Source organism: Phyllobates terribilis, unplaced genomic scaffold, assembly GCF_046119375.1.
Source record: "Phyllobates terribilis strain yellow unplaced genomic scaffold, ASM4611937v1 Scaffold_5__5_contigs__length_657084704, whole genome shotgun sequence".
NCBI lineage: Eukaryota > Metazoa > Chordata > Amphibia > Anura > Dendrobatidae > Phyllobates > Phyllobates terribilis.
The window spans coordinates 499,205,226-499,449,018 of NW_027362765.1; the positions used below are offsets into that span (position 1 = coordinate 499,205,226).

Sequence of the window (243,793 nt, forward strand, 5' to 3'; positions counted from 1 at the left end):
CCAGTTGTTTCTGCTGGTCCTAGAGATCCTTGCAGACACGGACCTGGTGTCCGGTATATGGTCTTGGGGTGAGCTGGCTAAGCTCCTCTGCCCCCTATGTAGCTCGCTTACTCCACTTGCCTTCGGACGCGCTCGGGACCCTCACTAGGCTTCACACTGGCAGTAGGCCTTGCTACTCTTCACCGCTCTTATGGTGTCGGCACGCCTTGGGCTCACTAACCTGAGCTCCCTGAGTCTGGGCTGGGCTAACAAACTCTCTGGCTGCAGCAGACTGTAGGCTGCATACTCCAGGCTGTAGATTCCAGACTAACTAACTGCCTAGCTCCACCTTCCCTTTTTATATAATGCGATTTACTTGTCTGTAATCTACACACATTCTCATGCTTCCGTCCTTTTTCCTGACTAGAACTAGGGGAGCTGCCCAGGGACTACAACTATCCCTTACTACCCCTGCCTTCTTCATGTCGTGCAACATCTCTTTCGCCTTCTGGTAGTGTGCTGGTGGTATGGGCCTGTAACGTTCTTTGATGGGTGGATGGTCACCTGTGGGGATATGGTGTTGAACCCCCTTAATCCTCCCAATGTCAAGTGGGTGCTTACTGAATACCTGCACGTATTCCTGAACCACCCGGTGTACACCCTGCTTTTGATGGGCAGGAGTAGTGTCTGTCCCAACATGGAGCTGTTGACACCAATCCTCCACCTGGGTTGCCGGGTTATTATCCTCTACTTCGTCTGGTGAGGTTAAGGACTCCGCCGTGTGTATGGAGTTGTTATTTACTGTGTACAGTTTGGCAACAGTGGCGTAGCGTGGTAATCTAACATCGTCCTCCCCATAGTTTAGGAGGCGGAGGGGCACCCTCCCATTGCGTACATCCTCTACCCCGCAGTCAAGAGTGTAGGCCTAGGTTCCGAGCTAAGGGGCTCTACTACCGCCTGGTAGCTCTGTCCTTTGAGACCTATTGCTGCTCTACACCAAATCAGCATTTCACTCATCGGGGGAATCACAATGGGTACCGGGTCTGTCACCCGTACATTACCAATTTCACCGCCTGTTAGCTTTACCTGTTGCTGGTACATAAGGGCTTGGATCTCTTTCTGCAGCGCCCTTCTCTGCCCTGGTCTGGCAGTGTCAGCTATCTGTTGGAGCAAGAACAACACCTCTCCCAAACAGTTACTAACAATATTTGTGCCAAGTACCATATACAAGTCAGTATCATCAGGATTAGTCTCTACTACAATTAGTCCCTGGTCCTTCAGTTCCACTCTTCCCACCTTTACTGCCACATCCTTAACCCCGACTAGGTTAAGGGGGAGGCTGTTTGAGGCATACATGGAAAGATTTGGAACTGGTGGGTGAAGTTCGTCTATGGACCAGAACCTTTTGTAGAGGACAACAGGCACGATGGTTACCTGAGATCCTGTGTCCAGCAGAGCAGGTGTCGCGAGGCCGTCCAGCACGATGGACAGAAGAGGTCTTCCTCCCACGAACCTGCGGTACCAGTTTGATGGGCCTGAGAGGTCTACTCTTGGGTGTTGGCCCTCGGCCCCAGGGTTTGCTCGTTTAAAGGACAGCTCCGGACGGTGTGACCTGTCTTGTGGCAGCAGTGCCAGACAGGGTCTTTCGGCGGGCAGCGTTGGTCGCTGGTCCTCCCAGGGGGTGGCATTGTCCTCCTCTTCCTTCTCATCCAGGGGACATCCTCAGGGCTGTCGGCTAGCAGGATCCTTCCTTCCTCCACGGGCCTCGTCCGCAGCTGCAGGGCACTCAGTGCAGTGGTCAGGGTTTTTCTCAACTGACGAACTTCAGAGCGCAGGCTGTCTAGCTCACTAGGGGACGTTGCTGGAACCTTGGCTTCAGCAGCCACCGGGGAAAAGGTGGACGCTGCAGGCACTGGGGTGGCCCCACCCTGGTAACATTGGATAGCAGTTGTTTCCTGGGGCTGCAGTCCTTTTATAGCCATGTCCTTAAGGGTGTCAAAGTTGGTATCTGGGTGATCCAGGGACCACAAACGCACAGTCCTGCTCTCCTCTTGGGACCTCAGTCCCCGGATAAACTGTTCCTTCAGCATTTTATTTTCATTATTGATGCTGGTTGGACTAACCTGTTTCAGAGCTCGCAGGGCCCCTTGTAAACGCCAGGCATAGTCCCGAACACTGTCCTCCGGTTGCTGAGAGCAGTTGTAGAACCTCATCCGGAGGTCTGTCTCAGTACGATTCTCAAAGACAGTCTGTAACTTTTTAAAGATTGGGGACACTGACTCCTGGTCTGCGGCCGACCAGGTTTCTACTTCTCGCTCCGCAGCACCAGTCAATTGTTCCAATACAACAGCGGCTCTTTGCTTGCCTGTCATAGAGTACATGTCCAGTATACCGCATGATTTCCTTTTGAATCCAGCCAGGGTATCTGGTTTGCCGCTGTACTGGGGGAGCCACTTTGCTCCAGGGATGTACGGTAGGGCCATGGGTATGACAGGGGATACGAGCCCTGCTGGTGGAGCGGCTGCTTCGGCCTGCTCGGCGCCGAGCGCGGGTTGAGCATCAGGGCGGTTAATTGGTACTCCAGCGTTGTGCTGTTCTTCGGACATTCTGGCGCCCCCTAGCGAATCGTGGCCTACCTTCTCTTCTTTTCTTCCAGTAAGCCGCAGCTCCGCAGGTGACGGTCTTCCTTCAGGACCTTGCGGCGCTTGCGTACTACGTCAGAGCGTTCACCGGCGCTCCTTCCAGGACCTGGCGCTTCCTGGTTTGACGTTGAGGCGTGGGGCGTGTCCGGGGCTTTGCGCGCTTCAGCAGGTACGCCTCTCAGTTTCCCGCGGTTACGCCCTTCTTCCCGCTCGGTGGCACAACAATGGCGGCAATCTACGCCACAATTAAATACACAGTTCAGAATAAAGGCGCACAGTACCCAGTGGCAACGGGCACAGCACTCCGTCGTTGCAGCAGGCACGGAATCCTGTTCGTGACGCCAGGAAGAGATGACGTGCCCAAGGGATGGGGACTCGGTGCCCGGGCCTTGCTGTTTGGTTTTGGGGGATGTTGCGGAGGTCGGCTCCCGGGCCCGTACCCTGGGGTCACTCTTAAAAGCAAAGGAATGATGGGGGAAGGTGTATGGGATAGGGAAAGTTCGTGACGCCACCCGTGGTGTCTGGTGAGGATCACCAGCGCTGCTACAGTCCTCTGAGGCCAGTGGTCAGGCAGCTTAGTTAGTGATGCTCCCCACAGGTGGAGTGGGGCATCAGGGCAGCGTAGGAGAAGGGATGCAGGACAGAGGAGACCCAGCCGGGTCAGGAGAAGAATTGGCACACTCACAACAGTTCACTTCAGTACCTTTACTGGTGGTGTTTCAGGCACGATCCAGGGCACTGTAGGGTGAAGGGTGCATTTCAGGACTCTCACCAGTGAGCGGGTGTGGGGCCTCCTGTTTTTTGCCTTTTCCTGATAAGTTTATGACCTGCCTGGAGCTAGGCCTAACTTCGTCTCTGTCTTGCACCTGCTGACCTGGTGGTAGGGCCTTCTGTTGGAGATCACACTCCCTGGTTTCTTGGGCCTAGTGATTCCTGACCCTGGGATAATGGTCACCTTTTGGTGTTCCTGGTACGTGTAGTTCGCCAGGGGTTCCGGTTGTTTCTGCTAGTCCTAGAGATCCTTGCAGACACGGACCCGGGGTGTCCGGTATATGGTCTTGGGGTGAGCTGGCTAAGCTCCTCTGCCCCCTATGTAGCTCACTTACTCCACTTGCCTTCAGCTGCGCTCGGGGCCCTCACTAGGCTTCACACTGGCAGTAGGCCTTGCTACTCTTCACCGCTCTTATGGTGTCGGCACGCCTTGGGCTCACTAACCTGAGCTCCCTGAGTCTGGGCTGGACTAACAAACTCTCTGGCTCCAGCAGACTGTAGGCTGCATACTCCAGGCTGTAGATTCCAGACTAACTAACTGCCAAGCTCCACCTTCCCTTTTTATATCCCTATCCGGGCTCCCTCTGGTGGTCTGAGGTGGAAGGTGGAGGTCTGTGAATTCTATGAGGGCCTCTTGTGGAGGAATCCGTCCATGCACCCCTCTAGGATCTGTGGCACCAATGCGCAGTTTTAGTTTTAGATCAGTAGCAGAACGGAGGGCATGGAAGGGGCGATAGATAGAAATGAGGGATGAGATATAGGGCAGTGCAGAACTGGGTGAGAGAGATGAGTTTGTATTGTATTCTGTGGTGAATGGGTAACCAGTAGTGTTGAGCGAGCATGCTCGACACTGCTCGGTACTCGCCCAAGCATCTCACTACTCGGGATGTTCGGCGAGCACCGAGCATTTTCAGGTTACTCGGGCGGGAGCTCGGGTCTCCGCCCTGAATGTTTGGCGCTCTTTACAGAGCCAATGAACATGCAGGGATTGCCAGCCAGTCACTGTAATGCCGCAGCCATGTTGTTTGTGGGCATTACAGTGATTGGCTGGCCGCACAGCATCACCTCGAGTATTTAAAACCGGGCACCGCCATCTTGGACACAGTCGCTCCGGATCAGACAGTGTAGGGAGAGTGCTGCTGAGCTAGGGAGAGATTTATACTGCGAAATACTTAGTGTAGGGTCTTTAAAGCCTGCCAAATCAAACAAACAGTCCTTCTGAGGACTAATATCCATCCCAGATATCAGGCAGGCATGCTGTATAGGAAACGCAGTGGTTATACCAACAAACACTGCATTACAGTCCTGTGTACTGTAATGCTGCTCAAATTGCTAAACTTAGCCCCAGGTCTCAGGGGCCAGGAAAAATCCTTTTTTTTCATCTAAATCCTCTTTTTTTTTTTTTTCTTCAGTCAGACTGTACAAATACCCGTCTTATTAACCTTTTGGTATCCCCCCCACCAAAAAAAAAAAATTGAGTGTGTCTGTGAGTGTTCAGACACAAATATATCTGTTTAAAAGAGTCTGCTTTCGGCCAGATAGCTAGAACTGTGGTTTTGCAGTTCCACGGTTCAAATCTCTGTATTATCCACTTTTTGCCTTTTTTCCTTAAAAAAAAGCAGTTTGAGTGTCTCGCTGACTGTTCAGACACAAATATATCTATTTAAAAAAGTCTGGTATACGCCAGGAAATTAGAACTGTGGTTTTCCTCTTCCACGGTTCAAATCTGGGTGTTATCCACCTTTTTGCCTTTTTTTCCATAAAAAAAACAGTTAGAGTGTCTCGCTGACTGTTCAGACACAAATATATCTATTTTAAAAGATTCTGGTGTAGGCCAGAGAACTAGAACTGTGGTTTTCCTCTTCCACGGTTCAAATCTGGGTGTAATCCACTTTTTTGCCTTTTTTCCATAAAAAAAACAGTTTGAGTGTCTCGCTGACTGTTCAGACACAAATATATCTATTTAAAAAAGTCTGGTATACGCCAGGAAATTAGAACTGTGGTTTTCCTCTTCCACGGTTCAAATCTGGGTGTTATCCACCTTTTTGCCTTTTTTTCCATAAAAAAAACAGTTAGAGTGTCTCGCTGACTGTTCAGACACAAATATATCTGTTTAAAAGATTCTGGTGTAGGCCAGAGGAATAGAACTGTGGTTTTCCTCTTCCACGGTTCAAATCTGGGTGTGATCCACCTTTTTGCCTTTTTTACATAAAAAAAAACAGTTTGAGTGTCTCGCTGACTGTTCAGACACAAATATATCTGTTTAAAATATTCTGGTGTAGGCCAGAGAACTAGAACTGTGGTTTTCCTTTTCCACGGTTCTAATCTCCTTTTTATTACCCTTTTGCCATTGATAGTGCGAGTGTAAGCTATTTGACTTCATTTACAATGGGCAAGGCGCGTGGCAAGGGACGTGGAACTGGACGTTTTGGTAATGGTACGTGCAGAGGACGGGGCCGTGGCCAAGGTGAAAATGTCCCACAACCAACAGCCACATCTTCTCGCTCCCAGTTCTTGACCGAATTACTATGGAAGCACACAAAAACACTATTGCGAACTGATCAGTGTGAACAGGTTATTAATTGGATAGCAGATAATACTTCTAGTTACCTGGGCACTACCACCTCCGGTCTGTCTTCCACACGGTCAAGTCTTAGTAGCCATGAGTCTCGAACGAATACTCCTCCTCACCCTGATGCTCCTTCCTCCCACCATGCCGAGTGTCGTCAGACAGCAACTGATCCCACAGTTGGACACTCTGAAGAGCTGTTCACTGGTCCATTTCCATATTTGGGCCCCTCGCCTGCTCCGCTTGAAGTGGTGGAAGAGGAGATCCCATGTAGCAATGGGCAAATATTTGAACAGCCACGGCCACAGGAAGGCGACACTGGCAATTTGTCACAAGAGGTGGACGATGATGAGACACAATTGTAACGAAGTGAGGAGGAGGATCGTGGTGCGGAAGTGGAAGAGGAGGAGGTGGTGGATGATCTAGTAACTGACCCAACGTGGCAGGAGGACGTGCAGAGCGAGGCCAGCAGCACACAGGGGGAGGGAGGCAGAGTACCCCAACAGGAAGGAAGAAGCAGTGTGGTGGCCGCAGACAGAAGGCGATCAACCGTTCCCCGTAACACCAACACAAGGGACGTTGCCAGTACAACCAGTAGGTCTTCCAGAGTCTGGAATTTTTTTAAAGACTCTGCTGATAACCCCAAAAAGGCCATTTGTACCACCTGCCAGGCCAGCATCAGCAGGGGTGACAAAACTACCAGCCTGACCACCACCAGCATGATCAGGCACATGTCAGCAAAGCACCCGACTTTGTGGGGCGAACCCCAGGGTTCAAGACCAGTGTCAGCGGGTGTCAACACTGCTTCTTCCGCTGTTGCGCGTGCAAGGCAATCCCCTGTCCATACTGCATGCAAAGATGCCCCCTCCTCTCAGTCTTCACTTGTTATGGCAGTTTCTCAAGAAACAGCATCAACATCCACGTCCACGTCCCACCGCAGCGTTCAATTGTCCATATCCCAGACCTTTGAATGAAAGCACAAATTCGCAGGCAACGCCCCACAGGCCACGGTCCTAAATTCGCATATTTCATGACTGCTTGCGTTGGAAATGCTGCCTTTTAGGCTGGTGGAGACGGAATCCTTCCGCAACCTTATGGCGGTGGGCGTCCCTCGGTACTTGGTCCCCAGCCAACACTATTTTGCCCGGTGTGCCATCCCCACACTACACAAGCACGTGTCCCAAAACATCTGCCGTCCCCTCAACAATGCAGTTACTGGGAGAGTCCACCTGACAACGGACACGTGGACAAGTGCTTGTGGCCAGGGACGGTACATCTCCCTGACGGCACACTGGGTAAACATAGTGGAAGCTGGGACCGAGTCGGACCTTGGGACGGAACACATCCTCCTCCTACCGAGGATTGCGGGCCCTATGTCAGTCAGAGTTCCCCCCACAGTGTACAGCTCCTGCGCATCATCCTCCTCCTCATGTTCAGCCTCCATCTCAGATATCACCACATCAGTTACAAGCTGGAAGCACTGCAGTACTGCCTCAGCCAAGCGGCAACAGGCTGTGCTGAAACTCATAAGCTTAGGTGATAAACCTCACACTGCTTGTGAGTTGTGGACAGCTGTGAAAGAGCAGGCAGATCTGTGGCTGAGACCGCTGAACCTACATCCAGGCATGGTCGTGTGTGACAATGGCCGTAACCTGGTGGCGGCTCTGAGGCGAGGCGAGATCACACATGTACCATGCCTGGCTCATGTGCTTAACCTCGTGGTTCAGCAGTTTCTTAAATCGTACCCCGAGTTGCCAGATCTGCTCGTCAAAGTACGCCGCCTGTCAGCTCATTTTCGGAAGTCGGCTACAGCTTCCGCCGCCCTTGCTGTGTTGCAGCAGCGTTTGCAGCTTCCGGCACACCGACTAGTGTGTGATGTCCCCACACGTTGGAACTCTACCCTCCACATGTTGCAAAGGATTTGTGAGCAGAAGAGAGCTGTTGTAGAGTACCAGCTGCAACAAGGCCGTCGATATTCAGGTCAGACTCCACACATAAGACCTCAGGAGTGGACCTGGATGTCTGACATATGTACCATCCTGACAAACTTTAAGGAGTCCACTAAGATGGTGAGTGGTGATGACGCCATCATTAGCGTCAGCATCCCACTTGTCTGTCTTTTGCAACGCTCTCTGCAGAGAATTAAAGAGGAGGCATTACAGCCAGAGTATGATGAGATACACAGCCCAGCCTTATCTCATCCCAATGTGCATTGGGGGACAATTAGGGAGAGGAGGAGGAGGAGGAGGAAGAACAGGAGCTGGTATCATGCGCTGCAGACGGTAGTACCTGTACAACTGTCATACCGTCGGTTCAGCGTGGGTGGCCTGAGGACAGGGGGGAGGAGGAGGAGAAGGAGGGGAGCAAGGTCAGTCGTCATCTTGGTGAGGACACGGAAGTATTGCCCGTTACCAGTCTGGCACGCATGGCTGACTTTATGTTACGCTGCCTTAACCGTGACCCTCGCATTGTCAAAATGTTGGGTGACAGTCATTACTGGTTGGTGACACTTTTAGACCCCCACTACAAGGAGAACTTTCACTCTCTTATTCCTGAGGTGGAGAGGTCTACAAAAATGGGGCAGTACCAGAAGGCCCTTGCTGCAGAACTGTTAAAAAAATTCCCATCTGAACACGCTAGCGGCAGAGGTCACAGTTCGTTGCCCAACCAAGGCATACAGGCAAGAGAGACGCAACTCCAATCCAGCAGAGGCAGGGGAACACTGTCAACATTCTGGGACAGTTTTCTGAGACCCGCCCAGCTTACAGGCCCTGAGGCGCGGGGTACTCTCACAAGGAGTGGAAAGTTCCAAAAGATGGTGAGGGAGTACCTTGCCGACCGTACCAGCGTCCTCCGTGATTCCTCTGTGCCTTTTAATTATTGGGTATCCAAGCTGGACACTTGGAATGAACTCGCTCTGTACGCCTTGGAGGTCCTGGCCTTCCCTGCCGATAGCGTGTTATCGGAGCGTGTTTTTAGTGCCGCTGAGGGAATTATGACTGATAAGCACACTCGCCTGTCAACTGACAATGCTGACAAGCTGACCCTTATCAAAATGAACAAGGGCTGGATTGGGCCAGACTTCTCATCACCACTAAATGACAGCAGAGTAACATAAAGTCAAATCCACTGTGTTATTTCGGGAGGTGTATTCCCATGCACCGCTTCACACCCACACATGGGTATACGCTTCCTCATTTTGGCTGTTTTTTGCTCTTCTCCTTATCCTCAGCCTCCACCGCCACTATACCACTAGTGTGACCGTGGTCCGTGTTGCCAGCATTGCAAGTTCCTCCATCCTAATTTTTGGCAGCTTTTGCTTGGAAGGCATAGTCAAAGACTATGGGAGACCCACTCCCCAATAATGGGAATAATGTTTTTAATATGCTGTACTGCATGGCTCTTGTAAGGGGCATTGCAAGTTCCTCTGTCCTAATTTTTGGCAGCTTTTGCTTGGAAGGCATAGGAAAAGACTATGGGAGACCCACTCCCCAATAATGGGAATAATGTTTTTAATATGCTGTACTGCATGGCTCTTGTAAGGGGCATTGCAAGTTCCTCTGTCCTAATTTTTGGCAGCTTTTGCTTGGAAGGCAAAGGTAAAGACTATGGGAGACCCACCCCGGGAGACCCACCCCCCCAATAATGGGAATAATGTTTTTAATATGCTGTACTGCATGGCTCTTGTAAGGGGCATTAAAATCGTCTTGTTAAGCTACTGTGACCTCCACGTCTCTTCCAAGGGTCATTGATATTGTCTTTTTATTCCACTGGGACCTCCATGTCTCTTCCAAGGGGCATTGATATTGTCTTTTTATTCCACTGCGACCTCCACCACTCTTCCAAGGGGCATTAAAACCGTCTTGTTAAGCTACTGTGACCTCCACGTCTCTTCCACGGGGCATTGATATTGTCTTTTTATTCCACTGTAACCTCCACCACTCTTCCAAGGGGCATTGATGTTGTCTTTTTATTCCACTGCGACCTCCACCACTCTTCCAAGGGGCATTAAAACCGTCTTGTTAAGCTACTGTGACCTCCACGTCTCTTCTACAGGGCATTGATATTGTCTTTTTATTCCACTGTAACCTCCACCACTCTTCCAAGGGGCATTAAAACCATATTGTTAAGCTACTGTGACCTCCACGTCTCTTCCAAGGGGCATTAAAACCGTCTTGTTAAACCACTCTGAACTCCACAGCTCTTCCAAAGAGAACACTAAGGGAGACCCACTCCCCAATAATGGGTAGAAGGTTTTTAGTATGCTTTAATCCACGTCTGTTTCAAGGGGCATTGCAGTTCCTCATAATTTTTGGAAAGCCTTCCATTCACTGCTTAGGCCAACAGTGTACAGGAGACCCAGTTGCTATAAATGGAAAAAACGATTTAGTTAAGGCCCTCTGACCTCCATGTCACTTCCAAGGGGCATTGGAGTGCCTCGAAATTTTTGGTAGGCATTGCACTCACTGTATGCCCTATAACTGTGTAGCTGAACGGCTCCTTTGGTACAGAAACATATCCTACAAAACATGTGTGGTTGACTGGCCTGATATTGATGTGAATGGTCCCTGTTCCTCCTGCTCTTTCTCCTTTGCCCCCACCTCATCCATCATTCATCACCTGAAGCTTTGTTTTAATGGGAGTCATAGAACTGGGATAGTAGCAGGAAAACATCCAGCAATCCTCGGAGGAGGTAGGATATGCGCCAAAACGCTGACCACCTCAGGCCTAGCCGCTACTACATACATGCGCTTGCATTCCAAGGAACAGAAAGCTAAGGAGATAGATGGCCTCATGATCATGAATAATTTACTCGTTGTGTAGGAGGATGACCACTGCTGCTGTCTACCTTCTGAACTTTGTGTTGAAGCCTGATTGACCCAGGACCCTCAATCCTCTATGTCTGGAGGACGTGTTGCACCCCAGTTTCCAACTGTGTCCCGGCTTCCACAATATTAACCCAGTGTGAAGGCGTCAGTGAGATGGACCATCCCTGGCCACATTCACTTGTCCACGTGTTTGTTGTTAGGCTGTCCTTCCAACTAAATGCACTGGGGAGGGCACAGGTAATGTTTTGGTAAGCGCGCTTGTGTATAAGGCTCACCGGGACAAATAGGGGCGGCTGGGGACCGTTTATGGACACCCGGCCGCCCCCAGGTGGCTTGGGACCATGTGTGGGCACCCGGCCGCCTGGGGGCGGCTGGGGACTGAGTATGGACACCCGGCCGCCTCCTGGCGGCTGGGGACCAAGCATGGACACCCGGCCGCCGGGCGGCTGGGGACTGAGTATGGATACCAGGCCGCAGACGCAGCCATGACGTGGTGGCCAGATTCCGCCTCCACATACCTAAAAGGCCCAATTTCAAGTGCAAGCAAGCAAGCAGTATGGTATTGCAGCCTGGGGGTTGGTGGGTGGAATTGCAAGGAATGGGGGAGGTACAATTGAACACCGCCCTGGGACAAGGACTTGAAAGGGGATAGTTGCAAGTCTGCAACGACAGGTGCAGGGCGGGAGGCATCTTCGCATGTGTCATGAACAGGGGGTTGGCGTGCACACACTACAGTGGAATAGGCTGTCCTTCCCACTAAATGCACTCGGGAGGGCACAGGTAATGTTTTGGTATGCGCGCTTGTGGATAAGGAGCACCGGGATAAATAGGGGCGGCTGGGGACCGAGTATGGACACCCGGCCGCTGGGGACTGAGTATGTATACCAGGCCGCCGATGCAGCTCCACAAGCCTAAAAGGCCTCATTTCAAGTGCAAGCAAGCTAGCAGTATGGTATTGCAGCCTGGGGGTGGGTGGGTGGCAGGCTGAACACTTACGCTTGCATTCCAAGAAAACAAAGCAGATGGTAACTTCTATCATCATCATCATGCTCCTCACCTTGGCACTCTCAACTCCCCTGATGGAGAAGCCAGGGCCCACCGGAGGAGTCTGGTTGTCTGGTGGGCTCGTCCAATGCTGCCCTAAAGCAGGCCAGGCTGAGAAAAGTGTGGGGAAGGTTACCGGGACAAATAGTGGCGGCTGGGGACTGAGTATGGAGACCTCGCTGCCGAAGCAGCCATGAGGTAGTGGCCAGCTTCAGCCTCCTCCAAACTAAAAGGCCCCATTTCAAGTGCATGCTAGCAGTATGGTATTGCAGCCTGCGGGTGGGTGGGTGGTTGGCTGCATATTTGCGCTTGCATTGCAAGGAATGGGGGAGGTATAATTGAACACTGCCCTGGGACAAGGACTTTCACGGGGATAGTTGCAAGTCTGCATCTTCTGATGCGGCAAGGATCACTTCTGATGGGCACACTTTTAGGCAGTGACCTGGGTGTCAGAGATGCTTACAGGGGTCTTCCCCATGCTTTTCCCATGTCTTTTCAGCACTGCATGCATGTGTCACACAGCACATGGCCAGATAAGGTTGTAAAATGTTAAAATGACATTTCCCGGGGAATGCATTTGTCACGGTTGAAAGCAATACAAAAGTGCAAAAACGCATAAAAAATGCTACTTGTGAACATAGCCCAAGGTGTGGAGGAGTATTTTTGTTTTTGTTTTTTTATTTTACCTTATACACAAGTCTTTACCCTGGAAAGGATGTTCCTTAACATATTTCACAGGAAAACAGTTTCAGTTTCGTTTTTGAACGTTTTATTGTGAGCCCATAAAAGTGGCTTAATACCTCTGACCAGGGCCGGCGTCAGCACCCGGCGCACCCGTGCAAGTGCCGGGGCCCTGAGCAGGCGGAGGGGCCCACTCGCCATTGGGCACCCTCCGCGCTATGGGACCCATGAGCGGAGAAGAGCGGTGTCAGCGCCCACCACCCCCCCGCTTGCTCAGGGCCCCGGCAGCCGGCACAATACTTACCTCTCCCCGTGCCTAAGCAGCGTCTTCCGTGTCCTCTGACTGTGACGTCTCAGGTCAGAGGGCGCGGTGATGTCTTTACACTGCGCGCGCTCTCTCCTGAGCTGTCACAGCGCAGAGCGGGAAGACGTGGGTGACGCTGGAGTCCGGAGCAGCAGCAAGTGAGAAGTGAGGTGAGTATTTGATTTTTTTTTTTTTTCATGTATGGGGGCATGTGGCATTATATGGTTGGGGGGTGACATCCTGCATGGGGCATTATAAGGGAGGGGGGGTGTTTGACATCCTGCATGGGGCATTATAAGGGAGGGGGGCGTGTGACATCCTGCATGGGGCATTATAAGGGAGGGGGGGAGTGTGACATCCTGCATGGGGCATTATAAGGGAGGGGGGGTGTGTGACATCCTGCATGGGGCATTATAAGGGAGGGGGGGTGACATCCTGCATGGGTCATTATAAGGGAGGGGGGGTGACATCCTGCATGGGGCATTATAAGGGAGGGGGGGTGACATCCTGCAAGGGCCATTAAAAGGGGGGAACATCCTGCATGGAGCGTTATATGGGGGCCAGTATTCTGTATGGAGCGTTATATGGGGGCCAGTATTCTGTATGGAGCGTAATATGGGGGTCAGTATTCTGGATGGAGTGTTATTTGGGGGCCAGTATTCTGTATGGAGCATTTTATGGAGGCCAGTATCCTGTATGGAGCATTTTATGGGGGCCAGTATTCTGTATGGAGTGTTATATGGGGACCAGTATCCTGTATGGAGCGTTATATGGGGACCAGTATCCTGTATGGAGCTTTATATGGGGACCAGTATCCTGTATGGAGCATTTTATGGGGGCCAGTATTCTGTATGGAGCTTTATATGGGGACCAGTATCCTGTATGGAGCGTTATATGGGGACCAGTATCCTGTATGGAGCTTTATATGGGGACCAGTATCCTGTATGGAGCATTTTATGGGGGCCAGTATTCTGTATGGAGCGTTATATGGGGGCCAGTATCCTGTATGGAGCGTTATATGGGGACCAGTATCCTGTATGGAGCTTTATATGGGGACCAGTATCCTGTATGGAGCATTTTATGGGGACCAGTATTCTGTATGGAGCTTTATATGGGGACCAGTATCCTGTCTGGAGCGTTATATGGGTGTCAGTATCCTGCATGGGGCATTATATGGAGGTCAGTATCTTGTATGGAGCATTATATGGGGTCCATTATACTGTATGGAGGACTATACTGTCCGGTCTGCACTGTTCGTTGTGAGGATTCGCCGGTTTCTGAGCTATTATAGAATTTACAATAGATATCGCTCATGTAATGTAGTAAGTGAAATCTTTGGCCTTGTACTATATATCTATATTTCTCTGCAGTATCTGTGCATCATGAATCGTGGTATGTGTTAAAGTGGCCCACTGAGACTCTTTCGCCCAGGGCCCACAAAAACCTGGAGCCGGCCCTGCCTCTGACAACGTTGTTGACAGCAGTGACCTGGGGGTCATAAATGCTTCCTGGGGCGATCCCCATGCTGCCCCCATGTCATTTGAGCACTGTCACTATCGTTTTGGGCACTTTTTAGGCTTTCTACAGACTGCCGGGGGTGCTGCCGCAAAAATGCTCGGGTCTCCCATAGACTAACATTGGGCTCGTTGCTCTGGTCGAGCACCCGAGTATCACAGTGAGCTCGGCCCGAGCTTCGAGCATCCGAGCATTTTAGTGCTCGCTCAACACTAGTAACCAGTGCAATGACTGGCACAGAGCAGAGGCGTCGGTGAAGCGGCCTGATAGAAATACGACCTTGGCTGCTGTATTCAGAATGGATTAGAGAAGAGAGAATTTGTTTAGAGGGAGACCGATCAGAAGAGAATTGCAGTAGTCCAGACGAGAGTGAATGAGAGCGACAGTGAGAGTTTTTGCAGTATCAAAGGTGAGAAAAGGTCGGATTCCGGAGATGTTTTTAAGGTGCAGGTGGCATGAGCGAGTGAGTGATTGAACATGGGGAAAAAAGGAAAGTTGTGTGTCAAATATGACTCCAAGACAGCGTGCTTGCTGCTTGGGAGTTATGGTGGCGCCACCCAAGGAAATTGAAAAGTCAGGTATAGGTTAGTAGAGGAAGGAAAAATAAGGAGTTCAGTTTTGGAGAGATTCAGTTTCAGGTAGAGGGAGGACATGATGTTAGAGACAGCAGACAGACAATCACTAGTATTTTGTATTAGAGTGGGGGTGATGTCAGGTGAAGAGGTGTATAGTTGGGTGTCATCAGCATAGAGATGATACTGGAAACCAGTAACTTCTTATTGGATTGTGTACAATCATTTAAAAAAGGTCTAATATTTTCGTATCTGCGTGTATAAAAGTAATGAAATCCTGTAATAATAATAATTTTTATTTATACAGCGCCAACATATTCCGCAGCACTTTACAATTAAGTAGGGACATATACAGACAAACAATACAATGTATCACATTTCAACAGTTACAGGAGGGTTGAGGGCCCTGCTCGCAAGCTTACAATCTATATGGACAAGGGGGTATTAAAATGTTCTTTCCCATTTCAGCTTGCCTTTTCAATAAACATTTTTACACTATTGGATTGTGTTATGTGAGTGTTTCTTACTACAAAAAGACATTGTTTAACTTTAATGCAGTTTGATAAAAGTAGGCTTAAAGGGTTGGTCCAGTACCTAAAATGTATTTTCTAAATATCTATGTTTACAACCTAACCACTTTTGTAATTAACTTTATTATAAAATACTCTACGCTTCTCTCTAGCTAATCCCTAAATGTGTTATTTTACTTTACTTCCTGTGACGTTTTGTTTGAGAGGAGTCTCAAATGTGACGTCACAGGAGGCTGGCGCTGCACTCACTCCCTGCTGTGTCCATTGCCCCTCATGGAACAGCACGTTATCAGGAGGTAGTGCTGCAGCCACTTACAACAGTTTCTTGCACTGCCTCTTAAAGATGCCCTGGTTCCAAGGTCATGGTGATAGAATCTGTGGGAGATGTGAGTGCAGCACCAGCACTCTGCTTTTATCTGCGCTGCCACTGCTTCTGTGAAAGTGATGTCATCAGGGGGCAGAGATAGAAGCAGTGAGTGACACCAGAACTGCCCCACAGCTTCTAAGACTTTCCTCAAACGAGTCCTCATCAGGGTGGTGGCGTTGGTATCACTCATTGCTTCTATTACTGCCCCCTGAGACAGAAGAAGAGTGTCGGTGCTTTACTCATTTCTCCCACAAATTCTATAACCATAGATTCAGGACTTCTTCAAAGGGCGGCGATGCAAGAAACTACAGTAAGTAACTGCAGCGCTGAAATCTGTTCCAGGAGAGGCAATAGACGCTGTGAGGAAGTGAGTGCAGACCCAGTCTCCTGTGACGTCCTGTGACGTCCTGTTTGAGACTCATCCTCTTATGTACTATGATATTTTATATGTAAACCACTTACCTGATGTATCATTTCCATCTCTTATTCTTTGGTACGTTTTTTAGATGCGATCGGCCACCTTTTTATGCATTCATATTCTCTTTTAACTATACTGTGATTAATAATACTTTTTGATATTTTACACTTTCTAAGCAGTCGTTTTTGTAGGTTTTGTGTACCAGTTTGAGCATGTTAAATTGGCCACATCATGGAGTAGTGGTTGCAGAGCTGAGCAAAACATAGCTTTTATTTTTAAATGTATTCTCTCCATTGCAGATATATTAACTTGTAAAGTTTAGGTTATAGTTTATATTATAGTTCACCTGAGATTTGTCCCTGGGGGTGTGTATTTATTTTCCTGCATGTGGTTGACCAATCATAAGCAGGCAGCAACACACAGGGGAAAAAAGAACTCGCCCGCCTCTCCTCACAAATCTCTGAAGCTACTGTGCAGAGATACTGCAGCACTGATTTATGTATCATTACAAGCACTTCCAGGTCTCATCTCAGTACAGTCAGTGTGAGGGGATTGTGAGAGCTAACAACACTGTGGAATGAGATCTAGGAGTGCGTGTGATGATACACAACTCTGCAGCTACTGTGTATAGATAAAGCTGAGCTATGTATCATTACAAACAGTTCTAGATCTTGTCTCATTTCAGTCAGTGTGGGGGAGGGTGAGAGCTGACAGCACTGTGAGATAAGATGTGGAAGTATTTGTAATGATACATAACTTTTCATATACTGTTGATTTATTTTACAGATTTCCCTGTAAATTCTTGCTTATAATTCATAAGAAATTATCTAAAGCAATTCCAACTTGTATAATCTTATTAATAAAGGGGTTCTTCAGGAATAAAATGTCTGTTTTCTTCCAAACAAAGACCACACCTGTCCACAAGTTGTATATGCAGTAGCATCTCAGTCCTGTTTGGGTCACAGGGCGGCCAGCTACATAATGTATCAACACAGGGCCAGCTCCAGATTTTCGTGGGCCTCGGGCTAAAGAGTCTCAGTGGGTCCCTTTAACACATACATTCATGATGCACAGATATGGCAAAGAAATCTAGGTATACAACACAGGGCCCAACCTGCCCCCTGATCTTTCACATATGCAGACATGCACACACACAGTACGCAGACATGCACACACACAGTAAGCAGACATGCACACACACAGTATGCAGTCATGCACACACACACAGTATGCAGCCATGCACACACACAGTATGCAGACATGCACACACACAGTACACAGACATGCACACAGTATGCAGACATGCACACAGTACGCAGACATGTACACACACAGTATGCAGACATGCACACACACAGTGCGCAGACATGCACACCACACATACAGTACGCAGACATGCACACAGTACGCAGACATGCACACACACAGTATGCAGACATGCACACACAGTACGCAGACATGCACACCACACACACAGTGCGCAGATATGCACACACACAGTATGCAAACATGCACACACACAGTACTCAGACATGCACACCACACACACAGTACCCAGACATGCACACACACAGTATGCAGACATGCACACACACAGTATGCAGACATGCACACACACAGTACTCAGACATGCACACCACACAAACAGTACGCAGACATGCACACACACAGTATGCAGGCATGCACACACACAGTATGCAGACAAGCACACAGACAGTACGCAGAAATGCACACACACAGTACGCAGACATGCACACAGTACGCAGACATGCACACAGTATGCAGTCACCTACCATATCTCCACCCCAGGGTGTAGTCTGGGCTATAAATAGCCAGCCGTTTGACTCGGGGTTGTTCAGTGTGTGGACGCTAGCTCCTGAGAGAGAGGAGCTTGTGTTTTGTGCTAACCTGGACCGTGTGCTATTGTTAACCCTGAGTGTCTGGACCCCGGCCACTATACGGACTGTGCTGCATCTTTTATTTTTCGTTGCCGTTATGCCGAATGGGCTGTGTTTACTTTATGAACTCTAGGTTGGCTTATGACTAGTGTTGAGCATTCCGATACTGAAATATCGGGTATCGGCCGATATTCGCGGTATCGGAATTCCGATACTTAATTACGATACTTTTACAATATCGAATACCGGAATCGGAAGTTCCCATAATGCCTGCGCTCTGTAGTGTCTCTGAAGGATGACAAGCTGGATGGCAGCGCTCAGCTGCGATCCAGCCTGTCATCAGAATGCCATCCCAGTGTGAGAGAATTCTCCTGATTGTGTAAAAGCCGGCGGGCGGTAAAAAGCCGCCGGCTTTTAAACAATCACACAGCCCCATACTGCTTCCCCGCAGCCTCCCACCCCGATCCTCCGCTCCCCCCATCCTGATCGTAAGTTAGGACCGGGTGGGGAGCGCAGCACCAAGGAGCGGGGAGCGAAGGACCCGGGCGGGGAAGCCGGCAGTGAAAAGACTTCACCGCCAGCTTTCCCGTTCTGTGCTGCGCTTTCCCGCCGGTTATTTCAAATGAACAGCTGAGGTATCAGGTGATGCCGATCAGCTGTTCATTTGAAGTAGCCGCGGTGCCCTCAGAGGGTTCATGTGAGTTCATGCTTGACTGCATGAACTCACATGAACTTTCCCACGGCCGCACAGGTCAGCCTCACCTCCCAGACCATCAGACCCGTCATGATTAGTGTGTGCGCGGTGTCTGTGCGATGTCTGCGAGTGTGTGCGGGGTGTCTGTGAGATGTCTGCGGGTGTGTGCGGTGTCTGTGCGATGTCTGCGGGTGTGTGCGGGTGTGCGCGGTGTCTGTGCAATGTCTGCGGGTGTGTGCGTGCAGGCAGACATAGGCCGATGTGACACTACTACTCCCATCGGCCTATGTCTGTCCCCCGTCCACTCGTGCCAGCAGGATCAGCTCGATGGGAGCAGTAGTTCCCATCAGCCTGATCCTGCTATTTAAACTGCCCCATATGTTATTTTTGCCCCTATACATCTTTTATTCTTTTAGGCCCCCATAAATATTTGTTTTTGGTCCCGAATAAATTTTAAATACATGTCATTGGTGGCCAGTGCTTACCTAAAATAAATTAGTTTATACATTACCTGTCCCCGCCGATCGCCACCTAAAATAAAGTAAAAAATAAAAAACTACACCTATACTCACCGAGACACCTAATTCCCCGAAGCCATCGATCTCCTGTAATAAAATATAAAATAATAAACCACAACCTTATCCTTACCCCTCCGTAGTAGTCCACGAGTGTCCCACGATGATCTCCAGTTTAGAGCAGCCACATAAAATGTGACCGCTCTGAACCGCTGCCGCCGCTAGAATGACGGGGCCGTAAAGTAGCCCCGTCAGTGCATAAGCGGGTTCGCCTTAGTTCAGGCAGCGCTGCTCCGGTTAGCTCCTTTACGGCCCAGCTGTACCGTGAGAAATTCCCACGGTACAGCAGTGCCATAAAGGAGGTCTCCGGAGCTGCGCTGACTGAATGCACTCCGGTGACCTCAGTCAGGGGCTCACGCTGCTGGGAGCGGACGTGTTCCCGGCAGCGTGAGCTTACAGCAGCAATGACAGCTGTCACATCTCCAGATGTGACAGCTGTGCATGGGAGATCAGCGCAGGAACGTGGACAGGTAACTATTTTTTTTTAGTAAACTAAGAATTAAATAAAATGGTGTGTTTTATTTCAAATAAATTATTTTTTTCTGGGTGTAGTGTGTTTTTTCTTTTTAACACTTTGTAGGTTAGTAATGGGGGTGTCTTATAGACGCCCATCATTACTAACTTGGGCTTCATGGCAGCTGGCGCTGACATGAACCCCACCACTATTACCCCCTGCCACCGCACCAGGGCAGCGTGGAAGAGCGAGGCTAAGTGCCAGAATTGGCGCATCCTATGGATGCGCCATTTCTGGGGCGGCTGACGGCTGGTGTTTCTAGCCTGGGAGGGGGCCAATATTCATGGCTCCCTTCCTGGGCTATTAATATCAGCTCCCAGCTGTCTGCCTAGCCTTTGCTAGCTATTAAAATAGGGGGGACCCCACGTCATTTTTTTTGGGGGGGTCTCCCATTTTAATAGCTAGTAAAGGCTAGGTATTCAGCTGGGGGCTGATATTAGTAGTCTGGGAAGCTCCATGGGTATTACCCCCTTCCCAAGCTTCAAACATCTGCCCCAGCCGTCTGCTTAACCTCCGCTAGAGACTAAAATTATGGGGGATCCCACGCCAATTTTTTTTTAATAAATCCTTTATTTTAACACTAAATGACACTTGAGGGGTTAATAAAGATGCAGTCCCTAAATTATTATTTTTTTAATAAATTTTTCCCAAAAATTTTGACGTGGGCTTTGCCATATTTTTGTATGCCAGTCAGGTACAGCATCCAGGAACGGGCTGCCCCCAACTCCCAGCTGCCTATTTGTACCTGGCCGGACACAACAATATAGGGAAGCCCTTTTTTTTTATTATTATTTCATGAATTTCATGAAATAAGTAAAAAAAAAAAAATACGTGGGTCTTCGCCCTATTTTTGTGTCCAGCCAGGTACAACCAGGCAGCTGGGGGCTGGAATCCACAGCGCAGGGTGGCACAAGCTTTCTGGGCCCCCCCCCTGCAGCTTTCTGCTGCGATCCAGCCTGTCATCTCGATGTAGCAGAGCTGAAGCTGTCCTGGGAACCATGGAAAGGTAAGGATGAGGTTGCTTTATTATTTTACTTTTATTGCAGGAGATCGTTGGCTTCAGCTGGAATGGGCGTGACTGTAAGTATGGTTTAATTTAGAACAATAAAGAATTGTGTCTTTATTTCAATTAAAGGACTTTATTCTGGGTGTTTGTGGTTTTTTTAACTTTGACTATGGGGTTAGTAATGGGGGTGTCTTATAGACCCCTCTCCATTACTAACCTGGGCTTGATGTCAGCTGGCATTATAAGCTGACATCAACCCCAGCCCTATGACCCCACTGCCACCGCTACAGGGCAGTGGGAAGAGCGAGGCTAAGTGCCAGAATTGGCGCATCCTATGGATGCGCCATTTCTGGGGCGGCTGATGGCTGGTGTTTCTAGCCTGGGAGGGGGCCAATATTCATGGCACCCTTCCTGGGCTATTAATATCAGCCCCCATCTGTCTGCCTAGCCTGTGCTAGCTATTAAATTAGGGGGGACCCCACGTCATTTTTTGGGGGGATGTCCCCCATTTTAATAGCTAGTAAAGGCTAGGTATTCAGCTGGGGGCTGATATTAGTAGCCTGGGGAGCTCCGTGGGTATTACCCCCTTCCCAGGCTTCAAACATCTGCCCCAGCCGTCTGCTTAACCTCCGCTAGAGACTAAAATTACGGGGAACCCCACGCCAATTTTTTTTTTAATAAATCCTTTATTTTAACACTAAATGACAAGTACAGTAACCAACACTGTCACTGTACTTCTTATATATGTGACTGACATGTTTCTATCTATCTAATCTATGTGTGATGCTCTATTATTTCTGTTGTAAATTGTCGGGTACAGATGCTGAATTGCCGGCCGGCTTTTTTAAAGAGACGGTGCATGAAAACACTAATATTTTTTTTAATAAATCCTTTACACTAAATGACAAGTACAGTAAGCAACACTGTCACTGTACTTCATATATATGTGACTGACATGTTTCTATCTATCTAATCTATGTGTGATTCTCTATTCTTTCTAATCTAAATTGTCGGGTACCGCTGCTGAATTGCCGGCCGGCTTTTGTAAAGAGACGGTGCATGAAAACACTGTTATTTTTTTTAATAAATCTTTTACACTAAATGACAAGTACAGTAAGCAACACTGTCACTGTACTTCATATATATGTGACTGACATGTTTCTATCTATCTAATCTATGTGTGAAGCTCTATTCTTTCTGTTCTAAATTGTCGGGTACCGGTGTATGCCGATGATGAATTGCCGGCTTTTCATGTTTCACTGTGAGCACTGTTCCCATCGATTTGGGCAACCACCTCCTTCAATACATTCTACATTATTCTTAGTTGTTTTCCTTCATGTAGAATTAACCTACAAGGAAAGAAAGGGTTTATTTTCATTCCGATATTTGTGTCCCATTGACTTGCATTGGTTTCCGGTATCGGAATCGGCGATATCCGATACTTTTTGGGTATCGGCCCGATCCAATCCGATCCGATGTTTCCTGATATCGGAAGGTATCGCTCAACACTACAAGTTATGACATTTTTAAAAAACCAATACGAATCTACAAGAGACAGTGTTCCTTGTCTACCCCCGTGTACAGCCGAGCAAGCCGCTCTACCACAATGGGTAATCTGAGTAAAAAAAATCAGTGAAGTGGGAGCACGAAAGAGCAATTTTACACAGGGTACTATTCAGACTAAGGCGCTGCTTCAAGGCAAAGGAAACACTTCTATATTCTTTAAATATTGTCATGATAGGCTCATAAAATTGCCAATTTGTTATTTGCACATTTATGATGAAAATCTCACATTCACCAATCATTAGGTGCAATTATAATCTCATACAACCTTTATGTATATATTTAATAGTGTGTTGAATTCTATTCTTCCAGTAGATGGCGCTAAAGTACTACGCTATAATATCTGTACTACAATAATGATATTAATTAATGTAGTCTGTGAATGATGGTGCACATCTACTGATATTTTGGGTACATTTCAAATACGGTATGATAGATAGATAGATAGATAGATAGATAGATAGATAGATAGATAGATAGATAGATATGTATATTTTGGGGCTCACATGTTGCCTCTAGCATCACCAAAACACTGTTGGTTAATTACTAAATAGTTACAGCAATAGTTAACCTTTTATTGCCGTCTTTGCAAGTATTAGTTTAAAAAATATCGTTTGACTCTGTAGTCAGTATGAAGGTCTGTGTAGTTATATATTTGTTGCTCTGTATTTACAATTTTGATTTCTTTTCCCCAGATGGCAGCATATAAAAATCACATTGTTGCTTACAGTTTACACTGTGCATAAATTGTAAAGCTGCCATGTTGCCTGGGGTTTACAGTGTGCAATTAAGTTAAGTGAAGCTTTACATTTTAGACCTTCATTGTCGTTATCAACAATTCTTTAATAAATATATACGGTAAAACATTTGAACTTTATTGCAATAGAATTTACTTAATGAAACCAAGTGACTGATGGTTACAGCAATAATGTTTTATCCTAAATTCAAGGATAAAGGGGTTGTTAAATAGAACCTGTCAGCACAATTTAGCACTGTAAAGTAAAGGCATGGCCACAATGGCGCAGTTATACAGATTAAAGCCACGGCCCCACTATCAGTATTCGGTCAGTATTTTTTCTCTGGAGTGGGAGCCAAAACCACAAGTGGGTGATAAATGCAGAATTGGTGACTTGTTTCTATTATACCTTTTCCCTGATTGTTCCTCACCTGGTTTTGGCTCCCACTCCTGAGAAAAAATACTGACAGAATACTGACCAAACACTGACCAAATACTGATAGTGGTGCCGTGGCCTAAATACATAGCTTTAGTGAAGAAATTTGCATTGTGGGTGTTCTTTAATCTACATTTGAAGTTTTCAGGTAATTAGCTTAGGTCATCGCCCCACTATCAGTATTCGGTCAGTTTTTGGTCAGTATTCGGTCAGTATTTTTTCTCAGGAGCGGGAGCCAAAACCGGGTGAGGAACAATCAGAGAAAAGGTATAATAGAAACAAGTCACCAATTCTGCATTTATCACCCACTCCTGGTTTTGTCTCCCACTCCTGAGAAAAAATACTGACCGAATACTGATAGTGGGGCCGTGGCCTTAATCTGTATAACTGCGCCATTATGGCCATGCCTTTACTTTACAGTGCTAAATTGTGCTGACAGGTTCTATTTAACAACCCCTTTATCCTTGAATTTAGGATGAAACATTATTGCTGTAACCATCAGTCACTTGGTTTCATTAAGTAAATTCTATTGCAATAAAGTTCAAATGTTTTACCGTATATATTTATTAAAGAATTGTTGATAACGACAATGAAGGTCTAAAATGTAAAGCTTCACTTAACTTAATTGCACACTGTAAACCCCAGGCAACATGGCAGCTTTACAATTTATGCACAGTGTAAACTGTAAGCAACAATGTGATTTTTATATGCTGCCATCTGGGGAAAAGAAATCAAAATTGTAAATACAGAGCAACAAATATATAACTACACAGACCTTCATACTGACTACAGAGTCCAAAAAAAATTTTAAACTAATACTTGCAAAGACGGCAATAAAGGGTTAACTATTGCTGTAACTATTTAGTAATTAACCTACAGTGTTATGGTGATGATAGAGGCAACATGTGAGCCCCAAAATATACATATCTATCTATCTATCTATTTATAGGGTTGTGTTAGGGTTAGGATTGTGTTAGTGTTAGGATTGTGTTAGGGTTGTGTTAGGGTTAGGATTATGGTTAGAGTTGTGATAGGGTTAGGTTTGTGTTAGGGTTAGAGTTGTGTTAGGGTTGGGTTAGGGTTGTGTTAGGGCTAGGGTTGTGTTTGGGTTAGGGTTGGTTTAGGGTTACAGTTAGGATTAGGGTTGGGGTTAGGTTTGTGTTAGGGTTAGGATTGTGTTAGGGGTGGGGTTAGGTTAGGGTTAGGGTTGTGTTGGGGTTGGGATTTTTTCAAAAGTAAAGAAAAAAAATGATTATGATATGGTGACTAGTGTTGAGCGCAAGAGCTCGCTACTTGAGTTTGCATTGGGGGCTCGGGTATGCACCGAGTATTGTGGGAGCTCGAGTGAGATGCTCGAGTCTCCGCCCCACATGTTTTGCGGCTGCTATACAGCAAAAAAAACACGTGGGGATTGCCTGCCATACAAAGGCAATCCCTGTATGTTTTTTTTGTCTCTCTAACAGCTAATGACAAAATATTCAATATAACAACCTAATGTTATCAAATTCTGTGTCGTACCTCTGTGTTCAAAATGCTCACTATACCCCTTGATAAAATCCTTGAGTGGTGTAGTTTCCAAAATGGGGTCACTCGTGGGGGGTTTCCACTGTTAAAGCACATCAGGGGCTCTTCAAAAGCGACATGGTGTCCACTCTAGATTCCATCCATTTTTGCGTTCAAATGCGTTCAAGTCAAATGGCGCTCCTTCCCTTCTGAGCCCTGCCATGCGCCAAAACAGTGGTTTTCCCCCCACATATGGGGATCGTCATGCTCAGGAAAAATTGCACAACAAAATGCAAAAATAAAAAAATTGGGGTCTGAAGTAAAATTTGTGTGAGAAAAGTTGAATGTTCATTTTTTCCTTCCACATTGCTTCAGTTCCTGTGAAGCATATGAAGAGTTAATAAACTACTTGAATGTGGTTTTGGGCACCTTGAGGGGTGAAGTTTTTAGAAAGGTGTCACTTTTGGGGATTTTCTGTCATTTATACCCCTCAAAGTCATTTCAAATGTGATGTGGTCCCTTAAAAAAATGGTTTTGTAAATTTTGTTGGAAAAATTACAAATTGCTGGTCAACTTTTAACCCTTATAACTTCCTAACAAAAAAAATGTTGTTGCAAAAATTGTGCTAATGTAAAGTAGACATGTGGGAAATGTTATTTATTAACTATTTTGTGTGACATCTCTCTTTGATTTGAGGGCATAAAAATTCAAAGTTTGAAAATTGCAAAATTTTCAACATTTTCACAAAATTTAATTTTTTTTCACAAATAAACACAAGTGATATCGAAGAAATTTTACCACTATAATGAAGTACAATATGTCACGAAAAAACACTCTCAGAATAAGTGGAATCCGTTGAAGCATTCCAGAGTTATTACCTCATAAAGTGACACTGGTCAGAATTGTAAAATTTGGCTTGGTCATTAAGGACAAAATTGCCTCCGTCACTAAGGGGTTAAGCAACTTTCTAAATGGTTTTCATTAAAATGAATTTCATTAAAAAAACACTCTTCCATTTTGGCACTGCAAAGTGTCTGCAAGTCTTTTACCTAGATTTGCAAAAATAGATACAAATTGTTCGAGCTCCTGAAAGTTTTCTCTGCTTCTCCCTCTTTTCTCTCAGTGTTAGAGATAGCAGAAGGTATGGGGAGGGTGATGTATACAGATCTACAGTGCACTGGTGGGGGAGAGTATCTAAAGTTTTATAGAGAGCAGGGAAAACGAGTTCTAGTCAGGGAGAAAAGCACATGGAGAGGAAATAAGTGCAGTGCTGGAGATGTAATAATGCTTGAAAACAAGTAAAGACAGCAACACCATAGATACACGCAGAACTAACACCCAGCATGTATTACAGGGAGTGACACTCCAGTAAGAGAAAAATCTGAAATTTATTCACTAAAGGCAACCACTAACATATGTAAAAATAATCATAACTTCCATGTCCGTGGCATTTAAAAGGTTATTCTCAACTTCTGCTCTATTCCGACGGGGCATTTTAGAGCCCCTGTTCTTGGGATCAGTGGAGGGCTTAAATGGGTTTTTCACTACTAGGACAACCCCTTCTTATCTAAATGTTTGGCCCCGATAAAGTAAAAAAACCTATTATCACCTCCCGTGCCGGCGGCGTTCCAGCGGTGTTGGCACTCGCGATTCCGGGACTTTTGTGCAGTTGTGACACGTGGCGCTGGCGCCCAATCAGCCCTGGCATCACTGTCCCCATCTTTGTATGAATTGAACATGAAGAGAAAGTCAGAGATCAGCTGCAGCCCGGACTTCCTCTTCATGTTCAAAACGTCTGAAGGCGGGAACAGTGATGTCAGCGCTGATTGGGCGCCAGCGCCACGTGTCACAACAACCGCACGAGAGCCCCGGGACTGCGAGTGCCAACACTGCGGGAGCGGCACCGGCACAGGAGGCGAGTATAGGCTTTTTTATTTTATCGGGGATAAACATTTAGATCAAGAAGGGGTTGTCCTAGTAGTGGAAAACCTCTTTAATGGTCCTGGTCCCCCCTCAATCCTGAGAACAGGGCTCTGAAATTCCTATTTGGAATTTAGTGAAATATAAATGTTGGGGATAACCCTTTAATGCCTATGGGCAAATCGCAGTATACCCCTTGATCTCTTAAAACCTGTATGTAGAGTTCAGTATTTACTAGCTTATTGAATTCTGTTCTTCCAGTAGAAGAAAATGAAATGCTGTTCTAACTATATACAGTATGTGCTATAATGATTGAAGTGGAATATTCTGTCATCTTTATGAATGAAGCGCACTACTGATTTTTTATTTGTTATTTGCACATTTATATATGAATAACATAATCAGCCATGGACAAGAGATGTGCTCTTAAGACTAACATTTAAGCTGAATATACAGTATTAGTTAATACAGTCGGCATTCAGGTATGAATGAAAAGATATATATCTGGATACTAACCAGTAAGCATGTACAATATGTCACTGCTGCATCAAAGTCAACACAAACTGGTGGGGACCGCCCGAGTCTTGCCGCTGGAGCAATGGGAGATTTAACATTGTAATATTTTTTTTTCCATTTTTCACAGTTCTTGCTGTAATAGTATTTTTTTAAACTGCTAAACAACTAATTTAAAGGGGATGCCAGGTCACATACATACTCAATATTGATTACCCATCCATAGGATATATCGTTGCACAGGTACACTTATTGTTATACCGTCAGGGTTATTGGAGGGTATAGAGGTGCATGGTGGATTCTGGCACATTACTTTATTGTTTTTTTTATCTGCCCTCATTTCTGTGTATAACCCTTTATCAATAGGCCCTACATCTATCTTGTACACATTCTAGCAGCCATATTTTCAGCTATATGCTAACTTTTGATTATAGCTTTCACTTTGGAAATTTATGGGCCCTTTATTATGGTTATTATTATTTTTTAATGTTTTATTCACCTGGTGTCAGTGTAAACTGCAACTGTGTTTGGTTCTTTTTGTTCAAATACCTTACATAGGATACCCCAAGGTTTGGATCGCTGTAGATGGGGGGGATCACAGTACTCAGATTTTTGTAGTACCCCATCTATGATTATACATTCTCCACTTAAGATGTTGTATCTTTTCTGGCCATTTCAGCATCCCCTATACAGCATTCTGCTTTTTTTATTGTACTTTTTAATACTATGTGTCAATAAAAGTTTTGATTTTATACTATGGATCTCTTCATCACTCAACCTATGGTACATTGTCTGGGTTTGTGTTTTGTCTCATGTTATTTTTCATGTACCATAAAACTCGAACCCAAAACATAATGGTTGACCTGGCCACAGAGGGAAAGGGTCACCTAATTAATGAAAAAAGGCAAACATTTTGGGCTCACAATAGAACTCATATATAGTCCATAGCAAATAACCATACAGTCCTGCTCATTGTTATTGGCACCCATGAAGTTTAAGTACATAATGTGGAATATCTCCTTAAAAAAATGAATCAAGTGAATCAGTTTTTTTGTATAGGGCACTCGTATTAAATACAAAAGAGCAAATGATAAGCCATAATATAAAACAAAAAGCATCGGGAGGGAAAATTAGAAAAACGTAAAGCTTGCTGTGTAACTGGTATTGGCACCCTTTACATTAATTTAGTATGGACACACATTTTGATTCGCCTGTGGTAAATCACAAAAGAGATTCACCTGTGATTAATTGTCGGTGCCCATGTGACATGATTTAGCCAATGAATGATGACTTCAGTGTTTGAAAAAGCCACATGGTAGGCCCTGTTCCTTTGTCAGAATGGTGAAGTCAAAGGAGCTGTCCGAGGAAATCAGAACTGCTATTATTAACAAACACAAGACTTCCAAAGGGTATAAGGCCATCTCCAAAGACATTGGTATCCCAGTTTCAACAGTGCGCAATGTTATTAAGTAGTTTGCCAAGAATGGAACCATTAAGAACCTCCCTGGACATGTGGGAAAGAGGAAAATTGACAAGAGATGTCTTTGAAAGTTCGTGCGAATGGTGAAAAACACACCACGTCAAACATCCAAAGACCTGAAGGCCAATCTGGAACAGTCTTGGGTCATGGTTTCAACAAGTACCATAAACTGCACACTAAACCAAGTAAAGCTTTATGGGTGATGGCCAAGGAAGAAACCATTGCTGAAGAAAAGACATATAAAGGAATGACTGATCTTTGCCAACGAGTACATTGACAAGCCACAATCCTTCTGGGAAAATGTTCTGTGGACAGATGAAACAAAAATAGAGCTTTTTGGCAATGCAAAGCAACAGTTTGTTTGCAAACGGCGCAATGAAGCTTACAAGGAAAAGAACACCTCACCAACAGTTAATTATGGTGGAGGATTCATGATGCTGTGGGGTTGCTATTTTGCTGTGGCTTACAATTTTCCTCTGTAAGCCATAATCATCAACATTAACAGAAATAAACACTTGAAATAGATCACTCTGTTTGTAATGACTCTATATAATATATGAGTTTCACTTTTTGTATTGAAGAAATTAAATAAATTAATTTGTTGATGATATTCTAATTTTGTGAGAAGCACCTGTATATACCAAGATAGGGAAGATATATACCAGGATGGGCAACATATATACCAGGATGGGGAACATATATACCAGGATGGGGAATATATATACCAGGGCGGGTAACATATATTCCAGGATGAGCAACATATATTCGAGGATGGGCAACATATATTCCAGGATGGGAAACATATATACCAGAATGGGCAACATATATACCAGGATGGGGAACGTATATACCAAGATGAAGAACATATATACCATGATGGGCCCAGGATGATGTACATATATACCAGAATAGGCACAGAAGGGAGAACATATAGTCATGGCCGAAAGTGTTGGCACCCATGAAATTGCTACAGAAAATGAAGTATTTCTTTCAAAAAATTATTGCAATTACACGTTTTGTTATACACGTATTTATATCCTTTGTGTGTATTGGAACAACACAAAAAAAACTGAGAAAAAAAGGCAAATTGGACATAATTTCACACAAAATTCCAAAGATTAGTTGGAGTTGGGCCGGACAAAGTTGTTGGCACCTTTCCACAATTATGGATAAACAATTTTGTTTCAACCATGTGATGCTCGTTCAAACTCACCTGTGGCAAGTAACAGGTGTGGGCAATATGAAAATCACACCTGAAATCATATAAAAAGGGGAGAAGTTGACTCAATCTCAAACTTTTTGATGATATTCTAATTTAGTGAGATGTACCTGTAGATGGCTACAAGAAACGTTTGGAGGCGGTCAGCAATGCCAAAGGGTGTGCAACCAACTATTAATTAGGGGTGCCTTTATTGCCGCACATGCTGTTTATTCTGTTTCTTTTTTGAAATTGCAACATGGAAGTTGAAAAACAATGTTTTATTGTTTTATTACTTTGGACCACTAATTAAAAAATTCTGAGGATATAACTTTGATACATTTCCACTTATTTCTGAAGATATTGTACAGTCTATGAAAAAAATGAAGGGGTGCCAATAATGGTGAGCAGCACTGTTTATGCAACCTTTGCAGATACACAAAGGCCTATGGACATGATATGGTAAAATTGTTCTTTAGCTTAAAGGGAACCTGCCAGCTGTCTCATGCCAGAACCGTGGTGACTGGTTCCCTTTAAGGGCAATTATGTGTATGCTCTTTTTTACAGGAAGCACAAAGATTCCAGATTGACATCTTGTCTGCTGCTTATAACTCATTTATTGACATGGGGATGACAAAACCAAACGTGTTTATATGTCTCATCCCCTGCACATTTGTGGGTGGCAGCTGCTGATGGGTGACTCAGAGCCACCATAAGAAAGCCCTAAGTCGTTGTAATCATGGAGAAGATGTAGAAACATAACCGGGTGATCCAAAATAGATGTGAATGGAAAATCTGCAACCAGTGGTGAAACAAAAAGTTCTGGAGGCACATGGAAAATACAGTGATAGGACTGTAATGTGCATGTGTAACAAATGATTATACTTTTTAATATATTTTAGCTGTGAAGACAGTTGCTAAAATATATTTTATAGGAGCACTGTGCTGCATTTATTACAGGGCAGTGACTATATATTATGGGGGCACTGTGCTGCATTTATTACAGGGCAGCGACTATATATTATGGTGGCACTGTGCTGCATTTATTACAGGGCAGTGACTATATATTATGGGGGCACTGTGCTGTCTTTATTACAGGGCAGTGACTATATATTATGGGGGCACTGTGCTGTCTTTATTAAGTGGCACAGAATATATATTATGGGGGCACTGTGCTGTCTTTATTACGGGGCAGTGACTATATATTATGGGGGCACTGTGCTGTATTTATTACGGGGCAGTGACTATATATTATGGGGGCACTGTGCTGTCTTTATTACGGGGCAGTGACTATATATTATGGGGGTTCTGTGTTGTCTTTATTACAAGGCAGTGACTATATATTATGGGGGCACTGTGCTGCATTTATTATGGGGCAGTGACTATATATTATGGGGGTACTTTGCTGTCTTTATTAGTGATGAGCGAACATGCTCGCCACTGCTCGGTACTTGCCCGAGCATCACTGTGCTCAACGCGCTCGGCGAGTATTTCCAGGTTGCTTGGGCGGGAACTCAGGTCCCCTCCCTGCATGTTTGGCGCTCTTTAGAGAACCAATGAACATGCAGGGATTGCCTGCCACGCACTGTAATGCCGAAGCCATGTAGGTTGTGGCATTACAGTGATTGGCTGGCTGCACAGCGTCATCAGGTCTATATAAGACCTGGCGCCGGTATGCTCGTCACAATCTACCCCGGAATCAGGCAGAGAAGGGAGAGGTGCTGCTGCGTCAGGGAGAGATTTGCTTCTTTATAGTTAGTATAGGTATTCTACAACATATATACAGTATATATCCTTCTGAACTAACAGTCCTTCTGAGGACTAATCCAGCTGCATATATTCAGTGGTGATAGCAGGAGTTAGGCAGGCAGGCAGCATATGTGGCAAACTGCAGTGCATATAGCGCAAGAGGGTTCATTGAACGTCCTGTTAGTATAGGTACTCCACAACATATATATACAGTATATCCATCTGAACTAGCAGTCCTTCTGAGGACTAATCCAGCTGCATATAATCAGTGCTAGGCAGGCAGGCAGTGTATGTGGCAAACTGCAGTGTATGAAACAGCACAAAAGGGTCCATTCCTCCCAACATGCCGAGTGCCCGGAGACAACTGATTCCACACTTGGACACTCAGAAGAGCTGTTCACTAGTGATGAGCGAGCATACTCGCAAGTACTCGGTACTCGCCCGAGCATCTCAGTACTCGAGAAGCTTGGAGTTCGCCGAGTACTTGCGAGATGCTCGGGCGGATGCTCGGGTCCCCTCCCTGCATGTTTAGCGGTCTTTAGAGCGGCAATCAACATGCAGGGATTGCCTGCCACTCACTGTAATGCCGCAGCCATGTTGGTTGTGGCATTACAGTGATTGGCTGGCCGCACAGCATCATCAGGTCTATATCAGACCTGGCGCTGCTGTGCTCGTCAGTCTACTCCGCAATCAGACAGTGTAGGGAGAGATGCTGCTGCGTCAGGGAGAGATTTGGTTGTGTATTAGGTAGTGTAGGGAGAAAACAAGTACATTACACATATCTATCTCAACAAACAGTCCTTCTGAGGACTAATCCATCTGCAGAGATATCAGGAAAGCAGGGTGTATAGGCAGGCAGTGTATATAGCAGACTGCACTGCATATAGCACAAGAGGCTCCATTCAGTTCTGCCTTCTGCTGCTGTTAGACATTTCTAAACAAAGGCCCAGGTCTCAGGGGCCAGGAATAATTTTGTTTAGATCTTAATCCTCATTATTTGCTTAAAAAGCAATTCAGAGAACACCGTTTTTCTGCGCCATTTGCTTGTTGGCACTGCAGAATAAAACCAGGTCCTTTCCATTTTACAGCGCTAAAATTCCAGCTATTTAAAACTGTGGTTTGTCCGTCACACGGATCACATATAATTGCGCTAAAAATACTGCCATTTTTGGCCTCCATTCAAATTTTTTTTCAGTGTGTCAGCAAAGTTTTTGACACCGGTTTGCTGTTCAAAATAGTTACATACAGGCCAGGTGTTTAAAACTGTGGTTTGTCCGTCACACGGATCACATATACATTTTCTGAAAATTCTGCCATTTCTGGCCTCCATTCTGATTTTTTTTCAGTGTGTCAGCAAAGTTTTTGACACTAGTTTGATGTTCAAAATAGTTACCTACAGGCCAGGTATTTAAAACTGTGCTTTCTCCGTCACACGGATTACATATAACTTCGCTCCAAATTCAGCCATTTGTAGTGAGCGTGGAAGATATTGTCCTCCATTTAAAATGGGCAAGGTGCGTGGCAAGGGACGGGGAACTGAACGTGATGGTGCATGCAGAGGCCGAGGGCAAGCTGAAATTGTGCCACAACAAACACCCACATCTTCTCGCCCGACCTTCCTGTCCCAATTCGTAGGGGACCGCAGCACATCACTGTTGGACCCAGAGCAGTGTCAAAAGGTTGTTGGTAGGATAGCAGATAATGCTTCCAGTCACTTTGCCACCACCACCCTGTCTTCCACACGGTCAAGTCTCAGTAGCTGTGAGACTGGACTGCATATTCCTCACCCTGAACCTCCTTTCTCCCACCATGCCGAGTGCCCGGAGACTGATCCCACACTTGGACATTCTGAAGAGCTGTTCACTTTTCCATTTATAGATTCGGACCTCTCGCCCGGTCCACTTGAAGCGGGGCAAGAGGAGATCGTATGTAGTGATGCCCAAATATTTGAGCAGCCACGGTCACACGAAGGCGACGGTGGGAAAGTGTCACAAGGGGTGGACGATGATGAGACACAATTGCCAGAAAGTCAGGAGGAAGACGAGGTGGTGGATGATATAGTAACTGACACAAACCTGGCAGGAGTACATGCAGAGCAAAGAGAGCAGCACACAGGGGGGAGGGAGGAAGAGCACCCCAACAGGCAGGAAGAAGCAGTGTGGTGGCCGCAGACAGAAGGCAGGCAACCATTCCCAGTAACACCAACACAAAGTAGTTGCCAGTACAACTGTTAGGTCTTCCCAAGTCTGGTTGTTTTTTAAAGACTCTGCCGATAACCCCAAAAAGGCCAATTGCACCACCTGCCAGGCCAGCATCAGCAGAGGTGGCAAAACTAGCAGACTGACCACCACCAGCATGATCAGGCACATGGCAGCAAAGCACCCGACTTTGTGGGCCGAACCCCAGGGTCCAGGAACAGTGTCTGCAGGTGGCACCATTGCTTCTTTCGCTGTTGTGCATGCAAGCCAATCCCCTGTTCATGGTGCATTCGAAGATGCCTCCTGCCCTGCACCTGTCGTTGCACACTCTCAAGTAGCAGCATCAGGAAGCACGTCCACATCCTTGTGCCAGCGCAGCGTTCAGTTGTCCATACCCCAGTCCTTGGAACGCAAGCACAAATACGCAGCCAACGCCCCACAGACCACACTACTAAATTCTTGTTATGCTCGCACCTGGACTGACTGGCGTGAGCGTGATTAGTGATCCCACTGTACCATGAATCGAGGAGTGCCTGGAGGGGCGTAACTAAGTATCAACCCGATCCGACCAAGGTCGCACGGCGGATCAGTCGACTCCGTGAACCAAGGAGGAACCGAGAAGAGGGACCAGGTGCTACTCCAGGTCAGACCCCGGTCACAGCTGTTGACCCACACCGGGGAATGCAGGAACAGGCAGGTTAGGCTGGCATACAGACAGGTGGGTATTGGCAGGCACGGCTGGTATGCAGACAGGTGGGTACTGGTAAGCACGGCTGGTATGCAGACAGGGAGGTACTAGCAGGTTGGAGCGCAGGCTGGATAGGGTCCAGTACAGACTGGGAGACAGGAACAGAGCCGCAGAAGCGGTAGACAAGCAGAGTAAAGCGAAACCGCAGGAGCGGAGGACAAGGCAGAGCAGAGCGGAACCACCGGAGCGGTGGACAAGGCAGAGCAGAGCGAAACCGCAGGTGCAGTGAGCAAGCAGAGCGGAGTGAAACCGCAGTTGCGGTGGACAAGGCAGAGCAGAGCAAAACCGCCAGAGCGGTGGACAAGGCAGAGCAGAGAGGAACCACCGGAGCGTTGGTCAAGGCAGAGCAGAGCGAAACCGCAGGTGCGGTAAGCAAGTAGAGCAGAGCGAAACCGCAAGTGCGGTGGACAAAGCGGAGCAGAGCGAAACCGCCGGAGCGGTGGACAAGGCAGAGCAGAGCGAATCCGCAGGTGCAGTAAGCAAGCAGAGCAGAGCGAAACCGCAGGTGTGGTGGACAGGGCAGAGCAGAGCGAAACCGCCGGAGCGGTGGACAAGGCAGAGCAGAGCGAAACCACAGGTGCGGTGAGCAAGCAGAGCGGAGTGAAACCGCAGTTGCCGTGGACAAGGCAGAGCAGAGCAAAACCGCCAGAGCGGTGGACAAGGCAGAGCAGAGAGGAACCGCCGGAGCGTTGGTCAAGGCAGAGCAGAGCAAAACCGCAGGTGAGGTAAGCAAGGAGAGCAGAGCGAAACCGCAAGTGCGGTGGACAAGGCGGAGCAGAGCGAAACCGCCGAAGCGGTGGACAAGGCAGAGCAGAGCGAAACCGCAGGTGCAGTAAGCAAGCAGAGCAGAGCGAAACCGCAGGTGTGGTGGACAGGGCAGAGCAGAGCGAAACCGCCGGAGCGGTGGACAAGGCAGAGCAGAGCGAAACCACAGGTGCGGTGAGCAAGCAGAGCGGAGCGAAACCGCCGGAGCGGTGGACAAGGCAGAGCAGAGAGGAACCGCCGGAGCGGGGGTCAAGGCAGAGCAGAGCGAAACCGCAGGTGAGGTAAGCAAGTAGAGCAGAGCGAAACCGCAAGTGCGGTGGACAAGGCGGAGCAGAGCGAAACCACCAGAGCGGTGGACAAGGCAGAGCAGAGCGAAACCACAGGTGCAGCGAGCAAGCAGAGCGGAGCGAAACCGCATGTGTGGTGGACAAGGCGGAGCAGAGCGAAACCACCAGAGCGGTGGACAAGGCAGAGCAGAGCGAAACCACAGGTGCAGCGAGCAAGCAGAGCGGAGCGAAACCGCATGTGCGGTGGACAAGGCGGAGCAGAGCAAAACCGCATGTGCGGTGGACAAGGCGGAGCAGAGCGAAATCGCCGGAGCGGTGGACAAGGCAGAGCAGAGAGGAACCGCCGGAGCGGTGGTCAAGGCAGAGCAGAGCGAAACCGCAGGTGCAGTGCACAAGGCGGAGCAGAGCGAAACCGCCAGAGCGGTGGACAAGGCAGAGCAGAGCGAAACCGCAGGTGCGGTAAGCAAGCAGAGCAGAGCGAAATCGCAGGTGTGGTGGACAGGGCAGAGCAGAGCGAAACCGCCGGAGCGGTGGACAAGGCAGAGCAGAGCGAAACCGCAGGTGCGGTGAGCAAGCAGAGCGGAGTGAAACCATAGGTGCGGTGGACAAGGCAGATCAGAGCGAAACCGCAGGTGCGGTGAGCAAGCAGAGCGGAGCGAAACCATAGGTGCAGTGGACAAGGCAGAGCAGAGCGAAACCGCCGGAGCGGTGGACAAGGCAGAGCAGAGAGGAACCGCCGGAGCGGTGGTTAAGGCAGAGCAGAGAGAAACCACAGGTGCGGTAAGCAAGTAGAGCAGAGTGAAATCGCAGGTGCGGTAAGCAAGCAGAGCAGAACAGGGCTGCAGGTGCAGGCAGAGAGGACAGGGCTCTGTTCACATGGAACAGACTGGGAAATACAGGAAGATGGCTAGAACACAGGAGGTAGATACGGAGGAAGGGAAAAGGGACAAGCAGAACCAAATACACACAAGGTACTTACAATGAAGTTGCGAGTGGACACAAAACTCACAAACAGAAGTACAGAGACAACGAGTTGGAGTTAGGTGCAGGTTCAGACACTGCAGGAAAAGGGAAGGTACAGACATAGAGACAAACAGGTAACAGGCTAGGAGACAGTTCAGACAGGAACTGACACTGCAACGAGATACAGGAACGAGCCTGGGTATACAGCCCCCAGAGGCAGAAACAGACTAGAAGTCACAGGTAACAGGCCTGGGTATACAGCCCCCAGGGTGTCGGAAACAGACTAGAAGTCAGAGATAACAGGCCTGGGTATGCAGCCCCCAGGGTGGCAGAAGCATACTAGAAGTCAGAGATAACAGGCCTGGGTATGCAGCCCCCAGGGTGGCAGAAACAGACAAGATACAGGACAAGACCTGGCAACTCAGATGCAAGGAGCACACTGATAGAAAGTGTAGCTCAGGCACCTTCTTCTGGGTGGAGGGGGTTTAAATATCCAGTGACTCACATCAATAGGCTGGAGACGCAATAGGAGTGCGCCCACAGCAGCTATAAGAATCAGGAAGTAACCGGGCCGCCGCCCTAAGCAGTCAGACAAGAGACATGCACACAGCATGAACTGGAGCAAGGTTTGCAGGCTGGACTGCTGGGTAAGATTGTGGTCTTGCATGGTGGGAGGTGGTGCACTATGCAAGCACGCCGCCAGGGATGTTACAGTACCCCCCATTTACGCCCCCTCTTCTTCAAGCCTGCAAGAGTCTTCTGCAGAGAATTTGGAGGCCAATCCTTCTCTTCAAGATGATTACCTCTTCTGTCCACTAGAGAAAAAGAAACTGGTCTCATCATCTTGGTGACTAGGATGCTTCCTCCTATCAAGCCATCCTCAGCAACAGATGAAGTGGGTGAAGTACCAGGAACAGCACACAGGAAAGTGTCTCTCCATTTGTTATCAGGTAGCACCCTGGTGGATTCAGGAGACAACTGGAGGTCCTCTGCCTGGTTGGAGGGGTGCAGAGACTCGGTGGTAACCACCGCCTTGACGTACACTTTGCCAAGCTTACTGGATGAAGTGGGCGGCGTACCATGTACCGGGTGTAGGAAAGTCTCTCTCCGTTTATCAGGTAGCACCCCGGAGGATTCAGGAGACAACTGGAGGTCCTCCGCCTGGTTGGAGGGGTGCAGAGACTCGGGGGTAATCACTGCTTCGAAGTACACTTTGCCAAGCTTACTGGATGAAGTGGGCGAAGTACCAGATACAGTGTATAGGAATGTCTCTCTCCATTTGTTATCAGGTAGCACCCCGGAGGATTCAGGAGACAACTGGAGGTCCTCCGCCTGGTTGGGAGGGTGAAGAGACTCAGGGGTAAACACTGCCTTGATGGACGTAAGGCCAGATTTATTAGAGACGGAGGGTCCTTCCTTAGGGACCATCTTCAATCTGGTTTCAGAGATGACATGTCTGTGAGGCGGGACGGTACCTGAAGCCAGATCATTGGTACAATCGTCGAGACTGTGTGGGGACATCGCCTCCGCTTCTCTTCCTTCGGAGACTTCAGCGCACAGCGAGTCAGCGACTAGCAGATCTGGTGAAGAAGAAGAAGAAACTGCTGACTGTCCTGAAGATATGGGGACTGGACACCCCTTGTACCTTAGCAGTCCCCCAGGATACACCATGCAGGATCTCCAGACCTGAGCGGGCACTAGATCTCTCGGCTCTGGACGGCCTGTGGGTAAACCAGTCAGCACCTGGAATGTGAACTTCTTCATGTGTAATGCTCCAATCTGGAGCTTAATTTGTACAGACATATTTTGACTGTTTCTGAGTAGGGCTCGTCCTTCCGCTGACAATGCCCAAACCGGCTTCTGGAGTTTTCGGACGGGAATCAAACACTGACTCTTCAAGGCTTTAAGCCCGAAACTTCCGGTTAATCTGAGGCCTTCACTTGCCACGGAGACAGTCATGGTCATCTGTGGAGAGGAAACACTAACGCCAAAGGCAGCCTCTCCTACAGGCCTAATGTCTTGGGATTCTCCAACCTTCGCTGGACAAAGACCATCAGGGGGTCCCAAACAACCACAATTCGATTTTGTGACTAAGTTCCGGCCTCTGCTTTGCCTGACAAACATGGTCAACCTTCATGGATTCAGTGCGGATAGTTGCGTCTACAGGCTGGGGAACAGGAGGTCTTTGGGAGGACAGAACCTGGCGTGATGGTTTACCTCTACGCCTTGCACGTCTGGACTGCCTCTTGAGGTTGGGAAAAGAAGTATTCTGTGGAGCATAGTCATCCTGTGAGGATTCTGGGTGGGGAACAGTCTCTTCGGGCTGGAGAATTGGTAGGCTACCCACACACATTACCCATCGGGGCTGCTCCGGGATATTGGGAAGGGAAGCTTTAGCAGAGGCTTCAGGATTAGGGTCATCGAAGACCATTAGAAAGGCCACCAGGAAGGCCTGCAGGTCAAAGACGATGGGATCCCATGCTTCCCATAGGGGGGTGATCCATTTCAAGGCATCACCCGCTAGGTAGGACATCATGAATGCCACTTTAACCCGATCAGTAGGAAAATAGTGAGCATAGAACTTGAAATGGAGCATACATTGCTCCACAAATGCACGGCTTTGTTTTGGATCCCCATAGTACCGTGGTGGATCCGCAGGAACGAGTGCTGATAGATCCATTTGGGCTGGTGCGTAAATCGCCGAGACCTCAGCTTGCGAAAAAAAAATTTCTTGGTGCACATATTTGCCAGACAAGGATTCAAAATGACTCTGAGAGCGAAGAGCCGTGGGGCTCAACGGGAATCATGGCCTGAGCAAACTGTTATGCTCGCACCTGGACTGACTGGCATGATTAGTGATCCCACTGTACCATGAACCGAGGAGTGCCTGGAGGGGCGTAACTAAGTATCAACCCGATCCGACCAAGGTCGCACGACGGCTCAGTCGACTCCGTGAACCAAGGAGGAACCGAGAAGAGGGACCAGGTGCTTCTCCAGGTCAGACCCCGGTCACAGCTGTTGACCCACACCGGGGAATGCAGGAACAGGCAGGTTAGGCTGGCATACAGACAGGTGGGTATTGGCAGGCACGGCTGGTATGCAGACAGGTGGGTACTGGTAAGCACGGCTGGTATGCAGACAGGGAGGTACTAGCAAGTTGGAGCGCAGGCTGGATAGGGTCCAGTACAGACTGGGAGACAGGAACAGAGCCGCAGATGCGGTAGACAAGCAGAGTAAAGCGAAACCGCAGGAGCGGAGGACAAGGCAGAGCAGACCGGAACCGCCGGAGCGGTAGACAAGGCAGAGCAGAGCGAAACCGCAGGTGCGGTGAGCAAGCAGAGCGGAGCGAAACCGCAGGTGCGGTGGACAAGGCAGAGCAGAGCGAAACCGCCGGAGTGGTGGACAATGCAGAGCAGAGAGGAACCGCCGGAGTGGTGGTCAAGGCAGAGCAGAGCGAAACCGCAGGTGCGGTAAGCAAGTAGAGCAGACCGAAACCGCAGGTGCGGTGGAGAAGGCGGAGCAGAGCGAAACCGCCGGAGCGGTGGACAAGGCAGAGCAGAGCGAAACCGCAGGTGCGGTAAGCAAGCAGAGCAGAGCAAAATAGCAGGTGTGGTGGACAGGGCAGAGAAGAGCAGAGCGAAACCGCGGGAGCGGTGGACAAGGCAGAGCAGAGCAAAACCGCAGGTGCGGTGAGCAAGCAGAGCGGAGCAAAACAGTAGGTGCGGTGGACAAGGCAGAGCAGAGCGAAACCGCCGGAGCGGTGCGGTGGACAAGGCAGATCAGAGCGAAACCGCAGGTGCGGTAAGTAAGTAGAGCAGAGCGAAACCGCAGGTGCAGTGGACAAGGCGTAGCAGAGCGAAACCGCAGGTGCGGTCAGCAAGCAGAGCAGAACAGGGCTGCAGGTGCAGGCAGAGAGGACAGGGCTCTGTTCACATGGAGCAGACTGGGAAATACAGGAAGATGGCTAGAACACAGGAGGTAGATAAGGAGGAAGGGAAAAGGGACAAGCAGAACTAGATACACACAAGGTACTTACAATGAAGTAGCGAGTGGACACAAAACTCACAAACAGAAGTACAGAGACAACGAGTTGGAGTTAGGTGCAGGTTCTGACACTGCAGGAAAAGGGAAGGTACGGACATAGAGAAAAACAGGTAACAGGCTAGGAGACAGTTCAGACAGGAACTGACACTGCAACGAGATACAGGAACGAGCCTGGGTATACAGCCCCCAGAGGCGGAAACAGACTAGAAGTCACAGGTAACAGGCCTGGGTATACAGCCCCCAGGGTGTCGGAAACAGACTAGAAGTCAGAGATAACAGGCCTGGGTATGCAGCCCCCAGGGTGGCAGAAACAGACAAGATACAGGACAAGACCTGGCAACTCAGATGCAAGGAGCACACTGATAGAAAGTGTTGCTCAGGCACCTCCTTCTGGGTGGAGGGGGTTTAAATATCCAGTGACTCACAGCAATAGGCTGGAGATGCATTAGGAGTGCGCCAACAGCAGCTATAAGAATCAGGAAGTAACCGGGCCGCCGCCCTAAGCAGTCAGACAAGAGACATGCACACAGCATGAACTGGAGCAAGGTTTGCAGGCTGGACTGCTGGGTAAGATTGCGATCTTGCATGGTAGGAGGTGGTGCACTATACAAGCACGCCGCCAGGGATGTTACAATTCCCACATTTCACGACTGCTTGAGCTCGACATGTTGCCTTTTAGGCTCGTGGAGACAGAAGCATTCCGCAACCTGATGGCGGTACTCAGTCCCCAGCCACCACTATTTCTCCCCATGTGCAACCCCGTATTACACAAGTACATGTCCCAAAACATTGCCGTGCCCTCAATAATGCACTTACCGGGAAAGTCCACCTAACCACAGACACGTGGACAAGTGCTTGTAGGCAGGGATGGTACATCTCGCTGACGGCACAGTGGGCTAACATTGTGAAAGCCGGGACCCAGTCGGACCTTGGGACGAAACACGTCCTCCCGACGCCAAGGATTTCGGGCCCTAGGTCAATCAGGGTTACCCCCACAGTGTACAGCTCCTGCACCTCATCCTCCTCCTCCTCTTCAGCCTCCATCTCCGAAATGACCACATTAGTCACAAGCAGGAAGCACTGCAGCACTGCCTCGGCCAAGCGGCAACAGGCTGTGCTGAAGCTGATATGCTTAGGTGACAAACCACACAATGCTGAAGAATTGTGGTCAGCTCTGAAAGAGCAGGCAGATCTGTGGCTCACACCATTGAACCTACAGCCAGGCATGGTCATGTGTGACAATGGTCGGAACCTGGTGGTGGCTCTGAGGCGAGCTCACACACGTACCATGCCTGGCCCATGTGCTTAACCTTGTGGTTCAGCGGTTTCTCAAATCCTACCCGGAACTACCGGATCTGCTTGTTAAAGTACGCCGCCTGTGTGCCCATTTTAGAAAGTCAGCTACAGCTTCCGCCGCCCTTGCCGTGTTTCAGCAGCATTTGCAGCTTCCGTCTCACAGACTGCTGTGTGATGTCCCCACGCATTGGAACTCTACACTGCAGATGTTGGGAAAAATTTGTAAGCAGAAGAGGGCAGTTGTTGAGTACCAGCATCAACAAGGCCGTCGGTATTCAGTTCAGACTCCACACATAAGACCTCAGGAGTGGACATGGATGTCAGACATATGTACCATCCTCTGTGAGGACTCCACCAAGATGGTGAGCGGCGATGACGCCATAATTAGCGTCACCATCCCGCTTCTCTGTCTTCTGAAACGCTCTCTGCTCACAATTAAAGAGGATGCATTGCAGGCAGAGCACCATGAGTAGGAGATGGAGCAAGGACTCTTATTCCCTTGCAGGACAGGCCTAATAAAAGGGGCAATACGAGAAGGCCCTTGTTGCGGAATTATTTAAAAAATTCCCATCTGAAAGCGCTGGCGGCAGAGGTCACAGTTCGTTGGACAAGCAAGGAGTACAGGCGAGAGAGACACAAATGCAATCCAGCAGAGGCAGAGGAACACTGTCAAAGTTCTGGGACAGTTTTCTCAGACCCTCCCATCGCACAAGCCCTGATGCGTGGGTTACTCTCCCAAGGAGGGAAAAGTTGCGGAAGATGCTGAGGGAGTACCTTGCCCACGGTACCAACGTCCTCCGTGATTCCTCTGTGTCTTATAATTATTGGGTATCCAAGTTGGACACGTGGCTTGAACTGGCTCTCTACGCCTTGGAGGTCCTGGCCTGCCCTGCTGCTAACGTTTTGTCAGAGCGGGTTTTTAGTGGCGCCGGTGGAATTATAACTGAAAATGCTGACAGGCTGACTCTTATAAAAATGAACAAGGGCTGGATTGGGCCAGACTTCTCAATACCACCGAATGATAGCAGCGTAACATAAACTCAAATACAGTGTCTTTTTTGGGAGGTCTAACTCTATTCCCATGCACCTCTGTCTTCACACCTAGACATTGGTATACACTTCCTGATTTTGTCTATTTGCTCTTGTCCTCCTCCGCATCCTCATCCTCCACCACCATATGTACCATATCAACATATCTACGTCTCTTGCAAGGGACATTGGAGTTCCTCCAAATTTTTGGCAGCAGTTGCTTCACTGCATAGGCAAACAGTATGGGAGACCCACTTCCTAATAATGGGAACATTGTTTTCAGGAGGCCCTCCGACCCCTACGTCTTTTGCAAGGTGCATTGGAGTTCCTCCAAATTTTTGGCAGCCGTTGCTTCACTGCATAGGCAAACAGTATGGGTGACCCACTTCCTAATAGTGGGAACATTGTTTTCAGGAGGCCCTCCGATCCACTACGTCTCTTGCAAGGGGCATTGGCGTTCCTCCAAAATTTTGGCAGCCGTTGCTTCACTGCATAGGCAAACAGTATGGATGACCCACTTCCTAATAATGGGAACATTGTTTTCAGGAGGCCCTCTTACCTCTACGTCTCTTTCAAGGGGCTCTAACAATAGCAAGGGCCAACTGCTGGCCCTTTAAGAATAGTAAGGCAGTAAAAATAGTGTTTGTGACTTTCACAATCCCTCCTTCATAAATGAAACAGGATGTGTCTGATGATGTGTCACACACCACATTGCCAGATAAGGTTGAAAAATGTTAAAATGACATTTCCCGGTTGAAAGCAATGCAAAAGTGCAAAAACGCATCAAAAACGCTACGTGTAAACATAGCCCAAGGAGTGGAGGAACATTTTTGTTTTTGGTTATTTATTTTGCCTTATATACAAGTCATTACCCTGGAAAGGATGTTCCTTAACATATTTCCCAGGAAAATCCATTTTGGTTTTGGTTTTTTTATGTTTTATTGTGAGTCCCTAAAAGTGGCGTAATAACTCTGACAACATTGTTGACAGCAGTGACCTGGGAGTCAGAAATGCTTCCAGGGGTCTTCCCCATGCTGTTCCCATTGATTTGGGCAATTTTTAAGCCCTCTGCAGATAGCTGGGGGCAGGGCCGGCGTCAGCACCCGGGCAAGTGCCGGGGCCCTGGGCAGGCAGGGGAGGGGGCCCACTCGCGTTGGGCACCCCGCCACACTATGGGACCCGTGAGCGGAGGAGAGTGGTGTCAGCTCCCTCCCCCCTCGCTTGCTCAAGGCCCCGGCAGCCGGCGCAATACTTACCTCTCCCCGTGCCTCCGCAGCAGGTCCTGTCTCATCCGCGGATGCTGCACAGTGACGTCTCAGGTCAGAGGGCGCGGTGACGTATTTATACCACGCTCTCTCCTGAGGCGTCACAGCGCAGAGCGGGAAGACGCCGGCGCGCGTGAGGAGTCCGGAGCAGCGGCAGCAGGTGAGAAGTGAGGTATTTGATTTTTTTTTTATTGTATGGAGGCATGGGGCATTATAAGGGAGGGGTGTGTGTGTGACATCCTGCATGGGGCAGTATATGGTGAGGTGGGGGTGTGTGACATCCTGCATGGGGCATAATAAACGAGGGGGGGGGTGACATCCTGCATGGGGCATTATATGGTGGGGTGGGGGGGTGACATCCTGCATGGGGCATTATAAGGGAGGGAGAGTGTGACATCCTGCATGGGCATTATAAGGGAGGGGGGGTGTGACATCCTGCATGGGGCATTATAAGGGAGGGGGGTGTGTGACATCCTGCATGGGGCATTATATGGTGGGGTGGGGGGGTGACATCCTGCATGGGGAATTATAAGGGAGGGGGAGTGTGACATCCTGCATGGGGCATTATAAGGGAGGTGTGGGTGTGACATCCTGCATGGTGCATTATAAGGGAGGGGGGGGTGACATCCTGCATGGGGCATTATAAGGAAGGGGTGTGTGACATCCTGTATGGGGCATTATTAGGGGGGGACATCCTGCATGGGGCATTACAAGGGGGGGTGACATCCTGCATGGGGCATTATAAGGGGGATGACATCCTGCATGGGGCATTATATGGGGGGGAACAGCCTGCATGGGGCATTATGTGGGGGGAACAGCCTGTGTGGGGCATTATGTGGGGGGGAACAGCCTGCATGGAGCATTATGTGGAGGCACAGCCTGCATGGATCGTTATATGGGGGCCAGTATTCTGTATGGATCGTTATATGGGGGCCAGTATTCTGTATGGATCGTTATATGGGGGCCAGTATCCTATATGGAGCGTTATATTGGGGCCAGTATCCTGTATGGAGCGTTTTGCCGGTTTCTGAGCTATTGTAGAATTTACAATAGATATCACTCATGTAATGTAAGAAGTGAAATCTTTGGCATTGTACTATATATATATTTCTCTGCGGTATCTGTGCATCATGAATCGTGGTATGTCTTAAAGGGGCCCACTGAGACTCTTTTACCCAGGGCCCACAAAAACCTGGAGCCGGCCATGGCTCGGGGGGCCGCCAGAAAAATGCTTGAGTTTCCCATAGACTTACATTGAGCTCGTTACTCGGTCCGAGCACTCGAGTATTCCAATTTGCTCGACTCGAACGAGTACCCGAGCATTTTAGTGCTCGCTCATCACTAGTCTTTATTACAAGGCAGTGACTATATATTATGGGGGCACTGTGCTGTTTTTATTTCAGGGCACCGACTATATATTATGGGGGCACTGTGCTGTTTTTATTTCAGGGCAGTGACTATATACACGGCTCAGAATAATAAAGGGAACACTCAAATAACACATCCTAGATCTGAATGAATGAAATATTCTCATTGAATACATTGTTCTGTACAAAGTTGAATGTGCTGACAACAAAATCACATAAAAATCATCAATGGAAATCTAATTTATTAACCAATGGAGGCCTGGATTTGGAGTCACCCCTGTTATAGCAGAAGATGGAGTCCCTCAAATTTAAAGGCCCCATCTATGCTATATAAGTCTGACAGTTATTTTAGGTGAAAACAACAGCTATGAATGTTCCTTCTTGTATCAATAGCGTGTCCTTGGGAGAAGATAAAGTGATTCTCCCTTGCCAGATGTTTCTTCTTGTAGCAATAATGTGTTCTTGCAGAAAGATGAAATGACCTTGCTAACTAGATAAGTCTAATTAAATATTTTAAAGCATACAGAAACTAGCTTTTTTCGCTTGTTCAGCTAAACTGTATAATCGAACCATATATGGCAAATCCGTTTCCTGCCTTTAGGGTGTATATTAGCCCTGTGTTTTGTAATAAAGTTTTTAGAGTATGTTTAGACACAAACATCCTGTCCTGTGTCTTCATTTTCTCCGAGCTCGTAATCCAAAGGATAGAAGACCCAAAATTCTGTGACGACAGCTGGCGCCTCGAACAGGGACCTTGAGTTAATCTACCCAAGGGTGGGACGAGTGAAGCTCTCTGTTGGTGATATATACAGCGCTGAGGTAAGAATAACTGTTATATTCTACCTAATTATATCACTGCATAGAAGAGACTCCCTCACCCCTGAGCGGTCGGCTCCCCAGGTAATTCAACAGATTGTTGTCTGGCTCAGGTCCCTTTGAACCAGTAGAATCCCTCAGATAAATTGACAGTCCTGCCTTCTATCCTTTGGAGAATTTAAGAATGAAAGTATGGATCCAATGATTGTGTTGTGGATGTGTCCCGGGATTTATGTTTTTGGTCTGTTTTTCTGGTTGGCGTATAAGTCCTAGAGAGGCTAGTAGTGGAATGGTTCAGAAACCTTTGTGGCCCATTGTCTAAGTGACTGAGGAGTCTCTTCTAGGTGAGGAGAACCGAAAAAAATGGGGAACCAAAATGCCAAGGAAGGCATTATAGCCAAAGACTTAGTGGTACGCAGAGAAGGGAAACAGGCACTGATTGGAATTGACAAAATATTGTGTAAAGCGGGAATGAATGAGAATGGAGAGATGAATGGAGAGAAATGGAAATCCTTCTTTCAAAACCAGGGGAGGAGTCCTGAGGAGATAATTTGCATATTCCCACTGCATTTTGGGGTAAGTGAAGAGTCTCCGCGAGCTCAAAGAACACTGGATTTTGGCTGTTGGAGCTGAAAAGAGGACATCGGTAAACTTTTTTTTAAGCTTTTTTCACTGTTTTCAGAACATTAACAATAAGAACATGGAAGAGTCCAGGAGCCATTTGGTGAGCTGCATATCCTGCTACATGTTCACAGACTTGCCAGTGGAAAAGCCAAACTTCACATGCCAGAAATGCAAGCTTGTGTCCCTGTTGGAGGAAAAGTTGCGAAATCTAGAAGAGAGGTTAACTACCTTGAAAATCATTAAGGAAGGTGAAGAGTTCTTAGACAGAGCAGAATTATCTCTTCATGATTCAGAAAGAGAAGAAATTCGAACTGCACCTGAGGAAACAGAGGAATGGAAGCATGTGACCCACAGAAGCAGGAGGATCGAGAGGCAGTCAGCACCCATACTGCTCAGGAACCAGTACCAGGCTCTCACGCAGGAGAACCATGAAGAAATACAGCAAAATAAGACTTTGCCAGCAATGAATAACCTTGTAAGCCCTCAGAATCCTCCTGGATGGAGAAAGAAGAATGTTGTGAAGAAAAAACGGAGAGTGGTGGTCATGGGGGATTCCCTGTTAAGAGGAACAGAGGCCGCTATCTGCAGACCAGACATAACCTCAAGAGAAATGTGCTGTCTTCCAGGAGCAAAAATTAAAGATGTGTCTGACAGGATATCAAGACTCTTCAGACCTACAGATCACTACCCATTCCTGCTAATACATGTGGGGACAAATGACACCGCAAGAAAGGACCTGGAAACCATCTGCAGTGACTTTGAAGACTTAGGCAAGAAAGTGAAAGAATTGGGAGCGCAGGTGGTCTTCTCATCCATCCTCCCAGTGGATGGCCATGGAACAATGAGGTGGAATAAGATTCTACAGGTGAACAACTGGCTACGTCGATGGTGCCGTCAACAAGGATTTGGATTTCTGGATCACGGAATGAATTACCTATACGATGGACTACTTGCTAGAGATGGGGTGCACCTTACGAAGACTGGAAAACATGTATTTGGAAGTCGCCTTGCTACACTCATCAGAAGAGCTTTAAACTAGAACAATGTGGGAAGGGAAGCAAAAGGCCAGAAAAAGCCATACAGCTGACAAATACTATTGAGATCTCTGCTACTGGAAGTGGAAAGGAAGAACAAAGACAAAACAATTTAAATAATAAAAATATGGGAGGAAGAGAAACCAATCACAAACTAAAATGTTTTTATACAAATGCACAAAGCATGGGCAACAAACAAGGAGAATTGGAACTACTAATGCAGGAAAAGGAATATGATGTCATTGGAATCACTGAAACTTGGTGGGACGATACACATGATTGGAATAAAAGGCTAAAAGGATACAACTTATTTGCAAGAAACAGACTTGATAAACGAGGAGGAGGTGTTGCATTGTATGTTAGAAAAGCGTATATCTGCACAGAGATTGAAGCTTCAGAGACTGGGAGTTCTGTGGAAACTGTTTGGGTAAGAATACAAGGAGAGAACAACGGAAAGGACACCATTGTAGGCATTTACTACAGGCCACCTGGGCAAGCTGAAGATATGGATGAACTCTTTATGTATCAAATGACCAAGTTCTCCAAAAAATATGACGTAGTGGTCATGGGAGATTTCAACTATCCAGACATTTGTTGGGAATCTCTCTCAAGTAAAACTAACAGGTCAAGCAAATTCTTATCCTCTCTTGCTGACAACTTTATCTTCCAAAAGGTAGGGGAGAAAACAAGGGGATCTGCTACTTTGGATCTAATCCTTATAAACAGGGAGGAAATGGTTGAGGAGGTAAAGGTGGCTGGGACCCTAGGAGGCAGCGATCATGCTATTATAGAATTTTGGATAACTAGAGGAGGAAGACATGTGAAGACTCAAACTTCAAGGTTAGATTTTAGAAAGGCAGATTTTAAGAGACTCAGAAAGAGAATAGGAGGGATCCAATGGCTGGATGTCCTTAAGGACAAAAATGTCCAGGAAGGATGGGAAATTTTTAAAAATGAGATTCTCAAAGCACAATCGTTAACAATCCCGAAAAGTAGGAAGAATGGGAAGCATTTAAGGAAACCAGGATGGATGAACACAGAACTTAAGCACATGCTAAAAAGAAAGAAAGAAATGTTTATTAAATGGAAAGAGGGAGGCATATCTAAAGAAGATTATAATGCAGTCTGCAGATCCTGCAGGGCACGTATCAGGTTAGCTAAAGCTGACAATGAATTAAGGCTTGCAAGAGATGTCAAAAGCAATAAAAAAGGATTTTGGGGGTATGTCAAAAGTAAAAGAAAAGTCAAAGATGCTATAGGATTTTTACAGGATGAAAATGGAGAAATGGTAAGAGAGGATGTTGAGAAGGCCGAACTTTTTAATTCCTATTTTGCATCTGTTTTCTCTCAGAAACAAAATGTAACATCAACTGATCTTCACTGTCCTTTTAAAGGAATAGAGGAATCCAAGTTATCTGTAAACAGAAAGATTGTGAGGGAATATTTAGCTAACATAAATGAGTTCAAGTCTCCAGGTCCAGATGAATTACACCCCAGAGTACTGAAGGAGATCGTAGAAGAAATTTTAGAACCACTCTCCATAATCTTTGAAAATTCTTGGAGAACAGGAGAAGTCCCAGAAGACTGGAGAAGAGCAAATGTTGTTCCTATCTTCAAAAAGGGGAAGAAGGTGGACCCAGGGAACTATAGGCCGGTGAGTCTGACTTCTATACCAGGAAAGATCTTTGAACAAATTATTAAACAACATGTATGTAAGTACATGGATAAGAATGAAGTGATTAACCAGAGTCAGCATGGGTTTGTAACTAACAAGTCATGTCAGACTAACTTAATTTCCTTCTATGACAGAATCACTGACTGGGTGGATCAGGGAAATGCTGTAGATATAGTATATCTTGACTTCAGCAAAGCATTTGACAAAGTATCTCACACCATCCTTATTGAAAAAATGACCAAGTATGCAATGGACCAGGCAACTGTTAGGTGTATTCATAACTGGCTTAGTGATCGGACTCAAAGGGTGGTTGTAAATGGCTTCACATCCAGCTGGATGAATGTCTCAAGTGGGGTACCACAGGGCTCCGTCCTGGGACCTGTATTGTTCAACATCTTTATCAATGATTTAGATGAAGGAATTGAGGGTAAACTGATTAAATTTGCTGATGACACAAAGCTAGGAGGGATAGCTAATACTAGAGAAGAGAGAGAGAGGATTCAAAAAGACCTAAATAAACTGGAGCAGTGGGCAGCAACCAACAGAATGGTTTTTAACAGGGAAAAATGCAAAGTACTACATCTGGGCAATAAAAATGAAAAAAGCATATACAGAATGGGAGGAATAGAGCTAAGCAACAGTACATGTGAAAAAGACTTAGGTATACTAATAGATCATAGACTGAACATGAGTCAACAGTGTGATGCAGCAGCAAAAAAGGCAAATACAATTCTGGGATGTATTAACAGAAGCATACAGTCTAGATCACGTGAAGTCATTATCGGTCTTTACTCCTCTTTGGTCAGACCTCATCTGGAATACTGTGTACAGTTTTGGGCACCACATTTTAAAAAAGACATCGACAAACTGGAGCAAGTTCAGAGAAGAGCGACCAGAATGGTGACTGGTCTGCAAACCATGTCCTATGAGGAACGGTTGCAGGATTTGGGAATGTTTAGCTTGCAAAAAAGAAGACTGAGAGGAGACTTAATAGCTGTCTACAAATATGTCAAGGGCTGTCACATTGTAGAAGGATCATCTTTATTCTCATTTGCACAAGGAAAGACTAGAAGCAATGGGATGAAACTAAATGGGAGGAGACACAGATTAGATATTAGAAAAAACTTTTTGACAGTTAGGGTGATTAATGAGTGGAACAGGCTGCCACGAGAGGTGGTGAGTTCCCCTTCAATGGACGTCTTCAAACAGAGGCTGGACAGACATCTGTCTGAGATGATCTAGTGAATCCTGCTTTGAGCAGGGGGTTGGACCAGATGACCCAGGAGGTCCCTTCCAACTCTACCATTCTATGATTCTATGATTCCTATCATGGATGGCTGAAAGATAAGGGTCTGTTAGGGACAGTAGATGTATGGATGAATGCATGCGCTTATTTTGAAGGAAAGATTGAAGAATTAGAAGACGGACGTTACAGACTGACAAAAACTGGAATGACAGATTTTCCTCCCTGTCCGCTCCCGACGTCACCTCCACCCCAGTACCAGAATTCCCAGGAACCTAAATGTTGGGTTTGCCCCAGATGTGGACAGCAGAATCCCTTGACAGTAGACATCTGTGTGGCATGTGGAGGACCGAGACCCCACCCAGCTAGACAATTCCCAATGAGGACGGTAGTTGTGCCAGGAGCACCGGGTGCAGCAGCAGCAGGGGGGGATGCAGTGGTTCCAGGTCAGGAAGCTCGTACAATGTTAATGTATAGACCATGGAGTCCTTCAGAGCAGTTGGCACTGATCTCCCAGCTGCCAGACCCATCCCAGTCCCCTATGGGTTTTGCTAGAATGATCACCACCACCATACAGGATACGTACCATGCCACTAGAATAGATCTGCAGGGGGTAATTAAAGGGAAATTGGCAGATGAAGCCCGCTATGATAGGTTGATAGATGAGACAAAAAAACAGTATGCCAATAGGACCGGACTCGTAGATGCAGAATCTAATGATGCAGCAGCTGGAGTCCTATTCGCAGCAGCGTTGGTAAAAGCATGTCAAGACAGGCAAGCAGAAAAGCAAGTTACACTAGAAGATAGAGTGCAGGGAAAGGAGGAAGATCCTAAGGATTATTTCTATGCACTAAAGAAAACCTGGTCAGAAATGGGGTTCAACCCCGGGAATAAGACTAGTGAGAGGGTATTAGCAAGTGCTTTCATGAATGGACTAAAGAAAGAGATTGCAGAGAAGGTAAAAGCAAGTAGACCGGACTGGAAATCAGTGAAGGCAGAAGATTTAGCTAGAATAGCTCAGGGGGCACAACATGACATAGCGCAGGCAAAAAGAGCTGCCAGAATACATATAGTAGAGACGACCCCCAGAAACAACAGAGGCAGAGGACGGACTGAAGGAGGAGGACAGAAACTGTGTTACGGATGTAAAAAGCCAGGACATTTTAGAAAGAACTGTAGGACCAACCAGTATCCAAATGCTCAGAGTACGGGTCCTCCAGCCGACCAAACAACGCCCCCATAGGATGAGGGTAGCTTGCACATGAACCCCCTCATCTCCTTACCCCCAACTCCCAGTTGTATAGCGCAGGTGAACCTACCAGGGGGACATGAAATCGATTTCCAAGTAGATACGGGGGCCGACAATTCAGTAATTACGCAAGGTGATTGGCCATATACTGACACTGATTTTTCACATCATGTCATTGCCTCCCCCTTCAATTCCCCGTCTGTCCTGCTTCCTGTCACTAAAAGAATTCCCCTGCAAATTCAAGGAGCTACTGTACATAGCCAGCTCATGGTATCGCCCCGAGGCCAATGTAACCTTTTGGGAAATGATGTGTTGTCCCAATTACAAGCACAGACACAACTTTAGGCCTCTTTCACACGTATCATATCTGTGTCCGTGTGTACCTGTGTGGCATACATGTGGCAACCGTGTGTCATCAGGTGTAACACGTACTGGAGCCTGGTAATCAGAGGTACAATTAGCACTGTTCCCAAGTGCCGGGTGATGAAGGCATCTGTTATCATTGTCCCCTGTTTGCACTGTGATCAGCACCAGCAGGGGACAGTGTTGACAGCTGTACTGTGTCTCCACTGTGTCCAGCAAGTGTAAAAATAAGAATACAATAAAAAACATTATACCAACCTTTACACCTAATTCACTAAAGCCATTGTCCCCTGTAAAAAAATAAAATAAAATACAACTATAATACTCACCTGTCCGATATACTGTCCCACGCTGTAATCCATCTGACTGACAATACTGCATCAGCGTCTACGGTGGCTTGAAGCGACTGCAAACGCTGAGGAGAAGAGAATGACTTGCTGCAGCGAGCGTGCCCCTGACCTGCTCTGAGCTGGATTAGTGTTTTTTTTATAATTGAAGTCTATGGAAAAACAGATCCATTAATTAGCCATCCATTTTCTTCCAACTGTAAAGGATCAAGTAAGCAAAAACCTGATCCTTTACAAACGAAGGAAATAACATGGTCCAACAGAGTTTAATGGATCTATACAAATCTGTGAAGATCACACATCTGAGTGGGAGATCAGTGGGAACCAGGGAATTTCTGAATTTGAGGGTAAGGCTATGTGCCCACGTTGCGGAAAATTTCCGCTTCATTTCTGCATGTCCTTTCCCAGAAAAACGCTTGCGGAATTTGGCAAGCGTTTTTCGCGCGTTTTTGAAGCGTTTGGGACATGCTGAATTGCCTTGCGTTTTTTATTGCATTGACATGGCAATTCCGCATGCGTAAACGCAAAATTAATGGACATGCTGCGGATTTTTGAGCGCATCAAAAACGCTGCAGAAAAATCCGCAGCATGGGCATTGAAATTGCGGATTCTCATTGGGGACCATGGGGGACGGATTACCAAGCGTTTCACAAGCGTTTACGCTGCGGAAATTCCGCAGCGTATACGCTTGAAAAACGCTACGTGGGCACATACCCTAAGAATGGGACATTAGTCAGTGGGACTGTGTGCTGTCCAGTAACAGATCAGGCAGTACACCAACATTCTCACGGATGTGTGAGCAGCATCAGTTAGGTTTGTTAAAAAAGGGAAGATGAAAGCAGTGACGCAACTTGTAGCTTGAGAGCCCCAATGCAAAGTCTCCAGCAAGAGCCATAACTAGCACGGGTCTGTAATAGCACTGGTCTTCACATATGGTCCAAAAAGACAGTTTGGGCTTCTTTGAATCCAGGGCCTGGGTGACCGCCGTACCTACTGTCTGTCAATGCTTTCACGAACATCAGCACTCCCCCATTGCACTGTCAGGCTTGGGATCTTTTAGCGGGCGACTGTTGTATAATCTGTACTAGTGTTATTATTAAAAATGGCTTGAGGGAAGTGGCTCAGCCTCCGTCACTGGTAACTGGCGGTACTGACTGGTCGGATTACTGAAGGGAAAGCTCAGGCAATGCAGAGCTGTCAATCACCGGCAATGGAGGAGGGGACAGACCACAGAGATTCTTGGCCAAACCAAGGGAGCACCCAGCACCCTAATTAGCATATTTATTAAAGCTTTGGCTTTTACAGAATTGAGAAGGGAGGAAGCGATTAGATCACTAATGCCACATTCACATGGTCTATGCATGGCCCGAGATACAAGGACTGTCCGTGGGTCTCCTGCTCCAGATTTATTAGTTAGACGGAAATAAGCAAGTTTGCAAATTACCTGCTTTTCCTATCTGCTGTCATTCTCCTGCAATGAAAGCTTTTATCTTACATGGAGTACAGCTTGTTTCCAAGGAGCTCGGCCACTAGGTACACTGGAAAAATGATGTGAAGTGTGGCCACTTTTTGAAATAAAATACACAAGACATGTCCTTGTTTTATTTTAAAGCTGTTAGGTATGTAGCCAATAGCAACCAATAAGATTTCAGCTTTTAGTCTGTCATTGCAGGTTTGTAAATGAAAGGCGGGACGTGATTGGTTATTAATACAATGTAACCAAGTCCTGACAGTTATGTTGGGGAAAGTTGACGTTTAGTGAAAGATTTATTTCTTTACATGCAGCGACACAAGACGGAGTGACCACAGAGCAGGACCGCCAGTCTCCCAGCGACACAAGACAGAGTGACCACAGAGCAGGACCGCCAGTCTCACAGCGACACAAGACGACGTGACCACAGAGCAGAACCGCCAGTCTCACAGCGACACAAGATGGAGTGACCACAGAGCAGGTCCGCCAGTCTCACAGCGACACAAGATGGAGTGACCACAGAGCAGGCCCGCCAGTCTCACAGCGACACAAGACGGAGTGACCACAGAGCAGGACCGCCAGTCTCACAGCGACACAAGACAGAGTGACCACAGAGCAGGACCGCCAGTCTCACAGCCACACAAGAAGGAGTGACCACAGAGCAGGACCGCCAGTCTCACAGCGACACAAGACAGAGTGACCACAGAGCAGGACCGCCAGTCTCCCAGCCACACAAGACGGAGTGACCACAGTGCAGGACCGCCAGTCTCCCAGCGACACAAGACGGAGTGACCACAGAGCAGGACCGCCAGTCTCCCAGCGACACAAGACGGAGTGACCACAGAGCAGGACCGCCAGTCTCCCAGCGACACAAGACGGAGTGACCACAGAGCAGGACCGCCAGTCTCCCAGCGACACAAGACGGAGTGACCACAGAGTAGGACCGCCAGTCTCCCAGCGACACAAGACGGAGTGACCACAGAGCAGGACCGCCAGTCTCCCAGCGACACAAGACGGAGTGACCACAGAGCAGGACCGCCAGTCTCCCAGCCACACAAGACGGAGTGACCACAGAGCAGGACCGCCAGTCTCACACCGACACAAGACAGAGTGACCACAGAGCAGGACCGCCAGTCTCACAGCAAGACAAGACGGAGTGACCACAGAGCAGGACCGCCAGTCTCACAGCGACACAAGACGGAGTGACCACAGAGCAGGACCGCCAGTCTCCCAGCCACACAAGACGGAGTGACCACAGAGCAGGACCGACAGTCTCACACCGACACAAGACAGAGTGACCACAGAGCAGGACCGCCAGTCTCACAGCAAGACAAGGAGTGACCACAGAGCAGGACCGCCAGTCTCCCAGCGACACAAGACGGAGTGACCACAGAGCAGGACCGCCAGTCTCACGGCGACACAAGACGGAATGACCACAGAGCAGGACCGCCAGTCTCACGGCGACACAAGACGGAATGACCACAGAGCAGGACCGCCAGTCTCCCAGCGACACAAGACAGAGTGACCACAGAGCAGGACCGCCAGTCTCACTGCGACACAAAACAGAGTGACCACAGAGCAGGACCGCCAGTCTCACAGCCACACAAGACGGAGTGACCACAGAGCAGGACCGACAGTCTCCCAGACACACAAGACGGAGTGACCACAGAGCAGGACCGCCAGTCTCCCAGCGACACAAGACGGAGTGACCACAGAGCAGGACCGCCAGTCTCCCAGCGACACAAGACGGAGTGACCACAGAGCAGGACCGCCAGTCTCCCAGCGACACAAGATGGAGTGACCACAGAGCAGGACCGCCAGTCTCACAGCCACACAAGACGGAGTGACCACAGAGCAGGACCGACAGTCTCCCAGACACACAAGACGGAGTGACCACAGAGCAGGACCGCCAGTCTAACAGCGACACAAGACGGAGTGACCACAGAGCAGGACCGCCAGTCTCCCAGCGACACAAGACGGAGTGACCACAGAGCAGGACCGCCAGTCTCCCAGCCACACAAGACGGAGTGACCACAGAGCAGGACCGCCAGTCTCACGGCAACACAAGACGGAATGACCACAGAGCAGGACCGCCAGTCTCCCAGCGACACAAAACAGAGTGACCACAGAGCAGGACCGCCAGTCTAACAGCGACACAAGACGGAGTGACCACAGAGCAGGACCGCCAGTCTCCCAGCGACACAAGACGGAGTGACCACAGAGCAGGACCGCCAGTCTAACAGCGACACAAGACGGAGTGACCACAGAGCAGGACCGCCAGTCTCACAGCCACACAAGACGGAGTGACCACAGAGCAGGACCGACAGTCTCCCAGACACACAAGACGGAGTGACCACAGAGCAGGACCGCCAGTCTCCCAGCGACACAAGACGGAGTGACCACAGAGCAGGACCGCCAGTCTCCCAGCGACACAAGACGGAGTGACCACAGAGCAGGACCGCCAGTCTCCCAGCGACACAAGATGGAGTGACCACAGAGCAGGACCGCCAGTCTCACAGCCACACAAGACGGAGTGACCACAGAGCAGGACCGCCAGTCTAACAGCGACACAAGACGGAGTGACCACAGAGCAGGACCGCCAGTCTCCCAGCGACACAAGACGGAGTGACCACAGAGCAGGACCGCCAGTCTAACAGCGACACAAGACGGAGTGACCACAGAGCAGGACCGCCAGTCTCCCAGCGACACAAGACGGAGTGACCACAGAGCAGGACCGCCAGTCTCCCAGCGACACAAGACGGAGTGACCACAGAGCAGGACCGCCAGTCTCACAGCGACACAAAACAGAGTGACCACAGAGCAGGACCGCCAGTCTAACAGCGACACAAGACGGAGTGACCACAGAGCAGGACCGCCAGTCTCCCAGCGACACAAGACGGAGTGACCACAGAGCAGGACCGCCAGTCTCACAGCGACACAAAACAGAGTGACCACAGAGCAGGACCGCCAGTCTCACTGCGACAAACTACAACTCCCACAGTGCACCGGGGCCGGGGAATCCAAGGACTTCCGTGTTTACGCGTCACGTGACGACATTGCGCAGCAGGGACGTTCCTCTCAGACCCCAGGGCTGCTGGGGATGTACTTGTGAAGCAGCCGGTGGCCGCCCACCACCACGGAGCTCTACACCGGGACGAGGCAGCGGCGGCCCCTGCAGCGCTCCCGGGGGCCGGCCCGTCACAAGCATTTCCTGTAGGCCGTGGCTGAAGGTGGCGGGGCGAGCGGCAAATGGTTGGGCCGGAGGATGCCGGCGGTCGCTGCGGGGAGAACGTGACCGAGGAGGGGGAAGAAGCGGAGGAGGAGGAGGAGACCGGGCCGTACATCAGCGCTCCGGGCATGAGGCTGACCAACGGGGACCTGGGCTACCTGCCCGGCGGGGCCAAGCTGCCGAACGGCGGGGTGAGCGGGGGCTGCGCCTGTCACCGGCAGTGCTGCTCCGCCCCGGCCCCCAGCACCCCGCCGCTCAGCCCGTCCAGCTCAGACTCGTCCCCGCTCAGCGCTCACACGGTGGCCGGTTACTTCGTCTCCGCCGAGGCTGATCGGTTCCGTTTCCTGGACGTGACTCTGAGCTCCCGGAATACGTACGAGGTCAGCCGGAGACAGAGCGCCCCCGACCACCTAGCGGACGGCCTGAGCCTCGCCGAGGGGGGCGGCCCGGGTCCCGAGGAGCAGGATGGAGACCGGCCCTGGAGGATGGGCATCACCGACTTCTTCACCAGGTGAGGCGCTGCCCTCCCGTCACCATGGTAACGGCGGGGACGGCTGCTGGCTGTGACGTCATGGGGGACCAGGAGGGCTTGTCACCTGGCAGCAGGACTGTGGGAAAGCTGGGTGTCAACCTTCGCTGTGCCCCCTGACTGGTTGTCACCCCAGTATGTGAGGACTGTAGGAAAGCTGAGTGACAACCTCCGCTGTGCCCCCTGACTGGTTGTCACCCCAGTATGTGAGGCCTGTAGGAAAACTGACAACCACCGCTGTGCCCCCTGACTGGTTGTCACCCCAGTATGTGAGGACTGTAGGAAAGCTGAGTGACAACCTCCGCTGTGCCCCCTGACTTGTTGTCACCCCAGTATGTGAGGATTGTTGGAAAGCTGAGTGACAACCTCCGCTGTGAGGACTGTAGGAAAGCTGAGTGACAACCTCCGCTGTGAGGACTGTAGGAAAGCTAAGTGACACCCTCCGCTGTGCCCCGACTGGTTGTCACCCCAGTATGTGAGCACGTAGGAAAGCTGAGTGACAACCTCTGCTGTGCCCCTGACTGATTGTCACCCCAGTATGTGAGGACTGTAGGAGAGCTGAGTGACAACTTCCGCTGTGCCCCCGACTGATTGTCACCCCAGTATGTGAGGACTGTAGGAGAACTGAGTGACAACTTCCGCTGTGCCCCCGACTGGTCGTCACCCCAGTATGTGAGGACTGTGGGAAAGCTGAGTGACAACCTCCACTGTGCCCCCTGACTGGTCGTCACCCCAGTATGTGAGGACTGTGGGAAAGCTGAGTGACAACCTCCACTGTGCCCCCTGACTGGTCGTCACCCCAGTATGTGAGCAGGTAGGAAAGCTGGGTGACCACCTCCACTGTGCCCCCTGACTGGTTGTCACCCCAGTATGTGAGGACTGTAGGAAAGCTGGGTTACAACCTCTACTGTTCTCTGGCTGACTGGTTGTCACCCCAGTATGTGAGTGGTCTGGGAAAGCTGGGTGACAGCCTCTGCTGTGCCCTCTGGTTGTCCCCCAGTATTTGAGGACTGTAGGAAAGCTGGGTGATGATCTCCGTTGTGTCACCTTCTTGTAGTCACCTCAGCATCTGAGGAGTGTGGGAAAGCTGGGTGACTCCAGTGTGGACTGCAGACATTAATCAGTCTGAGCCCCAGCAATCACATGGATTGGGGTCCTGATTACCATGTTGGGCAGTGAATGGACTGGCCTGGTTGCACTTGATAGCTTCCTCTCTATTCACAGTCTTTGGGTCTTCCGACTGTATCCAGGTAGTGGTGACCACCACACGCCAGCCACATAGAGAGAGGGATTGTGACCGGCAGTGATCAGATATTTATTACCTACATGGATTGGTGATATACCCCTTTAAAGGGAATCTGTCAGTAGGTTTTTACTATCTAATCTGAGAGCAGCATAGTGTAGGATCAGAGACCCTGATTCCAGCTACGTGTCACTTGCTGGGCTCTGTGTTATTTTAGTACAATAAGTGTTTTTATCAGCAGAAGATTATTATTACAGGACTAGTTGCCTCATGCCTTGTAGTCCTCCATATCAATGAGCTCTGTGTAACCTGCCCCCACCACTGATTAGCAGCTTTCTGTCAATGCAGAGTATATACAGGAAGCTGCCAATCAGTGGTGTGGGGGTTATACAGATGTCCACATTCAGAGCTCTGCTAGATGTGCAGCAGAAAAGCTGTGATTCTGCTGCAGCCTGAAAACTAAGTGATACATCGCTGGAATCGGGGTCTCTGCCCCTACATCATGTTAATCACAGATGAGGTAGCAAAACCTCGGTGACAATTCCCTTTTAAAGGAAATCCGTTAGTACAGAATGACTGATCAAACCAAGTACAGGTGCTCAGTGCTCCCTTGTCGTGGCCAAACATTTAAGTGCACCTTCCCACCTATTTATTTTCCATCTATCTCTGCCCTTCTCTGGTTTGATAACGCCAGAGCTGTCATTCAAAGAAGAAGGGTGAGGTGGGGGAGAAGTAGATGGAAAACAAGAAGGTGGGAAGGTGTGTATAAATGACTGGCCCCGCCATGGTGCAGTGAGCTCCTCTACTTAGTTTGTTCTGTCATCCTGTGCTGACAGGGGCCCTTTAAGTGGTTTTCCAGGGGAAACCTCCTTCCACTTTTAGTCCTTAGCTGTCAGTTGTTTTTTCAGAGGCTATACTGGCACTGTGCACACACAACACCTCTGCAGGTGACTGACGGTACCAGGTCACACTGCGCCCTGTGTCCTTCTGACCTGCTCCCCCATGTACAATGTTCTTATGTCCTTTTTTACGTGGGCTTCCTGCATGGATATTTACGTTGTGTTACTGAGGCCCATCATATTCACTCTAGGGTGTATATACAGTATGTGTGTGTGTGTATATATATATATATATATATATATATATATATATACAGTACAGACCAAAAGTTTGGACACACCTTCCCATTTAAAGATTTTTCTGTATTTTCATGACTTTGAAAATTGTACATTCACACTGAAGGCATCAAAACTATGAATTAACACACGTGGAATTATATACTTAACAAAAAAGTGTGAAACAACTGAAAATATGTCTTATATTCTAGGTTCTTCAAAGTAGCCACCTTTTGCTTTGATGACTGCGTTGCACACTCTTGGCATTCTCTTGATGAGCTTCAAGAGGTAGTCACCGGAAGTGGTTTTCCAACAATCTTGAAGGAGTTCCCAGAGATGTTTAGCACTTGTTGGCCCTTTTGCCTTCACTCTGCGGTCCAGCTCACCCCAAACCATCTCGATTGGGTTCAGGTCTGGTGACTGTGGAGGCCAGGTCATCTGGCGTAGCACCCCATCACTCTCCTTCTTGGTCAAATAGCCCTTACACAGCCTGGAGGTGTGTTTGGGGTCATTGTCCTGTTGAAAAATAAATGATGGTCCAACTAAACGCAAACCGCATGGAATAGCATGCCGCTGCAAGATGCTGTGGTAGCCATGCTGGTTCAGTATGCCTTCAATTTTGAATAAATCCCCAACAGTGTCACCAGCAAAGGACCCCCACACTATCACACCTCCTCCTCCATGCTTCACGGTGGGAACCAGGCATGTAGAGTCCATACGTTCACCTTTTCTGGATCGCACAAAGACACGGTGGTTGGAACCAAAGATCTCAAATTTGGACTCATCAGACCAAAGCACAGATTTCCACTGGTCTAATGTCCATTCCTTGTGTTCTTTAGCCCAAACAAGTCTCTTCTGCTTGTTGCCTGTCCTTAGCAGTGGTTTCCTAGCAGCTATTTTACCATGAAGGCCTGCTGCACAGTCTCCTCTTAACAGTTGTTGTAGAGATGTGTCTGCTGCTAGAACTCTGTGTGGCATTGACCTGGTCTCTAATCTGAGCTGCTGTTAACCTGCGATTTCTGAGGCTGGTGACTTGGATAAACTTATCCTCAGAAGCAGAGGTGACTCTTGGTCTTCCTTTCCTGGGGCGGTCCTCATATGAGCCAGTTTCTTTGTAGCGCTTGATGGTTTTTGCAACTGCACTTGGGGACACTTTCAAAGTTTTCCCAATTTTTCGGACTGACTGACCTTCATTTCTTAAAGCAATGATGGCCACTCGTTTTTCTTTACTTAGCTGCTTTTTTCTTGCCATAATGCAAATTCTAACAGTCTATTCAGTAGGACTATCAGCTGTGTATCCACCAGACTTCTGCACAACACAGCTGATGGTCCCAACCCCATTTATAAGGCAAGAAATCCCACTTATTAAACCTGACAGGGCACACCTGTGAAGTGTAAACCATTACCAGTGACTACCTCTTGAAGCTCATCAAGAGAATGCCAAGAGTGTGCAAAGCAGTCATCAAAGCAAAAGGTGGCTACTTTGAAGAACCTAGAATATAAGACATATTTTCAGTTGTTTCACACTTTTTTGTTAACTATATAATTCCACATGTGGTAATTCATAGTTTTGATGCCTTCAGTGTGAATGTACAATTTTCATAGTCATGAAAATACAGAAAAATCTTTAAATGAGAAGGTGTGTCCAAACTTTTGGTCTGTACTATATATATATATATATATATATATATATATATATATATATATATATATATATATATATATATATATATATATATATATAATATACATACACTGCTCAAAAAATAAAGGGAACACTCAAATAACACATCCTAGATTTGAATGAATGAAATATTCTCATTGAATACTTTGTTCTGTACAAAGTTGAATGTGCTGACAACAAAATCACACAAAAATCATCAATGGAAATCAAATTTCTTAACCAATGGAGGCCTGGATTTGGAGTCACCCCCAAAATTAAAGTGGAAAAACACACTACAGGCTGATCCAACTTTAATGTAATGTCCTTAAAACAAGTCAAAATGAGGCTCAGTATTGTGTGTGGCCTCCACGTGCCTGTATGACCTCCCTACAACGCTTGGGCATGCTCCTGATGAGGTTGCGGATGGTCTCCTGTGTGATCTCCCAGACCTGGACTAAAGCATCCGCCAACTCCTGGACAGTCTGTGGTGCAACGTGACGTTGGTGGATGGAGCGAGACATGATGTCCCAGATGTGCTCAATCGGATTCAGGTCTGGGGAACGGGCGAGCCAGTCCATAGCTTCAATGCCTTCATCTTGCAGGAACTGCTGACACACTCCAGCCACATGAGGTCTGGCATTGTCCTGCATTAGGAGGAACCCAGGGCCAACCGCACCAGCATATGGTCTCACAAGGGGTCTGAGGATCTCATCTCGGTACCTAATGGCAGTCAGCCTACCTCTGCCGAGCACATGGAGGGCTGTGCGACTTTGCCAATCCTGGTCTTCTGTGGCAAAAGCCAAGCGTCCTGCACGGTGTTGGGCTGTGAGCACAACCCCCATCTGTGGACGTTGGGCCCTCATACCACCCTCATAGAGTCGGTCTCTAACCATTTATGCAGACACATGCACATTTGTGACGTGCTGGAGGTCATTTTGCAGGGCTCTGGCAGTGCTCCTCCTGTTCCTCCTTGCACAAAGGCGGAGGTAGCGGTCCTGCTGCTGGGTTGTTGCCCTCCTACGCCCCCTCCACGTCTCCTGGTGTACTGGCCTGTCTCCTGGTAGCGCCTCCAGCCTCTGGACACTACGCTGACAGACACAGCAAACCTTCTTGCCACAGCTCGCATTGATGTGCCATCCAGGATGAGCTGCACTACCTGAGCAACTTCTGTGGGTTGTAGAGTCCGTCTCATGCTACCACGAGTGTGAAAGCACAACCAACATTCAAAAGTGACCAAAACATCAGCCAGTAAGCATTGGTACTGAGATGTGGTCTGTGGCCCCCACCTGCAGAACCACTCCTTTATTGAGGGTGTCTTGATAATTGCCAATAATTTCCATCTATTGTCTATTCCATTTTCACAACAGCATGTGAAATTGATTGTCAATCAGTGTTGCTTCCTAAGTGGACAGTTTGATTTCACAGAAGTTTGATTCACTTGGAGTTATATTCTGTTGTTTAAGTGTTACCTTTATTTTTTTGAGCAGTGTATATACATAGATATACATTACAGACCAAAAGTTTGGACACACCTTCTCATTTAAAGATTTTTCTGTATTTTCATGACTATGAAAATTGTACATTAACACATGTGGAATTATATACTTAACAAAAAAGTGTGAAACAACTGAAAATATGTCTTATATTCTAGGTTCTTCAAAGTAGCCACCTTTTGCTTTGATGACTGCTTTGCACACTCTTGGCATTCTCTTGATGAGCTTCAAGAGGTAGTTACCGGAAATGGTTTTCACTTCACAGGTGTGCCCTGTCAGGTTTAATAAGTGGGATTTCTTGCCTTATAAATGAGGTTGGGACCATCAGTTGTGTTGTGCAGAAGTCTGGTGGATACACAGCTGATAGTCCCACTGAATAGACTGTTAGCTGCTTTTTTCTTGCCATAATACAAATTCTAAGTAAAGAAAAATGAGTGGCCATCATTGCTTTAAGAAATGAAATTCAGTCAGTCTTAAAAATTGGGCAAACTTTGAAAGTGTCCCCAAGTGCAGTTGCAAAAACCATCAAGCGCTACAAAGAAACTGGCTCACATGAGGACTGCCCCAGGAAAGGAAGACCAAGAGTCACCTCTGCCTCTGAGGAGAAGTTTATCCGAGTCACCAGCCTCAGAAATCGCAGGTTAACAGCAGCTCAGATTAGAGACCAGGTCAATGCCACACAGAGTTCTAGCAGCAGACACATCTCTACAACAACTGTTAAGAGGAGACTTTGTGCAGCAGGCCTTCATGGTAAAATAGCTGCTAGGAAACCACTGCTTAGGACAGGCGACAAGCAGAAGAGACTTGTTTGGGCTAAAGAACGCAAGAAATGGACATTAGACTAGTGGAAATCTATGCTTTGGTCTGATGAGTCCAAATTTGAGATCTTTGGTTCCAACCACCGTGTCTTTGTGCGATCCAGAAAAGGTGAACGGATGGACTCTACATGCCTGGTTCCCACCGTGAAGCATGGAGGAGGAGGTGTGATGGTGTGGGGGTGCTTTGCTTGTGACACTGTTGGGGATTTTTTCAAAATTGAAGGCATACTGAACCAGCATGGCTACCACAGCGTCTTGCAGCGGCATGCTATTCCATCCGGTTTGCGTTTAGTTGGACCATCATTTATTTTTCAACAGGACAATGACCCCAAACACACATCCACGGTGTGTAAGGGCTATTTGACCAAGAAGGAGAGTGATGGGGTGCTACGCCAGATGACCTGGCCTCCACAGTCACCAGACCTGAACCCAATCGAGATGGTTTGGGGTGAGCTGGACCGCAGAGTGAAGGCAAAAGGGCCAACAAGTGCTAAGCATCTCTGGGAACTCCTTCAAGATTGTTGGAAGACCATTTCCGGTGACTACCTCTTGAAGCTCATCAAGAGAATGCCAAGAGTGTGCAAAGCAGTCATCAAAGCAAAAGGTGGCTACTTTGAAGAACCTAGAATATAAGACATATTTTCAGTTGTTTCACACTTTTTTGTTAAGTATATAATTCCACGTGTGTTAATTCATAGTTTTGATGCCTTCAGTGTGAATGTACAATTTTCATAGTCATGAAAATACAGAAAAATCTTTAAATGTGAAGGTGTGTCCAAACTTTTGGTCTGTACTAATATATATATATATATATATATATATATATATATATAATATATTACACACACACATACATACACACTTTGGTTATACGGTGGATTTAAAAAGTCTGCACACCCCAGCTGAAATACTAGGTTTTGTCATGTTAAAAAAATCATGCCAAGAAGAATCATAAAGAAACTGAAGAAGAAACGAGTGTGCTGGCATAAAAATAACTTTATTTATAAATCATTAAAATATCATATAGATAAATACATAGTATAAAGTGCAGACATGCGGATCAACAAAACCCCATTTAGTCTCCAGCCCAAAAATGTGAAGACATATACCAATCACATAGGGCTACAAATGAACGTCCCTAGATCCTCCTGACATCAAACCAAACAATAGGAGAGGAATGGAACATAAGGATACATAGGAATAGTAAGGGGTAAGGTGTTTAAATAGTTGTGACATAGATAAAATTGGGATAATAACAACACAGTCTCATACTCTATATTAGCTTCCAACATACATAGCATGCATAGAACAGTAATCGCTTACCCCAAGAAATAATGTCACAGGTGGTGCAGGGACCACAAGAGGGTAGGTGCCTATAGTACAAGGAGGCCTCGACGCGCGTTTCGCGTGAGCTTTTTCAAGAGGCGTCATGTCTGATTTTTTTTCCACCTTTAATGAAACCCATAATCTGTAAAAGTCCATTGAAATAATTTTGAGCGTTAAAATAATGTGGTTGCATAAGTGTGAACACCCACTTATAATTGGGGATGTGTTTGTGTTGAGAATTAGCCAATTACATGTAAACCTATGTTAAATAGTAGTCTGTGCATAGCTGCCATCATTTACAGTGATTTTATTAAACCCGTATAAAGTTTAGCTGTGCTAGTAGGATTTTCCTGACATTTTCTTAGTTGCATTTTACAACATATTATGGTCCATAAACAGTTTACAACACAGCAAAGGCATCTCAATGTTGAAAGTTATCAATTAGGAGAAAGGTACAATTTTTTTTACAAAGAATTAGATATATCATGGAACACTGTAAAGACGTCATCAAGAAGTGGCTTTAATTTGGCACAAGTGACATTATCTAGAACTGGACCTCTCACAATAATTAATGAAAAGACATAAAGAAAATTAATCCATGAGCCTGAAAAGAGGCCTACAGCAACATTAAAGGAGCTGCATGAATTTATGGCAAGGACTGGTTGTGTACTGCGTGTGACAACAATCTCCTGTATTCTTTATACAACGGCATGTAAAAGTTTGGGCACCCCTGTTCAAAATTACTGTTATTGTGAATAGTTAAGCAAGTCGAAGATGAAATGATCTCTAAAAGGGCTAACGTTAAAACGATTATATATTTCCTTTTGTATTTTAGGCAAACAAAATATTGTAATTTTTTTTGCATTTTTAAAATTACAAAAAGGAAAATTGGCTGATGCAAGCGTTTGGGCACCCTGCATGGTTAGTACCTAGTAGCGACCCCTTTTGCAAGTATCCACAGCTTGTAAATGGTTTTTGTAGCCAGCCAAGAGTCTCTCAATTCATGTTTGAGGGATTTTCATCCAATCTTCCTTGGAAAATTCTTCTAGTTCTGTGAGATTCCTGGGTCGTCTTGCATGCACTGCTATTTTGAGGTCTAGCCACAGGTTCTCAGTGATGTTAAGATCAGGGGACTGTGAGGGCCATTGTAAAACCTTCAGTGTGCGCCTTTTGAGGTAATCTATTGTGGATTTTGATGTTATCCATTTGTAGAAGCCATCCTCTTTTCAACTTCAGCTTTTTTTTTACCGATGGTGTTATGTTTGCATAAAGAATTTGCTAAAAATTCATTGAATCCATTCTTCCCGCTACCCGTGAAATCTTCCCCGTGCCATTGGCTGCAACATAACCCCAAAGCATGATTGATCCACCCTCATGCTTAATGGGTGGCGAGATGTTCTTTTCCTGAAATTTTGTGCCCTTTTTTCTCCCCACATACTTTTTGATCGTTGTGGCCAAAGAATTCGATTTTAACCTCATTGGTCCACAGGACTTACTCCCGAAATGCTTCAGCCTTGTTTAGATGTTCTTTTGCATACCTCTGACACTGAATGCTATGGTGAGGACACAGAAGAGGTTTTCTTCTGGTAACTCTTCCGTGAAGGCCATATTTGTGCAGGTGTCTCTGAACAGTAGAACAATATACCACAACTCCAGAGTCTAAATCTTTCTAAAGGTCTTTTGCAGTCAAGCGGGGTTTCTGATTTCCCTCTCTAGCAATCCTATTAGCTGCTCTCACTGAAATTTTGCTTGGTCTTCCCGACCGTATCTTGACCTCCACTGTTCCTTGTAACTGCCGTTTCTTAATTACATTTTGAACTGAGGAAAGGGCAACTTGAAAATGCTCTTCTATCTTCTTATAGCATTCTCCTGCTTTGTGGACCTCCACCATTTTCATTTTTAGAGTGCTAGGCAGCTGCTTAGAAGAACCCATGGCTGCTGTTTTTGGCACAAGGTCAGAGGAGGCTGGGTTTTTTTTAAAGCTGGGAAAATTGCATCACCTGGCCTTTCCTAATGATGATAGTGAACAAGCCGTAACCCTAACAGGCTAATTAAGGTCTGAAACATTGGTCAAAGTTATCTGAGCAATAAATATCCAAGGGTGCCCAAACTTTTACATCAGCCTATTTTCCTTTTTGTAATTTTGAAAATATAAAAGATGAAAAAATATATATATATATATTTTGCCTAAAATACAAAGGAAATGTGTCATCTTTAAGTTTAGGCCCCTTAGAGATCATTTCATCTTCAACTTGCTTAACTGTTTACAATAACAGTAATTTTTACCAGGGATGCCCAAACTTTTACATGCCACTATATGTTTGACCTGTGAGTTAGGGTGGCAATACAGAAGCCTTTACTTTAGGCCACGGCCCCACTATCAGTATTCGGTCAGTATTTTTTCTCTGGAGTGGGAGCCAAAACCAGGAGTGGGTGATAAATGCAGAATTGGTGACTTGTTTCTATTCTACCTTTTCTCTGATTGTTTCTCACCTGGTTTTGGCTCCCACTCCTGAGAAAAAATACTGACCGAATACTGAGCAAATACTGATAGTGGGGCCGTGGCCTTCGAAAAACATCCAAGCCTGGAATGTTTCGCTAAAATCTACATCATGTCTGCCAACAGCATGTGGGAAAACTTGTTATGGTCTGATGAGACCAAGACCAAACTTTTTGCCCATAATTCCAAAAGGTTTATATTTGGTGCAAAGTCAAGGTGGGATGGAATTATGACCAGTTCCAAATATCAGTCAATTTAGCTTCAAAGCCTTCAGGCCTCTGCTTAAAAGCTTAAGACGAAGAGAAATTTAACTTTTCAGCAAGCAAATCACTCTAAGCATATCTCCAAGTCAATTAAAGAACAGATTCACCAGAAGAAGATCAAGACCTTGCAATGGCCCAGCCAAAGCTGAATCCCATTTGAAAATCTGGGTGGCCTGAAGAGGGCGCTGTGCTCAGGAGATGACAGATTTGAAGCTCTACTGTAAGGAAGCGTGGGCAAACAATGCAATTCTAGATGTGCCATGCTGATAGACCCCCTACCCAAAAAGACCAAATGCTCTCCTAAATTCAAAGAGGACCTCAGTATTAGGTTAAGGGTGTGCCTATTTATGCAACCACATTATTTAAGTTCTTTATTTTTCTTTATCCACCCAAAAAGATTTGTTTTTTTACTAGATTTGTTCATAACGTGGGTGACATTAAAGGTGGAGAAAGTTCTGAAATGATTCTTCTTGGTATGATTTTTTTTTTTTACATAACAAAAATCTGCCATTTTAGCAGGGATGTGAAGACTTTTTATTATATTCAGTGTAAATTTTCCATGCAGTAACTTCTGTGGCTTGGAACCAACTGTTGACCCCCACAAGCAGAGCCCCACTCCTCTGTGTCACCCAGGGACAAATGTCACTAACTAATGGCTGTGATATGCGCTGTGGTGTGCTCCAGACACAGATTTTTGCTGATCTGCTCCTATATAATTATTAGGGATGAGCGAGCGTGCTCGTGTTTGGATAGAGGAGCCGGCATGCTCGGGTAGCTGTGGCTGCATGTATCGTGGCTGATACAATGCCGCTAAACATACGGAGAATGCCCGATACATGCGATGACATTGAGTGTCATCTTACGGGTATTGTCTAACAGATGGCCCTAGCAAAGACATTCCTGATGAGTACCCTGGTATCATTGTATTGTATGTGCTCTTTGTCTAAGTGTAGTTAGGATATCAGTGCTAAGTAGATAAAGTAAAGGTTACGTTTTATTCTCCCCACGCTTTGATTTGGTGGGCTTTTTTTTTTTTTACAAATAATAATGCAGAATACTGACTAAAATCCGGACATGTGATGTGATCTACAGATGATTATTGCCCCTTACAATTCAGATCCATGTAATAATATGCACTTAGAGAGCGTTATGGCTGACTCTGTATTTTGATTATTTTATATTTTAAGGAAAGGGTGGTGGAGGTCCAAAACATTATGATGGTACCATGGTGAAATATTATCATGCTTAATACAGTGTCTGTTGTATCCCCGTGCCTTTTTTTTACTCCTAATTATTGCTTACATGGTGGGACCCTTCAGGTAGGGTCCTACTTTGTGGCTGCTCTGTGCAGCCATAGCCCATATATAGGAGGCGGGTGAGTGAGCCGAAGACCTTCGTATTCCCCCAAATTCAAGTGCTCATTTGCCCCATCTCCTGGTGGTGGAGGGTTTGCACTGTAAGAAGTAATAAGATGTGCATGATGCTTGCTGGGTGGGGTATAGACCAACGGCTGGACCCCCTCCCGATGTCCAGGTGTGAGTGGGGTATGCAGGAGATGGAAGTACTTCTGGCAGACAGAGTTGCTGTTCGTACCCTTTGCTCAGCTTCACCACAGGCCTCATGCCTAAGGCAGGAACGTACAGAAAGCTGTATGGTGGCACACTGCGGGCCCTGTGATTCCTGTCTGATTTCTGTTGCGGCACAAGGCATAGTGATATTGGTTGTAGATTATAATTTCTTAGATTATTAGCTGCACAGAATGCCCAGAATATAATACCACCATGATACCAGTGTACACTGATGGTACAGTATAGCTCTGAACAATGTAGGGGACTTCATGTGAATTCTAGTACGTTGATCATGACAGATGAAGCCTGGCATCTCAGACCTTTTTGTTGCAGGCGCAGAGGTTTTCTGCCACTAGAAATGTGTAATATGTTGTGCTGGTTCTGATCACAGCCTGGAAAACCCCTGGAGGGAAAGCAGAAGTGAAGACAGCACCAGCTGTGACTAGTAGTGCAGAACCCCTCATAGCACTTCTTAACTATTTCACAACCAAGTTAGTATTTTGTTTTTTTGGATATCAGTCATTGGGTGGGGGTAATATTCTTCAGAACAGATGCTGACTTCAGACATCAGAAAGGTGATGGCCGTGCGGTCTTAATGCCACTGGCTATTCCGTGTTTCTGTGGAGTCTTTGAGACCAGCTGCTTCAAGACACCTTTGGCGACCTGTATAATGGGAGAAATAATAGGATCAGACCATTTGAAATCCAGCCTTTCTGATCCCCGTTAATCCATCCGGAGAAACCTCTGGTCAGTCAGTCCTTCGCCTACTAGTGTTTTCCTTTGTTTTCTGGAACTTTGCAGCTGTAGAACTTTTTTTCCTTTTTAGATTTAAACAAAATAACAAAACACTAGTTCATACTAGAGCTCTACGCTATTTGTCCACCCCTGTGTATTGTCTAATACTTCAATTCTCTATTTAGGACAGTATTTCCCAAGTGTTTCATGATTAAGTTTCTCCTGGAGAAAAAAATATTACCTTTTGGGATTCCCCTCTGAATATTTGTTTGCAAAAGCCAAAAACAAGTAATAATACATAATCTCTTTAAATCACTGAAAACTATTTGCACCAAAATGTAACTGTAAAATGGAAGTAAGAATCTTAACTTCTTACAGACTCCTGTAAATTTGCAGAATGATTCATCTTTTGTGCAAAAAGCAAAGAAGTCCATCACTGGATCACTGGGCTGTTACCTTTCATTGCCATGTGGCTGATTTAAAAAAGCGTTTTATTCTTTGCTGCAGCATTAGGCCTATTTCACATGTGCTTATTTTATACGGTTTAAGAGCTGCAGACGGCCTTTAAAGGGGACCTGTCTGCAACTGTGCCCAAACCATGGGCAGCATAGATCAGCCATTGACTGTCGTATCCAAGATAGGTATGTTTGTCTCTGAAACTCTGCAGCATTTCAGAGAAAGACATACCTTTTATTACTGCTGGGGACCCAGTCTCGCTATTGACTAGTTATGAGTGGGTCGCCGGCGGCTTTGCCCCACCCACTTGTCCGTCATTGTCAGTCGGCGTGGAGAAGCCGCTTGGCACTCGCCTGTACGACTAGTCAGTGGCCTGTCTGGGTCCCCAGCAGCTATCAAAAGTATGTAGCTGGTGCGTTTTAGAGACAAACATACTTGGCTGGGATACAACTGCCAGTGGCTGATACATGCTGCCCGTGGTTTGGGCAGCATGTGTCAGCTGACAGATTCCCTTTAGGCTATGTGCCCACGATCAGGAAATAGCGTATATTCACTGCGTCCAAAACGCTGAGTTCTAATCACGCAGTTAAATCCGCATGTGTTCAGTGAACAGTGTGGATTTACCGCATCCGATACATTCTATTGTGGACGTTTCGGATACGGAGGCTGGCGTCTCCGCAACAGTATTTGACATGCTGCAGCTCGTAAACCCACACCACAGGTGAATTTATGCAGGGTCAAATAGAAGCACAGTGGGCATGGGATTTCTATAAATCCCATCCACTCTGCTTGTAATGTAGAACGCTGCTATTTAATTCATTGTTCTGTCCACTGGATTTACATTTCCCTCCTTCCTAACTGGTGATTGACAGCATTGGCCTGGGTGGTATGATCACTGTCTGCACAGAGCTCAAGCCAGCCACGCTGTCAGCCACCAGCGAGGGAGGCAGGAAGTGCAAATCCCCTGGGTGGAGCGATGCACAATGTCTTTTGGCCACTGAGTGAACCCATCCCCCTAATTAGTATGTTTGATCAAACCTCAGTTCCTGCAGAACGGAGGCAGTGATTAGGACACGAAGGTGTAATTTCTACAGTATTATATTCCCTATAGGCTATGTGCCCACGATGCAGAAATGAAGCAGAAAATTTCTGCAGCATTTCTGCATCTCCCTGGCAGAAAAAACGCATGCAGATTGTGCATGCGTTTTTCCTGCAGAATACATGCGGATCCACATGCGGATTCACATGTGTTTCCGCATGCAGATTGACAAGCGCTTTCCAGGCGATAGCATCACTTGGAAAGTGCTTGACAACTAGGTCACACTGTATAAATCCATGCAAACAGCATGGATTTATACAGTGTGAACCGTAAAAATTAAAAAAAATAAAGCTATACTTACCTCCGAGGCCCCGGTGTGTGCTGCAGCGCTGCATGGGTGCTGGGCTGCGTGCCCACGTAGCGTTTTTCAAGCGTTTATGCTGTGGAATTTCCGCAGCGGAAACGCTTGTAAAACGCTAGGTAATCTGCACCCCATGGTCCCCAAGGGGATTCCGCATGTTCTATGCACATGCTGCGAATTTTTCCGCAGCGTTTATGCTGCGTACAAAAATCCGCAGCATGTCATTTAATTTTGCGGAAGCGCAGCGGAACTCCCGCCATTGACTTGCATTGAAACGCATAGAAACCGCGACTGTACATTTGTACAAGCGGCTTCTATGCGTCTCTATGTGCGGATGGTACCCAGTTCTGGAGGAGAGGAGACTCATCCAGACCTGGGTACCATTGTACCTGTAAAAAAAGAATAAAATAACAAATAGTTTATACTCACCTTTCCGAAGGCTTTTCTCTGAATGCCGGCATCGCTTGAGGACCTGCGGTGACGTCACAGTCATGTGACCGCAGGCCCTTCACCGCTCTGTCTCGCGATATGCCGGCAGCCGGGAACCAGACAGGAACGAGCGCTGCAGCCACGCCGGGCCTCGGGGGTGAGTATAGCTTTATTTGTTTTAATTTTTACGGTTCACACTGTATAAATCCATGCCGTATGCCAAACACTGCCTCCTGAACACTAGTATACCGTGCATTAGAGGCTGACATGGTGACCCTATTCCTCCTTAATAAATACATTGCCTCATTCTGTTCTCTGATGCGTAAACAAGCCCATGTTGCCCCTATAAAGAATAATCACCTCCCGGTATTCTCATGCTGTCCCCCAGGTGCCATGATGATGTGATTGTGGTGCTGGTACCACTGAGAAGATGCTGAGCGGCTTTGCAGGAAGCAGGACTAGGAGCCCTCCACCTGTAGCCCTCCACCCTGTAGCCCTCCACTAGTTATGCTACTAAGGATATGGAAACACTAGGAATCCAGAAGTGAGGACTGGGATTGACACAATCTTCTAGTCTGGAACATCACAGGACCTCTGCTATAAATCACTGATCTAGGAAGATGACAGCATTCGGTGTACTAGTGTTTATACCATTATATAATACTTATTTGCATTAACCATATTCCTCCCTGCCTGTTACCTACATACTAATGATGTTAGAGTGAAAGGTGAACTTGGAGATGATAGACTGGTAATCTGTACCTGCCAGTCTATCAAAGTGAAGCCCCTCTGTTATCTGTGTATTTCTCTGGCATCCAGTATAATCCACTATGAAGGCATTGCCCACGGTTCTGGTTGTTCTTTTGTTCAGTCAGGTAGAATAAGTAATTGTATAATCCCCTAGGTTTCCAGATGTATTTGTGCTGTGTTTGACAAGCACTCTTTATCAGTGTGTTACATTCAGGCCTTGTGTTTTTAATGTTGTGCCAGGAAAGGATATTCATTGCCCTTTGTTTTTTTTCTTTTTCTCCTGCCAACCAAGTCAGTGGGTGTGAAAAGTCCTGATGCCAGTGGTGCTAATCAGCTCTTATGGCTTTATCTCTTCTCTTGAGTGGAGTGCTTAGCTTCTCTGGTGATGGCCAGATGTCCTCTGATCACAGGATGAAGCCAGGAGACTGGTGAGGAACACCTGCTGAGTATGAAGGTGTGGGGCTGGACAAGCAGGTCACTATTCATCATTTTATTTTTTTAATTTTTCCCAATAATTACGATTTGTTAAGTAGCAGAGTAGCAGTCAACCCCTTTTAAAAGAATTGTCAAATTACAACATATTAATGACCTATCCACGTGATAGATAATCATTTTTGGTTGTCTGTCACCCAATACCCCCACTGATATTTGCTCTGGCGGCCGACAAATTTAAACAGTGCTGCAAAATGAAGATCCATTCAATGTCCAGCAGATCAGCTCCTACACATTCCATGTAGCTGCACTCTGCAGGTCTGGTCAGCGTTTACATCTGGCCACCGCTGGGGCTTGTGGCAGCTGATTGGTGCTGAGTGTCGCACTCCCACATGGTGATTTATTATGTGATGCGCCATCAGCATGTTGTGACCGGACGACCCCTTTAACTCTCCTATAAGAAGAACTCACTGACAAATTCTCAGTTAACTCATTCTAGAACCAGCCACCTCTAACATTTTTAATGAGACCCAATTAAATTTTTTTAGCTCAAAATAGACATTTAAGTAAAAATAAATTCAACGGACTGTGTCTATTTTGCAGGTGAAAAAAATGTCTGCTTTAATGTCTTTAGGCCCATAGTAGAATGAGATGCATTGCTATCTGCTTTGTACGTGCTGATTTGTTACCTTCTTGCACTAGTTTTGTGTGTTTTTTATGTATAATGTCACAGACTGTTACGTTGCTTTGTAATTGGCAGACATTGGAAAACAGGTCGTCCTCTGGAAAATAGCACTGAGGCTTACCAGACCCGAGAAAGCTGTGTCCTGTTTCCATCATTTCTCTGTGCAGATGGAAATTTCCAGTTCAGACTTCTCAGACAATTTGTGAAACTTTATTACATAGATCCTGATGAAAACAGAACTTTCTATGAATTTCTTATTCTGTCATAGACGAGTAAGAGAAGTACTTCCTACAGTGCAATACTTGGACAGCTGTGGATTTTGTTCTCACCTTGTGCATCTGTCTTTGTGTCAATTTAAAACCCTTTTCTGGCCTGGTTAGGTCCTTCCTCAGGTCCGTTTTACATATCTGACATTCACAGTTTTGGTATAGACTGTGATATCTGGTTTCCTCACCCAGACTCAACATCCTCTAAGTGTATATGAGACTGAGGAGTTTGGTTCTAGAGACTTGTGACCAGTCTTACAATCACAATCTGTTTCGTGGAAGTCAGATGTGTGAATCCGTACTTTGCAACTGTAGGGCAAAACCTGCTGAGTCCATATTGCTCTCCGCTCAAATCCACAGCGGATTATTCACTGTTTGCATTTTGCCTTACCCAAGTGGTTTTCTCACTGTAGGATGTCCTGTACCATCAGCTCCTCAACAGTGGGGGTCCTGGCTGCAGGAAGTCAGAGTAAGGGGATGCAGGATTGCCTAAGCGCAGCTGTTCTTTTTCTGTATTTTCCTGCCCTATGAAACTCCCAGTCAACAACTAAAGTTCCCTGCATCGGAGGCGGCAGAAGAAACGTCCCTTCATTTTTGCTTTTTCAGGGGGCCTGTTTAAAGTTACTTGCATCTTCCATCTGGGACTAACTTAGCAAAGCTATAAAAAACAACCTTGTAGTAAACAATTAGAGCGTTTTTCATTTTTGAAAGGAAACCTGTCAGCTGATATGTGCTGCCCCTGGTTATCACGGTTATAGAAGGTCAATGATTGGAATGATTTTGGTATAAAATAATAATTGCTTTTTATCTGTATCTTCGTTTGTTTCTTGGAATGCCATATTGTTGGGGTGTGTCATTCTGTGTAATTCGATCTATTGTTCCTAGCAGGAAAGGGTCCCAGTCATTGATACCCCTCTCCTCATTCAGAGATTCTTCTGATAAGAAACGCTGGGTACCAGGCAGCAGATGCCTTCCTCACACACTAGTTTTTTACCTGAAGGTTATGTGCCCACATTCAGGATTTGAAGCAGAAATTTCCTGAGTGTTTTTGCCTCTCCCTGGCAGAAAAAAACGCATGCGTTTTTACTTGCGTTTTTTGATGCGTTTTTGTACATCGATGAATGCTTTTTGGAGCTAAATAAAGTTGGTGGGGCATTGCTTAAGCCCTTGGATTACCATAAGAACTGGGGTGAGTATATTGGTTCATTTAAATGATTAAAGAATTGGTCTGTTGTATTTGTCTGTGTGTTTCTTTACTTTAATTAAAGTTTATGTAAATGTTACATTTAGTAAATGTTACAGCATAGTGGATGGGATCTCTAGAAATTCCATGTCCACTATGCGTGCATCAGAGGCTGCGAATCACCCGTTGACACCGACATGCGACGCATCTTTCAGGACCACAGCATATCAAATTCTCTTGCAGAGTCGCTAGTCTCCACCACAGAAATTTGACCACCAGAATGTATTGAATGCTGTAAATCTGCATGGTTCAGTGAACACATGTGGATTTACCTACGTTCAATAGAATGCAACGTTTTTGACGCAGCAAAAATTTGTGTCTAAAGCGCTGCTACATCTGAATTATGGGCAGAGCCTAAAATTAAAAAAAATGGTGTGGGCTCCCACGTCATTTTTATAACCAGCAGAGGGAAAGCTGAGGGCTGATATTAGTAGCCGGGGAAGGGGCCATTAGCCAAAATGTTCCCTGGCTATTAATATCAACCCACAGCTGTTTGTTTAGCTTTTACTGGCTAGATTACAGGGGGACCCCAGAAAATTTGATGTTAGGTACCCCTATAAAATCTAACCAGCAAAGGCTAAACTAGACAGCTGCCGGCTGATATTAATAGCCATGGAAGGGGCCATGAATACTAGAAATCACTGATGTCACAGCTGTAGAGTACAGCAATGTATACTGACAGGGGTGTAAAATCACCCCAGTATACAGGCTGCAGGAGGTCACTGGGGTTCATCAGATGATGAGCCCCGGTGAGTTTCCCACTGTGGAAACATTCTTGCAAATGTTCCCACGGTGAGCAATCAGCTGATCGGTCATGAGACCGATCAGCTAATTACCAGCGTCAGCAACCAGCTGATGGTCGCGTGACCATCAGGTGATCGCTGACGTCACCGATCAGCTGATGGTCGCTGATGTACTACTGCGGGCTGGGAAGAGCAGACTGCTGCTCCTCCCATTCACGCTGCTCTCGCTGTTATCAGCCAGAGCATTGGTCGGATGAGAGGCATGGCAGCCTCCTCTCCCGACCCGGGTACCACACAGCGCGATTCCGGTGCGATTTTGCGCCTATTGATTTTCATTGAAACGCAGCAAATCCACATGTATAGATAATATACATGCGGGTTTGCTGCGATTCAATGCAAGTCGATGGGCGCAAATTTGTGGCGGAATCGTGCTAGAAATGATCCTGCTGCGGCAATGGTAATCCGGAGCAGAAATTACCGCATCATGTGCACAGCACATGCGGATTACCATTGCTATACATGGCAGACCTATTACCAAGCAGTTTTAATGCGTTTCTTCATCGTGTACAGTCAGTCTAAGTATTTGTTGCAGAAAGGTCTGCATCTCTTGGCAGGAAAAACGTAGCGTAAAATACTCATGTTTCTGCCCCCTTTTTGATACTGTGTTATAAGGCCACGTTGCGGAACTGAAGCATATTTTTTAGTCTTCTCCCTGGCGGGAAAATCGCATGCGGATTTTACATGCCGTTTTCCCGCCAGGTGGAAGTGTTTGTGAGGCGTCTTTGCAGCATCTTTGCATGCATTTCCGCATGCGGGTTATCAAGCACTTCTCCAAGTGATTTAAGCATCACTTGGAAAAGTGCTTGACAACTTGTTCACACTATAAAAATCCATGCAACCGGCATGGATTTATATAGTGTGACCAAGTAATAGTTAAAAAAAAAGAATCAGAATGGTAAAAAATAAAAAAATAAAGTTTATACTCACCTTTCGATGCATTCTCTGCCCAGTCCGGAGTCTTGAGCTGCTCACGCTGTTGTGTGCAGGACCTGCGGTGACGTCATTGAGTCATGTGATGGGTCACATGACTCAATGACGTGGCAGGTCCTTCACACAACAGCGCGACGGAGGGAAAACATCAGAAGATAAGTATAAACTTTATTTTATTCTCTTTTTTACAGGTTCTTTGGTACCCAGGTCTGGAGGAGAGTCTCCTCTCCTCCAGACTTGGGTACCATCCGCACATTGATTCCGCATGCAGAAACGCAAAATTAATGAACATGCTGCGGATTTTTGACCGCAGCATATACGCTGCCGAAAAATCCGCAGCATGGGCATTGACATTGCGGAATGCCATTGGGGACCATGGGGTGCGGATATACATGCGTTTTACAAGCGTTTACGCTGCGGAAATTCCACAGCATATACGCTTGTAATACGCAACGTGGGCATACAGCCTAAGAGATCAACTCCCTCCTAAGGGACTTGACATGGACAATCATATTTCCACATCATTATTAACACACAGCCCATAAAGCAATAGCGGAATTACATTTCATCCCATTTGGACTTCTTTTCACTGTTTTCTGTACATTATATGGCAGAATGAATGTGGTCATTCAAAACTACAACTTTTCTTGCAAAAAAAACCAAAAACCCAAACGTCTATTTAAGTTATGGCTCTTGGAAAAAGGTAAGAAAAATGGAAGTGCAGAACGAAAAATTTCCTGGACCTTCAAGGGTTCATTTAAAGCTAAGACTGGCTCTCCAGTGTGGGCGGCTGCAAATCTTCATTTATTCCTTTAAATAGAATAATAAGTTCAGGCGCCTAGATGTCTCCGGAGTCAGCTGCATTGTGAGAAGAATGGCAGGTTTGGCCATAAACACAAGGACAATATTGTGAGGAGATTTGTCTGATCCTTCGCTTCCTTTTCGGCTGAGATAGTCTGTCTCTACTGCTGTGGTCATAGTTGCATTGTGTATGTGACGTTACTTTACATTCGTTCTTATTATATTGGGTGTATTGTTGGAAGTGCATCGCCTGGTTATGAGGGGTGATAAACTAAAGGAAAAAGGAAAGTGCAAATATACAATGTGGGGTCCCACAATATTAAAACCAAAGAAGAAAAAAAACCCTAAGAATGTAAGATTACTGTTTAAAACTATGTCAATATACAAAACATTCTTTTATTATTATTATTATTTATATATAAAACAGATACTAGACATTAGGAGTGCATACAGGGATTATCAGTTCTATCGCTAACAGACCCTTATCGGCCCTACAGAACTTTTAGCCTACCTAACCGCTGAGGTTGGCACGCTAAATAGTCGACATGGCACTCCCACTCAACATCAGCAATCCCTAAGCAAGGCCTAATGTCACCTGTGCTAGACAATAAATACATTGCTCAAAAAGATAGAGGGAACACTTAACAAAATGTAAGTCCAAGTCCATCACATTTCTGTGAAATCAGCCTGTCCAGTTATGAAGCAACACTGATTGTGAATCAATTTCTTCTGCTGTTGTGCAAATAGAATAGACAACAGGTAGAAATGATAGATAATTAGCAAGACACCTTTTATAAAGGAGTGGTTCTGCAGGTAGTGACCACAGACCATTTTTCTGTTCTCATCCTTTTTGGCTGCTGTTTTGGTCACTTTTGCATTTTTTTCATTGCTCTCACCCCTAGAGGTACAGTAGCATGAGAAGGTGTCCACATCCCACAGCAGTTGCTCAGGTAGTGCAGCTCATCCAGGATGGCTCATCAATGCGAGCTGTGGCAAGAAGGGTAGCTGTGTCTGTCAGCACAGTGTCCAGAGCATGGAGCAGATACTGTACCAGGAGACAGGTCAGTACACCAGGAGACGTGGAGCGGGCCGTAGGAGGGCAACAATCCAGCAGCTGGACCGCTACCTCCTCCTTTGTGCAAGGAGGAACAGGAGGAGCACTGCCAGAGCCCTGCAAAATGACCTCCAGTAGGCCACTAACATCCATGTGTCTGCTCAAACTGTCAGAAATGGACTCCATGAGGGTGGTATGAGGGCCCGACGTCCACAAGTGGGTGTTGGGCTCACAGTGCAACACCATGCAGGGGGATTGGCATTTGCCATAGAACACCAAGATTGGCAGATTCTACATTGGCGTCCTGTGCTCTTCACGGATAAGAGCAGGTTCACACTGAGCACATGACAGATTCTGGAGACGACGCCGTGGAGAATGTTCTGCTGCCTGCAACGTTCTGCTGCATGACCGGTTTGGCAGTGGGTCAATACTGGTGTGGGGAGGCATTTCTTTGGGAGGGCCGCACAGCCCTCCATGTGCTAGCTAGAGGTACCCTGACAGCCATTGGGTACCAGGATGAGATCCTCAGACCCATTGTGAGACCAAATCCAGGTCTGGGAGGAGATCCTTCAGGAGAACATCGGCTGCCTCATCAGGAGCATGCCCAGGCGTTGTAGGGAGGTCATACAGGCACCTAGATGCCACACACAATACTGAGCATCATTTCCTTGTCTTAAAGGGAATCTGTCACCCCCTGGGCGATATCAGACCTCTACTATGGCCATACCGGTGATAGAAAAGTAAATCTATACTTACCTGTATGGCCCATAGCAGAGGTCTGATTGCAGAGAAATCTGGTTCTATAAAGTCTGTTCTCCAGAGGCTTGGCGTCCGGGAGACGCCAAGCAAACCCCTCCTATCTGCTTACTATTCCCCTAAATCACCTCCTCTGTGCTAAATTACCATATCCCCCCCCCCCCCCCCCCTGCACGTCACAGGGTCCTGTGACAGGCCTTGTGACGTGCCCTGCTTTGCTACCCCTCCCACGCATGCGCGAAGCGCCGCTTTGTTTCCCACCGGCCCCGTTTGGCTGCGTACTGCAAGCGGGAGTGGAAGTCTCAGTGACTCACCGTCACTTGCGCAATGCAAGGCTGCGGAGCGGTACGCACCCAAATGGGGCCGGAGGGAAACAAAGCGCTCTCCATGGGAGCGGCTCTTTGTTCATGCGCGGCAGGGTAGGCAAAGCAGGGCACGTCACAGGGCCTGTCACAGGACCCTGTGACGTGCGGGGGAGGGGTGGAATATGGTAATTTAGCACAGAGGCAGCGATTTAGGGGGATAGTAAGCAGATAAGAGGGGTTTGCTTGGCGTCCCCTGGACGCCAAGCTTCTGGAAGACGGACTTTATAAAACCAGATTTCTCTGCAATCAGACCTCTGTTATGGACCATACAGGTAAGTATAGATTTACTTTTCTATACCCTGTATGGCCTTAGTAGAGGTCTGATATCGCCCAGGGGGGTGACAGATTCCCTTTAAATCATTTCCACTGAAGTTGGATCAGCCTGTAATTTTGATTTTACACTATGATTTTGAGTAGCATTCCAAATCAAGGCTTCCATGGGATATTCATTTTGGTTTACATTGATCATTTTTATGTTTTATTGTTCTCAATGCATTCCACTATTTAATGAATAAAGATTTGTAACTGGAATATTTCATTCAGTGATATCAAGGATGTGGTATTTTGGTGCTCCCTTTATTTTTTTATTGCTGTGTATATACAAGGTATAAATATATACCACCCTAATGTGGTCTCAAATGAAAGTATTGTTGGACGCACAAAAATGTGTAATGTTGTACGATAACCCGAGCCTTTTAAATGTATATCACATATATAATAGAGCCAAGGTACATGAGAGCACTCTAAGATGCACAATAACTAGAAATAGCCTACCATATGTACAGAAAACCCCCAGAATGTCACTTATCTCAAGAAGGAGTCTTCAAAACTAGATGCCTAATCCCTTTGTCCCGACGCTTTTTCTCCCCATCATTCAAGGGGTTCATCAGGGGACGCTTGGTAGAGAAAGACCTTAATGGGTCAGAGGGTCACTAATACAGCGTTTCATACCCCCATAGTGACATGGAATAATGCCCATCTCGGTTATGCAGTCTAAAAGATCTGTAGGTTGATAAACTAGAATTTTGGTTGGTTGGTCGGCTAATTGGTGTCGTGTTTGCAATTGGACAAGCACTTTTGTGAACAATCTTTCACAGATAATCCTCCTGTGTAAAGTGACTTTAAAGAAGTCTTAAAATGAAAATCATACTTTGCTTTTTGAATATTGGTTCAACAGAAAAAAAAAAATAAATGCCCTGGATAAAAATGATGGTACCTTAACTTTAATATTTTGTTGCACAACCTTTGAGGGAATCACTGCAAACTAACGATTTCTGTATCTCTCAATGAGTCCTCTGCACAGGCACAGTATTTTGGGCGCTGATCATAAGCAAACTGCTCCAGCGGTCTCAGGTGTGAAGACGTCTTCTCCAGACTGCAGGTTTCAGCTTCCTCTACAGACGTTCAATAGGATTTAGATCAGGACTCATAGAAGCCACTTCAGAAGAGTCCAATGCTTTTCTCTTAGCTGAAAACATCCAAAAATGGCTGTGTTTTGGGTCATTATCCTGTTGGAGGACCCATAACCTGTGACTTGGACCGATCTTTTCTGATACTGGGCAGCACATTTCTCTCTAAAATCCCTTGATAGTCTTGAGACTTCATTGTACCCTGCATAGATTCAAGACACCCTGTACCAGATGCAGCAGAGCAGCCCCAGAACATAACTGTGCCTCCAGCATGTCTCACATCTGTGAACCTAGAGCTCATGTGATTTGCCAAAAAGTTCCAGTTTTGTCTCATCTGTCTCTACTTAGAGTAATTGTTTTAATGCATAGTACACATGGAAATAAGCGACTTTGTTAATTATATTATCAGAGAAATTTGCTCCTTTGTCTTCCTGGACTGATCTTTCACTCTTAATTTCTCGGATAAACTCTGTATTCAAAGGATCCAAAGGATGAAAGAGTCTACAATATACACAATGCAGGATGAATATGCCTGGCTACCCCCGTAACGTCAGTGTGTAACAATAATTTTTGTGCGTTGATTGGGGGTGAACGTAATCAGCACTGCAGACCCGGCAATCTTATCTTAACCTCCTCCCTTTAGCCGTCCTTTACCTCTCAACTGGTTCTCCTTACAGAATTGCTCCCATTTTCTCTTATACTCCTAGATTTTGGTTCAGTCTCAATGATTTCCAGGACTTATTCTTTTAATTAAAAATGCATTTTGCTCATGTTTGTATAAATGTGCGATGAAATCTTTGGTATATTTTGGATGTCTTATCCTCTTGAGTGGTCTCTCTCATTATAAGTCAATTATGCAGGACATCTCCATTTTCTTATTTGAACAGATGGCTATATTGGCAGGACATCTTGAGCGATGTCAGAGAGTGATGTCGAAAATGAGTCATGGTGAATGTAGAATGAATAACCGAAGCACCACTATATTTATGCTGGAGATGCTGTATTGTGGAGGCTTAATTTTAATGTTTAATTCGTGGTGCTTAGGTTGCACTCCCACATCTGTGATGCACGGCCTGAGCACCGGACTCGCTACCCAAACTCTACAGCCTCCTGCTGTTCTGGTCAGGAGCCCAGCGGCCAGTCCGTGCATCCATCCTTCTACACTCGGACCGCGACACACAGATATGCGAGTCCGGCCTTCATTTTCTGAATGGTTTATATAACCCAAAGCTATTAAAACAGACTTTTCCTTCAGAATGGGGGTGTTATTTTAAAACACTCCCTTTACTTAAAGTTAGCCCAACTAAAAGAATACAGTGCACTTACCCTCTGCAGCCTATCACTTGACTCAAAAGTGATGGCAAGATAGCTGGCATGAGACTTCTGAGCCCAGTGATTGGCTGCCACAATCACATATGCTGTAGTCGTGCTGTCACCACTGCAGCCTGTCAGCAAAGACTAGGGGCAGAGGTGAAGAGGCGGCATTTGGACCTTAGATGAGTAAGTTAATTTTGTTATTTTTACATTGGTCACAAAAAATAATTATAAACCCCTTAAGCCAAAACTGGCCAAGACTAAGTTTTGTTAATGTTTTGGACCCGTTCCTGCTTTTTGGCTTTTAGAGGTTTTCTCATGCTGCTCTATAAAGACATATGGACATATTAGAGGGGTGATAGTCTTAGTAGTTACCTCGGGGGGGCCTTAATGGAAAGCTACTCTGTGCTCGTCTATCCATCTCTCCTTGTATTACAAGATCGGCCATACTGCGGCTGTGAATCTGCCTGGCTGGCCCTGACTTTCCAATGCAAAATTAGCTAATTGATGGAAGTACTGGAAACCAGACCTGGCGGACCCATGACCTTCTTGAAAGGGTTTGTCTCTAATAACAAAATCTCCTTGCAAATTACTGTCTAGGAAAACCTGAGAGTGAATATTGGCTGATCAACATTTAGGAATCGTAGCTGATCAATGGGTTTGGAAGAGATTCATGATGCAATTGTTCCAAGGCCGGCCATGTACTAGAAATTGCAGATATTTCTCAGATTTATTCCATGCTGATCTGTGAAGGAGACGAAGTTAACCACTTAATGACTGCCAACGTATTTTTTTTCTTATGAGGGTCATTAAGGGACCTTATTCTATAGTTCATCAAAAGGCTGAACTATATAATAAGTCCTGACCCACCATTGCTCTCAGCCTTCGATCGCGACAGTTTAAAGGGAACATGGGATCAGATTCTTGCTGTCTGAACCACGGGCAGCATGAATCAGAGCCTGGTTGTGGGATTGCAGCCGGGTATATTTTACTCTGAAACGCTGAGGTGTCTCAGAGTATTTAAAGCCTCAACTGAACGTGAGCTCCAGAAGCTTCCTGCCACCTGTATTAGTTATCATTGGTCCTCTCACTTCCCTGGGTGTAGTCTTCCTGGTAGCTACAGCGATGGTTTCCTCCCTCTTCCTTTTCTCTCTACAAATACTTATTGAATATATACCTACTGATTGTTGGAGGCTGACCAAGTATTTTTAATATGACTGAGCAAAGGTTTCATCTTAAAGCCATAGACTACTAGCCAAACTACATTTCTCCTGACTCCCCCATACACATACCTTCTTGGCTGAGTGTGCATGTGTTCTCAGTGAGGAGAGGGCAGTCAGTCTATGCCAGGCCGCTCTCGAGGTGGGTAATGTGCTCTCAGCAGTTTTTCCCCTGACCACAAAAGGATCAGGCATATTGAAATCCAACATACCCGATGCTTCTTTTCCCAGTCATCTGCCATTGATTAGATTATTGTCCAGTGCTACTGAATTTAGCAGATCCAGTTACCATTAATGTATGACTGCTCTTAGGCATAATTCACAATACGGTTGAGTCTGGTCAGTTCTCTCCTTGGCTGAGCTGGAAACAAATGAAAAGTTGTCCAGTTTTGTGCACTTGTTTGGACATCCACCATTTCAGTGTCTTCACGAGACGTCCGACACAAACAAAGAAACTCTCAGATTAGTTTTGTTATCTGTTTCATTTTGGTGCTTTTTTTTTTTACTACACTGTGGAGAAAAATGGCTAGTGGACCATACAGATGTGAACGAGCTTTTCTTTTCTGAAGTGAATGGATGATCTGACAAGAAAAAGGTCAAATAATAACAAAAAAGGGTGGGTCAGGTCTGGGGTTGTCTCCAGCTGCATAGTTTCTGCAGGGCTGGATGGGACGCTGGTGTTTTGACACATGGTTTCACTCAGATTTCATGGAGGAAAAAGAGAAGAGGAAATAGCTGTGGTAGATCACAAGGATTTGAGAAGAAATCACATACCGCTCTCCAGCAAGGAGGAAAAGTGAAAACATCATTTGGATAACCTATTTTCCTTGGAAGAACTGCAGCTTTAATAAGTGCAAGCCAGAAGTTGTTAATGAAGGACTTGTTATCTTCAGTATCTGATGAGGCATCACTTACATGTTACTTTAGTAATTATGGCGGCTAGATCTCACCAGAGATGGGGGGGGGGGGGGGGTACATTTCACAGCATTTCAGGCAACATCATGGAACGGGTCCTCTTTCAACTTATTTGCAGTAGGCAGAAGAAATACTCCTAAAAACTGGGCTTTCAGGAAATGACCTGAAGGACTGCGCCCCTTGATAAATTTCAGCTACAGAGATTTATAGATGCTGAAAGATGACCCAAGGCTGTATTTTTACAGCGATTTTTGGACAGAATTTTTTTTTTTTTTCAGGTGACACACATTCCAAAAAAGTGTAAAAACCAGGGTGCTGAACACTGCAACAAATCATTGCTTTTTACTGTAGAAAATGTATTTAGATTGTAACATGTTTTTATGTAATTAATAGGCACACGCAAATTGTTAAAATCATGACCAAAACTGTGGAAACCTTCCACCATATCTGCCTTACAAATGCACTTGAGAAACTTGTCAGTGTCCCTTGTTTTGCAACATGAAATAGCACAGCCGAGACATTCGTGAAAGAAACTTTTGCCATGTTGTTTTGGGTTTTTTTGTTGTTGTTTTTTAAATCCAAGGGAACCTATGGCTGACGAATGGCACTGTATGCCTTTACAGTAGCCTTTGTCAGAGGTATATATTGGGGAATTCTTCCATCCGATGGACACAGCAAATTGCACGTTGAAAAGATCCCTAGAGGAAGGACAAGTTGGCCTATTTTCAGACGGCCATATTTCTATGGTTCTTGTGCTCGTGATTTGATTTTGCACATGAAAAATTGCAACATGCAGTAATTTCGTCCATTTTTCAGACCAGATATTGCATATTTAAATGGCAGGCGGATGAGCAACTTAAAGCAGCATGTTTACCCTGCAGCTTAACCCCGAATAAAAACTCTTACTGTAAATTTTAACAGGCGCAATTTTTTTTTTCTCTTAGCCAGACATCAAGCAAACCCAAAAACTTGAGTCAATTTTCCAGACTCTTCAGCTGCTTTGAGGGCTGTGGAGACAGAGGAGTTGGAGCTAGTTTTGGGTGGAGTTGGAATTTGTAGGAATGCACCAACTTAAAATAATATACATGTTTATTTTTGCTTTAAGGAGTTGTCCACTGCTTTCACATTGCTTCCTTATCTATAGGATAGGGCATCAGTGTATGATCGGCTGGGGTCCTGCTCGCGGCACCCCCGCCAATCAACTGTTATCGGCGCCGCCGGTCGGAAGTTCTTGCCTTCGGTGCTTTTCCGTCAAGTTGTAGTGGCCAGCGCTTGTTACTGCACATCCGCCTCCTTAAAGGAGATATCCAGCACTTTTTTTTTTACTTTTTTTTTTTTCTTATTGGGCTAAGAACTTACCATCAGGTAGTTGCTAGCTACCTGCCTGTTCTGCCCAGCATAGATCTGCTCCAGCTCAGAGTGATCACGGACCACTCCTGAGAGCGATTCTTCTGCTTCTGGTGACATCAGTTCAACAGAGCAGCTCCTTCTCTTCCTCTCTGCTCTGTTGGTCGGGCGTCTCTGCTGATCTCATACTGATTGATAGTCATCTACCCACTGCCTGACTGCAGGGAGTAGGCTGTCAATCAGAAGAGCTGTTCTGTTCACATCAGGTCAAAGGAAGCAGGAGAATCACCGCCTGAACACATCATCACAGGGCAGAACGGGCAGGTAGATGGCAACTACCTGCCGGTAAGTTCTTAGCCCAATAGGCCAAAAACTTCAAAGTCCTGATGACCCCTTTAGCTCTGTTAATAGAATAGAAAATATTTTGAAGTCAATATGCAGTCCCTATGTAATACTGTTACCATTTTACTGTAATAAGCTTGTTCTTACTAATTGTTGGCTCTTTATGAAGGAGTCGGAGTGTAGAAAAATAGGCATTATAAGCATGGCTTACTGACCCCACAGCCCTGCTTCTATCAGCTGAGATTCCTACTATTTTTTGGAAAAGCAGCTACTAATACTTTCTAGTATAGCAGAGGATAACCAATATTTAGTTGTGATTTTCATTATTATGATATTTTTTTCCCCTCTGTACAATATTGTATTATGTGACTTTGCACGTTACATGTTATTTAGATAAGAAGTATCCGGCTAATTGTTACTAATTATTATCAAACCCTTTGTGCTCAGAGGCCATGTCAGAATCCATTCATTGATGACTTGTGTAGCTTGATGGCTAAAACAGGTCTTTAAAATACATGTCTTTCCTTTTCTTCCAGGAACTTCTTTTCTAAAAGATCAAAGGACCTCAAATCCGCAGCATCGAGTGCTCCCGGCTGGAAGCTGTTTGGTAAAGTTCCTCCTAGAGAGAGCGCTCAGAAAGACTGTAAAATCATTCAGCAGGTGAGCGGCCTCCCCGTATAGACCCCATCCCAGTCCATGAACTGTTTATATACAAACCTTACATGGGAAGTCTTCGCTGTGCGATTGTGCACTGGACGTACAATTGTGTTTAGTTAACAGTCTCTGTCTAAGCTTTGTGCACAATTTACAGACGTAAGCATCACTTATTTGCACTGCAAGCTCCCAAAACCTGTTTTCTGTATTAATGTATTTTTCCTACTGCTTTATGAATTTAGTTATTAGGGTAAGATCAGACTTACTGGATTTTCAAGTGGAAATTGTGAACAGTAGAAAAATGGCAATATATTAAAATCCACAGCACCAACTTTATCTGAATGAGGCATTTAAACAGCCCTCCAGTCTCATTACTCTTGTTGTGTGTTCGGCAGTTAACGATCAATGATCTTTATTATTTTACTCATTTTTATAGCCCCATTACTTACATGCCACATTACAGACATTGTGAGCCCCAATGGGGACAGTGATGATGATCTACTGTACATTCCCTATCAGTATGTCTTTAGAGTGTTTGAGGAAACCAATGAAAACACGGCGAGAACGAACAAACTCCTTGCAGATGTTATCCTTAAGCTCTTCCTGTTCAGCTCTTGTTCTTCTTCCAGGCTCTGCTGTTGACGGGGCGTGATTGCCCAAGTCATGGTGATTGACAGCCGGCTTCACAGTGGCCTGTCAATCAGCAGGACATCAGCAGTCACGCCCCGTCAGCACAGCGGAAAATAAGCATCTGCTGTGTTATATGATGTTATCGGAAGCCACAGAATGGCCGTGAGAACCCATCCGTGATTGCTCAGAGGATTGGCGGGGATTGGTATCAGACACTACAGTCAGGTATTAGCAACTACCTGCCTGTAAGTTGTGATGCCCATGAAAAGAAAAAAATAGACCCTGATAACCCCTTTAATGGGAACCTAGCAACCTAGTGCTAACCACTGAGCCACCATGCTGCCCATCTTGCAGTATGTACTTTATCATCATTCTGCCCGACTTTTAAAAAAAAATGTCCTACTGGTGAGCTTGTGATAGTATTCTGCTGGTATAAAGCAGTCAGTAAGCGGTGACTGAGCTTCCGGGAAAGGGACCAGTAATAATATGGAGTGTCTGACTACCTCCCTCTGTAGAAGAAAAACGGAGAAAAAAGCGCGCTATATGAAGAACCTGATAGGTAGATGTGACGGAAACAGCCAAAAGGCCACTCACCTATTGGAGTTGTGCACCCCTGCACAACTCCGGTGTTAGTGTGAGGATGGAAAGAGCAGGCACGTCTCACCGCAGGGTACAGGTGGCTTGGCATACCACGTGCCGTGCGCTGCAGACCGCCGCTCGTGCTCACCGCTTCCAGGTTCCAAGTTGCAGACCACGTGACCGCCCACAGATCACATGACTCAGGATCAGATGTGCATCACCACAGGTCCTGAAAGTTAGGAGAGTGCAGCCCCTAACCGCAGGTCCTGAGTTGAGCAACGAAAGGGGGATTTTATGGTAAGGGGATTTAAGAATGATTGACTAGAAGCTGCTCCTGCCGCTAACCCCCAAAGGGGGACTGAAAGTGGTCCAAGTTAAATAAAATAAAAAAGCGGTCTATAGGGCGCTAAAAGAATGAACACTAGAGGTAAAAGATTTAGGGCTAAAAAATAAAATACATTTAATGAGCCCTTTTCACAACGCGTTTCGATAATTAACTATCTTCCTCAGGTGGTACAAGGGTATGAGCACAAACATAAAATATATATAGACAAGGATTCACAGTGATTGGTTGATACTAATTAGTTAACCTGGGTCCAAACAAAGGAAACCCTTCATGTGCTGGTGCAAAGTGTCCACATTGGTTTCACATAAGCCACCTTCACATGAATACAAAGTATCAAAAACACATTGGATAAGATATAGAATATGGCAATACAAGTTGGTAAACAGTTATTCAAAAATACATCTGTAGTGCCTACATCAATTTCATAGAAGTCACCTACACATAAATACAAAGAATCGAAACATATTAAGTGAGATATAGAGTAGTAATAAATATTAAAAAAGTTATTCAAAACTGTAACATAAAAAAAAAAAAATTTACCCCCAAGGGTTAATAGACAAAATTAAGTATATATTTTCAAAGAATATACATCACCAATGCAAAGCACACAAAAACATCACTGAACTATGATGCATTGCAAATTAGCGATGGAAGAAAAAAGAAAAACATTTAAAACATAGCAATTATAATTCCATTAGAAAGGAGAAGGAAATGACCTTAAGAACTGGTTACATTTTCAAGGGCCAAATTCAGACCCTCAGGGGCCAACGTGCCCAACTTGAAGATCCAAAAACTTTCTTTATTAATCAAACTCACTAGTCGGTCGGGGACAGTATCAGGTATGTGGTCTATAATAGTTAGCCTCATATCTCCTGGATCTTTTTGATGAACAATGCTAAAATGTTTGGATACGCTGTGTAATTGATAGCCTATCCGAATGTTATGTCTGTTTATTTAGACGTGCGTGCATAGTTTGTATCGTTCGACCCACGTACTGGAGGTTGCAAGTACACTCAAGCAAATAGATCACATGTGTCGATTGACAATTCACATTGTGTTTGATAGAGAATTTTTTTTCCTGTGGTATCTGATGAAAAATTCTTTTGATTACCACTTTGAATGACTCTACGACATAAACATTTAGCCATATTACAGGAAGACGCCCCGAACAGACACCCCCTTGTGAGGGTTGTGTTCTAGATTTCAAGGATGTGTTACTTGGTGCTATTAAGTTTCGCAAATTTCTGTTCTTCCTATAGATAATGCTCGACATGTTGGGTATAAAGGGTCCTAAAATAGGGTCACCCTTCAAGATAAACTAGAATTTATTCAAAATATTATGGATGGTAACCCTAGATTGACTAAATGTGGTGACCATGCTCCATCTAGTCAAGTCTGAGGCTAATTTATTTCTACTCTTATTTTTATCAGTGAATGACTCAATCCTATCAAGACACATACCCTGTGTAAGGGTTTTAGTTCTGGAGAAAGCATCCATCAATAACTTTTTGGGGTAGCCTTTCTGTAGAAATCGTTTTTTCAATATTTTAGATTCCACTAAAAATTCAGAATCTCTGGTGCAGTTTTTTCGGACCCTCTAATATTGCCCATAAGGGACATTGGTGATCCATTTACTCAAATGTCCATGCACATCTACATGTATCGGTTCAGTCTCTATAGATTGGTGACCAGGGAAGGGCTTTGTGGGGGTGGAATTATAGTTTTTCCTCTCTTTTCTTCTAATAAAAAATGTTGTTGTATAGTTAGTTTTTAAAAAAAATCATTGAGATCAAGATATAAAGAAAACACATTAGTAGGAGAATTAGGGCAGAAGGACAAACCTCGTTCAAGTAATCGGATCTTATCATCGGTTAAAATATGGTCAGACAAATTAAAAATTCCTAAATTCCCATTCGTGCTATTGTATTCTAATCTGCCTTTGTCCTTTTTTCGGATATATCCAGTAGAGGTACCGGGTTTGCGGAGGGTTCGTCCTCTCCCTCTACAATCCCGTTTTCTCTTTTTCTCTTTGGGTGACGTCCGGGCGCAACCCGAAAAAAACTGTGTGATTTTTGAATCCCTCATATTTGGGATTCTGAATGTAGGTAGCATTTTTCTCATTCAGAGAAGCCGAAAAATGGGCTCTAGTTGATGATTCTTGTACAGATGGGGTTAAGTCAATTGTCGAAGATACATTTCGTAAAACAAGTAAGGGAACTACAGGATGAGTGATGTTGGTGGTATTAGATTCCTTAATCCCATCCACAACAGGTGATTCAAACGAAGTGAGAAAGTGTATAGTTGTGCACTGTCAACAAGGATAAATTCTTGAGGTCAACATGGACCTCCATTTGTGTAGATATGGCTGTGGGTGGGGAGTTGATTTCAAGGTCTGATGAAAACTGGACTGGATCTTTATCTATAGAATGGACTATTGGGGCTATATCCAAAGATGTGGGATTTTAGTCCAAAAAGGACTGCATCGTCTGAACAGTGTCTAAATTTTCTGTATCAATTGAAACCCTCTTATTATTTTCTGACCTATTTTTATCTGCCATAGATTTCATGACTCCCATTTTTGTAGAAACAGTTGGTAAAGTTTTCTTGTGCTGTTCATAAAAACTCTTTTGTTTAATAGATTTAAGAAATTTTAAAGACAAACTTCTCTTTTTGTCAGGGGAATCGGGTGTGGTAAACGGAGGATTTGGAATTAAAATAGGATCAGATTTCGATCCCTCAGTGAAATTAGCTGGTTCCTGTCGGGATGGAATAGAGGAACCAGCAATTGCATCTATTGCACATATGTCCTTCCTATCCCGTAGTAATTTTGCTGCTTTTTTCCTTATAATCTCCTCTTCAAATTTAATTAGTCTGATTTTGAGATTTGCATCCTTCTCATTAAACTCTACAAAGGGAACAAATGAATCAAGCTTCCTTCTGAGAGATTTAAGTTCCTCTAGGGCCTGTTGCGCTAGAAGAGTTCTCTTGGTGATGAGAAGATTCATCATACCAAAGAAACCAATGTGGACACTTTGCACCAGCACATGAAGGGTTTCCTTTGTTTGGACCCAGGTTAACTAATTAGTATCAACCAATCACTGTGAATCCTTGTCTATATATATTTTATGTTTGTGCTCATACCCTTGTACCACCTGAGGAAGATAGTTAATTATCGAAACGCGTTGTGGAAAGGGCTCATTAAATGTATTTTATTTTTTAGCCCTAAATCTTTTACCTCTAGTGTTCATTCTTTTAGCGCCCTATAGACCACTTTTTTATTTTATTTAACTTGGACTACCTCCCTCTGTAAGCACCGTACTCGCAGGTCACAGTCCTGATGGAGCGGAGTTAGAGGAGGCTAGCCGCAATGCAGTAGTGAAATAAATGACAGTCATGTATTGACTTGGATATATTATTTTTGTTTTTTAAAACCCGAGTGTACAATTGCTTACAGGGGACTGCCTGAGCTGAACTGAAACCTCTACAGAATCGTGAATGTGTGCAATGTCCCCAGCTGATCAACGGTCACATAACCGCATGAAAGCAATTTGTATACTTGTGGGCACATGCCAACTATACGTAAGAATTGAGCGAAACTGAGACCATCCACTGACGGGGGAACTATGACAGTGTGTGCTTTACTCATGGGCACAATTCTGTAGTCTGCAAACTTTTAATTTCAGCCCTGACAATCCCGTTCTTTCTTTTTATTACCCTTTTCCAAGAGCAAAAAGGTTTTATTATTTTTCCATTGACACAGCCATGTGAGGATTTTTTTTTTTGCAGAACGAGTTGTAGTTTTGAATGATGCAATTAATTTTGCTATATAACATACATTTATAAAAAAGGCAGCCATACTTGCCAATACCTAGTCGCAATACTAATGTACAACGGGATGTAGCAGCCCTCAGGTGGAGAGAGAGCTGGTGCAAAATACTGATGAAATAACCACTCTCACACCTACCGTATTTTTTGGACTATAAGATGCACCGGACCATAAGACGCACCTAGGTTTTAAGAGAAGAAAAAAAAAAAATTTACTCAAAAGATGTGTTCATGATGCACTTTTAAGGGGAAGGGGGTCTTCTGCTGACACTGGTATAGGGGTAATGTCCCCCAATTCTGACAATATCCCCCATCCTGGTATATATGCCCCCCCCTTCCTTTTATACGTGGTCCCCATCCTGGTATGCTTGGCATCCCTCCATCCTGGTATGCCTGGCATCCGTTCATCCTGGTATGCATGGAACTCCTCCATCCTGGTATGCATGGCACCCATCATCCCTATCCTGGTGTGCATGGTACCCCTAATCCCTATCCTGGTATGCATGGCACCCCTCATCCCTGTCCTGGTGTGCATGGCACCCCTCATCCCTGTCCTGGTATGCATGGCACCCCTCATCCCTGTCCTGGTATGCATGGCACCCCTCATCCCTGTCCTGGTATGCATGGCACCCCTCATCCCTGTCCTGGTATGCATGGCACCCCTCATCCCAGTCCCGGTATGCATGGCACCCCTCATCCCTGTCCCGGTATGCATGGCACCCCTCATCCCTGTCCCGGTATGCATGGCACCCCTCATCCCTGTCCCGGTATGCATGGCACCCCTCATCCCTGTCCCGGTATGCATGGCACCCCTCATCCCTGTCCCGGTATGCATGGCACCCCTCATCCCTGTCCCGGTATGCATGGCACCCCTCATCCCTGTCCCGGTATGCATGGCACCCCTCATCCCTGTCCCGGTATGCATGGCACCCCTCATCCCTGTCCCGGTATGCATGGCACCCCTCATCCCTGTCCCGGTATGCATGGCACCCCTCATCCCTGTCCCGGTATGCATGGCACCCCTCATCCCTGTCCCGGTATGCATGGCACCCCTCATCCCTGTCCCGGTATGCATGGCACCCCTCATCCCAGTCCCGGTATGCATGGCACCCCTCATCCCTGTCCCGGTATGCATGGCACCCCTCATCCCTGTCCCGGTATGCATGGCACCCCTCATCCCTGTCCCGGTATGCATGGCACCCCTCATCCCTGTCCCGGTATGCATGGCACCCCTCATCCCTGTCCCGGTATGCATGGCACCCCTCATCCCTGTCCCGGTATGCATGGCACCCCTCATCCCTGTCCCGGTATGCATGGCACCCCTCATCCCTGTCCCGGTATGCATGGCACCCCTCATCCCTGTCCCGGTATGCATGGCACCCCTCATCCCTGTCCCGGTATGCATGGCACCCCTCATCCCTGTCCCGGTATGCATGGCACCCCTCATCCCTGTCCCGGTATGCATGGCACCCCTCATCCCTGTCCCGGTATGCATGGCACCCCTCATCCCTGTCCCGGTATGCATGGCACCCCTCATCCCTGTCCCGGTATGCATGGCACCCCTCATCCCTGTCCCGGAATGCATGGCACCCCTCATCCCTGTCCCGGTATGCATGGCACCCCTCATCCCTGTCCCGGTATGCATGGCACCCCTCATCCCTGTCCCGGTATGCATGGCACCCCTCATCCCTGTCCCGGTATGCATGGCACCCCTCATCCCTGTCCCGGTATGCGTGGCACCCCTCATCCCTGTCCCGGTATGCGTGGCACCCCTCATCCCTGTCCCGGTATGCGTGGCACCCCTCATCCCTGTCCCGGTATGCGTGGCACCCCTCATCCCTGTCCCGGTATGCGTGGCACCCCTCATCCCTGTCCCGGTATGCGTGGCACCCCTCATCCCTGTCCCGGTATGTGTGGCCCCCTCATCCTTTTCCTAGTATGCATGGTCCCCGTAATCCCCATCATGCTGCACATATAAAAAATAAATATATAAACACTCTTACTCACCTTTCTTCTCTCCTCCAGCGCTGACGCCTGTCTGCCCGCACTGATCTCCCCATGTGAGCCGTGCATGGCATCACTGCCATGCGCGGCTCACAAGGAGAGATCAGCTGACGGAAGTCACTGCTCCCCGCGCCGGGACTGTGTGCGCGGGGAGCGGTGACTTCATGCTCCTTCATAGCCGGCACACAGCTTAGCCGCGCTGCGGCTCCTGCTGCTGCCGGGTTATCTCGTGTGCCCGCTTATTAAAGGGCATGAATATTCACCCCCTCCCCACGCCCATGGGCGTGGAGAGAGGTTAAATATTCATGCCCTTTAACAGAGCGCACAGGCGATTCCGGCAGCAGCTGCGGCTACACTGTGTGCTGCTATTAAGGAGCATGAATATTCAGTGCTCCCCATGGGCGTGGGGAGCAGTGAATATTCATTTTCTTTAGCAGCGGGGACAGTGTAGGCTGCAGTAGGCGGCTGCTGCCTCCTGTGCCCCGCTCTTCCACCGCTACCGCTCCCCACAGCACAGTATATATACTCACCCCTCCCCAACATTCGGACTATAAGATGCACCCCCCATTTTCCTCCAAAATTTTGGAGGAAAAAAATGCGTCTTATAGTCTGAAAAATATGGTACTATTCATGGAGGGGATTAGAAATGCACAGGATAAGGCTTGTATAGGGCGCCAGTCACACAGATACATGTAGTGCAACATGCCAACTTGCAGCCTATTAGTGATGCCAAAGCTATTACAGAATTTCCCCAAAAATAAGCCCTAGCATGATTTTACAGGATTTTTGGAGGATGCTTGACATATAGGCCCTACTCCAAAAATAAACCTTAGTTAGTCAGGGCTGGCGTTAGGAGAGGGGAGCAACTGGGCAATTTATCAGGGCCCCTACTCTTTGGGGCTCCCTAAGCATTTCTATTCCAAGGCTGCTTAAGGACCTTTGGTGACATCATAGTCATGTGACCATAATGTCAGCAAAGGTTCTTGAACTGTGGGAGCCTAGAGTAACTGAAGAGTAGATAGACTGGTATGTAGGGGGGGAGACTGGACAATTTCTCTAGGTTCCCACTCTGAGGCCCTCAGCGTTTCTATTCCAAGGTTCAGACTACTTAAGGACCTTTGGAGAAATCACTGTCCTATGACCCTGATGTCACCAAAGGTCTTTTAACAGAGGAAGTCTAGAGGAGCTGAGACAGGCTGGTATGTATGTGCAGTGTGTGTGTGTGTGTGTATATACTTGTGTATGTGCAATGTGTGTGATATGACATGATTATTATATATGGATAAATGAAGACATTCCCTGAAAATAAGCCCTAACCCATCTTTTTGAGCAAAAAATGATATAAGACCTTGTCTTATTTTCTGTAAAAGATGCTAGATGAGGCGGTCTGCCGAGCACTATATATGTGCACCCTACAAGAACAGACACATGGTTTCCACCAACACTACAAAAGCCTGGCTGCATCCTGCAAGGATGGAAATTTATGTAAGGTATTAGTTAATATTTTGACTAAAATATGTAAGCCTGCACCTACGTCAGGGGTCCTCATTGTCTTTCCAGCGAAAAGACAATATAACGTATTGGAAAACCAGATTTAACGCTGGCAGTAAAATGTTTTACCTCACAGAAAGAATCCGCCTCGATCCCATGCTGTCCTGTCTGTATACTTGCTTTTGCTTCATTCTCTGCCCAGGAGCTGTGGTTCCTGCACAGTCAGACAGCCATTACACAGTATACGATTATCTCCACACATTATATTTTTACACATCCAATTGTGGAACTTATTAATCCAATGTATGTTGATTAAAATGTACTTTAATATGACAACCCCTTTTGAACTTGGAGGGACCCTTTACTGCCGTGCAGCAATCATAAATGCCCAAAGGCAAAACCCTCTTGGGGAGGGGAGAATAAGTGAACATGTTTGTTGGTAATGCCTCAGTGTTGTTGGACACGTGCACTTATTGGCACTTGCAGTAATCTTTGTTTATGGCTACTTGTAGCATCTGCACAGTGGAAACCTACCTTACTTAAAGGGGTTGTCTGTACTTGGCCAGTGCCAGTCTCTTGAATGAAATTGGAAAACCCTATACTTACCTCCCACACCAGTGCCGTTCCAGCAGTGTTGGCGCCAGGTCTCTTGGTGCTCACGTGACAATATGAAATCTGCAGCCAATTGGGGGGTGTGATCGTCCACTGATGAAATAATAAAGGCAACAGCCGGCGACATAGTGTCATGTGAGTGCCAGGAGACCCGATGCCTAATATTGCTGAAAAGGCGCCAGTGCAGGAGGTGAGTATAAGCCTCTCTTATTTAACATGGAGAACTCAGGCATTTAGGATGGGGTTGTCCAAGTAGAACTCTTGTGTATATTATTTAGCCAAAATTAAAATGTACCAAATATCCACATGTGCAAATACCGTATATAAAGCCTTTTACTCCAAATTCCGTTATTTCTCCTTTGATCTCATCAGTGGCCGTTCATTCAAAGCCACAAATTGTTTGTCTATCCTGATATCTTGTGGAACAGCCTGGCCTCACATGGGTTCTCCTCCCTCTTATCTCGGACCCTCAGTATTGACACCCTCACTTTTTTCATGCCCCTACATCTTTATATTTAATGCGGAAAGACTACCAGGAAATGTAGTTTCTGATCACTTGAGTCTTTCCTAATGTGATCGGTTTCATTATACCCTTATACCATCCACAGCAGTATACGAAAAGGAGTGTAGGTGTGAGTTGTGCAGAGGTAGTGGCTGCACCCAGGCACTGATGCGGAAATCCCAGCTCCCCTCTGCCCATTACCGTTCACCAGTTTTATATGTGATGCATGGTGGTTCAGCAGACAGATTCTAGGGCAAAATAACTACTAAATAATGTCATGTTATAATGACAGATCTGTCACAAGCAGTTTTTCAAGTTGTAGAGCAATAACCTGAATCTCCCCAGTTGTTCTTTCATAACCATAGTCACCAGCATTCATAACCATAGTCACCAGCATTCATAACCATAGTCACCAGCATTCATAACCATAGTCACCAGCATTGGCTGCAATTTCATGAAACCTCATTGTGCGCTAAGGGGATAATATATCATCTAGACATATTCAGAGATAAAGCTAAAATACAACACCAATAGCACAGTAATAATGGCGATCATTTATTGAAAGCAATGTAATATATAGAAATTTTTGATTTTTCCATGTATAATGTAGCCAGCAAGGGTGAGTCTATTTTAGCTTTTAATAATTATTTGCTAAAATAAAGTGGCTGACATTACAAATTATTGCCTAAATGGGCACAAAGCTGCCAGTCAGCGAGCAACACTGACCATAGCACTGGATAGGGGAAAGCTGTGGACCCCGTATAGCCAGGTTGACAATCGCACCAAGGACGGCTGTAGATGCCGCAGTTGTGTCCTGTAATTCATGCGTCACATCTCCCAACAAGGATTCCAGAGTTTGGATTTTATGACTTCACTTCTGAATCCACCTGGGGAACGTGGCACAGGGGCCTCATTGCTGCTTATGCTCCATCCCAGTTGGCACAGAGCAGACTGCCAGTGGTCACGTTGGCAGTGGAGCAGCAGCTTTCAGCCCTCTGTAAGTAGGTCAGATACATTGTGTGACTGCTTTGCCGCAGATCAGCACATATAGAGATGGAGGTAATAGGAAGATGTGGAAGAATGTTCTTCAGATTGGCAGGCCAGCCATGCTTGTTACTGATGACATGAAACATGATGATGTTGGCATTTTGAGTGCAGGTAGTAGGAGCTGATGGTACAGAAATAAATGAACTCCAGTAGATAGTCTTGTGTCAAGATACAGGAGGATTAGATGGTATGACGGTATTATGCTGTTTCTCCGCTTAGTGGTAAGTTGTGCTCCATGCTGGACCCACAAACGGGAAACTCGTGAAAATCCTCTGTTCTCTAGCAGGAATTGTCTCGTTCACGCCATCACTGCGCGGTGCTGGGATCTGCTGTCTCATGGTGACATACGGGTTCCTTCCTATAATAACTGGAGATGGCGCTTTTCCTGTCCTTATGTCTTTCCAGTTTATATTTGAAAAGAAGGGGTGCGTTCTGATTTTTCCATTAACCCCTAGCCGGACATAATGGTCTTTGCAGAGTAGTTTAGACATAATGTCCATAGCATCGTGGTCAGTGAGGTTTTCATATGATGGTTCTTCGTACAAGACATTATTCACAATCTCTTCAGTGGTGTCTCCTGGAAATGGTGAGTCTTGGAAAATCATGTCGTACAATATGACTCCAAAGGCGAACCAGTCCACACCTTCACCATAAGCGTCTCCCATGATCATTTCTGGGGCGCCATACCCAGGTGTTCCACTGAAATCTCTGCCATTAAATCTCTTATCAAACTCGTATAGAGATAGTCCAAAATCTGTAATCTTTATGTGGCCATCACCAGTCAGCAGGATGTTATCCGGTTTTAAGTCCCGGTGAATGATGTCATTGCTGTGCAGGAATTGTAGGCCACAAACGATTTCTGCTCCTATAAATCTTACAGGTTCCTTCAGGGGAATGGTACTATATATATATAGTGAAGCAGATCCCCTCCACTGGCCAGCCCGGTGACAAAATACGCATGGTTTTCCGTATGAAACGCGGCATGGCAATGGGTTAGGAATCTGCTGTTGTGGCTAAGCTTCAGGACATGGTGTTCTACAAGGCATTCAGGGAAGGAGATTAGGCTTTCTTTCTTAATGATTTTAAGGGCCACACTTTCTTTCCTTATTTTATCAGTGGCCAGCATAACCTTCCCATAACTCCCTTGTCCAAGTATGCCATGGTAGATGAACTTATCCCTGGTGAGAGGGACAGTGGTCTTTATTTTTTTGCTACTGGGGCCACTACATTCACCTGAGATGTCATCTTGACTGGTGGCTGGATCTTCCTGATGTTTCCTTTTTCTCCCAGTTCTCTTCTCTTCTGCTGCACTTTCATTACCTTTCAGGTTAATGATCCTGGTTGGACCCAAAGTACTCAGTTTTTTTAGATTATCAGCTCGATTTGTGATGTATCCCACAAGCTTTTCACATCTGTTTTGTACAGTGTCTAGGAAGGAAATATTCTGGGTTCCCTCATTGACAGGTAATACCTGACCAACCTGCCCAGATTTCTTGGAATCCATCTTCCTTATCTTTGCTGGAGGTTCCTGGTTATTTCCAGTGTCTTCTCCATCTGGTGTTTCTTTCCTTTTTCTCTTTCTATTCCCTGTAAAGTCCATGTTGCATCAGGCAACAACAGGGCAATTATCCAAAAACGTATGTAAAATTATCAGAAAATGCAATCCACACGTATATTGTAGTCAAAGCCAACTACAACTAAAGCTCAATGGCTGCAGTCAGTTGTTTATGGAACTTTGTGGAATGTGATGTCACTGTGCCGGTGATGTCACACTCACTGTGATGTCAGCAGATGCATGTGAGTGTTCCATCTCTGCTGAACGTGAAAGTCTCAGAAGGGGCGGGGCTTAGTCACCATTGACTATAATGGAGTCTGTTGAGTGGGTAGTATTTAGTGACCTGAAGCTGGAAATCAGTGGGATAAATGACATCAGGATTCAGGAATAAGTTACAGTAGTTTTATATTTGTTTTAATTTATTTTATACAAAAAAAGAGCATGGACCGCACCTCCAAAAAAATCATACATTGATCTAATGCCTCTCAGCAAAAATATACATAACTGAACATGAGGTTCTTAGTTTAACATTCTGATCAGACTGTATGAAGCCCACTGCCACGTCACGGCAAACCTCGTAGTGGGTCCTAACATTTCCTGCCTAAAAGGCGCGGCGCCATGTGCCAACCACCGCTACAGTGAGAATGCACCAGCAGGGCGGGCGGCCTGGTGCCTCACAGCATCCATGCTTCAAGACCGAGTCCCCATGACTCCAGGCCGCGGCGCCCCTCAAGCACAAAACCACAGCAACAATGGCTGACACATTGCACCAACACTACATGAAAGGAGCATTGTGACTCACCTTCCTCAAGCTCTCAAGTGAGAGCAAAATAGGCTAGACCCTCTTTGCAGACTCCTGCTAATTAAAATTACCTGTGCCAAATGGGATGAGTGCTGGTCCAAGAAAGGGAAAAGAATAAGCTGGTTCATTGACATGGCAGTGGGCTTCACACAGTCTGATCAGAATGTTAAGCTAAGAACCTCATGTTCAGTAATATGTATTTTTGCTGAGAGGCATTAGATCAAATGTATGGTTTTTGGAGGTGCGGTCCATGCTCTTTTTTTTTTTTTTTTTGTATTATTTATTTTATGTTACATTATTTTGTGTAGGGCTGTGATGATATACATTTTTCAGTTCTTTTGTGTAAAATTTAAAGGAAAGTGTGTTAACCACTTCCTGACTGCCCACTGCACATAAACGTCCGCGCTTGCTGGGCTCTGTACATCGCAGATGTTTATGAACGGTCGGCGGTCTTGTAGCGCACAGGGCCCCCAGGGTCCTGCACCCTGCGATTCCTGTGCAGAGCGATAGCTCTAACAGGTGACATCCTCGAGACCGGATTGGATCAGGTTCCAATAAAGTTAACCCTTTGCTATCTTCTACAACCCCTGGCAAAAATTATGGAATCACCGGGCTCGGAGGATGTTCATTCAGTTGTTTAATGTTGTTGAAAAAAAGCAGATCACAGACATGGCACAAAACTAAAGTCATTTCAAATGGCAACTTTACGGCTTTAAGAAACACTAAAAGAAATCAAGATTAAAATTGTGGTGCTCAGTAAGGGTAATTTTTTTCAGACCAAGCAGAGGGAAAAAATAATGGAATCACTCAATTCTGAGGAAAAAAATATGGAATCACCCTGTAAGTTTTGGAAATTAAAATTAACACCTGCATCAAATTAGATCTTGTTAGTCTGCATCTAAAAAGGAGTGATCACACCTTGGAGAGCTGTTGCACTCAGTGGACTGACATGAATCATGGCTCCAACACGAGAGATGTCAATTGAAAGGAAAGGATTATCATACTCTTAAAAGAAGGTAAAAATCATCATGCAATGTTGCAAAAGATGTTGGTTGTTCACAGTCAGCTGTGTCTAAAATCTGGACCAAATACAAACATGGGAAGGTTGTTAAAGGCAAACATACTGGTAGACCAAGGAAGACATCAATGCGTCAAGACCGGAAACTTAAAGCAATATGTCTCCAAAACAGGAAATGCACAACAAAACAAATGAGGAACGAATGGGAGGAAACTGGAGTCAATGTCTGTGACTGAACTGTAAGAAACCGCCTAAAGGAAATGGGATTTACATACAGAAAAGCTAAACATAAGCCATCATTAACACCTAAACAGAAAAAAGCAAGGTTACAATGGGCTAAGGAAAAGCAATCGTGGACTGTGGATGACTGGATAAAAGTCATATTCAGTGATGAATCGCGAATCTGCATTGGGCAAGGTGATGATGCTGGAACTTTTGTTTGGTGCCGTTCTAATGAGATTTATAAAGATGACTGCATGAAGAGAACATGCAAATTTCCACAGTCATTGATGATATGGGGCTGCATGTCAGGTAAAGGCACTGGAGAGATAGCTGTCATTACATCTTCAATAAATGCCCAAGTTTGCATTGATACTTTGGACAGTTTTCTTATCCCATCAATTGAAAGGATGTTTGGGGATGATGTCATCATTTTTCAAGATGATAATGCATCCTGCCATAGAGCAAAAACGGTGAAAACATTCCTTGAAAAGAAGACACATAAGGTCAATGTCATGGCCTGAAAATAGTCCGGATCTCAATCCAATTGAAAATCTTTGGAAGTTGAAGAAAATGGTCCATGACAGGGCTCCAACCTGCAAAGCTGATCTGGCAACAGCAATCAGAAAAAGTTGGAGCCAGATTGATAAAGGGTACTGTTTGTCACTCATTAAGTCCATGCCTCAGAGACTGCTTTAAAGCCAGAGGTGGTGCAACAAAATACTAGTGATGTATTGGAGTGTTCTTTTGTGTGTTTGTTTTTCATGATTCCATAATTTTTTCCTCAGAATTGAGTGATTCCATAATTTTTTCCCTCTCCTTGGTCTGAAAAAAATTACCCTGACTGAGTGCCACATTTTTTATCTTAATTTCTTTTTGTGTTTCTTAAAGCCCTAAAGTTGCCATTTGGAATGACTGACTTTAGTTTTGTGCCATGTCGGTGATCTGATTTTTTTCAACAGCATTAAACAGCTGAATGAACATCCTCCGAGCCCGGTGATTCCATAATTTTTGCCAGGGGTTATAGATGCATAGCGATCACGGCACATAGAAGAGAGGGAGAGGCAGTTGTGCACTCACCTTTGACGGCCTCCGAGATAAGGTCTGACGTGGTCATGGCAGCCGGAGATCACATGATGACCTCCGAGGCTGCCAGGTACGGTGGCCTGTTAGCCATCAACTGAGTCTAACAGGAGATCTACCAGTGTAAAACTGACGTCCGGTCTCATGCAATGCAATACATGTGTATTGCATTGCATGAGACCTGTGATGATAAAAATATTCCCATAGAGGGACTAAGTGAGAAAGTTATAAACAGAAAGTTTAAAAATTGGGTCACTTGAGGGGGATTCAGCTCTTCTAGTGCTTAAGGGCTCTGTATACGTAGTCCGCAAACTATTCTACAATAATTTGTTCTCCAAAAGAGAAATAGTGCTCCGTCCCTCCCGGGTGTCGCCGTGTGCCTAAGCAGTACTGTACAGCCACATATGGGATATTGCCACGTTCAGCAGAAATTGTGTGATACATTTCGGCACCATTTTTACCCATTGCCTTGTGTGAAAATGTAAAATCTGAGGCTAAAACAAATTTTTTTTTGTGATAAAAATAGAATTATTTTTTTCTTCGCTGCCCAATGGTATAAATTTCTGAGAGTCACATGTGGTGTCAGTTTGATCACTGCATCCGTAGAGGAATTCATTGAGAGGTGTAGTTTGTAAAATGGGGTCACTTATGGGGGTTTCCTGCTGCTTTAGGACCTCAGTCTCTCCCAGTGGGTCATGGCACCTGCAAACCACAACAGTAAAATCTGCACTGTAATATGACAATTTTTCCCTTCTGAGCTTTGCACTGTGCCTGAAAAGTAGGCTTCCAGTATCCATTGTTTCAGATGCTGCACATCTCGTATCTTGATGGTCTGGTGTGGTATATGGGGTACAAAGATAGTGGGGCCATTCTTCATCAGTGGAAACCTCAATGCCACTGGATATCTGAAATTGCTACATGATGATGAGTTGCCCTCTTTATGCACTGAAGATGGCACGTTCCCTGAGTTTTTCCAACAAGATGGTGCGCCACCACATTATGGGTGTCAGGTCTGAGCATTCCTACATGAACAGTTTCCTGGAAAGTGGATTGGTTGTCGTGGGCCAGTTGAATGGTCACCAAGGTCTCCCGATCTGGCCCTTTTAGACTTTTATCTTTGGGGTCATCAAGGCAATTGTCTATGCTGTTAAGATACGAGATGTGCAGCATCTGAAACAACGGATACTTGAAGCCTGTGCTAGCATTTCTTCTGCGGTGTTGCTATCAGTGTGTCAAGAGTGGAAGAAGAGGGCTGCATTGACAATCCAACACAATGGGCAGCACTCTGAACACATTTTATAAGTGGTCATAAACTTGTAAAAAACTCATGAAAGAATAAAGTTACGTTAAAACCAAGCACACCATTGTTTTTCTTATGAAATTCTCAATAAGTTTGATGTGTCACATGACCTTCTTCTCGTTGAAAAAAATAAAGTTGGATCCAAAATGGCCGACTTCAAAATGGCCACCATGGTCACCACCCATCTGGAAAAGTTTTCCCCTTCCTATATACTAATGTGCCACAAACAGGAAGTTGATATCACCAACCATTCCCATTTTATTTAGGTGTATCCATATAAATGGCCCACCCTGTAGTTTTAATCCTTCTAACTTCCTAACCCAAAAAAATTGTTTAAAAAATTGTGCGGATGTTAAATAACTATTTTGTGTGACCTAACTCTCTGGTTTAAGGGCATAAAAATTAAAAGTTTAAAAATTGCAAAATTTTCCCAATTTTGCCAAATTTCTGATATTTTAAAAAATAATCGAGTTACCGTATTTTTCGGACTATAAAATGCACCAGACCATGACCATAAGACACACCTACCTGGGTTTTAGAGAAGGAAAATAGAAAAGAAAGTTTAAGCAAAAAATGTGGTCATGATGCTCTGTTAAGGGGGATGGGGTCTGCCGCTCACACTGTTAAAGGGGTAATGTCCCCCAATTCTGTACTAATATCCCCCATCCTAGTAAATATGCCCCCCTCCTTCCTGTTATACATGGCCCTCATCCCCATCCTGGTATGCATGGCACCCCTCATCCCCATCCTGGTATGCATGGCACCCCTCATCCCCATCCTGGTATGCATGGCACCCCTCATCCCCATCCTGGTATGCATGGCACCCCTTATCCCCATCCTGGTATGCATGGCACCCCTTATCCCCATCCTGGTATGCATGGCACCCCTTATCCCCATCCCAGTATGCATGGCACCCCTCCATCCCGGTATGCATGGCACCCCTCCATCCCGGTATGCATGGCACCCCTCCATCCCGGTATGCATGGCACCCCTCCATCCCGGTATGCATGGCACCTCTCCATCCCGGTATGCATGGCACCCCTCCATCCCGGTATGTATGGCACCTCTCCATCCTAAAATTTTGGAGGAAAAAAAGTTTGTCTTATAATCCGAAAAATACGGTATATCTAGAAAAAAAATTACTACTATCCTGACTACTATCATGAAGTACAATATGTCACAAAAAAGAATCTCCGAACCACTGGGATATGTTGAAGCGTTTCAGAGTTATTACGTCAAAAAGTGACGCTGGTCAGAATTGAAAAAAATTGGCCTGATCACAAAGGCAAAAACTGGCTCTGGCGCGAAAGGGTTAAATCTATAAGTTTAAAAAATATCTATTTCTGCTCTTTTTATTAAAAACACAAAATTCTACTGTGGAAGGGATAAGAAAATGTACTTGTGAACAAATCTTTTGCAAATTACCCAGATATCAAGAGTTTCCAAAAGGTAATTCTGCCCAACTATGGTACATTGGGTAGTAAGAAAAGGGGAGTCAGTGTTTCGCAGGTCTATATTACAGCTCCACAGGGTTTATTACCCCTCTCCCAGGACCTTGTAAGGTGAGGCTCCATAGCTAAGCTACAGTATGGAGATTGGTGACCCCATATCTGGGCAGATGAGTTCATTACAGCTTAACACAGATCTTTACCTGGCGTTTCTAAGCTTCTGAGTAGCAACCTGACTAGTAATATTATTATACAAGATTTGATCGTTTATGAATGACTGGCCGGGCAGATCTGGCATTCTGCAGACTGGAAAAGCTGGGGAACAACCATTATATAAAATATGAAAAAATAGAAAATATTAGCAATGTTCTATAATGGTTAATTTTTACATAACACTGGTTCAATTCACTTGATATTAACCCATTCATGATCTTGTGATTTTCTATCTTTGCACTTTAGTTTTTTTTCTCCTCTTTTTTCCAGAGCCATAACTTTTATATTTTTTCAATATAACCAAGGGCTTGTTTTTTGCAGGACAAGTTGTACTTTTGAATGACACCATTTTTTTGAAGTGCTACTTTTGTGAAGTAAAAATAATAAATTTAGGATTTTTTATCTTCGTTATTTTTTTATAGACTTTACATTTATCATATTGCGGGCTACAATTAAGATAGAGATGGGAGAGGCAGCATTTTGTTCAGAATTGTACAGGCTTTAATTCGACATGTCTTAACTAAGTTTGTTATTTTGTTTTTGAGGAGTCAAATTCTAAATTTTGATGGGCGATTTTGGGAAAACTGTGTTTTGTAAAAAAAAAAATAAAAAAAATGCGTATGTGTGACTTGTGTTATTGGTTACATTTCTTCAGGGATTCAAGTTGGTATTTCTGTAGGATCATATTTTGTTGTACAGTCTCATCCTAGTCATAGGTTTAATGCTAAACTAAAAGAATCAATATTTTAACACCTCCTTAATATACAGTTATACATTTAACAACTTTTTTTTTATTATTACTTCACTAGACATTTCCTTTTTCCAGTTTAAAAAAAAAAATGAAAAATATACAGTAAAATCGTCCAGCGATAAAATAAAACATTATGAATTAGTCTGAACAATTAGTAGTACGTCTTTACACTGATCTTTTCTCAATAATTTGTTCTCCCTTCTGGGTGAAATGTAATCTTGTCCACAATCTCTTACTAACAATGGCCGTTTCCTTTTGTGTCAGTATGTACGCCTGTTATGGGGTTTGGGTCCACTTGTGTTAATATCTGATTTTTGGTTACTTTCAAAATGTCTGCTTTCTTGGATACACAAAGGATGGTGATGGACCAGAAGGTGCAGAAAAATGGCTTTACTTCTTCATTGTCCTAGTCTTTGGAGAGTCCATTAGCCAGCAGCCACCAGTGCTGATCATACTCACAGGTCACATATCCAGTTATATCATCCATCGCCAATCTTGTGCCACCTTCAATCACTTCATGGACTTCACTGTCATTGCTGGATGAAAAAATCCTTGTTTATATTTTTGTTTCACTACATGGAATTAAAGTGTGGTATTGCTTAGTTCCTTTGATGGGTTCTGCTTTTTGTAACCAATGTTTTAACAAACTTTCCTCTTCTTCTTAGTCCTGGTTTGTACAGTACGTGAACTGGATGTTAGGAATATTTTTCTCACTCAGTTGGAAAAGTTGCATGGGTGTTAAAATTTGGTCTGAATGTGGTCTATGGAGGCTAGCTTGAGCTGCTAGACATTTCACCGTGCCTCCTAAACCATCACATACACCTTTTGCCAGGAGCTGAATGGCAAAAAAGTGCCATTCAGCTTTCACTCCAAAATGTTTCTTGTGATGGCATACAATTATAAGGTTTCTCCTATTTTTATACTGTGCAGAAGAGTCATCCGAGGAGTAGTAGACCTTGCTCAAACTTGTTAGGATGTCAGTTTTATCACTGAAATCAAATTTTTTTGGAACAAATGAACAGCTGTTGAATCATGAAGTAAGCACTCAGACATAAAATACATAAGTGTAGTTCTGATATCTGACTGTAAGCAGAGTCGGCTTATTAGTAATAAGTTATTACTATTCAGCTAAGCAGACAACAGACCGGATGCTGCACTTATCGCACAGGGCGCTGAGGGAGACATTGCACGGACCAGCCCCTGAAACCAGCATCACTGATGGGCGGCAAACAAAGCAGGGGAGAGTAGGGATGTCCCAGTCCCCTCCTTTTCGATGATCTTCGTTTCAGTGTGGAAAGGGAAGTGACAGCAGTTTCCACATTTTTGGGTTCACTGTTAAGCCCACGGCTGTGTGCAAATCCACTACTGATTGTACCTGGGACAAGTTGGTATGCCACTTGGTACTAAAGGTAATAGCATCCGAATACACCGATACATACGTCTGATAAGGCTCTAACACTATGTCCATCAGCCTCTGGAACATGGCCGAGGCTGCATGTAACCCAAAAGGCAAGACGACCTAGTGATAGAGACCCTCCGGCGTTATGAAGGCTGACTCTGTCCGAGGCACCTGCCAGTAACCCGTGGTGAAGTACTGGGCCTGCCCCAGTCTCTCAATCAGCTCGTCCACCCAGGACATTGAATAAAGGTCAAATTTCAACACTTTATTACATTTTCAGAAGTCGTTACAAAATCATAACGATCCGTCCAGCTTCAGAACCAGTTACAATGGGGCTAGCCCGCTCCCTCCTGGACTCCTCGATAACTCCTAGCTGGAGCATTTGTTTTTCCTCAGCTGCGATGGCTTGTGTCTGGGCCTCTGTGACAATGTTATGTTGGATTACAGATGTTCGGCCAAGCAGTTCCGAAAATACATCCGTACTCTGCAGCACCAATTTCTCAGTCTCCCGTCGCTTCTGTTTAGAGAGTGTGTCACTTATATTTACCTCTCCCCTGGCCATTGTCGGAGGGTCCCCAGACGATACGACCGGAGTCGCATCCGTAATCATACATTCCCAGTCTTTCCTTGCTTATAGCAAATTTACGTGATATAGCTGTTTGGGTTTTCTCTTCCCAGGTTGATATACTCTCTAATTCATCTCCCCAACCTTTTCCCGGACTTCATATGGCCCTTGCCACTTGGCCATGAGCTTACTTTCTGCTGTGGGCACTAAGACTAATACCTGATCCCCTTGGACATTGACCATGCCAGGGGTGCAACAAAGTGCCATTAGTTGCATCGGATTAAAAGTGAATTTAGGCTGTGTACCCACAATGTGTTTTTCAAGCGTTTTTGCTGCGGAATTTTCCGCAGCGTAAACGCTTGGGAAACGCATGGTAAGCCTTCTGCCATGGTCCCCTATGCAATTCCACACTTTCAATGCCCATGCTGCGGATTTTTCTGCAGCATTTAGGCTATGTGCCCACGTTGCGGACCTGAAGCATATTTTTTACGCTTCTCCCTGGCGGGAAAATCGCATGCGGATATTACATGCGGTTTTCCCGCCAGGTAGAAGCGTTTGTGAGGCGTCTTTGCATGCATTTCCGCATGCGGGTTATCAAGCACTTCTCCAAGCATCACTTGGAAAAGTGCTTGACAACTTGTTCAGAATGGTAAAAAATAAAAAAATAAACTTTATACTCACCTTCTGATGCATTCTCTGCCCCGTCCGGAGTCTTGAGCGGCTCACGCTGTTGTGTGCAGGACCTGCGGTGACGTCATTGAGTCATGTGGTGGGTCACATGACTCAATGACGTGGCAGGTCCTTCAGACAACAGCGCGACGGAGGGAAAACATCAGAAGATAAGTATAAACTTTATTTTATTCTTTTTTTTACAGGTTCTTTGGTACCCAGGTCTGGAGGAGAGTCTCCTCTCCTCCAGACTTGGGTACCATCCGCACATTGATTCCGCAGCGCTTCCGCAAAATTAATGAACATGCTGCGGATTTTTGACTGCAGCATATACGCTGCGGAAAAATCCGCAGCATGGGCATTGACATTGCGGAATGCCATTGGGGACCATGGGGTGCGGATCTACATGCGTTTTTCAAGCGTTTACGCTGCGGAAATTCCGCAGCATATACGCTTGAAAAACGCTACGTGGGCATACAGCCTAATGCTGCTCTCAAAAATCCGCAGCATGTCCATTAATTTTGCGGAAGCGCTGCGTTTTCACCGCCATTGACTTGCATTAGAACGTGCCAATTCTGCAAGACTGCTTCTGTACATGCTTAATTGGCGCGTTGTAATGTCTGGATGGTACCCGAGTGTGGAGAAGAGAAGACTCTCATCCACACCCAGGTACCATAGAAACTGTAAAAAACAGAATAAAATAAAAAATAAAGATTATATTCACCTACCGACAGCCCCCGGTCTCCTTCCCTGTGCTTTCCAGCAGACTGAAGGACCTGCGCTGACGTCAGTCATGTGACAGCAGGTCTTTCAGTGCAGTGTCCCGCGATCAGCTGGCAGCCAGGAAGGAGCGCAGCAACACACGCCGGGCCATCGGAAGGTAAGTATCAAGGTTTTTTTTTTTTTTTTTTTAACCATTCTCTCAGGTCACACTATATAAATCCATGCTGTTTGCATGGATTTATATAGTGTGACCTAGTTGTCAAGCACTTTCCAAGTGATGCTAAAATCGCTTTGAAAGCACTTGTCAATCCGCATGCGGAAACGCATGTGAATCCACATGTATTACGCTGGAAAAACGCATGTACAATCCGCTTGCGTTTTTTCTGCCAGGGAGATGCAGAAATGCTGCAGAAATTTTCTGCTTCATTTCTGCATTGTGGGCACATAGCCTTAATGTAAATGATTAAGTAGCTGAATTTCCATTTTGCGGTAACAAACTCCTTTTGAGAGATTCCTTGCAGTTACTTTGCATGTTGATTTACTTTGTAAGGACACAAGTGCACACATTTCAGATTTTGTCACCTTTTTTCTGTGCAGATTTGTCACAAAACCTAAAGGGTTTCCCGATGCCAGGAAAGTGACTGAGAATCCTGACGTCTCCTGCACATGTTACTTATTTGTGACTTGCAGGTTTGGTGAAGATATAATTCTGCAGGATGTCAATTCTGTCAGCGTTTTTGCTGCAGATTTCACCCACACTGATGAGTGGGGAAAAATCTGCACCTATTTACAGCATTTTCCAGACAAGAGATGGAGAAACCAAAAGCTTAATGTGTGCACACAGCCTAATAGACGTCATTACTAGTGTTGAGCGAGCATGCTCGACACTGCTCGTTACTCGCCCGAGCATCTCACTACTCGGGATGTTCGGCGAGCACCGAGCATTTCCGGGTTACTCGGGCGGGAGCTCGGGTCTCCGCCCTGCATGTTTGGCGCTCTTTACAGAGACAATGAACATGCAGGGATTGCCAGCCAGTCACTGTAATGCCGCAGCCATGTTGTTTGTGGGCATTACAGTGATTGGCTGGCCGCCCAGCGTCACCTTGAGTATTTAAAACCGGGCGCCGCCATCTTGGACTCAGTCGCCCGGGATCACACAGTCTAGGGAAAGTGCTGCTGATTTAGGGAGAGATATATACTGCGAAATAGTTAGTGTAGGGTCTGTAAAAGCTGCCAGATCAAACAAACCATCCTCAGGACTAATATCCATCCCAGATATCAGGCAGGCAGGCAGGCTGTATAGGAAACGCAGTGGTTATACCAACAAACGCTGCATTACAGTCCTGTGTGCTCCTGCTGCTCAAATTGCTAGACTTGGCTCCAGGTCTCGGGGGCCAGGAAAAATCCTTTTTTTTTCATCTCAATCCTCTTTTCTTTCTCCGCTAGAAGTGGTGGAAGAGAAGATCCCATTTAGCGATGCCCAAATATTTGAACAGCCACGGCCACAGGAAGGCGACGCTGGCAATTTGTCAAAAGAGGTGGACGATGACGAGACACAATTGCCACGAAGTGAGGAGGAGGATCGTGGTGCGGAAGTGGAAGAGGAGGACTTGGTGGATGATCTAGTAACTGACCCAAGATGGCAGGAGGACACGCAGAGCGAGGCCAGCAGCACACAGGGGGAGGGAGGCAGAGTACCCCAACAGACAGGAAGAAGCAGTGTGGTGGCTGCACAGAGAAGGCGGGCAACCGTTCCCCGTAACACTAACACGAGGGACTTTGCCAGTACAACCGGTAGGTCTTCCAGAGTCTGGAATTTTTTTAAAGACTCTGCTGATAACCCCAAAAAGGCCATTTGTACCACCTGCCATGCCAGCGCCAGCAGGGGTGACAAAAGTTCCAGCCTGACCACCACCAACATGATCAGGCACATGTCAGCAAAGCACCCGACTTTGTGGGGCGAACCCCAGGGTCCACGACCAGTGTCAGCGGGTGTCACCACTGCTTTTTCCGCCGTTGTGCGTGTAAGAGAACCCCCTGTTGTGCGTGCAAGGTAATCCCCTGTCCATACTGCATGCAAAGATGCCCCCTCCTCTCAGTCTTCACTTGTTATGGCAGTTTCTCAAGAAACCCCATCAACGTCCACGTGCCACGTCAGCGTTCAATTGTCCTTATCCCAGACCTTTGAACGAAAGTGCAAATTCGCAGCCAACGCCCTACAGGCCACAGTCCCAAATTCGCACATTTCACGACTGCTTGCGTTGGAAATGCTGCCTTTTAGGTTGGTGGAGACAGAATCTTTCCGCAACCTTGTGGCGGTGGCCGTCCCTCGGTACTCGGTCCCCAGCCGACACTATTTTGCCTGGTGTGCCATCCCCGCACTACACAAGCATGTGTCCCAAAACATCTGCCGTGCCCTCAACAACGCAGTTACTGGGAGAGTCCACCTGACAACGGACACGTGGACAAGGGCTTGTGGCCAGGGACGGTGCATCTCCCTGACTGCACACTGGGTAAACATAGTGGAAGCCGGGACCCAGTCGGACCTTGGAACGGAACACATCCTCCCCACACCGAGGATTGCGGGCCCTATGTCAGTCAGAGTTGCCCCCACAGTGTACTGCTCCTGATGATCATCCTCCTCATGTTCAGCCTCCATCTCAGATATCACCGCATCAGTTACAAGCTGGAAGCACTGCAGTACTGCCTCCGCCAAGCAGCAACAGGCTGTGCTGAAACTCATAAGCTTAGGTGATAAACCTCACAGTTGTGGACAGCTGTGAAAGAGCAGGCAGATCTGTGGCTGAGACCGCTGAACCTACATCCTGGCATGGTCGTGTGTGACAATGGCCGTATCCTGGTGGCGGCTCTGAGGCGAGGCGAGATCACACACGTACCATGCCTGGCTCATGTGCTTAAGCTCATGGTTCAGCGGTTTCTTAAATCGTACCCCGAGTTGCCAGATCTGCTCGTCGAAGTACGCCGCCTGTCAGCTCATTTTTGGAAGTCAGCTACAGCTTCCGCCGCCCTTGCTGTGTTGCAGCAGCATTTGCAGCTTCCGTCACACCGACTTGTGTGTGATGTCCCCACACGTTGGAACTCTATCCTCCACATGTTGCAAAGGATTTGTGAGCAGAAGAGAGCAGTTGTAGAGTACCAGCTGCAACAAGGCCGTCGATATACAGGTCAGACTCCACACATAAGACCTCAGGAGTGGACCTGGATGTCTGACATATGTACCATCCTGACAAACTTTGAGGAGTCCACCAAGATGGTGAGTGGCGATGACGCCATCATTAGCGTCAGCATCCCACTTGTCTGTCTTTTGCAACGATCTATGCAGAGAATTAAAGAGGAGGCATTGCAGCCAGAGTATTATGAGATGGATCAAGAAGCCGTAGCGGGCGATTACACACAGCCCAGCCTCATCTCATCCCAATGTGCATTGGGGGGACAATGAGGGAGAGGAGGAGGAGGATGAAGAAGAACAGGAGCTGGTATCATGTTCTTTAGACGGTAGTACCTGTACAACTGTCATATCATCGGTTTAGTGTGGGTGGCCTGAGGACGGGGAGGAGGAGAAGAGCATGGTCAGTCGTGATCTTGGTGAGCACACGGAAGTCTTGCCCGTTACCAGTCTGGCACGCATGGCTGACTTTGTTACGCTGCCTTAACCGTGACCCTCGCGTTGTCAAAATGTTGGGTGACAGTCATTACTGGTTGGTGACACTTTTAGACCCCCACTACAAGGAGAACTTTCACTCTCTTATTCCTGAGGTGGAGAGGTCTACAAAAATGGGGCAGTACCAGAAGGCTCTTGCTGCAGAACTGTTAAAAAATTCCCATCTGAACACGCTAGCGGCAGAGGTCACAGCTGGTTGCCCAACCAAGGCGTACAGGCGAGCGAGACGCAACTCCAATCCAGCAGAGGCAGGGGAATACTGTCAACGTTCTGGGATAGTTTTCTGAGACCCGCCCAATTTACAGGCCCTGAGGCTCGGGGCACTCTCACAAGGAGTGGAAAGTTTCAAAAGATGGTGAGGGGGAGTACCTTGCCGACCGTACCAGCGTCCTCCGTGATTCCTCTGTGCCTTTTAATTATTGGGTATCCAAGCTGGACACTTGGAATGAACTTTCTCTGTATGCCTTGGAGGTTCTGGCCTTCCCTGCCGCTAGCATGTTATCGGAGCGTGTTTTTAGTGCCGCTGGGGGAATTATAACTGATAAGCGCAGTCGCCTGTCAACTGACAATGCTGACCCTTATCAAAATGAACAAGGGCTGGATTGGGCCAGACTTCTCATCATCACCAAATGACAGCAGGGTAACATAAAGTCAAATCCACTGTGTTATTTCGGGAGGTGTATTCCCATGCACCGCTTAACACCCACACATGGGGGTATACGCTTCCTTATTTCGGCTGTATTTTGCTCTTCTTATCCTCAGCCTCCATCACCACTATACCACCAGGGTGACCTTGGTCCGTGTTGCCAGCATTACAAGTTCCTCCGTCCTAATTTTTGGCAGCTTTTGCTTGGAAGGCATAGGCGCAGACTATGGGAGACCCACTCCCTAATTATGGGTATAAGGTTTTTAATATGCTGTACTGCATGGCTCTTGTAAGGGGCATTAAATCCGTCTTGTTAAGCTACTGCGACCTCCACCACTCTTCCAAGGGGCATTAAAACCGTCTTGTTAAACCACCCTGTACTCCACAGCTCTTCCAAGGGGCATTGAAATGTTGTTTTTAATTACCTCTAATCTCCACGACTCTTCCAACGGGCATTGCATTTCCTCCTAATATTAGTCAGCTTTTGCTTTTCAATGTATAGGCGAAAACTAAGGGAGACTCGCTCTCCAATAATGGGTAGAAGGTTTTTAGTACGCTGTAATCCACGCCTGTTTCAAGGGGCATTGCAGTTCCTCATAATTTTTGGAAAGCCTTCCATTCACTGCTTAGGCCAACAGTGTACGGGAGACCCAGTTGCTATAAATGGAAAAAAACGGTTTAATTAAGGTCCTCTGACCTCCATGTCACTTCCAAGGGGCAATGGAGTGCCTCGAAATTTTTGGTAGGCATTGCACTCACTGTATGCCCTATAACTGTGTAGCTGAACTGCTCCTTTTGGTACAGAAACATATCCTACAAAACATGTGTGGTTGACTGGCCTGATATTGATGTGAATGGTCCCTGTTCATCCTGCTCTTTCTCCTTTGCCACCACCTCATCCATCATTCATCACCTGAAGCTTTGTTTTAACGGGAGTCATAGGAGCAGGAAAACATCCAGCAATCTACGGAGGAGGTAGGATATGCGCCAAAACGCTGACCACCTCAGGCCTAGCTGCTACTACATACATGCGCTTGCATTCCAAGGAACAGAAAGCTAAGGAGATGGATGGCCTCATGATCATGAATAATTTATTCGTTGTATAGGAGGCCGACCACTGCTGCTGTCTACCTTCTGAACCTTGTTTTGAAGCCTGATTGACCCAGGACCCGCAATCCTCTGTCTGGAGGACGTGTTGCATCGCAGTATCCAACGGTGTCCCGGCTTCCACAATATTAACCCAGGGTGAAGGCGTCAGTGAGATGGAGCATCCCTGGCCACATTCACAAGGACTTGCACGGGGATACTTGCAAGTCTGCATCTTCTGATGCGGCAAGGATCACTTCAGATAGGCACACTTTTTAGGCAGTGACCTGGGTGTCAGAGATGCTTCCAGGGGTCTTCCCCATGCTGTTCCCATGTCTTTTTAGCACTGTATGCATGTGTCGTACAGCACATGGCCAGATAAGGTTGTAAAATGTTAAAATGACATTTCCCGGTGAATGCATTTGTCATGGTTGAAAGCAATACAAAAGTGCAAAAACGCTTAAACAATGCTACTTGTGAACATAGCCCAAGGTGTGCAGGAATATTTTTGTTTTTGGTTATTTATTTTACCTTATACACAAGGCTTTACCCTGAAAAGGAAGTTCCTTAACATATTTCACAGGAAAACCGTTTCAGTTTCGTTTTTGAACGTTTTATTGTGAGCCCGTAAAAGTGGCTTAAACGTTGTTGACAGCAGTGACCTGGGGGTCAGAAATGCTTCCTGGGGTGATCCCCATGCTGTCTCCATGTCATTTGAGCACTGTCACTATCTTTTTGGGCACTTTTTAGGCTTTCTACAGACTGTCGGGGGTGCTGCCGCAAAAATGCTCGGGTCTCCCATAGACTAACATTGGGCTCGTTGCTCGGATCGAGCACCCGAGTATCACGGTGAGCTGGGCCCGAGCTTCGAGCACCCGAGCATTTTAGTGCTCGCTCAACAATAGTAAGCATCACTTATCTGCACTGCAAGCTCCCAAAACCTGTTTTCTGTATTAATGTATTTTTTCCTACTACTTTATGAATTTAGTTATTAGGGTAAGATCAGACTTACTGGATTTTCAAGTGGAAATTGTGAACAGTAGAAAAATGGCAATATATTAAAATCCACAGCACCAACTTTATCTGAATGAGGCATTTAAACAGCCCTCCAGTCTCATTACTCTTGTTGTGTGTTCGGCAGTTAACGATCAATGATCTTTATTATTTTACTCATTTTTATAGCCCCATTACTTACATGCCACATTACAGACAATGTGAGCCCCAATGGGGACAGTGATGATGATCTACTGTACATTCCCTATCAGAGTGTGGGAGGAAACCAATGAAAACACGGCGAGAAAGAACAAACTCCTTGCAGATGTTATCCTTAAGCTCTTCCTGTTCAGCTCTTGTTCTTCTTCCAGGCTCTGCTGTTGACGGGGCGTGATTGCCCAAGTCATGGTGATTGACAGCCGGCTTCACAGTGGCCTGTCGATCAGCAGGACATCAGCAGTCACGCCCCGTCAGCACAGCGGAAAATAAGCATCTGCTGTGTTATATGATGTTATCGGAAGCCACAGAATCGCCGTCAGAACCCATCCGTGATTGCTCAGAGGATTGGTATCGAACACTACAGTCAGGTATTAGCAACTGCTTGCCTTTAAGTTGTTATGCCCATGAAAAGAAAAAAATAGACCCTGATAACCCCATTAATGGGAACCTAGCAACCTAGTGCTAACCACTGAGCCACCATGCTGCCTATCTTGCAGTATGTACTTTATCATCATTCTGCCCGCCTTTTAAAAAAAAATGTCCTACTGGTGAGCTTGTGATGGTATTCTGCTGGTATAAAGCAGTCAGTAAGCGGTGACTGAGCTTTCGGGAAAGGGACCAGTAATAATATGGAGTGTCTGACTACCTCCCTCTGTAAGCACCGTACTCGCAGGTCACAGTCCTGATGGAGCGGAGTTAGAGGAGGCTAGCCGCAATGCAGTAGTAAAATAAATGACAGTCATGTATTGACTTGGATATATTATTTTTGTTTTTTAAAACCCGAGTGTACAATTGCTTACAGGGGACTGCCTGAGCTGAACTGAAACCTCTACAGAATTGTGAATGTGTGCAATGTCCCCAGCTGATCAACGGTCACATAACCGCATGAAAGCAATTTGTATACTTGTGGGCACATGCCAACTATACGTAAGAATTGAGCGAAACTGAGACCATCCACTGACTGGGGAACTATGACAGTGTGTGCTTTACTCATGGGCACAATTCTGTAGTCTGCAAACTTTTAATTTCAGCCCTGACAATCCCGTTCTTTCGTTTTATTACTCTTTTCCAAGAGCAAAAAGGTTTTATTATTTTTCCATTGACACAGCCATGTGAGGATTTTTTTTTTTTGCAGAACGAGTTGTAGTTTTGAATGATGCAATTAATTTTGCTATATAACATACATTATAAAAGAGGCAGCCATACTTGCCAATACCTAGTCGCAATACTAATGTACAACGGGATGTAGCAGCCCTCAGTTGGAGAGAGAGCTGGTGCAAAATACTGATGAAATAACCACTCACACCTACCATATTTTTTGGACCATAAGACGCACCGGACCATAAGACGCACCTAGGTTTTAGAGGAGAAAAAAAAAATTTAAGCAAAAGATGTGTTCATGATCCACTTTTAAAGGGGGGGGGGTCTTCTGCTGACACTGGTATAGGGGTAATATCCCCCAATTCTGACAATATCCCCCATCCTGGTATATATGCCCCCCCCCTTCCTTTTATACATGGTCCCCATCCTGGTATGCCTGGCATCCCTCCATCCTGGTATGCCTGGCATCCCTCCATCCTGGTATGCCTGGCATCCCTCCATCCTGGTATGCCTGGCATCCCTCCATCCTGGTATGCCTGGCATCCCTCCACCCTGGTATGCATGGAACCCCTCCATCCTGGTATGCCTGGCACCCATCATCCGTATCCTGGTGTGCATGGCACCCCTAATCCCTATCCTGGTATGCATGGCACCCCTAATCCCTATCCTGGTATGCATGGCACCCCTAATCCCTATCCTGGTATGCATGGCACCCCTAATCCCTATCCTGGTATGCATGGCACCCCTAATCCCTATCCTGGTATGCATGGCACCCCTAATCCCTAACCTGGTATGCATGGCACCCCTCATCCCTGTCCTGGTATGCATGGCACCCCTCATCCCTGTCCTGGTATGCATGGCACCCCTCATCCCCGTCCTTGTATGCATGTATCAGCAATCCCCATCCTGGTATGCATGGCACAGCAATCCCCATCCTGGTATGCATGGTACCCCTAATCCCTATCCTGGTATGTATGGCCCCCTCATCTTTATCCTGTTATGTATGCCACCCTCATCTTTATCCTGGCATGTATGGCTCCCTCATATTTACCCTGGTATGTGTGGCCCCCCTCATCCTTACCCTGGTATGTATGGCCCTCTCATCCTTTTTCCTAGTATGCATGGTCCCCTTAATCCCCATCATGCTGCACATATAAAAAACTAAATATATAAACACTGCTACTCACCTTTCTTCTCTCCTCCAGCGCTGACGCCTGTCTGCCCGCACTGATCTCCCCATGTGAGCCGCGCATGGCGTCACTGCCATGCGCGGCTCACAAGGAGAGATCAGCTGACGGAAGTCACCGCTCCCAGCGCCGGGACTGTGTGCGCGGGGAGCAGTGACTTCATGCTCCTTCATAGCCGGCACACAGCTTAGCCGCGCTGCGGCTCCTGCTGCTGCCGGGTTATCTCGTGTGCCAGCTTATTAAAGGGCATGAATATTCACCCCATCCCCACACCCATGGGCGTGGAGAGAGGTTAAATATTCATGCCCTTTAACAGCGGGCACAGGCGATTCCGGCAGCAGCTGCGGCTACACTGTGTGCTGCTATTAAGGACCATGAATATTCAGTGCTCCACATGCCCCATGGGCGTGGGGAGCAGTGAATATTCATTTTCTTTAGCAGCGGGGACAGTGTAGGCTGCAGCAGGCGGCTGCTGCCCCCTGTGCCCCTCTCCTCCACCGCTACAGCTCCCCCCAGCACAGTATATATACCCACCCCTCCCCAACATTCGGACTATAAGACGCACCCCCCATTTTCCTCCAAAATTTTGGAGGAAAAAAATGCGTCTTATAGTCTGAAACATACGGTACTATTCATGGAGGGGACTAGAAATGCACAGGATAAGGCTTGTATAGGGCGCCAGTCACACAGATACATGTAGTGCAACATGCCAACTTGCAGCCTATTAGTGATGCCAAAGCTATTACAGAATTTCCCCAAAAATAAGCCCTAGCATGATTTTACAGGATTTTTGGGGGATGCTTGACATATAGGCCCTACTCCAAAAATAAGTCTTAGTTAGTCAGGGCTGGCGTTAGGAGAGGGGAGCAACTGGGCAATTTATCAGGGCCCCTACTCTCTTTGGGGCTCTAAGCATTTCTATTCCAAGGCTGCTTAAGGACCTTTGGTGACATCATAGTCATGTGACCATAATGTCAGCAAAGGTTCTTGAACTGTGGGAGTCTAGAGTAACTGAAGAGTAGATAGACTGGTATGTAGGGTCGCATTGGTAGTTGTGGGGGAGACTGGACAATTTCTCTAGGTTCCCACTCTGAGGCCCTCAGCATTTCTATTCCAAGGTTCAGACTACTTAAGGACCTTTGGAGAAATCACTGTCCTATGACCCTGATGTCACCAAAGGTCTTTTAACAGAGGAAGTCTAGAGGAGCGGAGACAGGCTGGTATGTATGTGCAGTGTGTGTGTCTGTGTATATACTTGTGTATGTGCAATGTGTGTGATATGACATGATTATTATACAGTCATATGAAAAAGTTTGGGCACCCCTATTAATCTTAAGCTTAATGTTTTATAAAAATTGGTGTTTTTGCAACAGCTATTTCAGTTTGATATATGTAATAACTGTTGGACACAGTAATGTTTCTGCCTTGAAATGAGGTTTATTGTGCTAACAGAAAATGTGCAATCTGCATTCAAACAAAATTTGACCTGTGCATAAGTATGGGCACCCTTATCATTTTCTTGTTTTAAATACTCCTGCCTACTTTTTACTGACTTACTAAAGCACTTTTTTTGGTTTTGTAACCTCATTGAGCTTTGAACTTTATAGCCAGGTGTATGCAATCATGAGAAAAGCTACTTAAAGTGGCCACTTGCAAGTTGTTCTCCTGTTTGAATCTCCTCTGAAGAGTGGCATCATGGGCTCCTCAAAACAACTGTCAAATGATCTGAAAACAAAGATTATTCAACATAGTTGTTCAGGGGAAGGATACAAAAAGCAGTCTCAGAGATTTAACCTGTCAGTTTCCACTGTGAGGAACATAGTAAGGAAATGGAAGAACATAGGGACAGTTCTTGTTAAGGCCAGAAATGTCAGGACAAGAAAAACATCAGAAAGGCAGAGAAGAAGAATGGTGAGATCAGTCAAGGACAATCCTCAGACCAGCTCCAGAGAGCTGCAGCATCAACTTGCTGCAGATGGTGTCACTCTGCATCGGTCAACTATACAACGCACTTTGCACAAGGAGAAGCTGTATGGGAGAGTGATGCGAAAGAAGCCGTTTCTGCAAGTACGCACAAACAGAGTCGGCTGAGGTATGCAAAAGCACATTTGAAGAAGCCTATTTCTTTTTGGAAGAAGGTCCTGTGGACTGATGAAACCAAGATTGAGTTGTTTGGTCATACAAAAAGGCGTTATGCATGGTGGCAATAAAACACAGCATTCCAAGAAAAACACTTGCTACCCACAGTAAAATTTAGTGGAGGTTCCATCATACTTTGGGGCTGTGTGGTCAATGCCGGCACTGGGAATCTTGTTAAAGTTGAGGGACGCATGGATTCCACTCAGTATCAGCAGATTCTTGGCAAAAGTGTTCAAGAATCAGTGATAAAGTTGAAGTTACGCAGTGGATGGATCTTTCAGCAAGACAATGATCCAAAACACCGCTCCAAATCTACTCAGGCATTCATGCAGAGGAACAATTACAATGTTCTGGAATGGCCATCCCAGTCCCCAGACCTGAATATCATTGAACATCTGTGGGATCATTTGAAGAGGCTGTCCATGCTCGGCGACCATCAAACTTAACTGAACTGGAATTGTTTTGTAAAGAGGAATGGTCAAAAATACCTTCAACCAGGATCCAGGAACTCATTAAAAGCTACAGGAAGCGACTAGAGGCTGTTATTTTTGCAAAAGGAGGATCTACTAAATATTAATGTCACTTTTCTGGTGAGGTGCCCATACTTATGCACCTGTCAAATTTTGTTTGAATGCAGATTGCACATTTTCTGTTAGTACAATAAACCTCATTTCAAGGCAGAAACATTACTGTATCCAACAGTTATTACATATATCAAACTGAAATAGCTGTTGCAAAAACACCAATTTTTATAAAACATTAAGCTTAAGATTAATAGGGGTGCCCAAACTTTTTCATATGACTGTATATGGATAAATGAAGACATTCCCTGAAAATAAGCCCTAACCCATCTTTTTGAGCAAAAAATGATATAAGACCTTGTCTTATTTTCTGTAAAAGATGCTAGATCAGGCGGTCTGCCGAGCACTATATATGTGCACCCTACAAGAACAGACACATGGTTTCCACCAACACTACAAAAGCCTGGCTGCATCCTGCAAGGATGGAAAATTGTGTAAGGTATTAGTTAATATTTTGACCAAAATATGTAAGCCTGCACCTACGTCAGGGGTCCTCATTGTCTTTCCAGCGAAAAGACAATATAACGTATTGGAAAACCAGATTTAACGCTGGCAGTAAAATGTTTTACCTCACAGAAAGAATAAGGCTGTGTGCCCACAATGTGTTTTTCAAGCATTTATGCTGCGGAATTTCCGCAGTATAAACGCTTCAAAAACGCTTGGTAATCCGCCCCCCATGGTCCCCAATGACAAGCCGCACTTTCAATGCCCATGCTGCGTTTTTTTCCGCAGCGTTTATGCTGCGCTCAAAAATCTGCAGCATGTCCATTCATTTTGCGGAAGCGCGGCGTAATCGCCGCTATTGACTTGCATTGAGACGCATATAATCCGTGTCAGTACATTTGTACTCACGGATTATATGCGTTTCTATGTGCGGATGGTACCCAGGTCTGGAGTAGAGTAGACTCTCATCCAGACCTGGGTACCATAGAAACTGTAAAAAATAGAATTTAAAATAAAAAATAAAGTTTATACTCCCCTTCCGATGTCTTCCCGGTGTTTTGTCTGCTACGTCCAGTGACTTGCAATGTTCGCGTGGTTGTGAAGGACCTGCCATGACGTCACTGAGTCATGTGACCCATCACATGACTCGATGACGTCACCGCAGGTCCTTCACACCACCGCGAGCAGTGCAAGACACTGGACGGAGCAGACAAAACACCGGGAAGACATCGGAAGGTGAGTATAAACTTTATTTTTTTTTATTTTTCACCATTCTTATTCTCTTTTTTAACTAACTTGGTCACACTACTATAAATCCATGCCCGTTGCAACAAGGTGGACAAGTTGTCAAGCACTTTTCCAAGTGATGCTAAAATCGCTTGGAAAAGTACTTGATAACCCGCATGCAGAAATGCGCATGCAAAGACGCTTCACAAATGCTTCTACCTGGAGGGAAAAACGCATGTAAAATCCGCATGCGTTTTTCCTGCCAGGGAGAAGCGTAAAAAATATGCAGCATTTCTGCATCGTGGGCACATAGCCTCAGCCTCGATCCCATGCTGTCCTGTCTGTATACTTGCTTTTGCTTCATTCTCTGCCCAGGAGCTGTGGTTCCTGCACAGTCAGACAGCCATTACACAGTATACGATTATCTCCACACATTATATTTTTACACATCCAATTGTGGAACTTATTAATCCAATGTATGTTGATTAAAATGTACTTTAATATGACAACCCCTTTTGAACTTGGAGGGACCCTTTACTGCCGTGCAGCAATCATAAATGCCCAAAGGCAAAACCCTCTTGGGGAGGGGAGAATAAGTGAACATGTTTGTTGGTAATGCCTCAGTGTTGTTGGACACGTGCACTTATTGGCACTTGCAGTAATCTTTGTTTATGGCTACTTGTAGCATCTGCACAGTGGAAACCTACCTTACTTAAAGGGGTTGTCTGTACTTGGCCAGTGCCAGTCTCTTGAATGAAATTGGAAAACCCTATACTTACCTCCCACACCAGTGCCGTTCCAGCAGTGTTGGCGCCAGGTCTCTCGGTGCTCACGTGACAATATGAAATCTGCAGCCAATTGGGGGGTGTGATCGTCCACTCTGATGAAATAATAAAGGCAACAGCCGGCGACATAGTGTCATGTGAGTGCCAGGAGACCCGATGCCTAATATTGCTGAAAAGGCGCCAGTGCAGGAGATGAGTATAAGCCTCTCTTATTTAACATGGAGAACTCAGGCATTTAGGATGGGGTTGTCCAAGTAGAACTCTTGTGTATATTATTTAGCCAAAATTAAAATGTACCAAATATCCACATGTGCAAATACCGTATATAAAGCCTTTTACTCCAAATTCCGTTATTTCTCCTCTGATCTCATCAGTGGCCGTTCATTCAAAGCCACAAATTGTTTGTCTATCCTGATATCTTGTGGAACAGCCTGGCCTCACATGGGTTCTCCTCCCTCTTATCTCGGACCCTCAGTATTGACACCCTCATTTTTTTCATGCCCCTACATCTTTATATTTAATGCGGAAAGACTACCAGGAAATGTAGTTTCTGATCACTTGACTCTTTTCTAATGTGATCGGTTTCATTATACCCTTATACCATCCACAGCAGTATACGAAAAGGAGTGTAGGTGTGAGTTGTGCAGAGGTAGTGGCTGCACCCAGGCACTGATGCGGAAATCCCAGCTCCCCTCTGCCCATTACCGTTCACCAGTTTTATATGTGATGCATGGTGGTTCAGCAGACAGATTCTAGGGCAAAATAACTACTAAATAATGTCATGTTATAATGACAGATCTGTCACAAGCAGTTTTTCAAGTTGTAGAGCAATAACCTGAATCTCCCCAGTTGTTCTTTCATAACCATAGTCACCAGCATTCATAACCATATTCACCAGCATTCATAACCATATTCACCAGCATTCATAACCATAGTCACCAGCATTCATAACCATAGTCACCAGCATTGGCTGCAATTTCATGAAACCTCATTGTGCGCTAAGGGGATAATATATCATTCAGAGATAAAGCTAAAATACAACACCAATAGCACAGTAATAATGGCGATCATTTATTGAAAGCAATGTAATATATAGAAATTTTTTATTTTTCCATGTATAATGTAGCCAGCAAGGGTGAGTCTATTTTAGCTTTTAATAATTATTTGCTAAAATAAAGTGGCTGACATTACAAATTATTGCCTAAATGGGCACAAAGCTGCCAGTCAGCGAGCAACACTGACCATAGCACTGGATAGGGGAAAGCTGTGGACCCCGTATAGCCAGGTTGACAATCGCACCAAGGACGGCTGTAGATGCCGCAGTTGTGTCCTGTAATTCATGCGTCACATCTCCCAACAAGGATTCCAGAGTTTGGATTTTATGACTTCACTTCTGAATCCACCTGGGGAACGTGGCACAGGGGCCTCATTGCTGCTTATGCTCCATCCCAGTTGGCACAGAGCAGACTGCCAGTGGTCACGTTGGCAGTGGAGCAGCAGCTTTCAGCCCTCTGTAAGTAGGTCAGATACATTGTGTGACTGCTTTGCCGCAGATCAGCACATATAGAGATGGAGGTAATAGGAAGATGTGGAAGAATGTTCTTCAGATTGGCAGGCCAGCCATGCTTGTTACTGATGACATGAAACATGATGATGTTGGCATTTTGAGTGCAGGTAGTAGGAGCTGATGGTACAGAAATAAATGAACTCCAGTAGATAGTCTTGTGTCAAGATACAGGAGGATTAGATGGTATGACGGTATTATGCTGTTTCTCCGCTTAGTGGTAAGTTGTGCTCCATGCTGGACCCACAAACGGGAAACTCGTGAAAATCCTCTGTTCTCTAGCAGGAATTGTCTCGTTCACGCCATCACTGCGCGGTGCTGGGATCTGCTGTCTCATGGTGACATACGGGTTCCTTCCTATAATAACTGGAGATGGCGCTTTTCCTGTCCTTATGTCTTTCCAGTTTATATTTGAAAAGAAGGGGTGCGTTCTGATTTTTCCATTAACCCCTAGCCGGACATAATGGTCTTTGCAGAGTAGTTTGGACATAATGTCCATAGCATCGTGGTCAGTGAGGTTTTCATATGATGGTTCTTCGTACAAGACATTATTCACAATCTCTTCAGTGGTGTCTCCTGGAAATGGTGAGTCTTGGAAAATCATGTCGTACAATATGACTCCAAAGGCGAACCAGTCCACACCTTCACCATAAGCGTCTCCCATGATCATTTCTGGGGCGCCATACCCAGGTGTTCCACTGAAATCTCTGCCATTAAATCTCTTATCAAACTCATATAGAGATAGTCCAAAATCAGTAATTTTTATGTGGCCGTCACCAGTCAGCAGGATGTTATCCGGTTTTAAGTCCCGGTGAATGATGTCATTGCTGTGCAGGAATTGTAGGCCACAAACGATTTCTGCTCCTATAAATCTTACAGGTTCCTTCAGGGGAATGGTACTATATATATAGTGAAGCAGATCCCCTCCACTGGCCAGCTCGGTGACAAAATAGGCATGGTTTTCAGTATGAAACGCGGCATGGCAATGGGTTAGGAATCTGCTGTTGTGACTAAGCTTCAGGACATGGTGTTCTACAAGGCATTCAGGGAAGGAGATTAGGCTTTCTTTCTTAATGATTTTAAGGGCCACACTTTCTTTCCTTATTTTATCAGTGGCCAGCATAACCTTCCCATAACTCCCTTGTCCAAGTATGCCATGGTAGATGAACTTATCCCTGGTGAGAGGGACAGTGGTCTTTATTTTTTTGCTACTGGGGCCACTACATTCACCTGAGATGTCATCTTGACTGGTGGCTGGATCTTCCTGATGTTTCCTTTTTCTCCCAGTTCTCTTCTCTTCTGCTGCACTTTCATTACCTTTCAGGTTAATGATCCTGGTTGGACCCAAAGTACTCAGTTTTTTTAGATTATCAGCTCGATTTGTGATGTATCCCACAAGCTTTTCACATCTGTTTTGTACAGTGTCTAGGAAGGAAATATTCTGGGTTCCCTCATTGACAGGTAATACCTGACCAACCTGCCCAGATTTCTTGGAATCCATCTTCCTTATCTTTGCTGGAGGTTCCTGGTTATTTCCAGTGTCTTCTCCATCTGGCGTTTCTTTCCTTTTTCTCTTTCTATTCCCTGTAAAGTCCATGTTGCATCAGGCAACAACAGGGCAATTATCCAAAAACGTATGTAAAATTATCAGAGAATGCAATCCACACGTATATTGTAGTCAAATCCAACTACAACTAAAGCTCAATGGCTGCAGTCAGTTGTTTATGGAACTTTGTGGAATGTGATGTCACTGTGCCGGTGATGTCACACTCACTGTGATGTCAGCAGATGCATGTGAGTGTTCCATCTCTGCTGAACGTGAAAGTCTCGGAAGGGGCGGGGCTTAGTCACCATTGACTATAATGGAGTCTGTTGAGTGGGTAGTATTTAGTGACCTGAAGCTGGAAATCAGTGGGATAAATGACATCAGGATTCAGGAATAAGTTACAGTAGTTTTATATTTGTTTTAATTTATTTTATACAAAAAAAGAGCATGGACCGCACCTCCAAAAAAATCATACATTGATCTAATGCCTCTCAGCAAAAATATACATAACTGAACATGAGGTTCTTAGTTTAACATTCTGATCAGACTGTATGAAGCCCAATGCCACGTCACGGCAAACCTCGCAGTGGGTCCTAACATTTCCTGCCTAAAAGGCGCGGCGCCATGTGCCAACCACCGCTACAGTGAGAATGCACCAGCAGGGCGGGTGGCCTGGTGCCTCACAGCATCCATGCTTCAAGACCGAGTCCCCATGACTCCAGGCCGCGGCGCCCCACAAGCACAAAACCACAGCAACAATGGCTGACACATTGCACCAACACTACATGAAAGGAGCATTGTGACTCACCTTCCTCAAGCTCTCAAGTGAGAGCAAAATAGGCTAGACCCTCTTTGCAGACTCCTGCTAATTAAAATTGCCTGTGCCAAATGGGATGAGTGCTGGTCCAAGAAAGGGAAAAGAATAAGCTGGTTCATTGACATGGCAGTGGGCTTCACACAGTCTGATCAGAATGTTAAGCTAAGAACCTCATGTTCAGTAATATGTATTTTTGCTGAGAGGCATTAGATCAAATGTATGATTTTTGGAGGTGCGGTCCATGCTCTTTTTTTTTTTTGTATTATTTATTTTATGTTACATTATTTTGTGTAGGGCTGTGATGATATACATTTTTCAGTTCTTTTGTGTTAAATTTAAAGGAAAGTGTGTTAACCACTTCCTGACTGCCCACTGCACATAAACGTCCGCGCTTGCTGGGCTCTGTACATCGCAGATGTTTATGAACGGTCGGTGGTCTTGTAGCGCTCAGGGCCCCCAGGGTCCTGCACCCTGCGATTCCTGTGCAGAGCGATAGCTCTAACAGGTGACATCCTCGAGACCGGATTGGATCAGGTTCCAATAAAGTTAACCCTTTGCTTTCTTCTACAACCCCTGGCAAAAATTCTGGAATCACCGGGCTCGGAGGATGTTCATTCAGTTGTTTAATGTTGTTGAAAAAAAGCAGATTACAGACATGGCACAAAACTAAAGTCATTTCAAATGGCAACTTTAGGGCTTTAAGAAACAGTAAAAGAAATCAAGATTAAAAATGTGGTGCTCAGTAAGGGTAATTTTTTTCAGACCAAGCAGAGGGAAAAAATTATGGAATCACTCAATTCTGAGGAAAAAATTATGGAATCACCCTGTAAGTTTTGGAAATTTAAATTAACACCTGCATCAAATTAGATCTGCTCGTTAGTCTGCATCTAAAAAGGAGTGATCACACCTTGGAGAGCTGTTGCACTCAGTGGACTGACATGAATCATGGCTCCAACACGAGAGATGTCAATTGAAACAAAGGAGATGATTATCATACTCTTAAAAGAAGGTAAAAATCATCATGCAATGTTGCAAAAGATGTTGGTTGTTCACAGTCAGCTGTGTCTAAAATCTGGACCAAATACAAACATGGGAAGGTTGTTAAAGGCAAACATACTGGTAGACCAAGGAAGACATCAAAGCGTCAAGACCGAAAACTTAAAGCAATATGTCTCCAAAACAGGAAATGCACAAAAAAAACAAATGAGGAACGAATAGGAGGAAACTGGAGTCAATGTCTGTGACCGAACTGTAAGAAACCGCCTAAAGGAAATGGGATTTACATACAGAAAAGCTAAACATAAGCCATCATTAACACCTAAACAGAAAAAAACAAGGTTACAATGGGCTAAGGAAAAGCAATCGTGGACTGTGGATGACTGGATGAAAGTCATATTCAGTGATGAATCGCGAATCTGCATTGGGCAAGGTGATGATGCTGGAACTTTTGTTTGGTGCCGTTCTAATGAGATTTATAAAGATGACTGCATGAAGAGAACATGCAAATTTTCACAGTCATTGATGATATGGGGCTGCATGTCAGGTAAAGGCACTGGGGAAATGGCTGTCATTACATCTTCAATAAATGCCCAAGTTTACATTGATATTTTGGTCAGTTTTCTTATCCCATCAATTGAAAGGATGTTTGCGGATGATAACATAATTTTTCAAGATGATTATGCATCCTGCCATAGAGCAAAAACGGTGAAAACGTTCCTTGAAAAGAAGACACATAAGGTCAATGTCATGGCCTGCAAATAGTCCGGATCTCAATCCAATTGAAAATCTTTGGAAGTTGAAGAAAATGGTCCATGACAGGGCTCCAACCTGCAAAGCTGATCTGGCAACAGCAATCAGAGAAAATTGGAGCCAGATTGATAAAGAGTACTGTTTGTCACTCATTAAGTCCATGCCTCAGAGACTGCTTTAAAGCCATAGGTGGTGCAACAAAATACTAGTGATGTATTGGAGTGTTCTTTTGTGTGTTTGTTTTTCATGATTCCATATTTTTTTCCTCAGAATTGAGTGATACCATAATTTTTTCCCTCTGCTTGGTCTGAAAAAAATTACCCTGACTGAGTGCCACATTTTTTATCTTAATTTCTTTTTGTGTTTCTTAAAGCCCTAAAGTTGCCATTTGGAATGACTGACTTTAGTTTTGTGCCATGTCTGTGATCTGATTTTTTTCAACAGCATTAAACAACTGAATGAACATCCTCCGAGCCTGGTGATTCCATAATTTTTGCCAGGGGTTATAGATGCTGTCATCCATAGCGATCACGGCACATAGAAGAGAGGGAGAGGCAGTTGTGCACTCACCTTTGACGGCCTCTGAGATAAGGTCTGACGTGGTCATGGCAGCCGGAGATCACATGATGACCTCCGAGGCTGCCAGGTACGGTGGCCTGTTAGCCATCAACTGAGTCTAACAGGAGATCTACCAGTGTAAAACTGACATCCGGTCTCATGCAATGCAATACATGTGTATTGCATTGCATGAGACCTGTGATGATAAAAATATTCCCATAGAGGGACTAAGTGAGAAAGTTAAAAACAGAAAGTTTAAAAATTGGGTCACTTGAGGGGGATTCAGCTCTTCTAGTGCTTAAGGGCTCTGTATACGTAGTCCGCAAACTATTCTACAATAATTTGTTCTCCAAAAGCGAAATAGTGCTCCGTCCCTCCCGGGTGTCGCCGTGTGCCTAAGCAGTACTGTACAGCCACATATGGGATATTGCGACGTTCAGCAGAAATTGTGTGATACATTTCGGCACCATTTTTACCCATTGCCTTGTGTGAAAATGTAAAATCTGAGGCTAAAACTAATTTTTTTTGTGATAAAAATATAATTATTTTTTTCTTCGCTGCCCAATGGTATAAATTTCTGAGAGTCATATGTGGTGTCAGTTTGATCACTGCATCCGTAGAGGAATTCATTGAGAGGTGTAGTTTGTAAAATGGGGTCACTTAAGGGGGTTTCCTGCTGCTTTAGGACCTCAGTCTCTCCCAGTGGGTCATGGCACCTACAAACCACAACAGTAAAATCTGCACTATAATATGACAATTTTTCCCTTCTGAGCTTTGCACTGTGCCTGAAAAGTAGGCTTCCAGTATCCATTGTTTCAGATGCTGCACATCTCGTATCTTGATGGTCTGGTGTGGTATATGGGGTACAAAGATAGTGGGGCCATTCTTCATCAATGGAAACCTCAGTGCCACTGGATATCTGAAATTGCTGCATGATGCTGAGTTGCCCTCTTTATGCACTGAAGATGGCACGTTCCCTGAGTTTTTCCAACAAGATGGTGCACCACCACATTATGGGTGTCAGGTCCGAGCATTCCTACATGAACAGTTTCCTGGAAAGTGGATTGGTTGTCGTGGGCCAGTTGAATGGCCACCAAGGTCTCCCGATCTGGCCCTTTTAGACTGTTATCTTTGTGGTCATCAATACAATTGTCTATGCTGTGAAGATACGAGATGTGCAGCATCTGAAACAACGGATACTGGAAGCCTGTGCTAGCATTTCTTCTGCAGTGTTGCTATCAATGTGTCAAGAGTGGAAGAAGAGGGTTGCATTGACAATCCAACACAATGGGCAGCACTCTGAACACATTTTATAAGTGGTCATAAACTTGTAAAAAACTCATGAAAGAATAAAGTTAAGTTAAAACCAAGCACACCATTGTTTTTCTTATGAAATTCTCAATACGTTTGATGTGTCACATGACCTTCTTCTCATTGAAAAAAATAAAGTTGGATCCAAAATGGCCGACTTCAAAATGGCCACCATGGTCACCACCCATCTGGAAAAGTTTTCCCCTTCCCTTATACTAATGTGCCACAAACAGGAAGTTGATATCACCAACCATTCCCATTTTATTTAGGTGTATCCATATAAATGGCCCACCCTGTAGTTTTAATCCTTCTAACTTCCTAACCAAAAAAAATTGTTTAAAAAATTGTGCGGATGTTAAATAACTATTTTGTGTGACCTAACTCTCTGGTTTAAGGGCATAAAAATTAAAAGTTTAAAAATTGCAAAATTTTCCCAATTTTGCCAAATTTCTGATATTTTAAAAAATAATCGAGTTACCGTATTTTTCGGACTATAAAGTGCACCAGACCATGAACATAAGACACACCTACCTGGGTTTTAGAGACTGAAAATAGAAAAGAAAGTTTAAGCAAAAAATGTGGTCATGATGCTCTGTTAAGGGGGATGGGGTCTGCCGCTCACACTGTTAAGGGGTAATGTCCCCCAATTCTGTACTAATATCCCCCATCCTAGTAAATATGCCTCCCTCCTTCCTGGTATACATGGCCCTCATCCCCATCCTGGCATGCATGGCACCCCTTATCCCCATCCTGGTATGCATGGCACCCCTTATCCCCATCCTGGTATGCATGGCACCCCTCATCCCCATCCTGGTATGCATGGCACCCCTTATCCCCATCCTGGTATGCATGGCACCCCTCCATCCCGGTATGCATGGCACCCCTCCATCCCGGTATGCATGGCACCCCTCCATCCCGGTATGCATGGCACCCCTCCATCCCGGTATGCATGGCACCTCTCCATCCCTGGTATGCATGGCACCCCTCCATCCCGGTATGTATGGCACCTCTCCACCCTAAAATTTTGGAGGAAAAAAGTTTCTTATAATCCGAAAAATACGGTATATCTAGAAAAAAAATTACTACTATCATGAAGTACAATATGTCACAAAAAACAATCTCCGAACCACTGGGATATGTTGAAGCGTTTCAGAGTTATTACGTCAAAAAGTGACGCTGGTCAGAATTGAAAAAAATTGGCCTGATCACAAAGGCAAAAACTGGCTCTGGCGCGAAAGGGTTAAATCTATAAGTTTAAAAAATATCTATTTCTGCTCTTTTTATTAAAAACACAAAATTCTACTGTGGAAGGGCTAAGAAAATGTACTTGTGAACAAATCTTTTGCAAATTACCCAGATATCAAGAGTTTCCAAAAGGTAATTCTGCCCAACTATGGTACATTGGGTAGTAAGAAAAGGGGAGTCAGTGTTTCGCAGGTCTATATTACAGCTCCACAGGGTTTATTACCCCTCTCCCAGGACCTTGTAAGGTGAGGCTCCATAGCTAAGCTACAGTATGGAGATTGGTGACCGCATATCTGGGCAGATGAGTTCATTACAGCTTAACACAGATCTTTACCCGGCGTTTCTAAGCTTCTGAGTAGCAACCTGACGTATAATAATATTACTAAAGATTTGATCGTTTATGAATGACTGGCCGGGCAGATCTGGCATTCTGCAGACTGGAAAAGCTGGGGAAAAACCATTATATAAAATATGAAAAAATAGGAAAATATTAGCAATGTTCTATAATGGTTAATTTTTACATAACACTGGTTCAATTCACTTGATATTAACCCATTCATGATCTTGTGATTTTCTATCTTTGCACTTTAGTTTTTTTTCTCCTCTTTTTTCCAGAGCCATAACTTTTATATTTTTTCAATATAACCAAGGGCTTGTTTTTTGCAGGACAAGTTGTACTTTTGAATGACACCATTTTTTTGAAGTGCTACTTTAGTGAAGTAAAAATAATAAATTTAGGATTTTTTATCTTCGTTATTTTTTTATGGACTTTACATTTATCATATTGCGGGCTACAATTAAGATAGAGATGGGAGAGGCAGCATTTTGTTCAGAATTGTACAGGCTTTAATTCGACATGTCTTAACCAAGTTTGTTATTTTGTTTTCGAGGAGTCAAATTCTAAATTTTGATGGGCGATTTCGGGAAAACTGTGTTTTGTAAAAAAAAAAATAAAAAAAATGCGTATGTGTGACTTGTGTTATTGGTTATATTCCTTCAGGGATTCAAGTTGGTATTTCTGTAGGATCATATTTTGTTGTGTGATTTTCTAAATACAGTCTCATCCTAGTCATAGGTTTAATGCTAAACTAAAAGAATCAATATTTTAACACCTTTTTAATATACAGTTATACATGTAACAACTTTTTTTTTATTATTACTTCACTAGACATTTCCTTTTTCCAGTTTAAAAAAAAAATGAAAAAAATACAGTAAAATCGTCCAGCGATAAAATAAAACATTATGAATTGGTCTGAACAATTAGTAGTACGTCTTTACACTGATCTTTTCTCAATAATTTGTTCTCCCTTCTGGGTGAAATGTAATCTTGTCCACAATCTCTTACTAACAATGGCCGTTTCCTTTTGTGTCAGTATGTACGCCTGTTATGGGGTTTGGGTCCACTTGTGTTAATATCTGATTTTTGGTTACTTTCAAAATGTCTGCTTTCTTGGATACACAAAGGATGGTGATGGACCAGAAGGTGCAGAAAAATGGCTTTACTTCTTCATTGTCCTAGTCTTTGGAGAGTCCATTAGCCAGCAGCCACCAGTGCTGATCATACTCACAGGTCACATATCCAGTTATATCATCCATCGCCAATCTTGTGCCACCTTCAATCACTTCATGGACTTCACTGTCATTTCTGGATGAAAAAATCCTTGTTTATATTTTTGTTTCACTACATGGAATTAAAGTGTGGTATTGCTTAGTTCCTTTGATGGGTTCTGCTTTTTGTAACCAATGTTTTAACAAACTTTCCTCTTCTTCTTAGTCCTGGTTTGTACAGTACGTGAACTGGATGTTAGGAATATTTTTCTCACTCAGTTGGAAAAGTTGCATGGGTGTTAAAATTTGGTCTGAATGTGGTCTATGGAGGCTAGCTTGAGCTGCTAGACATTTCACCGTGCCTCCTAAACCATCACATACACCTTTTGCCAGGAGCTGAATGGCAAAAAAGTGCCATTCAGCTTTCACTCCAAAATGTTTCTTGTGATGGCATACAATTATAAGGTTTCTCCTATTTTTATACTGTGCAGAAGAGTCATCCGAGGAGTAGTAGACCTTGCTCAAACTTGTTAGGATGTCAGTTTTATCACTGAAATCAAATTTTTTTGGAACAAATGAACAGCTGTTGAATCATGAAGTAAGCAGCACTCAGACATAAAATACATAAGTGTAGTTCTGATATCTGACTGTAAACAGAGTCGGCTTATTAGTAATAAGTTATTACTATTCAGCTAAGCAGACAACAGACCGGATGCTGCACTTATCGCACAGGGCGCTGAGGGAGACATTGCACGGACCAGCCCCTGAAACCAGCATCACTGATGGGCGGCAAACAAAGCAGGGGAGAGTAGGGATGTCCCAGTCCCCTCCTTTTCGATGATCTTCGTTTCAGTGTGGAAAGGGAAGTGACAGCAGTTTCCACATTTTTGGGTTCACTGTTAAGCCCACGGCTGTGTGCAAATCCACTACTGATTGTACCTGGGACAAGTTGGTATGCCACTTGGTACTAAAGGTAATATCATCCAAATACACCGATACATACTTCTGATAAGGCTCTAACACTATTTACGTGATATAGCTGTTTGGGTTTTCTCTTCCCAGGTTGATATACTCTCTAATTCATCTCCCCAACCTTTTCCCGGACTTCATATGGCCCTTGCCACTTGGCCATGAGCTTACTTTCTGCTGGGGGCACTAAGACTAATACCTGATCCCCTTGGACATTGACCATGCCAGGGGTGCAACAAAGTGCCATTAGTTGCATAAGGATTAAAAGTGAATTTAGGCTGTGTACCCACGATGTGTTTTTCAAGCGTTTTTGCTGCGGAATTTTCCGCAGTGTAAACGCTTGGGAAACGCATGGTAAGCCTTCTGCCATGGTCCCCTATGCAATTCCACACTTTCATTGCCCATGCTGCGGATTTTTCTGCAGCATTTATGCTGCTCTCAAAAATCCGCAGCATGTCCATTAATTTTGCGGAAGCGCTGCGTTTTCGCCGCCATTGACTTGCATTAGAACGCGCCAATTCTGCAAGACTGCTTCTGTACATGCGTAATTGGCGCGTTGTAATGTCTGGATGGTACCCGAGTGTGGAGAAGAGAAGACTCTCATCCACACCCAGGTACCATAGAAACTGTAAAAAAAAGAATAAAATAAAAAATAAAGATTATATTCACCTACCGACGGCCCCCGGTCTCCTTCCCTGTGCTTTCCAGCAGACTGAAGGACCTGCGCTGACGTCAGTCATGTGACAGCAGGTCTTTCAGTGCAGTGTCCCGCGATCAGCTGGCAGCCAGGAAGGAGCGCAGCAACACACGCCGGGCCATCGGAAGGTAAGTATCAAGGTTTATTTTTTTATTTTTAACCACTCTAAAGGTCACACTATATAAATCCATGCTGTTTGCATGGATTTATATAGTGTGACCTAGTTGTCAAGCACTTTGCAAGTGATGCTAAAATCGCTTTGAAAGCACTTGTCAATCCGCATGCGGAAACGCATGTGAATCCACATGTATTACGCTGGAAAAACGCATGTACAATCCGCATGCGTTTTTTCTGCCAGGGAGATGCAGAAATGCTGCAGAAATTTTCTGCTTCATTTCTGCATTGTGGGCACATAGCCTTAATGTAAATGATTAAGTAGCTGAATTTCCATTTTGCGGTAACAAACTCCTTTTGAGAGATTCCTTGCAGTTACTTTGCATGTTGATTTACTTTGTAAGGACACAAGTGCACACATTTCAGATTTTGTCACCTTTTTTCTGTGCAGATTTGTCACAAAACCTAAAGGGTTTCCCGATGCCAGGAAAGTGACTGAGAATCCTGACGTCTCCTGCACATGTTACTTATTTGTGACTTGCAGGTTTGGTGAAGATATAATTCTGCAGGATGTCAATTCTGTCAGCGTTTTTGCTGCAGATTTCACCCACACTGATGAGTGGGGAAAAATCTGCACCTATTTACAGCATTTTCCAGACAAGAGATGCAGAAATATTGCAGAAACCAAAAGCTTAATGTGTGCACACAGCCTAATAGACGTCATTACTAGTGTTGAGCGAGCATGCTCGTTACTCGCCCGAGCATCTCACTACTCGGGATGTTCGGCGAGCACCGAGCATTTCCGGGTTACTCGGGCGGGAGCTCGGGTCTCCGCCCTGCATGTTTGGCGCTCTTTACAGAGCCAATGAACATGCAGGGATTGCCAGCCAGTCACTGTAATGCCGCAGCCATGTTGTTTGTGGGCATTACAGTGATTGGCTGGCCGCCCAGCGTCACCTCGAGTATTTAAAACCGGGCGCCGCCATCTTGGACTCAGTCGCCCGGGATCACACAGTCTAGGGAAAGTGCTGCTGATTTAGGGAGAGATATATACTGCAAAATAGTTAGTGTAGGGTCTGTAAAAGCTGCCAGATCAAACAAACCATCCTTCTCAGGACTAATATCCATCCCAGATATCAGGCAGGCAGGCAGGCTGTATAGGAAACGCAGTGGTTATACCAGCAAACACTGCATTACAGTCTTGTGTTCTCCTGCTGCTCAAATTGCTAGACTTAGCTCCAGGTCTCGGGGGCCAGGAAAAATCCTTTTTTTTTTTTTTTTTTTCCATCTAAATCCTCTTTTTTTTCTCCGCTAGAAGTGGTGGAAGAGGAGATCCCATTTAGCGATGCCCAAATATTTGAACAGCCACTGCCACAGCAAGGCGACGCTGGCGCAATTTGTCACAAGAGGTGGACGATGATGAGACACAATTGCCACGAAGTGAGGAGGAGGATCGTGGTGCGGAAGTGGAAGAGGAGGACGTGGTGGACGATCTAGTAACTGACCCAAGGTGGCAGGAGGACACGCAGAGCGAGGCGAGCAGCACACAGGGGGAGGGAGGCAGAGTACCCCAACAGACAGGAAGAAGCAGTGTGGTGGCTGCACACAGAAGGCGGGCAACCGTTCCCCGTAACACCAACACGAGGGACGTTGCCAGTACAACCGGTAGGTCTTCCAGAGTCTGGAATTTTTTTAAAGACTCTGCTGATGGCCTTTTTGGGGTTATTTGTACCACCTGCCATGCCAAAGCCAGCAGGGGTGACAAAGGTACCAGCCTGACCACCACCAACATGATCAGGCACATGTCAGCAAAGCACCCGACTTTGTGGGGCGAACCCCAGGGTCCACGACCAGTGTCAGCGGTTGTCACCACTGCTTTTTTCGCCGTTGTGCGTGTAAGAGAACCCCCTGTTGTGCGTGCAAGGCAATCCCCTGTCCATACTGCATGCAAAGATGCCCCCTCCTCTCAGTCTTCACTTGTTATGGCAGTTTCTCAAGAAACAGCATCAACGTCCACGTCAGCGTTAAATTGTCCTTATCCCAGACCTTTGAACGAAAGCGCAAATTCGCAGCCAACGCCCCACAGGCCACAGTCCTAAATTCGCACATTTCACGACTGCTTGCGTTGGAAATGCTGCCTTTTAGGCTGGTGGAGACGGAATCCTTCCGCAACCTTGTGGCGGTGGCCGTCCCTCGGTACTCGGTCCCCAGCCGACACTATTTTGCCCGGTGTGCCATCCCCGCACTACACAAGCATGTGTCCCAAAACATCTGCCGTGCCCTCAACAACGCAGTTACTGGGAGAGTCCACCTGACAACGGACACGTGGACAAGGGCTTGTGGCCAGGGACGGTACATCTCTCTGACGGCACACTGGGTAAACATAGTGGAAGCCGGGAACCAGTCGGACCTTGGGACGGAACACATCCTCCCCACACCGAGGATTGCGGGCCCTATGTCAGTCAGAGTTGCCCCCACAGTGTACAGCTCCTGATGATCATCCTCCTCATGTTCACCCTCCATCTCAGATATCACCGCATCAGTTACAAGCTGGAAGCACTGCAGTACTGCCTCCGCCAAGGAGCAACAGGCTGTGCTGAAACTCATAAACTTAGGTGGTAAACCTCACAGTTGTGGACAGCTGTGAAAGAGCAGGCAGATCTGTGGCTGAGGCCGCTGAACCTACATCCAGGCATGGTTGTGTGTGACAATGGCCGTAACCTGGTGGCGGCGCTGAGGCGAGATCACACACGTACCATGCCTGGGTCATGTGCTTAAGCTCGTGGTTCAGCAGTTTCTTAAATCGTACCCCGAGTTGCCAGATCTGCTCGTCGAAGTACGCCGCCTGTCAGCTCATTTTCAGAAGTCGGCTACAGCTTCCACCGCCCTTGCTGTGTTGCAACAGCGTTTGCAGCTTCCGTCACACCGACTTGTGTGTGATGTCCCCACACGTTGGAACTCTACCCTCCACATGTTGCAAAGGATTTGTGAGCAGAAGAGAGCAGTTGTAGAGTACCAGCTGCAACAAGGCCGTCGATATTCAGGTCAGACTCCACACATAAGACCTCAGGAGTGGACCTGGATTTCTGACATATGTACCATCCTGACAATCTTTGAGGAGTCCACCAAGATGGTGAGTGGCGATGACGCCATCATTAGCGTCAGCATCCCACTTGTCTGTCTTTTGCAACGCACTCTGCAGAGAATTAAAGAGGAGGCATTGCAGCCAGAGTATGATGAGATGGATCAAGAAGCCGTAGCGGGCGATTACACACAGCCCAGCCTCATCTCATCCCAATGTGCATTGGGGGACAATGAGGGAGAGGAGGAGGAGGAAGAAAAACAGGAGCTGGTATCATGTTGTTTAGACGGTAGTACCTGTACAACTGTCATATCATCGGTTTAGCGTGGGTGGCCTGAGGACGGGGAGGAGGAGGAGAGCATGGTCAGTCGTGATCTTGGTGAGCACACGGAAGTCTTGCCCGTTACCAGTCTGGCACGCATGGCTGACTTTGTTACGCTGCCTTAACCGTGACCCTCGCGTTGTCAAAATGTTGGGTGACAGTCATTACTGGTTGGTGACACTTTTAGACCCCCGCTACAAGGAGAACTTTCACTCTCTTATTCCTGAGGTGGAGAGGTCTACAAAAATGGGGCAGTACCAGAAGGCTCTTGCTGCAGAACTGTTAAAACAATTCCCATCTGAACACGCTAGCGGCAGAGGTCATAGTTGGTTGCCCAACCAAGGCGTACAGGCGAGCGAGACGCAACTCCAATCCAGCAGAGGCAGGGGAACACTGTCAACGTTCTGGGACAGTTTTCTGAGACCCACCCAATTTACAGGCCCTGAGGCTCAGGGTACTCTCACAAGGAGTGGAAAGTTTCAAAAGATGGTGAGGGGGAGTACCTTGCCGACCGTACCAGCGTCCTCCGTGATTCCTCTGTGCCTTTTAATTATTGGGTATCCAAGTTGGACACTTGGAATGAACTTTCTCTGTATGCCTTGGAGGTCCTGGCCTTCCCTGCCGCTAGCGTGTTATCGGAGCGTGTTTTTAGTGCCGCTGGGGGAATTATAACTGATAAGTGTTAGAACTCTCCTGTTAGGTTTTTTCTAGTTTGCTTGTCACATGACCTTTTTTGCCTATTTAAACCTGCTCCGCCCTTCTGGCCTTGCTGGACTTCATTGTAATTTCAACTCTTTATCTAGCCAGGTGCTTTGTTACCTTACTCCGTCAGTTTAGCTAGGTCTCTTGACCTCTATTTTCTATGTTGTTTTGTTTGTCCTTTTCTGCTACAATTTCTGTTAGGAGGTGTCCATCTTACTCCCAGTCCCTAGTTCTTGTAGGGATCCCTCCCTCACATCTATAGGTCTTCGTACAGACTAGCTGAGGACTTTAGCGGGTCTGATCACAGGATCAGGTTCCCCGCTACAACGTAGCGGGTTAAGCTTAGTTCTATTGTAGGGACAGATCTCCTGTCTTTCCTTAGTGCTTGTAGCAGATCATAACAGTAAGTCCAGCCCAAAAATATCTCTAAGGAAAGACTTCCCATTTCCATCATGGTGTCGGTTCAGGATTTGGCTCAACGCCTGCAGGGACTCTCTCTAGAGGTGGCCGAGCTCCAACAACACGTGAATAGCTGTTCTGGAGCACATTTTGTGGAGCCAAAGGTACGTTTGCCTGATTTATTTTTTGGTGATCAAGAAGATTTTTTTTCCTTTAAAAATGCTTGTTTATTATATTTTCGTTTGAGACCCAGATCCTCTGGTGATGAATCACAGCGCATAGGGTTCATAATGTCACTTTTGCGCAAAGAACCTCAGGGATGGGCCTTTTCTCTCCAACCTAGTGATCCATGCTTTAGATCAGTGAATAGTTTTTTTTCTGCTTTGGGTCTGTTGTATGATGATCCTGATCGTGTCTCATCAGCTGAGACTGAATTGAGACGTTTGAGGCAGGGATCAGGTAATGTGGAAAAATATTGTTCTCACTTACGTCGGTGGTCTGCCCAGGTGGGGTGGAACGATTCAGCTTTGAAAAGTTTGTTTCTTGCGGGGCTAGGTGAAAGGGTTAAGGATCTGCTGATTGCTTATCCCACACCTGGAAACTTGCAGGAGGCAATGCAATTAGCTATACGGGTGGACAGGAGACTGCGTGCAAGGGTTAATGAGAGTAAATCCTCTGCCATGTCAGCTCCGAGTCTTGAGAGGGTCTGTACTGACATTGGAGAGCCGATGGAGATTGGGGCGATGGCACCCCGCTCTCAGGAAAAAGACCGCAGGTTTTCTGAAGCTTTGTGCTTTTATTGCGGAAAATCTGATCATTTCATTAAGAACTGTGTGCTTCGTATGAACAAAGAAAAAAAAAAGGTCAGTTACGCCCGTATAGCCTGTTTAAATACTAAGGGGGTATTCCTATCTGCTACTACCGCTGCTCAGTAAGAATTAATTGAATTTCGGGTATTTGTGGATTGTGGTTCTACTCTGAATGTGATTGATGGGGGGATTCTTGGAAAAACTTAAATTAAAACCCAAACCTTTGTCATCCCCTATTGCTGTGTTTTCCGTCGATGGCTCTCCCTTGAAGAGTGTTACTCACAAGGTCTGTGAATTTCCCCTCACTATTAATGGCGTTCACCAAGAGAATTTGGATTTGGTAGTATTAAATAATTTGCCTTGTCCAGTAGTTTTGGGGTTGCCCTGGTTAAAATTGTACAATCCTGTACTGGATTGGTCTACCAATGAAATTAAGTCCTGGAGCCCTAAGTGTTATGACAAGTGTTGTAACGGACATATTGCTGCGGTGGAAAAAGGGGAATTACCTGTACCTATTCAGGATTTTTGGAGAGTTTTTTCTGAGGAGTCACAAATTTTGCCTCCCCATAGAGACTATGATTGTACCATTGAATTTGTCCATGGAGCGACTCTTCCTAAAAGTCGTTTATTTAATCTTACTATTCCTGAGAGAAAGGCTTTGGAGGAATACATACAGACAAGCTTGGCCGCTGGTCACATTAGGCCTTCCAAGTCTCCTGTGGCTGTTGGATTTTTTTTTGTTAAAAAAAAGGACGGCGGTTTACGTCCTTGTCTGGATTTTCGTGAGATTAATAAAATTACTGTACGCAATCCTTACCCACTGCCATTGATTCCTGATTTGTTTAACCAGTTAGTGGGGGCCAAGTGGTTCTCTAAAATTGATGTCCGGGGGGCATACAATTTGTTGCGCATGAAGGACGGTGATGAATGGAAGACTGCTTTTAACACTCCTGTGGGTCATTTTGAGAATCTGGTTATGCCTTTTGGTCTTACCAATGCACCAGCATTTTTTCAGAATCTTATTAATGACATCCTTAGACCTTTGATCGGCAAAAATTTGGTTGTGTATTTGGATGACATTTTGATTTATTCACCGGATCTGGAGTCTCATTGGCGGAGCGTACGTGAGGTATTACAGTTATTAATTGACAATTCGCTTTTTGCTAAGCTGGAGAAATGTGAGTTCGCTGTACAGAGAATTAGTTTTTTGGGCTACATTATCTCCAGCGAGGGCTTTGAGATGGACCCGGTGAAAGTTCAAGCTGTGCAGGAATGGCCTAGGCCTATTGGTTTGAAATCGATACAGAGGTTTTTGGGTTTCGCCAATTATTACAAAAAATTCATTAAAAATTTTTCTATTATTGTCAAACCACTGACCGATCTCACCAGGAAAGGTGCTAATGCGGTTCAGTGGACTTCTGAGGCCATTGAAGCTTTTGTGTTTCTAAAGGAGAGGTTCACCTCTGCTCCCATCCTTATGCAGCCTGATGTGACTAAGCCGTTTTTGGTTGAGGTTGATGCTTCTTCGGTGGGGGTTGGTGCTGTGTTGTCTCAGAAAAACAAGGATGGAGTACATCCCTGTACTTTTTTTCAAAAAAATTTTCTGAGACTGAACTTAATTACGATATTGGTAATCGGGAATTGTTGGCTATTAAACTCGCATTTGAACACTGGCGTCATCTCTTGGAAGGTGCTGAATTTCCCATTCAGGTTTTCACTGATCATAAAAATCTGATCTATCTTGATGCTGCCAAGCGCTTGAATGCCCGTCAGGCTAGGGGGGCACTTTTTTTCTCGCGGTTTGATTTTTCCGTTACTTACATCCCGGGTACCAAGAATGTTAAAGCTGATGCTTTGTCTCGCAGCTTGTCTCCCATGGTTGGTGCTGAGGAGGAGGAGAGCATTTTACAAGAAGGTGTTGTGATTGCTGCATTGGACTCAGTTTTGGAAGATGAGATTCTTAAAGCACAGGAGAATGCCCCATCTAACACTCCCCATGGGAGGTTGTTTGTGCCTAGGACCTTTAGGAGAGATTTGTTTGTTGAGTGTCATGAGTCTCGGTTGGCAGGTCATCCAGGAATTTCTGAGACCAAGAGACTTGTGGGTCGCAGTTTTTGGTAGCCTGGATGGCAGAAGGAAGTTATTAAGTGGGTGCGTCAATGTACTGTGTGTGCTAGATCTAAGTCTTCACATGCTCCTGCTGCGGGATTGCTTTGCCCTCTGGAGGTTCCTAGTGCACCTTGGACACATCTGGCTATGGACTTTATTACTGACCTTCCCCCCTCTGAGCGTTTCACGGTCATCTGGGTGGTCGTGGACCTTTTTAGCAAGATGTGTCACTTGGTTCCCTTCATCAAACTGCCCTGCGCTAAGACACTCGCTAAGGCCTTTGTCAAGGAGACTGTGAGACTCCATGGTCTTCCTACTGACATTGTTTCTGATAGGGGACTTCAGTTCGTGGCTCGTTTTTGGCGTGCCTTTTGTGACAGGTTGGGAGTTCATTTGTCATTTTCATCTGGATATCATCCTGAGTCTAATGGCCAGACAGAAAGGAAGAACCAGGATGTTGAGCAGTTCTTGCGTTGTTTTGTGGCAGACAATCAAGAAGGGTGGTCTGAGTTTCTGCCACTTGCTGAATTTGCTCTTCACAACCATACATCCTCTTCTGCTGGGTGTTCGCCTTTTTTTTGTTGTTCTGGGAGACATCCGTCTTTTGGGTCATTCTCCAAATTGGTATCGGCTGTGCCTGAGGAGGAGAGTTTTTCCGGTGATTTGGAAAGAGTTTGGACGGATGTGGGTGGTAATCTGCAGGAAGCTAACAAAAAATCTAAGAGGTACTTTGACAGGAAACGTCCAGAGGTTTTGCTTACGGCTGGTGACATGGTTTGGTTGTCCTCTAAGAATCTGCGGTTGAGGATTCCTTCTAAAAAATTGGGTCCCAAGTTTGTAGGGCCCTTTAAGGTGCTTCAGGTAGTTAACCAATCTGCTGTTAGGTTGGAGATTCCCACCTCCTGGAAGATTAATCCGGTGTTCCATGTTTCTCTATTGAAAAAAGCTGATGTATCTGATAGAGACGCCACTGCCACTGTTCCTCTGGTGGTGGAGGACGGGGAATATGAAATTTCCCGCATCCTTAATTCTAGACGGTATAGAGGGAGTTTGCAGTATCTCATCCCTTGGAAGGGTTTCGGTCCCGAGGATAACTCATGGGTGAGGGCGGATGATGTTTCTGCTTTCAGACTTGTCAGAGCATTTCACAGGAGGTTTCCTGATAAGCCTGGACCCAGGGGATCCGGAGGATCCTCATAGAAGAGGGGGTACTATTAGAACTCTCCTGTTGATTTTTTTCTAGTTTGCTGGTCACATGACCTTTTTTGCCTATTTAAACCTGCTCTGCCCTTCTGGCCTTGCTGGACTTAATTGTAATTTCAACTCTTTATCTAGCCAGGTGCTTTGTTACCTTACTCCGTCAGTTTAGCTAGGTCTCTTGACCTCTATTTTCTATGTTGTTTTGTTTGTCCTTTTCTGCTACAATTTCTGTTAGGAGGTGTCCATCTTACTCCCAGTCCCTAGTTCTTGTAGGGATCCCTCCCTCACATCTATAGGTCTTCCTACAGACTAGCTGAGGACTTTAGCGGGTCTGATCACAGGATCAGGTTCCCCGTTACATCGTAGGGATTAAGCTTAGTTCTATTGTAGGGACAGATCTCCTGTCTTTCCTTAGTGCTTGTAGCAGATCATAACAATAAGCGCACTCGCCTGTCAACTGACAGTGCTGACCCTTATCAAAATGAACAAGGGCTGGATTGGGCCAGACTTCTCATCATCACCAAATGACAGCAGGGTAACATAAAGTCAAATTCACTGTGTTATTTCGGGAGGTGTATTCCCATGCACCGCTTCACACCCACACATGGGGGTATACGCTTCCTTATTTCGGCTATATTTTGCTCTTCTCCTTATCCTCAGCCTCCATCACCACTATACCACCAGGGTGACCTTGGTCCGTGTTGCCAACATTACAAGTTCCTCCGTCCTAATTTTTGGCAGCTTTTGCTTGGAAGGCATAGGCAAAGACTATGAGCGACCCACTCCCCAATAATGGGAATAAGGTTTTTAATATGCTGTACTGCATGGCTCTTGTAAGGGGCATTAAAACCGTCTTATTAAGCTACTGCGACCTCCACCACTCTTCCAAGGGGCATTAAAACCGTCTTGTTAAACCACCCTGTACTCCACAGCTCTTCCAAGGGGCATTGATATTGTCTTTTTATTCCACTGCTACCTCCACCACTCTTCCAAGGGGCATTAAAACCGTCTTTTTAAACCACTCTGAACTCCACAGCTCTTCCAAGGGGCATTGATATTGTCTTTTTATTCCACTGCGACCTCCACCACTCTTCCAAGGGGCATTAAAACCATCTTGTTAAGCTACTGTGACCTCCACTTCTCTTCCAAGGGACATTAAAACTGTCTTGTTAAACCACCCTAAACTCCACAGCTCTTCTAAGGGGCATTGAAATGTTGTTTTTAATTACCTCTAATCTCCACGACTCTTCCAACGGGGATTGCATTTCCTCCTAATTTTAGTCAGCTTTTGCTTTTCAATGCATAGGCGAAAACTAAGGGAGACTGTAACGGGTCTGGGAGGCGGAACCTCTGAGCTACTATACAAGGGGGCGGTCCTTGTAAGGGAGCGGGTGGCGACCAGGGAAGACGGGCAGGCAGTCACAGCAGGTGACCGGGACAGTCTCTGAGTGAACGGGCTGGAGGTCACGGCAAGTGACCGGGGCAGTCTCTGGATGAACGGGCTGGAGGTCACGGCAAGTGACCGGGGCAGTCTCTGGATGAACGGGCAGGAGGTCACGGCAAGTGACCGGGGCAGTCTCTGGATGAACGGGCAGGAGGTCACGGCAAGTGACCGGGGCAGTCTCTGGGTAAAGGGTAGGTACGACCTGTGATGGCAGAGCCTCCAGGTAGGCTAGCAGGCAGATGGTAGATGTGTGCTCCCAGGTGAGCAAGCGAGAGTCTCTGGAATGGCAGGTGGTCACAGCACGTGACGGCGGAGCCTCCAGGTAGGCTAGCAGGCAGGTAACAGGTGTGCGCTCCCAGGTGAGCGGGCAGGAGTCTCTGGAATGGCAGGTGGTCACAGCACGTGACGGCGGAGCCTCCAGGTAGGCTAGCAGGCAGGTAGCAGGTGTGCGCTCCCAGGTGAGCGGGCAGGAGTCTCTGGAATGGCAGGTGGTCACAGCACGTGACGGCGGAGCCTCCAGGTAGGCTAGCAGGCAGGTAGCAGATGTGCGCTCCCAGGTGAGCGGGCAAGCTGGTCCATAGACAGACTGACAGGAGTTGGAGGGCAGACCGTCGGACCTCAGGCTTGCAGGCAGGTAGCAGAGGAGCGCTCCCAGGTGAGCGGCAAGCTGGTCCTTAGACAGACTGACAGGAGTCGGTAGGCAGACCGTCGGACCTCAGGCTAGCAGGCAGGTAAGCAGAATATCAGGCAGGAATCAGACAGCAAACTGGCAGGAATCTGGCAGGTAACTGGCAACGGGACCTGAGGGCTGAAGCAGAGTAGTGAACAGTGCAACAACATTGCTCGGGCACCTCCATTTTGGAGGAGGTGCCTTATATATGGTGAAGTCCTCCGGCCATTGGCCGGGGACTCCTTAGGATGGCGCGCGCGGCCCCTTTAAGAGGGAGGGAGCGCGCGCGCCCTAAGCACAGTTGCCGGGAAGGAGCGCGCGCTGCCAGCAGAGGGGTGAGGGGAACAGCGTCCCTGCCTAGCAGAGGGCAGGGACGCCGGCGCTACAGTACCCCCCCTTTAGGCCCCCCCTTTTTTAGGCCAGAGAGAAATTTAGCTAGGATGAGAGGGGCATGGATGTTCTCCCGGGGCTCCCACGTTCTCTCTTCAGGACCAAACCCCTTCCAATCTACTAGAAAAAAGGTCTTCCCTCTTACCCTTTTGGTGGCCAGAATGTTCTCTACCTCAAATTCGTTTTCAGCGGAAACCGGAGCAGGAGGCGTACCTGTAGACTTGGAAAAAGAGTTAAGTACCACCGGTTTGAGGAGAGATACATGGAAGGAGTTAGGGATCCGCAAGTTGGCCGGTAGTTTCAATTTATAGGCCACCGGGTTGATCTGACTGATGACCTCCAGAGGACCGATGAACCGAGGCCCTAACTTATAGGAAGGAATCTTGAGCCGGACATACTTGGACGAGAGCCAGACCTTATCCCCTGGACGGAATTGAGGAGGATCCAGACTTTTTTTGTCAGCATGTCTTTTCATACGCTCGGATGACAGAAGGAGTGCGGATCGGGTACTCTCCCATATGGAGGAAAATTTGTTAACAAGAGATTCCGCAGCCGGATTGTCCACCGAGGTGGAGACGGGAAATGGGATCCGAGGATGCTGACCGAAGATAACAAAAAACGGGGATTTGGAGGAAGATTCGCTCTCATGATTGTTGTAAGAAAATTCGGCCCATGGCAGGAGATCCACCCAGTCTGAATGGTGGGCATTAACGAAGTGCCGGAGGTAACTGGTCAGGTTCTGATTGATCCGCTCCACTTGACCATTAGACTGTGGGTGGTAAGCGGAGGAGAAGTCCAGGGTGACGTCTAGCAGTTTACAAGTGGCTCTCCAGAAGCGTGAGGTGAACTGTACCCCACGATCCGACACGATGTGGAGGGGCAGGCCATGAAGACGGAAGATGTGGCGGATAAAGTCTTTAGCCAGCTCGGGTGCAGACGGGAGGCCTGGCAGGGGAACGAAATGAGCCATCTTGGAAAAGCGGTCAGCGACCACCCAAATGACCGTACAGCCGGCAGAGACGGGGAGATCAGTTATAAAGTCCATTGCTATATGCTGCCAGGGGGCAGCAGGTACTGGGAGCGGAAGGAGGCGACCGGCTGGCAGATGTCTCGGAACCTTGTTGCGGGCGCAGGACACGCAGGCAGAAACAAAGTCTATTACGTCCTTGTGCAGGGTAGGCCACCAGTAGTGCCGGGTAATAAGCTGGAGGGTCTTTTTCTGACCGGCGTGGCCAGCTAGTTTAGACGAGTGACCCCAGTGTAGGATCTTCTCCCGATCAGGTACTGATACGAACGTCTTACCGGGAGGGAGACGATTTAGACTCACGGGAGCCACCTGCATTACTCTGGCGGGATCGATGATGTGTTTTGGTTCCTCCTTGAGATCAGACACCAGAAAGGATCGGGACAAGGCGTCCGCCTTGATGTTTTTGTCAGCCGGGCGAAAATGAAGAATAAAATCAAAACGAGCAAAAAACAAGGACCACCGAGCTTGTCGCGGGTTAAGTCTCTGGGCATGCTGGAGGTAAGCCAAGTTCTTGTGGTCAGTGTAAATTATTACCGGGTGAAGAGCCCCTTCGAGAAGGTAACGCCACTCCTCCAATGCCAGCTTGATGGCCAATAACTCTCGATCTCCTATGGAATAGTTGCGCTCAGAAGAGGAGAAGAGTTTGGAGAAGAAGCCACAAGTTACCATTCTCCCGGAAGATGATTTATGGGTAAGTACCGCTCCGGCTCCAGAGGAGGAGGCGTCAACCTCCAGGAAGAACTGCTTGTTGCCATCTGGGCGATGCAGCACCGGGGCGGAAGAGAAGGCCTGTTTTAAGGAAAGAAAGGCCTCCTCTGATTCGGGCGGCCACTCTCTGGGATTAGTGCCCTTACGGGTGAGCGCGGAAATTGGGGCAGTCCGGGAAGAGAAGTGCGGTATGAAGAGGCGGTAGTAGTTGGCGAAGCCCAGGAACCGCTGAATGGCCTTCAACCCCTCCGGTCGGGGCCATTTCTCGATGGCAGTTTCTCTGGATCCATTCGAAGGCCGGTCTGAGAAATAATGTAGCCCAAAAACGGAAGCGAGGTCTGCTCAAAGAGGCACTTCTCATATTTAGCGAAGAGGTGATTCTGCCTGAGCCTGAGCAGGACCTGACGAACGTCTCTCCGGTGAGTCTGGAGATCCGGAGAGAAGACCAAGATGTCGTCCAGGTACACCACTACGCAGGAGTAGAGAAGGTCCTGGAAGATGTCATTGACCAACTCTTGAAAGACGGCAGGAGCGTTACAGAGACCAAAGGGCATTACCAGATATTCATAGTGGCCGTCCCGGGTGTTGAATGCAGTCTTCCATTCATCCCCTTGACGGATATGGACCAGGTTGTACGCCCCACGGAGGTCCAGTTTGGTGAAGATTCTAGCCCCCCTCAGACGATCAAATAATTCTGGAATGAGCGGAAGGGGGTACTTATTCTTCACCGTGATCTGGTTAAGGCCTCTATAGTCTATACAGGGACGGAGAGAGCCGTCCTTCTTTTTTACGAAAAAGAAGCCTGCTCCCGCCGGGGAGGTAGATTTCCGGATGAATCCCCTGGCCAAATTCTCCTCAATATATTCGGACATCGACCGGGTCTCAGCAGCGGACAATGGGTAAATACGCCCACGGGGAGGCGTAGTACCGGGTAACAGGTCGATAGGACAGTCGTATGGTCTATGAGGGGGTAATGTCTCTGCCTCCTTTTTATTAAAGACATCAGCAAATGACCAATAGGGAATCGGAAGTCCAGGTAGATTAGTTGGGGTAGGAGAAGGACGGGCGGGATGAACAGGAACCAAACAAGTCTTATGACAGTCCTGTCCCCAGCGAAGGACTTCTCCGGTCTGCCAGTCAAGCACGGGTGCATGTTTCTGGAGCCAAGGTAGACCTAGTAAGAGGGCGTGAGAGAGTCCAGGCAGAACATGAAAAGAGATGCTCTCAGAATGCAGCATTCCCACCTGCAGAGTTACGGATTCGGTGATGAGTTGGATGGGACGTGGTAAGAGGCCCCCATCCACAGCAGCGACAGATAATGGTATAGCCAGAGGTTTGGTGGGAATGCGGTATTTTTCTACCAGGGCCTGTGAAATAAGATTCCCGGCCGCTCCAGAGTCAAGTTGGGCTAGTTCGAAATAACGATTCTCCCCGCAGATAATTGAGACTGACAGCAGCAGAGATGGAGAGGATTTATTCTTGTCTAGGTCGACCTCTCTGAGCGAACCTAGACACAGGCGTTTCCCGACCTCTCCGGGCAGGTACGTATCCGGTGCTCCTTACTGCCACAGTAGAAGCAGCTCCCCTCGGCACGGCGTAAGTCCTGACGGGTTTTGACCATCTTGGTCTGGTCGACCTGCATAGGCTCAGGAGAGTGTACCTGGGGAGAAACGGAGGGAGTGACGGATTTCTGAAAAGTAGGAGCTAGACGTGGAAACCTCCTCTCACGGGTGACTTCTTTGGCACGCTCCTGGAACCGTAGGTCAATCCGGGTGGTAAGAGTTATTAGGTCATCGAGAGTGGTAGGAATGTCTCGACCGGCAAGTTCATCTTTAATACGGCCAGACAGACCCTCCCAGAAGACAGATACCAGAGCGTCGTTATCCCAGGCCAGCTCCGAGGCAAGGGTACGGAACCGTATGGCGTATTGGCCCACGGTGAGACTTCCCTGACGGAGGCGTAGCAGAGATGATGCGGATGAGGTCTTCCGTCCAGGTTCGTCGAAGACTTTCCGGAAAGCCGTGAGAAAGGCAGGCAAGTCGGACACCAGGGGGTCTCCTCTCTCCCATAGAGGATTTAGCCAGGCCAGGGCCTCCCCGGTGAGATGGGACATGATGAAGGCAATTTTGGCCCGGTCGGAGTTAAACTGGTGGGACAGGAGTTCAAAGTGCAGGGTGCACTGATTTATAAAGCCCCGAGCCTGAGCGGAGTCGCCTCCGAAGCGAGGAGGTGCAGAAAGCCGGGGTCCGGGGTAGGATACCATAGTATTGGTGGGCAGCGGAGCTGCCGGATTGCGAGTCATGGCTCTGGCGGTGGTTGCTGGTGGAGCAGTCAGAGTGTCCAGGCGAGTATTGACATTCCGCAGGTGACCCAGGATGGACTCCTGTTGTCACCTCTGACGGGACAGTTCATGACACAGGTCCGAGAGTGAGGGAGCTTGGGTGCCACCGGGTTCCATGGCCCGAGCAAACTGTAACGGGTCTGGGAGGCGGAACCTCTGAGCTACTATACAAGGGGGCGGTCCTTGTAAGGGAGCGGGTGGCGACCAGGGAAGACGGGCAGGCAGTCACAGCAGGTGACCGGGACAGTCTCTGAGTGAACGGGCTGGAGGTCACGGCAAGTGACCGGGGCAGTCTCTGGATGAACGGGCAGGAGGTCACGGCAAGTGACCGGGGCAGTCTCTGGATGAACGGGCAGGAGGTCACGGCAAGTGACCGGGGCAGTCTCTGGATGAACGGGCAGGAGGTCACGGCAAGTGACCGGGGCAGTCTCTGGGTAAAGGGTAGGTACGACCTGTGATGGCAGAGCCTCCAGGTAGGCTAGCAGGCAGATGGTAGATGTGTGCTCCCAGGTGAGCAAGCGAGAGTCTCTGGAATGGCAGGTGGTCACAGCACGTGACGGCGGAGCCTCCAGGTAGGCTAGCAGGCAGGTAGCAGGTGTGCGCTCCCAGGTAAGCGGGCAGGAGTCTCTGGAATGGCAGGTGGTCACAGCACGTGACGGCGGAGCCTCCAGTTATTCTAGCAGGCAGGTAGCAGATGTGCGCTCCCAGGTGAGCGGGCAAGCTGGTCCATAGACGGACTGACAGGAGTTGGAAGGCAGACCGTCGGACCTCAGGCTAGCAGGCAGGTAGCAGAGGAGCGCTCCCAGGTGAGCGGCAAGCTGGTCCTTAGACAGACTGACAGGAGTCGGTAGGCAGACCGTCGGACCTCAGGCTAGCAGGCAGGTAAGCAGAATATCAGGCAGGAATCAGACAGCAAACTGGCAGGTAACTGGCAACGGGACCTGAAGGCTGAAGCAGAGTAGTGAACAGTGCAACAACATTGCTCGGGCACCTCCATTTTGGAGGAGGTGCCTTATATATGGTGAAGTCCTCCGGCCATTGGCCGGGGACTCCTTAGGACGGCGCGCGCGGCCCCTTTAAGAGGGAGGGAGCGCGCGCCCTAAGCACAGTGGCCGGGAAGGAGCGCGCGCTGCCAGCAGAGCGGGAGGAGGACGCCGGGCTCGGAGCAGAGGGGTGAGGGGAACAGCGTCCCTGCCTAGTAGAGGGCAGGGACGCCGGCGCTACAGAGACTCTCTCCCCAATAATGGGTAGAAGGTTTTTAGTACGCTGTAATCCACGTATGTTTCAAGGGGCATTGCAGTTCCTCATAATTTTTGGAAAGCCTTCCATTCACTGCTTAGGCCAACAGTGTACAGGAGACCCAGTTGCTATAAATGGAAAAAACTATTTAGTTAAGGTCCTCTGACCTCCATGTCACTTCCAAGGGGCAATGGAGTGCCTCGAAATTTTTGGTAGGCATTGCACTCACTGTATGCCCTATAACTGTGTAGCTGAACCGCTCCTTTTGGTACAGAAACATATCCTACAAAACATGTGTGGTTGACTGGCCTGATATTGATGTGAATGGTCCCTGTTCCTCCTGCTCTTTCTCCTTTGCCACCACCTCATCCATCATTCATCACCTGAAGCTTTGTTTTAACGGGAGTCATAGAACTGGGATAGTAGCAGGAAAACATCCAGCAATCCTCGGAGGAGGTAGGATATGCGCCAAAACGCTGACCACCTCAGGCCTAGCCGCTACTACATACATGTGCTTGCATTCCAAGGAACAGAAAGCTAAGGAGATGGGTGGCCTCATGATCATGAATAATTTATTCGTTGTGTAGGAGGCCAACCACTGCTGCTGTCTACCTTCTGAACCTTGTTTTGAAGCCTGATTGACCCAGGACCCGCAATCCTCTATGTCTGGAGGACGTGTTGCATCCCAGTGTCCAACTGTGTCCCGGCTTCCACAATATTAACCCAGGGTGAAGGCGTCAGTGAGATGGACCATCCCTGGCCACATTCACAAGGACTTGTACGGGGATAGGTGCAAGTCTGCATCTTCTGATGCGTCAAGGATCACTTCAGATGGGCACACTTTTAGGCAGTGACCTGGGTGCAGAGATGCTTCCAGGAGTCTTCCCCATGCTGTTCCCATGTCTTTTCAGCACTGTATGCATGTGTCACACAGCACATGGCCAGATAAGGTTGTAAAATGTTAAAATGACATTTCCCGGTGAATGCATTTGTCACGGTTGAAAGCAATACAAAAGTGCAAAAACACATAAAAAATGCTACTTGTGAACATAGCCCAAGGTGTGGAGGAGTATTTTTGTTTTTCATTATTTATTTTACCTTATACACAAGTCTTTACCCTGGAAAGGAAGTTCCTTAACATATTTCACAGGAAAACCTTTTCAGTTTCGTTTTTGAACTTTTTATTGTGAGCCCGTAAAAGTGGCTTAAACTTTGTTGAAAGCAGTGACCCGGGGGTCAGAAATGCTTCCTGGGGTGATCCCCATGCTGTCCCCATGTCATTTGAGCACTGTCACTATCGTTTTGGGCACTTTTTAGGCTTTCTACAGACTGTCGGGGGTGCTGCTGCAAAAATGCTCGGGTCTCCCATAGACTAACATTGGGCTCGTTGCTCGGATCGAGCACCCGAGTATCACGGTGAGCTGGGCCCGAGCTTCGAGCACCCGAGCATTTTAGTGCTCGCTCAACAATAGTAAGCATCACTTATCTGCACTGCAAGCTCCCAAAGCCTGTTTTCTGTATTAATGTATTTTTCCTACTACTTTATGAATTTAGTTATTAGGGTAAGATCAGGCTTACTGGATTTTCAAGTGGAAATTGTGAATAGGTAGAAAAATGGCAATATATTAAAATCCACAGCACCAACTTTATCTGAATGAGGCATTTAAACATCCCTCCAGTCTCATTACTCTTGTTGTGTGTTCGGCAGTTAACGATCAATGATCTTTATTATTTTACTCATTTTTATAGCCCCATTACTTACATGCCACATTACAGACATTGTGAGCCCCAATGGGGACAGTGATGATGATCTACTGTACATTCCCTATCAGTATGTCTTTGGAGTGTGGGAGGAAACCAATGAAAACATGGCGAGAACGAACAAACTCCTTGCAGATGTTATCCTTAAGCTCTTCCTGTTCAGCTCTTGTTCTTCTTCCAGGCTTTGCTGTTGACGGGGCATGATTGCCCAAGTCATGGTGATTGACAGCCGGCTTCACAGTGGCCTGTCAATCAGCAGGACATCAGCAGTCACGCCCCGTCAGCACAGCGGAAAATAAGCATCTGCTGTGTTATATGATGTTATCGGAAGCCACAGAAACGCCGTGAGAATCCATCCGTGATTGCTCAGAGGATTGGCGGGGATTGGTATCGGACACTACAGTCAGGTATTAGCAACTACTTGCCTGTAAGTTGTTATGCCCATGAAAAGAAAAAAATAGACCCTGATAACCCCTTTAATGGGAACCTAGCAACCTAGTGCTAACCACTGAGCCACCATGCTGCTTATCTTGCAGTATGTACTTTATCATCATTCTGCCCACCTTTTAAAAAAAATGTCCTACTGGTGTTCTTGTGATGGTATTCTGCTGGTATAAAGCAGTCAGTAAGCGGTGACTGAGCTTTCGGGAAAGGGACCAGTAATAATATGGAGTGTCTGACTACCTCCCTCTGTAAGCACCGTACTCGCAGGTCACAGTCCTGATGGAGCGGAGTTAGAGGAGGCTAGCCGCAATGCAGTAGTGAAATAAATGACAGTCATGTATTGACTTGGATATATTATTTTTGTTTTTTAAAACCCGAGTGTACAATTGCTTACAGGGGACTGCCTGAGCTGAACTGAAACCTCTACAGAATTGTGAATGTGTGCAATGTCCCCAGCTGATCAACGGTCACATAACCGCATGAAAGCAATTTGTATACTTGTGGGCACATGCCAACTATACGTAAGAATTGAGCGAAACTGAGACCATCCACTGACGGGGGAACTATGACAGTGTGTGCTTTACTCATGGGCACAATTCTGTAGTCTGCAAACTTTTAATTTCAGCCCTGACAATCCCGTTCTTTCGTTTTATTACTCTTTTCCAAGAGCAAAAAGGTTTTATTATTTTTCCATTGACACAGCCATGTGAGGATTTTTTTTTTTTGCAGAACGAGTTGTAGTTTTGAATGATGCAATTAATTTTGCTATAAAACATACATTATAAAAAAGGCAGCCATACTTGCCAATACCTAGTCGCAATACTAATGTACTACGGGATGTAGCAGCCCTCAGGTGGAGACAGAGCTGGTGCAAAATTCTAATGAAATAACCACTCTCACACCTACCGTATTTTCAGCAGCAGAAGGAAAGGAAGGGAGACACAGATTCTCTACTTCGTGGGTAGGCGGAGCCCCATAGGATAGTCACCTCAGATTGGAAAAAGACGACCGGCCCCTCCAGTATATAGGCTCCTCCTACTCCCATGTTCATCAGTCTTTTTATCTGAGGTCTCAGAGGATAGTCGCTGCTTCGGCAGCTCCTCAGAAGAGTTGTTATTTTATATCCAGCGAGTCCTGGACCCCCCGTGGTCTAGAGGTCTCTGGGGGTCTCGGCGCTGCTGAGACCCCTGACCCTCCCCTGGCAGCTCTGTGTACCCCTTGAGGAGGTTCCCACTTATGCCTGCCGGCCCCGGGGGATACAGGGCGCTCGCTGGCGGAGGCGCACACCACACATCAGAGAGGGTCCCTGCGTGCTCCGCCATAGGGGGGAGCAAAGGGCCATGGCGCCACACATCCCTGAGGATCCCTGTGGCGTTCAGCCGGGTAAGTGCTCTTTGGTCTAAGGAGTATCTTTGACGGCTACGGCAAGTGTACTGCCTGTGTGTTTCTTGTCTATTTCAGACGCTGCCTTGACTGGGGAGCAGAGACGGAGGCCACTAATTTTTATTTTTTATTTGCGCATGCTTTTTCGTTTTTGCTTCCGGCCTTCATTGAGGCAGGAAGCTCCCTGTATTGGCGCGCGTTTTCTTTCTTTTATTGACTTGCTTCCTGCCTTCATAGAGGTAGGAAGTTTTCTGCCGTCATTTTTTGTTTGAATAAGGCAGGGGGCGTGGCCTAGCGTGGCGTGGCTTAGTGTCTCCTGGCTTCCTGCCGTCATTACTTAGGCAGGAATCGCTTGGTTGAGCGTGCGCTGGCGGTCCCTGCTTCTCCCTCCGGCGTCCAGCGGCGCCTCCTGCTCTCTGCTCCCCGTCCGTCCACACACTTAGGAGGAGCGGTCGCCGCAGTACCGGTGAGTCCCCTCTGCCTCTGGCAGGGGTTCTTTGTCAGTGCTGTCTCTCCAGGCTACCTATTAGGAGTCCTCAGGAGCACTGCCGCTTTCTCTCCTAAAGCTATTTACTTCACTGACCTTTTAGGCTGTGTAGTATTATAGTTGCTGTGATGTTAACCCCTTCTGAAAAAGTGGAACTTTAGGGGAAACACATGGTGTTTAAGGGAGTTTCCCCCTATTGATTTTTTGCTCTGCATTTCTGGGGTAGCTCTTTTCTAAGGGTGAGCTTTAACCCTTCAGAGCCTGTCGCATGTGTATATATATATATATATATATATATATATATATATATATATATATATATATATATATATATATATATATATATATATATATATATATATATATATATATATATATAAAAAAATAATAAATAAATAAATTAAAAATATAAAAAAAGAAAAGTGAGTTTTGAAAACAGGCTGTGCAGCTTTCACACTTTTTTGCCATCCTTGTTGTACATCCTGGCCTCTGGTGTGGGTGGCATGTCGGATCAGGGGCCTGGGAGTGCGGATCCGTCTCCTGATCCGTTTCAGGTTCAGTCGCACGCCTCTGATACACTCAGGCCTTCTACTACATCAAGTTCAACGCTCAGTGATGTTAAGGTGGAGGCGCTCACTCGCTCCATTGATAGTCTCTCTAGTCTCCTGGGACAATGGGTGTCAGCTAGATCACACCCAATGCCACGAGGTAAAAAGCGCCGCAAGACTATGGTGGCGTTGTCTCCCTCGCAGAGCGCATCAGAGGCTTCGGATTCACCAACGGATTCGGTTGATGAAACTTCTGAGTCCGAAGAGGAGGATCAACAGGATCGCTCTGTTTCTCTTTCTGGTCGCGTAGATGGGCTTATTAAGGACATGCGGGAAGTATTAGAGCTGTCTGAAGAGCCGACAAGACCGTCTAGGTCGGGCCGTCTGTATCAGAAGACGCGCCGTGTTCGTTCTACATTACCTGCGCATGAGGAACTTAACGAAGCGGTGGAGAAGGAGCGTCAGTGTCCGGATAAACGCTTCCGAGGAACGCGTTTTTTTTGATGCCCTATATCCCTGTGCCAAGGAGATGGTTACTAATTGGGTTCCCTCTCCTAAGGTGGATATATCTCTGTCTCAGCTGACCAAGTCTTCCCTGCTTCCTGTTAAAGGGAGAGCCAATCTTCAGGATCCTTTGCACAGAAGATCGGAGTCAGCGGCGAAATCCATCTATGAAGCCGCGGGTCATGGTTTCCGAGCGGCCTTGGGGGCCATGTGGGCCGGTGAGGCTTCTCTGCGGTGGTTGGATCAGCTGCGTGCGGCGTGGCAGGATGGGACTTCGCGTTCAGAAGTGGAAAAGCTTTTTCAGCGAATGGAAGAAGCTATGTGTAATGGCAGAGATGCAGTACTGGACACTGCTTCAATTCTGTCCAGGGCTCAGGCTTCGGCAGTCACGATTAGAAGAGCTCTGTGGCTTAAACAGTGAACCGGGGATGCAGTATCCAAACAGGGATTGCTTAGTCTGGCATATAAGGGCGGTCCGCTCATTGGTTCAGATCTTTCGGAACTAATTGCCAAAGCTAAAGCTAAGGATGTTACTCTGCCTGGGAAAAAGGCAGTGGCATCCACAGCCGGCAGGACAGGGCCCAGCAGAGGTCTTCGGTCCTTTCGGGCCAGGGGACGATTCAGTCAGCCTTCTTGGAGATTGGGTCGTCCCTCATCCTCCGGCAGATCCGCCCAGAAATCTTGTACTCCTTGGAAGCAATGGTCCCGTCAGGACAGACGGGAGGTTGATAAAAAGTCCGCTAAGGCTGACTGACGCCAGGGACCCCCCCGAGGGCTTTCGGGTGGGAGGTCGTCTGCTACAATTCGGGTCGATCTGGGCATCCCACATAGCAGACGCCTGGGTGACACGGGTTATGTCGGCAGGCTATTTCATAGAGTTTCATTCGCTGCCTCCAGACAGGTTTCGTCTGACGGGCATTCCGTCCGTGCCAAGACTGGCTGCCGCACTGTTTCAGGAGGTCGACTCTCTCCTACAGCAGGGTGTGGTGGTTCAGGTTCCTCCGGAAGACCAGGGAAAGGGTTTTTATTCCAACCTTTTTGTGGTCCCCAAAAAGGAGGACAAGTTTCGTCCGGTGCTGGATCTCAGGGATTTGAATATTTACGTCCGGACACGGAAGTTCCGCATGGAGTCTCTCCGATCGGTGATAGCGACCCTGTCGCAGTACGATTTCTTGGTGTCCATAGACATTCGCGACGCCTATTTGCATATCCCTATCGGCCGGGCTCACCAGCGTTTCTTGCGTTTCGCTATAGGTCAAACCCATTACCAGTTTGTGGCCCTGCCTTTCGGGTTGGCCTCAGCTCCCAGGGTTTTTACAAAAATTCTGGCTCCTCTCATGGCGCTTCTTCGAAGACAGGGGGTTACGATCCTCCCCTACCTGGACGACCTGTTCATAGTGTCACCCACAGCGGAGGAGGCAATAGCGGCTCGCGATCTCTTCCTTCAGTACCTGATGGACTTCGGGTGGCTGATCAATTGGAAGAAATCGTCATTGGAGCCAGCACAGTCCATTCTTTTCCTGGGGATGCAGTTCGATACTGTTCGGGCAGTTGTGTCCCTGCCTCCTGTTAAACAGACGAACCTTCGTCTTCTGGTCCAGGCTATGAGGTCGGCGCTGTCAATGTCCCTTCGGGAATGCATGCGCCTTCTGGGTCAAATGGTGGCAACTATGGAAGCAGTACCATTTGCACAATTTCATTCCCGGGATCTCCAGAGCCTTATTCTGACCCATTGGGATCGATCGCTAACTTCTCTGGATCGCTCGGTCATTATCTTCCGCAGGGTGCGAGAATCTCTTGGATGGTGGTTGCGTCCGGAGACTCTATCCGTGGGGAAATCCTTCCTTCCTCCGAGATGGTCGGTGGTGACAACCGATGCCAGCCGGACAGGCTGGGGGGGAGTTTGGAACAACCTCTGGATTCAGGGAGTCTGGTCGCCAAAGGAGTCGTCTCTCCCGATCAACATTTTGGAGTTGAGAGCAATATTTCTCTGCCTCCAACATTGGGCGGTCTTATTGAGCGGTCTACCGGTCTGGATCCAGTCGGACAACGCTACGGCTGTTGCGTACATCAACCACCAAGGCGGGACGAGGAGTTCCAGTCTCATGTCGGAGGTCTCTCGGATCCTGGTCTGGGCCGAGTCCAAAGTTCCAGCAATCTCTGCAATTCACATTCCAGGGGTGTTGAATATCTCGGCGGACTTCCTCAGTCGCGAGCAAGTGGACCCTGGGGAATGGAGTCTCCATCCAGAAGTGTTTTCTCTGCTGTGTTCCTCAGGTGGACTTGATGGCATCCAGGCTGAACGCTAGGGTTCCGACGTTCATGTCCAGGTACAGGGACCCGGAGGCGGTGGCGGTGGATGCTCTAGTGGCCCCGTGGGGTCAGTTCAAGCTGATCTATGCGTTTCCGCCGATATCCTTACTACCTCTGGTGATCCGACGGATCAAACTCGAAAGGGTATCAATAATTCTGATAGCACCAGACTGGCCGTGGAGGACATGGTATTTGACGCTGGTGTCTCTTCAGGCGGCACCTCCGTTTCCGCTGCCCCTTCGCCCGGACTTGCTCACTCAGGGGCCCATTCTTCATCCGGACCTGAGGTCCCTTCGTTTGACGGCGTGGCTCTTGAGACCGAGATCTTGACCCGTCGCGGTTTTTCGCCCGAGGTCATTGCTACCTTGCGGGTGGCCCGGAGTCCAGCTACGTCCAGGATTTATCACAGAACTTGGGAGTCTTTCTATTCATGGTGTTCTGGATCCTCAAGAAACCCAAGGGTTTTTTCCATCCCCAACTTCTTGGCCTTTCTGCAGTCTAGTCTGGCCAGGGGTTTGGCAGTTAGTACGGTGCGGGGACAGGTATCTGCTCTTTCCGCACTTTTTAGGAAGGCTATTGCCTCTCGTAGGGATGTGCGCTCTTTTTTTCGTGGAGTCGCACGTCAGTTTCCGCCACGGAGGGCAGTTGTGGCTCCATGGCGGCTTAATCTAGTCCTGGAAGCCCTTCAGCATAGGCCTTTTGAGCCTATGGATTCTGCTAAACTTTCACTACTTTCTTGGAAGGTGGCCTTCTTGGTGGCAGTCACCTCTTTGAGAAGGGTATCGGAATTGGCAGCACTTTCTTGCTCACCTCCTTTTCTGGAATTTTTTCCGGATCGCGTGGTGCTTCGTACTCGGGAAGATTTTTTGCCTAAGGTAGTGTCACAATTCCACATTAATCAGGACATTGCGTTGCCTTCTCTTTGTCCAGGACCTAAGAATCCAAGGGAGCGGGCCTTGCACTCGTTGGACTTAGTGCGGGCATTGAAGTTCTATCTTACGATCACCCAAGGTTTTCGGAAGTCGGACTCTCTTTTTATAATTCCGGCAGGTCGTCGGCGTGGTCAACGTGCTTCCAAAGACATGATAGCTCGGTGGATCCGTTCAGCTATCCTGGAAGCGTACCGGCTCAAGGGCGAGCCTTGTCCGGTTAAAGTTAAAGCTCATTCCACGAGAGCCATTGGCTCATCGTGGGCTTTTCGTCAGGGGGCCTCGGCAGCGCAGCTCTGCCGGGCGACCACCTGGCGCTCCGTTCACACCTTTACTAAGTTTTATAAGGTGGACGTAAGTGCTTCAGCCGATGCGGCCCTGGGACGCAGGGTCCTGCAGGCGGCGGTAATTTAAGTTATCCCTTTACTTAGTTTTCCGTTATTTTAGCGCGGTTTGCGCTCTTGCCTAAGTTTTGGGGTATGGAAGCTTCTGCCTCTATTTCCCACCCTTAAGTAGGTACTGCTTTAGGACGTCCCACGATGTAGAGAATCTGTGTCTCCCTTCCTTCCCTTCTGCTGCTGAAAGCCGGATTTTGGTAAGAACTTACCTGTAAAATCCTTTTCAGCGAAGGAAGGAAGGGAGACACAGCACCCTCCCAGGGCAGAAGTGTTTTTTTTGTGTTTCTAGATGCAGCGCGTCTCCTTCCTGATGTCGATCTTCTGGACTGGGTTTAGCGCTCTACGGCTCTCCTTCCAGTTTCGCCAGCTCTACACAGTTGTCAGGTCCAATGGGGTATGCCTAAGACTGTGTGTTTCTATTACATAACCTGTTTTCTCTCATTTCTAAAATTTCAGAAGGGGATATGTTGTTCTGCTGGTTGGTCTGCTCTTCCTTAGCTTGTGTACGCGCCGAGACCCCCAGAGACCTCTAGACCACGGGGGTCCAGGACTCGCTGGATATAAAATAACAACTCTTCTGAGGAGCTGCCGAAGCAGTGACTATTCTCTGAGACCTCAGATAAAAAGACTGATGAACATGGGAGTAGGAGGAGCCTATATACTGGAGGGGCCGGTCGTCTTTTTCCAATCTGAGGTGACTATCCTATGGGGCTCCGCCTACCCACGAAGTAGAGAATCTGTGTCTCCCTTCCTTCCTTCGCTGAAAAGGATTTTACAGGTAAGTTCTTACCAAAATCCGGCTTTTTGGACCATAAGACGCACCTAGGTTTTAGAGGAGAAAAAAAAAAATGTAAGCAAACAACGTGTTCATGATGCACTTTTAAGGGGGAGGGGGTCTTCTTCTGACACTGGTATAGGGGTAATGTCCCCCAATTCTGACAATATCCCCCATCCTGGTATATATGCCCCCCCCCTTCCTTTTATACGTGGTCCCCATCCCCATCCTGGTATGCCTGGCATCCTTCCATCCTGGTATGCCTGGCATCCCTTCACCCTGGTATGCATGGAACCCCTCCATCCTGGTATGCATGGCACCCATCATCCCTATCCTGGTGTGCATGGCACCCCTAATCCCTATCCTGGTGTGCATGGCACCCCTAATCCCTATCCTGGTGTGCATGGCACCCCTAATCCCTGTCCTGGTGTGCATGGCACCCCTAATCCCTGTCCTGGTGTGCATGGCACCCCTAATCCCTGTCCTGGTATGCATGGCACCCCTCATCCCTGTCCTGGTATGCATGGCACCCTTCATCCCTGTCCTGGTATGCATTGCACCCCTTCATCCCTGTCCTGGTATGCATTGCACCCCTTCATCCCTGTCCTGGTATGCATTGCACCCCTTCATCCCTGTCCTGGTATGCATGGCACCCCTCATCCCTGTCCTGGTATGCATGGCACCCCTCATCCCTGTCCTGGTATGCATGGCACCCCTCATCCCTGTCCTGGTATGCATGGCACCCCTCATCCCTGTCCTGGTATGCATGGCACCCCTCATCCCTGTCCTGCTATGCATGGCACCCCTCATCCCCGTCCTAGTATGCATGGCACCCCTCATCCCCGTCCTGGTATCCATGGCACAACAATCCCCATCCTGGTATGCATGGCACCCCTAATCCCTATCCTGGTATGCATGGCACCCCTATTCCCTATCCTGTTATGTATGGCCCCCTTATCTTTATCCTGGTATGTATGGCCCCCTCATCTTTATCCTGGTTTGTATGGCCCCCTCATCCTTATCCTAGTATGCATGGTCCCCGTAATCCCCATCATGCTGCACATATAAAAAAAGAAATATATAAACACTCCTCCTCACCTTTCTTCTCTCCTCCAGCGCTGACGCCTGTCTGCCCGCACTGATCTCCCCATGTGAGCCGCGCATGGCGTCACTGCCATGCGCGGCTCACAAGGAAAGATCAGCTGTCGGAAGTCACTGCTCCCCGCGCCGGGACTGTGTGCGCGGGGATCAGTGACTTCATGCTCCTTCATAGCCGGCACACAGCTTAGCCGCGCTGCGGCTCCTGCTGCTGCCGGGTTATCTCGTGTGCCCGCTTATTAAAGGGCATGAATATTCACCCCCTCCCCACGCCCATGGGCGTGGAGAGAGGTTGAATATTCATGCCCTTTAACAGCGGGCACAGGCGATTCCGGCAGCAGCTGCGGCTACACTGTGTGCTGCTATTAAGGAGCATGAATATTCGGTGTTCCCCATGGGCGTGGGGAGCAGTGAATATTCATTTTCTTTAGCAGCGGGGACAGTGTAGGCTGCAGCAGGCGGCTGCTACCTCCTGTGCCCCGCTCCTCCACCGCTACTGCTCCCCCCAGCACAGTATATATACCCACCCCTCCCCAACATTCGAGCACTATATATGTGCACCCTACAAGAACAGACACATGGTTTCCACCAACACTACAAAAGCCTGGCTGCATCCTGCAAGGATGGAAATTTATGTAAGGTATTAGTTAATATTTTGACTAAAATATGTAAGCCTGCACCTACGTCAGGGGTCCTCATTGTCTTTCCAGCGAAAAGACAATATAACGTATTGGAAAACCAGATTTAACGCTGGCAGTAAAATGTTTTACCTCACAGAAAGAATCCGCCTCGATCCCATGCTGTCCTGTCTGTATACTTGCTTTTGCTTCATTCTCTGCCCAGGAGCTGTGGTTCCTGCACAGTCAGACAGCCATTACACAGTATACGATTATCTCCACACATTATATTTTTACACATCCAATTGTGGAACTTATTAATCCAATGTATGTTGATTAAAATGTACTTTAATATGACAACCCCTTTTGAACTTGGAGGGACCCTTTACTGCCGTGCAGCAATCATAAATGCCCAAAGGCAAAACCCTCTTGGGGAGGGGAGAATAAGTGAACATGTTTGTTGGTAATGCCTCAGTGTTGTTGGACACGTGCACTTATTGGCACTTGCAGTAATCGTTGTTTATGGCTACTTGTAGCATCTGCACAGTGGAAACCTACCTTACTTAAAGGGGTTGTCTGTACTTGGCCAGTGCCAGTCTCTTGAATGAAATTGGAAAACCCTATACTTACCTCCCACACCAGTGCCGTTCCAGCAGTGTTGGCGCCAGGTCTCTCGGTGCTCACGTGACAATATGAAATCTGCAGCCAATTGGGGGGTGTGATCGTCCACTCTGATGAAATAATAAAGGCAACAGCCGGCGACATAGTGTCATGTGAGTGCCAGGAGACCCGATGCCTAATATTGCTGAAAAGGCGCCAGTGCAGGAGATGAGTATAAGCCTCTCTTATTTAACATGGAGAACTCAGGCATTTAGGATGGGGTTGTCCAAGTAGAACTCTTGTGTATATTATTTAGCCAAAATTAAAATGTACCAAATATCCACATGTGCAAATACCGTATATAAAGCCTTTTACTCCAAATTCCGTTATTTCTCCTCTGATCTCATCAGTGGCCGTTCATTCAAAGCCACAAATTGTTTGTCTATCCTGATATCTTGTGGAACAGCCTGGCCTCACATGGGTTCTCCTCCCTCTTATCTCGGACCCTCAGTATTGACACCCTCACTTTTTTCATGCCCCTACATCTTTATATTTAATGCGGAAAGACTACCAGGAAATGTAGTTTCTGATCACTTGAGTCTTTCCTAATGTGATCGGTTTCATTATACCCTTATACCATCCACAGCAGTATACGAAAAGGAGTGTAGGTGTGAGTTGTGCAGAGGTAGTGGCTGCACCCAGGCACTGATGCGGAAATCCCAGCTCCCCTCTGCCCATTACCGTTCACCAGTTTTATATGTGATGCATGGTGGTTCAGCAGACAGATTCTAGGGCAAAATAACTACTAAATAATGTCATGTTATAATGACAGATCTGTCACAAGCAGTTTTTCAAGTTGTAGAGCAATAACCTGAATCTCCCCAGTTGTTCTTTCATAACCATAGTCACCAGCATTCATAACCATATTCACCAGCATTCATAACCATAGTCACCAGCATTCAGAACCATAGTCACCAGCATTCATAAACATAGTCACCAGCATTCATAACCATAGTCACCAGCATTCATAACCATAGTCACCAGCATTCATAACCATAGTCACCAGCATTCATAACCATAGTCACCAGCATTCATAACCATAGTCACCAGCATTGGCTGCAATTTCATGAAACCTCATTGTGCGCTAAGGGGATAATATATCATCTAGACATATTCAGAGATAAAGCTAAAATACAACACCAATAGCACAGTAATAATGGCGATCATTTATTGAAAGCAATGTAATATATAGAAATTTTTGATTTTTCCATGTATAATGTAGCCAGCAAGGGTGAGTCTATTTTAGCTTTTAATAATTATTTGCTAAAATAAAGTGGCTGACATTACAAATTATTGCCTAAATGGGCACAAAGCTGCCAGTCAGCGAGCAACACTGACCATAGCACTGGATAGGGGAAAGCTGTGGACCCCGTATAGCCAGGTTGACAATCGCACCAAGGACGGCTGTAGATGCCGCAGTTGTGTCCTGTAATTCATGCGTCACATCTCCCAACAAGGATTCCAGAGTTTGGATTTTATGACTTCACTTCTGAATCCACCTGGGGAACGTGGCACAGGGGCCTCATTGCTGCTTATGCTCCATCCCAGTTGGCACAGAGCAGACTGCCAGTGGTCACGTTGGCAGTGGAGCAGCAGCTTTCAGCCCTCTGTAAGTAGGTCAGATACATTGTGTGACTGCTTTGCCGCAGATCAGCACATATAGAGATGGAGGTAATAGGAAGATGTGGAAGAATGTTCTTCAGATTGGCAGGCCAGCCATGCTTGTTACTGATGACATGAAACATGATGATGTTGGCATTTTGAGTGCAGGTAGTAGGAGCTGATGGTACAGAAATAAATGAACTGCAGTAGATAGTCTTGCGTCAAGATACAGTAGGATTAGATGGTATGACGGTATTATGCTGTTTCTCCGCTTAGTGGTAAGTTGTGCTCCATGCTGGACCCACAAACGGGAAACTCGTAAAAATCCTCTGTTCTCTAGCAGGAATTGTCTCGTTCACGCCATCACTGCGCGGTGCTGGGATCTGCTGTCTCATGGTGACATACGGGTTCCTTCCTATAATAACTGGAGATGGCGCTTTTCCTGTCCTTATGTCTTTCCAGTTTATATTTGAAAAGAAGGGGTGCGTTCTGATTTTTCCATTAACCCCTAGCCGAACATAATGGTCTTTGCAGAGTAGTTTGGACATAATGTCCATAGCATCGTGGTCAGTGAGGTTTTCATATGATGGTTCTTCGTACAAGACATTATTCACAATCTCTTCAGTGGTGTCTCCTGGAAATGGTGAGTCTTGGAAAATCATGTCGTACAATATGACTCCAAAGGCGAACCAGTCCACACCTTCATCATAAGCGTCTCCCATGATCATTTCTGGGGCGCCATACCCAGGTGTTCCACTGAAATCTCTGGCATTAAATCTCTTATCAAACTCGTATAGAGATAGTCCAAAATCAGTAATTTTTATGTGGCCGTCACCAGTCAGCAGGATGTTATCCGGTTTTAAGTCCCGGTGAATGATGTCATTGCTGTGCAGGAATTGTAGGCCACAAACGATTTCTGCTCCTATAAATGTTACAGGTTCCTTCAGGGGAATGGTACTATATATATAGTGAAGCAGATCCCCTCCACTGGCCAGCTCGGTGACAAAATACGCATGGTTTTCCGTATGAAACGCGGCATGGCAATGGGTTAGGAATCTGCTGTTGTGGCTAAGCTTCAGGACATGGTGTTCTACAAGGCATTCAGGGAAGGAGATTAGGCTTTCCTTCTCTATGATTTTAAGGGCCACACTTTCTTTCCTTATTTTATCAGTGGCCAGCATAACCTTCCCATAACTCCCTTGTCCAAGTATGCCATGGCAGATAAACTTATCCCTGGTGAGAGGGACAGTGGTCTTTATTTTTTTGCTACTGGGGCCACTACATTCACCTGAGATGTCATCTTGACTGGTGGCTGGATCTTCCTGATGTTTCCTTTTTCTCCCAGTTCTCTTCTCTTCTGCTGCACTTTCATTACCTTTCAGGTTAATGATCCTGGTTGGACCCAAAGTACTCAGTTTTTTTAGATTATCAGCTCGATTTGTGATGTATCCCACAAGCTTTTCACATCTGTTTTGTACAGTGTCTAGGAAGGAAATATTCTTGGTTCCCTCATTGACAGGTAATACCTGACCAACCTGCCCAGATTTCTTGGAATCCATCTTCCTTATCTTTGCTGGAGGTTCCTGGTTATTTCCAGTGTCTTCTCCATCTGGTGTTTCTTTCCTTTTTCTCTTTCTATTCCCTGTAAAGTCCATGTTGCATCAGGCAACAACAGGGCAATTATCCAAAAACGTATGTAAAATTATCAGAAAATGCAATCCACACGTATATTGTAGTCAAAGCCAACTACAACTAAAGCTCAATGGCTGCAGTCAGTTGTTTATGGAACTTTGTGGAATGTGATGTCACTGTGCCGGTGATGTCACACTCGCTGTGATGTCAGCAGATGCATGTGAGTGTTCCATCTCTGCTGAACGTGAAAGTCTCAGAAGGGGCGGGGCTTAGTCACCATTGACTATAATGGAGTCTGTTGAGTGGGTAGTATTTAGTGACCTGAGGCTGGAAATGAGTGGGATAAATGACATCAGGATTCAGGAATAAGTTACAGAAGTTTTATATTTGTTTTAATTTATTTTATACAAAAAAAGAGCATGGACCGCACCTCCAAAAAAATCATACATTGATCTAATGCCTCTCAGCAAAAATATACATAACTGAACATGAGGTTCTTAGTTTAACATTCTGATCAGACTGTATGAAGCCCACTGCCACGTCACGGCAAACCTCGTAGTGGGTCCTAACATTTCCTGCCTAAAAGGCGCGGCGCCATGTGCCAACCACCGCTACAGTGAGAATGCACCAGCAGGGTGGGCGGCCTGGTGCCTCACAGCATCCATGCTTCAAGACCGAGTCCCCATGACTCCAGGCCGCGGCGCCCCACAAGCACAAAACCACAGCAACAATGGCTGACACATTGCACCAACACTACATGAAAGGAGCATTGTGACTCACCTTCCTCAAGTTCTCAAGTGAGAGCAAAATAGGCTAGACCCTCTTTGCAGACTCCTGCTAATTATAATTGCCTGTGCCAAATGGGATGAGTGCTGGTCCAAGAAAGGGAAAAGAATAAGCTGGTTCATTGACATGGCAGTGGGCTTCACACAGTCTGATCAGAATGTTAAGCTAAGAACCTCATGTTCAGTAATATGTATTTTTGCTGAGAGGCATTAGATCAAATGTATGATTTTTGGAGGTGCGGTCCATGCTCTTTTTTTTTTTTTTGTATTATTTATTTTATGTTACATTATTTTGTGTAGGGCTGTGATGATATACATTTTTCAGTTCTTTTGTGTAAAATTTAAAGGAAAGTGTGTTAAATCTATAAGTTTAAAAAATATCTATTTCTGCTCTTTTTATTAAAAACACAAAATTCTACTGTGGAAGGGCTAAGAAAATGTACTTGTGAACAAATCTTTTGCAAATTACCCAGATATCAAGAGTTTCCAAAAGGTAATTCTGCCCAACTATGGTACATTGGGTAGTAAGAAAAGGGGAGTCAGTGTTTCGCAGGTCTATATTACAGCTCCACAGGGTTTATTACCCCTCTACCAGGACCTTGTAAGGTGAGGCTCCATAGCTAAGCTACAGTATGGAGATTGGTGACCGCATATCTGGGCAGATGAGTTCATTACAGCTTCACACAGATCTTTACCTGGCGTTTCTAAGCTTCGGAGTAGCAACCTGACTAGTAATATTATTATACAAGATTTGATCGTTTATGAATGACTGGCCGGGCAGATCTGGCATTCTGCAGACTGGAAAAGCTGGGGAACAACCATTATATAAAATATGAAAAAATAGGAAAATATTAGCAATGTTCTATAATGGTTAATTTTTACATAACACTGGTTCAATTCACTTGATATTAACCCGTTCATGATCTTGTGATTTTCTATCTTTGCACTTTAGTTTTTTTTCTCCTCTTTTTTCCAGAGCCATAACTTTTATATTTTTTCAATATAACCAAGGGCTTGTTTTTTGCAGGACAAGTTGTACTTTTGAATGACACCATTTTTTTGAAGTGCTACTTTTGTGAAGTAAAAATAATAAATTTAGGATTTTTTATCTTCGTTATTTTTTTATAGACTTTACATTTATCATATTGCGGGCTACAATTAAGATAGAGATGGGAGAGGCAGCATTTTGTTCAGAATTGTACAGGCTTTAATTTGACATGTCTTAACTAAGTTTGTTATTTTGTTTTCGAGGAGTCAAATTCTAAATTTTGATGGGCGATTTCGGGAAAACTGTGTTTTGTAAAATAAAAAAATAAAAAAAATGCGTATGTGTGACTTGTGTTATTGGTTACATTTCTTCAGGGATTCAAGTTGGTATTTCTGTAGGATCATATTTTGTTGTACAGTCTCATCCTAGTCATAGGTTTAATGCTAAACTAAAAGAATCAATATTTTAACACCTTTTTAATATACAGTTATACATGTAATAACTTTTTTTTATTATTACTTCACTAGACATTTCCTTTTTCCAGTTTAAAAAAAAATAATGAAAAAAATACAGTAAAATCGTCCAGCGATAAAATAAAACATTATGAATTAGTCTGAACAATTAATAGTACGTCTTTACACTGATCTTTTCTCAATAATTTGTTCTCCCTTCTGGGTGAAATGTAATCTTGTCCACAATCTCTTACTAACAATGGCCGTTTCCTTTTGTGTCAGTATGTACGCCTGTTATGGGGTTTGGGTCCACTTGTGTTAATATCTGATTTTTGGTTACTTTCAAAATGTCTGCTTTCTTGGATACACAAAGGATGGTGATGGACCAGAAGGTGCAGAAAAATGGCTTTACTTCTTCATTGTCCTAGTCTTTGGAGAGTCCATTAGCCAGCAGCCACCAGTGCTGATCATACTCACAGGTCACATATCCAGTTATATCATCCATCGCCAATCTTGTGCCACCTTCAATCACTTCATGGACTTCACTGTCATTTCTGGATCAAAAAATCCTTGTTTATATTTTTGTTTCACTACATGGAATTAAAGTGTGGTATTGCTTAGTTCCTTTGATGGGTTCTGCTTTTTGTAACCAATGTTTTAACAAACTTTCCTCTTCTTCTTAGTCCTGGTTTGTACAGTACGTGAACTGGATGTTAGGAATATTTTTCTCACTCAGTTGGAAAAGTTGCATGGGTGTTAAAATTTGGTCTGAATGTGGTCTATGGAGGCTAGCTTGAGCTGCTAGACATTTCACCGTGCCTCCTAAACCATCACATACACCTTTTGCCAGGAGCTGAATGGCAAAAAAGTGCCATTCAGCTTTCACTCCAAAATGTTTCTTGTGATGGCATACAATTATAAGGTTTCTCCTATTTTTATACTGTGCAGAAGAGTCATCCGAGGAGTAGTAGACCTTGCTCAAACTTGTTAGGATGTCAGTTTTATCACTGAAATCAAATTTTTTTGGAACAAATGAACAGCTGTTGAATCATGAAGTAAGCAGCACTCAGACATAAAATACATAAGTGTAGTTCTGATATCTGACTGTAAACAGAGTCGGCTTATTAGTAATAAGTTATTACTATTCAGCTAAGCAGACAACAGACCGGATGCTGCACTTATCGCACAGGGCGCTGAGGGAGACATTGCACGGACCAGCCCCTGAAACCAGCATCACTGATGGGCGGCAAACAAAGCAGGGGAGAGTAGAGATGTCCCAGTCCCCTCCTTTTCGATGATCTTCGTTTCAGTGTGGAAAGGGAAGTGACAGCAGTTTCCACATTTTTGGGTTCACTGTTAAGCCCACGGCTGTGTGCAAATCCACTACTGATTGTACCTGGGACAAGTTGGTATGCCACTTGGTACTAAAGGTAATATCATCCAAATACACCGATACATACTTCTGATAAGGCTCTAACACTATGTCCATCAGCCTCTGGAACATGGCCGAGGCTGCATGTAACCCAAAAGGCAAGACGACCTAGTGATAGAGACCCTCCGGCGTTATGAAGGCTGACTCTGTCCGAGGCACCTGCCAGTAACCCGTGGTGAAGTACTGGGCCTGCCCCATTCTCTCAATCAGCTCGTCCACCCAGGACATTGAATAAAGGTCAAATTTCAACACTTTATTACATTTTCAGAAGTCGTTACAAAATCATAACGATCCGTCCAGCTTCAGAACCAGTTACAATGGGGCTAGCCCGCTCCCTCCTGGACTCCTCGAAAACTCCTAGCTGGAGCATTTGTTTTTCCTCAGCTGCGATGGCTTGTGTCTGGGCCTCTGTCACACGGTACGGTTTCATTCGTACCCTTACCTGAGGCTCTGTGACAATGTTATGTTGGATCACAGATGTTCGGCCAAGCAGTTCCGAAAATACATCCGTATTCCGCAGCACCAATTTCTGAGTCTCCCGTCGCTTCTGTTTAGAGAGTGTGTCACTTATATTTACCTCTCCCCTGGCCATTGTCGGAGGGTCCCCAGACGATACGACCGGAGTCGCATCCGTAATCATACATTCCCAGTCTTTCCTTGCTTATAGCAAATTTACGTGATATAGCTGTTCGGGTTTTCTCTTCCCAGGTTGATATACTCTCTAATTCATCTCCCCAACCTTTTCCCGGACTTCATATGGCCCTTGCCACTTGGCCATGAGCTTACTTTCTGCTGTGGGCACTAAGACTAATACCTGATCCCCTTGGACATTGACCATGCCGGGGGTGCAACAAAGTGCCAAAGGTTAAGGATTAAAAGTGAATTTAATGTAAATGATTAAGTAGATGAATTTCCATTTTGGGGTAACAAACTCCTTTTGAGAGATTCCTTGCAGTTACTTTGCATGTTGATTTACTTTGTAAGGACACAAGTGCACACATTTCAGATTTTGTCACCTTTTTTCTGTGCAGATTTGTCACAAAACCTAAAGGGTTTCCCGATGCCAGGAAAGTGACTGAGAATCCTGACGTCTCCTGCACATGTTACTTATTTGTGACTTGCAGGTTTGGTGAAGATATAATTCTGCAGGATGTCAATTCTGTCAGCGTTTTTGCTGCAGATTTCACCCACACTGATGAGTGGGGAAAAATCTGCACCTATTTACAGCATTTTCCAGACAAGAGATGCAGAAATATTGCAGAAACCAAAAGCTTAATGTGTGCACACAGCCTAATAGGTGTCATTACTTTATAATTGCTCACTTTCCATGCATTTCTGCCATAAGTAGCTGGCAGCTGTGCCCGCTCAGTTGTATTAATGTGGTTTACCAGTCCTATGCAGATCTGAATGACTAAGCAAAGCAGTTTATGGAAACAGCCGTCATTCACTTGATAGGGCTGGTGTTGTAATGGCGGCTCAATGTCTCTTACCATGGGTCAATCTCAGCCCCTTCTGATGGACACAATCCAGGCTGTACCTACTAATGTCACTGATCGTTCCCACTGTCCGAGTATAACTATCTAACAGCTTCTTGTGGAGATTGGTAAGGAAATGATTGAGAATTTTGGAATGTGTCCGAGGAGTGGGAGAGGCATCTCAAGTATCCCAGGGCTGGGCCTTGTAAACCTCTTCAAAGGGACAGATGCTTCTTGCTTTCCTGCGCAGTCCTTCTAGAATAGTAGAAGGAAACCTTGTCTCCTTTTTGTCGGCATCAAAAATCACCCTTTTTTCAAATCGGCAAAGATGTGAGAAGAATTAAATTTACTTGTATATATATAATATATATGAAATATATTAATATCTTCTATTTTTAAACTATTACAGAAAATATCCCCTTACCACCCACTCCTGTCTTATTCTCCCTGGTAAGAGAGCAAACATACAAGAAGCCACATATAAGTAGAACATATATACTGAGATAATACATTAAGTACGGTCATGTGCAACATCAAGCTTCAAGGGGTTGTCCAGTGAAAAGAAGATATCACCATTCCTCAGGATAATTGATACGTTTTTGATCTGTGGGATCCGAATGCTGAGATTTGCATCGATTCACAGAATGAGGAACTTTTATCCCCATTAAAATGCAGTGTCACGGTCCATGCTCAACCGCTGCTCCATTCATTTCCTTTGGTGCTGTCGAGCACTTTACTCGGCTTTTATCGGCAGCCCCCCTAGAAAATGAACGGAGCTGGGCATCTGACCTGTTGCTCCATTTTGATACAGTGATAAGATTCCCCTTTCTGCCGATCGATGTAGGCTCCAGTCAGACCTCACCGATCAGTATTATGTCACCTATTCACTTGTTTTCACCAGGTGACCTTTAAATTGAAGCGCATAATAAACAATATGAACATGTGTAATTTTTGTACAGACTGTGATTCATCTATGATTACTTGCCTTCATCCCATTAATCTCAAGCTTCCTGTTTCATTCACCACATGGCTGCGTTGAGGCGTTTGAATGAAGCGTACAGGAATGTGTAAAAAGCTTTTTAAAGAGAATCTCTCCGTAGGATCAGCCCTCCTAAGACATCTATATGAGCACACATGTCCTAGGAGGCTGAATAAAATGACACCTTGATATCTATGATCTGATGAAATCCATGTTTTTATATGTAAATGAGCTGTTCGTGACGATGGGCCGGACACTGATCTGCATGAGAATCTGCCTCCTTGTATAAAAGGGGGCAGAGGGTTGAGACTACTGACAGATTCCCTTTAACAAGAAGCATCATCATTTCACCTTGGTAAATAATGTGTGTAAGTGATACTGAGTGTCTTTGTGCTTCGTTTTGTTGCATCGTTGTGTGGGCTTTGTTCTCCACTGCCCCCTACTGTTATCTACACTTGCTAGCCATGGTTCTCGATAGAACATGTCCTGTTTACACCAAACGATGCATTGCCAAGAACGATGATCTTTTGTAATGGGCATTTTGCTCATTCATCGGGTGATCAACACCCTGTTTCGACCACATGATTCCAGTGAAACAGGCGTCCCTAGGATAGCTTGTTCTTGGTCATCGTGTAGTGAAAATGTACGTTAAGGATAAAGAAACTTCTCTTAAACAAAAAACACTATTTACTATTGCAATTCATGGGTCACCACTTTATTATGGTGTCCTTCCAGGCATACTCCTCCGTCCGCTTTTACATGGCTGGTGGTGCAGTTGGGGAAGCTCCTGACATTGCCCAGTGAGTCTGCTGCACAGGCCCTATTCTAATGTAATATGTGTATTATCTTTAGACTAAATAACTAGATGGCCTTATCCTGCTCCCGTAGTGGTTCCTCCTCAATAGGCAGTCTGTTTCCTCACCAGATAAAGCTGCTTTTTCTCAGAGATCTGAGCAATGTCCTTTGAGAAGGAATGGTGTGCCATAGGTAATGTGTCTGTAGTGGGCACCGTAACGTCTGTTAGTGGAGGGTACATGGTCATCTCCTAAATATAGGACTAGTTTCCAGCAGTATTGGGAGTAACAAAGCCTCTGTAGCCTGGATATCACCATATCGATCACTGCCAGAATGAGCACCGCAGACAGTGATGTTACACAGTATTGCCCTACACCCCTTCCTTTCCCTGCCACTGGGGATAATTCTGCGACTAATCACTGTTGTGGAAGACAGTTTAAGCAGTGTATGTGCAATGAATAACTTTGTTATATGTGTGTAGAAAAAATCCTGGAAATACTGAGCAAAAATACACTAAGCTATTGCGATCTATTTTGAACTAATATGACCATGCAAATGATAGTGTGATAAAAGGTAAGAACTAGGTACTGTTCTATACAAGGTACTCTGACGTATAGCCATAAGATATACTTCTTTCTTGAGGTAAACTGCAAATGAAGAGCTAACATGTGACGTGATAAGTACTATCATATTATTCTTTATTTTGTGTGCACCAGTCGTGGACAAGCTAAGGTCACGTTCACACATTCAGTATTTGGTCAGTATTTTACATCAGTATTTTAAGCCAAAACCAGGAGTGGGTGATAAATACAGAAGTGGTGACGTGTTTCTATTATACTTTTCCTCTGATTGTTCCACTCCTGGATTTGGCTTACAGATACTGATGTAAAATACTGATCAATCAGAGGAAAAGTATAATAGAAACACGTCACCACTTCTGTATTTATCACCCACTCCTGGTTTTGGCTTACAAATACTGATGTAACATACTGACCAAATACTGAACATGTCCTTAAGTTCTCAAGTTCCTTCTTCAGGAGCACACCGCTCGCCTTCCTCCAGGCTTCCTGATTGGCAGGGGTGTGGTGCACTCCTGAAGAGTGACCATTCAGACAAGCAGCATGGTTGCTTGCTCGCCCGACCTGTGCACTTTCCAGTGCTGCTGTAACATCAGAGTAGTGCAGGACATGAACGCTGGCCAGATCCTGCCCTACAGCTTTATATTGCTGCTTACAGTGCTCTGAAGAAAAGTGCTTGCAAACAGTGCGCATGCTCAGCCACAATGCTAGGCTGCAGAGGCGGTCGGTAACTTGGGCAACAAGCATTAAGTGGAGTGGAGAGGATTTTAAAGGAGATTAAAATTGCAAAGTTGCTTATTTTTTTTTTTTCAAGCGCTTTCCAGTTATCACAATTATTGATTAGACATCCCCTTTAAGGTGCCCATACAACTTGGGTAAGTGCCAGAGAACCCTTCACCAATGGCTAACTCTCCTGAAAATCCCTCATACTTGTGCATGCTCGGCTGACGATGCATGGGTCTTTATTTGGAGGAGAGTAAGCTACTGCTGACTGATTATCCCGTCAGGTCTTTTCTCCCCACCAACACAATTTGTGGGGGGCCGTCATGGGGGTCTTTAGCAAGACAGAGATTTACTGTATGCTTACTTAGACATGGTTTCCCACACACTCCCTGGCCACATACTTTTGGTTGATGACCTATGGTGAAGAGGACGTCTTCTAGATAGAAGAGAGCACTGATGCGGGATGTGGGCCGGGGCGGTTATATCACAGTATTGTTGAGTATGCCACATGTTTATTATCACTGATAACATTATGATTGCGCTCTTTCTTTTCCTCCTCCATGTTTGCTGTGTCACTAAGGCTTCGCTTCTGTTTTTCTCATTAGGATGACAGTTCTGGCAGTCTCTCTTCAGTCTCCACGCCAAATCTATTAAACACAGGGGTATGGAATTTAATATATTCACTTGTTGGTTACTGTTTGCTCCATGCATGGGCTGTCTGACAGTCTTGTCTTGTTGTGCATGTTTATTGCAACCAATGTGCATCCGACCCCAGCGACATCTCTGCACGTTACATGTCCGACCATTAATGACCATTGCCAGCATTTGTATGGGACTTGTGCAATCAGCATGTTATGTCCTGTGTCAGGCTCCTCATATACTGCTCTACGTTAAAGTGGATAAATGGTAAATCTCATGTAAAAACATTCTGTATAGATTGACCGGATGCATATTTATATATTATATAAACCTACTAGAATATTTAACATGCAGCCATGACGAATTGACGATTTTATGCCAAAATTTAGCAACTAGGCCCACCGATTCATCAAGTTTTGCACAGCAGTCTTGATGAGTAAAGCTCTGAAATAAGAGGCACCAAATTCACTAAGAGGCGTGCTCCACGAGAAATCTGCTCCAGTCGGGGGCCACGGCACATTGTGGCGTAAATTGATCGTCCGCACTCCCCACTCCCAATCCTGGCTAAGCTCTGCTCACTTGCAAAACTTGTGAGTTATGCAAAAACCAACATTTCGCAAGAGTTCAATCCAAAACTGGTTGATTTCATTAGGGCCTTAGGAGTTTTTTTTGTCCCTATGACAACACTTCCTTCCACTGCACAAGGGTAGTGTGGATTGAAATCGACGCCATCCTAGGGAAATTGTGACATCATTGTGTATAGGATATGGAATATCAACACTAGAGCAGCTTTTCTTCAGACCCTGCATTGTGCCGCCCTCTGTTATTCCTCTTGTCTGTTTATTAATAAATGCACAAATCAGTTTCCTTACAGAAGGAAAGCCATAATGCTGTGACTGGTCCATAATATGACGACCATTGTCCAGTCCGTGCTGTCACGCTGGCATGGACGTCATACTCACAAGGACAATGGCAGCACTAGGACGTTGTCTATGGGGTGAAGTGTAACGTGAAATTGCACTGTTGCTTTGCGGCATATCATCATCGTCAGTGGGTTTGCATTTTGACCTACACCACATGAAGACATTTTTTTTTTAATCCTGTTAGATTTTGGGTTACAAGTTGCACACAACGTTTCCCTCATCTATTTCAATGTAATGCTGTTTTTTTCCAGCCAAATCACAGGTCTGAAATGCTCACACCATAGCTAGTTGCACAAATGTTAGGCAGCTTATCTGAGAATTGTGATCGTGGCCCTAGCCTAGGATGCTGATTGAGTTTTAAGAAAAAGATTCTCTAGTATTCTTTCATTGCTATCTCCAGCATTTCCTTACACAGGAGAGCTGACAGGTTCCCTTTAATTATAAAGTGATGGTGTATCCAGTGATTCCTGATTCTCAGGACTCCTGAGAGTGGGCGGTAATCGTGCTGGATTTGTATGTAATCTGTATTGTGCAAATTGTTCTCATGACAAAAAGATGAATGACTATAACAAGTGTACAGCGTTATATGAGCAATCGCCTATCAAAGTACAAGAAAGTGTATAGATCGGCAAAGGAAGGCTGGAAAATAACATAGAAAGGCTAAACGTACCTAAACTGATAAACTTCCAATCCTGGTATTTGCAGGTGGTGAGGTCCTGTAGGCCAGAACTAGTTAAAGGAAATGAGCCTTGAACAAAATGTATCACCTGTCTGCAAGATATGTGAATATCTATGTGGTCTCTGATGGTCCCACCGCTGGGATCCCCACTGAACATAAGAACAGGCTCTCCATGTGCCTTTCCAGGACAGAGCAATGGTCACACATGCATTCATCGTCTATAGGACTGACAGATGGCAGAGTACAGTGCTCAGCTATTTCCTTCAGTCCTAAATACTGAAAGAATAAGTGATGAATATTGTACATGGTTCATGCCCTTAAGGCCTCACTCAGACTTCCTTGATTTCTCTTGTGCATAATAGCACACACCACTATTCATGTGAATGTCACCATGGACTATAATAGGTACGTGTTCTATTCGGGTTAAAACACTGATAGAACCTGTACGTGAGAAATAGACGTCTGAATGAGGCCTTAAAGGGGTTGTGCGGACTTAGGCTACAAATATGCAGTGACTCTATGTGCAGACTTGTGAATCCTCACATCGAGAGCACTGCAAGGATTCTCCGGTGGCTGTCGCGTGACCGCAAGCATATGATTTGCATAAATGCAATCATGTGCCCACTAGATGTGCGCGGCCTCGTCTAGTCGGAATGTGGCCGGAAGAATGCAAATCTAATATTTGCAATAACACAAGAAAATCCTCACATCGCGTGCGCTGCAGATTTATAGCCTAAGGTCTTCAGATGTAACTTTAAAAATAAATAGCCTCCCATTATTTTTTTTTGCTAATTTTGCACTTTGATATTTTTTCCTCTTCATTTGTGCATAAAGCATTTTACTGCCTCTCTTACCTGAAAGCTGTACATCATTGGGGCCAATTAAAGGGGGGTCTTCTATAAACATTATAATTCCCCCCCATAAAGATGGAGTGGCAGTGCGCACACTCGATTGCTGCTCCATTCATTCTCATCTGGGATAAAACTTCCCCATTCTACTGAATGGTGCGTGTCAGAGCGGTTGAACCACCACCAAATCAATAAGTTATCACTTATCCTGTGCATAGGTAATAACTTTTTTTCACCGATGAACCCCTTTTGATACTTAAGCGAGTTTTCAACAGCTGCATAGCGACTTCAGCAGACAGAATTAGGAGCCAAGCATTAGACCATCTGTACAGGGGAGAACGGAAAAGCAGTCCATGCAACCACCTCCCGGTCAGGCATTCAGGTGCACTCATTGGTGTACTAGGCCCCTGGTGGAGGCGAATCTCCTGGAAGAACAAACGATCAGGCTTGTTGCAATATTCTTTCGCCCACCGTCTTTTGGGGAACATTCTGGAGGCCTCCATATCACATAACACCATGTGCCCCATGCAGTTTGCTAGTTGTCCTTTATCTGTAAGATGGTCACAATTGTAGCCTTATTTATTCCTGTTATGTACATCACTGTTTGAGGATCGCTTACTCCTACATAACCGGAGTTTCCTGGCTAATTTCTTGTTGGAGCAGAATCGCTTCCTATAAAAGTTTGGCTGCTGCTGGGCGTGACTCATGTATGGGATCCTGGAGAGCAGCGAGTGTGAATCCTCCTGTGATACTGCAGGAATGACCTCATCCCAGCCCGAATATATCATGGGGAGGGTCCGTGTGACCTTGTGAACCCTTGGCTGCCTCCCTGATGGCATCATTCTGATAAATGGGGGACATCATATTTGTGTTGCCAGGAGCAAGACGAGGAATGGAGCTGTGATTTATATACGATGGAGCAAAGTGCTTTCAAGGACATTGCAGAATGCAGCAGACCGCCCGTCTGAATGCTAATGTCATCCACAGTACATATTACATAACTGCACAATCAAGTCTGACTTTACCTGCCCACTCTGCTGGCATTGTATAACCCTGCTGGAGCATCTTTTCTTATCTCTCCCATTCCTCTGCTATTCCTCCTGGAATTAAGTGACAACTGGCTGTTACAGTACCCCTTTTCAATTCTATGTCCATGCCCAATCTAAAGGCCGTGTCGATATTGACAAATTAGACCTACTGTCTAATGTATATGGGGTCCCCCGACAGATGATTGTCGGGGAAGATAAGGAACCAGCGTGTCTGATTTCGGACTGCCAAACCTTTGTTCTCTGAGAGATAAGCCAATTCCAGAGATGTCCGGCAGCATGTCTCTCATAGAGCACACCGGAGCGATTTTCCAATAAGTGCTCCTGTGTATGGGAGAATCGGACCAGACTGCTTCCAGCCAAACCATTGTTGAGCCGCCAACTATTTAAAGTGTATGGCGAGGGAGGCTTAACACTGTCAGCATTTTGTCACGCTATGCCCTTTGTAATAAAGGGAATTTTGATAGACACTGACAATTCATACATTTCAGGGAGGCATAATAGAGCAATATGGATTTCTCAGACAAGATTCTCTGGGATAATAATTTTATGAAAAATACAATTATTTACTTAAATTGTCATGTCAGGATTTAAAAAATTGTTAATCTTATGGTACTAAAATAAAATCCCACAGAGATTTGGGCAGTACAGTGGCTCAGTGGTTAGCACTGCAGCCTTGCAGCTCTCTGGTCCCAGGTTCACATCTCACCAAGGACAACATCTGCAAGGATAGGATACTGATGGGGAACCTAGATTGGGAACTCCAATAGGGACAGTGATGATAGTATATGTAAGGCGCTGAAGAATATGATAGCGCTATATAAACAAAACATAAATAAGATTTTGGTACACAGTAAAACCTTCCATACACATTTGCTAAATGTTATTTTATACCAATATTTAGGAAAGTCTTATCTCCAGAGAAGGCAAAAGAATCCTGTGTTTTATTTCAGACTGCTAAGGCCATGTGCACACGATGCGTTTTTAATGTGTTTCCGCGGTGGTTTTTCTGCCGCGGAAACGCTTTAAAAATGCCTGTTAATAGGTCTGCCATGTATAGCAATGGTAATCCGGATGTGCTGTGCACATGATGCGGAAATTTCCGCTCCGGATTACCATTGATGTAAAAACCGCAGCATTACCATTTCGCGCCCATTGACTTGCATTGAATCGCAGCAAACCCGCAGGTAAAATATCTATACTATATATAATCTATATTTGCTGGGTTTCAATGTCGCGCCGAAAACGTGGTGTGGGTGGTCCCAGGTCGGGAGAGGATGCCGCTACTCCTCTCATCCGACCGCCGCTCTGACTGATAACAGTGAGAACAGCGTGGATGGGGAGGAGCAGCAGTTTCTGCCCAGCCCGCGTGCCCGTGGTAGAAAAAAAAAAAGGAAAAGGAAAAAAATAAACCTTTATACCCACCTTTCTGGCGGCCCCCAGTGTCCTCCTGGTCCCCTGCGATGCTATCTCCCCGGCGGCCGGTGGTATACTACAGGGAGCAGGCCCCCCCCCCCCCCCCCTAGTGTGCCGAGCTGCCAGGACCTGCGGTAACGTCACTGATCAGCTGATTGTCACGTGACCATCAGCTAATCAGTGCCGGCAGTGATTAGCTGATAGTCACGTGACCATCAGCTGATGCTCACCCTGGGAACATTCACAAGAATGTTCCCAGGGTGGTAAGCTCACTGGGGCTGATCAGCTGATCAACCCCATTGACCTCCTGCAGCAGCATGTATACTGACAGGGGGTGATTTTACACCCCTGTCGGTATACATTGCTGTCTTCTACAGCAGTGACATCAGTGATGGCTGATGTCACTGCTGTAGAAGTGACCCAGATCGCCGCGGAACACTCGGCACAATCGTGGACTGCGTTTGTTGACGGCGGACAGGTGAGGGATATGGTTGTTTGTTTTTTTCAGGAGATCAAGGGCTTTGCGGACAGAGGGTAATGAAATAAATAAATAAATTGTAGAACTGTGTGTGTTTTATTTCATTAAAATACTTTATTCTGGCCGTGTATTTCTTGAAAAAGCAGCAACAATTTTACTACGCGGTTAGTAATGGGGGCGTCTTATAGACGCTCTCCATTACTAACCTGGGCTTCACGTCAGCCGCCAATACAAGGCTGACGTGAACCGCAACCCCATTACCCCACTCGCCACTGCTTCAGGGCAGTGGGAAGAGCGGAGGCTAAGCGCCAGATTTGGCGCATCTTATGGATGCGCCATTTCTGGGACTGCTGAGGGGTGATATTAATAGCCGCGGAGGGGGCCAGGATCCATGGCCCCTTCCCTGGCTATTAATATCAGCCCGCAGCTGTCTTATTTAGAATTTGCTGGTTAGATTTTACAGGGGGACCCCACGTCAATTTTTTTTTTGGGGTCCCCCTGTAATGTAGCCAATAAAGGCTAAACAAACAGCTTTGGGCTGATATTAATAGGCAGGGAACATTGTTGGCTAATGGCCCCTTCCGCGGCTACTAATCTCAGCCCCCAGCGGTCGGCTTTCCCTCTGCTGTTATAAAAGTGACGCGGGAGCCCTCGCCATTTTTTTTTAATTTTAGGCCCTGTGCCCATAATTCAGACGTAGCAGCGCTTTGGACGCAATTTTTTTCTGCGTCCAAAGCGTTGCATTGAATGCAGATAAATTCACATGAACCATCTGGATTTACCGCATTCAATACTTTCTAGTGGTCAAATTTCTGTTGCAGAGACTAGCCATTCCGCAAGAGAATTTGACATGCTGCGGTCATGAAAGACGCGCTGCATGTCAGTGTGCACGGGTGATTCACAGCCTCTGATGCACGCATAGTGGACATAAGATTTCTAGAGATCCCATCCACTATGCTGTAACATCTGGACACTGCGGGTTTGACGCTGTATAAACACGCAGCGTCAAACCTGCAGCGGCTCCTGACCGTGGCCACGTACCCAAAATCACTCGCAACATGTCAATTTCTGTAGCGGACACGCTAGTCGCCGCTGCAGATTTTGACCGATTTGAAGTGTCATTATATGCGGTGGATTCACATGTACCGACAACAAAAGTGCGGTATTTGAACGCTGCGATTTGGACGCAACAAAAGTATGCTGCGTCCAAAGCGCTGCTGAGTGCTGATCAAGGGACATAGGGGCTAACGAACCAGCTGTTAGATGTTAATTATGGCCAGGGAAAATGTTTGCCTAATGGCACCTTCCCAGACTAAAAACAACAGCTCACAGCAGCCGCATAAATTTACATGAATAGAAATGCCAGCTATTTTGTTTGGTGATGACAAGGTGTCAATCAGACCTTTTCATGACCAAACTTAATTAAAGTAAAGTGTTAAATAAACACACAGACACAGAGTAAGCACTTTATTTGAATTACAACAGACACATTCTTTAATCATTTAAATGAATCAATATATTCACCCCAGTTCTATGGTAATCCAAGGGTTTAAGCAATGTCCCACCAAATAACTTTATTTAGCTCCAAAAAGCATTCATTGATGTACAAAAACGCTTCAAAAAACGCATGTTAAAATCTGCCAGGGAGAGAAAAAAACGCTCAGGAAATTTCTGCTTCAAATCCGCATCGTGCGCACATAGCGTTAGTCCTTCTCTTCCCCGACATTATCTGTTGGAGGAGAGTCTGGACCACCATATACACATTAGATGGCCAGTTGTACCCTCTGAAATCACTGTGTTAAAGGGGTTATCAGGGACACTCTTTTATTTTACAGTGTACAGTACAGACCAAAAGTTTGGACACACCTTCTCATTTAAAGATTTTTCTGTATTTTCCTGACTATGAAAATTGTACATTCACACTGAAGGCATCAAAACTATGAATTAACACATGTGGAATTATATACTTAGCAAAAAAGTGTGAAACAACTGAAAATATGTCTTATATTCTAGGTTCTTCAAAATAGCCACCTTTTGCTTTGATGACTGCTTTGCACACTCTTACATTCTGTTGATGAGCTTCAAGAGGTAGTCACCGGAAATGGTTTTCACTTCACAGGTGTGCCCTGTCAGGTTTAATAAGTAGGATTTCTTGCCTTATAAATGGGGTTGGGACCATCAGTTGTGTTGTGCAGAAGTCTAGTGGATACACAGCTGATAGTCCTACTGAATAGACTGTTAGCTGCTTTTTTCTTGCCATAATACAAATTCTAAGTAAAGAAAAATGAGTGGCCATCATTACTTTAAGAAATGAAGGTGAGTCAGTCCGAAAAATTGGGAAAACTTTGAAAGTGTCCCCAAGTGCAGTTGCAAAAACCATCATGCGCTACAAAGAAACTGGCTCACATGAGGACTGCCCCAGGAAAGGAAGACCAAGAGTCACCTCTGCTTCTGAGGATAAGTTTATCCGAGTCACCAGCCTCAGAAATCACAGGTTAGCAGCAGCTCAGATTAGAGACCAGGTCAATGCCACACACAGTTCTAGCAGCCAACACATCTCTTCAACAACTGTTAAGAGGAGACTTTGTGCAGCAGGCCTTCATGGTAAAATAGCTGCTAGGAAACCACTGCTAAGGACAGGCAACAAGCAGAAGAGACTTGTTTGGGCTAAAGAACACATGGAATGGACATTAGACCAGTGGAAATCTGTGCTTTGGTCTGATGAGTCCAAATTTGAGATCTTTGGTTCCAACCACCGTGTCTTTGTGCGACGCAGAAAAGGTGAACGGATGGACTCTACATGCCTGGTTCCCACCGTGAAGCATGGAGGAGGAGGAGGTGTGAGGGTGCTTTGTGGTGACACTGTTGGGGATTTATTCAAAATTGAAGGCATACTGAACCAGCATGGCTACCACAGCATCTTGCAGCGGCATGCTATTCCATCCGGTTTGCGTTCAACAGGACAATGACCCCAAACACACCTCCAGGCTGTATAAGGGCTATTTGACCAAGAAGGAGAGTGATGGGGTGCTACCCCAGATGACCTGGCCTCCACAGTCACCAGACCTGAACCCAATCGAGATGGTTTGGGGTGAGCTGGACCGCAGAGTGAAGGCAAAAGGGCCAACAAGTGCTAAGCATCTCTGGGAACTCCTTCAAGATTGTTGGAAGACCATTTCCGGTGACTACCTCTTGAAGCTCATCAAGAGAATGCCAAGAGTGTGCAAAGCAGTCACCAAAGCAAAAGGTGGCTACTTTGAAGAACCTAGAATATAAGACATATTTTCAGTAGTTTCACACTTTTTTGTTAAGTATATAATTCCACATGTGTTAATTCATAGTTTTAATGCCTTCAGTGTGAATGTACAATTTTCATAGTCATGAAAATACAGAAATTTCTTTAAATGAGGTGTGTCCAAACTTTTGGTCTGTACTGTACCTAAGCACTAACAGGCAGCTAATTGTTGCCTACCTGCCTGTTGTGCCTGGCACCGATCTCTGCCAGCACATAGCTGTCACAGACCTCTCCTGCCGGCAACACAGCGGCTTATGTTGATGTCACGTCCGCAGAGCAGCGGCATCTCTTCTACTCTGCTCTGCTGACGGGGCCCGACTGCGATATCATGCTGATTGACAGCCATCTTTCCACAGTTAGGCAGTGGTGAGCCGGCTGTCAATCAGCATGACATCGGCAGTCGGGCCCCGTCAGCAGAGCAGCCCAGAAGACGAGGAGAGCTGCTCTGTTGACATGGAGCTGCTGAATCGCTGGCAGGAGCGGTTGGTGACTGTTCTGGGCCTGCGCCAGTTACAACAACAGATAGTTGCCACCTACCTGTGTGTTAGTTTTTAGGCCTATTGTAAACACGACAGTAGTCTTAGCGCATGCAGCTTCCTCCTTTACATGATCTTCCACGTGTTCTTTTCTTTTTGGAAAGGTGACTTCACACAGTGTTTACTGCAGTCAGCAGTGGATTCAAGGGGAATGGGAAATGTGAATGAATGACTTTTACTTCTCCTACCCTCTGGATCCACTTCATGCACTGGCGAAAAACTGCATTGAAAATGCCAATGAGATGGTAAAAGAGTGGACACAGCCCAGGTCACACATGACTTATGGCTGCATCCCTGATGAACTCTTTTAGTTATTTCCATCCAACAATTTTAATTGTTCTGTTTTTCAAGGAGAAAAAATTCGATGTTGCCCAAAAAGTAAAAAAAAAAGTTATTTAAAGGGAACCTGCTGACAAAAAAAAAAAAAGATATTTATCCATAGCCATAGTGGCAATCTGCAGGTAAATATTGTTTTATATGTGCAGCTGTCTAATTGGAAGTTACATTCTCCCTGCAACCGCTCGCTCCCAGGCATTGGGGCAGTTATTGGTGTGATCAGTCTGCGCTCACTACACAGTGTGCGCTGTAGTCACTCTCCTGCTCCATGACTGACATCCCGCTCTGCTCACATGCTGCACACATACGCTACGGAGCAGGAGATTGCTGACTGTAAGCAAGTGGCTCAGGGAATATAACTTCATTGTCTCCCTGGAGCTGTGCTTCCAATTGTACTGCTGCACATTTAAAATGGTATTTGCATCAGGTTACCACTGTGGCTGCAAGGAAGGCCATGTTCACATTAATAAAGTGCACTGCTGAGCTCTGTGTCAGGGTTCTTGTCAGAATCCTCAAAAACAGTATTCCAACAGGCCCCCTGACATAACCATTCACTCGGATGAATTCTCGAGAGTCACTGTGGACACTATGCGGCCCCCGTCCTGGCAGCATTCATCTTTTTACATGCACAGAAAGCATTGTCCATGGTGACCCCGTCTGCTTCATTCAAGGGTCGGGCTTCTCGTCAGAATGCTGTTTTTCGGTGATTCCAACAGAAAACCTGACATAGTGACCAGTAAAGCGCACTGTATTAATGTGAACCTAGCCAAAATTTTTTTTTTTTTTTTTTTTCCTAACTTGTTCAATGCAGCCGAATATTTGGCAGATTCCCCAGATTGTCACTATGGAAGCAGGACTGAGCGTCTTTGTTGGACTAGAACTAGGTTGTAACATTGTACAGAACCGTATTCATGTGCAGGTCATTGTTCAGTATAGCAGAGCAGTAACAATATATCCTTAGAGAAGTTAAGCCCTCCTTACATATTAGATGGTCGTCGGCTAAGCGATGCTTCAGCCGATCTTTCAGCTGACACCCATCTTCGGCCATCTCTCCCATACACAGGAACGCTCATACGGCTTCTGTGTTCCCTGTGAAAGCCATCACCAGATATGTCTGGTAGCGGCTTATCTCCAGAACAAAGCTATCATTAGCCCAAAATCTGACATGTCCGCTCAACATCTCCCTGAGCGCCCCCATACACAGTGTCAGCCCAACCCGTGTCACTGACATTTGTCGTGGTCCAATAACTAGGGAGTGGGGGGTTGTGTGGCTGCAGGTGGAAGCAGTGGGGTAGTCCTCCGATGCAGTAACACGAAGGGTAAAGCTGACCCATGGCCATTAGATGGTTTTCTTGAACATCAAGCTAATTTCACTAGACTTTTCTGGCGACTGTGTGTTACAGCCGCCTGTGAGTTCTCCCATTAGCTCACATTGGGGACAGTTTTGCACCTCTAGTGCTTCTTGCTCTCCTACTGATAATAAACATAAGTGATGCAAGTAAAAGGTTGTGTTCACAGCACACCAGAAGGTATTCTTCAGGCCCATTCCTCCTCCTACGCCTCTGACTTGTGCCACTGCACAGCCATACTGTAGCATATGTTGCTTTGTTGGGTGTTTTTTTTTGTGCAGTGGCCAACCTTATAATAGCAAAGCCCATTCTGTTACTTCATCATATACAATTTTAAAGATGGGATTGCAACACAATCAACCCTAATGGAGATCACATGGACAGTATTTCAGGCCCCTGTTGGGTTTATGGCCTATGATCAGCATATGAGCCAAATGCTTTCCCAGTGCAGACACATCCATAAAACATGATGTAAACAGCCTTATGTTCACACCCAAATACAGATGCAGGCCTCTGTCCTCCACCCCCTGGGGGTAGAATGGCTACAGAAATATGCGGTCACGTTGCTTTCTTGCATGACTTTCATCTCACTGCTGATACTAGAATATCTGTAAGACCATAGTATCCCGCTGGAGTCAGTTTTTCACGGTCTCCTTTAAACTCGATAATTATACCAGTAATTTACACAAACGGTGCATGCAGAATAAGTGAGAATGTTTTCTATCTCTCCAATAACACAGTTTCTCATCTTCAGAGATTAAAATCACTTTGTGAGTCATCGAAAATTGTACTTTCAGAAAGCTCCAGCTCCGTACAATGAAATAAGTATGAAATGAAATCTTGGAAATGTGAAGTCATCAGCTGTTGTAAAATGAAAAAATCTGTATCTGTGGGCCCCACCATAAAATCAAAACTATATATTTTTAGCTCATCCCAGCCATGCTGTAACATTAGTGTTACACTCGCGCCCGGACTGACTGGCGTGAGCGTGATTAGTGATCCCACTGTATCATGAACCGAGGAGTGCCTGGAGGGGCGTAACTAAGTATCAACCCAATCCGACCAAGGTCGCACGGCGGCTTTGTCGACTCCGTGGACTAAGGAGGAACCGAGCAGAGGGACCAGGTGCTACACCAGGTCAGACCCCGGTCTCGGTTGTTGACCCACACCGGGGAATGCAGGAACAGGCAGGTTAGACTGGCATACAGGCAGGTGGGTATAGGCAGGCACGGCTGGTATGCAGAAAGGTGGATACTGGTAAGTACGGGTGGTATGCAGACGAGCGGGTACTGGCAAGTACGGCTGGTATGCAGACAGGTGGGCACTGGCAAGCACGGCTGGAGTGCAGACAGGGAGGTACTAGCAGGTTGGAGCGCAGGCTGGATAGGGTCCAGTACTAACTGGGAGACAGGTTCAGAGCCGCAGATGCGGTAGTCAAGCAGAGTAAAGCGAAACCGCCGGAGCGGAGGACAAGACAGAGCAGAGAGGAACTGCTGGTGCGGTGAGCAAGCAGAGCGGAGCGAAAACCGCAGGTGCGGTGGGCAAGGCCGAGCAGAGCAAAACCGCAGGTGCGGTGGACAAGGCAGAGCAGAGCAGAACCGCCGGAGCGGTGGGCAAGGCAAAGCAGAGAGAAGCCGCCGGAGCGGTGGGCAAGTCAGAGCAGAGAGAAACCGCTGGCGCGGTGAGCAACCAGAGCCGAACAGGGCTGAAGGTGCAGGCAGAGAGGACAGGGCTCTGTTCACATGGAACACGCTGGAAAATACAGGAGGATGGCTAGAACACAGGAGGAAGATACGGAGGAAGGGAAAAGGGACAAGCAGAACCAGATACACACATGGTACTTACTATGAAGTAGCGAGTGGACACAAAACTCACAAACAGAAGTACAGAGACAACGAGTTGGAGTTAGCTGCAGGTTCAGATACTGCAGGAAAAGGGACGATACGGACATAGAGACAAGCCGGTAACAGGCTAGGATACAGTTCAGACAGGAACTGCTACTGCAATGAGATACAAGAACGATCCTGGGTATACAGCCCCCAGAGTGGCGGAAACAGACAAGATACAGGACAGGACCTGGCAATGCAGTTGCAAAGACAAACTGAGTGAAGGTGTTGCTCAGGCACCTCCTTCTGGGTGGAGGGGGTTTAAATATCCAGTGACTCACAGCAATAGACTGGAGACGCATTAGGGGTGCGCCCACAGCAGCTATAAGAATCAGGAAGTAACCAGGCCGCCGCCCTAAGCAGTTAGTCAAGAGACATGCACACAGCATGAACTGGAGCAAGATTTGCAGGCTGGACTGATAGGTAAGATTGCGGTCTTGCATAGTTGGAGGTGGTGCACTATGCAAGCACGCCGCCAAGGATGTTACAATTAGTAAGATGTAACAAGATGTATCCCTTTTAAAGGGAATCTGTCAGCAGGTTTTTGCTATTTAATCTGAGAGCACCACAATGTAGGAACGGAGACCCTGATTTCAGCAATGTGTCACTTATTAGGCTGTGTGCTGTAGTTTTAATACAATCAGTGTTTTATCAGTAGGAGATTATCACTAGAGGACTATGTCTCATGCAGAACAGACAGCAAAGAAAAAAAGGGATTCTATCAAAACTGCACCAAGCAGCCCAGTAAGTGCCACATTGCTGGCATCAGGCTCTCTGTCTCTACATTGTGCTGCTCTCAAATCCCATAGCATAAACCTGCTGACAGATTCTCTTTAATATAACCACTTGTAAGCCATTAGCTGACTTGTGTGCAGGTTGGACAATGGACAGAGTTACAGTATAGTAGGCTGATTTCACATGACTATAATACAGGCGCAGATCCTGACCGGACCCCCTCCCCAGCACAGGTCTGAAAACCTTAGCAAGGAGCATCATCATTTCATCTCATGTGAAATTGGCTTTAGAGGTGAATAAGATGTGTGTATGTGATACTGCGTTCCTCAGTACTTTATCGGTGCTAGCATTTTTTTATTTGTTATATAAGCTTTCTTTTCCACTACCCACTCCTGTTATCCACTTTATAGTCACTAGCCAACTTATCTTTTCATTTATTTATTTTTTAAGGAATATGAAGAACGCAGTGTGAGGACATGCAAAGTCCCGGCTCAATCCACAAGACGTAAAAAATTTGAGATTGAACCACTCTCTACCACCGCTCTCATTTTAGAAGATCGTCCTGCGTGAGTATAGGCGTTCTTACTGTGTTATCGCCATTTTTTGTATTTTTTTTCTCTACTATGTAGAAGTTAGTAAAGGCAGCACCTAGATTGTATAGTCTGCTGGAAAAGTGCATATAGCTTGATATTTAAGGGTCGACTCACTCTGTCATCTCATCTCCTGTTTTGAAATCTATTTTAATTTGCCCTGATGGATCCCCACAGCATATCTTCTTCTGTTCTACAAAAACAGAACCCTGACGGACCTCCTAACAATCAGTGGGGTCCCTCAGCCGCCATTTGCATCAGTTTTATGTAACAGATCGGTTTCCTTGAATTAACTTTCTGTCCCTTTAACCGGAGCAGACAAAAAGTAATGTGAACTTAGTTTTAGTGATCTGCATTAACAGCGGAAAAAAAATCTTCCAATGTCATGTCTCCTTCTTATAACATATCATTGCTTAATTGTAGTGGAAGATATATTGACGGCAGCATTTTTTAAATTACTATTATTATAGGAATCTTCCAGCAAAATCCGTCCATGAAACCCTGCGCCACCGACAGGAGTATGATGAAATGGTAGCGGAAGCTAAGAAACGAGGTAGGATGACTTTCCACTGTGTGACTTGTAATTCATGTAACATCTTTGTAAAGAGATTCTGCCCTGTATAATCTCTGTATTACGGTATATAATACCCAATATTTTGTGGCCAGAGATCGGAGTTCTGGTTTTGCTCTGTACAGAATAGTCGTGTTGTTCTAATCCGGTGTCTTCTGCAGTATTTTATATAGAGCGGACGCTTCTATTCCACATCTCACCTTCACTTTTGTAAGACTATTGGTTGAGCATGTGGTTATTCTACAGATGGGTACTGGCCTAATCATATTTGGCTCTGTTCAGTTCTTTTTGGGAAAATCTGAATTATCCTGCAAGTCAAGCAATGTCTCTCTGCTGCTGCAGCAGCCCTTTGTTGACTTGACTGGCTGCGGTGAAGTCACTAACTAAGCGCACTTGACTGCTGCAACCAATCACTAAACTTGGCAGAGATGCTGAGCCTGCCAAGTCACGAAGCCCGGTGATTGGTTGCATTGGGTACATGATCAGTGGATCCCAGAGAACCTTTGTAACTGAGATACAGGCGTCACTAAATTTTTAGAACCTTTCATGGGCCCCAACTCATCATTGTTGTTTTGACAGTTTTCTGCAGTAATTTGCCTTTAGTATTTGTGGCTTATTCACTGTCTGATTTGCACCATTTTTAAGTTGTTTTGTTATTTATTTTTTCTTGACTGCTTTGCTTATCCAGATGTTTTAGACAGATTTGTGAAATGCCACTGTTAGCAAATTTTGCAGTTTTTTTTGTCGCATCTCACTCCAGTCCCCGGTTTCTATGGTGAAGTTTTAGACTAACGTTCAACTTTTCAGAGGATCTGTGACTTTTGCACTGAAAAGTCTAAAAAAACTGGTTAAAGGCAAAAATAAAGTGCATTTTAGATATCACACCGCATTCATAAAACACGCAGGCAATTTTGAACAGCATGGGTCCTAGATCCTTTGAGAATTGCAACACAATCTTGGAGCACACTTTTAAATCCGCAAAGCAACTCTGTTTCCTTGCAGAAACTTTCAACAGATGGCTAAATAAATCAGTCAGCAGGTTTTTGCTATGTAAGCTGAGAGCAGCATGATGTAGGGGCTGAGGGCCTGATTCCAATGATGTGTCACATGCTGGGCTGTGTGTTGCAGTTGCAATGAAATCACTAGGTATCGTGTGTGTTCTAGTCCAATCATGCCCCCACCGCTTATTAGCAGCTTTCTGCCTTTGCATATGCACAGTGTACACAGAAAGCTGTCGATCAGTGGTGTGGACGGGGTTTTACAGGGCTCAGCGTTCAGAGAACTGGTAGATCTACAGTGGCATGTAAAAGTTTGGGCACTACTGGTCAAAATTACTATATATATTATTTATATATACAACTATGGCAAAAATTAAGAGACCACTGCACAGTTTTCTAAAAATCACCATCTCTACATGTCTGACAGCCATTCCATTCCAGTGTCCGTTGAATTCCAACCACAGTCCACCTCATTCTACTTAATGTGCGTCTGATTAGGTGATCACCTGAACCAAATCTTATGTAACGAGGGAAAGTATAAAAAACACTGCTGTGGTCTTCACAATCCTCTTGCAATAGGACAAGCTGGATGGCAAAACAAGTGCTAGGAATAGCCCAAAAGTAATTTGAATGAAAAAATAACTTTTAACCATGCCAAAGGAGTTGAAAAGAAAAGTCTTGAGTGAGAAAAAGAAGGGCTCAATTCTGGCTTTACTAGCCGAGAGTTACAATGAGCGTCATGTTGCCTCCATCCTTAACATTTAGAAGACTGCAGTCCATTACAACAAGGTCAAGCACCAGACATTGGGGACAACAAAGCTACAGACCGGCAGAAGGCGAAAGCGACTCTCCACTGACCAGGATGACCGTCATCTTATTCGAATGTCACTCAGCAACCGCAGGATGACATCAAGTGACCTACAAAAGGAATGGTAAATGGCAGCCGGGGTGAAGTGCACGGCAAGAACAGTTCATAACAGGCTCCTAGAGGCAGGCCTCAGGTCATGTAAAGCTAGAAAAAAGACTTTCATCAATGAGAAGAAAAGGAGAGCCAGGCTGAAAGACTATAAGGATTGGACCATAGAGGACTGGAGTAAGGTAATCTTCTCTGATGAGTCTAATTTTCAGCTTTGCCCAACACCTGGTCCGCTAATGGTTACACGGAGTGCTGGAGAGGCATACAAGCCACAGTGTCTTGCACCCACTGTGAAATTTGGTGGAGGATCGGTGATGATCTGGGGATGCTTCAGCAAGGCTGGAATTGGGAAGGTTAATCTTTGCGAAGGACGTATGAATCAAGCTGCATACAAGGTTATCCTTGAAAAACACTTGCTTCCTTCTACTCAGGCAATGTTCCCTAACTCTGAGGACTGTTTTTTCCAGCAGGACAATGCCCCATGCCACACAGCTAGGTCAATCAATGTGTGGATGAAGGAGCACCACATCAAGACCCTGTCATGGCCAGCCCAAGCTCCAGACCTGAACCCCATTGAAAACCTCTGGAATGTAATCAAGAGGAAGATGGATAGTCACAAGCCATCAAACAAAGAAGAACTGCTTACATTTTTGTGCCAGGAGGGGCATAAGGTCACCCAAAAGCAGTGTGAAAGACTGGTGGAAAGCAGCCAAGACGCATGAAAGCTGTGATTAAAAATCATGGTTATTCCACCAAATATTGATTTCTGAACTCTAAAACATGAGTATTGTTGTTTCTAAATGAATAAGAGCTTGTTTTCTTTGCATTATTTGAGGTCAGAAAGCACTGTTTCTTTTTTATTATTTTGACGATTTCTCATTTGCTGCAAATAAATGCAAAATGTTTAGCTTTGAATTTCGGAGACATGTTGTCAGTAGTTTATAGAATAGAACAACAATGTACATTTTACTCAAAAATATACCTACAAAGAGAAAAATCAGAGAAAATGAAAATTTTGCAGTGGTCTCTTAATTTTTGCCAGAGCTGTGTGTGTACATGTACAGTACAGACCAAAAGTTTGGACATCCCTTCTCATTTAAAGATTTTTCCGTATATTCAAGACTTTGAAAATTGTACATTCACACTGAAGGCATCAAAACTATGAATTAACACATGTGGAATTATATACTTAACAAAAAAGTGTGAAACAACTAAAAATATGTCTTATATTCTAGGTTCTTCAACGTAGCCACCTTTTGCTTTGATGACTGCTTTGCACACTCTTGGCATTCTCTTGATGAGCTTCAAGAGGTAGTCACTGGAAATGGTTTTCACTTCACAGGTGTGCCCTGTCAGGTTTAATAAGTGGGATTTCTTGCCTTATAAATGGGGTTGGGACCATCAGTTGTGTTGTGCAGAAGTCTGGTGGATACACAGCTGATAGTCCTACTGAATAGACTGTTAGAATTTGTATTATGGCAAGTTAAAAGCAGCTAAGTAAAGAAAAACGAGTGGCCATCATTGCTTTAAGAAATGAAGGTCTTCCTTTCCTGGGGCGGTCCTCATTTGAGCCAGTTTCTTTGTAGCGCTTGATGGTTTTTGCAACTGCACTTGGGGACACTTTCAAAGTTTGCCCAATTTTTCGCACTGACTGACCTTCAATTCTTAAAGTAATGATGGCCACTCGTTTTTCTTTACTTGGCTGCTTTGTTCTTGCCATAATACAAATTCTAACAGTCTATTCAGTAGGATTATCAGCTGTGTATCCACCAGACTTCTGCACAACACAACTGATGGTCCCAACCCCATTTATAAGGCAAGAAATCCCACTTATTAAACCTGACAGGGCACACCTGTGAAGTGAAAACCATTTCCTGTGACTACCTCTTGAAGCTCATCAAGAGTGTGCAAAGCAGTCATCAAAGCAAAAGGTGGCTACTTTGAAGAACCTAGAATATAAGACATATTTTCAGTTGTTTCACACTTTTTTGTTAAGTATATAATTCCACATGTGTTAATTCATAGTTTTGATGCCTTCAGTGTGAATGTACAATTTTCATAGTCATGAAAATACCAAAGAATCTTTAAATGAGAAGGTGTGTCCAAACTTTTGGTCTGCACTGTGTGTGTGTGTGTGTGTATATATATATATATATATATATATATATATATATATATATATATATATATATATATATATATATACAGTACAGACCAAAAGTTTGGACACACCTTCTCATTTAAAGATTTCTCTGTATTTTCATGACTTTGAAAATTGTACATTCACACTGAAGGCATCAAAACTATGAATGAACACATGTGGAATTATATACTTAACAAAAAAGTGTGAAACAACTGAAAATATGTCTTATATTCTAGGTTTTTCAAAGTAGCCACCTTTTGCTTTGATGACTGCTTTGCACACTCTTGGCATTCTCTTGATGAGCTTCAAGAGGTAGTCACCGGAAATGGTATTCCAACAATCTTGAAGGAGTTCCCAGAGATGCTTAGCTCTTGTTGGCCCTTTTGCCTTCACTCTGCGGTCCAGCTCACCCCAAACCATCTCGATTGGGTTCAGGTCTGGTGACTGTGGAGGCCAGGTCATCTGGCGTAGCACCCTATCACTCTCCTTCTTGGTCAAATAGCCCTTACACAGCCTGGAGGTGTGTTTGGGGTCATTGTCCTGTTGAAAAATAAATGATGGTCCAACTAAACGCAAACCGGATGGAATAGCATGCCGCTGCAAGATGCTGTGGTAGCCATGCTGGTTCAGTATGCATTCAATTTTGAATAAATCCCCAACAGTGTCAGCAGCAAAGCACCCCCACACCATCACACCTCCTCCTCCAAGCTTCACGGTGGGAACCAGGCATGTAGAGTTCATCCGTTCACCTTTTCTGCGTCGCACAAAGACACGGTGGTTGGAACCAAAGATCTCAAATTTGGACTCATCAGACCAAAGCATAGATTTCCACTGGTCTAATGTCCATTTCTTGTGTTCTTTAGCCCAAACAAGTCTCTTCTGCTTGTTGCCTGTCCTTAGCAGTGGTTTCCTAGCAGCTATTTTACCATGAAGGCCTGCTGCGCAAAGTCTCCTCTTAACAGTTGTTGTAGAGATGTATCTGCTGCTAGAACTCTGTGTGGCATTGACCTGGTCTCTAATCTGAGCTGCTGTTAACCTGCGATTTCTGAGGCTGGTGACTCGGATAAACCTATCCTCAGAAGCAGAGGTGACTCTTGGTCTTCCTTTCCTGGGGCGGTCCTCATGTGAGCCAGTTTCTTTGTAGCGCTTGATGGTTTTTGCAACTGCACTTGGGGACACTTTCAAAATTTTCCCAATTTTTCGGACTGAGTGACTTTCATTTCTTAAAGTAATGATGGCCACTTGTTTTTCTTTACTTAGCTGCTTTTTCTTGCCATAATACAAATTCTAACAGTCTATTCAGTAGGACTATCAGCTGTGTATCCACCAGACTTCTGCACAACACAACTGATTGTCCCAACCCCATTTATAAGGCAAGAAATCCCACTTATTAAACCTGACAGGGCACACATGTGAAGTGAAAACCATTTCCGGTGACTACCTCTTGAAGCTCATCAAGAGAATGCCAAGAGTGTGCAAAGCAGTCATCAAAGCAAAAGGTGGCTACTTTGAAGAACCTAGAATATGAGACATATTTTCAGTTGTTTCACACTTTTTTGTTAAGTATATAATTCCACATGTGTTCATTCATAATTTTGATGCCTTCAGTGTGAATGTAGAATTTTCATAGTCATGAAAATACAGAAAAATCTTTAAATGAGAAGGTGTGTCCAAACTTTTGGTCTGTACTGTATATATATATATATATATATATATATATATATATATTATATATATATATATATATATATATATATTGTGGTGCAGCGGCATTGCTATAATGATCTAGTATGTCTGTTTATGCTATTTCCTCCCCCTCAGCTGACTGGTCACATGACTGTGACATCACACAGGTCCTTTTGCTCACAGAAGGTATGGACACGTGACTGTGAGATTAGCACAGGTCCTGTGGCTGTTTCTACAGGATATAAAAACCCTGGTGATTTGAGACAAGTGTGTAGAGGTGCAAGGGGTGTGACAGGCGTGTTTCCTGTTACCCGTGTGCGGACACCGTGTGAGAGTCATGAGGCTGTTCCCTGTGTGTGATGGAACACCGCTCGTGTGAGGCCTGGTGAAGCCTGGTGGACTCCTGGAGGGTGAAGCCTGGATCTGAGTGTGAGAGAGATGCCAGTAAGCCTTGGAGGGCCAGAGGCTAAGAGGACTCCTGGAGGGTGAAGCCTGGATCTGAGTGTAACTAGATGCCAGTAAGCCTTGGAGGGCCAGAAGGCTAGAAACCCCTATCGGGCGGAGCCAAATGGACTGAAGCAGCCGTAAGCCAGCAAAGGTAATACTCTTGTGTTATGGACACTTACCTGCACATTGTGTTAGTATTACCTTGCGGAAGGCTGTAATTAGAGCCAAGTGGGCCGGTCTGCCACTTGGGCTCGTGGACATTATGCGTGTAATATGCCAGTGAGCACTAAGATGGATGAGACAATAAACTGTTGGACTGTGAAACACCGCAAAGTCGTGGCTGGTGTGCTTTTGTTGATGCGCTGCAGCGAGTATCCCCCAGGATGATGACAAGCGCTGCCTTACAATATATATAATATTATATTTGCCTAAAATACAAAGGAAATGTGTCATCTTTAACTTTAGCCCTTTTAGAGATCATTTCATCTTCAACTTGCTTAACTGTTCACAATAACATTAATTTTGACCGGGGATGCCCAAACTTTTACTTGCCACTGTATAGCAGTGAAAACTGTGATTTTTATCACAACTTCTGCACCCAGTAAACTAAGTGACACATCATTGGAATCAGGGTCTCTGTCTCTACATCATCCTGCTGTCAGATAACATAGCAAAACTTGCTGACAGATTCCCTTTTTAAGATTAGTTCAGATCTGATCCACATGGATGGTACTGAAATCCATTGCAGATTTTTTGTGCACAAATCCACTTGGAAAATTCATAGCATCTTTGTCCTCTGTGGATATACCCCAGCTGGAGATGTTAGAGGCATTTTCACACCACCACCTGGTAATTTCTGAATGTTAATTGATCAGTTTATTTTTTACTGAAGATAATACTGTAGTTTCATGTTTTTCCTTATACACAATTTGGTAGGAAAGCGAAAAGTAATTTCAGTGTCTCTACTGTAAGGGCGCAGTCAGACGGCCGAATAATGTAGACGATGATTGCAATGCACGGACTGGCGGGCGGCTCTGCTGACCCGAGGGTGACCGCATGTATTTCTGTGCAGGAGAGCCGCCGGCCAGTCCGTGCACTGCAATGCGATAGTCGTCTGTTATTCGGCCGTCTGACTGCGCCCTTACAGTCAATTACACAGTATATGATTCCACCACATAATGGAGGCAGGTTAGGATAATACACAGACGAGCAATATATACGACTGCAGAAGGTACAAGGTATAAAATGTCATTTAATCCTCGCGTTATATTGTTGGTGTCTTATAAAACCCCAATATCTTCCCCACCATTCAGTTTTATGCAAGGTTGTATGAGAGCAATAAAATAAAACTGCTGTGCAACAATTCTTACTTTATAGCTCGTTCTTCAGTATTGGAAGGTGCTAGAATAGCTATGGGCTGTCATTTTGGATTATACAACATGCTGTCATATAAATAGCTTCATTGTCATCCGTTCTGGAGCTGAAAGCTGCACATTTTATTACCATCCTCTCCTGTACGTCCTGTGTGATCTGAAGTAGCATTACTGTAATCGATAGAAGAACCTCGCTAAGAAGCCTGACGGGTCACCAGGTCACTGCCTGTAATAAATGCTGTGTATACTGGTAGGCACAGAGGGTTAATTAAATCGAAGCTTTGGGCTCCGGCCCCTCTGACTGGACCATCGGAGATGCATTACACGGAGACTAATGTACCCGGCTTATCAGGACCAAAAGCCTTCTGCAAAGTAGATCTGCATTATCACTTTCCTGCAAACTGGGTAATCACTCCTATTTCACGAGATTGTTACAGCTCAATTATCTGCCGCATCACGTGGCCCAATGGGTTTATCTACTTACTTTGTCTCCCCTTAGGGTATGTTCACATGTCACGTTTTTGTTGCATAATACGCAGTATTTTACAGTTCCAGCAAAGTGAATGAGATTTCTGAAATCTCATACACATGTTGCTTATTTTTTCCTTGCAGATTTGAAGCAGTTTCATATATATAACATGTCAATTCTCTCAGCGTTTTTCACCCATTCTAATGAGTGAGGGGAAAAAAAGCATAATCGTGTGTGCGTGTGTATATAGATAGATAGATAGATAGATAGATAGAGAGATAGAGAGATCTTATACATAGATATATAGGTGCTTCTCACAAAATTAGAATATCATCAAAAAGTTAATAAAACATTACTACATCACTACAGAATCTTCTGTTTGTCTCAAATTAGTTGATGCAAAAACTTATTAATCATGGAGGTCATACAAAGTACTAGATGTAGTAGTTTTTCATGTGAGGTCTAATAATTATTTTGTATGACCGCCATGATTTTTAAGGACAGCACTAAGTCTTCTAGGCATGTAATGCACAAGTTGGCGACATTGCAACATCTATCTTTTCTCATTCTTCAAGAACAAGCTCTTTTAGAGCCTGGATGCTGCAGGGAGAGTAATGATAACTTGTCTCTTTAGAACTCCCCATAGGTCTACAATATACATACTTGGCCACTAAATCACTTTCACCCTGTTCTTCACTTTTGCTACAGTATTCTGACTGATAAGTAAAGCGTTGCTGATCATATTGTAGATTTCACCTTTCTTGTGGAAAGAAGTTTTCTTTCTCGGGTCTTGTGACATTTCTCTTCCTTGTGGTGCCATTGCTGACAGCATGACGTGTGCAGGGGTTTATTTAAGTTGAACTGTAGAAAAGAGACACGGACCGCACATCCAAAAATCATAGGTTGATCTAATGCCTCTCGGCAAAAATTAAAAAAAAACGAACATGAGGTTCTTAGTTTAACATTCTGATCACACTGTATGAAGCCCACTGCCACGTCATAGGCCTGGAGTCAGGGGGGCTCAGTCTTGGGTGCTGTGAAGCACCAGGTCGCCCAACCTACTGGTGGAACGGCGGTTGGTGCACGGCGCCGCTCCATTAAGGGTAATATAAGTTAGGGACCCACTACGAGGTTTGCCGTGACGTGGTAGTGGGCTTCATACAGTCTGATCAGAATGCTAAACTAAGAACCTCATGTTCAGTTTTGTAGATTTTGCCGAGAGGCATTAGATCAATGTATGATTTTTTGGATGTGTGGCCTGTGTCTACAGTTCAGCAGTTTTCAATAGCCTACATTTGTTTAAGTATTTTGTTAAGGTATCCCATAAAAATGTAGATTCTGAAAAGAAACTAAAAGCTTTCTGACATCTGACGGGATGTACTCATTTATGCTAAGCAGTGTTTGTGTATACGTGTGTGTGTGTGTGTGTGTGTGTGTGTATGTATATATATATATATATATATGTATATATGTGTGTATATATATAATATATATATTACATAATATATAATAATATATATGTGTTTGTGTGTGTGTGTCACAGACAAGTTTTAACAGATGTTTTTGGTCGCACGACTTGTCTGGTAATTTGTGTCATGCCGTTTAGTCCTGGCCTAAACACCCATTGTGGCAGGACTGTACTGCACCTTTTCACCAAGTATTTTGTAGATGCCATTTTGAGCCAGTCAGTGTATTACAGCAGATCTGTCACCAGATTCCACAATACACACGGCATAGCACACATTATTAGATTTTAGAGACCTGATGAGGCTGATATATTTGCTTTGCACATCTGTCTCTGCATGATGCTGATATTATAATGAGACCAGTTAAAGAGTGAGAAAGATAAGTCCAAGTTATTCAGTCTCAACTCAGCCTGGCTGGCAGCTGCAGCGTGTACTGAGCAGTGTGAGGTCTTGGCAGCAGGAGGGACACTAATTAGATGTCAGTCATATACAGAAGTATACAGAAGTTTAAAACCGTTTTGACATGGCTTATCAGAATAAGTCTACAAGGCTCATCAGGTCTAAGATCTGCTTAGTAATGCATGTGGCTTGTATCATGAAATCTGGTGACAGGGTTTCTTTAACAATATTGAAATGTCTTTAGCTTTTCCTTGCTATTTATCTGCTGGTTTCCTACATCTGTTTTGCTCAGTCGCTTTGTGCTTCACTTTGCTCTCCGGACATATCACTTTTATTGAGATAAATTTGGATGATGCTTTCCTAGCACCGTACATGGCGCCAGAATGAAATAAGACCTTAAAAGAAAGAAATACAGCGGGAATTAAAACTGCAATCAGTAAAACGTTATTGGGTAAAGACTGTTTACGGCACACTGGCGGAGAGTCGATGGGAACAAATATAAATCTTTACACCCCATGTTGCTTCTGATAGAGACTCTGCTGGGAGCGATTTCCTGCTCCATATAGTCCATCATCCTTACCACAGCGGTAGCGCGGCTCACACGCAGAGTTCAACACAATGATGGGGAATAGTGAAAAGTGGGGAATAAATCATAATGTGTAAATATTCCCTGACCTTTCCATTTCCTCCATCACTCAGAGGGGCAATAACTTAACTGACAAATGTATTTTGATTAAAAGTCTCTTCCGAAGTCCCAGGGAGCGTGATCTGCCCACACACACGAACGTCTTCCATCACAGAGCTGTCACCGGACTGCCGAGTGATGGCAAATAATGTCATTTACAGAACCCGCACGTATCTGCTTTATGTACTCCAAACCATTTAGCTGCAGCTTTATGAGTCAGTGTTGGAGGAAAGGAGAGGAGAATACAGATACTTTTACGGTTTTAGATGATATTGCTGAACTCTTGTTGATGAGCAAAAGTTAAAAGACAATTGCATCCGAATCATGCAGAGAGATCATGAGGGGTCTATATAAAAAAAAAATAATAATAATAAACATGATCCATCAATATTTAAGGGAATCTGTCAGCAAGTTTGTGCTATCTCTAATCTAAAAGCAACATAATGTAGGGGCAGAGAGCCTGATTCCAGTGATGTCACTTACTGGGAGGCTTGGTGTAGTTTGGATAGAATCCCTGTTTTCTCTCATGTAGATGTGACGCGCCCCCTGGGACATATTCCTTTCTTTCAAGGGAATACCCGGAGCCGGATCAGATGGGGGTTGTAGTCTTCCGAGTGGCTGTGACCCGGTCCGTGCCCAGGGTGTCAAACTCAGTTGTATGTGGCAGTCCTACAGATGTTATCAAGTTCTTAATGTCGACTACGCCACCCGTTGTGTTGCGGTCACTGTGGCCGCCGCTGCAGCAGGGTCCGCTGAGGCTGGTGGTGTTGGTGCAGCTTGATAGGATAACCCCCAACGGGAGGGGTATAGCCTCAGGGGGATCAGGTGCAGAGGATGGGAGTTGTGGTGATGCAGTGTAGACGGCAATCAGAGACAGAGTCGGGTTATGCAGTTTAGGATGTTTACTCACTGCTGATGTTCTGGTCACTCCAGCTTCGAGTGACCTCCCGAGCCGTGCTGCGTCCACCAGGTTCTGGATCCAGCCAACCCCCAAATAAGTCCGGAGCGTGACCCTGAGCTCTCCTTCTGTCCTTTCTCTGGCCGTCCCCACTATTGATCCACCCAGGTCCAGCTCCCTCGGGCCTTCTGTTGGGAGACCCTTGGCCTTGGGTTCCCTGACCCTCCACGTGGTATGCCTTCGTGGTGGATGTGGTGGGTGGCCGTGGCAAACGCTGCCCACGGTCTCCGGTCTCTGGCTGGGGTGTGTTTTTGCCCCCACCAGCTTGGGTTCCGGTACCATGTGCCGACTCTTCACCCGGGGATTTAACTTGGGTTCTTGGAGTCCTTTTCTTCTGTTTCCCCCTCTGGGTCTCTCTCTCTCCTCTCTCACTCTGGGTCTCTCTTCTCCTCCGCTCGCTGACTTTCTCTCTGCAACTGACCCTGTTCTCTGATGGTGCCCACCTTATATACACCCTCTATGTGTGAGCTCAGGTGACCAGCACCCAATGAGCTCCTATCTTTACCCAGGCTGCTCCCCCTATCTGCCCCTACACTACTTGGGATGTACCACCCCCCTCCCACTCCAGCCAGGAACAGACTCGGTCGTACCTGCACATTTCTAAGTGGGAGTACTGTCGGTCTGCTCCTCGGAAATGGGATGTGTGTAGTGCATGCAGCCTACCGAGCTCAGTTCCACACTCCTTCCTTACCCGGGAGTGGAATATCACACCTCTGGGTTGAGGTGCAATACCCCTGTAGCAGCCGAATCCTCAGGGTGCTACAGATGTACAGTGGGTACGGAAAGTATTCAGACCCCTTTAAATTTTTTACTCTTTGTTTCATTGCCGCCATTTGGTAAATTCTAAAAAGTTCATATTTTTTTCTCATTAAAGTACACGCTGCACCCCATCTTGACTGAAAAAAACAGAAATGTAGAATTTTTTGCAAATTTATTAAAAAAGAAAAACTGAAATATCACATGGTCGTAAGTATTCAGACCCTTTGTCAGTATTGAGTAGAAGCACCCTTTTGAGCTAGTACAGCCATGAGTCTTCTTGGGAATGATGCAACACGTTTTTCACACCTGGATTTGGGGATCCTCTGCTATTCTGCCTTGCAGATCCTCTCCAGTTCCGTCAGGTTGGATGGTGAATGTTGGTGGACAGCCATTTTCAGGTCTCTCCAGAGATGCTCAATTGGGTTTAGGTCAGGGCTCTGGCTGGGCCAGTCAAGAATGGTCACAGTTGTTCTGAAGCCACTCCTTTGTTATTTTAGTTGTGTGCTTAGGGTCCTTATCTTGTCGGAAGGTGAACCTTCGGCCAAGTCTGAGGTCCAGAGCACTCTGGAAGAGGTTTTCATCCAGGATATCTCTGTATTTGGCCGCATTCATGTTTCCTTCAATTGCAACCAGTCGTCCTGTCCCTGCAGCTGAAAAACACCACCATAGCATGATGCTGCCATCACCATGCTTCACTGTTGGAATTGTATTAGGCAGGTGATGAGCAGTGCCTGGTTTTCTCCACACATACCGCTTAGAATTATCACCAAAAAGTTCTATCTTCGTCTCATCAGACCAGAGAATCTTATTTCTCATAGTCTGGGACTCCTTCATGTGTTTTTGAGCAATCTCTATGCGGGCTTTCATATGTCTTGCGCTGAGGAGAGGCTTCCTTTGGGCCAGTCTGCCATAAAGGCCCGACTGGTGGAGAGCTGCAGTGATAGTTGACTTTGTGGAACTTTCTCCCATCTCCCTACTGCATCTCTGGAGCTCAGCCACAGTGATCTTGGGGTTCTTCTTTAACTCTCTCACAAAGGCTCTTCTCCCACGATTGCTCAGTTTGGCTGGACGGCCAGGTCTAGGAAGACTTCTGGTTGTCCCAAACGTCTTCCATTTAAGCATTATGGAGGCCACTGTGCTCTTAGGAACCTTGAGTAATGCAGAAATTCTTTTATAACCTTGGCCAGATCTGTGCCTTGCCACAATTCTGTCTCTGAGCTCCTTGGGCAGTTCCTTTGAGCTCATGATTCTCATTTGGTCTGACATGCACTGTGAGCTGTGAGGTCTTATATAGACAGGTGTGTGCTTTTCCAAATCAAGTCCTATCAGTTTAATTAAACACAGCTGGACTCCAATGAAGGAGTAGAACCATCTCAAGGAGGATCACAAGGAAATGGACAGCATGTGACTTAAATATGAGTGTCTGAGCAAAGGGTCTGAATACTTATGACCATGTGATATTTCAGTTTTTCTTTTTTAATGAATTTGCAAAAATGTCTACATTTCTTTTTTTTTTCAGTGAAGATGGGGTGCAGAGTGTACTTTAAGGAGAAAAAAAATGAACTTTTTAGAATTTACCAAATGGCTGCAATGAAACAAAGAGTGAAAAATTTAAAGAGGTCTGAATACTTTCTGTACCCACTTTAGCAGTGCTCAAATGCTGAGCTCTGTATAACCCTGCCTATAACACATAGCCTAATAAGTGACACATTCCTGGAATCAGGCTCTCTGCCACTGCATCATGCTGCTCTCAGATTAAATGGCAAAACATGCTGACAGATTCTCTTCATCATGTCCTTGACTGACAGCCTGACACATACATCTCAGGGTCCTGATGATTGTACAGAGAACGATCTGAGGATTAAACATTTGAAAACATTTTATTGAGTCACAAAACGTGTTCTTTCTGCAGAGGTTAAAGAGGCACAAAGAAGAAAAAAGATGATGAAGGAAAGATTCAAGCAAGAGGAAAATATTGCGAGCGCCATGGTTGTCTGGAACTCTGAAATCTTGCCAAACTGGGATGCTGTGTAAGTTTTCTCCAGAACCACAGTAAGGGGAGCGGCTGACCTTGTATAAACGATGTACATGCTCATGGTTCGTTAGCATCATGGCAGCACTTTAAATGGCCACCTCACATCCTCTACTAACAAGCCATTTCTCACCAGCAGTGATCATTTTGTGGCGGATTTTCTGATGCTGGTTCCAGTGCTTTTTAATGAAGTAGAAAACCTACTGGAACAGTGACCTGCTATAAAAGAAAGCTGGCTTCAATGCTCTGTCTCTAGAGCAAGCATTTTACAGCCTAGCCTATTTGTGAACACACATGATCCTTTTAGAGAGAGGAGTCCTGATTTTATATTTATTTGAGCAATACTGAGCAAAAAGGAAACTAGTTTTCACATGGAACAGTCAGAACTGATGGCTAGATATAATAAAGGGGTTGTCCGACCTCGGGCAGGATATTCTGTAGATATCTGACACATGGGGGCATCTATCTTGAGAGCAGGATCTTGTCTTGCACCGTCGGGATCGGCTTGGCGTCAGGGCGTGTTCATCTGCGCTTGTATGGGAGTCCCAAAAACAGCAGAGAAAGCAGTTTTAAGAACTTCGGTGAATAAGCCATACATGTCTGATATTTAAAGGGGTAAAACACTACTGAACAATCACTTGTTAATAGCCCCAGGATGCAACATAAAATAATGAAAAAAAATCAAAAAAGCCAACCCTCTTTACTTAACTCTGAGTGATTCCTCCTATCATGTAGCAATGTCTTTCCCCGGTCACCCGATATATCAGTGGCCACTAATCAGAGGTAGCCATCAAAGTTTTGTTTGACCGGAAGAAACACTGTTCTTTTACTCAGACAACTGGGAAGGCTGCAGCCAATTAGTAGCTCACGTGACAATGTTTACGGCAAATGACCGGTGGGGGATACAGAAGATCTGGGAAACCGCGCCTGTCCGGAAGGTAAATATAGAGGTTTTTATTTTATTCTGCACCCTGGGACCATTTATATCAACATTGTACTGTCAGAACATACAATCATCAGGATCTTCAGCTCCACCTCTGGTGCACGTGACTCATCCTTGTATTTTTTAGATCAATATTCATCTGAATGCAGCAACTTTAAAATTAGCATGCTGGTCCGGGATAATCAATCGTATGATAAAATCTTAACCGTACTCCGAAAACGAATTCCCAGAGAATAGTTTACAAATAATGGGAACCGTTCTTTAGTTTGTCGCATGAAGACCTCCCTCGTTCTCAAGCCATATTAGAGCATATGAACATCATTTCAACTCGTGACCGCTCTATGAGCCAGAACTGAGACTGCTCTGTCGGACTCGAGCTGTCCCTGTATTACAAGGTCTGCCATTCATCCCAATGGCCACTTATTAGCACTATTGGCTAGCTGCTGCTTTGCCCGGCAAATTCTGCTGTTCGTTGAGGGCACAAGGAGCAGGTTCCAAGGGCTTCCGTTCTGATAGGTTATCTAATCAGAGACAATACCTATTAGGGGACTTAAACATGTTTGTCTTGGAGATCATCTATTTATGAAGGTAAAAGTAAGTTTGAGACACACTTAGATGGGCTTGGCACTAACATTGCCATTATTCCACTAATACCCATAGGTATGTAGTCTTACTTGACACATTTTGCACCAAACAAGTCTTTAGATAGGTCTGCTATGCATGTGTAGATGCCTTCACATAGAAGTATTTAGTACCTACTGCACCTTTCAGACTAAAGTCTCCATGCACACTCTAAACAATAGTGACTGGAAACAGAAATACTCTTGAGATGTTTTTTCATTAATGGATGTTTCTTGATAGTGGTTTGGATCTAAGAGGTAACGTTTTTCCTTGTGGAGAGTGACCAGGCTGGCCTGGCATGTCAGAGTGAGGAGATTTATACGCCATGCATGCTCCGCTGGAAAATTAAATATGCAAATTGCCTCTTCAGAGAGGAGCATGCATGGCGTATAAATCTCCTCACTCTGACATGCCAGGCCTGGCTTGTTACTCTCCACAAAGAGAAACGTTACCCTTTAGATCCCAGTCTTAAGCGTCTCGTCTAGCCAAACCTGATCTCATACTTTGCACTGATGAGGGGCATTACCCCGAAACTCGTGTCTGCAAATTGAGATTCTGGTTTGGCTTTTATCCTAAATCATATGGCAAGGCTCGTTATTGGGTCAATATTGATTTTTAGGATTGCTGCTTCCAATAGGTGGCACTAGCGTTCTGGTCCTCTTCCTCTCTGAAGAGGCAATTTGCATTTATACTGATTTGTAATATCAATAGATGGAGAAAATGATTTAATTTTGGATGGAGAATTCTGTTTTGTATTTTGAGTCCGTGCCTGAACCACTTTGAGAAAGACGTTTTTTGCTTTTTCAGGACTTTGTGAATCCCCATCTGGGGTGGAAATATAAAATCTAGTTTAGTGAATGTATCTTTTATTCCCTCCTTGCTTCCAGGAGAAATACAAGGAGAGTTCGAGACCTTTGGTGGCAAGGCTTACCACCCAGTGTACGTGGCAAGGTGTGGAGTCTGGCTGTAGGGAATGAGCTTAATATCACCCCCGGTGAGCATATCTAGTGTTAATGATCCAATGTGTTTCTTCTCAGGCAGTATTCTTCTTTTATTCTCATTTTTATTTTTCATTTCCAGAGCTTTATGACATCTTCCTCTCTAGAGCTAAGGAGCGCTGGAAAAGCTTAAGCGAGACAACCTCCGAAAATGAATCTGAAGGTAAATATACTTTTATGTTGATCTAATATGTATTCTAAAAAGAATAGGGATTAATAAAGTGTTTGTTTTTTAAAGGGATATTCTAGCCATTAAACATGTCCTTTACCTATCCACTGCATACTGAAGGTAATACATGGTGATATGTGGTGGTCTGACTGCTGGGACCCCCTACTGATCTCCGTACCTAGGAGGAGTATGAATGGAACAGAAGACAAACCTGAACCTGTCGCTCCACTTACTGACCCAGATTTGTGTTCCCAGCAGTTGTTCCTCCACCAGTCCATCATTACTCAGCCATCCAGAGTATAGGTGACAAATGCTTTTTGCTGGAAACCATCATAAATAAAAGCCATCCTCTTGTAGCGCATTGGTGGGTGTTCATTCCCTGGGTTTTAATCTACTCCATGATATGTGATTATGCTGTGATTTATAAAATGTCACCAGTTAGATTATTTTGATTTCCTTACAGCGTGTCTGTGAAACATTTATAAACAGAGAAATTGTATTCCTAATTCTTGTTGTTGCCTATTCAGTACACATATTTACCTTAATGGGTAATTCATGCCCTCTTGTGTTTTTCTATATGGGTTCTAGTTTTTCTGTGTTACCTGCTTTTTTGTCTGGCAAATATTCAATAAAGTTTAACTAAACAGGGCAGCATATTTTTCTACTGATACAAAGCTGTCCTAAGATGTTAGGACAAGTGACTGAGCATGTGCAGTACGCCGATCCACTACAGTGACTTAGAGACTATGCTATCTATAGTCATTCAGAGTGATAGGGTGGATAGCAGTGTGAGCAGCCTCTTCTTATCTCAGCACCCCTGGTATCTCCAGCATTAGTTCAGATAGACAGGGTGGACAGCAGTGTGAGCAGCCGTTCTTACCTCAGCACCCCTGGTATCTCCAGCATTAGTTCAGATAGACAGGGTGGACAGCAGTGTGAGCAGCCGTTCTTACCTCAGCACCCCTGGTATCTCCAGCATTAGTTCAGATAGACAGGGTGGACAGCAGTGTGAGCAGCCATTCTTACCTCGGCACCCCTGGTATCTCCAGCATTAGTTCAGATTGACAGGGTGGACAGCAGTGTGAGCAGCCGTTCTTACCTCAGCACCCCTGGTATCTCCAGCATTAGTTCAGATAGACAGGGTGGACAGCAGTGTGAGCAGCCGTTCTTACCTCAGCACCCCTGGTATCTCCAGCATTAGTTCAGATAGACAGGGTGGACAGCAGTGTGAGCAGCCATTCTTACCATGGCACCCCTGGTATCTCCAGCATTAGTTCAGATTGACAGGGTGGACAGCAGTGTGAGCAGCCGTTCTTACCTCAGCACCCCTGGTATCTCCAGCATTAGTTCAGATAGACAGGGTGGACAGCAGTGTGAGCAGCCATTCTTACCTTGGCACCCCTGGTATCTCGAGCATTAGTTCAGATAGACAGGGTGGACAGCAGTGTGAGCAGCCGTTCTTACCTCAGCACTCCTGGTATCTCCAGCATTAGTTCAGATAGACAGGGTGGACAGCAGTGTGAGCAGCCATTCTTACCTTGGCACCCCTGGTATCTCCAGCATTAGTTCAGATAGACAGGGTGGACAGCAGTGTGAGCAGCCATTCTTACCTCGGCACCGCTGGCATCTCCAGCATTAGTTCAGATAGGGTGGACAGCAGTGTGAGCAGCCATTCTTACCTCAGCACCCCTGGTATCTCCAGCATTAGTTCAGATAGACAGGGTGGACAGCAGTGTGAGCAGCCATTCTTACCATGGCACCCCTGGTATCTCCAGCATTAGTTCAGATTGACAGGGTGGACAGCAGTGTGAGCAGCCGTTCTTACCTCAGCACCCCTGGTATCTCCAGCATTAGTTCAGATAGACAGGGTGGACAGCAGTGTGAGCAGCCATTCTTACCTTGGCACCCCTGGTATCTCCAGCATTAGTTCAGATAGACAGGGTGGACAGCAGTGTGAGCAGCCGTTCTTACCTCAGCACTCCTGGTATCTCCAGCATTAGTTCAGATAGACAGGGTGGACAGCAGTGTGAGCAGCCATTCTTACCTTGGCACCCCTGGTATCTCCAGCATTAGTTCAGATAGACAGGGTGGACAGCAGTGTGAGCAGCCGTTCTTACCTCAGCACCCCTGGTATTTCCAGCATTAGTTCAGATAGACAGGGTGGACAGCAGTGTGAGCAGCCATTCTTACCTCAGCACTCCTGGTATCTCCAGCATTAGATCGGATAGACAAGGTTGACAGCAGTGTGAGCAGCCTCTTCTTACCTCAGCACTCCTGGTATCTCCAGCATTAGATCAGATAGACAGGGTTGACAGCAGTGTGAACAGCCTCTTCTTACCTCAGTACCCCTGGTATCTCCAGCATTAGATCAGATAGACAAGGTTGACAGCAGTGTTTGCAGCCTCTTCTTACCTGGGTACGGCTAATTAAACATATCTAGGAATTCATTTTTAATGACATTTCCTTTATTTCTTTCGTTTTTTTTTATTCCCAGAGAATCCCTTTAAGAATCTTGGAAGCGAAACATTAACTTACTGTGTGTTGTACTTAGTGATTGGGATTATTCATTAAGGTAGCAGTAAAATGTCACCATGGAAGTGAGAAATTACAATTACCGTTGGCATGTGTTTCTGTTCTTTGTTATTTTGACTGTATAGCTATCAATATCTGCTGTGACTGCACCGCTCGAGTCTCTTACCCTTGGAATTAATTAGTTGTGTCTTTGGCACTATTGATTTATCCAGCATTAAAGAAGATGCATCTAGTGATACAGCCACTGATGTATGGGATGTTGTAGCTATTGATTTATTCAGCATTTAATAATCTGCACTCATCTCTTGTTTAGCCTCGCTGAAGTGTCCGATGGGTTTTGGCTATTTTCAATGTCTTTCTATGTTTCATTTAGATGCCGGGGTGTCAGTCGCTGACAGAGAAGCCAGTCTAGAGCTTATTAAACTAGACATATCCCGAACATTCCCATCACTGTATATTTTCCAGAAGGTAAAAGTTTCTCCTTTTTTTTATTTAAAGTGGCTGCTAAGTTATTCGACTGCTTAAACAAATCATGCTTCCTCGCCCTCTGTTCCTGGTCTTCTCCTCACATGATGTCTGCAGCCAATCACTGTCCTCAGCGGTCTCTGTCCGTACAACACTGAGGCCAGTGATTGCCTGCAGATGCCACATAGGCTCACAAGCCCACAGTGTAATGCACATTCAGTCCAGAGTGTTTTGAGGGCACCATAGGGAAAAGTGAAGCTTTGTCCTAGTGTCTTGGTCCTCTTTCCCAGAAATTTTTATAAGGCCTTGTGCTTATGGCCATATTTCCACAACTGAATAGTCTGTGACCGAAATCCAAAGCTGATTCCCAAATTTCTGCCACGGATTAGCATTTTTCACTGGTGCAGATCTGCACAGTTATTTATTTATTTATATAGCACCATTCATTCCATGGTGCTGTATATCAGAAGGGGTTACCTACCAAATACAGATATCACTTACAGTAAATGAACTAACAATGATAGACTGGTACAGGGGGAAGAGGACCCTGCCCTTGTGGGCTTACATACTATGGAATGGGGAGGTTAGACAGTATGTTAGGGGGGTTGCAGCAGCTCTGCTGGTGGTGATGTGGCAGCGGGGTCATTACAGGCTGTAATCTTTCTTGAAGCGATGGGTTTTCAGGTTCCATCTGAAGGATCTGAATGTGGTGGATAATCGGACTTGTTGAGGCACAAAATTCCAGAGGATGGGAGATATTTGGGAGAAGTCTTGGAGGCGGTTGGGTGAGGAATGAATAAGTGTGGAGGAGAGAAGGAGATCTTGGGAGGACCGGAGATTACGTGAGGGAATATATATTGGGAGATTAGTTCAGCGATGTACAGAGGAGAAAGTGCCAGTGATAGTGCCCTCTCCACAGGAAAAAATGTAGCATCCACCCTTTTCAGTGGCACCAAAAATCTTTATGGAAAATTTCGAATCCATTTGAATGAGGCTGCAGAAACTCCATTTACATGCCCGGGTTGCGAATCACTTGTGGAATTGGGCGCAAGATAAAAAAGATGTTGTGCAAACATGTCCCAATGAGGTTTCCACACAATATCCCACTACCTGTAAAGAAAGAGGGTCTGCTTTGTGTAGGACAGTCCATGTAATCGGTCAGCCCCTGTTCTCCAGTACCAGTGCAGGGTCATGGAGGCTATCCGCACCGCTCAGTTTTCTATTTATTAGTTTTCCTAGCCAGTGTCACTGGCAGACATCAGGTAAACTCACTGTAGAGGGTTCTCTGCCTGGTCCAGACGCTGGTGGTCCTGGATCTTGTAGACCATATTGCCGTATTGTGAGAACAGTATACACACCCATCCTGTGCGGAAGTCCCACTGCTCAGTGTTAAAGCTTTAGAATGGCCTTTCCTTTACATGTAAACACAGTTTTGTTTGTGTTCATTCTCTTATTTTTAGTACAAGGCACTTTTTATCTGTATTAAAGAAATGAAAATGGCATGTTACCCAAATGTTCTTCTTTGTTTCAGGGGGGACCGTACCATGACTTGCTGCACAGTGTGCTGGGGGCCTACACGTGTTACAGACCAGATGTTGGCTACGTATGTTGTATTTTCTACAATTATTCTGAGCCTTCCTATAAATGTGTTATACTGGCAGCCTTAGCTTTAGCTATTATACGCCTCTCTTCTGCCATTAAGTTAACTCTGATGAGATTTAGGAATTAAGTTAACCCCTTAAAGGGGTTTACCAAATTTTGACGTCATTTCTTATTGATAGTATAGGAGATAACTTAATAGCTGTGGTCGGGCATGCTCCATGGCTTACTAAACAGTGTGCTCCGTTTATTTAGTTTGGGACTGCCGAAGATGGGCGAGAACAGCGCTTGCTATAAACTATTTTAGAGTTTTGTTTAAAGCAACTTCATGTGTTTTTTGTGAGTAAGGTTAAAGGGGTTGGCAAAATTAAAAAAGGTAAGAATTTGGCAGAACTACAATACTAGACACCGCCTACGACCAGGAGTGGAGTTGTTTCAGAAAAAGATAGCAGACACTCAAAAACACCCCTGTTAAATTACTTATTTACTATGAGATATCAAATGCCTTGTGTAATTTATAAAAACTAACAAAGCTTTCCATTTACATGTTTAAAAAAAAAAAGATCCATGGAAGAGTTATGGTGTTATGACATGGACTCACATAGTATGGCGCCACCTGGTGTCCAAAATGTATAGCAATGTGAACATCCACTTCGTAAGTAAGCCATGTGCTGGTAGACACGCATGCTCGATTGCTTTCCTCACAGCTAATTCTCTGCATGGTGATCCCATGTTTACAGCAAGGCAGCCAAAAAAATAATTAACCTGCTGCCCCCACCTGTCAAGAAAGGATCAGAGCCCCTGCAATAAGATGGCAGTGTAGCTGGATGACTCCATCTTGGCGAAGTAAGAAGGATTCTGTTGTCAGCTGCCAGAGGGGGGAGGAGACTAATCTTGCTCTGTCTGCAGCTAGTAGCAGGAAGGAGAACACATAAAAAAAGATAAAAACCTGTATTTTTTGTTAGAAACACTGTGAATTATTTTAAAATGGCTATTGTAAGCATTTCTGGACTTTAGGGATATGTGATGAATTTCAAGCTTGTATTCTTCCATTTTCCTGCTTACCGTCTTCGGTTAAAAAATGGCAAAGTAAGGGAGAGAATGCGGACTCTGAAATATACTTGTATGATCAAACCCTGATATGTAAGGAAGAGTCGTCCCCAGACTTTCCTGTAAATGCCCTGCTCCAGTATAGCACAGCAGAGATTCTGGCTATGTACAGGACTGTGCAAAAGTTGTAGAGAAAAATGCTGCAAAGGAAAAATTCTTTGACAAATAGTGAAGTGTTAATAGTTTGCATTTTGTTAATTGATAAAAATATAAAGTAAATGAACATAAGAGAAATCTACATCAAATCAATATTTGGTGTGATTACCTTTTGTCTTCAAAACAGCAACAAAGCATCAATTTTTCCATGCACACTTGTACACAGTGTTTGAAGTAACTCAGCAGGGAGGATGTTCTAAACATCTTGGAGAACTAACCAAAAATCCTTCTGCCATGTAATCCCAGACAGACCTGATGTAGGGTTCTTTGTGCAAGTGTAGCTAGGAGAAATGAAGCTTTGATCCTGTTTTTAAAGGTAAAAAGATGTCAAATATTTGATTTTTATTTAGATTTATCTTTGGTTCATTCACTTTGCATTTTGTTAGTTGCTAAAAATAAACAAACTCTTCTATTTATAAACGTATTCTTACACTGCAGCATTTTTTTTCACACCTGCGCAGTACTGTATATACAGGTATTTACAGTGGGTACGGAAAGTATTCAGACCCCTTTAAATTTTTCACTCTTTGTTTCCTTGCAGCCATTTGGTAAATTCTAAAAAGTTGATTTTTTTTTCTCATTAAAGTACACGCTGCACCCCATCTTGACTAAAAAAAAACAGAAATGTAGAAATTTTTGCAAATTTATTAAAAAAGAAAAACTGAAATATCACATGGTCGTAAGTATTCAGACCCTTTGCTCAGTATTGAGTAGAAGCACCCTTTTGAGCTAGTACAGCCATGAGTCTTCTTGGGAATGATGCAACAAGTTTTTCACACCTGGATTTGGGGATCCTCTGCTATTCTGCCTTGCAGATCCTCTCCAGTTCTGTCAGGTTGGATGGTGAATGTTGGTGAACAGCCATTTTCAGGTCTCTCCAGAGATGTTCAATTGGGTTTAGGTCAGGGCTCTGGCTGGGCCAGTCAAGAATGGTCACAGAGTTGTTCTGAAGCCACTCCTTTGTTATTTTAGCTGTGTGTTTAGGGTCATTGTCTTGTTGGAAGGTGAACCTTCGGCCAAGTCTGAGGTCCAGAGCACTCTGGAAGAGGTTTTCATCCAGGATATCTCTGTACTTGGCCGCAATCATGTTTCCTTCAATTGCAACCAGTCGTCCCTGCAGCTGAAAAACACCCCCATAGCATGATGCTCCCACCACCATGTTTCACTGTTGGGATGGTATTGGGCAGGTGATGAGCAGTGCCTGGTTTTCTCCGCACATACTGCTTAGAATTATCACCAAAAAGTTCTATCTTTGTCTCATCGGACCAGAGAACCTTATTTCTCATAGTCTGGGACTCCTTCATGTGTTTTTGAGCAATCTCTATGCGGGCTTTCATATGCCTTGCACTGAGGAGAGGCTTCCGTCGGGCAGCTCTGCCATAAAGGCCCGACTGGTGGAGGGCTGCAGTGATAGTTGACTTTGTGGAACTTTCTCCCATCTCCCTACTGCATCTCTGGAGCTCAGACACAATGATCTTGGGGTTCTTCTTTACCTCTCTCACCAAGGCTCTTCTCCCACGATTGCTCAGTTTGGCTAGATGGCCAGGTCTAGGAGGACTTCTGGTGGTTCCAAACTTCTTCCATTTAAGGATTATGGAGGCCACTGTGCTCTTAGGAACCTTGAGTACTGCAGAAATTCTTTTGTAATCTTGGCCAGATCTGTGCCTTGCCACAATTCTGTCTCTGAGCTCCTTGGGCAGTTCCTTTGAGCTCATGATTCTCATTTGGTCTGACATGCACTGTGAGCTGTGAGGTCTTATATAGACAGGTGTGTGCCTTTCCAAATCAAGTCCTATCAGTTTAATTAAACACAACCGGACTACAATGAAGGAGTAGAACCATCTCAAGGAGGATCACAAGGAAATGGACAGCATGTGACTTAAATATGAGTGTCTGAGCAAAGGGTCTGAATACTTATGACCATGTGATATTTCAGTTTTTCTTTTTTAATAAATTTGCAAAAATTTCTACATTTCTGTTTTTTTTTCAGTCAAGATGGGGTGCAGAGTGTACTTTAATGAGAAAAAAATGAACTTTTTAGAATTTACCAAATGGCTGCAATGAAGCAAAGAGTGAAAAATTTAAAGGGGTCTGAATACTTTCCGTACCCACTGTATAATGCTCCCCAACATTGAAATTGCAACACCAAGAAATAAAACACATGGAATTATGGAAAACATTTTTGGAGAAATGACTGCATCACTAGTACGACTGATCCATTGTATACTGCAAGTACAATTGGACGTCTCTTTCCAAGCTTAAGGTGACATACTGTGTCTACACAACCATCAGAAGGCGTTTATATAACACCGGGCTACAAGCCAGATGTCCAGCTACAATTGTTTAATTGATCTCCTACCATTTCGCTCAAACCCTATCGTGGTGCAGAGCAAGACGGCAATGGAGGCTGAAATAAGAGGTCTGTCCTCCTCAGGGAGGAGTGTAATTTTTGAGTTTGATGCAATGATTGCCAGAGATTGATCGTGCGACCATGTGAGCAATGCCCTGGCAAGAGATGTCACACTGGCCCTACTGCCAGGATTCTGGTGTGTGCTGGCATAATGCACGGAAGCTGGAGCCCTCTAGTTTTCATTACATGTACACAAATACATTGAATTGGGGATGGCACGGCCATTTCTCCAAAGTGCCCCATGAGCTGTTTTTTTAATCCGACAACAAAAGGTTGCATGTTGCTCGCACTACTGAGAGCAGGCTGCGTGGCCTAAACGTGCTACCATAGCCTACAGCTTCTCCAGACTTGTCTCCCTTTGAGCACATCTGAGACGTCATTGGTTTGCAATTGCACTGGGAGCTGCCAGCAGCGGATCTTGATGATTTGCTGAAGTGCATTCAGCGTGGCAGAATATTCCTACGAAAACCATTAATAACCTCACTGATAGCAGCCAAGGTGTGTAAGTGCAGGGATTTCTGCATGTGGCCCTCATTCTCTATACTGAATAAATTGAGAAGTTTTGAACATTTTTTTTTTTTTAACATTTGTATATTACTAACATGTCTAATCTTGTGATTTCCATAATTCCATGACTTTCTTCTCGGTGTTGCAATTTAATGTTGAGGAGTTTGTTATTGAGTATGAGAAGTCCGCACTTTGTAATTACATGTTACATTTACTTAAACAATCAAGGCTGCCACACACAGTACACCGAAGATGTATCAAATTATCATTGTGTGCCGCAGAACTGAAGATTCACTATAACCTGTGTTTTACTCATTTATATATCCGCTCATTGTATGATTTCCAGTAAATTGGGAACTCCTACTCTGTAACTGACAGCCTTTCTTATATGAGTGTGCATACAGGGAATGCTGTCAGTCACTAATAGGACCACCCACTTGACTGAAAAGTCCCAAAATGAGCAGAGATGTGAATGAAGAAAACGCAGGCTATAATGAAATCTAATCCCACAATTGTCAGCTCCTTCTGCTCTGTTACATGCAGTAACCTGATTGCCATCCTCCTGGCGGCTCCATCAGCATCCGCCTCATGCACAGTGACGCAAGGTGTACGGGCCTCTGTGTGATCTGCGCATACACAAGATGCTGCCAGAGCCAACATGTGACAATGTATCCAAGCCTGAGGGATATCAGTCAAGCCAGGAAAGTGGCTGGCCAGTGTGACTTTTCTGGAGCGAGGAACCGCCTCATGCACAGTGACGCGAGGTGTACTGGCCTCTGTGTGATCTGCGCATACACAAGATGCTGCCAGAGCCAACATGTGACAGTGTATCCGAGCCAGAGGGATATCAGTCAAGCCAGGAAAGTGGCTGGCCAGTGTGACTTTTCTGGAGCGAGGAGCCGCCTCCTGGACTCTTTAGCTACAGACAAAGCAGGAACACAAAATTTGTATGGGGACATGTTTAAAAATGATATCCCCTGCCCTATAAACCAGTAATGGCTGCTCTGTGGGGTGAATAGTCCTGACAGGTTCTCTACTCAAGAATACAATGACTGGAACCTCCACTATGTGGAAAGGAGTTCTGTGCCGGACTACAGATAGTTATTACTTTATTGCTTTCCTAATACTGCACAGTGTTGCTGGATATTTGTTCCCAGTAATTCGGGGTTGTATTAATCGCTGTCCTGTGTGTGTAGCTGTAACACGTTCATCCTGTTTACAGTATACAGCCATCATTTCTATCCAGCGGTTACATAATGGCTCTACAGCTGTAAGCTTGGGCTAGTGTGACATAATTGTCTATTAATGAATCACTTCTGCTCATTTCTTCCTCTCCGTGCAGGTCCAGGGCATGTCCTTCATCGCAGCAGTGCTCATTCTTAACTTGGAAGAAGCTGATGCATTCATAGCCTTTGCAAATCTCCTCAATAAGCCATGCCAGCTGGCCTTCTTCCGGGTAGACCACAGCATGGTACGCCATAGCAATATCTCCGTCATGTGATACCGACTCACAGGGCCATTCTTCATAGCCGACTCCTTGGCTTCCTGAGTTGGCAGCGTTGATAAAAGAGCCTTTTTACTGGGACACAGTATCTTCTGAGAAGCAGAGGAGAATATTTTCTCTAATTTCTCATAAATTGTTAATCTGAATGGTGATGATGCCTTTATCAGTAATATAGCAGAGATAGACATAGAAGTGACATTACGCGCTGTGTTTTTTGCTTTTTTTTTTTATTCTGTGCATTTTCTCCTCTGTATATGCCTCGATGAGTATAGGAGGTTTTTTAACTGCATGCATTTCATTATAGTAAGGAGACCTCCGCTTTGTTCAGGCAAATCTAATAATTTCCAATCCCATTCCCTAAAAATGGTAATCTGGGGACACAAGCTCTGAAACTCTTGGGACTCTTCTGTATTCTGTCCATATAGTCTTGTTGTGGACAGGGAATTATATACTGTAGCATCATTGGTACTGCCTGAACAAGTGTTATCTATAAAGTATAGCCCATAAACTTCTTGGGACACCCTGGATCCTGTTTTATTTTAGGGACAGACACATGTCTTCGCCTCCAGTGCATAATCTTTTATGTAGGGTAAAGACACACGGAGCATCAACCGTCGGCAGACAAAAGCCTTGCAACAGCGGCCATGATTAAGTGTTCAGCTGACTAATGGCTGCTTGATTTTGCAGGTTAATAGCAGTTCACAAAACCACACAGCCAGTAATGATGATTATGCAGTCTTATTTATTTATAAGTATTTTATGTTAATTGTTAACGGTATTGTGGTTTTAAAGGAAAAAGTGCTGACTACCAACAAGATCTCGCTGCCAATAATCAGTGCGTTAAACCTAATCTTGGTCTCTGCTACAGCTTTCCACAATGTGTGTGTCCTTACACTAAGGCTACTGTCAAATGATATTCACAGGACAGCCATAGCCACTAAAGTTGGGGCAAATCGATTTTGCAGGACCCCATCCAGCAGCCATGTCAGTAATTTATCTAAGAAGAACTTGGCACTCAATTGATGTGGAAAAAAGATGATTTATTTGCAATCCACAGTGAACTTCTATAGGTGTTATACCTTTAGTGGTATTCCCACTTTCCAGACGCACTGTATCCTGTATAGTTTCAGCATTGAGTCCTACACTGTGTGCAGAATTATTAGGCAAGTTGTATTTAAGAGGATTATTTTTATTATTGATCAACAACTATGTTCTCAATCAACCCAAAAGACTCATAAATATCCAAGCTTAATATTTTTGGAAGTTGGAGTGGTTTTTTTTTTAGATTTGGCTATCTTAGGAGGATATCTGTTTGTGCAGGTAACTATTACTGTGCAGAATTATTAGGCAGCTTAATAAAAACCAAATATAATCCCATCTCACTTGTTTATTTTCACCAGGTAAACCAATATCAGTGCACAAAATTTAGAAATAAACATTTGACATGCAAAAACCAAAAAAAATAGTGATGAATATAGCCACCTTTCTTTATGATGACTCTCAGCTGCCTTCCATCCATAGATTGTCAGTTGCTTGATCTGTTTTCGATCAACATTGCGTGCAGCAGCCACCACAGCCTCCCAGACACTGTTCCCAGAGGTGTACTGTTTTCCCTCCCTGTAGATCTCACATTTTATGCTGGACCACAGGTTCTCTATTGGGTTCAGATCAGGTGAACAAGGGGGCCATGTCATTATTTTTTCTTCTTTTAGACCTTTACTGGCCAGCCATGCTGTGGAGTAGTTGGATGCATGTGATGGAACATTGTCCTGCATGAAAATCATGTTTTTCTTAAACGATACTGACTTCTTCCTGTACCACTGCTTGAAGAAGTTGTCTTCCAGAAACTGGCAGTAGGTCTGAGAGTTGAGCTTCACTCCATCCTCAACCCGAAAAGGTCCCACAAGTTCATCTTTGATGATACCAGCCCATACCAGTACCCCACCTCCACCTTCCTGGCGTCTGAGTCGGAGTGGAGCTCTCTGCCCATTACTAATCCAGCCTCTGGCCCATCAAGAGTCACTCTCATTACATCAGTCCATAAAACCTTTGAAAAATCAGTCTTAAGATATTTCTTGGCCCATTCTTGATGTTTTATCTTATGTTTCTTGTTCAAAGGTGGTCGTTTTTCAGCCTTCCTTACCTTGGCCATGGCCCTGAGTATCGCACACCTTGTGCTTTTTGATACTCCAGTAACGTTGCAGCTCTGAAATATGGCAAAACTGGTGGCGAATGGCATCTTGGCAGCTTCACGCTTGATTTTCCTCAATTCATGGACAGTTGTTTTGCGCCTTTTTTGGCCAACACGCTTCTTGCGACCCTGTTGGCTATTTGCCATGAAACGCTTGATTGTTCGGTGATCACGCTTCAAAAGTTTGGACATTTCAAGACTGCGGCATCCCTCTGCAAGACATCTCACAATTTTGGACTTTTCAGAGCCCGTCAAATCGCTCTTCTGACCCATTTTGCCAAAGGAAAGGAAGTTGCCTAATAATTAAGCACACCGTATATAGGGTGTTGATGTCATTAGTCAACACCCCTCCTCATTACAGAGATGCACATCACCAGATTTACTTAATTGGTAGTTGGCTCTCAAGCCTATGCAGCTTGGAGGAGGACAACACGTATAAAAAGTATCATGTGAGCAAAATACTCATTTGCCTAATAATTCTGCACACAGTGTATATTCTTCTATGGCAATCCGTATATCTGAAGAAGGTCTGAACTGAGACCGAAACATCATATATGTTCACTGTGGATTGCAAATAAATCATCTTTTTTTCTACATCAGTTGAGTGCCAAGTTCTTCTTAGATATTATATTGATGATTGGGCTCCTACTTGTGCCCCTGCTGTCAGGAGTGCCATGCTCTACTACTACATCAGTAGTTAGTGGCTGCTGACAGGAGCCCTGACATCCACCTCTTAACTTCTGTCATTTCGGGCTCTTTTTTTTGATTATCCAGTTATTTTGTATGAGGTCTTTGTAACGTGACACCCACATGACTTCACCAAGCCATCTTAACAAAATAAGAGCTGCAGATGCCATCAAGTGAGAGGCTTTTCTTATGGCTTTTCTCCTGACCTCATAGATTACGGACATGACCGCTGGAGCACGTCCTGCAAATTGTGTTTTTGTTTTTTGTTTACGATACAGTGATTGAAACCTTAACCAATGATTTGTAAGCAATTTTCATGCTCTTAATTATGTATTATATGTGTATTAATAATGTATAGTAAAGTAGTGCAATCCTGTGTGAAGTATGAGAGCAGGTGCACACAACTGTTTATATCGGAAGAGTGCTCTCCATGGTTTTGACAGATAGCGCTCATATCCATGTTATTCTATGGGGCTGTGCATATGTCCGATTTTGATCTGAGTGTTGGATTAAAATCAGCAATGCAAGACTATGGGTCCGTGGAAAACATCCAATGTTCACAAACAGACGTAGTAATGTTGAAGGTGGAAAAACGGTGGTGTGCACCTACCCGAAGAGTGAGTTCATATACAGCGGAGATTCCTGAAAATAGACTCCATTCATCTAAAATTGGTGGTTTCAGCAGCAGAAGGGAAGGAAGGGAGACACAGATCCATTACTAGTGGGTAGGCGGAGCCCCACAGGATAGTTCACCTCAGATTAGTTCACCCCTCCAGCTTAGGCTCCTCCTACTTCATATCCTTCAGTTTTAAATTTGAGGTCGCAGAGGATAGTCGCTGCCTTTGCAGCTCCTCAGAAGAATTTTTTATTTTACATTCCCGGAGACCTGGACCCCCCGTGGTCTAGAGGTCTCAGGGGGTCTCGGCACTGCTGGGACCCCTGACCCTCCCCTGGCGGATCTGCGTACCCCCTAAGGAGGTCCCCGCAGAAGCCTGCCGGCCCCGGGGGATACAGGGCGCTCCCTGGCGGAGACGCACACCGCTTCTTGGGGTCCCTGCGCGCTCTGCCATGAGGGGGAGCAAAGGGCCACGGCGCCACACATCCCTGGGGGTCCCTGTGGCGCTCAGCTGGGTAAGTGCTCATCGGTTCTGAGTGCTTACTGTACACGTGGTGACTGCAGTTTTGTCCGTTACAGGATATCACTGCTGCATTCGGCGTTTGGAGATGTCTCTGCTAGCAGGGGAGCAGGGACGGGGAAGCGCGGGCTCCGTTAGTGTGTGACGGCGGGGGGGCGTGACTTCGCGCTTCTCTGCTCCCTTATCCTCAGACAGGAAGCGCTCGGAAAGCGCGCGCTGGAGCTGACCCAGCCCCTTCTTCTTCTCCTGGGTCCTTCGGCCGGCGTCCATTTCCACGTGCAGCGCCTCCTGCTTCCTGCTCCCCGCTCTCTACACCTCCCTAGAGAAGAGCAGTCATCGCGGCCAGCTGGTGAGTCACTTCTGCCTTTTAAAGCAGAAGGTTCCGTTTGCTCACTGTTGCAGCACAGAGCACCTTACTGCTGGCCTGTTAAGGCAGACAGGGTGTGCTATATCCGGCGCTGCTATCTCCCTGCTGAGGAGGCTCTGGGACCCACACACCTCTGTCCTTTTAAGGCAAAGGGGTATTGTGTGGTCAGCAGCATTAACCCCTTCTGAGGGGTCTGGCCTCATCAAGGCAGTTAACCTGTTCTGGAGTGCATGCTTCTGGGATCAGAGCGCGCATCTCCCTAGTCTGTTAGGTTAACTTTTACTCTGCAGGCAGCTGGGGTAGCTCTGGAGGAGCTTTAACCCTTCAGTGCTTGGTGATTTTTTTGCGAGGAACAGGCTGTGGTAGCGGGATCACACTTCCTCGGTTACTGTACCCATTGTAAGGGGTTATTACCGCCTTATCCGCGACTTTCGCAACTGTGTGGGGGCATGTCAGATCAGGGACCAGGGGGAGCGGACCTCTCTCCCGGTCCGCTTCAGGATCTGTCACGCGTACCTGATACGCCGGGGTCTTCGACGGCGTCAGGTTCGACACTGGTCGGGGGTCTCAGTGATGTTAAAGTGGAAGCGCTCTCTCGCTCCATTGACAGTCTGTCGGACCTCCTGGGTCATTGGGTATCAGCTAAGTCCCAAACGACGTCACGAGGCAAGAAGCGCCACAGGCCTGTGGTGGCGCCGTCTCCTCCGCGCAGTGCGTCGGAGGTTCCGGAATCACCGACAGACTCTGATGGTGAGATTTCCGATTCTGATGAAGAGGATCGGCAGGGTCGCTCCGCTTCGCTTTCGGGCCGCGTGGACGCTTTTATTGGGGCTATGCGGGAAGCGTTACAGCTGTCTGAAGAGGTGACGAGGCGCCCTGGCAAGTCGGCCCGGCTGTATCAGGAGAAAGAACGCCTGTGTCCGGATAAACGCTTCCAGGGGATGCGGTTTTTTGATGCCCTGTACCCCTGCTCCTCGGAGACGATCGCTAATTGGGTCCCCTCGCCTGACGTGGACGTGTCATTGTCTCAGCTGAGCAAATCCTCTTTGCTTCCTGTTAAAGGGAAGGCGAGTCTACAGGACCCGCTGGACAGAAGGACGGAGTTAGCGGCGAAGTCCATCTACGAGGCCGCGGGTCATGGATTCCGAGCGGCCTTGGGGGCCATGTGGGCTGGTGAGGCTTCTCTGCGGTGGTTGGATCAGCTGCGGACAGCGTGGCAAGATGGGTCTCCGCTGTCTCAGGTGGAAAGGCTCTTCCAGCTGTTGGAAGAGGCGGCCCGATATGGCAGGGACGCAGTGCTGGATACTACTTCGGTTCTGTCCAGGGCTCAATCCTCGGCCGTCACAGTCAGAAGAGCACTGTGGCTTAAACAGTGGACTGGAGACGCGGTATCCAAACAAGGTTTGTTGAGTCTGGCATACAAGAGCGGTCAGCTTTTTGGTTCGGACCTCACGGAGCTGATTGCTAAGGCCAAGGATTCGGCTTTGCCGCAGCGAAAAGCAGCGGCTTCTACGTCTGGCAAGTCAAGTGCCGGTAGTGGTCGTCAGCCCTTTCGGCCCAGGGGACGGTTCGGTCAGCCCTCTTGGAGATCGGGTCGTCCTTCGTCTTCCGGAAAGAAGACCACCCAGAAATCCCGTACACCCTGGAAACAACATTTCCGTCAGGACAAACGGGAGGTTGACAAAAAGCCCGCTAAGGCGGACTGACGCCAGGAGCCCTCTCGAGGGCTCTCGGGTGGGAGGTCGTCTGCTTCAGTTCGGGTCGATTTGGGCGTCCCACGTATCGGACGCCTGGGTAACGCGGGTTATGTCGGCAGGCTATTTCATAGAATTTCATTCTCGACCCCGGGACAGGTTTCGTCAGTCTCGCATCCCGTCCGAGCCCAAGCTGGCTGCCGCACTGCTGCGGGAGGTCGACTCTCTTCTGCAGCAGGGTGTGGTGGTTCCGGTTCCGCCGGAGGACCGGGGAAGGGGGTTTTACTCCAACCTTTTTGTGGTCCCCAAAAAGGAGGACAAGTTTCGCCCCATTCTGGACCTCAAAGAATTGAATGTTCATGTCCGGACCCGGAAATTCCGTATGGAGGCTCTTCGCTCTGTCGTGGCGGCCCTGTCGCAGTACGATTTCTTGGTGTCGATCGACATCCGCGACGCCTATTTGCATGTCCCTATCGGCAGGGCTCACCAGCGCTTCCTGCGTTTCGCCATAGGTCAGGCCCATTACCAGTTTGTGGCCCTACCATTCGGGTTGGCCTCGGCGCCCAGGGTTTTTACAAAAATACTGGCGCCACTCATGGCGCTCCTTCGAAGGCAAGGAGTTACGATTCTCCCCTACCTGGACGGCCTGTTAATTGTGTCGCCCACAGCGGAGGAGGCGGTGACAGCTTGCGATCTCTCCCTTCAGCACCTGGAGGACTTCGGGTAGCTGGTTAATTGGAAGAAGTAGTCATTGGAGCTGTCGCAGTCAATTCTGTTCTTGGGGATGCATTTCGACACGGTACGGGCAGTGGTGTCCCTGCTTCCAGACAAACAAGCGAACCTTCATCACCATGTCCAGGATATGAGGTCGGCGATGGCGATGTCCCTTCGGAAGTGTATGCACCTGGGTCTGATGGTGGCGGCAATGGAAGCGGTACCGTTTGCACAATTTCATTCCCGGGGTCTCCAAAATCTTATTCTGACCCGTTGGGATCGATCGCCGGCTTCGCTAGATCGCTGTGTCAGTATCTCCCGCAGGGTGCGAGAGTCTCTTGGATGGTGGTTACGTTCGGAGGCTTTATCCCTGGGGAAATCCTTCCTCCTCCCACGGTGGTCGGTCATTACCACCGATGCCAGCCTGACTGGCTGGGGGGGGGTGTTTGGAACGATCTCTGGGTTCAGGGGGTCTGGTCGTCAGAGGAGTCGTCTCTGCCGATCAACATCCTGGAGTTGAGAGCGATTTTTCTCTGCCTCCGACATTGGACGGTCCCCTTGAGCGGTCTGCTGGTCCGGATTCAGACGGACAATGCAGCAGCTGTCGCGTATATCAACCATCAGGGCGGGACGAGGAGTTCCAGACTCACGATGGAGGTCTCGCGGATTCTGGTATGGGCCGAGTCCAGGGTTCCAGCCATCTCCGCGATTCACATCCCAGGAGTGCTGAATATCACGGCGGACTTCCTCAGTCGCGAGCAGGTGGATCCCGGAGTCTTCATCCGGATGTTTTTGCACTGCTGTGCTCCCGTTGGGGTACTCCCCAGGTGGACTTGATGGCATCCAGGCTGAACGCCAGGATTCCGACGTTCATGTCCAGGTACAGGGACCCAGAGGCTGTGGCGGTAGATGCTCTAGTTGCCCCGTGGGACCAGTTCAAGCTGATCTACGTGTTTCCGCCGGTATACTTACTTCCTCTGGTGGTCCGGCGGATCAAACTCGAACGAATTCCGGCAATTTTGGTGGCGCCGGATTGGCCGCGGAGGGCGTGGTATTCAACGCTGGTGTCTCTTCTGGCGGCGCCTCCGTTTCCACTGCCTCTTCACCCGGACCTGTTAACCCAAGGGCCCATTCGTCATCCGGACCTGAAGTCACTTCGTTTGACGGCGTGGCTCTTGAGACCGAGATATTGACCCGTCGTGGGTTTTCGGCCGAGGTCATTGCCACCTTGCGGGTGGCCAGAGGTCCAGCTACGACTAGGATTTATCACAGAACTTGGGAGGCCTTCTATTCATGGTGTTCTGGATCGTCAAGGAACCCGAGGGTTTTTTCCATTCCCAACTTCTTGGCTTTTTTGCAATGTGGTTTGGCCAAGGGTCTGGTGGTTGGTACCTTGCGGGGTCCGGTATCTGCACTATGCGTGCTTTTTCGGAAGGCTATTGCCTCGGTCAGGGATGTGCGCTCATTTTTTCGCGGGGTTGCACGTCAGTTTCCGCCTCGGAGGGCGTTTGTGGCTCCTTGGCGGCTCAATCTAGTCTTGGAGGCTCTTCAGCATGGGCCGTTTGAGCCTATGGATTCAGCTACGCTTTACTTGCTTTCTTGGAAGGTGGCCTTCCTGGTGGCGGTCACCTCCTTGAGAAGGGTTTCTAAGTTGGCGGCACTGTCTTGCTCGCCCCCTTTTCTGGAGTTCCACCCGGATCGCGTGGGGCTTCGTACCCGTGGCGATTTTCTGCCTAAAGTGGTGTCGCATTTCCACGTCAATCAGGACATCGTGTTGCCCTCCCTCTGTCCGAATCCGAAAAGTCCAAAGGAGCGAGCCTTGCACTCGTTGGATTTGGTGCGGGCTTTGAAGTTCTATCTTTCAATCACGCAAGGGTTTCGGAAGTCGGACTCTCTTTTTGTGATTCCTGCTGGTCGTCGGCATGGTCAGCGGGCCTCCAAGGACACTATAGCTCAGTGGATACGTTCGGCTATCCTGGAAGCGTACCGGCTCAAGGGCGAGCCTTGTCCGGTTAAGGTTCGAGCTCATTCCACGAGAGCTGTTGGTTCGTCGTGGGCTTTTCATCAGGGGGCCTCGGCAGCGCAGCTCTGCCGGGCGGCTACCTGGCGCTCCGTTCACACTTTTACTAAATTTTATAAAGTGGACGTGAGTGCTTCCGCCGATGCGGCCTTGGAACGCAGGGTCCTGCAGGCGGCGGTGGTTTAGGTTTTCTCTTTATCTAGTTTTGGCGCTTGTTGCGTGCTTGACTATGTTGTTGGGGTGTTGGCGATTCTGCTACTGTTTCCCACCCTTGAGTTCCGGACTGCTTTGGGACGTCCCACTAGTAATGGATCTGTGTCTCCCTTCCTTCCCTTCTGCTGCTGAAAGACGGATTTTGGTAAGACCTTACCTGTAAAATCCTTTTCAGCGAAGGAAGGAAGGGAGACACAGCACCCTCCCATGGCAGAAGTGCATTATTGTTTTCTAGATGCGGCGCGACTCCTCTCTGATGGTGGTCATCTGGTCTGGGGTTGGCGCACTAGGGCTCTGTTCCAGCATTGCCAGCTCATCGCAGTTGTCAGGTCCAGTGAGTAGTGCCTGGGACTGTGTGTTTTTTCTGTTATATGCTGAATTTTCGGAAGGGGTTGTGTTGTTCCGCTGGTGTTATCTGCTCTTCCTTAGCTTGTGTACGGACTGAAGAACATGGGAGTAGGAGGAGCCTAAGCTGGAGGGGCCGGTCGTCACTTTTTCTAATCTGAGGTGAACTATCCTGTGGGGCTCCGCCTACCCACTAGTAATGTCTGTGTCTCCCTTCCTTCCTTCGCTGAAAAGGATTTTACAGGTAAGGTTTTACCAAAATCCGTCTTTTCTGCATGGATTTCTGCAGACCTCCTTGAGATGAATAGGGTTGTTGTAGAAAAATGTTGCTGTGTGTGAATATACCCTTATACGAATATACACTTGAATTTCTTTAAGCCGTCTGTACAATGCCAAGCACCATCTCTTCTGGCTTTCTCAAACACAAGAGCACTCATTCTGCTGACCACTCCTGTGTTCTCCATGAGAAAGCCCTGTCACCAGACATCTCTGCCAGCGGCTGATCGGCAGACTGAAGTCGGACATCTTTCCCGACAATCATTTCTCCTGGGCCCCCATACACATGTAGAGTTGGCTGAACACATCGATATCTGCACATGAGGCCGTCGTTGGTCTGTGTTTGGGGCCTTTAGAAGGATGAATAGATGTGTATCCATCAGTGGGCCTTAGTAAGACACTAACAACTGCTAGTTGACAGCTCTCTCCTGGGTACAATCACTTCTCTTTTATCTCTCTCCTTTCTAGATGCTGAAGTACTTTGCAGCCTTTGAAGTATTCTTTGAGGAAAATCTCCCCAAGCTTTTCCTGCACTTCAATTCCTATAGTCTTACTCCAGACCTCTACCTGATAGACTGGTATGCTACGTGGAGAGCAGTGAGCCCTCCTCACTCACAAATATATGTACTTTTACACAGAATTGCCTATTGTACACCCCTTTTACGTATTATTTATTCAGATTGTAAATGAAGCGAATGATGCTTTTGTTTTCTGTAAATTTTATTACATTCTGGGGTCATGCATGATTTTGTCCCTCTTTCAGAAGAAACTACGGTTACCGTAATTCTCTTTTGGGATGATCATCATAACTGCACATTTACATCCTGCAAAGCCGTAAATGATAAGAATGTAATGCACAGGGGTCATTAGATATGCAACTGCTCATCTGCTCACTTGGTACATAGAAAAAAAGCCATGTGTGTGACAAATGGTCCTGCATGTGTATCCTGTAAATGGTCCTGCATGTGTATCCTGTAAATGGTCCTGCATGTGTATCCTGTAAATGGTCCTGCATGTGTATCCTGTAAATGGTCCTGCATGTGTGTCCTGTAAATGGTCCTGCATGTGTATCCTGTAAATGGTCCTGCATGTGTATCCTGTAAATGGTCCTGCATGTGTATCCTGTAAATGGTACTGCATGTGTATCCTGTAAATGGTCCTGCATGTGTATCCTGTAAATGGTCCTGCATGTGTATCCTGTAAATGGTCCTGCATGTGTATCCTGTAAATGGTCCTGCATGTGTATCCTGTAAATGATCCCGCATGTGTATCCTGTAAATGGTCCTGCATGTGTATCCTGTAAATGGTCCTGCATGTGTATCCTGTAAATGGTCCTGCATGTGTATCCTGTAAATGGTCCTGCATGTGTATCCTGTAAATGGTCCTGCATGTGTATCCTGTAAATGGTCCTGCATGTGTATCCTGTAATTGGTCCTGCATGTGTATCCTGTAATTGGTCCTGCATGTGTATCCTGTAATTGGTCCTGCATGTGTATCCTATAAATGGTCCTGCATGTGTATCCTGTAAATGGTCCTGCATGTGTATCCTGTAAATGGTCCTGCATGTGTATCCTGTAAATGGTCCTGCATGTGTATCCTGTAAATGGTCCTGCATGTGTATCCTGTAAATGGTCCTGCATGTGTATCCTTTAATTGGTCCTGCATGTGTATCCTGTAATTGGTCCTGCATGTGTATCCTGTAAATGGTACTGCATGTGTATCCTGTAAATGGTACTGCATGTGTATCCTGTAAATGGTACTGCATGTGTATCCTGTAAATGGTACTGCATGTGTATCCTGTAATTGGTCCTGCATGTGTATCCTGTAAATGATCCTGCATGTGTATCCTGTAATTGGTCCTGCATGTGTATCCTGTAAATGGTCCTGCATGTGTATCCTGTAAATGGTACTGCATGTGTATCCTGTAAATGGTCCTGCATGTGTATCCTGTAAATGGTCCTGCATGTGTATCCTGTAATTGGTCCTGCATGTGTATCCTGTAATTGGTCCTGCATGTGTATCCTGTAAATGATCCTGCATGTGTATCCTGTAATTGGTCCTGCATGTGTATCCTGTAAATGATCCTGCATGTGTATCCTGTAATTGGTCCTGCATGTGTATCCTGTAAATGATCCTGCATGTGTATCCTGTAATTCGTCCTGCATGTGTATCCTGTAAATGATCCTGCATGTGTATCCTGTAATTGGTCCTGCATGTGTATCCTGTAATTGGTCCTGCATGTGTATCCTGTAAATGATCCTGCATGTGTATCCTGTAATTGGTCCTGCATGTGTATCCTGTAAATGATCCTGCATGTGTATCCTGTAATTGGTCCTGCATGTGTATCCTGTAAATGGTCCTGCATGTGTATCCTGTAATTGGTCCTGCATGTGTATCCTGTAAATGATCCTGCATGTGTATCCTGTAATTGGTCCTGCATGTGTATCCTGTAAATGATCCTGCATGTGTATCCTGTAATTCGTCCTGCATGTGTATCCTGTAAATGATCCTGCATGTGTATCCTGTAATTGGTCCTGCATGTGTATCCTGTAAATGGTCCTGCATGTGTATCCTGTAATTGGTCCTGCATGTGTATCCTGTAAATGGTCCTGCATGTGTATCCTGTAATTGGTCCTGCATGTGTATCCTGTAAATGGTCCTGCATGTGTATCCTGTAAATGGTCCTGCATGTGTATCCTGTAAATGGTCCTGCATGTGTATCCTGTAAATGGTCCTGCATGTGTATCCTGTAATTGGTCCTGCATGTGTATCCTGTAAATGGTCCTGCATGTGTATCCTGTAAATGGTCCTGCATGTGTATCCTGTAATTGGTCCTGCATGTGTATCCTGTAAATGGTCCTGCATGTGTATCCTGTAAATGGTCCTGCATGTGTATCCTGTAAATGGTCCTGCATGTGTATCCTGTAAATGGTCCTGCATGTGTATCCTGTAAATGGTCCTGCATGTGTATCCTGTAAATGGTCCTGCATGTGTATCCTGTAATTGGTCCTGCATGTGTATCCTGTAAATGGTCCTGCATGTGTATCCTGTAATTGGTCCTGCATGTGTATCCTGTAAATGGTCCTGCATGTGTATCCTGTAATTGGTCCTGCATGTGTATCCTGTAAATGGTCCTGCATGTGTATCCTGTAAATGGTCCTGCATGTGTATCCTGTAAATGGTCCTGCATGTGTATCCTGTAAATGGTCCTGCATGTGTATCCTGTAAATGGTCCTGCATGTGTATCCTGTAATTGGTCCTGCATGTGTATCCTGTAATTGGTCCTGCATGTGTATCCTGTAAATGGTCCTGCATGTGTATCCTGTAATTGGTCCTGCATGTGTATCCTGTAAATGGTCCTGCATGTGTATCCTGTAAATGATCCTGCATGTGTATCCTGTAATTCGTCCTGCATGTGTATCCTGTAAATGGTCCTGCATGTGTATCCTGTAAAGTTCTCTTGTGGTATGAAAGAAGATAGTACCAGGCTGTGAGCTTTCTTGGTGTCGCCTGATGTTTCTCCCGTCTGCCCACACCCTGATAGGACCCTGCTGTCCAACTACACAGGATCAGTGATCAGTTTTTGGTGGGGGTCAAACACTCAGCTGTTTCCTTCAGTCGGACAGTGAATGATCAGTGTTGGTCCAGGGTCAGGGTTTTTTTCTTTCTCTTTCTTTTTAAAAAAAGGAATAATAATAATAAAAAAAAAACGTTATTGAATTTTTTTATTATGGGTCTTGAACATTTAATGTTCTGATCAATGGTGTAATTATAATATGCATATTAGACCTTACTTCTGGCTTCTGTAGATGGTAGACTTGAAGACCATTGTTTGGCTTCTGGTTTCCAAAGAAACAATGAGCAGCACATGTTTGGATTGCAGTGGAGTGAAAGACTGGGCCCTCTTTTCTTAACCACTTAGGTTCTACTGTTGCTATTTACTGTGGCATCTAAGCGGTTAGGATGGGTTCTATCACCCACCATGGCTGTTACAGCAAGAGCTATCTGTTAAGCCATTGTTTGCACTCTGTCCCAATCAGAGACGTATAGATACGTTCATTTGTGGTAACTACTTCTTAATTATGAAGTACTTGTTGCATGTTGGGAAAGTTTTTAATTTTTTTGTCATAAAATTCAATTTACTTCTGGATTGTTGCTACAGTCCATCTCTCAGCATCTTACACTCTGGTGGTTAGACACTTTCTAGATAACATGTTCTCTCCTAAGTCCATACACCGTGGGTTTCAATGAATGTGTTTGAGTTTGCTTTGTCTTTTTTGCCTCCAGGATCTTCACACTGTACAGTAAATCTCTGCCACTTGATCTGGCCTGTCGAGTGTGGGACGTGTTCTGCAGGGATGGGGAGGAGTTCTTGTTTAGGACGGCTCTGGGAATCTTGCGATTATATGAAGATATTCTTTTACAGATGGACTTTATTCATATAGCACAGTTCCTCACAAAACTGCCTGAAGACATTACAGCGGAGAAGCTGTTTAACTGCATAGCCGCCATTCAAATGCAAAACAGTAATAAAAAGTGGACCCAGGTTAGTGCGAAGGCCCAGAGGTCTTTAGGTAACCGGCTTCATCTTGTGAGGAGGTTCACGGTATGATTTAAAGGGAATCTGTCAATAGGATCAACCCTTCTAAGGATGCTTTTACATTGCGCTTTACTCCACGTCCGTGGGACTCGTCGGGACATGCGTCCAAACTGCCCCGCAAAATTGGATTTTGATGTTTGCGCCGATAGGGCCATAGACTATAATGGGACAGAGTCAACGTGTGATCTATTGTGCATCATTTTCGGGCGTATACACCTACTGGAGGCAGACACCTAGGCGCAGTCTACTACGCTCTGCCCGCATTATAGTTTATGGCCCCATCGGCAAATACGTCCGAATCCCATTTTGCGGGGGGTTCAGACGTAAACCACGACAGGATCCACAAACATGCAGAAAAGTGCAATGTGAAAGCACCCTAAGCCGTCTATATGGACACGTAAGTCACAGGAAGCTGAATAAAATGATACCTTAATATCTGCGATCTGATGTCTTATTTCAAAGAAATCCATGTTTTTCTTATATGTAAAAGAGCTGTTTTTTTTGTTAGTTTTCTAATCTACATGCTTGAATGTCTTTAAGTCCAATAATGCTTTAGAGGGGTCATCTAACAGCGATATATATATGCAGCTAGATGACTCCTTCTAATATTGTAGATCCTGATTTTGGCACAGTAATGGCTTTATCTGCTTGCTATCTATCTTGTCTGATTTGCCTCCTGTCTGTATTGCAGGTATTCACATCACTAATGAAAGATTACAAAGAAGCTGACAAAAATAGTCCAGCAACCAAAACTTAACTAATGAGATCTTCTGACTCCATGAAACCACTCCAACAAGCGGAGGGACACGCTGTGTCCCAGGATAGAGAACCACTACAGACAAGTATGATCTGAGAATCCCTGCCAGGGAATTGCACATTGACTACAACCCCAGGGAATAAAAGCAGGACCAGTCCTTCTCTTGTCAGTATTAAGAATAAACCCCAAATCTGTGCTTTTATTTTCTGGAGGACTTGGAAAGGGTTTTTTCCCCCCAACTACATGGGACATATTTAATATACAAACAATATTTATGGCAATAAACCTTTGTATTGGAACTTTTACCTGGTGCACTAAGTTTTCAAGTAGACATAGAAAAAGAGACACTTTTAGTTATGTTTTGGTAACGGCGTGAATGTTGCTACAGACATCAAACTGCAGTCTGAACCCAACTTCTTGGTACCTATAATCGGTAGATATGTGTGCGTTCAATCCACAAAGGACCAAAAGCTTGCCTGACTGTGGGGATATGGCCGTCCATCAGCCAGTTACAGGAGGAATGATGCCCACATCCTATATTATATGTATGGGGTTTTCGTAGGGTGCGTATGCACTACTCCCCCCAACACTCATTCCCAGCACACCTGACATGACTCCTCTGACAATAATGTGACTCCGTAGTGGTGGTCTGATGGTCGCATTTTCTATATTCTAGTCTGTATTCCACTGTTACTACCTTTGTAAATGGGGAGGTGCATTATTTCACTTTAAAGGAATAATTCCTGTAATACTGATACTGTGTTCTGCGGAGTCAAGTTATTTCTTGATTACCTCTTTGCGGACTAACGATTCCATGCAGAAACCACATGGGATCCATGACGTATACTGGCCAGACAGGGAGAAGAAAGCCTATAGATTTGCTTAATGTGTGCCACAGGAGCTCTCCCCAAAAATGCCTAGTGAAAAAGCCTTATTCTTCATGCAGGGCTCAGTGCATGAGCAGTAGCGCCCACTAAAGCCCTGCACTGGGCTTAACGCCATGTGTCAGTTTTACAAGGAGTGTTCCTTTAGGGTTCAAGCACATGGGACACATACAGTGGATTTACTATATGAACACACAACTTGTCCATGGGATTTCTTTAAAGGGACAGACCCTGATTCCAGTGATATGCCACTTACTGGACTGCTGGCCGCTGTTTTGATAAAATCACGGTGTTATCAGAAGGAGCTTATTAGAGGACTAGTAAACTTGCTGCCAGGAAGTTCAAGCCCACCCCCACCACTGATTGGCAGCTTTCTGTATACACTGTGCATGGGCAGAAAGCTGCCAATCAGTGCTGTGTGGGGTTATACAGAGCTCCGCATTCAGAGCACTGCTAGTTCTGCAGCAGATAAAACTGTGATTTTATCAAAACTGCAGCAAGCAGCCTAGAAAGGGACACCTCACTGGAATCAGGATCTCCTCACCTACATCAGGCTGCCCTCAGATATATAGCAAAAACCTGGTGACAGATTCACTTTAAATCTGAAACCTAGTGCTTCTACTGTTTAAGAAAGCAGATTTCCCAGACAGAAGGAATCTCATGTGCAAACTGTGAGGAATATCTGCATTATACTTCCAATCAGATTTAATATCCATACATGTCAATTTATTCTGCCGATGTTCCCACAGGTTCCTCCTCTTACAATGTGGCTCAGCCGCACCATTTCTCAAAATGAAATCCTCACTGCGGTGTTTCCCTTCCTGTACCTCAGCAAAGCCACATGTTATCATTTGCTGTAATTCCGTTGTTTCCTTCTTTGTATTTAATACCGTTTGTTCTATATTTAGTTTTACATAACGTCCAGTGGACCTAGTACTTTTATATGTCTAGGAAGCTTCTGTTCACATATCCAGTTTTCATCCATTTGTAAAGAATCCAGCATTAAAAAAACTGGATCCATTACAGAGAGCAAATGATAGCACCTGGAAAGGAGGCAAATGAGAGACACTTTATAACACCTTAATTCCCATTTAAATGAATGGATCCTGCACCAGAGTATTTTATTTCCAATTTTATGATCCCAAAAATGGAAATATCAACTGGTTGTGTGAATAGAGCCTAAGAAATACAATATCACTCAGCACTGATACTGTACATAATTTAGAAGAACGTTTTATGGCTTTAGAAATAAAGTTTAAAAGGCCTCCATCATGAAGATAGAATTCTTACTACTCCGTACCTGTACATGGTGACCTGCACCGTTCCTCCTCGTTGGCATCTTTTCAGGTGATAACCAGTGTTTTTGTCTGGTATCTGAGTACCGCATCTGTGGACGTCCTGACCAGAGAGGGCAGATTGTACATTGCTTCATCCTAGGCTAAAAGATAAATGAATGCAACATCGGCATTGTAAAATATTTTTACTGACCCGAGAATATAAGTGTATTTGCCTCAAATTCGGTCCTGTGGTTCTCTGTCTGCAGACTATCGCTGCAGTTCTAGAAAGTTTAAGAGCCAGTTGAAGGGACACAACTTTCTTACTTTGGAAAAGGTGGCCATTCAGATTAGATAAATGGTGGCATGTACTGATTCTCTCTCCTACCAGGTAAATATCTGTCTGAACTAATCTTCCCAGAATCTTCCCAGATTCCCGGAGTTGATAGCTGATCAGCCACCAGCTAACTTATGTCTATGATCATCTTAAAGGGCCCAGATGATAAATGATGACATATTTCTAGGATACTTTTGTAGTAGTCTGACCTCATGGAAGCCTGTTGATCCAGAGTGTGAAAGTGCTGCAGCCTGCCTCACTAACTCAGCACACCGCTGTTCAAGATGAGGCTGTGGCACTGAATCCCTGCTGCAGACCCTTTTTTTCTCATCGATTTGATCTGAATCCCACCAATAGTGGCATATTCTAGCAATCATTTAAGACATGGTAATATGCCTTTATGAATTCATGGTTTCTAGATATGATGGTGTGCTGCTGAGATGTATTATGTAGGTATTATTCATGAAAGAAACAGGACGATGACATTTTTAGCCTATGTGCACAAAATGCGGATTTGAAGCAGAAATTTCCTGAGCGTTTTTGCCTCTCTCTGGCAGAAAAAACACATGCAGATTTACATGCTTTTTTGACGCGTTTTTACATTTGGTTTTTGAAGTGATTTTTGAAGCGTTTTTGTACATCAATGAATGCGTTTTGGAGCTAAATAACGTTATTTGGTGGGACATTGCTTAAACCCTTGGATTAAGAACTGGGGTGAGTATTTTGGTTCATTTAAATGATTAAAGAATGTGTCTGTTTTATTTCAAATAAAGTGTTTGCTCTGTGTGTTTATTTAACTCTTTACTTTAATTAAGTTTGGTCATGAAAAGGTCTGATTGGCACCTTGTCATCACCAAACAAAGTGAGCTGGGTGTCGGCTAGTCCCATTCACCCAATCTTCATTAGCATTTATATCCATGTAATTTATGCGACTGCTGTGAGCTGCTAATTATAGCCTGGGAAGGTGCCATTAGGCAAACCTTTTCCCTGCCCATAATTAACATCTCACAGCTGTTTCGTTAGCCGCTATGCCCCTATCAACACTCAGCACTCCAGGCCATGGATACTAGCCCCCTCCGCAGCTAATAACACCCCTCAGCAGTCCCAGAAATGGCACATCTATAAGATGCGCCAAATCTGTAGCGGTTGCAGGGGGTAATGGGGTTGGGGTTCACATCAGCCTTATATTGGCTTCTGACGTGAAACCCAGGTTAGTAATGGAGGGCGTCTATAAGACGGTAAAATAGTCGCCGCCTTTTGAATAAAAACATGTCCAGAATAAAGTATTTTAATGAAATAAAAAACACATGTTTTTTTAAAAAAAAACTTTATTGTACGCCTCCGCGAAGCCATCGATCTTCTGAAAAAAAAGGAAAAACTCAAACAACCATATCCCTCACCGGTCCGATGTCATGACGCAGTCCACGATCATCGCCGATTGTCCCTCAACGATCCGTGTCACTTCTACAGCAGTGATATCAGCAATCAATGATGTCACTGCTGTAGAAGACAGCAATGTACACTGACAGGAGTGTAAAATCACCCCCTGTCAGTATACATTGCTGCAGGAGGTCACTGGGGTTCATCAGCTGAAGATCAGCTGTTCCAGTGAGCTAAACACCGTGGGAGCATTCTTGAGAATGCTCCCACGGGGAGGTCACCTGAGCATCAGCTGATCGGTCACTTGACCGATCAGCTGATGCTGACGTCACCAAAGGTACTGTACTGACAGTACCTTCGGTGATGTAAGCATCAGCTGATCGGTCTCGTGACTGATCAGCTGATCGCTACGTCACCACAGGTCCTGTCAGTACAGTACCTGCGGTGACGTGAGCATCAGCTGACTGGTCGTGTGACCGATCAGCTGATCACTGACGTCACTGCAGGTCCTGGCAGCTCAGTACACTGCGGGAAGTGAGCCCGCTCCCCACAGTGCCAGCCGCCAGTAGGAGAGGATTGACACTGGACGGCGCCGGACAGGCGAGTATAAAAGTTGTTTTTTTTATTATTTTCCTTTTTTTTTTTTTTTTTTTTTACATTGCAGGCACGCGGGCTGGGCAGAGCAGACTACTACTCCTTCCAGCCACGCTGCTCAGCGAGAGCAGCGATTGGATGAAAGGAGTAGTAGCCTCCTCTCCCGACTTGGGTACCACATGCGGCGTGTTTCCGCCGTGAATTTGCGCCCATTGACTTTAATTCAAAGGCAGCAAATCCACAGGTTACCTGTGGTTTTGCTGCTTTTCAATTCAAGTCAATGGGTGCGAATTCACGGCGGAAACGCCCGAACAATGGTAGTGTTGTGTTTTTTAACGCAATTCAAATTCGGAGCGGAAATTTCCGTATCATGTGCACAGCACATGTGGATTTGCATTGCTATGCATGGCAGACCAATTCCAAGCGTTTTTGATGCATTTCCGCCGCGGGAAACCCCCCTCAAAAATGCTTCGTGTGTACTGTACATAAACTGCTTCAGGCTGTCGTTGGATCAGTCTTTTTATTACATCTTACTTTAATTGCTAATGTAAGAAAATACTTTGCTGAACGAACACATCAAGTGGAGTATTATTAAAGTGTAACTAAACTTGGAATAGTTGTTTTTTTGTGTTCTCGCCCCCTAAACTTTCTGTAGATCTGTGGGAATCCAGTTCCCCTCACTGATTGCTCAAAAGACTGTATGAAGCGCTTAGACTGATCTCCTGCGTGAGGATGTGCACAGCCGTGTATTGAGCCCTTAAACTGACATGCGGAGGCTGAGGGGCTCTGCACAGTCTTATGAACGATCAGTGGGGTCTTAGGACCCAGGCCCCCATTGATCTAATAGTTTAGGTACACTTTAACCTGCATTTGACTCCATAAGAGTGCACTTTATTTGAGTACCTCTACGAAGTGCCCAGATTCAAGGGTCCACTTTGGCTTTGCTCTCCTGTCATGTAATGTGTTTTTTTTCTCCCACTTGTTCAATATTACATGACTGTTTTATGCTCCCTGTATATGTTCACACAGAACACAATTAAGTATTTGTAATGTGCTGCTGAGACGTCTGGATGGAAAATCCATAGCATATCCCCCCGGTGGTTAAGGCTATGTTCATACACGCTTTGCTGTTGTGGTCTTTCTACGGTTTCCCTGCAATCGCTTAATCTTGCAGGCTCACTTTTTGCTGTTAAAACATCTCTGTCTGCACAATAAAGTGGTTGAGCAGAGGAGCTGTGGAAAGACCGCAGCGGCACAGGGCTGTTGGCGTTTAAAGCTGTAGCATAACCGCTGCGTGTGAACTAAGCCTAAAGACGGCTTTTTATTTTACGCACGTGCAGGTGAATTGAATGAATCCGTTATTTACAAGATAGAAATATGCAGTGATAGTGGTATGGTGCAGAGTCCCGGAAAAAGTATATACAGTTGGGAATAGTTCATCTAGGTTTCCTACAAAAAAAACTTGACTGGTAGGACAGGCTGCGTGGTTTCACAAAACCTCTGCTTGCTGCATGAATTGCACATTTATACATCATCCCTTACTGTCTGTTTTCAGCACTACGCTTTATGGTCCGCTGCGGAAACCACTGTATCCTAAATTAAGAATTTAACTATTTTAAAATGGGAATGTGTCATCCATGGAAGAATGCTGCTCTAGTACAGCTCTGCAATGATTGTCCACCATCCATACTGGCCATGCGGAGCTGAGATTTTCCATACTGTACCTCCATGGCATCTGTGAATGGTAAATTTGAAGTGCAGTGTTCCTTACTACCTTCATCTTGACATCCGCTGTTTTCAGTGCAGATGTCGTGCTCCTGAGGGATTCTGCACATTTACTCAATAACACTAACCAATCTGGTTTTATAGCCTTGCTGCATTCTGAGGTTTGTGCAGATATACTGCTAATATTACACATGTAGGACGGTCCCTCTCTGCTACTTTTTAGGTGATCCGAAGGTGCTAAATCTGGAAGGTGGATTTATGATGTGCAATACTGAATGTCCAGGCAACTCTTCTGGTGTCTTTAGCCCCTATCCATGCTTTGTTGTTTGAGAGCGTGCACTTGTCTGCGATTTTAGTCACTTTGCCGCCTTCTTGGGCGGCTGGTCATAAAGTAAACCTTTTTCCTGGGGGATTTAGGGGAAGTATAAATGTCTCTTGCTGGATTTCTGCACTGTATTTTATCCTTGTTGTCATTTTGCCGATCAGTGCTGTCAGAATTTGCTTACGTCTGTTCACATTTAGTCATTTCTTTTGACTTATGCGTCAATATATTTCCATAAAGATCCCCAATTTCCAAAACTAGTGTCTTTTTGGGTTTTGTCAGACTGCCATGTCTCAGCATTCATTTATAGGAAGGTGTATTCTGCTGCAATATCTTATTTTTTTGGGATCACCACAAAAGTATTCCACTTGGAATAGGTGACACTTGCTACTTTGACATTCAGTGGCATATATAGCCCTTGTGTTCGGCACATACATTGGAAGATTTTTACTTTTGTGTATATGCGGAACATAAAGGAAAAAATGTGATGTGAACAGAGTCGTAAATGTGCAGTCCGCACAATGAAAAAAGAGGATCTCCAACAGCAATGAGTGTTTACAGACATCGTGACGTGGAGACAAGCGAGTGGCCTGGAGGAGCTGTCACCGACATCATCAGGTTATCTGCTGTCGTCATGTCATACCCGTGTAAACCAGTCTTGGGATATTCGTGACTCAAACTGAACAGTGGTAATTTCTCCTGACACCACCCTGAACATAAACCCTTTGTTTGGCCAAACATTCATGTTTGTTACAATGGGGAGGGTGAAAATATGCTGCAGACAACTCTTGATGATACCTTTCCTCAATGATTGGACAGATTGAATTAAAACATGTCCGATGCTTCACCTAGCTTCTACCGTATGAGAGAAAGTCTGTGGCCCCCATTAGATTGTCAGCCTATTCTACCGTAATTGGGGAGTTCGGCCTACTAATATGAGAGGTGCTTAACCAGCTGAAGTAAGCATATACAGTAAATCACTGCCTTAAAACAGCAAGGTGACAATACATGGGGGAAAAAAACACCTTTTATTAACTTTTACAGTTGTAAATAGTTTGGGAAGTGCAAATATTTTCCTTTACTGTTTTTTATATCAAATTTAAGTTTTACATCTATTAAAATATTGAATAAAAAAGTAGTATACAATGAATAAAGCAAACTATGTACACAAATAACTTTTTATGTTGGTTGAAATGGTTGGAATAAACGGCTCTTTGCTAAAGATCGGAACAGTCTTGTGCTGGATATTCATAATTGAACATTCTGTAAAATTTTTAATGTTAAAGGGAAATCTACCTAAATTGAATCTACATATATAGGTCAAGAGACGACTTGGTAGGGACTTATCATAGACCTCACTAATTTCCAAAAAGGCTCTTCGATTTCTTCTCACTAGAAACAATGTAATTTAAGCCTGAGGCTTGTGAAAGGCTACTGACCAAAAATGTGTGAAGAATTGTGTGGAACAGATTGCTGTGGTCCCGTAGACTTGGGTTGTTAGAAGGCGAAAGTCTATGACCAACTTTTTTGAAGTTCTCAACTAGATTTCTATGATGTGAACATTTCTTGGTAATCTATTTCAATTCCCAATATATTGACATTTTTTATTGTATTGGAAGGTTACAATGATGTATTTCATGTGAAAGTCACTTCTCTTGATTATAGTTTTCCCCAAACCCTCTGGGTCTTCTGAGGCAATTACCGTTCAATGGTATTGTGTGTATGTTGCTTATTTGTGATTTAGTACTGTCTCCTTCTTCGCAGAGACTCCTTTTCTGTGTACATGGGACAAAAAAATATCTAAAATACCAATGTAAATTGTTCAATGTATTACCAGGCCTGGGCAGCAATGAGGCAGTGGAGGACCCCCACTGGACCAGCTCGCATTTCCCCTGTTTTGTGTTGCTGCTCTATGATTCTTCTGAAGTCCTCACGTGTAATGTTACATATAATTTATGTATTTCTGTTATTCAAAGTATTTCTAATTTTTGTGGCTATTGTACAGTTTTCTTACTTTTCAAGTATAAACCTGTATATAGAACATGTACATAGAAGGGACTTAGCCTTCATTTGAGACCACTAGATGAACAATTCCTATGTAAATAAAACTTGGAAGCTAAAGATTTTACTCTGTGTTGTTTGTCTTTATTGACCCACAAGTCGGGTAATTTTCTTCCCAATAAGTTCACTCATCTCTGTGGTTTTTACTTTCACATAACAGAAGAGAGCACTCATTAAAGGGAAACTGTCAGAACCACTGCCCTACCCCAAATCAGTAATATGATTGTGCCCTTTAAAAGATAAGCCAGTTTATCCCTATATGACACTAAAGTGCTGCTCCAGCAGTGAGAAATCACATTTTAAAGCTGTCTGGAAGGGCATTGGGTTGCGACGATGCACTTACAGCTTCTCAGCCTCACGCTGTATTTCCTACATAGCTGCACTCTACCTTGGCTGATTGACAGGTGGATTGC

The 243,793-nt window shown here is 45.6% G+C and overlaps 1 protein-coding gene across 2 annotated transcripts; it reads left to right on the forward strand.

Moving 5' to 3' along the window:
* The first annotated feature begins 57,801 nt into the window (after positions 1-57,801).
* Positions 57,802-243,434, forward strand: TBC1D12 (TBC1 domain family member 12). Of its 2 annotated transcripts, XM_073685562.1 has the most exons (14): positions 57,803-58,530; positions 88,726-88,849; positions 177,737-177,793; positions 191,748-191,863; positions 192,358-192,440; positions 206,670-206,787; positions 209,241-209,347; positions 209,434-209,514; positions 212,426-212,520; positions 214,049-214,120; positions 219,642-219,770; positions 229,915-230,024; positions 233,734-233,992; positions 234,738-243,434. In XM_073685562.1, the coding sequence occupies exons 1-14, from the start codon at positions 58,040-58,042 to the stop codon at positions 234,801-234,803; spliced, it is 1,908 nt and encodes a 635-aa protein (XP_073541663.1). In that variant the 5' UTR covers positions 57,803-58,039; the 3' UTR covers positions 234,804-243,434. The 2 variants fall into 2 exon arrangements, with proteins under 2 accessions (XP_073541667.1, XP_073541663.1); XM_073685566.1 differs by lacking the exon at positions 177,737-177,793 and having other exon boundaries at positions 57,802-58,530.
* The last annotated feature ends 359 nt before the right edge of the window (positions 243,435-243,793 follow it).

Bases quoted from the DNA above. Each gene is read 5' to 3' on its own strand.
- TBC1D12 (XM_073685562.1), top strand. From the start codon at position 58,040: ATGGTTGGGCCGGAGGATGCCGGCGGTCGCTGCGGGGAGAACGTGACC. The intron at 209,348-209,433 runs GTGAGCATATCT...TTTCATTTCCAG, and splicing joins TGAGCTTAATATCACCCCCG to AGCTTTATGACATCTTCCTC. The intron at 230,025-233,733 runs GTATGCTACGTG...TTTTGCCTCCAG, and splicing joins GACCTCTACCTGATAGACTG to GATCTTCACACTGTACAGTA.